Source organism: Crocodylus siamensis, chromosome 14 (assembly GCF_052110815.1).
Source record: "Crocodylus siamensis isolate JL-2025a chromosome 14, ASM5211081v1, whole genome shotgun sequence".
NCBI lineage: Eukaryota > Metazoa > Chordata > Crocodylia > Crocodylidae > Crocodylus > Crocodylus siamensis.
This window is the reverse complement of record NC_143408.1, coordinates 4,883,245-5,137,850: the sequence shown is the minus strand read 5'-3', so window position 1 is coordinate 5,137,850 and position 254,606 is coordinate 4,883,245. Positions and strand designations below refer to the sequence as shown.

The window sequence follows — 254,606 nt, the reverse complement described above, 5'->3', positions numbered from 1 at the left end:
TGGGCAGAGAAGGGACAGGGTCTCTCTGGGACCTGACAGCTGGAGAGTCTGGCAGAGGGGAGGGGGGCACATAATTAAAAGGGCCACAATGCCTGGCAGCTGCACAAAGGTTGCTGGGCAGCCCTGGGGGGGAGAGGGCAGTAAATTATCTCCAAGGAGGGGTGGAGACAACAGGCTGCAGCTGCTGGGCACTACAAGGTGGGAGTGGGAGCAGCTGAGCCCCAACAGACCGGTCCTTTACCCCCACCCAGCTCCAAGCCTCTGCAGCCATCCCCAGCCCACCAGTGGGCACCTCTATATATGCACCTGGTGGGGCCAGGCCTAAGAGTCCCCCACCAGCCCCGTGACAGAGGCTTTCAAGCTAGGGTATGGGGCAGGTTTCAGGCTGGGCACGGGGGTGGGGGCTGCTGGGGCAAAAGGCAGGAGTCCCACGGTGCCTCTTGGTACTAGCTGGGGGCAGGCTCTGAGTGCCCTCTAGCCTGGCACTGCAGATTCAGGCATTACCCAGCTCCTTTCCCCTGGGAGCAGAGCCAGCCTGAGCTACCCCAGCCCGGAGCCCAGAGCCAAGGCCCATCAACCCCTCCCAGCAGATGCAAGGATCCCCTGAAGCAATCACCGCTCCTGGGCAACCAGTTCTGCCCAAACCCAGCCAGCATCAGCCCCAAGTGCCAGGGGCTGCAGCAGCATGGGGCACTTACCGGGGAGGAGAGCCAGGAGGAGGAGGATGCCCCCCATCCTTGTGGGAAGCACTGCACCTCGAGCTGTACCCATCTCTAGCATCACTCACTCCACTTGCTCCTGACCTTTCTTCCGGAGCTGCAGCAAGCACACCCCCCCGGCCACCTCTGCAAAGAGCTCAAGCTTCCTGCCACAGGACCCACGTCAGCCCGGCGCTGTCTGGTTTGTGGGGGTGCAGTCCCTGGTTCCTCTGGACTGTTCCCAAAAGAAGCAACAGCTTGGCCCAGAGCAGTGTGCTCTAAAACTCCCACGGTGGGTTAAGCGCACGGTGCAGAGACGGGGAAACCAGGGCACAGAGAAGCAACTGAGCACCAACAAGCAGGTGCTAGGAGTCCTGGGTCCCAGGTCAGTGCTTGGGCCGCCCTTCTTCCCCAGCTGGCACAGACACCCAGCACTTGGCTACCAGCCCACTGCCCGAGCCCCGTGGCTTTTCTCCTCTTCCCCGGGAAGCTCCAGCTCACCCCTGCTCCCACCAGTACCCCTTGCTGGAGATGACTGGGACTGGGCGAGCCGTGCCCCCCCCACAAGCCAATGGGGCCCTTCTAGCAGCTCCCAGTACAGCTGCCCCATCCCAGCCAGCCCTCACTGGGAGACAGTGGGATCCACAAGAGCTCCCCAAGTCACCCCTTTCAGCCCCAAGTGCCAGAGGCTGCAGCAGCCAACACATCTTTGCTGATCTTCAAGGTCTCTGCAAGTCCGCAGGCTAGTGTGGGTGGCTGCACAACCTCAGGGCTCAACGTGAGACAGGAGGTGTTAACCAGAACAAGATGGTTGAAGAAAAGGATGCTCGAGTGACAGGAGTTTCCTTTCCTCCAGTGTAGGCGCATTCAGCAGACACTGCACTCTTCTGCATTTAAATATGCACTAGTTCCCTTGCACGCGACTCCTGCTCCCCATCTGGGCTAGTCCAGTCGTTCAACAGTCCTTTAGCCCAGTGGTTCACAGCCTTTTTTGTACCAGGACCCATTTGTATACGTGGATGGCCAGTTCTGACCCAGTAAATACTTTAAGTAGAAAACAGCCCCCTGGCCCTGCTCGTGCCCCTCACTCCTGACCTGCTGCCTCCTGTCCCCGGGCCCTAGCCCCCAGTGTGTGAGGCGGGGATGTGTGTGGCATAGGGGGTCACATGCCCCCCAGATTTGGTAGAGCTGTGGCCTGGCACGTGAACAGCAGGCAGCAGGAGGAGGCGAGGGCAGCGAGACTCCCCCCTGCCTGTTACTCCTTGTGCTGCCAGCGGTATGGCTGGCATGGGGGTCCCGCCTCACCACCCCGCTCTGCCCTCCCGTTCCGGGTCCTGCCCATGCTGGAGCTCTGTCAGCCTGCAAGGGAAAACCTGCAGTTTCCCATGTGTTTCTCCTTTAAAGGAAAATCCATTTTTTAAGTTTGTTCATGACCCTTTCATATACTCCTGTGACCCAGTTTTGGGTCACAACCCATGGGTTGAGAAACGCTGCATTAGCCCTTTTAGTTCCACCTCCCCTTGGCCCCAAGCTGTTTCTGCTTCATGGGAGCAGACCCTGGCACTTTAGGGTTACAGACGGAGATATCGTGGGAGGGATTGAGGCGCCCAAAATCACCACAAGCCCCGGTGCCTGTTCCTGGCAGCCGTGTGTGCTCACCACAGCTCCATGCTGGGCTGGCACCAATGCAAAGCTGGGGCACCAGGGAGAAGTGGAAACCACAGCTGCATTGTGCCCAGTCGAGGCCCCATGGGGCACAGTCAGTACCACTGAGAGGTGGCACCTTGCCCACGGCCTGCCCAGGTGGAGGGGATGTGCCAGGGCATAGAGATGCTGCCCTGTGCCCCGATCCGCAGTTCCCTGCACCAGGGCAGCCATAAACCCCAGCCCCTTCCCATGCCATCAGCTTTGCCCACTGTGCTGGGCTGTCCAGGGTGGGAGTGGGAGGGAAGGGACCTCTCCCAGCCTCATAATAATCCTTAGGGATTATTAAAACGGGAATTGGAAACAAAATGGAAAGTATCGTCACAGCCCTTTATAAATCCATGGTGTGTCTGCACCTGAAATCCTTGCCCTGTCCTGGTCCTCGCCCCTCAGACAGGAGGCAGAAGAACTAGAGGACGAACACAAGGCAGCTCTTTGTCACCCAGTGTGTCATCGAAGGGTGGGACTTGTGGCCGCCGGATGCAGTGGGCGCTGACGTTTCAGCCAGATTCACAAAAGGGTGAGACATGTTCTTGGAGGAAAAGGGCTTCAGATGCAACTGAGTGGGGGAGTGAGGGGCACGGCCTGTGAATGAGGACTTCCTAGACCTTAAATGCTGAAGGCTGGGAGGGGGAGAGGAACAGGTTAGACTCACCCTCCCTTGCAGCCGCCACCCTCTGCCACCATGTGACACAGGCCTGTGTGGATGCGTAGGGTTACTGTGGGCTTGACACCCATGGAACCGCGAACAGTCGCCTGTTGTTGGGGCAGGGCTATTAGGTACACATCTGTCGATTTGTGGGGACAACTGGAGAGATGACAGGCATGGGAGTGAGGTCGTAGGTTTAAAACCAGCGCACGGAGGAGAGCCCGCTGGGCAGTGCCCCGTCGTCCTCAAATGGAGCCAAGGAAGCAGTGGGTGTTGCTCGGTGAAACTGCCCAGAGACATGACCCAAGCAGGGGCAGGAGAACGGCTCTGCAGTGCCCCGGGGTCCCGCAGCCCCTCCTCCTGCTCAGGTCGGGGGGCAGCTTGGCCAGGGCCAGGAGGCTGACCAGGAGGTCCTGGGCCGTGGTGGGGGCATGGACAGGCGGCGTCTCACGAAAGAGCTGAGGGGCACATTGCAGCCAGGCCCTCAGCCGCAGCCGGGCGCGCGCCAGGGTCTCCCTCTGCCCGCAAACGGGGGCAGGTGTCGGGGGGCCAGATACGCACGCCCGTGGGGGCAGCTTTGTGGAAGTGGCGCCAGGGCACGTCGCCGGGGGCTGGCGGGACCAGTGTGTACGGGGCCCGGGCGAGGTGGACCTAGGGCCGACCCAGCGCATGCCTGGGCCCAGAGAAACCTCACGGGGTTCAATAAAGACAAGTGCAAAGCCCTGCCCGTAGGGCCGGGGCGGGCTGGGGGGCAGCGGGCCGTGAGCCCACAGCGCGCCCTCCTTGCCACGTAGGCTGGTGGCATCCTGGGCGGCATCGCCGTCTGCAGCCCGCGGCCCGAGCAAAGCCGCCTCGGGGCCGGGAGAGGCCGGGACGCCGGCCGCGGGCAGACAAAGCCGCGCCGCGCCCCGCAGCCTGCCCCGGCGCCTGCGCAGTGCCGGGGCCGCAGTCCCGCCGCGCCGCACCGCGCATGCGGGCCGGGCCGCGCCGGGCCGGGCCGGGCGGGCGGGCCGCCGCGCTGCAGCGGCCCAGCATGGGGGACCAGCAGGTGAGGCCGGGCCGCGGCTGCCGGGGCGCCGCAGCCTCCCGCCGGCGGCAGGGGGGCGGCGCGGGCCGGGCCGCGCCCCGTGGCAGGAGCAGCCCTGCGGGAGGGCACACCTCCAGGGTTTGGCAGCAGGTTTCTCGCGCGGGGGGCGAGGAGGTGGCTCTGCTGCGCCTGAGCACCGGGCTGCGTCTCGGCCCCCCCGAGCATTAACGGGACCCCCGATGCGGCGGCGCCGGGCTGCGCGCACCCGGCCGCCGCGAGTCGCAGGTGGCCGGCTTGCTGGTAGGTCACCAGACGAGGGCCCCGGAGGCCCCGGTGACCCTACGGCGTCAGCGCTGCCGGTGGGCTCGGAGCGTCTCGCGGCGCCGGCGCTCGCTCCCTGGTTTGCCGGGGCCCTGGAGGCGGGTGGATGGGTTTGGGGCAGGGAGCAAGGATCTAGGGGCAGGAGCCTTGTGCCCCGGGTGGCGGGGCTGCCGCGTGCCTCAGGTTCCCGGTCCGCGCGCCCGCCCGCGTCGGCGGGGAGTGACTCAGCGCGGCAGCGCCGGGGGTTCGGGCGCTGCTCTTCATCAGTGAGCTCCGTGTGGCCTCAGCCTGGCTGGAGCTGCTCTCTGCGTTTGCGCGGCGGTAACGTAAAGGCCAGGCAGCTCGGGGTCGGGCGTGCCAGGGACCGAGAGGCTAGCTGGACACGGCTGGCAAAATGGGGAAACCGAGGCAGAGGGGCGGGAAAGAGACTGATCCGCATCTGCCCCGCAGGGCCAGTGCGGGGCGAGAACGCCTCCTGGGTCTCCAGGGCTAAAGGTGGCGGTAGGCCCGAGTGTCAGCCAGTGCCTGGTGCCCGTTAGCTCCCCTGCCTGTGACCTGGGCAGACGGACACGTTTGCCAGGCTGCAGGACAACACTAAGGCTTGGTGTTTATGCAGCAGCTTCCACCTCTGGGGCTGTCAGCATTGGCTCACGGGACTTGTCACCCCCTTCCCACCCAGCAAGGCCAGGCCCATGACAAGGGCATGGGGCTCAGGGCAGAGGGAAGGAGCAGCATGGGGAGCAGGGACGAGGGAGTGACGTGGGGCATCTTAAGGCCTAAGGAGGGAGGGCGAGGAGTCGGGGCTCCTGCTCCGACTCGCTTTGTGACCTTGGGTGAATCCCTTTGCCCCTCTATGCCTCGGCCTGCCTAGGAAACTGGGACAGGCTGGGGTGGGGGGCTGGGCAGAGGCACCGAGGGAGCACATAGGTGCCTGGCAAGTGGGGCATTCGAGGCAGTCTGTGGCGGTCTCGGGGTTGGGCTGGGCCTGGCAGGGCTGGGCAGGCACTGACGGCACGGGTGCTTGGGGCAGGAGGCGCTGAGGAAGATCATCACCACGCTGGCCGTGAAGAACGAGGAGATCCAAAACTTCATCTATGCCCTCAAGCAGATGCTGCAGAACGTGGAGGTAGCGTGGCGCTGCGGCCCTGGCGTCCCCCGGCCCTGGCCTGGGGCATGGGCCTGATGGCTCTACTTGCCCCATGGTACTGGCACATTGCCTCCCCTTGCGGGACGGTGCTGCCCACCCCCAGCACTGTGGCCAGTCCGGCCCCACAGTGCGGCCACCTGCCTTGCTCCGCGCTCCACTGCAGTGTTGGCATGAGGGCAAGCTCGGCCCTGACCCCCCCCCACAGGTTGATTTCCCTCGGGGGTGGGGTTCCCCGCCAGCAGGGCCCCAGTCGCGCCCTCACGACTGCCCTCGTCTACCTCGGCCAGGCCAACTCCATCAAGGTGCAGGAGGACCTGGAGGGTGAGTTCCAGACTCTGTACTCCCTGCTGGATGAGCTCAAGGAGAACATGCTCATGAAGATCAAGCAGGACCGGGCCAGCCGCACCTATGAGCTGCAGGTGAGACCCCTGCCCCAGCCCCGGCCCCCCAGGCCCCGTCGCCCGGGCTCCTCACTATCTCTGTCCCCCAGAACCAGCTGGCCGCCTGCACCAAGGCGCTGGAGAGCTCCGAGGAGCTGCTGGAGACGGCCAACCAGACGCTGCAAGGCGCCGAGAACCACGACTTCCATCAGGTGTGCCTGCCCTGCTGCGGGTGGGAGGAGATGGGGGGAGCTGTGCTGCTGGGAGGGGGCACAGGACGAGACGTGGCCCCTTCCTGACGTTGGGTGAGGGAGCTGGAGAGGGCAGCCCCTGCCCACGTCTCCTATCCCATCTTTGGGGGCTCTGCACAGCATTCGAGCCTCCATTCCCCAGCCGCAAGCCAATGCCTTTGGGCTGCGGGTCTAGACGGGGACAGCTTCCACCTCCGGGGGCTCATTAGTGGACCCCCAGCATGTGCGTACCAGCGTGGCACTGCTGTGGACAGAGCTAAGATTTCAAAAAAGGGGTGCAGATGGTGTGAAGAAATGCTCCGTATAACGGCGCACGTTTTTCGCCAGGTAAAAAAGAAAGGAGAAGCTTTACTAATGTGCTGGGTCCTAGGGCTCTATTATTCCATTTAAAATCAAAGCAAAAATGAATATGACCTCATTGGGATGGCTGCTCCTTTGCTAGATGATGTGTTGAGTTTCCCGCTGTTGCAGGCTGCCATGCGGGTAACCTGGGTTCGATTCTGGGATGCAGATGTAACTACAGCCATCGAGGCCCCGAGCATCCGAACTCTGTCTGGCCTTTGGTCTAAGGGGGGATGGAAGGTGCGGGCAGCCTCCACTCCTCCATTCTCCTGCCCACGCATATGCATTGAAGGTCTGGGTGGCCGCTCACACACGTACCATGGTCCACAAGGGCTGATGGTTACCTACTGCTACACTAAGTTTTAAAATAACAACAAAGCAGTGAAAGATCCTGGGGGTTTTTTTGGTTTTTTGGTTTTTTTAGCCCTATGCTCTTTAGACTTCACTGCACATTTCTCATTCAGATCTGGGAAATAGTCTTGACAGTGCACCCATCGCTGTCCTGGCAGCCAGCTCCATGCTTGAGCTAGTGTTCACCTGAGCACAGGTTACCACTCCTGAGTTAAGCTTGAGCTAGAACTAAAAGCAGCCTTTAGGGCTGTGAAGCAGGAGAAAGACGTTACTGGGAATGGCTAACAAGACAAGGACCCTGCAAAAGCAAGGATAGTTGATGAATCAGGATTGTTAAAAGGAGAGAGGGTCATATTAGCAGGAATCATGTCTCTTATAGTGAGACAGGAGGTCAATGGACTTCATCCGGACGGCCTGAAGAGAAATGCTGCTGCCCTGCCAGGCAGTTGGTTTTAAAGCTTAGGTGGAGCAGAAATGGAGGGGGTGGCACTGCATCCCCCTGGATCCACCCCTGGATGTGGCTCCGTAGGGTGCACAAGGTTTGTGCCCTCCAAGGTGGCACTGAGGGCAGCTGTGCTGCAGGCTTCTCCTCCTTGCCTCCAGGGATGCCTGCCAGACTGCTCAGCTCCTCGCTTACAGCGTCCCCCACCCCTCCCCAGCTCCAGCCTCCCACAGCGGGTGCTGTGGATGGAGACTGACACTTTACCTTCCCTGCCTTAGCACATGCCAGGGAGCAGGTTCCTCCCGGCTGCCCTGGAGCATGGTGGTGGCTCAGCCTTGTTTCTGTGGAGGCTGCACTTTCCTGGGGACACCTCACTTGGCTCTTACTAAGCCGCTTGCCGCTTGCCTCTGTGCTGTCCGGTGCCAGGGAGTCCTGCAGGTCGACACCACCTGGGTTCTCTTCCTGCCTCTGCTGCTGACACAGGGATTGCGCTTCACCCCTCTGTGCCTTAGTTTCCCCACGGGGGCCTTGCCTACCCTACAGGGGGGTCTGGGGTTGTGCGGCTGAGCAGGTTCACCTGTGATGGGGCTCGCTAGCAGCACAGGCTGCGGCAGTGTGCAGGCACACCCAGCTCAGCCAGCCCCATCTGACCCTCTCCTCTCTGTCTTTTTGTCCTCCTTTCTCTCTCCTCTGCTTCGAAGGCTGCCAAGCAGATCAAGGATAGGTACGATCCTGCCTTCGCTGCCGGGCGCTGCGCTGCACTGCTTACTAACCCAGCGTGGGCGGGTGTGTCTGTCCCCACCGCCCCGGCCCCTGGCTGGGGGAGCCTGGAGGGGAGGGAAGGCGTCTAGCTGTTGGGGGCTGATGCCAAACCCTGTGTGTCCTGTGAGGGGGGCAGCCCCTGAATGCCCTGGTGGGGGGAAGCTCTTAGTTGGGGATCACATGTGAGAGAGGGGCCCTTCTGACCCGTGTCCCTGCCCCATCCCCAGTGTGACGATGGCCCCTGCCTTCCGGCTCTCGCTCAAGGCCAAGGTGAGCGACAACATGAGCCACCTTATGGTTGACTTCGCCCAGGAGCGTCGGATGCTGCAGGCCCTCAAATTCCTCCCGGGTAGGTGGGCATCCCTCTGGAGCTGGCTGGAAGGGGTACCTGATAGCCAGGGCAGAGTTGGGAAGGACATGGGCCATGGCTGGGGGTAGAAGCGGGGGGCACAGGGCACAGGGCCATGACTTCATCCCCTCGCTTTCACACCCACAGTCCCCGGCGCCCCCGAGATCGACATGGCCGAGTCACTGGTGGCTGACAACTGTGTGACACTGGTGTGGAAGATGCCGGACGAGGACAGCAAGATCGACCACTACGTGTTGGAGTATCGCAAGACCAACTTTGAGGGCCCCCCCCGCGTCAAGGAGGACCAGCCCTGGATGGTCATTGAGGGCATCAAGCAGACTGAGTACACCCTCTCCGGTGAGGGGCCAGAGGTGCCCAGAGGGGTGCTGTGCGGCGTGGGGCAGGGATGTTCCCAGGTCCTGCAGCCGGAGGCGCTGTGGGCTGGGTACTGTCTGCAGGGGCTGACGAGGGGCGACCAGGGGGCTCCCAGCCGCCCCCGTGACTCTGGGTGCCTCTGCAGGGCTGAAGTTTGACATGAAGTACATGAATTTCCGTGTGAAGGCCTGTAACAAGGCCGTGGCAGGCGAGTTCTCCGAGCCAGTCACTTTAGAAACTAGAGGTAGGTCCTGGCAGGGATGCGGGGGGGATGCTGAGGGGCTCTGGGCATGGGGTCCTGCTCTCGTGGCAGCATAGAGGGATCCTCAGAGGTGAAGGGTAGGAGAGGCTGCAGGGCTGGTTTGGGGCTCAGGAGGCTGGGAGACGACCCCTCCCTGGGCTGGGGATGAGCTGGGACGGGAGCAGTTAAGGGGGCATCCACATGGTTGGAGGTGCTGGGACAGAGGGGTGCAGTGGGATGAGGGGAGCTGGGAGCTGAGGTCTTCCCAGGATGGGGACGCAGGGGAGCCACCTGCGTCTGACTGCTGCTCCGTCCCCAGCCTTCATGTTCCGCCTGGACGCCGGCACCTGCCACCAGAACCTGCGGGTGGAGGAGCTCAGCGTGGAGTGGGATGCCATGGGCGGAAAGGTGCAGGACATCAAGGCACGCGAGAAGGACAGCAAGGGCCGCACCGCATCGCCCGTCAACTCCCCCGCCAGGTAGCGCCCGGGCCTCTCACTGCACAGGGGCTCCGACCTGGGGAGCAGGCCTTCCTCAGGGCAGCTGGGAGCTCCCGTGATGTTTGCCCCCCTCTTCGGGGCCTTGGGGTCTGGGCCTGATCCTTGAGGGGACCCAAGGGTCCTGGCCAACCGTTAGCGGGGAGCTGAGCAAGGCAGCAAGGAAGCTCAGCTGTTTTTTTGTCCATCCACAGGTGCGTGCAGTCTCCAAAAAGGATGCCCTCAGCACGTGGCGGCAGGGACCGTTTCACCGCTGAGTCCTACACCGTGCTGGGTAGGAGCCCATCTGGGGTGGGGAGGTGTCTGTGGTGGGATGTGGGGCCGGTGGCACCTTCATGGAGCAGGTGGCTATGGGGTCATCTGTTCTGGGGGTGAGGGGCCCTTGCTGGCCCCGGCTGAGAACACCCTGCTTGCTCCACCTGCGGCCCCATAGGTGACACACTCATTGATGGGGCCGACCACTACTGGGAGGTGAAGTACGACCGGGACAGCAAGGCCTTTGGCGTGGGGGTGGCCTACCGCAGCCTGGGCAAGTTCGACCAGCTGGGCAAGACCTCTGCCTCCTGGTGCCTCCACCTCAACAACTGGCTGCAGGTCAGCTTCACCGCCAAGCACAACAACAAGGCCAAGGTGTTGGATGTGCCTGTGCCCGACTGCATCGGCGTCTACTGCAACTTCCACGAAGGTGCCAGGGTGGGAGGGGAGGGGGTGTCCCAGCTGAGAGGGATGTGTCCTGTTGTGCATGTGGGGGAAGGCAACAAGCCCTGCTGTGTGTGTGCACATGTGTGGGTGTGTGCATGTTCACATGCATGTTCATGCTTTCCTCTCGCTGCGTGGAGTGCACCTTGCTCTGTGTGTGCGTGTGCCTGCCTGTGGACACTTACTGAAGGGGGCTGTGTCTTACTCTTAGTGTGCGGTGAAGGGAACAAGCCCTGCTCTATCTGTGTGCATGTGTGGGTGTGCACATGTTTGTGTGCATGCATGTGTCTGGAAGGAATCCACCCTTCTGTGTGTGTGCGCGCGTGTGTTCCTGCTTCCCCCTTGCTGGATGGAGTGCACTTTGCCGTGTGTGTTTTTATATGCATGCATGTGCACAAGTGCCTATGCTCTGTGTGTGTGCGCTGCATCCTGTGCTGCTTGCACATACACGTAACAGTGGCTTTTATGTGACAGGCCCCTTCTCCAGTGGGGCTGGGACAGACTCCTCCCTTTCCTCCCCGTATAGGGGTCCCCCTCATGGGTCAAGGGCACCTCAGTCTCCATGGCCGGTGCTGCGTGGGTTGCCTTTCTGGCAGCTGCAGCAGGGCACCTTTGGCCTGGGAGGGAGCTAGTGCTGACTGGGGGCTCAGCTACACCCACAGTGTACAGAGTAGTGCAGAAGGCAGCTTGCACAAGTGCTCCTGGTGCAGGGATCACTCATGAGGGCTTTGCATGGACACATGCAGCTGCGGCAGCACGAGCCCCCATGGCACACGGACAGCCCGGGCGGGTAATGCTGCCCAGCCAGCCCCTGTGTTCCTGCCCACCTGACTCAGCCTCAAACTGGGCTGCAGCAGTGGCCTTGGCAGATCCCCCTCTGCACTGTGCAGCTCTGAGGTGGCAGAGAGTGAGTGACATGCCACCCTCACAGTGTCCCTCTCTTCCCCTTTCTGCCTGCAGGCTTCCTGTCTTTCTACAATGCAAAAACCAAGCAGCTGCTCCATACATTCAAGGCCAAATTTACCCAGCCCGTGCTTCCTGCTTTCATGGTAAGGCATTACTCACCGGATGGGGAGGTGGGGGAGGAACGGCTGTGGTTTCAGATGCTGGGGGGGGTGCCTACTGCTGCCCCCCACAGCAGCAAAGCTGGTAGGATCAAGCAGTTGCAAGGTTTGTGCTTGCTCAGTAGCCCTTCCAGCAGGTGAGCGGTTAATCCAGCATCTCTCCTTGCTGGTGTGAGGTGCAGGGTGGGGGTCTGTCACCACCCCCTTCTCCTGTGCTGATTTAGTTGGCTGCAGTGGGGAGCTGAGCCCAAGGCAGCCCTGCAGCTCTCTAGGGTGCATCTAGCTGGCTGGCAGGGGTTGTCAGGGCACTGCTGTGGGGGAAGGTCACAGCACCGGGGGTCCACCTGTGTTGGAGCAGGCACAGCTCGCATGACAGTCTGGTAGTTTGGTGCTCAGCTCATTGTGGTACACAGGACAAGGGCAAGCGGCAGGGAAGGGACCTGGGATACTGGATACCTGGGTTCAGACCCTACCTTTGCTCCTTCCTGCCATAGCCTGGCTCTGTGCCTCAGTTTCCCTCTCCCTCCAGGACATGAGGAGCATGTAACATGGTTGAATGGCAGCAAGACCCTTGCCTGTGTAGGGACGAGGGCAGGCTGCCCAAACCTCCCAGCTGCAGCCCAGTCCCGCCCTAAGTCTGGTGGGGCATGTACTGGGGGCCCTGCCGTCACCATCCCCGCGCTCTCCCCGCAGGTCTGGTGCGGCAGCTTCCACGTGTACTCGGGGCTGCAGGTGCCCAGCTCTGTCAAAAGCCTCCAGAAGCGGAACAGCACCACCAGCAGCTCCAACGCCAGCCTGACCTAGACACCGCGGGACTGGGACCAGCGTCACGGTGGGACTGGGGCATTGCCTGGGCTCTCCCACTGCCCCCCAGAACCAGCCTCTGGTGGGAAGGACACTCCATGACTTCTCCTCTCCCTGTCCCGGGAAGGGGCTGGAGCTGAGGGGGCAACGCCCCAGTGCCGGGGCAGGAGAGGGCCGCAGCACCTATAGCTCTCTGAATGTATCCAGACTGACCCACCAGAGCCTGCCACCCCCACCTCTGCCACACTTGCCTTTAAGAGCAGGGGACCACATGAGCTAGCCTTGTGCCAAAGCGGGCCGTCGACCAACCGCCTTGCCGTGACCCGGGAGCGGGAGCCTGGGCCGCTGGATGCAATGGGCAGGGCAGTGTTTTTCTGGCAGTCATACGACCCGACTCTTAAAGGCGACCCCCTGGCACGCGGCTGCTCTTAGACCCCTTAGCCTCTCTCGTGACACGATGCTTTGGCCTTAACGATCGCCGTAGGTGTAGACGTCCCTGTTCCCCTGGCACGGGCTAGGGGAGGGAATGGTGTCCGTGTGTCGTGCTGCTCCTGGCTGGAAGTGACATTAAAGTATCTTCCTCCTCGCTGCCCAGGGCTGGGGCTGCCTCTTCTCTGGTCTTTGCTTGGGGTCTGCTTATGCCCAGTGATGGGTTGGGGAGCCCTACCTCTGGCTGCTGGACATCTAACCTCTCCCGTAACCCAGCAGGAAGCTGTTGAAGAGATCCAAGCTCTCTACTGCCCATCAGCAACATGCCGTGGTGCAGTTGCTTCCCACAAGGGGCTAAGCCACTAGTGTGCCACAACTCAGTGCACCACAGGGTCCATTAAGCAACAATTGGCTCCTATGAATTAACAGCTGCACAGTCCTTGGAGGGCAAAGGTCTGGCTGGACCATCTCTGAGCCAGGCTTGTGGAGAGGTGTGTGGCTGAGCGAGGGGGTCTAGGCTGCCTCAGCCCCTTGCTGCTGTGAGACCCTCGGGGATGAGTCTGCACCCAGTAAAGCGGAGACCTCATCCCTGTGGAGCTGGTTGAAGCTGGGGTTGAGTCTGGTGCTGCTGGGAGGTGACCCCGCTGAAGCGGTCCAGCCCCAGAGCAGCAGGGGCGTGCAGCAGTGCAGTGTGGCCTAGCGCTGGGGGGACTGCCAGAGCTGGGACCGGTGCTGGAAGGTGCCCTGCCACAAGGCTGAGACAAGCCCTTTGTTAGCACTGGGGGTACCTGCTGCCTTGGCAATAAATATCCTGATGTTTCTGAGGCAGTGAGAGCAGCTGGATCCTGCCAGGCCTGTCCTTGGTGCTGCTTAGAAACAACCCCCCACCCCACCCCCTCCCCTGCGCAGGGCATGGCTGCCAGGCAGTAGTTTCCATAGCTGGCACCGTGGAGGGCAGGTGGGCGCTGCCAGTTCCCTCTGGACAACACAAGCTTGTGGCAGTCTCTCTGGTTGGGGTCTGGGACTTGGGGGCCTGCACATCAGACCCCAAGTGCATCTTCTCAGCCAGTGGAGAATAAAGTGGGGTACAACTCCCCCCACACAGGTGGCCTCTGTCTGCACCGAGCTCATTGCCCCAGCCACCTCGTGGCAAGATGTAGTAATAGGCGCCATCAGCTGCTCCTGCTTTTCATTAGTTTACACCGGTGTATAACACCTGTGTGTCCTCCTGTTCTCCCTCCAGATGGGTGCAAGGACCCCCGCAAGTCCAGAGGGGAGGGGAGGGGGAACAGGCCAGCCCCACACCCTCAAGCACCTCCGTGGAGCACGAAGGGCCCGATGTGCATTGTCCTGCTGGGACACGCGGCTGTTGTCAACCCCTGCCAAAAATCAATCAATCAGCTCCTTACCCCCCGCAGTACATTCCTCTGAGCCCTCACATCCCAAACTCTTCTAAGAGGCGAGACCTGGGTACCCAGTCCCTGGCCCAGCCGTGAGCGGTCAGGGCTGGCAGTGATTCCAGGCAGAGAGGCCAAACGGTGCATTTATTAGCAATGCATGCGAAGGGGCTGGTCTCAGTGAGCCTCAGCCCCAGGGTAGGTGCCCAGCTGGCCCTGGGCGTCATGGGCCTGACCCTCAGCTGGCATCACTCACTGCTTTCCTTGCTCGGGCAGCAGCTGGGCCCATCGAAGGCAATATAGGGACCAGGCAGGAGGCTGGGGTCTAGCTGCAGCATCCCTGCTCCTCCCTGAGTGCTCAAAACCCAGGCAGCCAAATCCTGGCTGGCAGGAGCCTGTGGTCCCTTTGCTCCTGGTGTGCAGCCCCAGTCCTGGGCTCCCCCAACCCTCCTGGGGTCTCACACCATCTAAAGACTTTCTGCTCCCAGGGTCGGGGTTCCCCCTCCTCCCCATCCATCTGCTGCCCCAGCCCCATGCCCCTCCTGCACTCACACAACAGTGCTGCCCTTGTTCTTCGACATTATGCAAAACAGGGCAGGGACAGCTCTGCAATGGGCTGAAACTCAACATGCAAAGACCTGGGCCCAGGCAAATGATCCCCAGCCCAGTCTCTGCCCTGCCTCCACCCCTGCCCTGGCTGCTGAAAAAGGGAATGGGGGTAACCCCAGTGAGGGACACCCACACCCAGGGCTGGGGCTAGTCAGAGCCCACCAAGGATAGGTTGGCAGGGGGAGGGGGAATGCAGCATTTGCCCTCTCCCTGGCACCTGCTAGCCCTGACAGGCCCAGGGCACGTACACACACACTGAGTTCAAGGGAGGGGTGCCAGCTGCCAGACCCCACATACAGCATGCCAGGCTTAAGTCTCAACTGTGATGCATGAAGCAGCAGATGGGGCGGCTTTGCCCTCGAAGCATCCCAATGAGGGGCAGGGGCAGCCGGGGAGAAGGGCTGAGGGGCCTGGGGACTGTGGGGGGGTTGGGCTGGCAGCAGAAGTCGCCATAGCGTCTCAGTCTTGGAGGGTGGCAAGTCGCTTCTGCAGCTTCAGCCTCAGCTCCTCCGACATGTCTGCAAGAGAGGAGGTGCTGCAGGACGGGGTGTCTGTGCCCTTCCCTGGGTACCAGCCTCAGCTCCCCGCCCCACGTCCTGGCTCCTAGCCCCCCGCCCCCCCCCCAGAGAAGAGATGAGAACCCAGGTGCCCTGGCCCCCAGGCTGCAAGCCCTAGGACAGCTGCTGGCCCCAGATGGGTCCCCCTCAGCCCAGAGGCTCTCACCTATGGAGGGGCCAATGGGCACTGCACCCGGGTGGGGGAAGCTGCTGCTGTCCTTCCACGGTTTGGGAGCGACGCTGGGCTTGCTGGGAATTGGTGCCCAGGACCTTCTGCCATCTGGGAAGGGAGAGGGCAGGGGTCAGAGGGGCACACCCACCTGCCGCAAGAGCCACTGCCCTGCTCCGTGCCTCCGTTTCGCCTAGTCTCACGGGGGTCTGGGATGCCGGGGTCCTCACCACAGGGGTCCAGCATGGCTCCCCCTTGTCCTCAGCTCCTGCCCATCCCTCCCAGCTGCTCCCAGTGTGCTGTTCCCCCACCTGCCCCCTCAGCTGGCCTGGTCCTGGGTCTGGAGGGGGCAGAGGAAGGAGGCTGTGGGGCAGGAGAGGGGCCCCAGGCTGGAGCTGGGGTGGGTGAAGGGGTGGGAGAGCCTGGGGAGGGAGTGAGGCAGGTCCAACTCACTGAGGGAGAGCTGTACCTGGCCTGGGGGGGGCTGCTGGCCTGGGCAGGGGGGTCTTTGTCCGAGCTGCCCCCTTCCCAGATCTCCCTTATGGCGCCTGCCTGCCTGTGTGTCCAATGTGCAGGAACAAAAGGGGGGAGACTGGCTGCAGCAGCACTGCCCAGTGCCCCCCACTGCTACCCCCAGCGCTTGGGGCAGAGGGGCCAAGCACAACCTGGGGCCAACCACCCCGGGGTCAGACTCAGTGGCCTGGAGGAGTCGGGGGGCACCAAGCCCCCTGTGGTCTCCCCTCCCCGTGTCTGGCAGCCCCCGTGATCCCTCTGTAGGGGGATGCTCCTCTCCTCTCTCATCAGCAGCCCCCTGCCCCAAGGCATGACCAGGGGGCTTCCCTCCTCCCACCCTGAGCTCTGCCCGGCTGGGGGCAGCTCCTAGAGGACACTTGCATAGGCCCAGGTGCCTTCTCCAGCCCCCATGCAGCGGCTGCAGTGCTGGGCTCCACCTTCACCGAAAGGGTGCTTGGGTGCACCCTTGCCTCTGAAGCCAGAGCCAAGGGCAGCCTTGGGCCTGTGGCAGGCTGACCCCTGGGCTGGGGGTGTGATGTGGCAGTGGGTTAGGCACAGCTGTGAGCATGTCCACGTGGGTGGCACCCCCTCCCCGCCACGCAGTCAGGCAGGGTGCCTGGCTCACTCACCCCTTGATGCCTTCATCTGTTTGATCTCGGCCACTTCTGGAGAAGACAATAGTCTGAACTGGGTGGGGGGTGAACAGAACCGACACTAGCCCCAACCTCCTCCCCGTACCCCACACGCTGGTACGTGGCCCCATCCAGGAACAAAAATCACTTGCCCTGGTAGCTCACGGGGGTTGAGAGAGGCACCACCAGCCCAGGCCCAAGACACCCCCAGGACAGCACCTCACCACGCCGAGGGCTGAGATCCCGTCTAACCTTTGTCATTTACGTAGGTCTCGTCTTCGTCTTCGTCTTCATCTTCGTACACCGAGTCTGGGGCTGGGACAGGAGGCAGAGGCTTTGCCACAGGGTTCTTGAACTGGGGGGGCATCACTGTGCCTCCTTTCACACCTGCTGGGGGAGCAGGGAGGGCACAAAGTTAGCACCATTTAGGGGAATACAATGTGTAATAGGGAGGGGGACCTGCTGCGTGGCTGGCGGGAGGGATCGGGCTCAGCCCAGTGCACAGGTGTTTGGAGAGTGCAAGTGGCGTGCAGGAAGCATATGTGCAGAGGTGAGCTAGACCCAGCACAGCTCATGCCAGGTCTGACAAAGTGTGCGACAGGCAGAGAGGACACAAATGCACCCGCCAATAGTGCCGACAGCCAGTGGGGCACTGCTGCAGAGAAGCTCGCAGCACTGGCTTCCCAGCTGGCAGCAGCAGCCAGGCCAATGTAGGAGGGAAGAGAGCCAAGCGGCCTGCGCGGCTCCACGCCCAGGGGGCACCGAGGCCCTGAGCTGCACGAGTGCTGGTGTTGTGGTCACCTCTGCGAGCTGGGGCATGGGCGCCACGCGGGATGGGGGGCCGAGGCGCTGTCCAGACACTCTCCCCATTCTCCTTGTCGGTGTCCACGAACTCTGCAGAGCAGACAAGAGACAGGAGGGCCGAGATGAGGGCATCGTGCCAGACAGCAGGACAAGCATCTGGACCAGCCCCTGCCCCCACCGCGCAGCGTAGCCAGGCCTCTCCCTCGAGATCTGGGCTGATTTCCAAACTGAGGAAAGGAGCTGAACCTTCACTGGTTTCCCAGGGAGGATCAGGCGGTTTCACCCCAAATCACAGAGAGCCTGGTCCCAAAGCGGCAGGGTTTTGCCCTGTTCTAGGTCTGAGAGCAGGGGGAGAGGGCCTGCCCTTGAGCCACACGACACGTGGGCAGGGCCGAGGGGGCACACACATGTGCAAACCCACCTAACTCCTTGGAGTAATCCTGGTCCAGGCACAGGGGCACCAGCGTGTTCTTGGTGTTGGAGACAAAGTAATTCACCACGTCGGTCAGCGAGGAGCAGTGGTACTGGCGGGGTGGGCAAGAGGAGAGAGCCCGTCACCAGAATGCGCAGAAGGGATTCTCCTGCAACCCGGATGCTTGGGGCCTGGGTCTCAGGGGTAAAAGGAGCCAGGTCCTACCCCACAAAGTGGGTCGGGGGCCCTGCTCCCCAGCTCTGTGCATTGGAAGAGGTTGGTTTGCCAAGGCTGGCACCCTGCCCCTATCCCGCACAAGGCAGGGAAACAGCCCCCTTCACCCTGTTGTTCCCCGTGCCACACTCACCGGCTGCTCCACGTCGAGGATGTAGTCTTGGTCCAGGCAGTTCACTCTGTAGTGCTTGATGAGCGGCGTGCTAGAGACAGTGCACAGGTGAGCAGGCTCCACAACTCAGTGTCACTGCCCCAGGGTCACCAGCATCCTGCCCCAGCCCCCAACATGCTCAGGCCCAGTCACCCTGGGAGGAGGGAATCTCAGCCCCACGCTCCCCACCCAGGGCAGTCCCCCTCCCCTGCATGAGGCCCACACCCTCACCCGTTCAGTATCTGACGTGTGGTCACCGAGATGCTTTTCCCGTCGCCCCCCGGGCGCAGCAGCAGGTTGCCGCAGTCCTGGTTCTTCTCCAGCAGGACCTGGGCCTCCGTCCGGGACACCTTGAAAAAGCACCTGGCAAATGTGGGGCAAAGGAGACAACCCATTAAGTGCCTGGGGGGCACACGGGGCACAACGGGAGCTGGTGGCTTCAGGGATGTGGGTTCGAGCCCTGCTCTGGACTTGTGCTGAATTCCAGCTCCAGTTTGGCTGCAGAGACTGGGCATCTGGGTGTCGGGGCTAGACACAGTAGTGGTCACACGTGGGACCAGGCATGTCACAGCCTGGTGCACAGCTGGCCACAGGAACCAGCCCTGGAGGGCTGGCACAGACCCCTGCTAGCCCAGGGCTCCCAGCCTGGTGCTGGTTCTCTACCGCAGCCCTGCCATGAGGTGTCGGGGATCTGCAGGCTACAGCCCCCACGGCCCCCCACGTCAGCAAGAGACGATGGCTTCTGTGGTGCTGGCCTACATGGGCCGTGGCACTGGCAGGGCTCTCCATCCCTCATATGGGCAATGCAGGGCCTGCACGGCCACAGATGCAGACCCCCCAGCCCACAGCAACCCCCACCGCAGCACACTTACTCCGGCATCTCCTGCTCCATGGGACCCAGGCTGCACAGGGTGGTGCTCTCATAATGGCTAAGCTGAGCCTGTCGCTCCTGCTCCTTGGCAAGGGCTTCAGACATCATGTATAGGTGCCCAGGCAGCAAGGTCAGGTTAGAGGGCACCTTCATCTGCAGGGCAGAGACAACATGCTCCAAGTCCCTCCCAATGCAGCCAAAGCCCCTGATGGCCCCATGCTTGACACCCACTCTCTCTGCCACCCCTGGATCAGTCTCAGGAGGTGCCCAGGGCTGCCATATCCTGTTCCTGCTCAGCCAGCCAGGAGGGCAGGGCTCTAGGTGCCAGGGGGCAGCTGCCTCCCAGGGGTCAAGCTCTCTGCAAAGAGCAGGTTTCATGGGGCTCAGAGGCATCCAGGGTGGAGAGAGGCCAAGCTGGATAACACGCATGTTGGCTGGGCATGTGGGCACGTGTGCATGGAGTGTGTGGCTGCAGAGGGGGTGAAGGGAGGGGCATGCAGCAGGTGTGCAAAGAGCATGCATGCATGCATAGAGGGGCTGTGCAAAGGGCATGGGCTCTGCCAGCAGAAGGGCACATGAGGCTGGATCCGGCACGACCATGGGGCCGCCACACCTGGCAGGGGGTGCCTGGGGCCCTACCTCCATGATGGTAAGGATGAATCCTTTCCACATCTCCCGGGACTCCAGGTTCTCAGCCTGAAAAACAACCACATCTCTGAGGACAGAGCCAGCAAGCACCAGCCACATACCTCGGGTCTGGCCTTGCCCAGCCAGGACAGGGCAGCTGTGGGGGCTGCACAGGGCAGCGGCAGGAGGAGACGCACCTTCAGCTTCACCTCCTGGCCCAGCAGCTTCAGGCTGAGCCCCAGGCTCTCCTCACCACCCCAGGAGCTGCTCTGGGCACCAGCATCTGTCAGGGACATGAAGCCATCCAGGTCTATCTTCTCCACGGGCTGCAAAGGAAGCATGGCTCCAGTGAGGCCCAGGCACCAGCCCTGGAGGAGCTGCCTGCCTGGTGCCCCTAGGACAGGGTGGGAGCGATGCCCCCACCTTGGTGCTGGATTCCCATCCAGCCCAGGACAGGGCTGACAAGTGTGTGGGGTCTCAGGCCAATGCCACACCCCTGCCACCGGCACGGAGCAGTCCCCTTGCTGTCTTCCCAGCCACGAGGCTGAGGGGTCAACGGGCCTCTTGTCCATGGAGGGAGCAACCCCCAACTCCAGCCTATGGACTGGGACTATTTTTGAGACCGAAGGGGTGCACATCCTCCAAGACTCAGCTGCTTTCCATGGGCAAACCCTAGCCCCCGTGTGAGGGACCCTCCCAGGACTGGGCTGGAGACACCAGAGGAACATGGAGCCAATCCAGAGAGGTGCTGAGAGCCCTCAGCTCTGTGTCCCCAGCAGAACCGGTCCCTTCCGCTTGTTCCCCATCAGCGGCTTCCCCAGCTTGGGCGCGGGGGCCGTTGTTGGGGGTGCCCGGCTCCCACTTACCTGTGCATCCCGAGCATTGTGGTAGAAGTGCAGCGTGCGCCCCCGTAGCCCGGTCCAGTACCGCTTGTAGACCTGACGGCAAAGCACAGGGGTGTGAGAGCCTGGTACCGAGCCCCCCGGCAGTCACCCAGCCCACCGGCATGGAAAATGGCTCCTTAGATGTGCTCCTGGCCCATGGGCTCTTGCTCAGGGTTGGCCCGCAGCCCCGGGTCTCCAGGGCATCTGCGGAAGAGAGGTGTCGTCCTCCACCTCCTGCCCCTGGCCCAGCCCTGCTTTCTGCTACCCCCACTCCTGCCTGGGGGCACCTGGGTCTCTCTGGGGGCTACTGTGCTGGCACCATCTCCAGGTGGGAGCTCAGGGGCAGGAGCAGTGGGATGAGGCCTGCTGTGCCCCCTGGGACTGAGACACCGGGAGGGGCTGGTTCCCTGGCTCCATGCAGCAGCTCCCAGACGGAGGCAGCTCTGAGCCCCACGGGGAGGTGGGGCAGCTATCATAGCCCAGCCACGGGCACGTGCGGGGAGGGGATGGGGGGGAGGAATGAAGGGTTTAATTGTTCTTGGCCTGCTGGCAACAGCTGAATGTTGTGACCCAAAATACAGGCCCTGCCGCACTGCCCCTTGCACCGCTGGGCACCCAGCTCCCTCACGCCAGGAGCATGTAGACTTGGGCTCTAAGATGGCATGACCATGCCATGACAGCTGCCCCCTGCCTGGCTGCATGCATACGAACACCATGCTTGTTCTGGGGCTGAATCCTCCAGGAGCCGGTCACATGCCCTGGGGCATCGCACGTACCAACACACCCAAGCGGATGCTGCGCTTCTCCAGTGTCCTGGACACGCACGAGTCTGACACCCTGGTCTGACTATCTGGAGGGCGGGGGGAGAGGGAAACGCGAGGTCTCAGCTAGATGCTGCCACTGGTTTGATGTGTGCCCTGGGCAAGTCACTACCTGCCTTGGGCCTGAGTTTTCCCATCTGCAAGATGGAGCTAAAGCTGCCTCACCCCTCTGCCAGCCCCTGGGAGATGCAAGGGGGCAGGAGGGGGATGCTGTGTATAAGCTCTGCATAATTAGCATGCAATTAACAGGGGCCCTGGGCAGGAGCTGCCCACCCCAGCCCTCCGGGGACACACAGACACCTCCCTTTTGCTCCCATCTCCCCCAGGCACAGCCATGGCCCCTGCCTGGCAGGGCTCACGCCTAGGGGTGAAGGCAAACAGAAACCTCATTTTTATTCAAGCCCCAGCCTGCTTCCCCCAGACACCTGCAGGGGAATCTCGGACCCCCAGCCAGGCACAGAGCACCACCCCCACCCCACCAGCCAGCCAGAGCAGGGTTAGGGACACCGCCTAGCCCGGGCCAACACACAGGTGCCTTTATGGGCACCGCGTTCCCCTGTTTACCCAGAGCATTTCCATCTCCAGGGCTGTCAGACCAGGGCCCAACTGCATCAAGCCCCGACCCGGGGATCTCGGAGCGCATCGGGGAGACCCCAAGAGAGCGGGGAGTCGGGCAAAGCAGGGCATTGAGGGCACCAGGGACGTTGGCCTTCGAGGTACATGGGGAAGGGACCCCAGGCCCCCGCCGGGGCAGCACAGCCCACAGGGATCTCTCCGGTCGAACATGGGCTGAAGGAGCGTGAAGACCTGGGCAACGTGCAGCGGTCTCACTGTGGATTTAACCTGACCCAGATAAAGGGACAGGGGTGGGCAGATGCTTTCATACCCAGCTGAACAGACCAGGGGCAGCAGACTGGGGACAAGCACAAGCTGGGTCCGGTCAGTGCCCGCCCAGCCCCACGAGCCCTTTGCAAGCCGAGCCCGAGCAACTTCCTCTAAACAAACCTGGGAAGCAAGATCGAGCTGCGAGGACAGGGAGGCCCCAGCAAGCCATCCCAACCAGGGGGGCACCGAGTCCCGGGCAGGGGCTGTGTGTGCCTCACAGCAAGCACCTCCAGGGGTGGATTCGTGCCCCGTGGAGAGGCAAATTCAGCCCTGGGTAGGTCTGGCCCAATACGCTGCAGGCTCGGGGCCAGCGCCCGGGAGGAGGGGGGGGCCTGGGCTCTGGCTGCTCCCAGCCCTGGCACGCGCTTCGGGGGTCTCGCCATGCAAGCAGAGGGCATGACATGGGGGTGCTCAGGGAGACACCAGGTCTACAGCCAAAGCATTGCCAGCCCCGGCAGGGACAGCCCTACCTTGTCGCGGGGTCCCTTCTTCTCCAGGAAGCTCTCGTAGTAGTGCGGGGGCAAGCTCTGCTTGGGCTTTAAGGTCCGTGGCACCCGCAGCGGCTGGGCCATGGTGCCCAGTGTGTAAACAGGGCACAGGGCAGATCCACAGAGCCCAGGACCAGGAAGCGACGCATAAATGCACCAGGCCCTCCCATCGCTCACCTGATTGGGCCCAGGTGAGGGCCAGGGAGCACAAACAACTCCCTGCCTCCACCCTCCACCCCGGGGCAGGCGGGTGTCGCCTCCCCCAGCGCTGGGGTGCTCCCCCTCCTACCCCCTGGGCCCCCTTCCTCCGGGGAGGGCCAAGGTCTCCCCATGCTCAATTTACTGAGCACGGCCCCCGCTGCGTTCAGTTTTGGCCGGGACAGGAGCCAGGCCCGCCTCTGAGGGCCGCAGGGCAGGGGCCGTCTGTCCTGCAGTGCCCTGGCAGCTGCATCCGTGCCAGCCCCGGTGCCAGCGGTTCCTTCCAGCTGGGGGGTTCGCCACAGCCCCCAGGGCACCCGCAGGGCTAGCACCAACTGCTCCTGCGGCGCCCGGGCCAGTGTCGCTGCTCCCGGGCAGTGCACGGTGCTGTACGCTCTCAAGACAGGCCGCGGGAGCTGGCAGGGAAAGCGGGGCGCACGGGGGAGCAAAGGAGCCAGGGCGGCCTGGCCCCGGCTTCACCACAAGGCAGCCGCGCCGGCCCGGAAGAGCAGGCGGTCCCCGGCCAGCGCAAGACCCAGGGCCAGCTGGTCCCAGAGGCTGCAGGACCCCTGCCCCGGCCGGCGGGGGCTGGCATTTGGGGACGCTCCCTGGCTCCAGCTCCGCCGGGCCAGCTGCCTTGCACTTTACTCCCTGACCCCTCCGCCCGCTGAACGCCACGCGCGTGCGGCCGGGGCCGGTGGCGGGGGCACCCCGCACGGGGCGGCTCCCGCCAGGAACGAGGAACTCGGCGGGGCCGCGAGCCGGAGCCGCGCCAAGGCCAGGGCGCGGGCCGCGCCTCGCCTCCTGGCACCCGGCCCCGCCGCCAGCCGCCTGCCGCCGGCGGGAGGCCTCGAGGGCCGGGCCCGGCGCGCTCTGCCCCGTGGGTGCAGCCAGCAGGGCGGCCCCCCGCTGCTCCGGGACAAGAGCGGGCCCGATCCTGCCCGCAGGGCACGGGGGTGCCGGGGTGGCGCTCCCCGTCAGCGCGCCCGCGGCGTGGGGAAACTGAGGCACGGCGCGGTGGAACACGGGCGGGGCGGGGCGGGGCCAAGGCGGCCGCCCCGTCACGTGCCGGCCGGGGGAGGAGCGAGGGGCCGGCGCGGCCATGGCAGGTACCGGGCCGGGCTCGAACCCGCGGCGGCCCGGGCGGGGTGGGGGCAGCGGCGGCGGGCAGCCGCCAGGGGGCGCCGGGCGGCGGGAGGGGCGCGGCGGGCGCTGAGGCGTGTCGCGCCCCCGGGCAGGCCTGGACACGGCGTCGCCCGGCGGGGACGAGTGCCTGGAGGAGGACGAGGAGGAGCTGGAGGCCGGGCTGGACGACGCGGAGCCGGAGCCGGGACCGGGGCCGGGGCCGGGGCCGGACGGGGCGGGCAAGGCGGCGGGCGGCGGGCGCGGGTGCCTCCTGACGCGCCGCGGCATCACCCTGCGCGTGCTGCTCAAGGACGGCCTCATCGAGCCCGGCGCGGCGCTGCTGTCCATCTACTACCTGGTGAGGGCGCCCCGCCGCGGGCGGCACCCCACGGGCCGCGGGGGGGCGGGTCCCCGCCCCGCCCCGCCCCGCCCTGCCACGGAGCCGCTTCCCTCCCCGCCGCCAGGGGAAGAAGTTCCTGGGGGACCTGCTGCCCGACGGGAAGATCACGTGGCAGGAGACGGGGCAGGTGTTCAACTCGCCCAGCGCCTGGGCCACCTACTGCAAGAAGCTGGTGAACCCGGCCAAGAAGTCGGGCTGCGGCTGGGCCTCCGTCAAGTACAAGGGGCAGAAGCTGGACCAGTACAAGGCCGCCTGGCTCAGGAAGCACCAGCCCAACGCACCTGCGGCCGAGGAGGTGAGCGGGGCAGGCCGCGGCCGGTGCTGCAAGCCGCATGGGGCTTGTGCCCGTTGGCCTGGCTCCCTGGAGCGGTGACCACCAGGACCTGCAGCGCGGCAGGGCTCCCACTTGGATCTCTGGGCTCTGCCCTGCTCGGAGCCCTGCGCCGCCCATCGAGAGAGACGCCGTCCCTTGCCCGCGGCCCCCAGGCAGCAGGGGCTCGGCCACCCCCAGAGCTGGAGCCTGGACTCCTCTTGCCGGCAGCTTCAGGCCGGGGGCTCCCTTGCCGGCTGGCCCTGGTCTGTCCCCAGCAACACTTTGGCAGGTGCCTGGTTCTTGAGAGGCCAGCCCTGTACTCACAAATGTGATTCAGTTTCCCCGCATGGCCCTGAGATCCAGCTCCTGGCACAGGGTTTCACCTGTGCCATGCCGTGACCTGGTCTGCAGAGGGTGCTGGTGGGTTGGTGCCCCTGCGCCCCCCAGGCAGAGGCCTGGCATCAGGCCGGTCCCTGCTTCTCTTTCCCTCCCTGCCCTGCAGAGCCTGGTGAGCGAAGGGGAGGAGGAGGAGCTGGCCGAGGAGGAGGAGGAGGACACCAGGGAAGGGAAGGCCCCCCTGGCAGAGCCAGCGCTGGGCAAGAGGCTGGAGGAGAAGAGCAAGAAGCAGCCGAGCAAGGGCCTGGTGGAGCAGCAGAGCGTGGGCAGCGTGGGGTTAAGTCCCCGCAGCGCCCTGCTGCCCGGTATGTGGAGCTAGTGGAGGGGGCCTGCAGGGTTGGAGCAGATACTGGTGCCCTGGCGCAGAGGCCGACGTCCCCCCTCCTGGCCCAGCGGTGGGGACCCTGGCACTGCAGGGAGTAGGCACCAACCTCTTTGTCCTTCCAGAGAACGGGCCGCAGGGGAAGAGGCTGGAGGCCAAGACCCGCACCCCCGTCCGCTACTGTACACTGGGCACCCGGGACTCGGCTAGGTACAGCCCCCTGCCCCTGGGAGCAGAGCAGAGCTGTCCCCACACCCTCCTGGCTGAGTCCTGCCTCTGCCTCCCTGCTCCAGCGCCCCTGGCACAGGAGGTGCTGCCCACCACGCCTGTGCTGGCGCCCCTGGAGCTTGAGCCCCGGGATGGGGGTGATGTTTTGGGGCAGCGGCCAACGGGTCTGCGCTGCGTTCCAGGAACCCCCACACGCTGGTGGAGGTGACGTCCTTCACGGCCATCAACAAGTTCCAGCCATTCAACGTGGCCATCTCCAGCAACGTGCTGCTGCTGCTGGTACGTGCCAGGGACTGTGCCCAGGCCCAGCTGTCTTGGGGAGACATGTCAGATGGGGGTAGCTCCGCTGGGGGGGCAGGGTCAGCCTGGTTTGGATGGGAGGAGGAGAGGGGCTGCCTTGGTTTGATGCTGTCCTGCTTCTGTCCTAGGACTTCCACAGCCACCTGACACGGAGCGAGGTGGTCGGCTACCTGGGTGGCCGGTGGGACACCAATACCCAGCGTAGGTACCGGCTGGGCTAGGGGCACCTCATGGGCAATTAGCGGCTCCAGCCCTGTGGTGGCTGGGGGCTGCTACCCCCTGGCTCTGCCCTGGAAGCCTAGCGGAGCTGAGCCGCTGTGTCTCCTTGCAGTGCTAACAGTGTTGCGCGCCTTCCCATGCCGGACGCGCCTCGGGGACACTGACTCGGCAGCAGCCGTGGAGGAGGAGGTAACCACGGGATGTGGGGGCTGCCTTGCCCTGTGCCCTCTGCAGCCTGGGGACGCAGGAGCCCTGGGTCTGGATTGCAACCCTAGTACTGTGCCACATTGACCACGGTGCTGCCAGCAGCTCCAGCGCAGCTGAGATGTTAGGCTGGGACTCCACAGCTGTCCCCAGGCTGGTTGGAGGCAGGGGTGGAGGGTGTGCCCTGTGGTAGCAGTGTCATTCCTGAGCCTGGGCTCAGCGGGAGCAGCTTGGTGCTGCTGGCAGAGGCCGTGGCCGTCTCATAAGCCCAGCACTGCCAGTGCTGTGGGGTCGGCGCCGCCCAGCCAGGTCCTGGTCCTGAGCAGCTGAGCCGAGAGGACCTGGGGCCCCTGTAATGGCCTCTCCCTCTTCTCGGTGCCTGCCCTCAGATCTGCCAGAACCTCTTCCTGCGCGGGCTTTCGCTGGTGGGCTGGTACCACAGCCACCCCTTCAGCCACGCCCTGCCCTCGCTGCAGGACATCGATGCCCAGATGGACTACCAACTCAAGCTGCAGGGCAGCAACAACAGCTTCCAGCCCTGCCTGGCACTTATCTGTGGTAAGGGCTGGGCACAGATACGGCTGGGGCTCAGAGACCCGCTGGGGCAGGGCATGAACCCTTCACCCCTGGAAACCAGCCTGTGGGCCAGGGCCCCTGGCTGCAGGGAAAGCAAGTGGAGCCTGCTTGCTGCAGTTAGAAGCACCTCCCTGAGCAGGGAGCTGGAGTTCATGCCCCAAACGCCAGGCTGGTTAGACCCTTCCCCTCCACATCCTTCTGCTCTCCCTGCAGGCCCATACTATCATAGCAACCCAGGTGCGGAGTCTAAGATCTCACCTTTCTGGGTTATGCCACCTCCTGAGGTAAGTGCCCAGAGACCATGGCCATGAAGGCTGAACTGGCCCTGGGGTCCTCCTGTTGGCTCTAGGCCCCTCCCTGGGGGACCCACCATAGCCCGGGCTGGTGCCCTTGGAGGAGTCAGGGCAGCCTCCTCCAGCTCCAAGGGCCAAGGCATTGCCATGAACTGGCTCCCACGGAGTAGAGCACAGGTGGAGGCTGTGGTGGGGCTGGCAGACCCTGTGCTGGGGGGAGCTGTCTGTTCCCTCCTCACCCTGGGATGAGCCCAGCAGGGACACAGCCACACAAAAGCTTTTTGCTGATGCTTGGATGCAAGTGACCCAGGGAAGCCCCGCAGGTTCCCCAGTGCGATTGCCCCGCGGTGCCCTTCACTCTTAGCCATGGTGTCACACTGAAACCAGAGAGCCCAGCTCCCAGCTTCACACTGACACCCCAGATGGGAACGGCTCACTTCCTCCTCTCTCCCGTCATTTAGCAACGGCCCAATGACTACGGCATCCCCATGGAGGTGGAGGTCACCTATGTGCAGGATGGGTTCCTGACCAATGACGTCCTACAGGAGATGGTGAGTCCCATGCTACCGGGGGAGGGACAGGTTGGTGAAGGAACAGCTTCTGTGCCCCCAGCAAAGGGACCAGCAAGGTTGGGGAGTCCTGAGGCTGACTTGGGATTAAGACAGTGCCTCTGCCCCACCCTCCCAGTTCCTCTGGCCTATGCCTCCCCATACTCCAGCAACTGGGGTGTAGGGGTTTCGGGCTTGGGCTTGGTGGGAGAAAGATGGCTCAAGGACAAGCATCCCCCCTTGGCTGCTGCAGATGCTGCTGGTGGAGTTCTACAAAGGGGCCCCCGACCTGGTGAAGTTCCAGGACCTGTGGAGCCAGGACCAGACCTATCTGGACAAACTAAAGGTAAGAGTGTGGGCTGCTGCACAGGGGCTGCAGCCTGCCAGGGACGAGGCTCAGATGAGTCTCTTCCACCTGGTTTCGTAGACCTGCTGCAAGATAGGATAGCTGCGGCCATGGTAAAGCATCAGCATCTCTTAGGCTAGCAGGACCTGGGTTTCTTTAACACAGCCAGGCTCTCTGCATGGTCTGAAGTAGCCCATGCAACTTGTAGGTAGCACATGGGAAAGTTGGACTGGAAGGGACCTCAGGAGGTCACATCTAGTCCTACCCCCTGCTCAAGGTATGATCATCCCTGAGCAAACCGTGGAGGCCATTGGTTTATGCTGGGCCCTAGGTATAGACCTTCCTCCAGTCCACACCCATACATCCCTGAAGGTTAGCACCTGAGGACTGATAGCAAGGTGGAAATCTGGTGCCTGCAGTTCTACTTTTATTGCTGCCAGCCCTGGATAAAACCCCCCAGGGCTGGGGCTGGGAGCTCAGCAAAGGCGTGTTTCTGCCACAGGGCTCCCTCGCCTCCCGGACCCCCAAGGACCAGGGCTTTGCCCATGTCCTGGAGCAGATCTACAGCCTCCTCCAGCACAGCGGCTGAGCCAGGCAGGAGCTGATGGCAGACTGGTGCCTTCACTTATGTGGAACCTGGCCTGATGCCCTGAGCAAGCAGTACAGCAGCCCCTGCATGGGGGATGTAGCTCATCAGAGCCTGAGTGACTCATTAGGAAGCTTGTTAGTGGAAAGCCCAGGTCCAGGCCCTGCTGGTGACTGAGGGCATGGAGGGGAGAGACCCTCACTAAAGCCCTGGCTGCTTTTCCCAAAGGGGCCGGTGCCTGCCCAGCACGCAGCCCAGTGCCAGGGTGCATGTGGACAGCTGCTCTGGTGCCTTGGCAGTGCTGGTAGTGTAGCAGGGCGGGTTGCGGAGGAGCCTCTCTCTGGCTGTAAGTTATTGTGGACGTGGTAGTTGATTAAAGAGAAGCAATCTAGTGCCCTGGTGTGACGGCTGTTCTGTGGGCAGGGCCAAAGGGCACGTGGCTGGGGCCAGTCCCTACTCCATCTGCAGCCACAGCACATGGCCTCTCAGCCAAGCAAACAAATTGCTCCATCTCTGCCCATGTCCCAGGAGTGGAGCCTCCCTGCAGGCACTTTCTTGGTGCTGGTGTCTGCAGCCTCCGTCACCCAAGGATGCATCTGCTGGAAGGTGACACCATCAGTGCCAAGGGTGCTTGCCCACCTTCCCTGTCCTCAATTGCAGGGTCTGCCTTGCTCCCCTAAGCCTCAGCTCCTGCCAACTGCTACAGCTGAGTGACGAGGAGGCAGGAGGCACCCCTGCACACTCCCCACTGCCCTCCCTGCTAAGCAGGTGACTGCCCCCTCCCCATGCCCTGGCTGCAAGGCCCCTCCCCGCTGCTCAAGAAGAGGGCAAATGCTTTAGAAAGAAGAAAACCCCATTTAATACTTTTATTGAGCGATTACAAGTCCAGAGTTGTGACCTTTCCCCTTAAAACAAGGAAATGCCATTACAAAAAGAGACCTAATAAATTGTCCTGACTAAACACAGACTCACTCAACCCAAGTGAGCCTACGCCAGAGCTCAGAGATGCACCGGGGCCAGGCCACTGGGTTGGGAGAGGGAGGAGTCCTGACCTCCGCATCAGTGTCAGTGTGTGCGACAGCTCTGCTGCGAGGAACAGGCAGGACAGAGTTCCCTCCCTCCAACCATCTAGAGGGGGCTGGGTCCTGTCCCCACTGCCTCCCTGAGAGCAGGATCAGGCCCCAGGGGCACGAAGGGCTGTAGGGGCAGGGAGCCTGTGACTGGAAGCATGAGCCTGCTCTGGCCCCAGCCCCAGCTGTGAGTCATGGCGGTGACAGCGATCGATGGGAAGAATAAACATACACATGCACGGTTAAAAGTGTTAAAAAGGTTCTTGGTGTATACGTAACAAGAGACTGAGCAGATAGGGGCAGGAAGCACCCAGGCACGAGCCACGTGCGCAAATACAGGCTGGTGCCTCGGCCTGGCAGGGAGGACTGCCACGAAAATAAATACACAGGTGCTGAAGCAAGGCCCGGGTGGTGGTGAGCTGGAGCAGCTGCTGGGACAGCCCAGGTGGTGCCGATCCTGTGCTAGGCACAGTAGACAGGAGGGGAAGCCCAGGCTGGGCACAGCATGGCTTTCAAGGTCACTGCACCACCCCGGCTGCGTCAGCAGCAGGGAGAGCCACCTTGCTTTGGCTCCCTCACAGCAAATGGGCTCAAGGAAAGGAAGGGCTGTGTTCTGCAGGATGGGATTTAGGACTCAGCTCTACCCACGCAGGCAAGTCCAGTCCCTCCCTGCAAGGGGGGGTGGAAAAAGAGTGCAGTCAATGCCAGAGCAGCTGAACTTCCACCTCTGCTGGTGAGATAGGATCCCCTGTCCAGAGCCTCTCCTGGCTTCCAGGCACTTTGGAGAAGCAGGTCAGCTATAGGAGCTATGGATGACCCTCAGGGGTTGAATTTATCCTATTGCCAGCAACAGGATGGGTGCCCAGAGAGGAGCACCTTAGATAGGGAAGGGCAGGAGGCTGCTCCCAGCTCCAGACCCTGGTGGAACCACCTCATTCTGTACGTGGTCAGTTCTTGGGGCCAGGAGCACTGGCTTCTGCCACCATGACCCGGCTCTCTCCGCATTGGACTAGAGCTGGTGGCACCAGGCAGGGAAGCAAAAGGGAAAAGGACCACTACTAAACACGTGACACAAGAGGAGAGAGGTCCTTGTCCCACGCAACCTTCACACACAAGAAACGAAGAAACAGGACCAGTTTAGAGGCCTATGAACCTAGCAAGTAGGCGGCTTCTTGCATTGCACCTAGGGGCTCTCTGAAGGACAAGGAGTTCCTGATGCTCAAAAGAGCTGGGAAAGGCACATAAGGATTAGACTGGAGACCGCCAAACAGCTCCAGAGGAGCCCAGGGTGAGCTCTGGCTGGGCTGCATGGAGATTTCCAGAGCTTCATAAGTGGGCAAGGAGAACGTCTGAATGTGAAGTGACACAGGGAGGGAGACGAGGGCATCCTGGACAGGTCAGTGGTGCACGGTCTAAACAGCTACTTCAGCGCAACCCGCTCGTCGGATGGCGCCTTAGCTATGGTTGGCCTCAGCTACATGGGGATGATCCCATGCCAAAGACAGTGCCAGATCCGGTGGTAGAGACCTTCCCAGAGGAACCAATTCAACTCTACCCACCTGAAAGAGCCACAGAGTTTCAGGGCATGAGCATAAAGCAGCTCAGGAAGAGATTATGGTCAGATGCTGGCCACAGAGGAGGAGGGCATGGAGAGGGGCACAGAGGCCTGGCACAAACGTGAAGGGGAAGTAACCTCGGAGCGGCTTAGTGTTTTCATGCTGCTTCATAGCGTCTCTCTGATCCCTCCTTCCGTGGGGCTCTTTCCTTGTCCAGGAAGGGGGCAGCAGAAGATGGAAGGAAGCCATTCCCCTGCCCAGCAGCATGAAGGAAGTGTGTCCCACAGTGCTGGAACAGACATGAACCTTGGGCACATAAACAGTGCCTGACCTCTGCCCCCTCCCCAGGAACTCGTTTGCTGGTAGTGTTCAACAGGAGCCTGCTCGACCCAAGCTGCAGCTGGTACTGCAAGTCCTTGCTACTTTGCCAGCCTCCTTCACAGTGCGGGGCTGGTGGCCAAACCCTCTCCCATGGCAGACCGGAGGTGCCAACACCCTGCTGGTCCCCCGCCCTGCGCCAACACAGTCTACCCCCTCCCACGTTCATCTGTGGGCAGAGTGCAGGCCCCTCTCTCCCCTGCAGACAGGAGTGACAAGGACAAACCTGGCAGGGCTTAAAGTACTGAGCTGAAGCACCAGAAGAGCAGTTCAGAGGGGGCCACCCAGCCCTTGTGGCTTGTTCCCTGCTCATCACCTGACACCAAGTTGGCTCTACCGTGCTCTCATGCCCCCGCCCCGGAAGAGGACTAGTGTCGAGATGCGGATGGAGCCCGGTGCCCCTCTCCCTGGCGGTGCATGACATGGGGGGGCGGGAGGGAAAGGGGGGAGGCAGTTTCACTGAGGTAGCGGAACCAGCACTTCCACATAGTTGAGCGGGAAGAACCCGGATTGACCGTTGATCATGCCCTCGTACCAGTTTTCATCGATCTGGTTGGTCAGCGTGATGATGTCGCCCTCCTTGAAGCCTAGCTCGCCGTCGTTTTCGGGTTCAAAGTCATAGAGTGCCTTGCAGCAGGGCTGGTCCAGGTGAGCTGGGGGGAGACAGGGCAGAATGAGGCTGGCACCTGGATCATGGCAGCTCATGTGGACCCAGACACTTCAAACAGCCTTTCCCAGGGCCCCCTGGTCACCACCGCTCTCCTTGCAATCCTCCTCTACTGGGCAGAGGGTGGGAGCTCTGACTGGTGGTCCATGGCAGAGGCGAGATCCCAGGGCAATGCCAGCCCAGCAGGTCCATTTCCTGCCAGGCAGAATAGTCTCTTCCTGTACAGCTCTGGTTTTAAGAGCCTGGCCGAGTGCACTGCCCCAGGTTTGCCTTTTCAGTCTATTACAACAACTCCCTGATGAGTGTTCAAGCCACTCTACAGCCTACGGACCGTCCCCACCAGCTTGCTGGCTTCTCTGCCCTCCTGCTCCAGGCATCTGTTTTATGGCTTTCCTCAAAACTCAGCCCCCACCACACCCCCCTAATCCAGCCCTGCTGGTTGCTCTCTCAACTCCATCCAGTTAATAAAAAAAGGTAGCTAGACTCCAGCCAAGTGAAAGTTAGCTGCAGGCAGAAAAATGCAATAAAAACAAGGCTGTTTCCCTTAAATCAGAAAGGAAAGAAAGTTTTTCACTCTTGCTCAGAGGGGAAAAAATGTAAGTTTTCTAGTAGGGAGGTGCAACCTTCTACCAAACGGCCAGGGAGGATGTCTGGAGCACGTGGGCAGAAGCCAGAGGAGTGCCAGTTACCTCCTTGAACACCAGCCCAGGGTAGCAGGGGAAGGGGCAGCCTCTTAACCTGGCCTGAGGGCTGTGCAATGCTGCAGCAGCTCCTAGAGGACTTCAGACCATTTTTAGAGTCATCAGCAGAAGGAGCCTTGGCAATGAGCCAGATCAGTAATAGATGGGGACATTAAGGCACAAGGTCACGAAGCTTCCTCTGGTAAAAGGAAACCCAGGGCACCTGGGGCATTTCACAGTGGGTTTAAGTCAGTGTGTTGGCCACAGGCTGGGATCCAGGTCTTCAAAGCACTTGCCTCTTTACCTGCACCCTGGCCTTTTACTCCAGATGCTTTTCAGGACTGGCCTGGATGTAACCTTAAGTGACTATTCAGGGATCTGCCTGCAAGGTCCATTAACTGTCCAGGGCTGCCTGTTGCATGAGCCTAAGCAACCCAGCCTGTGGAATTGGAGGGGAACAACTGCAGCCCTAGGCAGGTTTCCAGGCTCTGTGGCTGCGGCTCCACCCAGCATTGCTCTGGAGCTGGTCAGGCTGATGGAGGCATGAGATGCTTTTCTAAAGGGCTGGGGACAGAGTTTCTGATGAAGCTTCCAGAGGAAAGGAGTAACCCAAGGCTGGAGAAGGATGTGGGAAATCTTACAAGCAGCAGCATCAGGAGGTCCACCTTTCACAAGACTTCCCAAATGAACCCTGCCGCTTCCCAGCTCCAAAGATTCCCCACCACCAAGTGAGCTGCTGGCCTGAGGAACCAGCATCCAAGCCAAGCCCAACACCTGAGAACACGCAGCAGGAAGCACGGCACAACCCCGTGCCAAGTCTCCCTGACCTGGGCTCTGCAATGACATTCCTCCCACAAACTTACTCTCTGGAGCTCTATTTTGACATAACCTAGCCCACAACTCCCAAAACCGAATGCAGTCCAACCCCATCTCCCGCCTGCTCAATCCATGCACCCATGTTCAAGAACCACTCCGGCATTTCCAAGCAGACCCCTCTCCTGCCCGAACCAAGCATAAGAACCTGCTCTCTTTCCTCCCTGGAACAGATCCACTGATCTGCAGTGTCCTACCCCAAACTCACCACAGCTCCTCAAGAGGGAACCACTCCAGTTCTCCACTGCTCTCTTCTGTTCAGAGATTAGGCTACAAACCCTGCACAGTATGTCCAAGCATTATTGGCTCTGTCACCAGCTCTGGGCTGCGCTGCTGTGACTACAAAAGCCCAGAGGTGCAAAAGGAAAAGAAGGGGTGGAAGCTGGATGTGCCATTTGTAACAGTAACAGGTTGTCACCAAAGGAGCTTCTCATTTCCTTTGTGGTCAGAGACTTGCATGGGCAAGGCAGAATATCCATGTGTATAGGTTACATCATCCAAATGCCTTCACCACATGTATCTGGTGCAGGAAACTCTCAGTATTTAGCCTATAAATCGAATCACACATGGGTCCAAACCTTCTCTACAGCTACAGCCAAGCCGTCCATGTCAGGTGCTAGAGGGGCAAGAATCAGCTCAGATTTTTATTGCTGAACAAAGCACAGCAAACTTTGGCTGACAAAGTGTTAGTGACTCCAAACGGCAGCTAGCGTGTGGAAGGAGAGAGCAGAGTGAGAGCCACGTAGCATGCGGTGGGGGGGAACTCACAAATATTCCTGCTTGGGATCCGGGATGGCTTGTCAGATCGGAAAGAGGAGGAAGCTGCTTCCAAATAAAAAGAAAGAGACATGCTTAAAAACAACATTGCAAGGAAATCCCTTGGTCACCCCCAGAGGAGAGAGCAGTTAGAAGTGTGGGGTGGGAGAGGGAGGGGATCCTACACGCTGGGTTTGGCAGAGGGGCTGGAATGCAACATGCAGGGGATGGAGGGAGGGAAAAAGCGCCCCCCCATTCCTATCTGCCACTCTGAAACAACTACCAGCCTGCCACAGGGCACTGCCCGAGCCTGGGCACTGCCTGCTGGACCCAAGGGCTGTGATGGCAGAAGGCCCCAGCTTCAAAGCATCTCTGCTACCTTTGGGCTGTCTGAGGCACATGCAGCAGAGGAACCCTTTCATCTGCCAGGTACAGCAAATCCCCTCCATCCCTTTGAGGGCTGCTGCTTGCCAGACCAGTGACCACAAGGGCAGCACACACCGGACCTCATTACCTGAAACTTTGGGGGCAGGATTGCAAGCGAAGCCCCCGTTGGACTGGTCGGTCTCTCCAAAGTCATACGTCTCTCTGGGCTTAGGTTTATACTCCCGCTTGGGGCGTGATGAGGCCTCTCTCATTCTGGAGAAGCAACAGAAACGTTAAGTCATGCAGTGTCTGTGCACGATCCACAACGCCAGGAGGAACAGCAGATCACCTGCACCCCCCGCCCCAGAATCAGTGGGAGCCTTTTCATTGGCCAGCGGGAAGCAAATTCAACCTGCGTGGCAGTAAGGGGCCTGGATCTTGGCTCTGACTTGGAAGGAACCTGTTCGAACCCATTTGTAATGTAGGTCATTGGGAAGTGGGACCTCACCAGCTGACTACGGCCAAGGCTATGGTGGAAGCCACCTCTCCCTCGCATCATGTGTCACTCCCGCGATTTTAGCTGAAAGAACCAAAATATCCTCTATGGCAGACTCAATGCAGAGCTAAGTCTCCACCATTCTCACTTCAGATACAGACGTCTCTGTCCTGTGTTGATCCCACACGGTTAGACACCATGGCTTATACCCCCTGCATCTCCCTCCTCCTGCGGCTGCATCAGGCTGTGCTGCCAACAGGTCAAAGGACATGAGAAAGACAATTGGAAATGGAGAAGCAAGTGCACAGGGAGGCACCTTGATTTGGACACAGCCAGACCCCAAGCACCTGGCTGTTCTCTCCAGCCAACTCAGCACTTCCTTTGGGACCCGTTTTAGACAGAGGACAAAATCACAGCCGTTTTGCAGTGGGGAGGAGAGCCAGGATGGCCAAAAGGCTGTACCTTACCCATCTCTGGGGCTGACCCACATGTCCTGGACATGCCATGTGAGAAAATACAGTCCCGTCCCATAGATGGAGTTACAGAGCTCCCTATCCACATCGGAGCAAGTACCCAGAGGGTCCACAAGAGGCTGGGTTGGACACACACGTTACTACTAGTTGTGAATCCATTTGACAAGGCTTTTGCCTACTGTCAAAGGGGTGCAACTTGAACAGCTGGGCTCATGGTCCCACAGCAGTTTACACAGCTCTCCCCATCTGCCCTGCTTCTACATCTGTCTCGATAGGCAGGCCAGTCTGGCAGGAGCTTTGGTTGCATGGCCCAGGTGAAATCAGATATGGGCACCCTGGATCTATTTTCATCACCTTCCCCCCCAAGCAGAGGTCTGCTTCTGCCTCACAGAAGCCCTCCTAGGTCCGCACGGACAGCGAGCCTGTGTGCCCCACACTCGTGCTCTCTGCAGTCCCCGACTCTCTGGCCGGCAGGGGCCGCTGCTGCAGCAGCCTGTGTTCTCCAGTTTCTACAATCCTTCCAACTCTGGCCCAGGTTTAATTTAAACCAGAGCCTGTGTTTGCTTGTCGATTCCCATCCATGACAGAGGAACGAGCACAGAGCAGTGTTAGCAAGCCACCCAGAGAACAGGAAACTGCTCTATTGACACCAGGAACACATATGCTGAAAAGAGGACAGGGCCAGGCATAACCTGAAGGCCCCCATCTCCCCATGATGGAGCTTGGAGGAGGTGGCAGAGCAGCAGGAAGAGGGAAAAAGTCAGTCATGGACATTACATGAGCCTGTCCTCCAGCAATTTTAACAGCAGTTCAACGGGGCTGGGCATCTTGGCATCAACCTTGGCCTGCTCAGACATCCCCCAGAGGGTGAATGGTGAAGGGGGCCCAGCAGGCAGCTCAGCAAGGCTCTAGGGTTTTAGCTCCTATGCACGGCACAGGAAATACTAGGCCACCTCAAAGCACTGCCTTATTTTAACACATGGGGAAACTGAGGCGTGTACTGGGATACAAATTGTCCAGCATCACCCTGAAGGCCAGTGGCAGTAACAGCCTCACACCCAAGTCCCAGTCTGCCCAGTGAGCAACAGGTAATCCAGCTATCAGTCATAACACAAGAGAATTGTTAAGCTGCATCCAGGGTCTCTCCCCACGGCAGGACAGGGCAGTTCTTTGCAGCACAGGACCTGGGCCCAGTCTAAGCAATGTGAGAACTGGGACTTCCCTTAACTCACCTGAGAGCCTCCCACAGCTCAGCACCCCATACCACCAGTGAGCCATTTCCCCTTCCCATAGACTTGAGCCTGGGTTTAACTCCATCCCATTTCCTTTGGAGCAGCTCTGATCCCTCTCCCCTTGGCGTTTGCCTGCTTTCTCAAACTGGGGACAGCCCTGGCCCTGGTAAGTGCTGACCAGAGCGGTAGTGATCTAGCCCTTTCATTTGCTTTGTGAGTCAGTCTCTCCAGTGGAGGAACAGCCCAGTCAGCGTTCCCAAAACAGCTAGAAGTAGCTGAAGTATAAAAGGACAAAACTTAGCGCCACGTTTCAAAGGGCAGCAAGGATTTGGTTGGAGCACAAGGAAAATTACATGCTGCGTGGAGGGGGTGGAGGCAAACTTAGCAGGGGGTTATTAAGTTGGTTGCTGTCTGCAGAACTGCACGCCCAGTACTGATCCCAAGTAACACAGGCTCTCACTGCTAAACACACAAGGGTAGTCCTCAGCCCCAGCCAAGATTTCTTCCTGCCCAAGAACACAGTCCCTCGGACAAGGCTTGTCTTCTGCTCCTCCGAGCCAGGCGCTGATCTGTGTTCCATTTGTGGGAGCGAGCAATGCGTTTCATTTTTAACACTGCAAGGGACTTGTGGGAGTCATGTTTGCAGCCGTTTGCTAGGATACCCAAATGTAAACAGAGCAGGAGTTAGCATCTGCAGGAGTGTGCAGATGCAGCAGAAAAATCAGCTGCATCTGCTCCACTGTGCCCTGAGAGTGCGCTTTATCCCAACACAATGTTTTCAGACTATTAAATATTACCTCCCTATACCCTCCACATTTCTTCTTCTGTCTCTTCCACTTGCTTGCCCCATCCTTAAATACATAACTCTGCAGGCACCTTTCCAGCTTGCCTGTTTGACCAGCAAGCAGCATAAAGGATTCCTGCTTGGTGCTTTTGGGTGCTCCTGTAATAAATGGATCTAGGTATTCATGGATCAATCAGGATGCCAGGCAACCGAGTCAAAAGGTGCTAGGATGGTGCTAGGATGATGCTGTGTGACCCTTTTGATACCGGAGGAAGCAGAACTTGAGACAGGATCAACTCAGAAGTGGTAACAACTTTATGGATGCACCTTCCACCTCCAACTGACCTACAGGGATGCAGTCGCTGATGATGATAAAGCTACCTGAAAAGGGGCTTGTCCTAGGGAGTAATTTCCCAGGAGCCAGGCACATACTGGCACAAGGCTTCCCAGCAGGTCAGTACCGGGGCCTGTAACTACTCCAGGAGGCCTCACCTGCGCTTAAGTTTGTCCGTGAGCTCGTCCAGGATCTGCACTGCCTGCCTGTGGTAGTCCAGCTGGGCTTCCACCAGGGCTGAGAGCTGGCTCACTTGCTCAATCTGCAAGAATTGCAATGTGCAGTGAGCAAGTAGGGCAGGACAAGCCTTCCACAGCACAAGGGTTTGGGCGCCAGGAAGCCCTGCGGAAAGCACTTGGCATTTATATTTGGGTCAGGCGCAAGAGGCCAGTCTTTGCCAAGGCATGGAGCACAGTGTCTGCAACTTGCCACCTCTGGGGAGACAGATTCATGTCTTTCTGAATGCCTGTGATTCATGTCACCCACATCCTGGCCGTTCAGAGACTCTGAGCAGCTTCAGGCCAGTGAAATAATTGGTCTCTCCTCAGAGCCAAGGGTTGGGTTGGTAGGGATGGGCTGCAGGACATTTCCAAAGCTGCCTGGTAAAGGCCCAGCACTGGAATAACAGGAAGTGCTGCACGATAATTATAGGGATAGATGGGCAGGATCAGGTCTACTGAGTGCTAGAACAGCAGCCAGCCCTACCCCAGAAGGGAAACCCCCCCCAGCCCCCCTCCAAATGCTGCATTCCCTGTGGAAGTCGAAGCTCCTTTGCCCCAGGGCACACTCACGTCAGTCTCTAGGAGGTTGTGCATACTTGTCTCGGCTACTTCCTTCGACTCCTCAAATTTCTCCATGGCCTGTCGCAGTTCCTCATCCGGGATCTTTCCCTGACGTTTTTTCTTATAGTCAAAGTCCAGACGCCTGCCCTCCAGCTTCTTCAGGTGGTGCTGAGGAAAGACCGGCAGTGATAGGTAAAAAAAACAAAAAACCCCAAGACCCACAAGCCAGAGGTGCCCAAACATCTCCCAAACAGAAGGCCACCATGGCAACAGTCCAAAAGCACAAAGAGAGTGGGTCAGGACCGAGGTTCAATGGCAGGGTTGAGTGGACAGTGGAGATCCAGTTCAGCAGAGGACGAGTCCTAGGATTCTGGAGTCAGCTTTACTACTTCAAAACAGCTATAAAGCAGTTGGCAAGAGGATATATTTTTCTCCACGTTCTGGTCACAAACTGGAGGGGAACCAAACTGCTGCATGTAGCACAGGGCTGGTTTCCATAAATCAATCTGAGAAGAATGTGCGGCTGGCCCCCTGCCTTCAGCTGGGCTGTCAGGGGCCTTTGAGAGAGAACCATTTGGGTGCAAGCCCTTGGCTTGGTGCAACTATTAAAACTGCAACCTTCTCAGGACACAGATTGATCTGTAGGGGATTTACACCATCTGAAGGTGCTCAGGGAATATACACTATAGCTAGCTTGGGAGCTGCATCTCTTCAGCAAAGAGGGCTGCTCTGACAGGAGACCCATGTGGGAAGGAGGAAGCTGCTGGGGTTTTCCAGAGGATACAGATGTGAGCAAGAGAGAAACTGGCACACCCTGCATCCCAAACCCATGAATCTCAGATGTTGGGACAATGGAGCAGGGACTGTTGATATCTGCATAAGGCAGTCCAATGCTCTGACATCCCAGGGACCTCCAGTGCAGAGCTCCAAGTACCATCAGCTCTGGGTCACAGGAAGCCAAAAAGACCATGCGGAAGGTAGCAAGGAATGCAAGTGAACCTTGAAACACTTCCAAGAAAATTCCTGCCTTGTGCCCTGGTTAAGCAGCAGCAGCAGCAACAGTAGCAGCGGCTGAACAGACTGGGACAATATGCTAGTGGCTGAGAGGACAAGTTGAGAAAGCAGGTACAACACAGCGTAACAACAGGTACTGTGCAAGTCCACCGGGACTCCCACAAAGACACTGGACAGGAGCACCTTCTCTAAAGAGCTCAGAGAGAGCATGCAAGTGCATCTTGGTGGTTACCTGGATCTCTTTGAGGTCTTTGTCACACAGGTTCTGGAGGGGGTCAACAAAGTTTTGCTTGACTTCAATATCTAGCGAGTCCTTCACCTCAGCCAACCGCTTCATAGATTCACCAGCATCAAGAAGTGCATCGCCTTCAAGAGAGAGAAGGAAGGGGAGGAAGAGGGTGACAGAAGAACAAGGCAGTTAAAACAACGCTGGAGTCCGTGGCAGGTGCATGCAGGGCCATTCTGCCGAGACACTCAGCGTGCGCCGGCCCCACGTTATGGATCAGAACAACTGCACCGTCCTGATAGGAGCAGCCGGAGGAGCATGGTGGAGAGGGGCTTAGCAGGGTTGGCGGGGCTGAGATTTGGTGGTCTGCACTTCTATTCTGTAACAGGCCGCGGACTTGGGCCTAATCCCTTGGTGCTTCAGTTTATACATCTGAAAAATACGGATAATCACTACTGAGTTCAGAGGAAGAAAGGCATCAGGAAACAGTGCCTATATGAAATGGCTGAGTTCTCCGATGGAAGGCATTACAGAAATGAGAATGCAAATCTCCAGACAGTCTTAGTATTAGGCTCGCAGCATTTTGGAGACTTACTTTAAAAGTCATTCTCCAGATGCTGGCAGCAACCCAGGCGATTTTATTTGTTTGTGTTTAGCCTGTTAAGTAGACTTTATTACCCCCTCAGACTAAAGGTCTTATAAAAGTTGTAGTCTTTAACACTACAATGCCCCATCGTTTCAGTTCTCTCTCCAGCTCTCACCGCAACTGCACTGAAGCCAGACAGGCTAGTAGTGGAAGCATTCTTATTCATAAATAAGCCTTTTTTAAATTCCAAGTGGAAGCTTTATGAATTAATACACTATTCCTACGCCCCGTTTGCATTCTGCTGGGGAATATAAAAGTGGAATGGACCATAAAGTGAAATTACAAAGCTAAGTTTGTTAACTCAGAAAGAAAAAAAACCCACGAGTCAAAAGTAAGTTTTTAAGAAGTTCTTTTCATGTTAATAACCCCAGAGATATTGCACCAACAGGAAAATACGGTATTAAAAAGGCACCATTATAAACCTAGCAGTGTTCCTTTAAGGAGAGAACCATGTCCAGTGTGGTCCTCAGAAGAAGTCTCCTCCTGCTTACTCTTTTACAGGCTGAACTGAACCACAGCAATGGTTCCTCCAGCCTACGAGAGATCCAGGGCTCCAAATCGGCCAGAGGAATCCCATGAGACAGCTCCTGCTCTCGCAAGTATCTATAGCCCTTTTAGCTTTCCAGGGCAAGAAAGGCTGTGCTCCATGCTATAAAGCGATCAACCAGCTGCAACAGTATTGAACCCAGTCACATGGGGAAGCTGCAGTGTTTGGGTGGATTAATATTTCTGTCATCAAATGCTTTTCCCCCCTCCCTCCACTACTCCACAAGTCACACATGGTTTGTTTCATGGTAATGAGGCATTACCACACGGAAAGATTTCTTGGCTGTGGCCTCTTTGCTTTCCTCTTGCCGAAAACTGCACAGCAGGACTTCCTCATCTCTCCCCCCCACAGCCCAGTTTCCATGACAAATCTGCTCAATTTGAGTTAAAAGGTACTTTCTAGACCTACATTCCTACCAAGGTCCAATTAAAGAAAAAGATGATCTATGAAGCAATGCACTGGGCAGGACCTCAGGAGAGCTGCACTCTGCTCCCCGCTCTGCCATATGCTTGGGGTGACTGTGGGCATCACTCTCTGCCCCTCAGTGCCCTACTGGAAAAATGGAGATAGCACCTTGCCCCAGAGGCATGCTGCGAGCATATGTTAACTGTCAAATGCAAGGCATCTAGATCAAGCAGTGGTGGGGGCCACAATGAGTTGCATCAGCTCTAGCAAGGATGCTGCACTCCTTCCAATCATTTGAGACAGCCTCTCCCATCCCATCCACAAGCAACACACCTGCAAACATGGCCTAACCCTACCTGGTGCCAAGAGCTTCCTGCTTTGGGAGCACAGGCACTTACACCACACAAGTTCAGGCCCTGAACTAGAACTTGGGCAGATATGCATCTGATCTGAATGACAGAATTTCATTTTCCCAGGACTGCAACAAGTCTCTATCTCAAGAGCTTGTTTGGCACAAGAGATGGAGCTGATCTGATTTAGAAAACATAGTTAAACCAGGTCAGAGTAGGAGAAGAACAGCCAGAGCCAGTTTAAGAGACTAGTTAATGTAACACGAACTCCAACTGACTGCAGTGCCTTTAAAGCATTTCCACCGTCTCCCTACTCCTAGTCAAACTGTAGTTTCCACACTTGCAGAACAACAGGTCAGCTTTGTTCTTTCCCGTATCTGACCCTCTGCTCTGTCAGAGGTTGGCAAGGAGGTTTAAAGGGAACTCTACAAAGGGAGTGGAGTCCTTAGCAACTCCTGCCCGTGCCAACCAGCCACACAGATCAGCTCAGAGACACTCACCAAAGTTGGAGTCGTCGCCCAGCTCTTTGCCATATCGGATCATGCACTCCCCCAGAAGCCCCTCTGACTGCGGGTAACCGGGGTTCTTCACCTGCCCACGGATCTTCGACACGGTGTTGAGCATCGTGAGCTTGGCTCTGGAAGCTGGCGTGAAGAAACAGCCACATCTGTGTTTGCAATTAGCTTGGCCTCACCAGCACACACAGACCACTGCCAACTATTCCCCTGCACCCCCCTTAAAATTACTCCAGTAGCCAAGAAAACCTATTGTCTCAATCTTCCAGAAATAATCGCTCGCTATAAAAGATTCCTTCTAAAATAGCAGGCAGAAAATAGCTCAGCTGAGCTTGCCAGCCAAGTCCAAGAGGAGCTCCCCAGCCCTCCTGCAATCCCAGGAGTGTGTTGTTAAACAAGCTGCCTGGAAGTATGCAGGAAGGCCAGCAGGCTCCAGAAGAAGTGACAACTGCAGGGTCCCCTCCCTCATCCCAGGAGACAGCTTTCCATTTCTAGGCATCCCTATCTCAGGAGGCCTCATTCAGGGAATCTCTAATCTGAGGAAATGGGGAATATTTGATAGCTGAGTAGATTTCCTGGACTTGTAGAAAGTGCCACAGGGCTCAGGCTGCCTTTGAAAAAGTATAACAGAGGGGGATGGGGAGAAGTGATGGCCACGGTCACAACTTCAAGATGCTTGCATCAGCTACTGGGTACACGTGGCACCAGTGGACACTCCACCTGCTCAACCAGTCGAGAACAGGCTAAGCCAGCGTGTCACCAGACAGCATCAATGCACACAAACCAAAGTCCGCACCCTGCTCCTATGTGACAAAGCTAGCAGGACAGAGCTGACCGCAGGGGCTTACCTGGGTTGGGCTGCAGGTATTCGATAGTTCTGGCCAGCACTTCTGTGACCGCCTTGCTGGTAAGGTCCACTTTCTGCAGGAGAAAGACAACCCAAAGCAGTGAAATTCAGTCAGGACACAGGCTGTATACATGAAAGGGGCCCAGGGAACCAGGCTGTTCCCATCTCACCTTTTCCATTTCTTTGAAGTCATCGTCAAGCTTGGTCCCTTCAGCTCCTCCAACCTTCTCGCTGACCAGCTGCAGAGACAGCACGCAATGGAGAAAGGGTCAGTCTCGCCAGGGGCTTTTCCATGAGGACTCGGATCAGGCTTTTCTTCCCCCAAAGGCAGCCCCAGGTATGCCTAACATGGCTTAGACTTAGGGTGTTGCAACGCTGCTCAGCACCTGCTCCCCTTATGGGACTCAGCGATCGAAAGCTCTGTTTCACTCCACAGACAAAACCATGCCATGCAACTGGACAAGTGGCCTTGCAAGCTGGGCAGAGCTCTAGATGCACCACACCTGGCAGGCATAGCTGCATGGTGCCACGCCAGGGGAAATCCACTGTATGCAAGTGGGACTCCTGACAGCTGAGCGCCTGGGGATTGCTCCCAGTAGTGTTGCCCACTGGAACGTCTGAATGTATTTTCTGATACGAAGCCCTGCGAGCTGGACTAGTCGCATGGTGCCGCTCTGTTTGTGGGATGGAGAGGAGGCTTTGCAAAGCTGCATCCCTGAATTCCAGCGCTTCAGGAAATGTCCCCATCATCAATGGCCAAAACTGGTAGGCATTTTTTGGCCAGGGGAGGGAAGAACTGGAAAAGTGAAATTGGTAGAGACTTTGCAAATCACAGTTTCAAGCAGCTCTACCATTCTCCAGAGCTCAAAAGCTGGCTGATGGCATCCACTCCAAAGACCCCTACCTCTGCCCATTCTCTCATCACACCCTGGATAAATTATTTCCCAGACAATGGGAAGGAACTGCTGGGGGAAAAGTGGCACAAAAAACCCCAGCAGGGAGAAATGGGGCAAGATGGTGAACTGCTGATAGGAGGAAGACAGCTTCAACAAATCCCAATTCAACAGAATACTCCAAAATCCCCAATCCCATCTCACTGACAGACACTCAGGCACCCAGGAGAAGCACTTTACCCAAAGCCTCTCAGCAAATTAGCAGAATTGGCTGTAGAAGAAAATAAGACCTCCTGGAGTGGCAGATAACAAGTCCCTGCAACTGTGACTGGGAGAGTCACTAGCCCTGTTGCTATAGGAGTTTGAGCCAAGTGTTTCGTCCATGACATACATCCTCCTGCTTTTTCAAGAGAAGACAGAAGTCTGCACAAACTTTAGCCAACCCTGCAAGACTATTTATCCAAAAGCCTGTGGCGTCTGCTCCAAGGTGAAGGCTTGGATGAGGCACTAGACGCAGAGCTCCCTTTGATTGTCCAGACAGAAAGGCATCTTTTACAGAATTAAATCCATCTAAAACAGTCTCCTTCCCTGCAGTCCAGACTCAAAACAGGAATGGTTTTGAGCTGCCAGGCATAGAGACCCCAGGGGAAGCAGCACGCAGAGCTCAAGTGACAAAGGGAACACAAGCCTGCTCTCTCTGCACCACCCTCTACCCCCATGCCATGTCAAGCATGGTCACTACAGAGGATTTAGCGACACTGTCCTGCACAGTGAGTTCTGCCTTAGAGGATTCAGCTCCTCTTGGGAAGACAAATGATCGGAGCTGAGGATCCCCATTTCTACCCTCCCACCCCAAAAGTAGCAGAGAATCCCCATTCCCACACTCCAAAGACGCAGGGAAGAGAAGCCAGATAATGCCCCTCTTCAAAGGTTACCAGTACCAGCCTGCAAGGGTATGTTCAGATACAGAGGTGCTAAACATTGGCAAATCAGAGCACACTCAGGACTAGCAGAAAAGTATGGAAGGAGGAGCTGTATATCTTTTCCTCCCTACAGCAGTTATCCTTTTGGAACGGTTTTCAAACCCTCAGCTGCAGAGACAGCACAGGGCTCCATGACGTGCAGGGGGGCTGGACCCAATGATCTGTAAGGTCCCTTCAAGCCCCTAACAACTATGAAACAGATAATAGTTCAATAAAACAGAAATAAGGAAAGAGCATTTACAGGCCTAACTGCAGGAATGGGAAGTGAACTGCTTTGAGGGTGTACAGAAGGGGCTGCGGCAGACAGAGGTTGCTGTATTTATTCACAGACGTTACAGACTGCATGTGGGGGACCGAGGCTTTTGCTGCTCATCCAACAGGACTCTCAGACCCAGGCTATACTTGCCGCGGGGGAGCCCGGGGCACCCGTGGAACATGGTGGTCCTGATCATGCAGGAACATCTGGCTGTTCGGCCTCACAAAGCTGCAACTGCTCACCTCAAGTCAGAAGTCTCCTTCCGCAGAGAGAAGAGCAAAGGAGTAGTAAGCGAATCTTTAATCCCTGCTCCTGGGAAACGGAGAACCAAGGAAAGCACAAGCCTAGAAAGCTGCTGCTAGTTGAATTAGGCTGGGGCACGATGGGCGAGTGTAGTTATTTCTTTAAAAGCATTCTGCTGATCAGCTCTACCATGCCACACAGGGCGTTTGCATGGAGATAACCATCCCTATCTGCTGGCAAGCAGTAGGCAACAAGAGCCTGACCTTTTACTTTTTCTAGGAGACTGGTTTGTTGCTCAGTACCCCCAGCACACACTTTGCCAGCCCAACTCCTGAACTGGGAACAAAAGGGGAAAAAAAAATATTTTTTCACTAAAGAAGCTACAAAGGTTTTTCTCCAGGGTGACAGGGAGGGAAGAGAAGAGGGGAAAGACTACCAGTCTCTGGCTTTTTCCTTTCCTTACACTGATGGGCAAAGGGGAGCAGACACAGGTCATTCTCAATTGCAAGGTGACCCTTCCTGCAGCCCGCACCCAGCAGCGTGAGCCGACCAGACAACTGCGCTGCCATCCTCGGAGCTGACCAGGGGCTAGTCACGTGCGCTAGCAGCGCAGAGACCCTGGGCACCAAGTGCTGATGGAGACGAACACCGCCTCTATTATGCAATGCGTTTGGAAAGGTGGGTCTAGCCCTGTGCAGTCCGAAACTGGAGTTTTTCCCACTCAGCCACCCACTGACTTTCTGCCTAGGAGACTGTGCAGAGCCAGAACGAGCTTCAAATGCAAGCTGGACCCCTGCGGCAAAGCGCTGTTACATAGCACAGCCAGCTGGAGGAATTTAAACCTCCCCAAGAAATGAGGGGGAGGAAATTCACTCAGAGACTAGTTTAATCCTCCTTCTGATAGTAAAAAAAAAAATTTCTCCAGGTGCCCCTGCTGGGTGTGAAGAATGAGGCTATGGCTGGCACCCTACAGGCTTTAATTAAATCAGGAGGTGGCTTCCTTTGGAGAGGAACAAAGAGGGCTGATGGAGCTACCCATCCCCACCGGGCAATGATGCCACAATGCCAACCCCCAGCCTCGATGCCAACCCCCAGCCTGGCTGCTGTACACTCACGCTGAGAGGAAGGGTGCTTCGGATTTCTTCCCAGTTACAGGCGAGCGCTGAGTCTGAGCAAAGCTCTAGGAGATGCAAGTTTAGCCCAAATCTGAGTGGGGATAAACACCATACTGTACTACCTGGAAGGACCCTGCAAAGCCTGGTAAAGAGAAGGCTCCCTCCCATGAGGGATGAGGGGGAAAAAAGCATGGGAGCACTAACCTGGCTTCTTTCCTCTGCCTCCCACACATCCAAATGTGTTGCCTTTAGCCTCCAGCACCCACCTCCAAGCTGTCTGATTCAGCACAGACCATTGGGAAGGGGAAAATGGAAGAGAAGACCCCCAGGATGACTGTCCAGAGTCTGACACAACTAATGTAAGCATGAATGGATGCAGGCTCTTGCCTCTCCTCCATACTGGCAGGGGGGCAGGCCACCCCTGCTCTGACCAGGGCGCTCCCAAGGGATCTGGCAAGGGCTGCTGAACAAAAGCCCTGCAACGTGTCTTCCTCCTGGCCCTTCCCATGCTCTTCCTGCTATTTTGAAACCGAACCACTGCAGCAAAGCAGAGGTCATGGGCTGCGATTCTGAGCACCAGAGAGGTCCAAAGGTCCCAAAATTACCCAGCCTCTATTCGCTGCTGGAACTTGACAAACAACACCAGGAGGTGGGTGAACCAGTCGGTCCAGAGGGCTGATGAGCCAAGAGCAGAAGCATGAATAAGTCGTGCCTTGTTTGCACGAGTCAGCTGACTGGAGAGACGCGACGGGCAGGCCAACTCATACTCCAATTCCTGACTTTTCCATCCCTGCCAAGATAGGGCAGACATGCCAGAACATCCACCTCCGCCTCCCAGGTGCCTGCAGTGTTTCAGGCAAGAAGCAAGATTTATTTAGCAAGTCTCCTGAACTGAACCACGCAAAGTAAAATGGTCCTTAAATAAAAGGAGGAAGAGGGCAATAAACCTGCGGAGCAAAGAGAAGCCATCAGAAGCACATACAGCTCAAACAAAGAGCAGCTGAAATGAGGAAAAATTAATTCTGTAAAAGAATAAGACCATTCAAAAAGGATGAGGGTCATTACCATACTGCCCAGGGAATACTGGGAGGTTGGCAGTGAGCAGACGAACTGTAATAAGCCCAAAACGTCCGTGTTAAAACATGGTTTTTAGTGTCCAGTAAAGTTGCGATGAATGTTCTGCCTGGCAGCTTGTCTAACACCTCTCCCCATGATATAGGCAGGCTAATAAAAGCTACTGCCAAACGCATCTTGCTTCCTGCATGATCTCTGGACCACCACAGACAAGGCAGAAATACCAAGCCAAGTCCCTCACCTGCTACTTCATAGCAGAGGTGGACTGTTTCCTAGAGCTAATATTTACAAAGCGACAGAGCTGTGTGCTGTGAAATGGCAAGGTATTTTCTGCCCCGAACAGAAAGTGATCTGCCTTGGAGACTGTAAAACCAAGACAATCAAATGAAAGGGCAGGAGAAGACACACAGGGCCATGCTCAAAAGGAAAGGTTGGGAATAACTTTTACACATACCAGACACGTAGATAAATATTTAACTATTCAAATACACCCTAGATAGCTATGAGCTGAGATTAGAAAAGAACAGATAGGCACAAGTTACCACCACCCTGTTAACTGTTGCCGTGCTTTCATTATCAATGTGGTGGCTCCTGACTTCCAGAGAGGACAATAAAGAGCACTATTAGAAACCCGTTTTCACCACTGGAGAATCAAAGCCCCACAGAAACTGCAGATGGGAGAGATCCTGGTGGTCCTATCTACTCCCTCCCGTGGCACCAAGGAGCTGTTCCCTGCAGTACATTTCCAGCTGCTTTGTCCAGCTTTATTTTAAGTGCATCAAGTCATGGAGGCTTCCACCAGTTTCCTTCAGCAAAGGTGTGGGAACCAGAACAGGCAACATTTCCCTCTGTTATTTAAAAGAAAAAGGTGGGCTTGGTGGAAGGACCTATTGTTTAAGGCTGCTATTGCAATAGGATCGCAGAGCTGGAGAGGTAGGAGCAGCATGTCTGTGCGGGGAAAAGGGAGGCAACATTACTCACATGTGTGCGCACATGCATGCAACAGGGTGGAACAAATCCCCCCCCACAACTAACCCCCTCCACATCCAGCCTACGCAACTACTTTCCAGGAAAATGCACAGGAGAAACACTTGGTCGCTAATGATACAGCCAATAATTACAGACCAGGAAGCTGGAGGAAGCTGGTGAAGCAGATGACTACTAGATGACAGTGCCACGCACTTTGTCACCGAAACCTATAAGCAAAACCAGTTTAGAAATACCCAGCCCAACTCCAAGGCTCCTATTTATTGAGTCTCTTTGCCACGCTATCATTATTGTCCATTAATGTTCCCGTGGTTACAAAGCAACACTAGGACAGAGGCAGCATGCTCTGCAGCACAGCAGGTGTGTTCAACCAGGATGTGCTCAAATACAATTGCAGCAGTAAAGAACAGCAGGCCCTGTGGACCTGCCAGATCTTGAGACCACTCCCCAGGAAGAAAGGGAAACAAAGAGTACTCGCAGAACAGGGTTTGCCATCCTGGTTAGGTCATTAGTAAAAAGTATCAGTGTACTGGCTGCTTCCAGAGACCTACCAATACAATATTAAAAAGAAAAGAAAAGAAGAGCTCAGTATCCAGTGCTGAAAACCTGCACGACTTCAAAGACAGGACTGTGATTTGGGGTGCCTGCATTTTTGGTTTGGAGACTAAAACAATTGAGAGAGGAGAAATCCAGAGCACTGTGCTCCCATGCCCACATCCTTGGAAAGCTTTTCCTGTTGCGTGGCAAGGGGATCTGGGAAACTGAAGCCAGCGTCTTTCTGCCCCAATCTTCCTGCCTACTGCAACTCCTCCATGTTGTTTAATCTACTGGATTCCTCTGATGTTCTGCTCTGTTTATGGGCTTTTAAATGACAATGAGTTAATAAATGCATAATACCGTGGGCCACAACCCTCCTTCCTCTCCCCCTCCCCGAACACCTCCCAGGACCCTTGCATTCTTTTGCCATGACAAACAATGAGCCCTATTTATAATCTATCAATAATATACTCCCACTGCATGCAAAACAATTCCCCACTACAGAACGGAAACGTTATGCTTCCGAATGCTGGCATATCAAAGCCTTCCTGGTCCCTACAGCAGCCCGATGAATGCCAATTCCCAACATGAAAGTTGAGGGAGAGGCCCGTGCAACTCCACCTTGCCACAGCCAATACAGAGCAAACAAGTCCTGGAGAAACCAGCCTTCAAAAGGATTTTGAAGGTCCTCCCATGTTTGGAGTCCAAAATCAGTATGCTCAGAACAACAGGGAAGTCCAGCAGACACACAAACACTCGCAGCAAGAGGTTAAGAAACTTCCTGTTCATGGAAGCTTAGATGCCTGGAAGTGCCAAGACACTGTTACACACATACAACGGCACGTTTCTGCAGGTTGTTCACATGAAAGCTAAATAAGCCATCTTCTCCAGCCTAGCTCAGCAAGGGTAAGCTCTTCAGAATTGAATGTCGGTCATCTTTGCTGGAAGATGCTTGGTCATCTTCACTGGAAACCTCCTCACCACCGAGGCATCAGGGGTAGATACGGACGCTACGAATTCACCTGATCAATTCACACTGCTGCTACTGGCAGATCGTAGCTCTAAAATAGCTGTGCAGTCGTGGGCGCTATCACTTGGCCACACAGCCCGAGCACACCCTCTTGTTGCAGCATGCGACAGCTGCAGAGCTGGGATCAGCAGAGAGCAACCCACCTGCTCTCACAGGGTGAGAGATGTCTACAGCTTGCTCTGAATAAGGCTTACATGGTCTGGCAGGAAACAATGCCATAGCAGCACCATTTTTTAACAACTCTGACCTGCGTGTTCCCACGCTTTTGCCAAGTTTCTACCTCTGGCAGGGTAGCTGTGGATTGCAAGGCTCATGGTAAAAATAGTTTGGGTGTCTTATATATGCAGGAACATCTCCACAGAAAAGGTCTGAAACTGCCTATGCCAAGAAGGACCAAGGAATTTTAGCCTCTGTACCCGATGTGGACTCTGGGACCAAAAGCAAGAATAAGAAGCCATTTGTCTAGGTCAGTGCTTCTCAACCTTTTAAGCAGCAAGTACCTCTTAACTTCTGAAAATTTAAATAAGTACCCCAAAACTCAATTTTTCAGGGGATTTTATATTTACAGAATAATGTGTGCAATATGTTGGAAGAAGGGTTGTATATATAAGGCCACGATATGACAGATGTCTGATTTGGAGTGGGTAGGGTTGCCACCTTTTACACCAGAGGTGCACAACGCAAGTACAAAGCTGGGCTAGGAGGTGATGCTGGCCAAAGCTAGAAGGGCTAAACCCAGTGCCATGCAAAGCGCGGCACACCAAATTATTACTGGGGAATTTAATTTTTTTTAATTGCACCAATTTTTTTTGCCATAGTTTTGAGAGGAGGAAGGGGCAAGAGAAAGGAAAAAAGGGAAAGAGAGAGAGTGTTGGGGTACCTGTGTACCCCAGGGGTATACATACCACAGGTTGAGAAACTATGGTTTTAGTTGATCTAAACTCACTGTGCATGCTGGATGGTATCCACAGCTTAAAGACAGAAAAAAAATGCAAGCCCCTTGAGTATAAGGCTGTCCATGCAATTTTTCATAAAGGACTTCCAGTGTTTTGCAGTCTTTTTATGCTTAAAGACATCCATGGCAAATTATTTAACACTTTTCAAATGGATGACAGATTGAAGGAAGCCCTTTGGTAGCAGTGGGCAAACCTGGGTGATGACAGATCAGCTTTACAACGCAGTGAAGTTTGTATCAGAGTGTTTCCCAACCGAGTCCAAAACAGAAGAGCGAAAATTACAACATTTGGTGCTTATCTCATCAATCATGCACAATTAGTGCCGACCCTACTATGAGGAAGTGGAGGACAGGGGAAAAAAAGAGAAACATGAATTGTATTCAGGAATGGTCCATCCCTGGGGTCCCCTGTCTTTGGGGGCTTTGCACAGCTATAGCCGTCTGTAATTCAAAGATGCGGGGGGGGAGGGAAAAGAGTTATTAGCACGATAGCAGTTACTTACATACCCTCACCAGATCTGGCCCTAAAAAGCCTGTGATCTGAACAGACAAGATAGACTAATGTTATCAGGAAAAATAAAAAGGTGCAGGGTGGGGGGAAGCAATTTGCCTAAGGTCAATGGCAAAGCTAAAAACAGAACCGCCACCTGACTTGATTTAAGCACTAGAACATTGCATCTCAGCTCTCACTTCTTCAGAGGGAGGGAGGGTGGGAGGACAGAAAAGCAATGAAAGAAAAAAAAAGAATCGAGAAGGCTCCATTTTCCAGTCTTACCACCTTGCAGTGCTAGACAGCAGCAGGACCACTATAACACGTAAGCATCCCTAACCCGCTGGAGCATCCGTGGCGCCTTCAGAGTTTCATAGTTTCTAGGGTCGGAAGGGACCTGAGCAGATCATGTAGTCCGACCCCCTGCCATGGCAGGAAAGAGTACTGGGGTCAAACGACCCCAGCAAGGTGTTCATCCAGCCTCCTCTTAAAGACCCCCAGGGCAGGAGCCAGCACCACTTCTCTTGGAAGTTGGTCCCAGATCCTAGCCGCCCTGACCGTGAAGTCGTGCCTCCTGATATCTAACCTAAACCTGCCCTCTGCCAGCTTGTGACCGTTATTCCTGGTCACTCCTGGCAGTGCTCGGGGAACAGGGACTTCCCCAGTGCCTGCTGGTCCCCCCTGACTAGTTTGTAACAGGCCACGAGATCCCCCTCAGCCTTCTCCTGTGGAGGCTGAACAGGTTCAGGTCCCGTCACCTCTCCTCACAGGGCCTGCCCTGCTGCCCCCTGACCATGCAAGTGGGCTCCTCTGGACCCTCTCAATGCCGTCGACATCCCTCCTGAAGTGCGGCGCCCAGAACTGGACGCAGGACTCCAGCTGCGGCCTGACCAGTGCCGCATAGAGGGGGAGGATCACCTCCCTGGACCTGCTCGAGATGCATCTGTGGATGCAGGACAAGGTGTGGTCGGCCTTCCTGACCGCGTCCCCACGCTGCTGGCCCATGTTCATCTTGGAGTCAATGATGACCCCAAGATCCTTTTCCACCTCTGTGCTGACAAGAGGGGAGTTCCCCACCGTGTAGGTGTGGTGCTGGTTGTTCCTCCCCAGGTGCATCACCTTGCACTTGTCTGTGTTGAATCCCATCCTATTCTCATCCGCCCAGCCTTGTAACCTGTCCAGGTCTGATTGTAGCCTGTTGCTTCCTTCTAGTGTGCCCACATCCCCCCACATCCTAGTGTCATCAGCAAATTTGAACAAGGTGCTCTTTACCCCCTCGTCCAAATCACTGATGAAGATCACCAGTGATCACCTCTCTCTGCAGTAGGAATAAATAAGCTACGCATATGAGGAACTTCACACTATTATCTAACCTTAAAACCTTTTCTTTCCTTAACTTCAGGGCTTCAGTTTTTTGGCCTACCTCTGAGAAAAGGAGCAATTCCCTTTATCTGTCCATATGATCACTCTGTATACTCGCATGGAGATGGCTATTGCCATCTTAGGAAGAAGACAAGGATCCCTCTATATAATTAAAAAAAAAAATGCAGCCACTTCAGTCTCCGAGTACCAGCTGCATGCTTAAAGAGAATGGGAGGACAGAGTTTGTGTAAACTGCAACCAGGCCACCGCTGAAGTTTTCCCATTGTGACCCACGATTAATTATTTACTGTTTTTAGTTTGGAGACAGCGTTGCAATCCCTTGTAGTATTCTCTCCCTCTCCGCAATGCTGCCGGGAGATAATCCCCAAAAGTCTTGCTTGTACAGAAAAGGTGGCATTCAGCAAACTTGCTCTGAACTAATTATTTCTGTTATAAATGTCACATCCACAAACAGCCACTCGCTTATGAAATCCATATGCACTGAACAACCCAGGACACGTCCCCGCCTCCTCCAACACACAAAATCCTTTCCCTGTTCACTGGCGGCCATTATAGGTACAAAGAGTCTTTCCAAGAACGTTTTATGCTTGTCAGCATCTCAATGTTTTCCAAGCTGCTCTTTCAGAGAGAGAAAAAATGGTGCCTCTTTCTCTTTCCTGAAAAGAACCTGAGAACTGGGCTTTGTCTTGGCTGAAGTTTAGCTGGGATCAGTCTACTGTGATCCGCTAAGGGAGAAGGGGTAATGGCGCTTTAAAGGATGGAGAAAAGGAACTTCAAACTCCATCTCAATTTCAAGTGTTTGCCCCTCAATTTTCTTGCTGTGTTGCACTGCACGTCTCAATAATGAGAAGCAACTTGTATTAATAAAGGTCTTTTTTTTTTTTTTTAACTTGTTGAGACAGCTCTTAACCCAAATTTCATTTATTATTAGCAAAAACCATAGCGAAGCAAAGACATGTGAGAAAGGAAAGGAGCACGAAGTCTCCTCTGCTTCCCCACCAAACCCTAGAACTAGTCCCAGTGCTTGAATTAGCCCGGGATATAAACGGATTTCATGCCACCCAAGTCCACTGTGAATCACCTGCTCCTGCTTGTGAACCTGGCACAAGATACCGGTGGCCTTTTTTTTGCATTTCATATATTAAAAAAGGTAAGAGGCTATGGGGGGCAAGTGTGACCACTTCATTTCTGCAGGGTGAGAAAACTAGACGCGAGGCCAAACTTCAGCATCATAAAGGAGATATTTATACGGACAGCAAGTACACCTCCAGCTGTCAAAGGACAAGTTAATGAAGGGGTGATACCCCTTCTGCTTACAGACCAAAGCTGAGCGCTAACTCACCGGAGCTTGGAAGGAAAAGCTTACCCTATGATCACTGTCCCAACTACAGAGACTGCCACTTTTCTTGGAAGTATTTGTTCTGGCTGGTGTCACGAGGATAACAGATTAGATGTCCTGGGTTAAATCGCTAGCCCAACCGCTATGTTTCTACGCAAGAGACGCAACAATTTGACCACAATTTTCTCTAGCCAACAAAAGAGGCATGTTTTAAACAGCCTGTTAAAAGAGGAAAAGAGAAATGCCAGCCTTACATGACTCCCCACGTATCAGCAGAACCCGGCCCTGGCCCTTCATACAAAGCAGTAATTCTCAAACGAGGCAAAAAAATTCCTATTCACCTGAGCTCAAAGGTAAGACTCTGTGCCTCCTTACCAAGCTGATTTGAGGCTGTCAGCCACAGCCTGATTTTCCAAAGATGCTGAGTGTAAACGATAGCCAGATTTTTGCAAAAAAATAATAATAATAAAATTTTTAAAAAATAATCTTTAATTAGCTTGCAATTAAAGAAATTTTTTTTGCAAAAAATACAGTTGGCCTAATAAAAGACATCACCTCTACCACAAGTCTTGACTGCTTTTCCATCTAGAGCAGTATGGCTATGGATACCTGGCAAGCCAGCCAGCAATTCTGATAGCATGTGGGAGTGCTCACATCTCTAGGAGAAAAAAAAATAAAATAAAAGCTTGACACTAAATACAGCACTTTGTACTTCTATGGTGCATACAACTGAGATATTCATTAGATAAATTCAGTTACTGAAGTCCAAGTTGCATACTAATTATAATCACTCTCTCACCTGCCTCCGTGCCAGATACTAGTAAATTTTTAATGATGGACGATGTAAAACAGCGATTTCCAGAGGTATGCTCACTTGTGCAACAGCTGGAATGCCTTAGTTATTATACGGTATAAGAAGTAATTGCTGGACAAGCGAAATACCGAACTGCTGCTCATACTTAGCTAAAACGGAAGAAACAAATACTTCCGTTGCAACTTCCCACCTCCCCTTCCCAGAACTGGCAATATCAGCCAATGTAAGAAACCTGAGTAGCAGCAATTCCAAGAAAGACTAATCAGACTTGTTAAGTGGCTGGTGACACAAATGTGAATTTGCAACAAATGACTGAGTTTTGTGATGGATGTCATAGAAGTAACAGACCCCCATTACACAGCTGCAAGGCAATATTTCATTGTGGTTGGTGTTGAACAACATGCGCAATTGCAGACTGCTCAGTGAAGAGGAAATATGCAGACTGGCTTATGAGAAAAAAGATTAAGAGCCAGGAGAAGAGATTTTCAAGAGTGCCCAGGGCCAGCTGACGGCTGCTCTACCTAGAATCCAAGATCAGACTCTTACGGCTTTCAACATCTGGACAGTTTAACCAAGTGACAGCAGGGACATCTCAACCTTTAGCACATGAACATCAAGGGGAATTATTTAGAGAATTATGACAGAAACAGATGAAGGTAAAGGACAATTCAGACTGAATATTTGGAAAAGTTTTCGAGTACAAAACAGCGGCACAGTATCTTGGGGAATGGAGAAACTAAGGTTCGTCTACTCATGTAAGCAATCAGCAGGGAGTGATGTGACACTTCTTTTTAACAGATTCATATGGCCAACAAGGCATCCTCCTCCTCCAGCTGCTAGTCTTCCAGGACTTCTGCAGCACATCACAGAGAGCCATCTGGCTATCGTGTCACACCTTCAGCCTTCGTGCTCATAGACTCATCCCAACGTTGCTTTGCTTTGCGTGTATAACGTTCCTCTGTCCTAACATCCAGAAAGCTCTGCTGGCCCCATTTTTGCATAGATTTAAATGCTGACAGATGCTCTGGAGACACAGTCCCTAATGAATAAAGAGCATCAAGATTTTACTGTAGCCATGGAGAGTTTTAGTGCTTCAGAGATCGGCACATGTGAAATGCTGAGTCTGGAGATAATATCTGAATGTCATAACATCTTGCAGGCACCAAGCTGTGGACTCCCTTGGCTTTTTGCATTCCACTGATAGAATTAAAAAGTGCCTTATTATAAGTGCGAATAGTTGCAACATCTGGTGCTCCAGTTTCTGCCAAGCTAACATCCCTTAAGTCCACCAAAAATCCTGCGCACAGATGTGGAGCACAGACAAACAAGATACGATTTGAAAATGCTTCTTCACTTCCCTGGTACAATGTGGGCAAGAGCAGGAACACATCTGTATGACAAACAGCACCTCCTTATTCAAGAAATCTTGGCTTCTCTATGTTCAGTCATCCGCGTGCATTAGGAATGAAAATCTACCATCGTTTTTTTCATTCAAAGACAACACGACTTTGGGAGAGGAAAATGGTCTCTATTCTGACTTCAGCCATAAAACAGTTATTACAGTTTCTTACCCACATGAAGTGGAAAAGGACTCAGCTCGACTTTCAGACTCCAAGGTGAAAGGTTGCCACAGTCAGAAAAGGCACCATTAGAAGCTTTTTAATTAAGCAAATCTGATCCTCTGAGGTACTGCGAAAAAACAGCATTGTAGGGGAAGGTTCATGTGCAAATCATTGTTTTTAGAGCACAGTATCCCACTAATTAATGCCAGTATTGGGAGTTTTTGCTAATTTTCCATTAATGTGCAGCTATTGGGAATTTCAGATCCCTCCTACTGCACAGGAGAACAAGGTCTATTATAACAGGTACCAGGGGCCAAGTTAATTAGACAGACCGCATATTAAGAGGCCCTCTGGAAGAACAGTAGCAGACCTCAACAGCTGCCTTGCCTGCTACTGTGATGCTACACGACATGCGTTGGAGGGAGCTCCAGTAACCCAAGGACCTCAGGGCAGACAAAGTCAGCATGGGCCTCGCTCTGGCTGCTCAATCCCGCTCTTATAACAAGATCTCAAATGTGCCTTTGTTTGTCTGCTCCCTCCGGCAGGTCGAGGACCATCTCTGCACCATTAGACACCACAATCAGTAAACACCGAACTGCCACTGAAGCCAGGCCGCTCCTGGAAAGGATCCAGGGAACAACTTGTTTCTCCTCTTCTCCTCTGCCTCCAAGTCAGGGACCGACTCCGTCCCTGCCTGCTGGACACATCCACTTCCTGTCAACAGGAATCGGCTCCCAAAAAGTGATGGGGTTGCAGTTTAACAGGATGGAAGGAGGAAACCAGATGAAAAGGAAGAGGAGGGTCTTGTATCTAGAGGGAGAAGCCCCGAGGCAGGCTGAGATCTGGAGGACAGTCAAGTCACTCCACAGGGCACCTCTGCAGCTTCCCAAGAGCCTGGCTCCTTCTCGCACAGCACCGCACCGCACCGCGGACTTACTCCTGCCAAACAGCAGGAGCCAGGCTCAGAGCTCAAGTCTCAGTGCTACATATGCAGTAAGCAATGCCATTTTGCAAGGACCAGCCACGGGGAGAACACAGGAAAAGTTACCACATTCACGAATAAAGGTGGCGCAACCCATCCCATGCCAAGATATGCGTCCAGTGATTTTACAGCCCCATATTAAGGATTCACAGCTAACAGCTGGATGGAAGGTGTAAGAAATACCGCATGGCCCATTGGTGCAAGGAAGGAGTATGAAATAACACTGCAGAGGTGCAGCTCCCCTGAGCTCCTGCAGGAACAAACCTTTGCTCATTATGCCAGCCCTGGGGCTTCGGAGCTGGGATCCCATTTGAGACAGGTACCAACAGAAGTGTCTGGAAAGGGCACGTATGCACGCTCTCTGCAACGCAGGTTCATACCGGATGAGCCTCACCATTCCTTTCCCAAAGGAATTTCCAAAATACCTCCCACACCCCCGCATGCACACACCTCCCACAGAAAACACCTGTATTGTATGACTAAGCTCAAACCCAGAAGCAAAAGCCCAGCCTGTTTTCTCTACACAAACTGCAAGATTACTAGGGAACCCTAAGCTTGGGGCACTTCCCCTGGAAGAGGCCGCAGCACTCCCTCAAAGGGGAATCAAGCAGCGGCTTCTTGGCAAAGTCACTGAACGGGCCACAAGTGGCTCAGCCGCTGCTTGGAGGCTAGCAAGAGAGACAGATCTTCTGCAAAGGAGGATGGCTGCCTGGGTGAGGGGGAAGCACGGCAAGGCATGAGCATGTGCAGGATGAGCAAGAGAAATACAGCTGAGCTACAAAAAACAACCCAACCCTAGTCTGTCTGAGCTCATCCTTATTTTGCTCCTTCCATGGAGGAAAGCGTTGGCAGACAGAGATGGGAGGAAGGATTTCCTTTCACTGCAGGCAGGAACCAGCTCCCAGCCAGCCCTTCCTGTTTCTGACACTTTCAGTAGTTCACCTGTACTCGCCCATGACCTTTTCATAAAAGGGCAGTTCTCAGCTCCTGCTAGAGCAGCTTTAGCTTGGAGGATTAGCATGGAGAATGGGAACGGGATTAGGAAACGGGACTCCCATGTACTCCCACTGCAGCCCCGTGTGGCTCAAAGGCCCTCCCTGGGTGTTCTGGAGTCCCCCACCACCCAGGGAGCCGCAATGGAAAAGCAGTGCATAACAAGCCACTATTTTTTGCTTGGGGCTGCTGTCTTTGTTCTGAAAAACTTCAGCTTTTGTTATAGGAAAGCCTAATTGCACCCTTATGACTGTGTTAAAAACATGAAGGAAAAGTAGCTGATACAGAGAAAGGGAGCAGTCATCCCCCCAGTCTCCAGCCAGGCTGGAATGGATGCTCCAAGAGCTCCAGTCATTTCCAAGGGCTACTCACATTGAACTATGGTAATTATTAACAAAAGAAACCAATGTTGCCTTGTTGACTACTTCACTGCCAATGAAGCAGCAAGGAGGAGATGCTAAGCCAGTATCAAGAATGTAGAGCAGGCGGGTCCCATGTTGGCTCATGCACTGGAGAATTATAGGCGATTCTCATGCACGACTGCAGGTGAAGTCTAGACCTGAGACTAAATAAGGGTTTTAGAGCTGAACACTACTGTCCTCCCCAGCTTTTGACCTCCACGCGCAGATCCGCAGGCACATGAATCATTTAAGAACCAAGCTCGGCGACAGCAGAAAGCTCCGTGCCTCTCGTGTCGGCTGAAGGATGACGGACGAAAGTACAATGGAGGCTGCTGTGCTGAATAGCAGTATCCTCCTGCCATGCTGGGCAGTACATGACGGTCGTGCTGTACGCTGGATGCCATGCTGTGCTTACATAAATATGGTTTTCTCCAGGGTCTGCCCCATGTTGTTGAAAGCCAGACTTGGGCAAGTGCAGGGAGACTCCTGCCTGGGTCAATACATCAGTTAACGCCAGTCGGGTCATTGCGATGAAGCATCAAGCTCTCCTCTTCTGTGGAGGAGCCTTTGGACCCGATGCTGGTTGACACACTGCAGCTTCAATAGAAGTTTCATGCTCAGCACCGTCACAGGACTGGGTCCTCATTCTGCTTTCAGCTTCGAACAGAAAATATAAACTCACATGGCTCTTTACTGATGCCAGATCTGGTCCTGAGCTGCCTGGAGGCAACTTGTCCCAGCCCATAGATACAATTTGGCAGCAAACCTAAAAGTATTTCATCTGCTAGTTTCAAAATTAGGAATGAACATAACAGAAGTGGAAAAGGAGCCAGGTCACAAATGGGTTACAAGGATAAAGAGCTCAGAACTGAAATCAGCCATTTATTTAAAAAAAAAAAAAAAAGTTTTTTTAAATTGCATCTGCTGTGATGATTAAACAGGAGCCCGCTCTCACCTAGGGCTGGACAGAACAAGATATAAGGAATAAATACATGGGAAAGAGGTGAGGTTACTTCTACCGGCTGTCTAACATTGCCACTTGTGGTGTGTTCTTCTTCCTTTTGCTCACAGGGTCCATTCTGAATTGCAAAAGGATTTTCTTGATGTCATCTTGGACCATATCTGGCATTTTTACTCAAACCTATCTTCCCTGGAATGAATCAAGGCCCGAAAATGCAACAGTTTGAGAGTACCTGCTGAATCTCGCTCCAAGTGAATCCCTTACTACATTGTGTTCTTACCACTCTACCTCCTGCTCCCAGGCTTGTCTCACAAGTGGCTACTTCTTGCCAAAATAAAGACGTCTCTTTTTGTGCTTTGGATAGGGAGAAAAGGGCATTGCTGCTTTGCTAGGTTCTGTTTGCAACTTTTTTTTTTGAAGTTTCCTGGCACTTCTCCTCTCCTCGTGCTTCCAGCCTTGAAGACACTCTCATAATCACAGGCTTTCATTTAACGACCCCACTCCTGAAAGCGTCTTACGGGCCTGGAGACGCTTGGGAATTCATGTAGTGCAGATATGCCTACGTAACCGCGACCGACAGCTTCCCACTAAACAATCAGCGATTTCCTGCTCCAGACTCCACGCATTGTCACCTTGTATGCACAGAGAGGGGATTTTCAAAATGAAAACCCCAAATGTTTAAATTACTGTAATTTAGTGGTTTCCAGTCTCAGTGGAGAGCAGAGATCTAGGCAGAAACACCAGCGTTATTGTTTCCATTTAGTTATGCAATGCTAAAAAAGGTTTTGCAGGTCTGGGAAGTTCAGACCCTTTAATGGAACAATCTTAAAGAGGGGATTAATGGCAAACTGGTGCTGCTGCTGAGCAAATGTGATTAGCCTCACCGTGGCACTCAGGAGGGGGGCCCAGCAGAAAGTGGACCACAGACCAAATTTTCTCTTTGCTCCCTAAAGCCCGTCTCTGGAGAACACGGCTGTGTATACTGCTGTGATCATTTCCCCTATTCTGGAAAAATTTCCAGGCAAGATCAAGTACATCAAAACATCCAGGGAAAAAAGTTCTGCAAAATGCAATAAACCTGTTTGACCTCAACGGGTCTGATGACTCTCAAGTACTTGGTTCTTGCATCTGGTGACTTTAAGCCACGTGTGCGCTCACTGAGCAAAGTCCTTAAGTCAGCAAGAGCTTTCGTATTAATTTTGGTGGGGCTGTGACTTCCTTCCATCTTCCGTGACCTGCCTGGACTCAACTGAAGAATTAAGCAGCCTAGAGACTGCGATAACACACACTGGCTTTTCATAGCTCCCCAGGTCTCCAGAAAGCAAAGTAGGTATAAAGCAGTGCATTTCAGCCGTGAGTCTTATACTGGGAGATTCAGGCAGGGTTGGTGCAGAGACCTCATGCCATAAGCCGAGCAGATGTCTCACAGTACCATTTCCCTCCACTCAAATGCCTCCATGTACTGCCAGAACAACACCAAGGTGGTCTGGGATAACTGAAACCCAAGCCTTAAGGAGGATTATTTTTGGCATTGTTTTTGATTTAATGTTTATCCTTCTCGTTACACAGCAATTGCCTGCTTCCCTTATCTGATAAGGGTCCAGACTGTGCAGTTAGGCCTGAAGTTACGGAAAACACTCATTTCAGAGGAACCCACCCCCTGGCCTCCAGGTGCACAGTGAAAAAAGTGAGCAGAAAGTAGTGTTATGTCACCCAAAGCTCTGAAGAACACTGTGAGAAGGACACAATGAGGAACCGACTCAAGGCAGCTCTGCTGATGTTATTTAAATGCATGAAAAAAAACCAGACAGGCAGAAGCTTCACAGTCTTGTAAAGCTTCACCCAGAAGAAAAGTGCAGAAAACTGTTACATCACGTCTCAAGTTGAGATCACGGACATCTCAGTCTGGCATGGGTGGGAGCACTCCAGAAACAGATGAAGAGGGGGAGAAACTCTACCCACCTCCTGTCAGCTGCATTCTCTCCCCTTCCCACAGACCCATCTTTGTGCTGCCTGCCGAGGGCCAGGATTCATCTGTCCCAGGCATCTGAACACACGCCACACGCTGCAGAGCCGGGGTTGCCAAGTGGAGTGGGAAGGAAGTCCTTGGGACTCGATAACAGCTGGCTGGCAAGCGTACACCCGCGAGAGCCGATCTGGAGGCCTCTTCACTGCAGTCACTATCGTCAGGCTGTGGAGCAGGATGCTGGGGCTCAGACTGCCCCGAAAGAAAAATCTCTTGCTGTCAATGCCTTGAGTCTCTTCAGAGATCAGACAGCAAACATCAGGAGTAAAAGCCTGCATGTCAAGTGCTCCCCACTCCTTCCTTTGGGGAACATGTACAGGAGAAGGTTGCTGAGCTTCTCACGCCCTTTCAGTGAAGGAGCAGCCCTATAAGCCACCCCACTTCCAAGCCCTGGAGGGGGACAAGAGTTAGTTTATCTTGTACCTCATACTTGTGCCTTCTTACACCATGTTTCTGCTTTTGAAACTGCTTGCAGGTGCCAAAGATGTTCTTTGCTGTGTCTGGAGGTCACAGGCATCTCAAGGAGGAAGGGGCTAGATGGGGGAAAGCAAGGTCTCCCTCCTGCACCATAGAAACCAGCCATTCTTTGCAGAACTGGTGAGCCAGTTTTTAAGGACAGACGAGTTTGGCGAGGCTTATGGCTCTCTGCCCTAACCCCACAGCCTGCCAAACCTGTTCTCGAAGTCTTTTGAGACTGGAGCTAGCTGCCAGCCTCATTCAGAGAAAAGCAATGTCTTCTGCCCAAGCAAAGGGTGGTCAGCCCTACTGAGGCTGGATCAGGAATCAAGGAGGGATCCAGCAGTGCACCTTCGGGCACCGACAGGCCCCCACGAGGGGTCTAGTGCAGGGAGCTTTTCGAGGGGAATAGGGAATCAGGGACAAGCTGTGGAAGGGATAGGAAGTCTCATGCTTCTCTGGTCTCTCCAATGCTGTGGAAACTGGCTCAGGGGGCCTGGAAATCCCACAGCAGCCACTGCAGGGGTCTTATACTTTCCTCCAAATCATGCAGTGCTGGCCACATCAAGGCTAGATTCTGGCTCGGGTCTGATCCAGTCCATCCACCGATGGTGTCACTTTCTGCTGTGGGAGTGCTCAGCACCTGCCCCCGCTATGGAAAGCGTGGACCCACAGGTATCGAACCGAAGGCAGCAGAGCAGGGATCGATACCCCCAACCCTCCCCCCCGTCACGCCCCATGGCACCACCCCGCTCTGTTAGACTCCCGGGGACAACAATCTGGCAGCCTGTCCTGCAGAAAGGAGGTGGGAATCCCATGCCCATGCACACAGTTCAGGGGGTTGAGAAGGGAAGAGAGATAGGTACATTCCTTCGCAGGCCTGGATTCTTTATACATTTTGCCCCGGTTAACAACAGAATTGGAACGGAATATGACACTTCAGGAAAGCTGCTGCCAAACCCACAAATGGGAAAGGCCCAAGTCCTCCAAGGGAGCCAAAAAGTCATTCTAATCAGCCTGTGGAGCCTCCTTCTCTGGGGAGTACAGGAGGACTGGGTGGGGTTTGTGCATGGAAGGGGAGAAGGAGGCAGCACAACAGAAACTGGACGCATTTGGCTCAAATCCTAAAGGAGCCTCTAAGCGACTCAGTGGCTCTAGCACTTGAGAGATTACCAGGGCCTATCCTCAGAAAGAGCTAAGCAGGATACAGACTCCCTCAGCCTCACGAAGTGCGCAACTTGCTTCTGCAATCCTACCACGAATGCTGGCAGGAAGCCTCAAGCTAAACGAAGTTTCTCCAGAGCACATCATTTCCAAATCCTCACGCAGCCAGATCCCAGAAAGGCCTCTCGACCCAGGCAGATGCAGTCCTTATCTTCTGGTTTTCTACTGCCCTTGGACACAGTCAAGATATTACAAAAAAGCAACGACAACAAAAAAGGAATTGACTCCTCCCAAGATGGGCCGAAGTTTTTGCTTTCTGGCTATTGTTTGCTGCCTACATGAATGCTTAAAAACCTCGACCAGTACTTCTACAAACCTTGTATGCATAAACACACACCAGTCCAAGACAGAGATGCAAATTTAATTCAGTTCAGGTGACTTCACTTAATGAAGTCTCCCCGATGATCCAGACTGATGGAGTTAGCCTTTCCAAACATGTTGCTTTTGACTCAGAAGCGAACTTTCACCTCCGGTTGCCCTGCTAACACATCACAGAGGATTTGCAACAGTAAAATACTCCAACAAGAAATTCCCAGTGAGGCCTTTCCCCTTAGACTTTTTTTTTTTTTTTTAAACAATAAAGTCCATGATCAAGAGGCTGGTTTTCCTGGAGCATGGAGGGGGGTGAGGATTGCAGGAATCCGGCCCTTTGTTTTGCCATATAAGCAAAATGCCTTTTCATAACCGTAGCCAAGAAAGGAGGGAATGCCACTTAGCAAGCAGACTTGGATTCATCTGCACTTCACTGAAGTGCTCCAGCCTTTCTGCCTGGAAAACACACGCGCACTCTGGACAGAGCAACACAATGTTCAACTCGTTTAAATTTAAAATGGGGCGTGTATGCTGCACAGGGAGAGCCAGAGGGGTGTTCCTCCCCACCAAGTTTCACTGTTCCTTAATGCATTCCTGAGATAATTACAAATTAATAAGCCACAGGGATAATGCCTCTCTGGCAGGGAAGGTCAGCAGCAGCCAAGAGAATGGGGAAGAGGGATTCACAAACCCAATCTCCCTTTTATTAGGCTGTTGTGAGCATCACTGAACTGTGCATCACCGCATCAGTGGGAAGGGATCCCTCATGCAAGGCCCAGCTGCAAATTTAAGCTCAAGGCCCACTGCTCCTACCTGCCTCAGGAAGGGAGATTTCCAGTAGTTCTGTTTTGCTAATAAACCACTAAAAATGTGCCTATCTGACAGTTTTCCACAGGATCTTAAGGCTGCCATTTCCTGTCTCACGCATGCACACAAAACCACAGGGGCCGAAAGCTTGGATTGTGTCACTTGTGCGCACCACAAAATCCTTTCCAGTTCCTGATGCCAGCTACTAAGCAAGGAAGGGAGAATTTCCTGGGGTTATGCTGCAGTTTGCTGCTGTGCTTTCCTGGACCCCAAGCATAACAAGAAACTATAACTATATATAACTAACTAACTGTAACCCCATCTTTCATCCTGAATTTCATTCCATTTGGATCCTTCATAGCCCTTCCCCTCCAACTCCCTGTTTTTAAAATTAAGACTTGTTTATAACTCAGTGGTCAAGGAAAAAAAAAAGAGTCACTGACCACCTCATTTGGTTAGATCATTTGGAGTTTTCTTGTCCATTATTCTTAAGTTGTACTTCTTGCTCAGAAAACTACTCCTTCACAAAGTGGCCATTACAAAAACAGTTCCTATACTGTATGCAAGATCTCTCTGGAGGAAGACAGGTATTTAAGACAGAAGTAAATTTTCATTCGATACTTGCAACTCTGAAAAGTAGCTTTTAGCAATGCAACTTACAGGGCAGAACTAGCAGAGAGCCACTCTAATACGCATCTCAGCACTTACAGGTCCAATGGAAATGTGGCTAGTGTGACCACAAAGCAACACAGCATAAGTCTGAAAAACACATTAGACGTGGGAAGAACCATAGGGAAACTTCACATGACGGGAAGTACTTTCCTGGTCATCTTCCAGAGTTAAGAATTAACGAGAAGGCACGGTAATGACACAAAACCACAGGAAAAATGAATAGTTTAAAAACAGGTAACTGACATCTTAATGCTTCCTTTGTGGATATGATCAGTAATTTGAAGTGACATATGCCACATCTCATCCTTGACTGACAAGGAATTACACACATTTAGGAAGACCAAAGTATTTTTAATTTCTGTCTTGGCTGGGAAAACCAAAAACATTGCTACTGAATGTGGTTGTGGACAACTTCTCTCCGCTATGCCTTCTCATGCAAAATAAGGGAACATGCCATTATTTCAGCCATGACCACGTAACAAATGCTGTGACTGTCTCAGTTGTGCACACAAGTCTCTGCTACAGTCTTGCAACGTGATTAATCTCATTTTAGAAGAAAACACAATACGCACTGAACCCCTGAACTGGAAATTCACATCCCCTGGTCATTTATTCCACCCCCTCCCTTCACTTCTTGAACAAGCGAGTGCCCAGTGAAAAGAGACCGGACAGATGGGAAGGGAAGCAACAAGCAAGGGTGGCTAGAAAGCATTTAGGAATGAAGGGAAAGAAAGAAGACGTGGCTGTACGGCCAAGAAGCAGCCATCTGTTTCAGCCGCTGCCTCCTTGGAGAGGAAGTCTATAGCCAAGCACATCATTTTCCCCAGAAAGCCAGGGTGGTCCTGTGCACGGAGGGGCTGCAAGAGCAGGTTAGGAGAGCGGGGGTGACCCCTGGGCCAGGAAGGCACCTTGCACCCCCCCCACCGCTTCTGCGGAGGACCGTCCCTGCCCTGCCAGGAGGCTGCGACACAAGGCAAACATAGCTCGCTGCAAAGACCTCAGCATCACAGCTCCACACACATGCAGACACACACCCAGCACCTCCGGATCTTGCACACGCAAATGCATGCAACCACCCTGCGCTTCTGCATCACACACGCATGCAGCCATGGCACTTCTGCATCACGCACACATACACACGCACGCTACACTACTGGATCACATACAGCACACATGTACACCCGAACCCCCCCAGGCACGTGTGGATCACACACCTGGCATTTCTGGATCACACACAGGCACCCACACGTACCCACACAGGTGCGTACACGAACACACACACTGGCACATCTGGACTGCACACGCACACTCGCACCCCCTCGGCTCTCCGCAGCCCCGGGTCCCCGCACGGCTGCAGCCAAGGAGCCCGAGCCCGGGGGCGCTGACCTGGCTCGCCTTGTAGAACTGCTTCTTCAGCCCGGCCACCGACATGCTGCCCCGGGCGGGCGCGGACACGCACCGGCGAACACGCGCACCAACACGCCGCACGGCGGACGCTTCGGCTCGCGCCGCTTCCGCCCCCGCGCAGCCGGAAGCGGGCCGGCCGCGGAGGGATCCTGCCCCGCCCCGCCCCTGCCGACAGAGGGAGCGAGGTCCGGCCGCCACTACAGAGACGTAAGGGAGAGCGCCGCTCTTTCGGTGGTACCACAGAGCGGCGCGCGGCGGCTAGAGAGGAGCCAGGCAGAACACTGACCCCCTGCGGAAGCGCCCGGAAATGCAGTGGGGAGTGGGGCTGGCACGTGGGTCCAGTCCCGGGTGTCGCCGCCTTCGGGCTCTTGGTCCTGGGAATAGCTTCACCTCCATCGCTTATGGATGAGGTCCCACTCCTAGGCCCAGCAGGCAGCCTCTGTTGGCACCAGGCCCCCGGGAGCCTTGGGCCTTCTCTGTCATCACTATTGCTGCTGGTGCTCCTACTTCCATCAAGGCTTAATTTGATCCTCACCGTGCTTAGCATCACTTCCCGTGAGCTAGCAACGCATGTGGGACTTGCTAGCGTGCGTCGTGTCATTCATGATTCCTCTAAGCGTACATCAAGTGTCATTCATGATTTCTCTTAAGGGATAAAAGCTGTGTAGGGACAGAGGGGTATAGGCTGTAGCCATGTGGGGGTATGGACATAGGCAGACAGGGTTCTTTGGGTAAATCTGATATTTTTTATTATATGGATAAAAGCTTTATAGGGGGGTAAAAAGCCATGCAGAGATCACTTTGCAATCCCCACAGGTATAGATGCAGGTGTTAAGAGACTTCTCAGCTCCCAGGACTGGAAACAGAGATCAGCATTTCTCAACCCACAACCCAAATTGGGTTGCAAGAATATATGAAAGGGTCGGAAACAAACTTTAAAAATGTATTCTTTAAAGGGGAAAAACGTGGGGAACTGCGGCTTTTCACTTGCAGGCTGGTAGAGCTCCAGCTTTCAAGGGGCTGCTTGGGGCTTCCCCATTCCTCACATGGTAGGGTGGGGTAGCAAGTGAGGAGTAAGGGGCACCAGCAGGGCCCGGGGGCTGTTTTCTACTTAAACTATTTACTGGGTCAGGACTGGCCACTGATGTTTACAAAGGGGTCCTAATACAACAAAGGTTTACCACTGATAGACACCACTCCTCACTCATCTGCAAAGACTCTTACCCTTATGCACTGTCAGAAGTCATTTTTATTATCTCCATAGCCCTCACCTTACAAACATTTATGTGTGTGCTTAATTCTATTGCTAAGAATAACCCACCGATGGTTTGACAATAGTGAAGCTAAGCACGTGGGAATACTGACATGCATCGAACATGCACATAAGTGCTTACAAGATTGAGAAATTATGACTTTAAAATGATCTGTTCTAGCTTGTCCAACACAATATAAACTTTTCCTGGGAGGTTTTTGTTTTTTTTCCATGTGCTATCCCAGGGAGGGAGGACATCCAATATGTTCCAGGTTTTAATTTCATAAACCAAAATGTTTTGTTTGTGGAAGGCTTTTTGTAATACCAAATAGAGTAAGTTCTTAATTCTAACAACAGAACTAGACCAAAATCAGGAACAAAGAGGCCAGTGGAGTGCACAGCCTGCAGTGTTTGGACTGAAAAGTCTGTTTAGTGCTGGCACTCTCAGAGCTATTATTTTGATTGCAATAAAGACTGGTTATATGCGTCTCATGTTTCACAATACATTCTTTCTAAGTTACTGGAAGAAAAAAGTTCTCTGCTCCCAGAAATATGCCTGAATTACAGCTGAGTAAGAAGCTAGTGATAACTGACAACAACATTTTGTATATAGTTTTATCTCTGGTGTGAATATTTTGCAACCTTGAAAAAAAATAGAATCACAGAACTGACAAGGACCTCAAAGCTCATCTAAGTCCAACCCTGCATAGAAACACTGCCACAAAACTATCTTTTACAGACACAAGTACTCCTTCACCCCAAATTTTAACTCCTTTCCCCCCTGGCAATATGCCCTTGTGACAAATCCTGGAAGAAGTTTTACAATCCCTTTTTGTGTGTTTGGAGGTTGCTTTTTCCATGCATTTCTGTTATTACAATGATGTAAATTCAAGGAATTGAGGACTCAGTGAATTATCATCTTACACTAACCCTGACCACTGAGACACTGACCTCAAAAAGGCCTCTTCCTGTTTGTGCTCACTCATTTTCCTTAGCTTTCTGATATTCCCTGCCAGATAAAGAGAGAATGGCAGAAACTCAAATTCTGAGACAAGATAAAATGAAAAAAGTTCCTCAAGACTTTTGCTAAGGCTGTTTTACAGCACATGAGAACTTTCCTATCAGCCTCCATCACAGCTGCCAGATTCTATTGCAAGAAAGCAAGCTAGGGGGTGAACTATTTAATCTATCCTGACTGTTTGCAACCTGATTCAGAACTAAGCACCATGTGCTGAAAAGGCTTATGGTTCTACTTCACTGAAAAGATCATACACTTTTAAGAAGCAAAACAGCATGGCTCTGTATCTCTATCACTAGCTCAGAGTCCAGTTGCACTCCTGGAGTTCAGTACATTCACTCATCAAAAAGTTCTGGACACCCTTAAAGGAGTTGGGCCCAGACTTGTGAATCTGACCCCTGCCCATTCTGCCCTGTGAAAGAATCAGGGACAGTGGGTGCCCCATACAGCCAACACACCATTCAGAGATTCCTGTTTCATGCACCCACAGTCCAACTGACATTGGAAGAGCCTCCTTCCTCCTCCCCACAGCTAGACACATTCAATGTTGCACCTCCCATTCCTAAATTGTAGAGACAAAGGCTCCCTGCAAGCTCATCTAAATGAAACCACTATCCAGACTCAGGCTAGGACACAACGGACTCAGGCTAGGACACAATGGAATATTAGAACTGCCAGCCAGGATGAGACCCAACTAGCTCAGTGCTCTGTCTCCAACAGTGGCAAGGAACGGATGCTTCAGAGGGAGAGTATAAGAAATGGGTTGTGTGGAAAATCATACTCTCCCAGATACTCAAAGTCATACATCCTAAGCCTGAGTTCACACCCCTGGTTGTTGTATTTAATAGCCCCATGGACGGACGTATCCTCCATAAAAAACTGACCCTGATTATACTATTAGTCTTCACAAGGTCCTGTGGCAATGAGTTCCACAAGTTATTCATGTGCTGGTAAATCAGTATTCCCTTTTGTTTGTTGTTAACCTGACATTGATCATTTTAAACTGAAAATAGTTTGGTGGCAGTGATGGATGCTCCTCTCCCATTAATGGACAGAGGGCAGACATCCATTTTCATCTTTCTCATCCCCTCTGTGCCATTTGGAAGGGCACACTAAATGAGCAGTGACAGGAAATGGTACCTTACTTTGGAGTCGTAAAAGATTCCATTCTCACTCTGGTCCTTTTCAACAGCCACGTGCAGCAATGAGGTGAACCAGTCTGACCATATGGGCTCATCTTCCAGCAATATGCAGGTGACACAGCTCTCCCTGTCCTTCATCACATATGACCACATCACTGCCACCATAGCCAAATGCCAAGAGCTTGACTGAAATCAGATCATGAATAAAGAGCAGTATGCCACTGAATCCAGGTCCCACAGGTAACACTGCTGGGCAGATGAAAGCAAGTTGAAGCAGTAATGGTTGTGGTGTAGTCTCATTCAGTTGAAGACACACACGCAAATTCAAGCAACTGAATATTACTATGCTCTCCAAAACCTCTGTGAATAATGTTTCTGGACAGCTCCATCCCATCCTGGCAGATTATGAGCTGGCCTCGGTTTTACCAGATGTCAGCACCCCTCCAATGGACCACAGTGATGCAATATACCTGGGCATAAAGACTTCAGCGGCTAGGAATCTCCAATGAACAGAAAATTCTGCAACACACTTCTGCAGCACCACAGGCCACTATGAGTACATCCAGGGTATTCTCTGTTCTGCGCAGTCGATCCCTTCAGAATTTTGAATCAAGTTCAAGGCTTCGGTCCTTATCTTCAAAGCACCCTGTGGTCTGGCCTCAGGATGTTTAAAAGACCACACAGTACTCTGGGAGGGAAAAAAACAACACAGCTGAGAGCTATATTTCTCTGGCAAAGGAGACCTCTTTGCAAGAAAGATAAGAGCTCATTTGTGTGGATCACTGAACCTATTTTGAGACTGTGGAATGAAGAGTCCCAAAAAAAAGACCTGTACTTCCTTCTTCTCAAAATGCAAGGCACATCTTTTGACCTCAACTTCTCTGATATCAACACAGAGCAGCAATGTTGATTTATTTATTTTTTAAGAAGGTAGAAAAAGACCCCCAAAAACCAAACCAGAGTTCTTAAGAGTCAGCCAAAATAAGATGCACCAGTGCACATACTTCTTCTGTGGGGGGGGGAAGTGAGAGAACACGTAGCGCATGAGAGACGTCAGAGGCGTTATTCAATGTATTGCCGAGGGCACTCAGATGTGACAGTGATGAGCACAACAGAAGAACCAGCACTGGCTCCTGGAATAGCCTTGCAACTGAAGCCACGCGACAAGCACCTGCACCCTCAGCCCACACCAGCATTGTGTACATCAGCTGTGAAGCATAAGGCAGCATGTCTGAGAGTCCATGAGGGGGAGAGCAGAGACCCCACCTCCGGTAGGATAATCACGTGTGGCACCTGCTACAGCAGTGGTTCTATCTTTAGACCCAAGGCACTCTTCCTTAGACTCAAATACCCACTTAGACACCCTCGTTAGACTCAAGTCACCGCTTCTTTGACTCAAACGCCTTCCTTCTTAGACTCGAGGCATCCCTCAGACTTGAAGGCCGCCTCTTCAGACTCAAGGAACCCCTCCTTAGATTCAAAGGCTGCCTCTTTCAAGTCAAGGCACCCCTCATTAGACCCAAAGGCCCCTTGTTAGATTCAAGGCATCCTTGTTCATCTCAACGGTCTCCCCATTAGACTCAAGTCACCCCCCCTTAGACTCAACTCCCCGCTTCTTAGACTTGAGGCATCCCTCAGACTCCAAGGCCACCTCTTTAGACTCAAGGCCCCCTTCATTGGACTCAAAGGCTCCTTCATTAGATCCAAAGCCTCTCTCATTAGTTTCAAGACACCCCTCGTTAGACTAAAATACCCCCTCGTTAGACTCAAGGCACCCTTGTTAGACTCAAGGCACTCATTAGACACAAATGCACCCTTGTTAGACTCAACCCCCAGTTAGACTCAAGGTACCCTTGTTAGACTCAAAGGCTGCCTCTTTGGACTCAAGACACCCATCATTAGACCAAAGGCTACTCATTAGACTGAAGGCCCCCTCTTTAGACTCAAATCACCCTTGTTAGACACAAGGCACCCCTCGTTATATTGGAAGTCCCCTTGCTGGACTCAACGCCCCCCTTTCTGACTGTGGGCAAACAACACAGCAGTTTTCCCGTTGGAAAGCACTGCGCTCCCGCGTGACCACACTCTGCTCAGGCCGGGGCCACCCAGGGACTACACCTCCCAGAAGCCCCTGCGGCCGCGCCGCTCCTTCCCCCTCCCGTCGGGGCCGGGTGACGTGATCGAGGGGCCGGGAGTCGCGCGCCGCTCCTGCATTGGCCGCCATTTCGCGGCGCCGACGCGCGCTGCCGGCTCTATGAGCGGGAGCCGGTGAGGGGGTTGGACTTCCGGGGTTGGCCCCGCCCCTTCCACCCGGCGTCCCCCCCACCCCCCGGGGGGATGCAGGCGCGTGCAGCGGCCCCGTGGGCGGAGAAGCCTGGGCGTCTACCCCCGTGCAGCGAGGATTTGGAACTGATGTGGCTAATTTGACCTGGAATATGAAAAAAATTACAAAAAATGATTGGAAAAATGCCAGTTGCAAGCAGTGGGGCGCAAACCCCCTCCCTCGAGCAGGGGAGACTGTTATCCCAGGGCGCCTGCGCGCACTGTTATTGCACAAGCGAGAAGAGCCCCGAGCCCACCTCCTGCACTCCCCAGTCAATCACAGCGGCCGCGAGTCCTTGTGGCAGCCCCTTGCACCAGTAGGAAGCAGCCTTCGCCTCCAGCCAATAGGAGCTTTGGGGGAGCTGGGTGGGGGCGAGAAGCTGTGCTGAAAGGAGCGGGTGGGGTTTGTTTTCCTCTCGCGAGGCTTCGCGGGATCCCGGGTCACGTGGGGGCTCCGGGCCAATCGGCGGCGCGGAGTGTGGTGCCGCTGAGGCTCCCGCCAAATACGAGCGGGAGAGGCGGGCGCGCCCCGGTCACTGCGGCCGCGGGGGGGTCGGGCCTGAGGGAGCGGGGCCGCTCCGCCGCATGGCAGGTACGGCCCGGGGCGCTGCGCCGGGACAGGGCCTCCGCGCTCGGCGTGTAAAGGAACCGGTGGGGAGGGGGGATGGAGCCTCCTCAGAGCCCGATTTGCCGCTCCGCTGCCTCCCTGCTCCTGCTCCCTGGCTCGGACCTCATCTCCCGCTCTGCTTTCTGCTCCCTGCCCCGTGCTCCCCTGCCTGATCTTCTGCGCTGCTGCCTGCTCCTCGTCCCTCCCTTCCCTGTCTGATCTGTTGCTCTGCTTTCTGCTCCTTTGCGTGCTCTGCCCCCTGTCCTGTGCTCCCCTGCCTGATTTGCTGCTCTGCTTTCTGCTCCGTGCCCCATGATCCCATCTGCTCTGTACCCCCCTGCTTCCCTGCCTGATCTGCTGCTCTGGTTTTTGCTCCCCTGCCGTGCTGCTGCCTGTTCCGTGTTCCTTACTTCCTTACCTTATCTGCTCTGCGTGCTGCTCCCTCGCCTGATCTGCTCTGTGCTGCGCCCCGTGCTCCTCTTCTTGATCTGCTGCTCAACTTTCTGCTCCCAGCCCCATTTTTCCCCTGCCCCATCTGGGGCTCCTCTTTCTTCTCCTGGGCTGCCTGTCGCCTCCCTGGTCTGGGGCACTTGTGACACGTGTGCTGCTGGTCAATTAACGAGAGCAGCGAAGACTGGCACCGTATCGACTCACCGGAGCGGATGGATGGATGGGTCTAGCACAAGATTTCGTTTGCTGAAGCTTGCTTCATCGGATGCTTTAGCCCAGGAAAGTGTGTGCTGTATGCATCTCTGTCCTGGTTAGCGTAAAAGGTGCAGTTCTTCCCTGCCGTCTACTTGATTACAGATCGACGCGGCTAACTGTGTCTATACATTAATAGAAGTGCGATCAGGCTAAGGAAATCCTTTTTTTGTTTTTGTTTCTCTGTTTAGTAGGAAATGCTCATTTTGCATAATGTATCTAGTGATGACAGCACGAAGTATCAGTTTGTTAATATGTCTTAAGTGCCTGTTGAAAACAGAGTTAAATGTAACTGGGCAGCTGTTTATATCTGCTCTTTTGTCTTGCAGCTATGGAATGCAGAGACAAGCCAGTTGTTCCTACAAGAAAATTAGTGCAAGGTACGCTTATGCAAGAGGGGTGATTTTTTTTTATTTCCTCCCCCGTCCCCCCCCCCCCCGGTCCCCCAACAACTTGCTTTTTTTAATGTCTCAGACTCAGACCTGGCAAGGTTCGCTAAACGTATCATGCTTGAGTGCGTAACATATTCTTTGCTAGTCTGCACTAGGTTTTCTTGCTTTTTGAAGAACTCATTAAGTAACTTAATGGCTAATTTCCCTCTGCTGATTTTGTACAGCTTTACTTAAATAGTGAAATCTTACTGTTTCAGCTCGGTTGCCTTTCAAGCGTTTGAATCCAGTACCAAAGGAGAACTATGATGCAGACGTGGAAGTCAAGAAAACTAAAAGCTCACAAAATGTCTTTGGACAAAATAACGACTCTTCTCTGGATACGTCCCACGCTTCCATGGACAATGTGGAGAATGACTGCCAGTTGGATCCAGAAATGCATTTTGCTCCAGAACTGGTTAATGGAAAGGGTCCATTAGATGACTTTATACAGAAAAGCACGAAGAGTAACACAAGTGAAACTGTACTTGTAATTGACTTGACAGAGGACACTGACCACAGACTAAGTGATGAAATTGACCATGGTAAATTAAATTTAGAAGCATCTTCATCTATAGAAACAGCTAATGGAATCTTAGAAGAAGATGCAGACCAGTTAAGTCCATTAAAACCCCTTCAGAATACCCGAGTGGATGCTTCAATGGATACCAGCTCGCCATGTGAAGCTACAGCAAATAAGGATGAAGACTTGACAGATGCAACCAAATCTTGTTCTGAATTATCAAATACACCATGTAATGATTTAGAAAATAAGAGAGCCAATGAGAGTGAACTCAAGGGGATCATACTGGGGAGAAAGATGCCTGTTGTAGTCCTAGAGGATATCATGACTGCAAGGTCACCCAAAGTTGCATCTCTAGAAGGAAGTATGATATCAGAAAGTGAAACAATGGGATCTTCTTCTCCTGAAAGAGACTCTGTAATTACCTTTTCCTCATTAAGCTCCCCCTCTTCTATCAGCTCACCTGAGGTGCATCCTGCCCTAGAGAACAAGAGCAATACTAGTCCCTTAGCTTCAACGCCTGTTCGGAAGGTTGGTCTCTTTGTTTTATTTGCGTGTAGCCAGCAAGATTTCTCATCTGCAACTAAAACTAAAAGTTTTTTCAATACCTTTGTTTCTAAAAAATATTGGCAAATGATATAATATAAAACTGATTAATCTCTTTGCGGGTGAAATTTGCAGCCAAGAGATGATTGGCTCCTTGACCTTTTTTTTAAGTTACATTTTGAGCTGAAGTGTTGGCCTTTCTTTTTTTTTTTGGTTCTAAAAGTACTCATTAATATGCATAATGTAAATATATTTCAAGCAGTACATCCTGTTGTCATAGATTAGCTCTGTCATAAGATACCTGCCTTATGACTTACTATGTTAGGACAGAGTGTGGGAGAACAGTGTGGTAAGGTGTTATGTGATACTGTAGTCTCTCATGTTCCTTTATGGGGATTGTGAGTAAACTTGGAAATAATTCATACAACAGTAAGACTTTCAGCTTAACAATGGGAATTCATTGGATGTTATCACCTACAAGTACATACAAATATGTTCAAAAGTAATTTCTATATGGAAACTGCTGGAGCCTCAGAGAATCTGATGAAGTGAGCTCAGGCTCACAGAAACTTGTGTATCTCTGATTTATGGTAGTGTTATAAGGCGCATCTTTCCATTGTGTTCTGTCTGAGGGATAGACAACCACACACAAATTGTAAGTGTTATTTTGATATATGACCAAGGTAGCTGTAAAATCCCTTATGCTGTAGGTGGCAGTGAGAGAGACGGGGTAGGTGAAAACCTTTACATAAGCCTCTTAAAATTGGTGTGCAAATCTGTCCTGCTGTCAGCCATCTTGTTAAAGTATACACCATCTGAACACGGCCAATAGTTATCCCTCGCCTGACTCTTTTCCTAAAGCAGCAATACAAAGCTACTTGGGTCATGTGATGCACTTGGCCATTTAGTACCATAAGTAGAATAAAATGGTAAATATACACCTAAGCTAATTCTAAACTTCTACTACAAGGTTTGTATAGATTTAATTTTAAGAACTCATTCATTTATTTTTTTAGCTTATGACTTCTGTTCTAGTGCTAGATCCCTTGAAGCATCATGCATTCTGGTGCTGCATTGAAAGGGAAGCTTTGGGTTTTTTGAGACTGCCATCTGTGCTTGTAAAACTGAAACAATTAATCAAATGGCTTGAACAGAATTCAGATGTGAATAGGCTTTTCTGGAACCTACCAACCGAGATGTAAAGTGGGAGTTTCTCCTGCATGAAGCACAAAGGCCTGATGCTTAAGACTCTGTTAAACTAGAACAGGCCTTGTAACTATGCTTTGGATCCTGCAACTCTTAGCACAAAAGCAGGACAAGCTGTCTGGTGTGCATAGTCGCTCAGCTTTTACTGTCAGATTTCTTACAGAGGAAGAGTTTAGGGAATTCAGGGTTGAAGGAAACTTCCCTAGGAAGAAAGATTATGTAAGGAAGGGGCAGCCTAGTATAAATGGAGTCTACTTTCTGAATGGGAATGAAATTGTGGAGGGCAGTACGAAGGGGGATAAGAAAATTGGATGGAATTGAAAAACTCCATCATGTAGTATCGGCAGAAAATCCTATTGGGCTGTGAAATAATTGCCCAAGGCACATCACAGAAATTCCATTGCTTAATCATCTATGGGTTAGAGAAAGAACTCAGGTGTATTGAGAAAGCTATTCTGCGTTGGTGGAGGTTTGCACTGTGTGACACAGTGGATCTCTTCCTTCTGTTAAATGGATGATTTGTGCCATTGGTGAAGAAAGAAGAATTAATGGGTACAGTTCATAGTTTCAATCCTTGAATTGACAGCATGCTGCTCTCCAGTACTGAAACATGTCTGTTACACTTCAGATATGAAAGATGTAGTTCCACGTTTTCAAAGCAAGGTGGAATGTTGTATCATTGGTGTGTGAATTGAATGGCACTTCTTCAAGAGGGGAAAATGCAGCAAGTGTGTCACTTTTGCCCTGGTTCCTTTAACAAAGTTTGACATATAAAATGCTGTTTGTAGAACTTACCCTCCTTGTGGCAAGACCTGCATCTTTTGTACATCAAACAGAGTGTGTGTTAATGCTTGCTTGTACTGATCGAACATATGTCTTGGAGCAGGCATCTGGAGTTCAATGAACTCTTCAAATGAGTAAAACTTACTTTGTACTACTTGATCCATATTGAAACAGATCAACTGAGAAAATAGATTTGCCAAAGCTGATGATAATGCATAAAAACACTACAAGCAAGCTAATAGTACCTTCAGTAAGATGAATTCCAGTCTTTGGTACTGTATTCCACATGTTGTATGTAGACTGGGTTTTTTGGGCAGACGAGATGTCTTTTATCAGACCAACTAAACAGTTGGAAAAAGTGTTCTTTGCAAGCTTTCAGGCATAAACCCCTTTACCCTTCTTCAGGCATAGGAAAAGTCAGGCATAGGGGGACACTTTTTTTTCCTATGCCTGAAGAAGAGCGCTTGTGCCTGAAAGCTTGCAAAGAACAGTTTTTCCAGCTATTTAGTTGGTCTGATAAAAGATCACATGTACCCATAGAACCTTGTCTGCTTATGTCCTTAGAGCAACACAGCTACAGCCAACAACCTAAAACATGTATGTGATTTTTTTTCTACGTAGTCTGAAGAAGCCTATTTTGCAGGCTTCAGCCAGTAGCTGTTACAGGAACAAGAAAAAGGTCTGTATAAAAAAAACTTGTGATGTACTGCTGTTGATGGAAGGAGACAAGCAAGAGGAACTGTCCTTCAGTTCTCAGACTCGTTCATGACATTCCTTTTATTTGGGTACTGAAGCTTCAACATCACAGTAAAAATCATGGTATGCTGCATCAAAACACTTGCAGTCTGTAGGAAGTGTTTTTGCTATGACTAGAATTCCCTTTGTTATGTATATGATCTGTAGTGGCTTTGACTTGTGCTTGCAAGTGCACACATGTAAATACAAGCCTATCTTGTATTGCTAAATATACTATGGGGCAGAGTACTTTGCGGGAGTGTGTTCAAGTTAAAAGCCAGAGCTTAGTAATACATAATAAGAATTTTATAGCAAATTGAAGAAAAATAATGGACAGTCTGCTCTGCTGGTTTAAGAACAGAGTTGGAACATGACCCTGAATTGTAGGAATACTCGTGCCATCCACTTGCTGACACAAGCAAACTCTTCCATAAGCAAACTTTCATGGAATAACTGCTAATAATTTGGGTACAAATAATGATATATATATATATTAAAAGATCATCTGTGCCTTCTTATTTCAGGTCTCTCAGAAATGTCACAGAAGTTCTGCGGAGAAGGAGAGGCTGAGATTGCAAAGAGTAAGGCATTTTCACTGACATAGAAAGTTTACCTGCTGTGCTTTTGCCTTCAATAGTAAGCAAAGCCCTTTGCATTTCCTTTTGGTCCACTTCTTAACATTTCTCTTCCTGGTTCTTTTTACCAATGAGAATTGGAAGAATTATGAAATAGTTAGAGGTTGCGTATTGACAGCAGGGGGCATTTGTATGTCTGAGCACAAGTTTCATTGGATTCCAGGTGTAGCAACTTATGTGTTCAAAGCAGAGGAGTTATTTTTGGGGGGGCTCTTTCATTCTGCTAAGCACACCAAGTTCTTGAAGATATTGCATAGGCCCTGCAGTTAAGAAAATAGCTCAAGTCTTGGGATATTATTGGTGTTGTAACATTGCCTTAGGGGCATGGCAACCTATACTGTCAAATTACTTGACATGAACTAACACAAGTGCCTACGTTGGTTAGGCATCTGGATGAGGTCATCTGACCCCAGCACACTTTCCTGCGTAGGCAGGGGGTCGAACTCTGATCTGTTGAGGTTCGTTCCGACCCTAGCATCTATGAATCTATGATATGTCATAGATAGCAATACTTCAGATTGCATAAGAAATAAACCAGTTGCATAATGCAAATGGTATGGTGGGTGTTATGTTCTTAAGTAAAAGGCTGTCCTTCAAACTGCTATTTAGATATCTAAGTGAGAGAGAGAATTTGTATACATGAAGTGGATTTTCTTATTGGGAATGGCTTTAAGAATAGTCAAGGCCCTTTTATGGACTGCATTCCAGGCTATTTCCCAGGAAATATTTTGAAACCTAACCTAATCCAACTCAGAAGACAGTTTTTCTCCTGGCTATTTTTCCACACTTGAATGTTTATCAGCAAATGTAATGACTGAAACATTCAACAAAATAAAACACAAACATCCCTCTCAGTATCCTGAAAAGAATCAGAGCTTGGTCAACAAATGACTTCCCATAATGGGGACTGGGGGAAACAGCCAGGAGAGAAGTTGTGCCTCATTACAGGGGCTGGTGATCCCTTGAGAACCAGAATCAACGAATATTTGGGTTGGCCAGAGCCACCATTAACCAGAGTGAAAGGTCCTCTGATGATGTCTTTGTGCTCTGAAATAACATGAGATGACACCATCGCGATATGCCAGCCACTCAATGCCAGACCCAGCGCTATGGTCTATTTGCATAAATTTGTGCACCTCTCTAACTGATGATGCATAATATCAGTTAAAACAACGCTTACTGAATTGTGTTTGGTAACTAGGATCAAGAACGTGCAGACAAACTGCAAAAGTTGCAAGCAGAAAGGGAGGAAAAAGGGAGGCTGAAAGAAGAGGCAAAAGCTGCAAAAGAACGGGCCAAAGAGGAGGCAAAGAAAAAGAAGGAGGAAGAGAAAGAGCTGAAAGAGAAAGAAAGGCGAGAGAAGAAGGAAAAAGAAGAGAAGGAAAAAGCTGAGAAGTTAAGAGTGAAAGAAGAAAAACGCAAGGAGAGGCAGGAAGCTTTAGAGTACGTGGCTTTGCTTTTATAAATGATGGAATTGAGCTACACACACACGCATGCACACGTGTTTGGAGTGGTTTGAAAAGGTGAACACTTCAGTACAAATATAGCAAAACCACATCAACTGGATTAAACAAATTATGCGTGTGTCCATGCCCTGTGTCTGTGCTAGGGAGTTACCCATATTGGTTTCTAGATCAGTACAGTGAAAAACAGTTAAACTGTGTACCATTCTCTAGTCCTGAGAGCTTTTTCTTTTCAAAAATGGGCTATAAAGTGATATCTTGGTTTGAAATAACATGAAACTTCTTTTTACCATCCATGAGTTTTCTTTTCATGGCAAGGCTGTAGGCATTTTAATTTGGTTGTGAATTTCTCTGGATGTTGGCCCTCTAGCTCCTTAAACGGTTTGTTCCAGTCAAAAATGCTTCTTCCTTATGGTAGAGACAGTTGAAAACTGTCTTGCTAGTAGCATAGACATGGCTCAGCAAATAAATATCCACTGTAGAAGGCATGATGCACCTTTTTATTGCATAAATTAATTAGTCTTGGTTTAAATGAATGGGTTGTCTTTGTTTTGTTCATACAGTACCTACAATAGTGCATGACTTCGGCTCATTAACTCTACTAAAGTATTGATAATTAATTTTGCTTTGTTGATTTTTGTGGCAATTCCTGAAAATGAACCTTTATCTTAAAGGGCAAAACTTGAAGAGAAAAGGAAGAAAGAAGAGGAGAAACGGTTAAAAGAGGAAGAAAAGGTAAACTTCTCTAGCTTTATTTTGGAGTCTTGCTCTTCCTTCCTAAGCTGTGCTACAGCAGTCAGCTAGTGTTCTTCATTACTCTGCCCACATAATGCCCTTTCTAAGCCTGTTATCCTCAGTCATCCATGAATGTCACAGGAGATGTGATTCCAGCACAAGGCAAGGTTAATAGTAGTAACCTCACTGGTTTTGCTAATTGTTATGTTGGTGTCCTCATTCATGCTACATTCTTCATAGAAATAAATGACATTTTGTAGAAATAAATGACATTTTGATTATGTTCTCACTGCACTGCAGGGACTGGGTAAATGACCGGACCTTCATACCTTACTTTATTTTGGATATTAAGATGGGTTTCACTTTAGCTCAGTGAAATAAGACTGGATCCTAGGACTTTATATTCATTACTTTATATTTTAACTCTAATTCCAGCGCATTAATGCACAGAAAGCAGAAATTACCAGATTCTTTCAGAAACCAAAGACGCCACAAGCTCCTAAGGTGAGAGATACTGCTAGATATGTGCTATGTTTCTCTATTTCATGGGTAATCTTCTAAACCAAAATGTAGGAGGAACAGAATTGGCATCTATTTATAGTGGTGACTGCATAGGCTCATTATGTTTGAAATCCAGTTCTCTCAACTACTAGCCACTTACAGAGTGATTACAAGACTTGAATTCTCTTGAAAACATCTGTTGTATTTCCTGTTTGTGAATTCATATTTCAGGCATCTAGTGAAATGATTGCATATTAGATTTAGCATTTGCTCTGTATCCTGAATAGGGTGGGTTTGTGGCTTGTTAGGCATTTCATATATTCACATTTGAATGTTCCTGAACTCGCTTTCATTTCAGACCCTTGCTGGCTCCTGTGGGAAATTTGCTCCCTTTGAAATTAAGGAGAACATGGCTCTTGCCCCCCTCAGTCGTGTTATCCTTGAGCAAGAGGTTTTAGATCAATTGGATCAGCTCCTGAAAACACCGAATAGCGATGTCTGTTTCTTCAAAGAACTGAAGTGTCGCAAGCCACTTAAAAGTAACCCTACCTTTATCAATAACAGCAGTGCTGACACATTTAACAGGTTAGTCTGTGTTTCATAGTCGTATCGGCTCTGAAACCAGTGTTGGAGAATGGTTTGTAACACTATTGTGGATTACAGAAAAGTGCAGATTTCTTTTAATGTTAGTCAGCTTTGTGTGAGAATTAATCACCCCAGGAAGCAGTATATTGTCATCTAAATTTCCTTGATTCCACAAGGAATCCTCCCAAATCCTTCTCTGCAGGAACTCTCACACTTCAATAGTGTCCAGTGTAGGAAGACAGCTTGTCTGGAGTATGGCCCATATAAACAATGTGGATTGGAAAAAAAAATTGCTGTTAGTTTATCCTTTGTTTTTAATGATCTCACCCAGACTGGGCCATCCTTTTTACTGAATAACTCCACTAGACAGCTTTGTCCTTGTAAGCAGCTGGTGTTGACCAATTAATCCAGACTTCTTAGAATGGTTTAAAATTGCTGAGTTAAAGGTCTTATGCTTCTCTGAGCTGTTGTGGATTATGATATGACCACTGAAGGCAGTATTTATTTCTACAGTGATGTGGTGGTGGTAGAGAGCTGCCAAATGGACACTGTTCCTGAAAGGAAGAAATTTGGCAGGATGAAACTACTACAGTTCTGTGAGAATCACCGACCTGCATACTGGGGCACATGGAACAAGAAGACCACTGTTATCCATCCTAGGAACCCCTGGTCAAAGGACACTGTAAGCATTCACAAGCAGTATGGCATAGAGTCCCTTTTCAGTTCTCAAGGTAGACTCTGTTCAAGTATCTGTACCTTCTTGTGCATTTTAGATAAGTCATCTTTTGCTACTCATGTTTTCAAAAATACTTCATGAACATTTGCCTTTCTCCCTGACTATTGAGGGGTGACATGGGCATTTCTCGTTACAGAAACTACTGGATTATGAGGTAGATAGTGATGAAGAATGGGAAGAGGAGGAACCAGGAGAATCTCTCTCACACAGTGAAGAAGTAAGAATTCCCATGCTAGCCAGTCTTCTTTGGGGGTTTTTGTTTGGTTGGTTTTGTTTTGTTTTGTTCGGTTTTTTGTGTTTGTTTTTTTTTTTTTAAATCTCCATAACTGCAGAGCCTGAGGCTTTGGTAGTCTCGGATCAAGCAAATGATACTGCTTTTGATTTAATTTGGGTTGGGGTTTTTGTTGCTCTTAAAGGTTTCTTTGATCCTGTTATGTGCAACTTCTAATAAAGTCAATTTCTTCTCCAGGATGATGAGGAAGAGGGAGAAGATGAAGATGATGATGATGGTTTTTTTGTACCCCATGGGTACTTATCTGAGGATGAAGGAGTGACAGAAGTAAGTGATTCCCAAAGACGTTTAATCCAACTTTCTTGACTATACTATGTTGTATCTCTCCTTACAGAAAACTGTGCAGTTGTAGCCATGCCACCTCTAGAGTTCTGACTGGTGGGGTGAATTTCATGCTTTGTTACTTGAAGAAAATACAGTGTGCTCTGTATGGGATACTTCTGCTTACCAAGTCAAAAAATAGCAGAAATGAAATATGTAGTTTGAGTATGCTAGTAAGACCATCAGTTAGCATAGTAGTTTTGCTGTATTACCAAATAAGTACATAATGCAGCATTTTTTTGTTCAGGTCAGAAAAAATCCAGCATATGACAGGTGTAATGTAGAGTCTCTTTTCCACGCATCACACTGTATAGGAACAAGTTGATCAGACTTCAGTGTGTATTGCCTATATTAAAATTGAAGAAATGTCTTGCTTAGTGGTGAATGGTGCAGATGAGGGTTAAATGGGGAAGGGGGTTAGCTACAAGAAATGTAAGGGTTTTTTTATTTCTTTTGCTTCCAATAAAAATTTGCACAGAATAGTAAATAGTGGAGTGGTTTGAAATGCATCTGAATACAGTAGTGAAATGTAGTGGTGCTATTTTAACTGCATGCCCAGGAAACTTTTGGGACATGTTAGAAACAACCAGATGTGGAAAGGTGAGCTTGTATGGGTAGTTCTTTTCAGATAAAATGTGCTATCCCCTTGGTGTGAAAACCCTAATCTGACTTTTCTAACTGGGAGGGGAAGGCTGAGACAGGCAGCTGATAAATAACCATTTAAATGCTGTAGTTGTAGGGTTTTAGGAGGGTTGGGGTGGAACATACTGGGAAATGGTCTACAATGAGGTATCTTGGGAACACTGTGACCTTCTTTGTTCTAGTCCTGTGATTATTTAAAGATCTCTTGGAGATAGATATTTAGTGCATTGTTGTCCATTTATCACACAGAGTAGTAACGAAGTTTTTTATAGAGAATGGTATAAAGCAGTGGCACCCAGCCTTATGGCTACACAGGTCAGATGAGCGGTGTGGTGTTAGTCTGCTGGCCCAATCCCATGTGCAGGGCCACATTATCTGGTCTGCAGGGCTCTGCACATTGCTGGAAATTTGGCAGCGGGAAAGTGGCATCTAATGCTGCTACTGCTTTCCAGCCATTAAATTTTTGGACGCACAGGGAGCAACATGGGCTGAATAATACAGCGATGTAGGCCAGGGTTGTAGTACCTCTAGTACAGAATTAAAGCTTATTCAGTTCTCCTAGAATTAGTGTATCAGCGTGTACGTGGTTTAACTTGACTTTCAGGAGTGTGATCCAGAGAATCAGAAGGTCCGTCAAAAGCTGAAAGCGAAGGAGTGGGATGAATTGCTGGCCAAGGGGAAGAGGCTCCGGGTCCTTCAGCCTGTGAAGATTGGTTGCATCTGGGAAAATGAACAGAATGGCTGCAGTACAAATGCAGACCTAAAGGTGCTTCAGCAGTTCACAACTTGCATCCTGGAACTACCTGTTGCAGACGAAGATCTGCAGACACAGAAAACTAGCAAAAAAAGGACGAAAGACCAGCAAAGTAAGACTGGGAAGAGCTGTGTTCTCCACTTCAGCAGTGGACTTATAGGCCTTCTCTGAGAGAGTGCCTCACCTACAGGTCCTAAATTGTTGTTTTAAACTTAGGATGAGTAGTTACGATAGGTCTCAAATCACAAGTGTTTTCAGGATTACATTGTAGAATATGAAAGCAGTCATTCTCCCCCCCTTGCCTGCCCCCCTATATAGACATAGACGCTTGTGCACATGGTCAACAGACAATTCTAGCTACATGGTATGGAAATCTATGACTTTCTTTGTGGCAAAAAGGACTTTATTTAAATAAAAGTTTAGGAAATCAGAGGAATGGATGGAGGAAGCAACCTGGGACTTGATGTTTTTTGGCTTTCTAACTCTTACATTCTTAATCGCAATATGCTGCTCAGTGGAGTGGGGATGAAGTTTGACTGTAGATCTCTTAATGCTGACTAGCAGAACTTGTTAGTCACAAAAGGATGGGGAGGAGCTTGTGAAAACAGGGGGAAGGCTTAAGAGTAGGAGATGAATTTGAACTCCTAGGTTCTCTTCCCAAATGGCCTCTGTGTTAAAGACCACTTAGTTTGACACTTTCTGATGCACCTTGTTTACTCTGAGCTTTGGCCCACAGGCAGTAACATGCTTGCAATTTATCTCTTGTCTGTAGTTCTGAGACAGCTGCTTCCACTGCTCCATGGAAATGTAAATGGGAGTAAAGTGATCATCCAGGAATTCCAGGAATGCTGTCGCCAAGGTCTGTTCAATGAAGCAACCACAGATGGCAGTGACACTACTCCTGCCAGCCCTAACAGCTCTCGCCCACAAACTCCTGTCAATGAGGACAGTGCCATCCCTTCCAAAGCCAGGCTAAAACGAATTATTTCCGAGAACTCTGTGTATGAGAAGAGACCTGAGTACAGGATGTGTTGGTATGTCTACTCAGAAGTGCTGAAGAGCTTTGATCAGGAACATCTCCCTGTCCCTTGTCGGTGGAACTACACCACACAAGTCCCATCTGCAGCCAAGGAGGATGGTTCCAGCACGCAAGGAATGGCAGTGATGCAAACCACCCCCGTTTCAACAAAGAGGAAGTCCACAGGAAGCATGTCCATCACCAAGTTTATGAAAAGACCTAGGGATGCAGAACAGGTAAGTCTGTACAGGTACCTTTTATGTATCAAGAAGGGAAAGAGAACAAACCACAAGTTTAAAATACTGATCTTGACTCGTGATAGGCTTCAGTGTGTCAGATTTGCATAAAGGAATGCTGGCATGAATGAACTAGCACTTGTACAACAGCTTAATACAATATGTAATAATAATATAAAAAGATTGGTTGGGGGGAGGTAATGCATCCAAAGAGGTGGACTGCTTCTCCAAAGTGTTTTTGCATTTGTATAGACGGTCTGAAAATGTCAATGACTTTCTCTTTCTCTTGGATGTGGAGCATAAGAGCAACTTACTGGAGGAGTAAAAGTGGGCAGGGCTTTATCCTACATCAGCTGCCCTTTGATAGCTGCATCTCTGCACAGTCTTAGCCCCCATGTACAGTGGGGTAGGCTGCTGAATGTGGGAGAGTGCATGCAGGCAGTTACTGTGGAGCAGCTGATGCATGAAAAAGCTCCACCCTCCTATGAGTTGCTTGGCCTGTCCATTTTAAGTTATGATCATATCTAATCCAGGAGCATTTCTTGACCTGCCCTTGCCATGCTGCAGCATTCATTCTGTATGTTGTTTTGCATGCACGTGTTGCTTCTAAATATGTGTCCTTGACTCTGACTTGACTCCAAGGTTTTGAGCTTGTGTCTATTGCAGCATGCATGATGCACATTCCTAGCTTTTTTTTTATAAACTGCATAATAAAACAAACAACGGGGTAGCTGTCCTAGTAAGAGTTACAGGCTTCAAATGCATAATGAAACAAGAGACTGAACAGCATTAGACTACTTGGGTTTCCTTGTGTTGCTCTCTCCCTGCTTCTCAGTGTTAATTGCAAGTTCTAATAAGAATTTTGGTCGGTGTGTTGTTCTTAGTGTCAGTGAAAAGTTAAATCCATTTCAGGTGCTGTCTGTTCATAAGCTGGAAGCAATCAAGTATTTGTGAAGGCTACAACAGGGGCTTTTAACTGCATTGTACTTTCAGGATGTTCTCACCTGCCAAAATGTGAATTTGGGATGGTGAAGAGAATACCAGTGTCTTTGTGCTCAGTTTTGAGTTACTTGCCTTAACGTGGACACTGGAACTGGGTGTGAATTGAAAACCCTTAATCAGCAGACTGCATACCTTACTTGCATCTCTGCTGCCAGTCTCAGAAGCGGTGACAGTCGCCTTACCTGCCTGCTTCTTTCCACCTTCCTTTTGGCTTTTCCTTTTCTCCATTTGAAGTTGTTTTGAGCAACAGCTGCTGGGCATGGCAGCTTGCTCTGAAGCTCTTCCTCCCCATAGAGTTCTGCCTGGCAGTTTTATTGGTCTGTATGCTGTGTAGGGGCAGGGCCTAAACATTTTGCTTTGCTTTTGCTCAGGGAGTCAATTATAATATGCAACTCTTCTGCATGAGGAATGCTGAAACCAGGGGCCTGGTAATCCCAGTGTCATTAGTACACAGCCACTTGGAAGCCCTGGGGGCTTTGAAGGGCAACTGCTTGAAGTCAGACTTCACCATGGAGGTGCAGTGCAGTTGAGAACAAGGTGCTGAAAGCTTTCGGAAAGACATCTTTAACCCTATGGCGCTCAATGTTCTGGCCCCATGGGCTGGATGAGTGGTGTGGAGCTGGACCAGAGAGGCTGGATCCTATGCATGGGGTCAGATTGTGCACACCAGCTCAGCCACCAGATTTCCAGACCTCTGGGGATCCCTGCAGGCTCAAGATCGAGCACTGCTGCTTTAAAGCATTTGTGCAAGCAAACTTGTTCCCTTTTGCTACTAGCCTCTCACTGTTCCTCCCCTCCACAGACCTGGTGCTTGTGGAAGGATCAAAAATAGCTTGTTGGGTGAAAGCAGCCAGGCCTGCTCTTTAATGATGGGTCTGACAGCATAGCATCTGGCATTCTCTTCCAGCTGCTGTTGCTCCTCCTGAAAGCAGTGGGCAGCTCTTGCTCAGCCTGAAGACCAAATCATACTGTTTGTTTGTTTCCATAAGCATTGATTCACGGATTGGAGAGGAATGCATGTAAATTTTAATGAAGGACAGTAGAATTTAAAACAAACTGAACCCTATCCTAACCAGATATTGCTAATCTGATTGTGGGAAGAGCCTACCCAAGAATCTACATTAATTTTTTTTTTCTGATGACCTTCTAACAGAAGTCATTTACTGTGGGTAGGTGTGACAGCCCTCACTTCCTTTAATACCTTTCTTATGCTCTCCTTAGATGAAAGCAGCAGTCAGCACTGAGCTCATCACTGTTCTTCAATCCAAGGAAAATCATTTAGACCTAAATTATTTTTTTAAAAATATTCCATATATTGCCTCTGAAAGGGAGAAACTAGCAGGAAAATAGTGACTTTCAAAGTGACAGTCCCTCTTGGTATAAAAAGATGTAATAATTGCATCAGTAGCAAAAAACGGGGAAATAAGCTGTTACAATGTGACAGTTAACATCCTATGCTTTTGTGGCATAAGTTACAGCAAACCCCTCTTTCCTTCTTCACTATTTAAAGTTTTTCAGCAATTTAGCTCCTCTGTATTGCTACAGGAGCAGATGAATGTAACCGTTGCAACACCTGTAGTGCTCCTGAGTGGTCCCTCCCCTTTTTAAAGCTGGGCACTATCTATGCTTGTTCAAAACCTTAATAGCAAAAAAACCCCTATTGAAATAAAAACAAAAATCTCTTTCAGGCAAAGCTTGGGCTCGGATCTCAGCCAAGAGAGAACATTCCATTTCTCCCTTGCACAAAGTCAGTAATGTAGCCCACACTTCGTTTCATGAACGGTCTTTAGGAACAATAACTTGGCAGGTTTTCTGCTGCACATTCCTTTATAGACATTGACTTTTGTCAAAGGGCCCGGTCTTTGTCTGAAGCAAAATTCCACCTCCCCTCGGTGGAAACACCCCTGCCTTTTTTGCCCCTGTGGGATAGCCTGAACATTGTATAAGAAATGCTTTGCACGGATAGGCTGTAACTGCTCTCTGTGCTGTTATTCCACTGAAGAGTTCATTCAGTCATTTGCTTGTTAAAGTCACTGGCCACTTGGTTGGTACTGCCTCTGATGGAGCTGCTTGACTTGTTTAAAGGCTGAAGTTGTGGAAATGGATGGATTCCAGGCAGACACCGAGGAAGAGGAGGAAGATGATGACTGCATGATTGTGGACATCCAGCCCAACAAAGGTGAGAATTGGGACTTCTGCCAACTTCAGAACTCTGCTTACAGGGGAGGGAGCAAAAAAGAATGGGAACAGGATGTTTAACTGCCCACCCTGCTCCCCACGCCTCCTATCTAATTTTTTCATGCCTGCTGTTGTGGTGCAGAACAATCCTTCATCTCTGCACATTGCTGTTGCCTTCCCTAATCTATTTCTACTCTTTTGTCCCAGATTCAGGAGTCCCCTTAGCAGCACCAACTCTGTGCCTTGTTCTTCTGCCCTTAGGCTCAGCACTGCTGCCTGCACTCCTGTAACTTCATAAATCAGCACACCCACTTTCCCCTGTCTTGTGGGTACAAAGATGGCCCTCTTTACTACTGCTCTGCTCAATGCCTTGCCTAGTTATAAGGATTATAGTTGGACTCTGATGCCTAGACGAAGAGATGATCCTGATTCTCCAGTAAAAGTTCAGGACTAAGTGAGGCTGTGGTTGTGTATAAGCTCACTCTGCACTTAAGTGAATTGCTTTTGGCTGCTTGGTTAGCTCTCAGTCACTTTTATTGGCAGTTAAAACACACTTCTTCTAAACATTTCTGTGAAGATATGTGAAAAAATTTTAAAAGACCAAATTAATCTAAAGCCTGAATGTTGGCCATATCAATAAATTTCAGTTGCTGTAGCAGTGATGCTTGCTGAGAGATGCCTGAAGCCTGTGACTTCAGAATATCTTGTAATGGTTGTAAGCTCCTCAAGCAGGAGCCTTACCTAACTGGCTTTGTAAAGTGCTGTGCACACACCGTGTGAGTTTTAAAACTCCTCCACGTGAAAAGTAGACCCTGGTTATTACCTGGTCCCATGTATTGGCTGTTGATAAACCAAACCACCCCTTATCAGCTGGAACAGTAGGGATGGAAAGTGTAACTGCTCCCTTCATCTCATGGGCTTTAAATATTGTTATCTTCATAGAATGTTTCGCCAATCGTTTTGGCACAAACAGCTTGAAATGCCACTCCATCTCACCTGTAGCGCTCAAAGTTCAAGTTCCCCTGTGATAGCTTCAGCAATAGAGATGTTTTTTGTGACACTGTCTCTATAGAGCCTCATTGTACAGTGCCAGACAGAGAGCTTTTCTTTAGCTAACTGGTGCCCAGTCTTTTTGCCCCATGGGCCAGATAGCTGGTGCCAAGTCTTGTGCACTGGATCCAGACATGCAAGTTGTGGTGACTTGGCAGTGGGGAGGGAGAACGGTATTAATCACCACTGCTCCCCTGCCACCAAATTTTGCTGACCTGTGGGGAGCCCCACGGGCCAGATGCTGTAGGTATGTGGGCTGGATTTGGTTTGTGGGCTGGGGGGGGGGGTTGAGCACCCCTGCTTCAGATGGTAGGCAAGGGGTACATGCATGTTCCTTGAGTTCCATAGGCAGCATAAGCATCCTACTCCAAGATGACTCCTGTCAGCTGGCTGGGGTGGGTCTCTCCTCTTCTGCTGCTTAATTGACAACATTATGTAAACATTTTCTTCCAAGTTAAAACAAAATTGGCTTTTAATTTTCAGATGCACTCAGTGAGCCTTTGCAATAACTTGAAAGCAGAGCACCTTCTGGGCTGGAACCTCCTCTGCTCGAAATTTTGGCCTTCCTGTTCAGAAGGTTTATTTATTTTCCTCAACACAGCTGAACTGGCTTAACATGGGATTTCCTTTAAATCCATGTGATTTAAAGCAGTGAAAAGAGCTTTGTGGGCCGTCATTTTTAGGCTTAAACCATGCATAGTTTGGTTGAGCTGGAGTTGGATGGAAGCAGGCTTAGAGTGATCAACTTTCTGAACAAGTGCCAATGCAGGGGGAGGTATCTAACTAGTGCAAACTCTGCAGAGAGCAAGCCTGTGCCCTAACATGAGAACATGTATTGTAGCAGCAGCAGGAAAATTGCACTGTTTCCATGAAAGCACAAAACCTATTTTTTGTACTTCACAGATTCTAAGTCCACAGTTACTGAAACGGCTTTGGAATTGGATGGTGCAATTGGCCCCATGCAGGAGGATGCTGCAGTCAGCCCACCCAGCGCAGTTTGAGACGTAATACTTACTAACCCCCCTGTATGTATGTAGAAATCTTTAGGAAACTTTTTAAACTTTGTGTATCTTTAATACAAGATACTTGTTTAATATTTCTTGTAAAGAGAAGACAGCACTTTGTTCTGCTTCAGACCAGATGGAAGCTTGAAATTTTTCTAGTTCTAGTTTCTTAGCTAAAAAATATTGCATATTAATCTGTCTTTAATAAAGCATTATGAAATTGTGATACTTTTTGTATGGAAGGTATCTAACTCATGCTCTAAAGTTAGCGTGAGATCTTAAAATATGTAAGCTTACTGCAATGCCAATGGTAAGTCTTCTGTTCATAATTCTGTATAGCCTGGCCTTTGGGGCATAAATGATGACATGTACAATTATATTTGAATTTTTGCTACCCACGTTATCTGGCTTTTCTGGTTTTCCTTCCTATAGGGACAATAGCAGGGGCTGATGTTTGGGGGCAGGAAGAGAATGTATATGAGATGGCACCCATGTGCCTTTCTGAAAAGGCCAATACCAATTACAAAACTGGCCAACAATTCAATTCAGAACTGTGTGAAGTGTGCTTGCCTACAAATGTCTCATTTTAAAACCTTGCTTACTGTACTATGTGCATAGTGATTAGTAGCTGTATCCTAAGATGTACCTTTTAAGTGTACCTTTTGGCATATGCCAAGGGAAGTTGTCTACATGTTTGGCTGGTCCTTGTCATTCAGAGAAAAACTTGAGAAGTTGCAGCACATACTGAATTTAATGTGAAGTCCACACCTCAAAGAAAGGCTATGATCATACTCTAATCGGGTGGTGAACATCACTCTTCACTTCCAGAGTACGGGGCTTGTTTCTGGTCCCATAAGCAACTTTTTGCTTGATGTGTCAGATATCATTTGTATTTAATCTTCTTGTTCCTACTCAACTAGATGAATTTCATAAACTAAGACTTGAAGGGACTGTTGGGATAATCTTGTCTGATTTAATGCAAAGAGGGTTGACTGTTCTGTATCATGTCTCCGTATAGCTGGACCACAGCATGTTGTCAGAAACAAGCTATAGTAGGACTTGGTAATGGGGAACATTAGGCATACCTTAGTTCCAGTTTGTACTCTTCTGCTTTTAACATCCAGTCCTTAAATCCCATTTTGTGTGGCTTTCTGCTAGAGTGCAGCCCTCCTAGTACTTGACTGTCTGCAAAGGTACTTTTGGAGAAGTAGGCAATTTGTGTAGTTTCCTCAACTTTACTAAAATGCTTGGCTTCAAGTATTTTGTCTCTGGCCTTCATCCCTTGATGGGATCTTCAGCTACTGTGTGTGTGTGCATGCGCGCGCGCGTGCTGCTTGCTCTACTGCATGATGGCTTGTTACACTAGAAGTATTTGGTTTTCTGGAGGTGGATCTGGTTGACTTTTCTGCTGGCAGGTTTATATCTTGCCTTCTTATCATGCTGACTTGGGTCAGGCAGGAAGCATGGGGAGCCTTTGCTACCTTCCATATTGCCTGTACAACACTCTTTGTTCAGGATTGTCAAAAATGTGGCCTGCTGTGTTAGTCACTGGAAGTTTAGGGGTGCAGCTGCTCTCCAAACCCTCAGCTTGATCCAGCCTGTGGTCCATAGTGTATTCGACATCCCTGGTTTAAGTTGTGTACCAAACATTATCTTATGTAGCAAAGGTCTCTCACAAGTAAGGCTTTAACCTCAGGACCTCTTTCATAACGCATGTAACATTTTACTGTGGTGATCAAACATGATGCAGTCACTGACATGTTTAAATCTCATGCATAATTCCCCTTTCTAATTATGGAGACAATAGGACAATAAGAATTTTTTTTAAATACATAAGGTGTAAAAAGAAGGTTCTGGGTAACGTAGGGCCTCTACAGGACACAGCTAACTTATTTAACAACTTCTTTGCCTCCGTTTTTCTGAGCAGGGACCAGGTCATCACCCCCATCATGATCCCTGATGGTCTCAGGGGAGGCACAGCCAGGCCCAGGGTCCGAGTGGACCTAATCAGGGACTTCCTGGTGGGTCTGGACATGTCCAAATCAGCAGGTCCTGACGATCTCCACCCCAGTGCTGAGAGAATTAGCAGAGGTTATTACGGGTCCCCTGGCACAGCTTTACGAGCATGCGTGGTGCTCTGGTGAGGTGCCAGACTGGAAGAGGGCCAGTGTGGTCCCCACTTTCAAAAAAGGGAGGAGGGAGGATCCAGGAAACTATAGGCCAGTTGGTCATACCTCAGTCCTGGGGAACCTCTTTGAGAAAATTATCCAGGACCACATCTGTGAGGGACCAGCAGGGGAGTATATGCTTAGGGGCCTTCTATGATCAGGTCACTAAATCCTTGGGCACAGTCTTTCTGGACTTTAGAAAAGCTTTTGACACTGTCTCTCACCCTATTCTCATTAAAAAATTAGGCAACTGTGGTGTCGATCCCTACCCAATCAGGTGGGTCACTAGTTGGCTGGAGGGCTGTACCCATTTTCAGCCTGGAGGGATGGGGGCAGTGGGATCCCCCAGGGCTCGGTCCTTGGGCCCACACTGTTCAACATCTTTATCAGCAACTTGGACAAGAGGGTGAAAAGCACCTTGTTCAAATCTGTGGATGATACTAAGATGTGGGGGGAGGTAGGCATGCTAGAGAGGAGGGATGAGCTGCAATTGAATCTGGACAGGTTACAGAGGTGGGCAGATGAGAATAGGATGGGTATCAACATGGACAAGTGCAAGGTACTTCACCTGGGAAGGAAGAACCAGCAGCACCTACAGGCTGGGGAACTCCCCTCTTGCCAGCACAGAGGCAGAAAAGGATCTTTGAGTCATTATTGACTCAAAGATGAACATAGGCTGCCAATGTGGGGATGCACCTTGTCACGATGCATCATGAGCAGGTCCAAGGAGGTGATCCTCCCCCTCTATGCGACATTGGTCAGGCCCCAGCTGGAGTACTGCATCCAGTTCTGGGCACTGCACTTCAGGAGAGTTGTGGACAACATGGAGAGGTCCAGAGGATCAGGTCAGCAGGGTAGGTCTTACAAGGCTGAGAGGGGATCTGGTGGCAGTCTATAAACTGGCCATGGGAGACCAGCAGGCAAGGGGAGAGTCCCTGTTCCCCCAAGCACTACAAGGAACAACAGTCACAAGCTGACAGACAGCAGATTCAGGAGGCACTACTTCACAGTCAGGGCAGCTAGGATCTAGAACCAACTTCCAAGGGAAGTAGTCCTTGCTCCTACCCTGGTTGTCTGACCCCAGCATTCTTTCCTGCCATGGCAGGGGGTCAGACTTGATGATCTGCTCAGGTCCCTTCCAACAATGAAATCATACCAGACTACTTCACACAAACACTTCTGTCACTGGGGAGGGTGACAGTTAAGGGATGTACTTTTGCATTGTGGCAACTTATGAAATAAAAGATTATTAGATTTACCCAGAGAACCTTGTCTGCCTAGGGAAGTTCATCTAGCCTATTTTTATTAGACCAACCCAAATTTGAGTTGGTCTAATTAAAGATATTGGATTTACCCAGAGAACTTTGTCTGAGGTATGTCCTTAGACCAACACTGCTACAAACTGCACTGTAAAATTGAGTGCTGAGGAAGATTTCACCTTTTACAAAGAGATACAGTAGTGCAAGGAGTATGAGGGAGTGCTCCTTTCAGGTAAGTGTAGTTTGATAGCTCAGTTTGAATCAAGGCTGCATTTCTAAAGACTTCCTTTAATCAGAATAACAACAGCTGATCTTGTTACAAGTGACATAAGTATTTTACACAAAAATCTTTCCCCTACGAGGGATTTAATTTATACAGTAGGAGCATAACAGAGAGCTGAACACTAGTCCTGCCCCCTGTTGTGTAGTATACTAGTCTTAGTAATCTCTGACCTACTAGACTTTAACAGGGTAGATTTTTTTTTCTGTTGCTGTAAAGAACAGAGAGGTACTTTTTGTTCACAATGGACAGAAAACCACAGAGTAACTGCAAAAAAAAAAATAAAATAAAATAGTACAGGTGCAACCGAACAAATCTCCAGGGCAGGACTGTCTTCTGTAGTAAGTCTTCTTAAAGTGGGTCAAGTTCTTGTGTATTCCATAGCTGCTCTTAATGTGGACAGAAGCTGACAAGTGCAGTGGCAGACTGATGCCCTAGACCTCAGCTAGAAAGTTTGTGGCAGGAACAGGAGTTGAAGCAGCTTCTGTTCTGATGTCTGAGGAATGCAGGGAAGGAGGGAACAGCACGAACAGACCCAACAGCACTGAATCTGCTCCCATTTATTTCATGACAGTGTTTGGACAGCAGAAAGGAGTTCTGGCTTCAAGGGGCTTTTTGCTTCCTCTTCTTTCTCTGCAGCTTTTATGTCTGCCATGACAGCTGCATCCCATGAGAGTGTCAGGAGGGCAGAGGGAACCTAAAAGAAGAACAAATGGAGTGCTTATTAATATCCTGTGTAAGCTGGTTACCAAAGGCTTCCATACTCTTTAGAAGACCGTCAGTGGCTAAGAAGAAGGGATGTGTCTGTATAAGAATGCTAAGTGAGCAGCACTGTCAGGTTTCCCTAACACCCCCACCCCTGCCCTAGGCATGGGACAGTAAAGATACAGCTTGGCTGTTTGCCTACTGTTTTTGCTGTAATAGTTCTCCTTGTTACATGTATGAACAAAATTGTTACAGAGCCTCAATGGAACTGACCTGGCTGGAGCCATGATCAGATAACACTGTACTCACCAGCCCGCACTCATTGAAAGCCATGTTTTCATCAGTCAGTTTGAGACCTCCAGGAGCAAGCAGCTCAAAAGGCAGCCAGTCATCCTGCAGGGCCTCTCTCACAAACTTGTAGAGGGTAGAGACCTGCTCCCGGGCATAGAATGTCCCTGCCAACAGAAACAACGTGGGGCATTAGAAAAAAGACTCTCCCCACTGGGCAGGAAAAGAATCTGCCTAGAAAAGGGGCCCCTTTCCCTTGGTTGAACAAGACCTTCAGTGAGCTGTCTGATTTCTACTTCACCAGGGAAGAATTCAGATACAGCATGATTTCTGTAATGCTTATATTTCAAGCAGTGAACAAAGGCACAGCATTGTTCCCTTCAATTTTTTTTTTTTTTAAATGAGCTTGCTACAAGGTTAGTTGCAGCAAACAGCTCTGCCAGGTTGCAACGTAGAAATAGTCTGTGGAAGCCTGAGCTTCAATCCAGTATCTTCATTATAAGAAGTGCAGTATCTCCTTATTTTCTAATGCAATTTTGTCATCTAATGCCACTTTTCAGCCTGTTACTCAACCATCGAAACATCTCACTTGTTTTGAGCCAACAAACTGTTTCATTTATTACCCGAGGTTTAGAAAGTCTTTAGCAGTTTACCCGTGACTAACAGCACTGCACCCATCTGCAATTATAGCTCCCTTTAATCATCACTAGTTCACATTCCCACTGCATTGGCAAAAAGCAAGGGCTGCCTTAGACAAGAGTTTCTGTAAAGGCTGTGAAATCAATACCCCCTTGTTTCAATTTCATGCACTGACAGAATCCTGCTAAGTTTGTTGCTTAGTCCAATGGTATTTTGCCCAGCTTCTCAATGTGCTCTTCAAGCTTACAGTTTAGCTCTCATATCAGACCAAGCTTCCAGCTGCTCTCTGGGCTGGGTGAGATGGAGTGATGATCACATTTTACCTTGTAGAATGTATCCATCAGGGAACCGGACTCGCAGCAAGGTGTAATTGTATTTCCGCATTTCCCTTTGCTCTTCTTTCTCCCGCATAGCCTTTGTCCTCAGCATAGAGGCCTTCTCCACTGCTTCCGTCCTTTAGAGAGAAGACAATTTCAACATATCATGGAACAAGAGGGGAAAAAGGAGCATGAGCTTTCTCAACCACAACACTACACATGTGACCAGAAGCCTCCTCTCCCTTCTTAGATAGGATGCCCCTTTACATGGAGTGCTTAGGCCTGTAGGCCACTCACCGGAGCCTCTGCTCCCGTTTTAGCTCCTCTGCGGTGAGGTTGTAGAAGTCATTTGGCAGTTCAAACTGGGCAGCTTGAGGGGAAGGCTTGAATATACAGAACTGGCGATCCAGCTGGACCCTCACTGGCTCTGAGTTCAGAAGCTGGTCCTTGTAGTCCTTGAGGTTCTCCAACTTAGTCAAAGCTTCCTCCTTTAACACATAGTATTCTTCTGTGGTCTCTACAAATGTATGAAACAACCCACTGTGACATAATGGCTGAAGATCCCCAGGACAGACCACCCTCAGAAGCAGGTAAGCTGTAGGCTTGGGGAGTGTAGTTACAGGGACAGTTTTACAAAGTTTGCTGCCATGTTCATCTCCCCAAGAAAGTCCTGCCATTACTCAGCAGAAGCTGACCCCAACCTCAAATGGAATACACTTGGGTTTCTTGCCTTGTCCTGGAACAGGTAGGGCTTTCTTCTTAAACCCAATGGCCTGGAAAAAGTTGTGCACGCCTTCCAGATGATTTATCCTTTCCTAAAAGAAAAAGGGAGAGTCAGATTCAGTTTGCTCCAGAGTAGGAATTTCCCAGTGCTGCAGAAGAAGGTGTCTTAATCTCACCTGAAACACTTTGTTCTGCAGCTTGATTTTTTGGTACTTCACTTCCTCTGGATGGAGGTGGATGTTATCTAGGTATCTGTAGAAGACACAACCAACACACTTCACTCAATACAGTGGGTCTGGCCTCATGCAATCACGGTCGACTCCTGGGTGCTGTCTGGTGCCATGATCAAGGTTTGAAGTATATTATTTTCTCTGCTAAAACACAGAGGAGAAGGGGAAGCTTGCACTACCCAGGTTGCTAAATCCCAAGACAAAAGTTGTTTCTTAACATGTAAAAGATACCCCTTACTCTACAAATTGGTCACTAATTCCCTCTACCACCTTCCACAAGACAAATTTTTGGACCTTCCCCACTGGAGAGGCACTTAAATACACAGGGCATAAGTATGAAACATAAGCCCCTTGTGAATGGGGAATATCTGCTACCTACTGGGCTTGCTTGCAGGCCCACAGCACTCTACACACAGCTGTGCCACTGCCAGTTAAAGCCATGCTGCGTCTGTGTGCATTTACAGGCATCTAAATGTTTTCCCTCCCCCTGCTAACTTGGCACCTAGTTTGGAAGTGAAGCCTTGCTCTTCACAAATTAATCTGGCAGAGGGTTCATTTTTCACTCAGACAGACATTCCACCTTGGGGGACAGCTGAATGAATGAGACAACACCTCCAGGACCTGGACAGTCTTCCACCCTCATACAAGTTTGGTTTCTCTTGGCTACACTGAATTCCTGTACTCTGGAAAATCTACTGCTATTCAGTGGAAGAGACCTTGCTGTTGAGAGACATTTTCAAGTTTTTGGCTTTGCTTTTCCTTTGGGCATTACCTAGAACACCCATCTCCCCAATAATCTTGCAGAGGTTTCATCCAAGTCCTCTTATCTAGTGACACAACAGATTTAAGGCAGGGGACTGGTGTGTTCAGCACTGCACAGTGCACTCGTGCCACTTACTTTGCGATGGTCTCAACACCAAGCTTCACTTTCTCTCGGTCTCTGTTGAAGGTGTGAATCTCCATGATCGAGGCAGCCACTGGGTCTTTAGAGGAATGCTAGAGGAGGAGGAGGAGGACATAACTTAGTTGCATAAGAGACACTGGATGCCACATGGATCTGTATAACCAAAAAGTCAGACTGACCAGTGTTCTGGAGACTTATAGTGAAAGGAGTTGGGGTAGGTGCTTGTTAACTGTGTTAGTTTACAGTCCTTTAAGACAATACAGTACTGGGGGAGAAAGCAGAGACAAAGGAGGCCTGTAATACCACAAGACCATAGTGGAGAAGCAGATATGCTCTACACAACACCTTTAGCCCAGTCATGCCTATGGATCCAGCTGAAAACAGCCTCCCAGGGCGCATTTCTAATGGGTTAAGCTACCTCTGGGTATCCAGAGCAGAGAGCAACTTAAGTGGCAGGGCAGGAGGTTGAAGGAAGCCTGTGCTTAGCCGAGGACCCACTTACTGAAAGGATAGCCTCTCTGATGTGTGCTTCCCGCTTGTCTTTCTTTACAGTGGCCCCAGTTAGAGGGCAAATGAAATAGACCCCAGACACCGAGAGTCCAGCACATTCTTCCTCTTCTGCAGCCTCAGGGTCCTGAGTAAGAGCAGAAATCAGATGTTGGCTCAAAGGAAGAAAACATTTATAATCCTCTCCCTGGCACATGGCTCCCCGGTGAATTTAGCTCAGGAAACGTTTGCAGAGGCAGAACCACAGACTGTCTGAGGTGTTCAGTGCAACACAGCTGGCTAATAGAGTCAGCACAGAGATTACCCCTGTTAACAGGACAGAAGGAAGGTTTCAAGGGACAGCGCAACAATCTGAAGAGATAATGAGCCACTATCACTCCCCATAAAAACAGGGAATGGAACATTAACAGTCATCTTAGGTTTGCAGAGCATTCATAACTGAAAGGCTAAATGCCAACAGGCCGTTGGTCAGTCGGAGGAGCAGCTCCCAGCAGCAGAGATCAGAAGCAGTCAGCATTTCTGGCAAGCCCCTCTGCTTCAGAGTTATTAAAGGGAATTCAGGTTTTATGGATGAGTTTGCAAGACTGAACTACAGGAAGAGTTGCTGCTTTGACTTTAATCATGTGCCTCTGAGAGTACTTCCAATTGCTGAGGCAGAGGGCCACATTCTGACACACTTACCCAAGCCAAGCAACACTGCACTCCCTTACTAGTCCTGCCGACTTCAACAAGCTATTTTTGGTGTAAAGCAATCTTATTATGGGTGTGTAAATCCTGCCCAAAGCCAATCAACACATAATGACAAGAGCACACAACTCCTCCATGCACCTGCAAAACACTATGGTGTCTCACCAAGGAGTTCTAAAAAATTAGGAAGGGGAAAAAAAAAACTATAACAGTCTCCTTGTCCAGGTGGGTGAGATCTCAGAAGAGACATTAAGGTATGCATGGAGGGGGGTTTCCACCTCTGACAACTAGTTTCTCTAGAGTTCCAAAGCAGACTCAAATAGATAAGCCGACGGGCTGGCATTCATTTCCCAAGAAGAGACTCAGGCTTGGAGGATTCTGGCGTACCCCAGATAGCAAATACCTGAATGACCTGAAAAGCAGCATCTCCTCCTACCGTATGATCTGGGGAGGGTCCTCTCTCACATGCAGCAGCTTCAGCCATTAGCTCCTTCCTCACTGGAAAGAGAGGAATCCAAGTTACAACAGCAGGTGCAGCAAAATGATGTTAACTGGATAGGACTGGGGGAGGGAAGCAGCATCTCCTCTGGTATCTCGCTGCTGGCAGCAGTCAGCAGCTGATGTTGTATGTGAATGTGAACCCTCCCACACCCAAACTGTGCACTTCAATTGTGCCAAGCTGTCATTGAGGTGCAAGCTCCAGGAATGTCCCCAGAACTGAGGGCTGTGCTCTCTGTGCAAGCTGAGCTAGATATACAACCAGGCCTCTTCCACATCCCACTCAGACAAGCCAAGTGTAGGGCCAGCGCACCAGTGAACATGCCTCCTGCAAATGGGCACTTATCTCACACTTCTCTCACAAGCCTGCCGGCCCTACACCCAGAAGAGAGGGGCATCTGCTGCTAAACCATTCTCACCCTGACTCTTAATGACATCTTGGGATGAAGAGAGCCGAGGCTTGGGCTTCTGCTCCAGCCTGGCCACAGCGGCAGCAGCTGCCATCTGAGCTTCACTGGTAGGCCCATGGCGAGGTTTGGTCTCAACTTTTGACTTTTCTTGGTGGACCCTTTCCCTGAGGGATAACAGAAAGGCACAATTAAATGAACAGCTGTCAGCAAGGCAGTGTCCTCAATGAGGTCAGCTGAAAGCAGATAAACCAGTGATTAGAGCAGGATTATGATCATCTTCATTTCACTTAAAAGGCACAGATTAGACTTTACTTCTTTCCCCCTTGCCCATCACCGAGACCATAAACTACTAAAAACTGTTTAAAGCAAAACTGGATTTTTCCACCATCTGATATTTTTATTTTGTGGTCAAAAGAGGAAGACCAGAGAGCTAGCTGTTTTCTGAATGTCCCACTGCAGCACTGAGTTGTTGCGTGGGGAGTTCAAGCAGGAGGCAGTTTGCTTCCAAGTGACCTCACCCTGCAACTGAGAAGTTGCAATTAAGATCACTGAAATCAGATCCCTGGTTTTTGTGATGAGCACCTGCAATTTCAACTGACTCTAAAGGGAGCTATGGGCTCCTAGGTGGACAATCTACATGAATTATGCTAAACCAGGAGATAAAGGTAAACTACAGATTGGGGGGGGAAATATGATACCTTTTTTCTTCCATATAAAGTCCTTAAAGGCAACAGCACATGAATTTCTAATAGTGTTACTTGTTAAATCTTTTTGATTCATCTCATATATTCCGCAAGATGCTATGAAAAACAAAACCAATGTCAAGGAAGTCTCCAAACTCAGTCCATTTAATTCAAACATCCTGGAAAAAGGTTTTTTGTCATGCAGTTGACTCCAGCGCCTTTCATGCTGTTCTTAACCAATACAAAGTCATCCAAGACATTGTCAGCAAACCAAAGACAATAGTTAGGAAAGAGTTTCTTATTTATACAGATAAGAAAGAGCAGACCCATTTCTCTTAAGGATATTCTCTCCTAACTTCCACAGATACAGAAAGAGAATGGTGGTTCTCCCAACTCTTAACCCACAAAGGGAAGCCTTGATCACTGTCCTACCAACAACAAACGGAGAATATTGATAGGAAGAAAGTGATAGATGCTGCTAGTGCTCTGCAGGACAACACGCATGTAGCTGTAACATCCCTCCCCACCCCTGCAGGACAACAAGCAATGTGCCACACAAGACAGCTGCAGAACAGGTTTGGACTGGGGTCAGCTGCACCCACCCAACAACGATACAACAACTTTGGAAAGGTCACAGAGAAACCAGGCAGCCCGGCCAGGCAGCACAGCCTTTCGGCAGCTTGGGAGGAGCCTGGTTTGTTTGGCAATACATGTTACTGGATCAAACAGACCTGGGAGGGACTGGCGTGTTTTCCAGCATGAGGGGGCAGTGAAAGGGATGACCAAGCACACCTTGCTTCTCGCCTATTCCCTGGAGCCTCAGAGCTACGCTCCTCCGATCCTTCATTCACAGCAGTCGCTCCAGCGAACGCGTCCTGCCTAAAACTCACGATTCTTCCCCGTGTCTTGACTTCACACAATTTGGCCCACGTCACCTGCCTGCCACCTTCTGCTGCTAGATAAAACCTTGAACCTTAACGCAGCTCCTTCACCCACGCCCCTCCTGCCTGATTCAGGCTGGCGCGGGGGACCCGGTGCCTCCTGAGGTCACACTCCGGCAGGTGGAAACCGACCGGAGACGGCACAAGCGGCACGGGACAGCGAGTGCCGCCGCGCCACCCTGACAAGGGCAACGCGGTGATGAACTCCAGCCCTTGCAGCTTCACACTGGGCCGCTGCCAGAAGCGGCACCAGCCTGGGGCGCTGCGACCTGCTGGGAAGCCTCTATGGGCTCTTTGCTAGGCCCACTGGGACTAACCAGACCCAGTAGCTCCCTCACTAGATCCGCTGGGGCCAACCAAATTCACCAGATCCTTCCCTAGACCCACCGGGACTGCTGCCCGCCCGCCCGGCCCCAGGACCCCGCCCCGGCCCCGCACCTGGGCGGCTCCGCCAGCTTCTGCCCGGGCCCCGCCGACTTGAACTTAAGGTCCGCCTTGATCTCCTGGAAAAACTTCCGCATGGCGCCGCCGTAGTCCGCGCCCCGGAGCCCCGCCCCCAGCCGGAAGTGGCCGCGCTCGCGCCGGGCACGTGACTCCGCGGCTGCTGCGTGGGTGGTGGGGTAGGAAAGGAAGGGGCGTGGCCTGGCGCCTCTGCGTCACGCCGCTAGTGTGACGGGCCGCCGGCTGGGGCGCTCTAGGCCGCTAGGTCCTCCGCGGAAGGTTGCTTGTGTCCTGTGGCACGTGGGGCTCGCCGCCGCCTGGAGATGGTGCCCTGCACCCATCCGCTCCGCCCGGGTGCTCCTGTCCAGGCACCCAGGTGACGGGGGCGCGTGGGGGGACCCTCGCGCGTGGAGGACACCACAGCCTGCCCGCTGCCCCCTCCAGGCTCCTCATTAGGCGTCTGAGAACAAGACGTCTTGGCCCAGCAGCGGGCCCAGTTCCCTCGCTGCCCAGTTTGGGCAGGAGCGGGAATTCAGGCACGGCCCTGGTTGCCGCCCCCTCTCCCTCAAGGGGCCGAGCTAAAACTGCCGGAAGTCTTAAGCCCTTCCAAAGCAAAGCAGCTGTGCGGTCTGTGTGCAGCGCGCCAGAGCACCCGGGATCTCTCATGGAGGCCGCTGCCTGGTGCCGGCCCAGTTCAGCACTTGATCTGAAGACACCGGCAGCCCTGGGGTCATTGCAACCGGCAGGGCCCGGGGGGGCAACAGACAGGAAAGAACAGGGCTGTCCTCAGACCAGAGGCCTCAAAAAGCTCGGGACCTCCCAGAACGGCAGTCCCTCGGGCAAACTGTCAAGTGATTTCCTCAGGAAAAAAAAAAAAAAAAAAATCACACGGAAGCAAGCTTCAACTGCTGAACAGATGCATCCTTGTTCTTAAGATGTAGCAGGGGGTGGGCAGGTATTTCGCTAAAACTTAGCCAGCATTGACAGAGAAAGAAATACACCCTCCGCGTTAGCAGAACATGGAGGGACGCAGGTCTGGGACTGAGCAGCAGGTCCCACAACTGACTCAAAAATACAAAAACACGCCAGCAGTTTCCTGTTGTCACAAGAAAAACTTGCACTCACTCCCACATCAAGCTGCCTGCCAGGTATATACAAAACTGTGGTGTGAAAGAATAACCCTCCCAAACCCAGAGACAAATTGCCAAGGAAGCTAAGAGGTGGTTAATTAAATAAAAGGAACTGATGGAGGTTTCTATACCTATGTATAGAAAGAGTGACAGAGACACAATACACACCTTAAATGTGTAATCAGGTTAGTCCTTAATTTAGATGCCTCACATAATCATGACAAAAGGGACATAATGACAGAGAGCTTCCCACTAGGGGGCAATACAGAATGGCAGCAGGAGTATGTGTGAGATAAGGTCTAAGAACTAAGATGACTTTGCTTTCAGGAAGGCTTGAAGAGTGAAGACAACACAGGTGGAGGAAGGAATGCAGCCGGCAAGTCACCTTGCCTTGGTTGCCTCCTTCTGCATGAACACTGAGCAGCACTGCTTGTCAGACAGAGGTTTCCTGAGTTCCCTCCAGCTGGGAGATGAGCAAAACAAGCTCAGAACAGAAGCACCCAAATTTGCACAGACCAAGGCTGAGTAACTCTTGTGACCACAAGCAGTCCCATTAGAATGGATGTTGCTCACGTTTATGCATAATGGCAGACACCTGTTAACACCTCGGGGACCACACTAGGGCTTTCCACAGCCAAAAATACGTGAGCTGCTACAGTTAGAACCGAAGAGCCAAGACCGTGTCCCCAGGGCTGTTTCTGACTCGGATCCTCTGCAGAACTGACCCACGCATACCAGAGGCTTATGTACCTTTGCAGGATTGCCCTTTAGGTAGTACAGCAATGTCTGTGTAGGTCACTTGCTCTGCAAAGCATCCAGCTTGCTTCTGGAGTCTACTCCATAATGCTGTGAATAATTTACCCTCCCCACCATTCATCTGAATGCTTTCCAGTCATGCATTAAGTGACATGATTAATTCTGTCCCACGTGGTTCATTCTTTCATTCACCGTCTCCCCAGAGGCAAAACTGCTATGCAAATAATTAATATATAATAGAAGCATGTGCTTTTTTATACTTATTTGATAAATCCCAATGCTCCACTGGCACGATCGGCCAGTTTAGATAAATTGCTACAGAAGCACATGTGCACTTGCTTTTTTCTGTTTCTACCCATCATAACTTTGCTACAGTGTTCATGTCACTGCTGAATTTGCCTTGCTGCTTTTAATGGCTTCCCATAAAAATGCCACTGGCTTAGCTCAAATCTCTTTTAAAATCAATTTAGTTGAATGGGTGCAAGGTCCTATGTGGGCCATCTGAAAACGATTTAACTCCAGCTCATATCGATTCAGTCTAAGCCAGCTAGAAATCAATTTGAGCTGAATCAAAATAAGCCAGACTTAGATCATGTTAGGAATGGACAGAGCTGTTTTGCAACGGTTTAAATAAATAGCTTTAGAATCATACTTTAAAAAAACCCCAAAAAACAGTACAAATCTGGCTGTAGAACAGGTCTAATGGGTTTCAATGCTTCCTACTCTTCTGGCATAACATCATCAAAGACCCTTTTATAAGGTAAATGTAATTGTATTCTGCTATGTGGTTAAAGAGACACCATCAAAATAAAAACACACAAGACTAAAGCCTACTCTTGATTACATCAGTATAAACTCCATTATCTTTGTAAGATTTACTCTGAATTTAACCTGAATTTTCATTGTATACAGTATCTAGTCCCCTGGTTTTTTTTTTAAAGAAGCAAATCCCCCCACCTTTGTGATTAATGACGTGATTATTAAAAGGCAAAAGGTAAAACTCGCCCTTGGTACAATTCCAATTGCCTTTTGAAATCAGTGGTGTAACTTGAAGCCAGAAATGGGTCCAATCAGTACAGAAACGTTAGGTCCCAAATGCCTTTTCCATTCCTGTGGCTGAGCTGAGGGAATACTGTAAACTAAGAAGCCAACCTGAGTAGTGTATTAGCCAAATAGCACTGAGTTTTGATTGTTAACCTCAGAGAACATTTAAATCCGAGTCCTAAACTGGTTTCAATTGAAGCTTTAAAAAAAATAGTAATGCTATTTCTAGATTGTGCATCTGTTTATTTATAGTGCTTGTGATGCTGGTACATCGTCAGCTCTGTGCCTTTGCTATCTGTTGGCATCTCTTTAATTGTTAACAATTGTTATGCCACCGTGTTTACTGAGCAGTGGCCGTGGGATGAAATGTGAACCACTCAACAACTTGCATGAGTGACCACTTTAGTCTTTTCATCATCCAGGTCCTGATTAAGAAGAGCATTTAAGCATATGTTTAAATCTCTCAGCATATGCTCCAATGCTGTCCCGAGTCCAGGCCTATGGGGTTAATTGTTCACATATCAAAGATAACAGAGCATCTCCATTGTAGGATTGGGGCCTAAATGCACAAGCTGCTGCCATCGCTGTTCCCAGTGCCCGCCGTGCAGAAGTTAATTCAGAGATCTGGTTTGAAGGGTCCTGGGCCAGTCTGAATGCCTGCAGGCCTGAGTCCCTCGCAAAGGGATTTGGCGCAGACCAGGAGGCCCAGGGAAAGCAGTGTCCAGTAGGGCCCTAGATGAAAAGCCACAACTGGAGAGTAGAGGGTGGGCAAAGGAGCGGCAGCAAGGACAGGCAACTACATACCACCTCCCGTTCCCTTGGGCAGCTTTTCCCCAGGCTGTCACACCCTCCTCTTCTATACCCCCAACTGTTGGCCCTCGATACCCTTCTACACCATGCCCCTTACTTCCCCCCTCTGCACCCTACGCCGCTCCTTACCCCATTGCACCCCTCCCTCCAGATCCCCAGTACACCCCTCTCCCTCCCTATATCCACCATTCAATACATGACCCTTCCTCCATCCCAAATTCCCCCCCTCCAGACCCCAGTGCCCTTTACAGCCCCATTGGTCCACGACCTTCTGGGTCTGCTGCAGGCATCTACCTACCTCGTACACTGCAGACCTCTCACTTCCCATGCGGATGCTCTCACCCAGTGCCTCCATGCTTCTCCCACTGCTCCCATGGCTCGTACCCATTGCTGCATGCCCTGGTGTTCCCACCAGCAATAACTTCTACCCGCTCCTCTCCATGGTCCTGTGCCCTTCTCTGCAGCTCCTAATGAGGATCCTTATATCCCCAATACTTCTTCCAGGGCCCTTTGCAGCCATGCCTCCCACCCCCCGTACCCTCTATACCCTGCATTCCCTACCCCCTCTATACCCTATACATTCTATGCCATCTATGCTGTATGTTATACCCTCTGTATGCTATATCCCCCATACCCTGTATTTCCTATGCTCTGTATCCAGACCCTTTATACGTTGCATCCCCTATGCACTATACTCTCTGTGCCCCTTACCCTGTATTCTCCATACCCTACATCCCCTCTATGCCCTGTATGCTCTTCACCCTGCACCCTATAGCCTCCGTACCCCATATGATTAGTTTGATATAATAATTATTACAATCTATAATGAGGATCTATAATAAAATGCCAATTATCGTGATACTTGAACATTCACTCTACCCTTACACGCTGTCTCCCACTGCCCAGAGGTGTCCTGTGCCCCACAAAGAAGCCCCTGCCCTGCATTTCCGATGTCCCGCACCTATATCCTCCCCCCCCGCCCCCACGTGCGCGCCCCCTTTGCCCGGGATTCCCGGCCCCGCCCACACGCTGGTCCCGCCCCTCCCGGCGCCACACCCCCCGCCCCTCCCCTCCCCCTCCCGCGCCCTCCGCCGCCCAATCGCTTTCCTCCCCCTCCCCTCCCTAAGCGGCCATTGGCGGGCGCAGCGAAGCGGCGCGCGCGGCTGCCAGTGGCGGCCGGCGCTTGCGGGCCGCGGGGGCGGGACATCCGGCGGGCCGAGGGCCAGTCTGCTGCCGCCCCCCCACCCCCCCCGGCTCCCGGTGCTGCCTGGGCCTGGGCCTGGGCCTCGCCCGCCCCAGCATGCCGCACAGCTTCAAGCCCGGGGACCTGGTCTTCGCCAAGATGAAGGGCTACCCGCACTGGCCCGCCCGGGTGAGCGCCCCGGGGCCGCGGCGGGGGCGCCAGGGCGGGGCGCGGGGACGTCCCCGATGCGGCTGGCGGGGCGCAGGGGACGGGGGTGGGGGATGCTGGGGATGTTGTGGGGTGCAGAGGGGCACCGGGTGCAAGGGGGTGCTGGGTGAGTTTGGGGTGCAGAGGGGTCCAGGGAGGTGGGGGGTGCAGAGGGGCGCTGGATGGTGCTGGGTGCATGGGGGGTGCTGAATGGGTTTGGAGTGCAGAGGTGTCCAGGGGGTGGGGGGTGCTGGTTGGGTTTGGGGTGCAGAGGGGCACGGGGGTGGGGGGTGCACAGAGGCGCAGGGCCGTGCTGGGTGGGTCATGGAGCGCGGAGGGGCGTGGGCTACAGGTGGATCCTGGGGTGCAGAGGGCTGTGGGGGTGCAGCGCAGCCATGGGTCAGTGGATGGGGGTGCAGGGTGCGGTGGGGGCGCAGGTTGTGCCGTGGGGAGCTGGGCTGTGCGTGCAAGGGAAGACAGGCGCAGGTGACAAGGCACTGGGTCATGGGCAAGCGGGACTTGGAAGGGACTCGGTGTGGGGGCAGTGGGTGTGGAGCAGGGGGCAGGGATGGCCGCCCACTGCAGGTGTGGGTTGCCCAGGGTGCTGGTCCCAGTGGGATGCTGGATGCCTGGGTGTGCAGCTGCCATGGGGCAGGGAGGTCTTGGGCTGTGCTGCGGTGCCAGGAGATGGCATTTGGGGTGGGAAAACTGGGCGATGGTGCCACATGGCTGCAGAGCCTGGAAGGGGCCTGGATGGCCCCAGGGGTGAGAGGGCGCAGGCGGAGACGGGACCGTATTTGGTTCTGGTGACCAAGAGCTGTGCTCGTGCCCAAGGACTCCGTGCGGATGGAGCTATATTGAAGGCAGAAGTTTTGACCAGTTCAGGTGCCAGACTGGTGCCCTCTTGGCAGCTCGGCTGTCGCTATAGGAGGTGTCTACCAGCAACAGAGACAGGCTGAGAGTTTCTGGGATTGGGGCAGCAGTGATGGTGGAGGGTGTCAGAGGCAGGGAGACCACAGCTGGCATGCAGAGTATCTCAGGACCTCCTTCCTTCCACCTTCCTTTGGCTTTGCTGGATGTGGGGCTAGGGGAGAGCTCCTTTCTTCTCAGGATCCTGGGCTGGCTGAGCTCCTTTGCACTGCTGGAAGGGCTGCGCTTTGCAGGCTCCCCGGCGTGCGGGCGACACCCACGTGCCTGTGCGTTGCTGCCTCTTTGCCGTGGCAGCTCCCACACCCGCTCCCTGGCTCCTGCCTCGGAGCTGCGTCCCCTGGCTGCATCACGTGGAAGTGGCTGACGGGCCCTGGAGCCAACGCAGCGTGTGGGAAGAAGGCTGAGATTCCTGTGTGTGAAAAGTCGTGCCTGCCGGCAGCCTGGGCTTTCCTGTGGCCTGCTTCCAGCCAGGAGAGCCCCTTCTGACCACCTGTTGGAGCAATCGTCTCTGCCCTCAGTGGGGCCGGACAGGATTCCCCGGGGGGGGGTCCAGCAGCACTGCTCTAAGTCCAGGCATATGGATCTCTACAGAGGAATGCAATGGGCTGGTTTCCCCACGGGTGTTAAGCCCATAACCCATGAGGCATTCCCAGCCATAGGAAGACTGAAGTCAAGTTCCCACGCAGAGCCCAAGCGGCTGGGCCGGATTCTTTGTCACCCGTCTCAAGATCCTGCATTAGGAGCTGGTGTGCTGCTGGCAGTTTGCTCCACAAGCTTCTGGGGGGGTTTGAAACAGTCACGCCAGTATGATGCTGCTTTGCTGCCGACCTGTGGTAACGTGCTCCCAGCTGCCATCCCTGACCGTGTCCTGCTCTGTCCCCCTTCCAGATCGATGACATCGCAGACGGTGCTGTGAAACCCCCACCGAACAAGTACCCCATCTTCTTCTTCGGCACTCACGAGACGTAAGCTGCACCCCCACCTGCGCTTCCTTTGCTCTTGCCTGCTTCCCCTGGGCTGGGGCCTCACCTCTGCTTTGTTTCCCCAGAGCCTTCTTGGGCCCTAAGGACCTGTTCCTATACGAGAAGTACAAGGACAAATACGGGAAGCCGAACAAGCGGAAAGGCTTCAATGAAGGCCTGTGGGAAATCCAGAACAACCCTCATGCCAGCTACAGCGCCCCTCCGGTGAGTGCTCCCGGGGTCGCCCTGAGCACGGGTGTCCTGCCTGTCTCCCACATCGCCTTGCCGCCTCCTGCTCCTGGCCGGAGTTTCTAGGGGTTGCCAGGTCAAAGTCTCCCTTTTCAGGAACTGCATAACTTGTCTTTATCAAATCTCTGACTTTCTTCCTCACTGGGGTCCCAGGGAAGCAGGCATCGTTCTCCCTGGTTTACAGATGGGATCCACAGAGTAAGTGACTCATCCAAAGCTGCAGAGAACACGTTTGTCAGAGCAAGCATCAGAACTAGTGCTTCTGGCTCCCCTCCCTGTGCCGAGACTGCTCACTGGTCCCACTGGTTCCCTCAGCAGAGGGGCCCTGACCCGATGGCCAGGACCAACGTTGCCAGTCTGGTTTCCCATTGATTTCCGTGGGCTTTGGGTCAAACCAAGAGGTGGCCCTTTGTGGTTGAGGTCGGAGTGCCTGAGGGATGCTTTGTAACAAAAGTTATGTGATGCAGTTTAGATCGTGGGGTCTTCAAGGAAGGCTTCCACAGCAGCTTTGCAGTTTGTGGCACTGGAGAGAGGCAGAAAGGGTTTCAAGGTGAGCCGCGAAGGGCAGATGGCAGGTATGTAGGGAAGGGCAGGTGAATGAGCGTGATGCAGCACAAGGTGGTGACTTGAATGAAAGAGGACTCTACTGGGAGCTGTCTTTGGTCCTAGATGGGTCCCTTAATGCTGTGCATGTGGGGAAAGGCTGCAGAGGGGGTTTTGGGGGACATGAACATTGGCTGAAGGGACAGAGAAGCTCCCTTTATGAGGTCTGCGTGATGTTATTGCACTTGAGGATTCTAGCGCTCTGTGAGGAGGGGAGCATTACCCTAGCCTTCCAGTGGGAGCTGTTTCAGGGGTCCTCTTTCTGATATCCCTGTCTGGGGATGTCCTGCTCTCTGTCTTCTCTATGCTTATCCCCTGCTCTCTTTGCCCTGGTGGGTGTTACTACATGTTGAGCAGTAACCTCCAACCACCCATCTCTCTGCCTCTGCAGCCGGCAAGCTCCTCAGACAGCGAGGTTGGCGACATCGACCCGGTAGCAGGCAGTGATGCAGGAGAGGATGAAGAGTCTGCGGTCGCTGCCATCCCCACAGCAGCCACTGAGAAGATGGAAAGCGACGAGGAGTCTGACAAGGGGAGTGATCACAGCGGGCTGAAGCGGAAGTCACTGGCTATGAAGGTACGCAGGCACTGGCTAGGCGAGACCAGGAAGATTGTTGTAATTTGTGCATGATGTATTGTAGCTGCAACATAAGACAGTTACTTTACTTGCTACTTAACTTCAGCTGCTTCTGGGCTGGAGTTTAGCTGCTGTCCTGTGCCAGCCACACTGTGCAGCAGAGGGATTTTTAGGTGGGGGTGTGAGAGCAAGCTTCCTCCTTCACAGGAGATGAGGTTGGGAGAACGGAACCATCCCAGTGCAGAACCTCATTCTTAACCCATTGGTTCTTGTAGTTGTCGCTGCCTACACACATGTACCAGGGTAGATCGAGATCTCTTGTCATGGTGTGTAGGCTGACCATGGGCTCGGGCTGGAGCTGTGAGTTTCTGACTAACCCTTGGCTGCTGCTCCAAGTTTAACAGAAAATAGTAAGAAACAAGGAAGGCTTGGCTGCTTCCCTGTGGGTTGTTTCACCATGTGCAGAGAGAATGGATGAGAGGAGCAGGCGAGCTTGCAGCTGCCCTCACAGTGATGTCTGACTTTAGGTGCCGGTGGCTAAACGACCCCGGAAATCCTCCAGTGACCTCGACCAGGGCAGCATGTCGCCGTCAGAAGAAGAGAACTCAGAAAGCTCTTCAGAGTCGGAGAAAAACAGCGACCAGGTGAGCGTGATTCCCCCCCACACACCACAGTATAGGGATGGGGCAGGCAGGCTCTGCTGGACTCACCAGAGACTGGGAGAAGGCAGTAAGGGAACAAGGTGGCTAAGCCCTCTCCCTGCTAGCAGCAGTAGCACTTAAATTCTTCCTAGGCCTCCCGTTGCTAAAGGGAAATGCTCGCAGAGGCATGAGCAGGCCTAGTCCTATAGCTCAGCCCCACTTGGTCCTATCCTTCCCAGGGAACTGGAGACAAGACACTGCCATCTCCTCTGAGAAACACTTGATGTTGGCGGCTCCCCTGTGCCTTGTTGATCTGTTCCGAGGCCTGGGTACTGGCCACAGTGTGGCTAGTGGTCCTGTGGCAGGTGTTTTGTGGGTGCAGCGGGCAGTATAGTCCAAGATGCTAAAATCCCAGGGATGCTTATGCCTTGGGCAGTGGCCAAGACATGGAGCCTAGATCCAAGGGTTATCAGAGGAAAAGTTCTCTCTGTTAGAACTGGGGCTGCTCCTCGCTCGCCTGGTGCCAGTTACTGTGTCTTTTGGGTTTCTTTCCCTCTCTGCATCGGGTCTGGGCCTGGGGATTGCTGCCAAGAGTTGGGGGGCAAGGAGAGATGCCTGGCTCTGAAACCAAAGTGGATGTTTCCCCATCTCAGATGTGCGTATGTCCCTTCCCAGGACTTCACTCCCGAGAAGAAGCCAGTAGCCAGGGCTCCCAGGAGGATGCCTGCAGGCGGGAGAAAGAGAAAGGTAAGAGCGGCCGGTCCTGTCCTGTTTCTGTTCCCTTCTCTCCAACCTGCTGCAGGACAGTAGGGTAGCTGGGGGCAGCACTTGATGTGGCCTGTGGTGAGTGCAGGGGGAGGCTGTAGACAGTCACCAGGCCCATTCTGGCTGGATGTTGGTGAGGAAAAACTGAGGTACTGAGCGTCTGGTTCTGTGTTGCTGGCCGTGTGGGACATGAGCATTGCGTGACTGGGGAGTGACCGGCTCCCAGCATGTAGCCCCAGGTTGAGGGGAGCACAAGAAGACTTGTCTTGGGCTTTGAAGGCCAGTGGGATTCCCTGGGTGCAGCTAGTCTGACCTCCCACACTTCAGGGGCCTGGGTAATCATGAGCCTCTGGACTGCTGCCTGCCTTCCTGGTGACACCAGCTCACTCTGGACACCACCCCCATCCATAGCGCCTGGAGATTGCTTCCTCTGTGTCCCACCTGGGATGGGAACTCTGTGATGTGGTGTCTGCGATGCAGGGGCTGGACCTGAGGCCTCTGCTGGTCCCTGCTCCCCTCCCCCTTCAGCACTCCATTTTCTTCCCTACTCACAGAAGGTGGATTCGGGCTCTGACTCTGACTCCAAAGCGGACTCGGAGGAGGAGGTGGAGAATGCCGCAGTGGATGTGGCCAAGTCAGACTCAGACTCAGACTCAGACTCGGACATGTCTGTGAAGAAGGCTCCTCGGGGCCGGAAGCCAGGTAGGGTCTGAGGGGTGCTATGTCCTATTGTCAGATTGCAGACATCCCGCAGGCTTTCCCAGGAAGCTGTGCTGGAGGGGAGCTCTCTGCTAAGCTCCTGAATGTGTTTGTGGGGGCCTTGATTGGCCCATACCTGAGTCTGTGGACTGAAGTCCGGGCCTTGGACTGGGTGACTCTCCCTTGAAGAACCCCTGGCCAGCCGCCTGTTGAAGGGGTGGGTCTTCTGCTTTGCTGAGCCCCTGACTGCTTGTGTCTTGCAGCCGAGAAGCCACCCCCAAAGCCCCGGGGCAGAAAACCAAAGCCTGAGAGAGTGCCCACCAGCTCCAGCAGTGACAGGTGAGGGCGAGTCCCGGGGAGGCTGGGCTGCCACAGGCTCAAATCCCTCACCCAGGCTTTGCATCCCCCCCCTGGCAGGAGCTAGCCCCACCCTGCCATCAGCACCTGCTGGGCTTTCCAGGTGACTGGATGGGGGTGGGTGGGAAGCTTTCTGCAAGGGCCACGGGTCCTGACCAGAGGAGCAGCACGTGGCAGAGGCTCGGCTCAGCATCTGGGTAGCAGTGTACCTGTGAGTCTAATCCCTGGCTCTGTCCACACTCGGTGAGCCAAGTTGCCTTGTCTGCCCTCCTGCGAAGACAGGCCTGGCCCTTGTGGTGTAATGAGTTCATTAACGCCCTAGAGGCACTTTCGACTTTCAAGACAGTGGCTCTTTGGGGCAGAGGCTGTGCTGAACTACATGTTTATACAGTGCCAAGCCTGACCTGACTGAGGCCTCTAGTGCTGCCCCAACATAAACGTTAAACAGTGGAGCCATGTGCATCCCCCTGCAGCTGGCGTGGAAGGGTGCTGCCCTCTGCTCCCCAGAGCAGGAACCTTGTGCATGGAGCCCTCCTGGCTGTGGCCTTGCCTCTGCCCTTGAAAATGGTGTCCAAATTGCTCTGTTGGCAGAGCTGTGCTGGCCAACCCTCCAGGGGATTGTAGCCCCTGCCCCTTCCCCAGGTGCAATGATCTCTGCTACCAGTGCTCAAACCAGTACCTTTGGGGCTGCACCTCAGCAGCTCCTGCTATGGGACCACCTCTCCATTTGCACTGCAGTAGTGCTGGTGACTCCTAGCAGTGCCGTGGCTGATGGTAAGGGACTTTGCATAAGGTGGGGTTCAGGCAGCCCTGGGGAGCAGAATGGCAAGGAGTACAGCTGGGTGACTGGACACCTGCTCCATTGGGAGTTGAGCCCAGGGATCCCTGCAGACCCAGCCTGAACAGGACATGTGGATGTTTGCTGACTCCCAAGCAGGTGGGGCTGGGGCTTCTTCACAGGGCTGGGGACTTCCTCCCAGTCATGTTAGCACCTAGACAGGGGAACAGGGGACTCTTGGCCATGCAGATTGGATGCCTACGACAGTGGTTCCTCTGGCAAGTGGTGAGAGGTGCCGACTGGGGGCTGTGTTCTTGTGGGTAACCAGAGGCCTTGGGTCTCTGGGGATATCAGTCCAGAGTCTCCTCTTGCTTTGATTCCCTCCAAAAAGGGAAATGCCCAGCAAGGGAGCAGGGAGGGCAGCCAACCTGAGCCACTTGGCATCCTCAGGGCTGTTCAGGGCCTGTCCGCTGCCCAGTTCAAGCATCAGCCTGATCCCCAGCCAGTGGGAGGGATGGCATGAGGCTCTGGAGAAGCAAGGCTGCAAGTGGGAGCGGAGCAGGGCTGTCGGCAGGGCCCACGCTGCCCTGACCTGCCTGGCTGTGCCCCCAGTGACAGCGACAGTGATGTGGACCGCATCAGCGAGTGGAAGCGGCGGGACGAGGAGCGCCGGCGGGAACTGGAGGAGAAGAGGAAGAGGGAGCAGGAAGAGGAGCTGCGCCGGCTGCGCGAGCAAGAGAAGGAGGAGAAGGAAAAGCGGAAGGAGAAAGCGGAGAAGGCGGACGAGGCACGCTCAGACAGCGACAGCAACCTCGACGGCGATGTGGCCAAAAGGGGCCGCAAGGGCCGAGCCAAAGCCCCGTCATCCTCTGACTCGGATGCTGAGCTGGAGAAGGAGGTGAGTGTGTGGGCACCTCGGGGAGCTCATATGGGTGCGGCCTCTGCATGCTGTTCCCAGCCAGAGGGGGCATCAGGGTGGGGTGGGACGTGTCTCTCGCAGACCCTCTCCCTGCCCGGCACTCTGGTGGGACCGTTCCCCATGCCCCAGGTGCAGCTCTTCTTGCTCAGGACTGGAGCAGCTGGGTGTCAAGGAAGCTTCCCTTGCCATGGGCTGTGTGAACCCTGGCCCTGCTCTCCAGCACTAGCAGGGGTGTTTCTGCCACCTGTAGCCCCCTGGAGTTGCACTGTGCTCACGGCAAGGGCCTCATGTTGGCTGTGTGCTCTGGTCTGCCTGGCACACTTTCCCCCAGGGGCTCAGCCCTGGCACAGCTGTCAGCACAGCGACACCTGGGCAGAACGACGCCATCTGGCCATGGCTTTGGTGACCTGCTCAGTCACAGCAGGCAACACACTGAACTTAGGCATTGGCTCCTCCTGTCTGGGTGTCCCTTGGGGTTGTTCTGTGAGCTGTTCAGCCAGCCCCAAATCCTGACCCAGTTCCAGCTTGGGCACTAAAGCAGCCCTGCAGCACCTCCCTGCCAGCTTCAACTGGGGTTTGGATTCAGGTTTCCTTAACTAGCATGGCTGTGAACCGATAGCCAACCCCTCCCTGGTGCCCTCCGCCCTGCCTATATCAGGAATGCAGGGCTTGACCAGCTGTGGAGAGTGTGGAGCTTTCATCCAGCAAGTGCCAGGCACTGCAGTAAAACCATCTCTGTCCTCCATGCTGCTCCGTCCAGTGCCAGAGAAGCCAAAAGAGCAGTGCTGTCCAGTGATTCCATTCCTGGCTTTGCCACTGGTGCTGCCTGAGCTTGGGAGTTGCAGCACTGCCCTGTACCTCGGTTTCCCCATCCATACACAGTCACTGTGGGGTTCAGTGTGAGGGAGGAGTCTGCTTGGGGCAGGAAAGTGGAGTGGTGCCAGGAGGCACAGAGGTGACAGCAGAGGCTGCGTGGGAGCCCCATACCTGGAGGCACATCTCCAGTGCCGCACGTGGGTGTGGGGGGAGGGAGCGCGAGCCACATCGCAGAAGGCTACGTATCCCGTTGGTGGCTCGGGGCCGGGGCTGTCCCAGGTGCATGTACAGTGCCAGGTGCTGCCCTCATCCCCTCTCCACAAGGTGCTGGAGCAGCCCCCTCCCCCTGCAGGGGTGTGGGGGAGATCACGGCTTGCTCATCCTCTGCATTGTTCTCTCCTCCAAGGTAAAGAAGCCTGGGAAGAAGCTGCAGCCCTCTGAGTTGTCAAGGAAACCGAATCAAAAGGAGAAGAGGGGCCGGGAGGAGAAGCCTCGCAACAAGTCAGCCTCCGCCTTCCCCCTCCCCTCTCCCCTTGGTCCCTCCCCTAGGGGCTGGTGGGGAGGGGTGGGGTCTCTTCTAGGGGTGGTGGGTGGAAGTTTCCCTTCAAGGGAGCTCCCTGCAGAGCTGCCCTGTGTCTGTGATGGGGTGGAAGCAGCCTCAGAGGAGGGGGCACATGGAGATGCCGGGGTTGGGAGTGGGAGGAGGTCTCTAAAGCCACTTGACTGTGGAGCCCTCTCGCCTGGGGGTCTGAGCAGCCTCAGGCCTGCTGTCATTGCAGGGCTGCTCCTCTGAGAGGGGGGAGCCTCTAGTCGGGCCCTAGAGAATCACTTCGTACTGGGGGGGGTGTTGAAAGCCCTGGGTCTGAGGTGATTGTGGCCTGGGGCTGGAAGTCGGGACTCCCGGGTTCCTTTGTCTCTGCTGGGGGTCTTCGTGCCAGCCCCGCAGACCGGTACTCGGCACCCACCTGGCGTTGTGCATTCGCTGTGGAGCCCGATTCCTCATCGGCTCTGAGCAGCCCCTGGCTTCGGCAGGAGCAAAGGGCTCGAGGCCTCTGCAGATGTGCTGGGCTGTCCTCTGTCCACATCAAGTCGTGGGCCGGAGCTCTGGGGTCCTGCCTGTGCGGTGCCCCGAGTTCCACGCCCCTGCCCTTGAGTGTGATGGGGGCCGGGGTGGGGGCAGTGCCCAAGCACTGAGCGGCGGCCTGGTTTCGTGCTCGCGTTTCCCTTATAGCCCACACCCCCGTCACCCTGCCCTGCAGGCCAGGCTACCCCTGGACAAGCTATGTGGGTAGAGCTGGCTGGGGGGAGGATTGTGAGGGTCTTGTCATCTTGCCCTGTCAGGTGAGGCATGGGAGGGTGGGGGGTTTCCAGGATTCAGACAGTCCAATATACAGCCTTGTCCTCTGGTTTCCTTTTCCTACTACAGACCCTTGAAAGTGGAACGAGGCCGGAAAAAGTCTGACACAATCCACGAGAGAAGGATGGAGAAGAAAAAGGGTGAGAGCGGTGCTCTGCCGGTCTGGGTGGGAGAGGGCAGGGGGGATGCTTTTCTGGGCAGGGCAGGTTGCCACAACATGGGGGTTTAGGGGCATCGTTCTGAAAGCATCTGGTGCGGTGCCCTGACTGGAACCTGTGGGATGTTGCTGATGGGCTGCCAGGGCAGGGGGCTGCTTTGAGGTGTAACGGAGCGAGGGGTCCTCTGCTCTGAGTGCATTCCCATAGCAGGCTCCAGGGAAGGGGAGGGGAGGGGGTCCTCTGCTGCGAGCCCAGCCCGGTCACAGGCCCAAGACCCAGAACATCCAGGGTGGGGCTGAGCGATGCCACGTGCTGTCCTGCTGGAGGCATACACCTCACGCTAGCAAGCAGGGTCAGTCTGTAGGAGGCTGATCTCTGCTGCCTCTGTCTCAGAGCCCACAATCGAAGAGAAACTCCAGAAGCTTCACAGCGAGATCAAGTTTGCCCTGAAAGTTGATAACCCGGTGAGTACTGGCACGGTGGGGGGTGGAATCCAGGGAGCCTTGGGGTCTGGCTCTCCTGCCCCATGCAGGCATCCCAAACTAGCCTGTGCGCACGTGTGCAATGCTCCCTGCCCCCACACTTGCTCGCGATGCTGGTAGCACTTTGTCCTCACCATGCACAACCCTGCAGGGCTGTGCAAGGCAGCATGAGCACCCCCTCTTGCTGTCACCAGTCATCTGCCCTCTTTCCCTGCCTGCTCGATTGTGTATAGCAGCCCCCTTGGCTGAAGCCTTGCAAGCACATGCCCGGGCTCGCAGCTCTGGCATGCTTGCTGAAGGCTGGCCCAAGTGGAGCACTCCCTGCTCTTCCCCTGTCCACGCAGACACCCTCCGAGCTGGTGCCAGGGCCTGCCAGTTGTTTCAAAATCTGTGTTGTGCTAGAGTTCGGCATCGTGTCCTGTTCTTGTGGGCTGCCCAGCAACGGATTGATGCCTCTGGAGGAGCAGTGCTCAGCTTGGCCCCTAGATGGTGCCACCATTTCTCCTTGAGCTTCCCCAAGATGTGCCACCAGTCTCGGCTCCTGGCCTGACTGGGTGCTCACCAGATGTGGGTGAACCTGGCACCCTCAAGGGGAGGCCCAGGAGAAGGCCAGAGCCAGTCCCAGCTGCTTGCAATCTTGGCTGCTGCAGGCTTTGCCTGTGTCTGCTCCTCAGCTGTACCCCGGGGATGAAGAGCGTTACCTTTATAGGAGCAGAGAAATGTGAAGCTGGAAGGGACCTTGAGACCACCTGGTGCAGGCCTCAGAGCTGAGGCAGGATCTAGTGGCAGGTGCTCCCTAACAACATAGGGCAGCAAGGGACCTCAGAGGACCAGTTAGCCCACCGCTGCTCCAGCCAAGGTCCCCCCCTGTCTCTACTTGCAGGTTGCCCAAGCACCCGATGACAGGGATTCCCCTGCCCCCATTGGGAAGCTGATCTGATGCTGAGTCACCCTCCTGGTTAGAAAGTCCTTCCTGCCACCTAACCAGCATCTCCCTTGTTGCAGTCTCAGCTCACTCCTGCTTGTCCTGGCCTGCGTGGGCACAGGGAACGGTTGCTCACTGTGTGTAATTGAAGTGTGGAACTCATTGCCACCCGGTGTAGTAGAAGCTGACAATTTAGCCAGTTTCACAGAGGGTGGAGGACATACTTGGAGGAAAGGGGCCTCAGGAGCTATTGAGCACAGGAGTGAGGGGCACGGCTTCTGAATCAGAACTTCCTAGACCTTAAATGCTGGAGGCTGCAAGTGAGAGAGGAGCAGGGGAAAACCCCTGGTCAGACCCAGTTCACTCCCTTTCAGCATCCGCTGTCTGCCACTGTGCGACACAGGAGACAACTAGAGGGACCCAGGGTCTGACCCAGTAAATGTCAGTTCTTATTTTCTCTCTGTACCAGTGCTTTCTGTCCTGGATGGGCAGTACCAAATCCCTCTCTGTATCAAATCTCGACCATATAACCCATTCTTCCCCATTTAGCCTGACTTTTTGCAAACCTCCAGCCAGGCAGCCACAGCTGGGTCCTGTGTCCTAGTGCTTCTCCTACCTTTTAGTGAGCAGGCTTTGCCATGCTGCATAGTGAGTCCAGAGAGGGATGAAGCAAACCTCTCTAGCTTCCTGAGCTCTCTGACCTCACTTCTTTGCCTACAGGACATCAAGAGATGCCTGAGTGCACTGGAAGAGCTGGGAACACTGCAGGTCACCTCTCAGATCCTCCAGAAACACACTGATGTGGTGGCTACGTTGAAAAAGGTGCCATGGAGAGGGGACGTGGGTGAGAGGGGAGGGGTGTGTACATGCATCTCACTCTTGGGCAAGGGCCACCTTGTTCCCAAGCTGCTGTCTGACGCTCCCTGTGCCTGTGGCAGATCCGCCGCTACAAGGCGAACAAGGATGTAATGGAGAAGGCCGCCGAGGTTTACACCCGCTTGAAGTCACGTGTCCTGGGACCAAAGCTGGAGGCCATCCAGAAAGCCAACAAAGCTGGGTCAGAGAAGGACAAGGGGGATGCAGAGAAGGACCAGGAGAAGCTGGCAGGAGGCGAGACACGGAATGAGAAAGGAGAGGAGGAGACGAATGCTGGTAACGTGGGTGCAGGCTCTTAGGAGGGGCCTGTTGCTTTCCTGGTGCCTTTCACAGGGCTGATTCTCGCTCCCTGTGGCAGCCCTTGTGGAGGGCCTGTCTGGTGGCTTCTGGAGGCAGGAGGAGGGGGTCCCAGCATGGGGAGCTAGAGGAGCTGCCTCTGGAGGTGCAAGTCTGCAATGGTGGCAGGTGTGCAGGCCCCCAACTTCCTGGGAGATCCTTGAACTCCATCTCCCATGCAGGGCAGGTGCCAGGCAGCCTTGGAGCACCATTTTGCTCAGGTTTTAATACCATAGGGTCGTGATGGATTAGAGCTAGCCCCTATGTGAGAAGTTTGGGGGAGCTTAGGGGCTCCAAGCCCTGTGCTTGGGGTAGGATGGTGTTTCCCTGCCCCAGTGAGGGGGTTGGCCTGACCCTGGTCCTTCCTGTATGCGTGGTGTGTTAGTACCTAGCTAATGCAGCCCTAATGTGTTGGGCCCTGCAGTGCATATCTCCCCCTCTGCCCCATCAGCTGATGGCTTTGCCCTCCTTGCAGCATCAGGGTTCACAACCCAGGATCCTACCCCCACCCCTACCCCTGCCAGCCAGCTCTGCGGGCATGGAGTGATGGTTGGGGCGTGTGCCCTTCTCCTGAGTGAGGAATGCTGATGGGGTGGCCTCAGAGTGAGGGGGCAGTCGAGCTGCCCTCGGGGCCTAGCAGCCAGGCCCTCAAGCACCCATCTGTCTTCTCCCTCCCAGACCTGCCAGGCCCTGTGAACGGCGAATCCATGTCCCAGAAAGGGGAGAACGCTGAGGAGAAGGAGCGGGACAAAGCGGCAGGAGCAGGCGACAGTCAGTGCGAGGCCCCCACCGAGGACACGCCCAACGAGTGAGCAGCAAGCACTGGGAGGGCAGGGCCTGCCGGGGGAGCTCTGAGCACTGGCCTCACTGGGCAGGGTGGCCGTGTGCTGCTGTCTGGGGCCACGGTGCCTCTCCAGGGCACGTGCCCATTCACAACAGCACTGAGGCCGGACCTGCTCTGGGGACAGGGGTCCTGCTAGCCCAGCCTCTCTGGCCTGTGCCATTTCCCCCCCCCCCCCAAACTCCCACCATGTGGCAGTGGTGTCTGTCATGATCATTACGAGCTGGGGAGGCAGTGATAAGCACATTCCTGTCCTCATGCTTGTCCATCACAGCAGGGTTGGGGCAGGCACTTGGGTGGCCTGCGGTGCATGGAGGGAGGTGCGGCAACCGCAGCCTCCAGCCCCACCCCCACGGGAAGTGTGACAAGTCTCTTGTGTTTTTCCTGCCAGCGCGCCAGACTATCCCGAGACTGACAGGCCTGGCCCAGACAGGGAGAGGGTCCGTGCTGCATCAGAGTCCGTGGATGACAATGAGGAGAGCTGAGACCATGGCTGGCGTGGAGAACGCCGCAGCGTTGCCCCGCCGCCACGGAGACCGGCCTCTGCCTTGCCCCGTGTTTCAGAGTCACTTCACTAAGCCACACAGTAGATGATGTCTAGGTCTTGTCCCTGCCCCTGCTCCTGGGACCGCCGAGAACTCTGGGGAGAGCCGCGTGTCGTTTGTACTTGTCCCTCTGTTTGGTTCTGGTTTTTGTTGGTTTTTTTCCCCCCTCGTCCCCCCACCCCGTCCCCACCCGATTCCTTGTGATTGCAGCCGACATGAAATGACTATAAAGGGTTTTTTAATGAACGCTCTCCCTCAGCCGTCTGTTTGTCTCGCTCTGCTGCCGGCTGCAGCTCACAGGGATGGGCAGGAAGCAGGGGCCAATGGTTTCTGCCCAAGTGGCCACACTTGGGGATGGGCACTGGAGAATCACACCAAGCTAATTCCTGCCCAGCACCGGAGTCTGTGCCCCTCTCTGCCAGCCAGGGACCCCAGGGTGGCTACCCGTTCCCAGCTGGCTTTGGACAGTTGCATCCTGGACCCCTGCCTTTTCCAGCAGGAGTGTGTGGCCCAGAGCAGACCTTGACACCAGGCTGGCTCTCTAGGGCTAAAACTTCCAGCTGGCAGGGACCAGAAGGCACCAGCCTGGTGTGAACATCCTTTTCATTGTGGGTTCTCGTGACCGCCCTTTGTGTGGCCATGCTGTGCAGCTCAGGCTCCCCCAACCTTGTAAGCAGAAACCATCCCAGCAGCCAGCACCCTGTGCTCCCCCAATCTGAAGCCCTCGGCCCTATCCTGTGGCGTCTGTGGGCTGCCGGAGACGCCCAGTTTGGCTCTCAGCGTCTCATTCCTCCAGCAGGAGGACGGAGCGTTCTCTGGGGCTACTCCGCTGGCTGCAGAGGGGGCTGGAGGTGAGGGATAGCTGCTACTCGGTACCTGTTGCTCGGGGGAGCAGGGGCAGCCGGCAGGGTTGGATCTGTTTGTCTCTGTCTGCCTGTCTTTTTTTTTTTTTTTTTGCAAGGATCTGAAGCTTTTGTACCTGTACAATAAAGACTTGCCCAGCTGACAAGGAGGCCATGTGTCAGCCTGTTGTTTGCCCTGCAGTCCAAGCACAGCATTGTGGGGCCTTGTCCCGGTGCCAGCTGGGGGAACCCAGCTGTGCTCAGCACCCTGCCAGTTTGTGGCAGCCTAGGGGCTTGGGCCTCTTGCTGCCGCCTCATGCCTTGTGTTTCTATGCACAAAACCCAAATAAAAGCCCAGGGCCTTTGACCCGGTGAACACCAGCCCAGCTGCAGCCAGCACGGGGCAGGCTCTGTGGAGGTTACTTGAGTTCTCTACTCCTGCGTGGGGTGAGGGGGAGAGCCGTGATTCCTAAGCGGGGCTCTGTGCAATCCTTTCCTATGAGCCCTGCAGGGTGCAAGCACCTACACATGGCTTCCAAGATGCACCTGATGAGTCCCAAGGGGAACGAGCTGTGGAAACCGCTCTGCCTGGCGCTGTCTTTTGAGCTCTGCCACAGATGAGGGGCTCTGGTATTTTTCCATTGTTGAGAAATGAGTGAGAGCAAAGAGCGGGCATGTTCTGGGCTGGGGGGCTGGAGTCCAACCGGGCCAAGAACCACTGGGGTAGGGGTCCTGCCAGCTGGGTGCTGGGGATGGGTCTGCACAGCACACCCCTTGCTGGAGAAGCAGCGCATGCTGCCCTGAAACGATGCCCTCTCCCCTGACTTGCCCCCGTCAGTGGGCAGAGCTGTTGTCTGAGCAGGAGGGGCAAGGCTGTGTTGGGTACTGCCTTTTGCTCCAGCTGGTATTGAGACAGGAGAAGCTTTTAAGTCCAGGCTGAGCCTTCCCAGAGGGGCTTGTAGGTTATAAACGGACCAAGCAAGCAGTGCTTTTTCCGCTCTTCACCCTTTCTCTTCATTTCACAAGACAAGGGACATGGCCAAGGGCACAGGGCGCCAGTGGAAAAGCCAAGAATTCATCCCTTGCCTCCCAAGGTTGAGCTGACAGCCCATCAAGTCAACCTTCGATGGCCATTAAGATGGGTCCATCTCCCCTTGCTGAGACCCTGCCCCTGTCTGCACTAAGCAACAGCTCATGGCATCTAAAGGGGTTGCATGGCAGAAAACCCGGGAGCTGCAGTCTCCTGGGTTTGGGCCAAATCCCTGGTGATAGAAACAGGGTGAGACACACCTTCCCCTGCCCTCTGCACTTGTGGCCCTGCTAGCCAGTGGCTTTGTTGCAGTGCTCGGGGCAGGGTGAGGAGAGGGGACCTCAAGCTGAGTTGGGCTGCAGCCAAAATGGACGTGGCAGGAGCCTCAGGGCTGCACTCACTTTTGTAGTTGTTTTTCTTTCTGGGAACCTGTAGTCCAGTGAGCTCCAGGCTCTCTTGTACATGCATGTGCGCACGCGTGCACACACGTACGTGCACCTACATGCATTGGGCTGGCTGAAGGGCCAGGGCAGAGAGGCACTGAGTTGAAGCCCGGGGGCGGGGGGGGCGAGTTAGATCATGGGCCCTAACGCATCTCACGGTCGCACACACTCACCCCTGCACTGCGCCGGGACCGGGACCGGGACCGGGACGTGCCCTCTGGACTTGGCCTTGATGAGGCTGAGCCTGGTGTTTGTCCTTTCCTGTCTGACGCTCTTGCCGGGGACAGTTCAGCGGTGGCTGCACCATGTCGACCAGCTCGTGGCCACGGGGCACCAGTCACTCAGCTCCTCCCTGCAGGCAAGACCCACTCCCACCCCCACTCTTCTCCAAGGACAAGGCCAGCAGGATCCTGCAGCAGTGGCTTATTAATGAGGGACCAGGCCAGTGCTGAGGACAAGCCCCAGAGGTGAGTGTGGCCCCAGGGAATGCGGGGCACCGGCCATCACAAGTCACCAGCACAGGCCTCAGGGCTGGGGCCAGCTGGAGCAGGGGGCATTGCCCCTCGTCTCAGTCCCCGCAGTCCTGAGGCTCATAGTCCTTGAGCACACGGAGGATGTCCCGCCGTTCCCCCTCGTCCTGCCCGGGCTGCCCGTCCTGAGCCAGCGACTCCATCAGCCATGTCACCGGCGGGTTCTGCACCAGGAACTCCACCAGCTCATCCATGGCTTCCCAGGCCCTGGCCACGCGCTCGCGGCTCTGGGCCAGCACGGCGCTGGACAGGTCCTGGAAGGAGGTGGCAGAGGAGAAGAAGGCATGCAGCTCCGCCATGCTCTGGTGCACCTGCTGCATCTTCTCCTGCAGGCTGGCAGGCAGCCCCTGGGCACCAGCCATCAGGTTCAGGTAGGTGCTCTGCAGCTCCTGGGTCAGGTTGCGGGATATGGCCAGGGCCTGGGTCTCCACCTGCGAGGGACAGGGCAGAGCTGAGTGCTGCTGCAGCTGGCCAGAGCGGGAGCGGGGGTAGTGATCCAGCCCAGCTGCCTGGCCCAGTACCTCCAGTGCAGGGGTGCCACCCGCCACGGCCTCCTGGCTGCCCCCTGGCCCGCTCTCATCGCCCGGCTCCTGCCTGCGGTGCACCCACATAGCCTGCAGCTTGTCCTGGCTGCTCTGCACCTGCTTCTCCGTGCCCTGCTGGATGGTCTCGATCTGCAGCAGAGAGGGGAGGGCAGCACTGTGCCAGGGGTGTGGGGGCCCACAGCCCAGCCCCGGCAGAGTACAGGGTTGGGACGGGGCATGGGTGGGTCTGGAGGGGGGAGCAGGGTGCAGAGACGGAGGGGAGTGGAAGGGGACTAGGTGCAGAGATGGGGCGGGAGGGTCTGTCCTGTGGACACAGCGGGTGGGATGGGAAAGCAGGACCAGGATGCTTGCCAGGACTATGGCAATGGCCTGTCCTTGTCCAGCCCATTGTGGGATCGGGGGGAGTTGGTCCTCACCAGGTCGACTGTCTGGTGCAGCTGAGAGAGGCTCTGGCGGACGTTGCGCCGGGTGCGCTGCAGCTTGCTCAGGGCCAGGGCCAGGGCACGGTTGCGCAGGCTGCTGGACAGGGCGCTGAGCCGCAGCAGGCAGCCCGGCTTGCTGCGCGGCGGCGGGGGCAGAGCCGGCAGCCCCTCGGTGCCCAGCACCCGGTCTGGCAGGGGCAGGCAGTGGTCCAGCCACTCCTCAGAGGTGTCCAGCGCCCGGTTCATGCTGCGCAGCACGAGCTGCCCCACCTTGCAGCCCAGCAGGGCCCGGATGCCTTTGGCTGCAGTCGTGGCGGGGTTCGGGGCGGCCGTGAGCGTGGGGCCAGGGATCACAGCCTGTGTTGTGCTGGGGCCCGCAGGCATAGCCTAGAGACAGGAGTCAGAGTCGGGGGGAGGAGGGGTCAGAGGGTGCAGTGCCCTTTGCATGCTCATGCCAAGATGCCAGCTGCCCGCCAGCCTAGGGCACTGCTCTTCCCCCTAGCAGGTGAGGGAGTCTGGTCCAACCCCTCTCTGGAGCTCCAGGCACCCTGCTCTGCTCTGCCACCGCCTCTCTCAGTGACCCCAGGCAAATCCCTTTGCCCCTGTGCCCAAAGGGGACTGTGCAGCCAGGCAATGCCTCTGCCAGTGCTGGGATGACAGCATCGCTGTGCCCCCACCTCGAGTTACAGCCCTGGCGAGGGGCTGAGCTGGGGCTACCTGCTCCATCAGGACGGGCAGCTCCTCCCCTGGCTCTCTTGGGCCCTCGCTTTTGTTCTCCTGTGTCGTTCCAGCTGTAGGACACACGGACGGACGGACGGATGCATGGATGGCCGGCCGGCCGCTGGGTTACTGAACAGGGGGGAGCTCCCTGCACAGAGCAGCGCGGCGGGAGGCACCTGGCTGTGTTCAGCGGTGACCCCGGGCTGCTCAATGCTGTGGGGCACCTGGGAGCCCTGGCGCCACCCTGCAGCCACATGGACCTGGGGTAGGGATCAGAGCCAGAGCACACCCCCTCCCCGCCCCCCGCAGCCTCACCCCGAGCCCCCCACCCCCTGCTCCAGCCTCTCCCCACCACTCACCAACCAACTCCTGCTCCGGCTTCAGCTCCACCGCTGGTGCCAGCTTTGACTCCGGCTCCAGCTCTGGTTTCAGCTCCGGTTTTGGCTCCTGCTCCTGGTCTGGCTCTGGTTTCGGCTCCGGCTCCGGCTCCGGTTTCAGCTCCAGCTTCACCTCCAGCTCTGGCTCCGGCTCCGAGGCGGTGGGCTGGGCATGGCCGGTGTCCCCCTGGGTGCTGGGCTCAGGGCTCTCGGCTGCCAGCTCGTACTCAGACTTGGCGCTGAAGGCGCTGTCCCAGGCAGGCGGAGCAGCGTCCTGGTTGTAGGGGGCAGCGACCCTGCCACGGCTGAACACCCTGTTCACTGCAAACTGAGCGAGGGAGTCAGCCGGGGGGGGGAAGGGGCTCGGGGGGTCATGGGGCAGGTAGCAGGTGTCCCTCTGTGCCCTGTGGGCAGGCCTCCAAGCAGCTGGGGGCCCCCGGGCATGTCTCCCACCCAAGCCAGGCAGCAGGGAGCAGCCCCGAAGCCAAGCCCTGGAGCAGTGGGGCCCAGGGCACCCCCAGCCCCAGCCCCAGCCCCATGCCAGGGCGGCACTGCCCCACCTGCTCCTCCTGGTCGAACACGAGTGTCGGGTCCATGTCGGTGGCATCTGCCATCAGGCTGTCGTCGCTGGGCAGCAGGGGGGCATCGAGGGCTGCTGGGGGGACAGGGCAGGAAGAGCTGGCGACCTGGCTAGGTGAGAAGGCCTACATACATGGAGAGAGCCAGGCCTGGCGGTGGGGGAGGCACAGATGCATGAAACATTTACCCCAGTGCACCAAGGGGAGCGGACAGATGCCCTGAGCCAGGATCGCAGCCGCCCAGGTGAGGACGCAATGGTGGCGCAGGGGCCGTGACTCCCAGACACCCGCACTGGCCTCGCGCTGCTGGGACACGGCCCCAGCACTGGCACCAGGAGGCAGGTGGGGCACAGGGGAGGCAGCACAAAGCCCCTGGCCGGCCCCATCACGCTCGCACTGCCCGTTCGTCCCCGCACCACTCAGACCCCCGCCGAGCCGGGGAGGAGGCTGCGCTCCCCTGCCCAGGGCTGACAGGCCACGCCAGCCCCCCACGGGGCATCCTCCCAGCACGTCTTGGGGCCACGCCACCCACCTGCCAAGCAGCCTGGGGCTCAGCCGGGAATCAAGCAGCCCCTGAGCGCCGCCATCCCCAGCCTCGTCGCACCAGCTCAAGGACGCTGGTGCCTGGCCAGTGCCCTCCGCTCCACAGAGCATGGGGCTGGGGGCCGGCGGGGTGGTCCCGGAGGGCAGGCTGCTGCAGAGGGGACAGGACTACTCACGCTCTGCCATGGTCTCTGTGCACGGGGCGGGCGGTGGCAGTGCCCGCGGAGGAGGCGGTGTCCCCGGCGGGGCTGGCGGCGTCTCCAGCCCTCCCCAGGCTGCGCCCAGCCCGCGGGCAGATGCTGGCACTATTCTGTGACGCCTTTGTGACCTCAGCGCTGTGACCTCGCCCCGGCTGGGGCAGCGCCACCTGCACCCCGGGCCTGGACAGCACCCGAGCTGCCCCTTCCCGAAGGGACCGGCCACAGCCCTGCAGGGCAGAGCCCCGTCCTGCCCCTGCTCTGCTGGGCACGTCCATCATCTGGTGCTAGCTGCACCATGGAGGGCACTGCGCGTCCTCCTCCAGCTCAGGGGTGCCCCAAGCACGTGGGCTGCAGGCACCCGGGGGGGCTTTGGAAGTTGCCCTCTGGGCACGCTGGATTAGGGCAGCGCAGCCAGCCCGGGAGGGTGATACAGTGGGGAGGGGCATCGATGGAGCCGTGGTGGATGAGGAAGGGAGACCCGGCTTGGGCCGTGCCTCCCCAGGGGCCAGGCTGTGGGGGGCATCACGGGCTCGGTTCTACAGCAAGGAGCTGGAGGGGCAGGAGCGCACAGCACTGCCAGCCTGGGAAGGGCTTGCCTTGACACCAGCAAGGGGTGCTCCAGCCCCTGGTCTCCTCGGGGACCAGCGCTAGAGCCAAGGAGACCTCAGCCCTGCCGGAGCCGCAGGAGAAGGGCTGGGTGCTGGAGGGAAACCCACCCCCGTAAGCCTCGGCTTGCAGACCAAGGGCCTCTGAGCAATGGGGTGACCAGGCAGGTCTGCCCCAGGAGAGGGGAAGCCGTTACCGGAGCCCGACACACCACACCAGAGGCTGCAGCTCCAATGCAAACCAAGGCTTTATTTGGAGAGGTTAAATGCTGCAGCGTGCAAGGTAGAGCTGTGGCGCGTGGGATCACACCGGCTGCCTGCCCCCTGGCTTCCTTCAGCCCCACTGCCCCGAGCCCGCTCTGCGGGATGTGCTCGTCCCCAGGCACGGGGCACAGGTCTGGCAGGCGAGTGCTGGGGGCGCTCAGGGCATTGCAGAGCGTTGGAGCCCAACATCAGTTTCAGGAGCATCTTTGTGGCCTAAGGGCACCGCTGCAGGGCCGTGGCTGGGAAAGCTTCCCGTGAAACACCCCCTTGGGTCAAACATCCCTTGGCCAGGGCCCTGCTGTCCTACCTCACCCTACAGAGCCCCGGTGCTTATCTGATGGGCCTAGCCCCCCCAGGCTCAAATGCTCGAGCCTGGAGCCCGGCAGTAGCTCGAGGGAGCCCAGGCCTGTTCAGACATCGCTGGTGGGAAGAGGGTCGCAGGTGCTCAGAGCCTCAGAAGAGCCTGGCTGTCCCACCCCCAACCTGCACCTCGGGGACGTAGGCAGTGGGGGGACAAGCTGGTCTGGTGCCGGGTCTGAGCAGGCTATAGAAGAGCAGGCTGAATTTGGGCTGCAAGCAGTGATATGCCCCCCCCATACAAAGACCCCCATGAGCAAGGCAAGAAATGCCAGGAATGCAGAGCTAGGGACGCAGAGCCGGGTGAGAGACAGGGGCCTGGCACTTGGGGCAAGTGGCCTGGGGGCTGGCGGGACGCTACTCCGTTTCCATGTCCTCTGGCTGTCTGCCGCCCGGGGCGAAGGGACCCACGAGCCAGGAGAGCGGCATGCTCTGCCCCACGTGCTCCACCAGCTCGTCCAGCAGCTCGCGGGCTCGGGCCACGCGCTCCCGGCTCCGGCTCAGGACGCTGCCCGGCAGGTCCTGGAAGGAGCCGGCGGCCGAGAAGGCCGCGCGGAGCTCCTCGGCCTGCTGCCGCACCTGCACCACCTTGTCCTGGATGCTGGCGGGGAGGCCTTGGAGGCTGGATGCCAGCGTCTGGCTGGCGGCTTGGAGCTGCTGGGTGAGGCCGCGGGACATGGCCAGGGCCAGAGACTCCACCTGCTAGGAGGAGACAGGGCCGGGTCAGGCGGCCGGCTCCCCCAGGCCAAGGGCCAGGCTGGTAGAGCAGAGCCCATGTCACCACCTACCTCCAGCTGCTCAGGCATCACGCCCTTGCTGTCGGCCTCCCTGCCCTGGCCCGCACCGGACTGCGTCTGCCTCCACTCCAGCCACATCTGCTGCAGCTTCTCCCGTCCGCCCTGGACCTTCTGATCGACCCCCTGCTTGACGTGCTCCATCTGGAAGGGGAAGGGACCGGCTGGGTCAGACGCCTGGGCGGGGGCCGGCAGGATTGCTTCCCGGTGCCCGGCATGCCCAGGCAGCATGGCATCCCTACCAGCTCGATGGCGTGGTGGAGCTGGGCCAGCCCCTCCTGGGTGCTCTGCCGGACGCGCCGCAGCTTGCTCAGGGAGTGCTGGTAGGCCCGGTGCCGCAGCTTGCTGGACAGGGAGCCCAGGCGCACGAAGTAGCTCTGCTGCTGCTTCTGCTGCTCCACTGAGGCCACGTCAAAGCCCTCCACTGCTGTGGCCAGCTTGGCTGGAAGCAAAGAGCAGAAGGCGCAAATAGGGGGAGGTTTGTGGTGGCAGCGGTGACAGTGTCCCCCTCCCTGGAGCACAGCGCTACGGGCAGAAAAGCTGGTCCCCAGATCATGATGCCTCTGTCTGTGTCCTCCTCCTCCTCCCGCTGCACCCCATGGTCAGGGCATGGGCTGCTCGAGCCCCCAACTACCACATGGGGAGGGTGGGCTGCACCTCCGGGCATCAGGAGCATCTCAGCTTGCAGACTGCACCCCCCACCATGTCCAGGAAACAGAGCCCCCCCACCGCTGCTCACCCAGCTCCTCGTTGGTCATGGGCAGGTAGTGATCCACCAGCTCCTCCGACTTGCCCAGCACAGCGCCCACGCCACTTGCCACCATCTGCCCCATGGCCGAGCCCATGACTGTGCTCACGCCGCTGGCCACAGCCGCCCGGGTCAGCTCCACCCCGCCCTGCACGGCACCCTTGCTGAAGTCCACCGCGCCGGTCACGCGGCTGCTCACGGCGCTGACGCTGCTGGAGAGGGCATCCTTGGCGCCCGTCACCGTGGATGTCACCAGGTCCTTGGTGTCGGAGAGGATCTAGAGGGGTAGAGGCAGGCATGAGGGGCGAGATGGAGGGTGGAGACAGGCATCACGGGAGAGGGAAGGGGCACTGCAGAGCCCCGTCTCAAGGGCAGGGAGGGCGCAGGGCCGGGTGCTCAGCAGTGCAGCCCTGCCCTGGGTCCCGCTCACGCCTTACCTCGTAGGCACAAACCAGGGCATCTTCTCCTGCCCTGTGGTCCCAGGCTGCCCATGCCCCCACAGCCAGATGCTGGGCACTGGAGCACCTATAACCCTTCTCCGGTCACCCAGCCCTACGGGCATCCCACCCACCTCCCGTGTGGCAGGAGCAGGGACATCACCTTGTCTGTGGGCTGCTGGAGGATGGGCAGTGTCTCCTCCAGCTTGTCCAGCCCCTTGCAGGCATAGTCATTTGCCGTCGAGACTGCAGGAGGGAGAGAAGGGGTTTAGCTGCCCCAAGGAGCTGAGAGGAGCCCCAGCCCTGCTGCCCCGGCACCCGGGACCCCAGGAGCCTCCAAGCAGGGCTCGAGGGCAAGAGAAGCCGAAGCTGGAAAGGGAATGGGGAGCAGGGCTGGAAGGCGGCAGAGAGCAGGGGATGCTCATGCCTAGCGCTGAGCACAGAGGAGCCATCGCAGGCCGCCCCAGAGCTTAAGCCACCGGTGGACGCAGCCGCCTGGGCAGACGCATCGAGGAGCCTGCAGCCGGCTGCAGCAGCAGGGAGCTCAGCCCCCGGCAAGCTGCACAAGCGCAGCCGCCAGGACGCCCCGCCTGCCCCCCCACAACTCACTCTGTGGCTCCAGCTTGGCAAGGAGGGGCTGGGCCCCACTGGCGGCCACGGCGCCAAGGGTCTTCACGCCCTTCTCGGCCACGTCGCACACGGACCGCACGTAGGGGTGGGTGTCCTTGGTGGAGGCGTAGGCTGCCGAGACCATGTCGTAGGCCGAGCTCACCAGGGGCAGGCTGGCCACGCGACTGGCCAGGTTCTGCTGGGGAGAAGCCAGGGGTCAGCGGGGCCCTGCACGGGCCATGAGCCGCCACGCCTGGACCCGACGCCTGGTGGGCAGGGGATGCCCCGCCAGTCTAATCAGCTCCCGGGGAGCACGGACTCCCTGCCCCAGCATGGGGTGCAGGTAAATCGGGGGCCTGTAAGTCTGGGCATGTAGCAGAGCACCTTACTAGCCATGGGAGGCTTTGCTCGAGGTGTAGGGGGTGCGGGCTGCCCCGATGCCCCTTAGTGGCGAGATACTATAATAGTTGCCCCCCCATGTGCAACTGCTTCTGCATAAGGGCCCGTCCGTCTGCTCCTAAACTGGGGGGAAGGTACACCAATGTACAGCATCACCCGGGGCAAGCTGGTCAAACCAATGCTTCTGTGCCGGGTCTGCCGACCAGGAGGACTCATGCCAGTCCAGCTCCAGCTTGCACCGACAAGTGCCCTCCCACGGGCATCAGCGCAGCTGCGGCCAGGTTGGCTACGAGCGGACGTCTCGGGTCACCGCACCGTTTCTCCCAGCTTGGGCTGCTGGGGTATTCAGGTGAAGGGTTGAGACCCCGGAGCTCCCTAGTCGAGAAGGGAGAGCGCGCGGGGGTGCAGGGAGGGGCAGAGGCTGCCCAAGGGTCTGGCCTGTACCCACCTGCTGCTCCAGCTCCAGCTCCACGCCCGGCTCCTTCGGGGAAGCCTTGCTGGGCTCGGGAGACGTCATGGTGGAATCTGGGGCTACGGCAAGGAGAAGATTAGCTGGTGCAGGCGGGCGCCTGCCTCCCCAGATAAGCCCAGAGTAAACTCCAGGGCTATAAAGCCTGGGCAGAGGTCAGAGCAGTGTGGAAACAGCAGCCTCCGAGGGCTGGGTGCAAGGAAAGAGGTTGAGTAACACCCCTGCCGGTCCCGAGGGACAGGGGCCACCCAGCGCTGACGACACCCCGTGGCAGATACGCTCTCCAGTCCAGGGTGCAGCAGGCGTGCGGCTACAGCCCCAGCGGTTGTGCAACAGCGGGAGTGAGGCCTTCCTCCGCAGCCTTTGCAACACCCCCCCGCCACTCGCTGCCTTTGGGCTGCGGCCGAGGCTGCCTCCTGCCGTTGGCTGGCGCGGGGGGGCCATCCCATACCGAGCTCGGGCAGGGGAAGCTGGGGGGCGAATGCAAAGCACGGGCACTGTTTTGCGCAAGCTGCCTGTGTGGGCTATTGTGCACTGCACTGAGGGCCTTTGTGGGGCTGGGCCGGCTCCAGCGTCGGGCAGGACGGAGCGCAGCACGCGGCCCCGAGAGGGGCCTGCGGCACCGCAGGAAGCCACAGCTGAGCACACTGGGGTCCGGTCCCCGGGGTGGAGCAGGCACGCTCAGCCCCAGAGCCCGGGGCCGCGGGAGCGAGAACCTGGTTGCAAGGACTAGATGCCTTCTTGGCTCCTGGCTCTGCCACCATGAAGCCGGCTAGGGCAGAGCTGGCAGCCTTTCGGGCTGGGAGAGCGCGGAGGGAAGGGCCCCGCGTTCGCTTGGCTGGGAGCGGCTCGGTGAGCACAAGGCAGGAGTGGGTGCTGGTTTAGAAAGAGCGGCACGGCCCGGCTCGGTGCTCCCCCACCCCAGCCTAGAGCACAGACACATCTTGTTTCACCCCGGGTGCAACGGGGGGCTGCAAACTGAGAAGCTGCCGGATGCCCAGGAGGGACCAGCACGTCCTCGCCATGCTGGAGCAACAGCTCCAGCTCTGGAGGTGGCATCGCTTGGAGCCTGCAGCCCGGGGTACCGGAGCTCCCCAGCCTGCCAGGGGTGCGTCTACACACACGATGGAGGCCGGCTACCATCTCCCAGACAAGCCGAGCTACTGCAGGTTTGCTTCCCCAAGCCTGGCTTGATGGGGGCAGTAGGCTGGCCTGCTGCTGCCGGCGAAGGGGAGCACTGAAGCCCTCCAGTGCTGGTTTGCAAAGCCCTGCTGAGGCACAGGCAAACTTGGCTACACCCAGAAACCCCCCCACAAAAAATGCACACACACATGCACACCCACTGCCAGTGAAGTAACCAACGCAGCCGAAAATCTCTCACCTCCCTTCCCTAGGACTGCCCGCTGCTCCAGCCGCTCCAGCAGCCGAGCTGCCCCCTGCTCAGCCTTTATAGGCCAGTGGGGAGCCCTCCCCTGGCAGGACTGCTCCAGGAGGCAGGGGAAAGGGGTCTGGCTAGTCACACGCGACTCCTTTCACCCCCTGGGCTGGAGTCCTGGGTCCCGCCCTGGTGAGCCGTCATTGTCTGGGAGCTCAGGCCTCGGGCTGCGATGTGGAGGGCAGGGCGGGCTGGGGGTAATTCCTATCTGGGTTTCATGCTGGCTGCGCTGGGGTGGAGGGTGCCCAGCCACACCAGGGCCTACATCCCGCTTCCAGGGAGCTGCTTAGCACAGCCCAGGGGCTGGGTCAGGCTGTGAGGAGGCATCTCTTGCTGGGGGCTGGTGGAGGTTAGAGGTCCATCTCCTGCATCAGGAAGCAAACTGATCCCACCTACTGCCCTGAGCTCTGTGCCAGGGGCACCGGACCCCCCCGGCTGCTGCTGGGGCGGGAGGTACCAGACTTGGGCACCGAAGGGCAGACCCCAGCCAAAGCCACTCTCCCCCCTCCCTGCCTCCCCTGCATTTACCTGCTGCTCTTGGGGACAGCACGGAGACCCTGGGCTCCCACCCGTGGTACAAGCTGTCACGAACCAGAGCGTTAAATGAGATGACCTGTGATACCGTGCCAGCCCGAGGGTGCAGACACGGTGCTGGGTAAAGTCCAGCACCATGCAGATTGGGCACAGTGCAGCCAGGTCCACTCCCCGCCCCCTACATCCACTGGGAAAGCAAAAGTAAAGTTGGCGTCACTGCCACACCGGCCACCCCAAGGCCACGGGGGATTCCTGCAATGCAGCCACCTCCAAGGAGGAGCACCGCTGCCGCCCGACAGCAGAGCCAAGCGGCATCCAGGGCAGCAGCCAGCCCCTGCTGTGGAAAGGGGAGATGTGGGATCTGTCTTGGGGGCCCACTGCAGGCCACTCCCCCAGCCTGGTGGCAGCAGCATGTCCAGGGCTGCATCTCAGTGGGGCTGGAGATAGCAGGATGCCTTGGGTGAAGGGTCACACAGTGGCTGTTGCAGCCTGGCAGGTGCTTGAAGCAGGGAGTGTGGGGCAAGCTAAGCAACAGAGCCCACGTGAAGCAGGAGGAGGATGCAGGACCTCGCCCTGTACACTGAGGTGGCTGCATACCGAGCCCCTGCCCAGCTGTGCCTTTGCAGGCCAACAAGACGAAGCCCCTTGCTGTCAAACCTGGCTCCAAAGAGAGCTCATTGCTCCTGGAGCCATCCCCCAGCTTCCACTGCTCGCAGCCCCGTTTCAAGGGCAAGGCCCTGGCAGCCAGAATGGGAGAGAAAGGGTAAGGCTGTTTCCTGGGAGGGAAGTCTCCCATGAACGGAGGCCAGGGCCAGTTGCAGGCCCCACAGTTTCAGACAGGGGCAAAGCAGGGAAGAGATGGAGCATCCAGTGCTGAGGAGCAGGCAGGGGGGGAGGGGGAGGAGGAGGGCTACCAGTCAGGCATGGAATTGCCCTGGGGGAGCTTGGATGGTGCTGATCATGCCAGTGACTCTATACTGTGCGGGGTGGGGGGGGCTTGTGTCCCACAGACTCATGGAGGCTGAGCCCCATTCCCAGGTCTCCAGGGCAGCAGGCTAGTGCCAGGCTGTGCCCAGGTCTGAGGCTGGGAGCCCAGGGGATAGCTTGAGGAAGGAGATGGAGCATCTTGGTGCACCCAGCCCCTCTGTATGGTTTCCCCTTCCCCTGTTGCTAGAAGGGGCTGTGCCCCCACCAGTACAAAGGTGACAAATCTGAAAGGATCCCACCCTTCTGAGCACCTTGCACAGGAGCTGGGAGAAGCCACCTGCCTTTGAAGTGCCAGCAGGAGACAAGGGGCCAAGGATCAGAGCCCAAGGTCACATTCACACCGTGAGCAGGAACAGGGCTGGGACTCAGACCCCCACCAGGTAGGGTCCTGCTCCTGGGAGGGATAGAGCCAGGATGCAAGGAGCTGCAGGGCTGAGCTGAGCAGTGCAGGGAGGATGGCACCAGGCACTCCCAGTTTCGTGGCAATCAGTACCCAACTGAGCAAGGGCCAAGCCTGTGCAGCACTGCCCAGCGGTCTGAGGATTGCACCTTCCCCTTGCTGGGGCCACAAGAGCAGCACCCCAAAGATGGCACAAAGAGGCTTAGTGATTTCCTTCCTTCCAAGCCCCCTCTGGGCTTTCCTCCAGGTCCCGGGGTGGGGGGGCGGCAATGCCCAAGTGCCTAAGAGAGACCTTCAGAGCCTGCACGGCTCAGCCCCAGCTCTGGCAGCTGTAGATGGGAGGAGGGCAGGATCCCTCTACTGATTTCCTACCTGGAGAAATTAAAGGCACAGTAAAAAGAGGATGCAGCCAGGTGCTCTCAGCAGGTCCCTAGAGCCTTGGCTCAGTCCAGCACCCATATATTGCACGCCGAGCAGACTGGGATCCACAGCCAAGGACCTCCTATGGCCCAGGTGGGTTGGTTTTACCAGCAGCCAGCCCTGGAGCACAGGTCAAGCAGCACAGAGAGGGGACAGCATGTCAGAGGGACTAGTGCCTCCTGCTCAACTGCCTCATTTTCTTGTACTCAACTGGGGAGAAGCCTTGGCACCTTGCTGGCCCCAGCTTCCCCGCACCCTGCCCCACCCGAGCAGCCTGGGGCACCACGCCGCTCAGGCTGCAGGTGATGGTTGCACTGGGGGTGGCTAGGGTACAGCTTCCCTGCTACAGGCTCTGAGGAAGACATTGGGCTTGGAGGAAAAGGAGTGCAGCCCCGTGATCAGCGAGGAAGGCTGCAAGCAAAGGGAGAGCAGCTGAACACATCTCCCTTGCATGTTAGCAGAGGTGCGAGCAAGGCCTCTGCCAGCCCTGATTCTGGGTCTCTAGACCTAACCCTGGCTTGGGAGAGAGCAGTATGGGAAGGCTTGCTTGCAGCCGCTGGCTCGGTGCCCTGGGCTCAGCCAGGAAGAGCTCCCAGGGCTCTGCACCACCGGTGCTCTTGGGCTGACCAGCCAAGTGCCATCAAGTACATTGTGCCCCGAGCACCGCTCTGTAGCAGGACCTTGGTGCTGTGAAAGCTGAGGCACTTACCAGGCTCCTGAAACATGCAGCAGGCAGATTCAACTATGGCCCAGGTCCAAGGAGCCAGCACTGGAGTGCGATGGAGACAGGGACTGGTCCTGCTGCTTGACAGAGAAAGCCCCAAGGCAGGTTATGGGCCAGGGGCAGGAGACCAGGCTTGTTTTCAGGGGAGAAGGAGCTGCTGCTTCTTTCACAAACACACAGAACAGAAACACCTTCTTTCTTCCCATCTGCCCCAGTAAGAGAAGAAGGGCAGGTTTGGCACCAGCAAGCAGCTGCTCGTCTGGACAGGGAGGCCAAGGAGGACACCTGCAATGGGAGCATGGAGCAGGGTCTCAGAGGCACAAACCTTTTCACCTGCAGTCCCTCCAGGGCAGGGGGGTGGATGCTTTGTGCTTCATCCCACACCGAGTCAGGTCCCAGACCCTGCACTGACAGGTGCCATTTCCCCAGGGAGCTCCCCAAACCATCATCCACTTCAAGGACAAGGTACCACAGGGCTGGAGCACCATTACACTTTGCTGGAGCTGGCTCTGCTGTAACTAGAGCTGGGGACTCCACTGCAGGAGCCAACAGCTTTAAACATCCACCTGCCAGTGCTCCCAAATCCCCTGCTCTTTGCAGGGTGAGTGCATTGCAAAAATCCAGTAGTTCACCTCTCCCATGAAGAGCATGATAAACCCTGGCCTAGCCACCTGGAGAATTCCAGGGTGGTATCAAATAGGGACTGTAGGACAACTCAGAATATCCCAGGTGAGACACTGGCACCTCCTGTGAATGCAAAGAGATTTTATTCTGGAAGAGAAAGTCATGGTTCTACAAAAAAGGTAGAAAGTGTTAATGGCACTTAGAGGAAGATCAGTTCAGAGGACTGCTCACTGCCCAAAAATCAAGCCCTTTGGGAAAGGAGAACTGGGCACCAGCTGTGCCCCTTTGGCAGCACTTGGAGTCATCACCGCCGTGTTGGAGACAGGCTGGTTTCACAGGCAGTTGGCTTTAATGGCTTCAAGATGGATCAGAGGAGCAGAAGGCTTCAGCAGCCACCTGAGGAGCTCATGGACTAGCTCAGTGGCCCTGAAGATGTTGAGGGGGGCAGGGAGATGATGTCCATCCTAGGGCAAGCTTTGCAGAGAGCAGGAGCAGCAGTGTGGATGAGACACCAGATGACTGAAGGCTCAGCCCTCCAGAAAGGCAAAGGCTGCCAGAGCTCACTGTAAATATGCCCGTTTCCTGGACCTCCCACCCCAACATGCCCTAGGCCCCGGCTAAGAGCAGGTCAGAGCCGCACCCCCAGTCCAGACACTGTGGTGCTGCACTGGGGCTCAGGCCCCCAGAGCTCAGACAAGATTGAGGCAGCAGCATCTGTGCCAAGCTGTTTGGTTGGAGCATCTCAGTGAGGCTACTCCAGCCACACGCAGCTCTGATGCACCAGTCCTGGCTAGTTTTGCTACTCAACTGAGGGACTATCAGGTTCCCTATTGTTCCTACCCACCTTTCCCAGCCAGTAAGAAGAAAAGAAAAAAAAAAAAAAAAAAAAAAAAAAAAGAGACGACAAACCCCCTCCCCCAGACATGAGGTTAGACACATGAATGCCACACAGAAGCTCTGTCCTTTGCAAGAAGCCAACTCCGTCACTTCAAGGAGCCTGCTGGGCCTCAGAGGCTGGCTGGGATGGCTTCTCTTCCCCACTCTGGGCTGGGCCAGTAGCTTGCTCTTCCTTCTTCTCCATCTCAGTGGCCAGATTTTCTGGGTGCTCCACCAGCACAGGTGCAAAGGGTCCCACAAGCCACGGCAGGGGGGCATTCTGCGCCACGTAGTCCAGCAGCTCATCAAGGGACGCGCGGGCTTTGGCCACCCTCTCCCGGCTCTGGGTCAGGACGGTGCTGGACAGGTCTTGGAAGGAGCGGGCAGCTGAAAAAGACGTGTGGAGCTCTTCCATGTGGTGGCGCATCTGCCGCACCTTGTCCTGGATGCTCACAGGGAGGCCCTGGACATTGGCCATGAGGCCCAGACAGGAGGCCTGCAGCTGCTGGGTGATGCCACGGAACATGACCAGGGTGCGGGACTCCACCTGCGGAGGGACCGGGCGCCAGGTGAGGAGGGGCCACGTGCCAGGGAGGGGCGAGCAGGGGCCAGGATGGGAAGGGAGTGGATACCTCAGGGTGGGCAGCGTCGTATTGCTCACTCCCACCCGGCTGCCTCCTACTCCACTCCAGCCACATCTGGTGCAGCTTCTCCTGGCCGTTGTGGAGCTTCTGGTCTACCCCTTGCTTGACGTGCTCGATCTGGCAAGGACAGAACACCTGCAATCAAACCACAGCAGGGGACAAGGCTCTAGTAGCCCCCTGTGCACAAGCTGTGGGACAAGCCAGGACAACAGAGCAGAGAAGGCACAGCCCCAGCCTGAGCAAGGACAAGTGAAAGACATCCCTTACCAGCTCGATGGTGTGGTGGAGCTGGGCCAGCCCCTCCTGGGTGCTCTGCCGGGCACAGCGCAGCTTGCCCAGGGAGTGCTGGTAGGCCCGGTGCCGCAGCTTGCTGGACAGGGAGCCCAGGCGCACAAAGTAGCTCTGCTGCCGCTTTTGCTGCTCCACTGAGGCCATTTCAAAGCCTTCCACTGATGTAGCTAGCTTAGCTAGGGGAAGAGCGCACGTTCGGGGGGACAACCAAAACAAAACAACAACACAACCAAAAATCAGCCAGGCTGGGCAAGCTTTCAGCAGCAGCAACAGGGAATGTGGGATGAGAGCTTGGGCAGCTGGAGCTCACACCCAAGGGCAGTCCCTCCACATGTCCTATGCTGCTGCCCAGGCCGGAGCCAAGCCCACGGCACAAACACTAAAAATACGCCTCCGAGCAGACTACTGCAGGTGCATCAGCAGGGCTGGGTTTGCTTTCCACCCCACAGTCTCATCCTCACTCATGCATCAGTGCTGCTGTGTGCTAGGCACAGAGCCAGTGCTGCCAGGCACGAACCAGGTGACCCTGGGCAGTAAAGGGGCAAGAGTGTTTCCCTCATGAGCAATGAGCTCCGATCTGAGGTCAGAGCTGCAGCCACTTCTCAAGCCAAACCCATGAGTCCAGGCAAGGTATGAGCAACTCTAGACCCAGCACCTTGACTCTGACCCTCCCATGCACCCCCCTTGGTGGGTTACCTGCTCTCCTGCACCTACAGCCCTCACCACTACTTAGGAGAGGACAGGGCCACGGGTGCTCAGCACCTCTGGAAGAGCCTAGGGGATCCAGGCTTCCCAAGCCTGGGAACAACTGCACCCCAGGGAACACAGCACTGGGCATCCCATCGTATCTGCAGGTCAAGGCTGCTCCTGCCCCAAGGAAGATGCCAAGCTGCTGGGTGTTGGCTGAGGTTGGCCACCAGCCCCGATATGCTGAGCCGTGGCACATACTGACCCAGCTCCTGGTCTGTCATGGGCAGGTAGTGATCGACCAGCTCCTCTGACTTCCCCAGCACAGCACCCACGCCTGTGACCACCATCTGGGCCACTCGGGACCCCAGGACTGTGTTCACACTGCTGTTCACCACCGACTTGGTCATCTCCACACTGCCCTGCACAGCGCCCTTGGCCAGGTCCACCACGCCAGTCACACGGCTGCTCACCGCATCCTTAGCCCCATTGACGGTGCTGGAGACAGTGTCTCTGGCCCCCGTGACTGTGGAGGACACCAGCTCCCTGGTGTCTGCCACTACCTGGGATTCAGGGAGCAGGGGAAGAGGTTAGTTTTAAGCGACCCAGGATGGTACCGACTGGTCCCACCAGCTGTATGCAAGGAGAGATGGGTTCCTAGCCTGCAGTCTCCACTTCATTCGTTCAGGGAGGAGTCTGCTTCCTGCCCTCCCAGGACAGTCCTACGCCCAAAAGCAGAGCTACTGCCCTGCCACAGCCCCATCAAGAGTTACCCCCACCACACCATCCCTTGGGGGCCCCAGAGCTCCCATTCCACTCCCTGCTCCCCAGAGATCCTTGCCTTTTCCGTGGGCTGCTGCAGAATTGGCAGTTTTTCCTCCAGCTTATCCAGCCCCTTGCAGGCATACTGGTTCGCTGTTGCAACTACACAGGAGGGGGAGAAATTAGCCAGCAAGCTCCAGCAGGCAGGGAGCAGGTCAGATGCCAGAGCTGGCCTCTTTCACAGGCACCTGCCAGCAAGCGGCAGGGGCCAAGGGACAAGCTGGAAGACACTGCATATCCAGGGAAGCCAGGAACAGACCCCAGGGCCCGTCCACACTTGGGCACCCTCCCACTGGGAAAGCAGAGACCCATTCTCCCCCCCACCCCCAGAGGGACTCCCATCAGGAAGACTCAATGCAAGACCTCTCTACAGATCTGGGCTGAAGGTCACTTGGGCAGGTGCTGGGTGCCTGCCAGGCTCCTCAAGGGAATGCAGCTAGTTCCCAGCCCTGCTCCCAGCGTGGGGCAAGTAGGGCCCCATGCCCCAACTCCTAAGCTTTTGCAACTCTAGCTGGTGGCTCTGCACTGCCCGTTGCAGCTCATGACACCAGCAGGCTGGTTCTAGGTCACTTCCACCTTGCATCTCCAGAATTAGCAACAGGGGATAAAAACAGCCTTGCTCCATGCCCAGGGCTGCTGCCGAATCAGATATCCTGGCATCCACCATGTGCCCTTTGTCAAGGGTAATCTGAGCCTGGCAGGCCACTCCAGTTGGCGATGGCTAGTGAGGCTGCGCTACAGTCAAGGCAGCGTGTGACACTGCTGCGAGATGGGCCTACTGGGGAAAGGGGCCCTTTGCTGTGGAGATCGAGGTCTGGGCTAGCTCCTGGCACCTGCCTCATGCCTGCTCCAAGAGTGCAAATATCACTGCCAGGGTGATCCCCAACATCCCTTCCTCAGCCCCCTAGCCCCCCAGAACTTAGCCAGCCTAAGTCTGCCCCTTGAGCACAAGCCACCAACCATGACCCCTGCCTGGGATGCTCACAGCCCAACTCCCCCGCCCGCACTACTCACTCTGGGGCTCCAGCTTGGTGAGGAGGGGCTGGGCCCCACTGACAGCCACAGAGGTGAGGGTCTTCACACCCCTCTCGGCCACGTCGCACACCGACTTGATGTAGGGGTGACTGTCCTTGGTGGAGGTGTAGGCAGTGGAGACCATGTCATAGGTGGAGCTGACCAGGGGCAGGCTGGCCACCCTGCTCACCACGTTCTAGGAGACACAAGAGCGACTACGAGATGCCCCCGGTGCCGCATCCGTGCGTCCATGCTGCGGTTGGGCACACCCTGCCACCCCCTCCCACTCACAGGGGCTGCTCCAGGGGCTTTCCTGTGCAGTTGCTCCCGCCAGCTGGAGGCAGAAGTCTCCGCAATGCCACAGGGTGGGACATCTCTAGAGCAGCTTCACAGCCATGTATCTGGGCCTGGAGCACGTATGCAGCAACAGGCAAGAGTGCCACAGATGGGGCCCAAACACCTCAAGGCTTGTGTACACATAGCCCTAGCAGCTAGAGCTTCCCTGTGTGTACATCTATGCCAGGCCTGCATAGATGCCAAGAGCAGAGCTCTTGTATAAGGGCCTGGTGCACAGCAGTCACCAGCCAGCTTTGCCGGACACCAACAATAAGAGCTGGAGAGAGCCACATGGTCGGCTGATGAGATGAGCCAATTCACACACCACCCCAGCAAGCCTCACTCTGCGCGTTCGGGCTCTCTGCCCACTCATGGGCACAGGCAAAGCGGCCTCGCACCACCTCTGGACTCGGTGCCTCTGGGATGAGCGTGGTCAGCCTAACGTCCTGGCCCGCAGAGCAAGACACTGCTGTGGGCAGGCTATTGCTGGCCAGAGTCGCGCTGGCGCGGCAGTCCCCTCCATCGCCCCTACCTGCGGGTGCTCCAGCTCCTCGCTCTGCGCGGGTACAAGGTCTGCAGTGCTCTCATCAGACATGGTGACACTGGAGTGGGGGACCTGGAAGAGCAAGCATCAGTGGCATTTCCAGACCCGAGAAGCACCCTCTGCTTCCCGCCGCACTGATCACAGGCCCAGCTGTATAAGAGGCCTGTGGCCCCCACGGTCACAACGTCCACCGCAGCTTTCCCCGACCAGCTGGTTCAGGCCCACCCATCCTGACCGGCTGCACAGCTCAGAGCGCTTCTGCTCCCCAAGAACACCCTGCCCCACGGTACCGCTGCTCCCCCAGCTTGCCCCAGGACTACCGAGGCCTCATCCAGCTGCAGGCAGACCACTGCGGTCTGGTTTTCACCGCCCCCTTGCCCCATGCTCTTGGCATCAAGTCAGCCATGTGCGCAGGCAGGGCAGCGAGTGACCCCTGCTGCGAGCCTGGGAGGAACAAGGCAGGACCGGCCACTAGCACAGGAGCAAGCCGCAGACACTCTGCTCGCGAGGCAGACGTCAGCAGGGTCCCGAGCCCCCAGCCTCATCCCTAGGGCTCTGGAGGGGCCACCACTGCCTGGGAGGGGATTTTGCTTTGGACATGAAGAGGCTCCATCTAGCGCAGCTTCTCGGAGCCCCCACGGACGTCCGTCAGACGCGTGCCCACGCAGGTGCCAGGGGGATGGCAGCCGCGCAAGCCCAGCTCTGCACCCATTCGCAGCAGAGCCCAGCCCAGCTCCGGCCACCGGCTCCGGCTGAAGAGCGGTCTCTCCCGGGCTGGCCCCAGACCTCACCCCCACGCCAAGCAAACCCCTTAGCCGGCCCAACACGCGTGGCAGCGCCCGAGCCTCTCTGGCTACGCGGCTCAGCTCTCCAGACACCGGGATCCACGTCCCGAAACTGCAAGCTCCGCGCCCATTTGCGGAACTGCCTTCCTGCCCCTTCCAAGCGCTTCCGACCCCCCTCGCCCGCCCCGGGGGGGAAGGTCACGGCTCGCTCAGGCCTGCGCCGCCGAGAGCGGGGCTGGGTGCCAGCTCCAGCCCACGGGGCACGGTGCCCTCCGCACCCCCGCTGCCCAGCTGCGCGTGCACGGCTCCCCCCCGGGCACGGGGGGGCGCTGCCAGGCCGGGCCGGGCATGCAAGGGGCAGGGGGCACGCTGGGCTCTGCAACTCGGGTGCTCCCCGGGACACCGCCGGGGGTCCCCATCCCCCCACCGCGCGGGGTCGGCTCTTCCGCGGCCCGCGGGCGAACCCCGGAGCGGAGCCCGCCGGGGGGGGAGGGGGGGCGCTCCCACGTAGTTGGGAAGCGGCTCCGGGCGGGGCGGGCTCTAGAAAATGGCTGAGCCGGAGCCTCGGCGGGCCCTCCCCCGCCCCGAGCAAACTTCCCAGCAAGTCCCCGAGCTCTCCGTGCCCGCCCCCCGGAGCGACTTCGCCACCGCACGCGGCGCCCGCCCCGGGGCACGTTACTCACTCGAGGAGAAAACCGAAAAATCTCCAACTCGCCTCAGCCACCGCCCCGCCGCTCAGCGGATATAGGCGCCGGGGGCGGGCAGGCAAGCAGCGGCAGCCAATCAGGAGCGACGGAACGCGGAGGGGCGGGCGGAAGCGGGGGGGGAGGTGCGCACGTGTGTAAGGGCACGGCCGGGCCGGGCCGGGCCGGGGCGCCGCGCAGCCCCGCGGGGGTGGGGGAGCGCTTCCCGCCCTGCCCGCGGGCGCCAGGGGCTCTGCCCTGCTCCTGGCCCGTGGAGAGGCGGCGGAGGGCAGCCCTGAGCGCTGGGGCGTGAAGGATGAGCTGCCCCGTGCTGGGGTCCCGGCCCCACCGAGCCCCGCGACTAAGGAGCCGAGTGTCGGGCTGGGCGGCGACGCGGTGCGAGCCGCGCCCAGCACGTGGAGGATCCTGCCCCCGCAGGAAGCCGAGGCCGGGCCCGTGGCCCCAGTGCGAGCCTGGGCAGGGCAATGGATCCTGCCCCCTCTGCTCCCAGGCCGGCCCTGCGGGCTCTGCAGGCGTCCCTCCGCCACGCTGGCCCCGGGCCGCCCGGGGCACTTCAGGGCCGCGTGACTCAGTCCCCAGCCGGCCCAGCCCCTTCTCCAGAAACCGCAGGCTGTGGGGAAAGCCCCCTCGTAGCTGAGGACGGTGACGTCATGGCCCGGCACCCCGTGACTGTCCGGATGTTCCTCTGTTAGTCAGGGCGAAGTTGCCATGGCAACTCCCTGCGCCTGTTGCATTCCAGCCGCTGCCTGTAGACCCCCAGCGTCTCCTGGAAGGAGACTGAGCAGGGGCTGAGTCCCCTTCGCTCCTGGCGGGATCGGTGCAGTATCTGCCCCGCCGCCTGGATCAGGCTGACCTGATGAGCCAAGCGCAGCCTTGGTGTAAAGCAGGCACAAGTGCACGGGCTGCGGGGCTGAGGCCTCTGCTTCCACCACAGTGGGGCAGGGGCATAAATTGCCCCCTGTGCCGGGTACAACAGCCGCCTCCCCTCTGGGAGCCCAGCATGCCAGGGCATGGAGTGCAGCCCTGAGCTCCTTGAGGGAGGTTTGGATGCCATGGGGAGATGGGGGGATGCAAATGGGCACAGGGCCAACGTGACCTGCAAGCTAGCCACATGCCACCCGGTAGCTCCAGGCCACACGGGGCTTCCTGCTCCGGCCCAGCAAGGAACATGGGGCCACAGCCCCCTCCCAGGCATTTCTGGCTGAGATGGGTGGGCTCTGTCTGCAGGGAGGAGCCCCGAGCAGCCAGCGCCCCACAGGGCAGGAACAGCAGGGAACCAGTGTGCCACTGGGCAGAGACCTCTTCACCTGGGAGGTCCCATGGGCGAGGACGGGCTGTTTCTAGCAGCTGGGACTGCACCCGGTGCAATAGGGCTCGAGCGCGCAGAAATTCAAATGCACTGGGTGCTTCTCGGCACAGCTGGACGTCCCCTCTGTGAGGTGGCCTCAGCCTGGAGCCCTGTGGCGGGTCCCGGCTGGACAGCCGTGCCCAGGACATCTGGCCAGGGAAGGACGGCACTGTCTGCAGCGTGGCGCAGTCCTGGAGGCTGCAGTGCCCATACCATGGGGCCTGTGGAGCGTGCAAACCCTGTGCCCGTGATCCCATGACTGACTCAGCCAAGCAGCTCGGTGGGGGCAGGGTGGAGCACAGGGGTGCCCCAAGGGGAGGCGCACGACATCACTGAGTCACCACGGATGGCACCTGTCACCTGTGTGCCCCTTTCTCCTGCCCTCCTCTTCCTGGTGTCCTGCCTTGAAACCACGGCATGTTTCCCCCGTTGCCAGGGCTCTATTGTGACATCAGGGCCCCTCGGGTATGTCCCAGCCTGGCCAGTTGGCCCATTGCGCCAGACGGCTTGGTCAGGCTAAGACCGTGAGCTGGGGTGTTTCTTGTGCTGCATCTTGCCCACAGGGCGCGATGGCAGCCCCCACCAAAAACCTCATGCCAGCCCCCACCATCATGGGGGCTGACTTCCAAAAGGCTTCCCATTTTAGGACATCCTTTGACCGCTGGCCACCGGGACGGGTGGATCAGTCTGTGTACAAGGTTGATTACCCCCCGTACTGGGGGAATTTCCAGCGAGAGTCTATTCCGCTCCCCCCCTCCAAAGGGGTTATACACAAGGACTTCTTCACACCGAAGGAAACGGGGACGGAGACGCAGGTGGCTTTCTCCGAGAGACCCCACCAGCCCAAGATCAAAATGATCCGGCCACAGATGCACGCGCTCATGCACACCGACCCCAGGATCAGCGTCGTCACCCCCACGACCCGGGATAGCTATCCCGGGCTGGAGGCAGCGGGGCCGAGGCCGCTCACCCACAAACCGCAGAATGAGAAGTGGAACCGCAACCTGTTCTGCGAGAATGAGAGACAATTCCCTCAGCAGCCTTCGCTGTCCTGCTCCTCCTATGTAGACCATGGGATGCAGCCAGTTGCAAGAGCCCCATGCATGCACCTGGGTGAGTTGTCTGCCAGGCTGCAAGCTCAGGGTTTGGGAGGCACTTGGGGGTCCTGCGTGGTTTCTTTGCCTAGGCCAAGGGGATGCTGCTGTGATAGTTCAGGCTGGGGTTTGCTGCAACAACTAGTGCCATGTTATCAGAGACACGGCGTTCAGGACCTAGAGATACTTGGCTATCGGCAGGCCTCCGGTTGCTCCGTTCCAGCGGGTCTGCAGGATGTGGACCCAGGCCATCCACAGCTGGCCCCCAGCCTACAGCACTGCTGCTGCCCCGCGCTCAGCCTTGCTGCGTCTGCTGCTTGCCTTATTCTGGGTCTTCCCTGCTGCTGGGTGTGGTGGTGGTTGGTGTCATGGACGCCCAGGCCCAGGGGGCATGTGTGCACTCGTGTCACCAGTCACCTGGGGCACAACGTGGCCCCTGATCTCCAGAGCTTTAAGGCCAGGGAGGGCGCTCGTTGCCACGTCCAGAAGAGCTGTTAGAGCCGTATGTCCCCTTGCTCCCAAAGCACAAGCTGGGCTGCTTGGCTGGACTTGGACCTCTGCTGCATGCCCACGCCCAGAGTCTCTCTCAGGGCAGCCTGCTCTGGAGGACGTCCTCCGTTGTTTGGAGCTTTTGACCTTTTCCCACCAGCCACCCGGCAGGAGAGCAATGAGCTGGCAAAGGAGGCGCACGGGTGTCCGAAGCACCTCCCTTTGGGGCGCAGGGGCCTCACAGCTGAAGGGGACAAGTCTGAGAAGGTCCTGGCCTGACCCCCGGCTCCTTCCCCTACAGGAGGACCTTCCCCGTTCACAGGGGACGGGCGCTCCCACTACCAAACCACACACCATGCAGACTTCCAGGGGGAATGGGCCCCCCCTGCGCAGCCCTGCGAGAAGGTAACGGTACAATTCGGCGAGCTCAGCCCCATGGGACCTCACGTACACTCTGCTGGGAACCGAGGCAGCTCCTAGGCTGAGGCCTGATCCGGTCACCATAGGGAGTGAGTCTCCAGATTCACTCGGGAGTTGGCCCATCTGTGGGTGCAGAGATCCATGCCCACACCTCCGGGGACACAGCTCTGTCTGTGCCCTGGCCTAGCCTGCAGCAGCATCTGCTTTCTAGGGAGAGGGAATAATGTGTGGAACTGGGGCCCTGGGAGCAGAGCTGGGGGCAATGGGAGCTTGGCTGTAACGGGGGCAAGGCCTGGCCCGCACCAGCCAGCATCAGACTGCATTGGGTTCCCTCCAGATGAAATCAGCCGTCGTGCTTGGCAGCCCCAGGGTCACTGGGAATAACACGGAGCAGCACGACGCCTACACCCCCCCAGCCGCAGGGAGCTACAGGTACCCCGTGCACTTTCCTACCATGGGGCACGATCTTCCCAGCCAGCTGCCATCTCTCAGGCACCACATTTTTGTCTTGCAGCATCTATGACAAGGACCGGGCAGCAGAAACGCTCCACAAGACCACCATGCGGGCAGGGGATGACCGCAGACGATTTGTGACCACCACCGCTGCGTCGTTCCCCCTGCGAGAGCTAGGTACCGACCCGCCCTGCTCCCTGCCCCGGCCTGGCAGAACTAGGAGGGCTTTGGCAAAGCCCAGACCCATTCAGCTCTGGCCGTCCTGGGCCCCGTTCTCCCCAGACCCCCCAGTGCTCTGTGATTAAATGGTGGGGACTGTGCTGGGTCGGACCCAGGCCTGGGGCTCTCAGCTGGTCTTGCACAGGGCAAGGAAGGGCTCAGCTCGCAAAGGGGCCAAGCCTTTGGCCAGGGGGCTGCATGCCAGCCTGGCAGTAGCATTGGCTCAGGTGGCACAGGGACCCCAGTGACTGCAGCTGTGTGCTAGGGGCTGTACACACAGCAAGAGCCCTGAGGAGCTCCCAGTCCAAGCAGAGAAGCAGAGACAGGGCGGGAGAAAGGTGGGATTGTTTTATACCCCGCCAGCCCAGGTTCATGGTGGATCTGCCACGCACAGAGGCCTTCTAATGACCAGGACTGGGCGGCCCAGGTGGGAGCGTGTGGCCAAGCGGGGCCCGCCACAGCCCCAGAGAACAAGGGGCCCCTGACGGGACTCACTTCTCACCTTGCCAGTGCCCATATCCCGGGAGTACGAAAGCCAGCTGGTGTCGTCATTCCCCAGCGGTGACCGGGACCCCGAGAGGAGCCAGGAGCGGGCCAGCACCACCACGTACCGGACCTGCTACACAGAGGTCTGCTCTCTGCCTTGTGGCTGCAAGGGGCCTTGCCACTGAGGGCCAGGGGGCAGGGGCAGAGCTGCGGGGGGGGCACGGCCCACTATCCATCTGGGCTGCAGCCCCCCAGGGCGTCCCAGCACTGCTCTGCCTGCCCTGGGACCTGGGCTGCTTCGCTGGGGCCAGTGCAAAGGCACAGGGAGCCAGGGAGGTGCAGCTCACCCCGCCTGGATGGGATGCGGGGGCAGACAGACCTGCCCCTGCATGAGCTGCTGCTCTCCTCCGCTCCAGTTTGACCAGGACAAGCGTCCCCCACGCCCCGCTCCGCCCCAGTGGAGAGGCTGGAGCTTTGTGCCCTTTGGGGATGACAAGCTGAGCTCGGCGTTTTACAGCACCTTGCACCAGGAGGAGTTTCCTCCACGGCCGCCTGCCCGGACGGTGCCATGCAACAGCAAGGACCAGTTGAAGAGCCACCTGCCATTGAACCAACCTGGTAGGTCGCGGCAGCCCCCTATCCCTCGCCTCCGCTGCTCGCTGGGTTTCCTCTTGCTCTGCAGGAGCCAAGCTCCCTCCCCCGGGACGGGCTGGGCATTGCGCTGCCCCCAGGGCCAACTCCGGGGAGCAGTCGGGTGGTGCGAGCGCAGCACGGTGCCCAGATGCCCAGCTGCACTGCTACACTCCTCTGGGCACTAGTAGCTCTCGCTGCTCTTGCCCTGTGCCCCTTTGGGAGGCAGCGCAGCCCTGCCGGGAGCTGCAGGAGCCCACATCCCCACCTTGCAGCCCCTCCAGGGCTGAGACCCACTGCCCCCGCGGCCCATCCACATTGCTGCCCTGCCATGCATGGTCCCCATGCACAGGGGCTGCGTTGGGCAGGGGTCACAGCCCGTTGCCCGTGTCTCTGCTCCAGCTGCAAAGTGGCCCAAGGGTTCGTGGCTCTAACGTGCTCTTCTCTCCCCTTCCCCATGCGTCTACGAGCAGGAAACCTTCCCATCTCCAGTACCCAGGCCGCCTTTGTCCCCCACAGCCAACCGACGGTGCGGCCCACAGAGGAGTCGCTGCAGCGGGTACGGTGGAGCGGGGCTGCGGGCAGCAAGAGCCACACTGTATGAGCTCTCCTGCCCCTGTGCTGGGGCAGGAAGGGGGCTTGTGGGTCCCAACCCAGCCCTTGATGGGGGAGGGGAGATGTGTGCTCTACCCGCTTGTCTCCAGCGAGCAGCTTGGTGCCGCAGGGGTCTGGAGGGTGTGGGGTCCCCAAGCAGGGTCAGGGCCCTCACCCTGTCCTTCCCACCGTGGGGATTCAGCCCCAAGGAGCTGAGGGTGGTGTGGGCTGGGCTGGGTAGAGGCAGGGGAAGGCGCTGGCTCCCGGGGGCTGTCCTCTGCAAGCCAGTGCTCCTCCTGAGAGGAGCCGAGCGATAGGAAAGGTCCCCTTGCCTGCCCCTGCCATCCTCCTGCCCTGCGCCTGGCTCTGAAGGCCGTCTTCCCCCCGCCAGGTGAGAGACTCCCACCTGGTCCCGCCGTTGGGGGCGCAGCAGCAGTTCCAGCCCGAGCAGCCGGAGCAATACTACAACAAATACAGCGGCCCCGCCGTCCTCTACGGGCGCGACTGGCTGGTCAGCAGCGTCCCGCTGGGCACCATACCAAGGTACAGCCCATGGGCAGAGCCGGGGGACAGCCCAACTCTCCCTGCCCCCCTGCTGGGGAGCGCCCCCGGGCTCTGCCCTTGCTTGAGGTCCAGGATCCTATGGCCAAAGCCAACCTTGGCCTTGCAGGGCCACATAGCAGGGATGCCCACAGCCATCTGCAGGAGATACCCGGGGCACCTGGAGGCAGGCGGGCAGCAGTACCCCCCTCCTCTGCAGCCATCGGGTAGGAGGTGGCCTGGGCAGGGAGGGAGGGAAGGGGGGCAGCACCATCAGGGCTGCCCCCGAGCTCCCCTCCAGGCAGCACAGGCCAATGCCGGCTGGGCAGAGGGAAAGAGGCTGTGTGCCCGGGCGGTTCGTCCCACCAGGGCTGTACCCCGCCAGCTGCAGGGCGGGGCATGGAGTGCAGCAGGGGCTCCCAAAAGGGTGCAGCGCCAGCCCGGGCTCCCCCAGGTCCTGGGCAGGCGAGCTGCGTGCACCCGTGCCCACTCCCTGGGCGCCCTCGGGCCCCGGCATTGCCCCCAGAAGGACAGGCTGCCGCAGGGCTGCGCAGAGCGATGCGTCTGCAGTGGGGCCAGGCCCTCCCATTCTCCATCCCATGCAGGACCCGGACCAGCGACTGGGGGCCCAAGAAACAACAGCGCAGGAGCTGCTGACCTGAGGATCTCTGGGTTGGGGGCAGCCTCCCCCGTCTCCACTATCCTGTAAATAGACCGTGTGTTGCTGACGTGCTGCCTGTGAGCTGTGCCTCTGGCCCAGGGCACCGGGCTGGACCCAGGGGAGCACCTGGCTCCTACCCCAGCTTTGCCACTGGCTCCTCAGTGACCTGTCCTCCCCCATGCCTCAGTTTCCCCGTCAGGGAAGGGAGCAATGGCTCTTGCCTCGCATGCAGTGCCCGGAGCCCCGCGGAGGTGAAGTGCCAGGTAGGAGCAGAGTCCACGCTCCTGCTCATGGGTCTGCCCGGGAGCTCAGATCCAGGGGAACCGACGGCGGGCAGGATCATCCATGACTAAACGTCCCCAACCACAGGTCTGTTCGTCCTGCTCCTCAAAAATGTCCCGGTGCGGAGATACCACAGCCCCCCTGGGCGGCCTGTCCCGATGCTGAACCACCCCCAGAGATTTCCCCCTCCTCTCGAACCTCCTTTCCCTGCTGCGGCCTGGGGCGGTGCACCTTGTCCTGTCCCCTGCAGCCACGGAGAAAAAGCCCATCTCCGTCCTCTGTCGTCACCTGGCAGGGAAGCGAAGACCTGTCGAAGCCCCCTCAGTCTTCTCATCTCCAGACTAAGTCACCCTAGCTCTGTCAGCCTTTCCTCTCCAGCCGTGCTCCCCAGGCCTCTCCTTTTCACTGCCCTCCAGCGGACTTTTTCCGGCCTGTCCCCATCCTTTGTGAAGCGTGGGGCCCAAAACTGGACGCACGACTGGAGGCGAGGCCTCACCAGCAGCGACAGAGCAGAAGAATCACGTCCCTTGATTTGCAGGAGACGGCCCGGTTAGCGCAGCCCAAATGCGACTGGCCTCTTTTGCAGCACGAGTGCACTGTTGGCTCACGTTCAGTCCGCGGTAACCCGCAACTGCTTTGCAGCACTGGAGCCCGGCCAGTCACTCCCCAGGCGGCGTCCTGACCCCTAACCCCTCTGTCCCAAGTGCAGGGCGCCGGACGTGTCCCTACTGAATTTCAACTGCCTGATTTCAGACCGTTTCTCCGGTGTATCCGGGTCACTTGATACCTCCTTCCAGCTAGACAGGGAGGGCTACAGATGGGAAAACTGAGGCACAGCGAGGGGAAGTGACTTGCCCAGGTCACCCGGCAGAGGCCAGACCAGAACCCCTGCTAGGAGGCCGTGCTGTGTCCATGGGGAAGGCTGGCTTCATATGGGCAGGCACTGGATTCTCCATCTGTGACTCCCCTGTCAAGATGCATCCCTTCAGGCTCCATCTTGGACTATCCAGGGGCTTGCTATAAGTCCAGAGGGTTTCCATGGGCATTTGTGGGACTTCTCCAGCCCCAGCTCCCGCCCCTGCCCCCACACACTCCCCAGTTTCCTATTAAAGCAGCCGCCCCATCGCTAACATCGCACAGCCTGTAGCCTCCATCCTCTCTGGGTCCAGAGCAGCATTTGCTGCCGGGCTTTATGGGTGCGATAACTCAGGATAAATTGGGCCGCGGCTTTAAGCAATTCCATTTAATTGAAGCCTTCCTGGGGACCTGGTTCTACTATAAATTTACAGGTACGGCATTAAGTGAAATGCTCTGGGTTTCTGTTGCAATTAAAGACAAAGGAAGCCACGGGTGGGGCTACAGTGGCCGACGTGCTCAGCTTTCATTGCTCCATGCAAAACCCTGCTAGCAGGGACTTCCCCCTCCTAGCACAGACTTCCCCTGACACTGGGGCCAAGGTGGGGCCCTAGGGGAAACTATAGGCCCGGGACGGGGCCTCCACACTCTTAGCCCCAGTATGAGAAACATCAGAAACGCTGCAAACCCTTGTCCTTGTGTCTACCAGGCAAAACTCTGCGGTTAACAGACTAGCAGATGAAACACGTAACGCTTACCCCGGTTTAAACCAGGGGCAGACAGACATACGAGCCCCTCGCACTGACTTCAAGCTGCCTGGAACGGGACAAAAGCATCCCTGGAAAAGTCAAGTACGCTTCTGAGCCAGTTCAGTGTCATGTGTGGACACACGTGTTGTGCCACACGCCTGGTTGGTGCTCCAGGCATCCCACACTGCACCACGCCCTGCGCCACCCTCCCCGCCCAGGCATCGCCCCCCAGGGTCAAGCACACTGCAGACTTCAGTCAGGTGTGTGCACTGAGGTTTACTGAGCTCACGTTTCGGAGAGAAGGGAAAGCAGAGCAGTGGAAATGCCCCCCGTCACTGGGCACCCACCCCCCAGGACTCCCAAAGCAGGTGAAAGTGCTTGCCCACTATAAGGCTGGCTGGGCCAGGCACTCACTCCCACCCCTCCAGGGTCAGAAAGGCAGCTCTTCGCCATCTATTAGGTGCCCATCCATCCTGGTGCGCCAGGCGCTGTACATGCCAATGCTTCCAATCCTGGACAAGTGGGAACTTGCTCGACCAGTGCCAGCTCGATGGTACGTCTGCATTATGCATACACCCCAGGCCACCCAGTCCCTTCAGCCCCCACTCCTCGGAGGCTGTTTTGGAAGAGGAAAGCTGGGGGGAGGGCAGGCATGCTTGCAACAGGCTGGGAGGAAGCCACACTTGTGTTGCAATGTTTGCACGCAGCCTTTTGGGAGGCCTGGCTCAAGGACGGGCCCTGGACCCAGCCAGCCGCTGGCAGGGCGCGATTCCCACCAGTGCAAACTGAGCTAAAGTGGCTTCTCAGACCCAAAGAGCAGCCCCTCGGTGCCACCAATGGAGGCTGGTCCGAGGGGCTGGGGGTGCGATGCAGGCGGGCTCGGAGGTGGGGGGCCGAGGTCTGCTGGGAGGCTGGGGGCAAGCATGGTGGGGTTTTGGCTGAGGCCTGGGCACCTGGGGCATCAGGGCAAGGACCCATCACCCTTTCAGAGGGGGGGAAACAGCCCGAGACAGACCCAGAGTCGCTCAGGTGGGCTCTTGCCCAGACGCCAGCGCGGGGAGGAGGAGGAGGAAGGAGACAAGGAAGGCTGCCGTGGGGATGCCAGGGTGGGGGTGGAAGCTGGCTCAGCCCATAGCTAGGCCTTGCCCACTTGGCTTGGGGGCAGCTCCTGGCTCTCCAGTTTCCCAGGCCCAGGGGCCAGCGGGCAGGAGACCCCGAGCTCGCTCTCAGCCAGCGTGGCCAGGCTCTGGTTGCGGTGCTCCGGAGGGGCCTGGCAGAGGGTCTGGTTGCGGGCGTAGAGGTGCACGGGCCGGCTCCGCAGCCAGCGCAGGAAGCGGGCCGCGTGGCAGTCGCACACCCAGGGGTTCCCGGAGAGGTCCAGGCCGAGGGGGTTGGCCGAGTTGGGGGGCTCGGGCAGGCGGAAGTCCAGGGCGTGCAGGGCGTTGTGGGACAGGTCCAGCGTGTCCAGCTGATCCAGCGGGACCAGGGCGGCATGCGGCAGCGCGCTCAGGCTGTTGTTCTGCAGGAAGAGGTAGCGGAGGCCGCGGGTGGGCTGGAACGTCTCCTCGGCCAGGACCTGCAGCCCGTTGCCCTCCAGGTTCAGCCGCTCCAGCTGGGCCAGGTCTTGCAGCGCCGTGGGGGGCAGGCTGCTCAGGAAGTTGTGGGACAGGTCCAGACTCTGCAGGGCACGCAGCGGGAGGAAGCAATGCGAGGGCAGGTTTCGGAGTTGGTTGCCAGACACGTCCAGCCACTGCAGTGCCCCCAGGGACTGGAACCAGGAGGGCTGCAGTCTCCCCAGCCGGTTCCCCCCCAGCACCAGGTGCCGCAGGAGCCTGCTGGCACAGAAGGTCTCGGGGGGCAGGTCCTCCAGCAGGTTGCCAGTGAGGTCCAGGACGCGGAGCTCGGGCACGGGCCAGAGGAGGCCTGCAGGGAGGCACTGGAGCCGGTTGCTGGACAGATGGAGCTCCTGGAGCAGGGGCAGCCCCTGCAGCGCATGCTTGCCCATGGTGCTGAGGTTGGTGAACTCCACCGAGATGCTTAGGATGCCACCGGGGAGGCCGGAAGGGAAGACGTAGAGGTCCGGCGCGGTGCACACGAACACTGTGGCATTTCTGGGCACAGGCGGGCACGGCTTCCCCCAGCTGCGGGGCAGGGGCAGGGCCAGGAGGAGCGGGGCCAGCAGGGCGAGGCGCAGGCAAGTCATCCTGCAGCGTGGTGGGGAACGGAGGCTGCAGGGAGGAAGAGACGGGGCTACTTTGGGACAGGCTGGGCTCCGCGCAGCTCTGCTGATGCCCCCACCCATCGCTCCCTGCCAGCCCTACCCCGGGCAGAGACCGCCCCCCCCAGCTGGCCCCATAGCACAGCTCTGGCATGCAGCCGGCGGCACGTCTCCCCCACGAGCCGTCCCCGAGCTGGGCTCCCAGCACCCTTGCAGGCTGGTGCCCAGGGCTGCCCCGCTGCCCGCACCCCCTCACCCTGCAAACAGTGCCAGTGGCGTGGCTGGTCGTGACCTGTCCTGTCCCGCCGCTCCTGCTCAGTGCCCCGGGCAGGGGGTGCGGGTGCGCCGCGGGGCTGGGCGGGGGCTGGCAGCTTCCTGGTTCTTTTGTGACCGACCAGCCAGGTTGGGAAATTGCAGCAGGGAGGAGGGGGGGGCTGTGCTCGCTGCTTCTCTGCCAGCTGCCCGATCAGCTAGGAAATCAGGCCTGAGGGCACCCCTGCTGACCTGTGGGCACCTGCACCCGGGCACACTTCAGGGTGCCCGTCATCCCTGCACTGGCACCTTCCTGCCTGGCTCTGAACAGCACGCAGGGCCCGTGTCACGAGGGGCTCTTCACCCCACGGTCCCCCCAGCACCAGGGGCTTCAGTCTGGCCCTGATGGGATTAAAAGGCACCTTGCCTGCACAGCCCCCGCACCTGGACCTGTGCCATGGCTGGGACCAGGACAGCACTACAGAGCCTGCCCCATGTCACAAGCCCTGGGCACAGACTGGGCTGATGAGCCCCCTGCCTCGCCAGGCGGAGCTGGTCGGGGCTCTCCGGCCCACCCGAGCGGGGAACGCGAGCTGGGTCGGGGCCGGGGATGCCAGAGGGGAGCATGGGTGGGAGGCTGTGCGGGGCAGCAGGCTCGAGGGTGGAAGTGGCAGGGCTCAAGCCACGTTGGGACCGAGGCCAGCCCTAGCCCCAGTGGCACTGACCCAGGAGAGCTTCAGCCCCCTCCCCATTTGCCTCCCAGACCCCCCAGCGGGTGGCTCTGCCCATGTGGCTCCTCCAACAGCAGCTCCTGAACTCAGGACCCAGACTAATGGGCGGCACTCGGCCAAGCCAGGACCAGTTAGGCAGCCCCGTGCGACGTCCACACCCAATCACACGCACCCCTGGAGTCGAATTCAAGTCGGGGGCTCCAAGCGCTTGGTGCCCAGCGCACCCCCCCCCGGCCTCTCGGTCGGCGGGTCCCGCTCCCCCCCACACCTCGCAGAGCCGGTCCCTCTCGCCAACAGGGCTGCGTTCCCAGTCCCGTGCCCCAAACTGGGCCAGGTCACCACCCCTGGCAGAGGCTGGCACCCGTCCTACCAGCTGGGACCGGCAGATGGCAGCCGTGCCCTCTGATCCAGCCCGCTCTCTCCTGGCACGACCCAGGCGTCCTGCTGGAGGCATTGCTCCTGATCCCCTTGGCCCCACCTGCCTCTTGGCCCCTAGCAGGAGGATGGCAGGAGCCCAGCTAGTGCCAAATAGAAGGAGATTTGGCCATCTGCGGGGGTGCTCAGCTGAGACCCGCCACACTCGTGTCAGTCACGGCACTGGCCAGAGTCCCCAGGTCACTGCTGATCTCCCTGGGCTGGGGCCGGCAGCGGCCGAGCTGCAGGAGGGGGGCAAAGAGCCCTTCCCCGCACTGGCCTGGTTGCGGCTGCAAAGCCCCCGCTGCGGGTCTTGCTTTCATTCTGCTACCTTGCTGCGGGCAGGAGCCGGGGTTTCCCTCTGCAGCGCTCAGCCAGGGAGATGCAGGGCAGCTGCTAGCACTGGTTGCCCCCAGCTCCCATGGCTGCAGCCTGCGTGGGCCCCTGCAAGCCAGACCTGCCCTGCCCCTGCAGCACGCCTGCCGGCCCGCGGCCCTGGGAGCAGAGCCCAGGTCCCCACTGCCAGGCACCTCCAAACCCGGCCCTGCTGCCCCCCATCTGCCATGGCACCGTGCCCTTGGCTGGCCGGCGCTCCACAGTGCCAGGGGGACTGGGCAGGTCCCTGTCCTGTTCAGCAGTGCCCGGCAGCATGTGGGCTGGCAGCCCACCCTGTCCCCCCAACCACATACCCCTGCCCTCCCCACTGGGCAGCTCCAAGGCTGGCGATACGAAGCAGGTGGGGCTCTCCCGGGCTTCTTCTCTTCTTCCATCCCAGCCCTGCTTCCAGCCAGCCCCCCGCACCAACATGACAGCAAATGCTGCTGGGCTTCTGCACACACTAGTGAAGCCACAGGATCGTGCACACCTGCACTTGCACAGCTGGATCTGCAAGCACGGCTCCCCTTCCACCCTGTGCGGGGTGGGAGAGGGTGGCTGGGCAGTGCAGGGGTTCAATAGGCAGCTCTTGGCTCAGGTGCTCCTGTGTCCTGGGGCTGATACCAGCCACAGCTCGTGCCCAGGGTTAACTGGGAATCCCAGGGCCAGCAGCTGCATCTGGGAAGGGGTCAGGGGCTGTGGGATGGACTGGGGGGAACCTTACCTGCCATGGCCGTACTGCTACATCAGCCCACCAGAGCCAGGCCCACCCTGCGGTGCTTTGAGAAGCCAGACGGAGGATGAGGGGGATCCCAGGCCTGTGGCGCCAGGTGCTATAAATGCCTCCAAGGCGAGGCAGCATGGCTGGAACGAGATCACGGACACCTGCGAGTTGGGGGAAGGAAGGGAAGGAAGCATGATTTCCTGGGGAGGGGCTGGAGAGGCCCCCAGGGACCCAGGGGCTTGCCCAGGGGAAGGCAGAGCAGAGGAAGCTGGCTGGCCTGCCACATCCCCCGACCCCCCTCCAGCTCCATCAGGGCCCCAGGCAATGCTGGGGAGTGGGGACCACCTTGCTGCCATATATGCACCCCGAAGGCCATGCCCTTCTTCCCCCTGCCAGCTCCCAGTGACGTGGGGCGATGCCAGGTCAGCTCTGGACCCAGGCAGCAGCTGTGCTCTCCGGCGTGCGGTGGCAGCCACGGCTGCACATTGGCCACCGAAGGCATCCACGCCGCATACATTAACTGACATTATCCCTCACCATCTGCTAGCGCCGGCTCCCAGATGCCCTGCTGGGTCGTTTATGGCCTTGTTCCTCCCCCCAACAGCCCTGAGAGCGGGGTGGGGGGGGCACGTGCCGGCAAGGGGGGGTGGCTGGATCTGGATGCCGCAGCCTGGCTCATGGGCCAGGACTGAAGGGGCGGGGGTGGCTCAGACAGGGGGTGTGAAGGCAGGAGGATGCCCCCACGTGCCCCTCTGCTTGCTGGGGTGGTGCTGCATTGTCAGGCAGGCCCCCCACATCCAGCCATCTATCCGTCTCTCTTTCTGATGCATCCGTTCGCACACCCATGTATCTACCTGGGTATCCACACCCTGGCACACCTGCCTGCCCGGGTCTGTCTGTCTGTCCCTGCCCTGGCATTAGTCTGTCTGCAGTGCTCAGAGCCTGTCACATGCTGGCTGCCTGCAGGACCTGTCTTTGCCCCCCCAGCGTGGCAGCATCCCCTAGCAGCCAGGCCTCGCTGGTCGGGTGGGGGGCTGTGGTGACCCCAGCTCCCCTCGCTCGCCTTGCTCCCCCACGCTGTTTGCCCGCTGCTAGGATGTGGTGACACCCCCCAACCTCTTCCCCGCAACACAGGACACGTTGCTGGTGTGGCTGAGCCCCAGCCCCAGCACCGTGAAGGCAGCTGCTCCGGGCAGGCAAATCACTTCCCCTGGGCCCTCTCTCTTGCATGCCTGTGCGGAGGCCGGTGCGGTGGGTTGCGGGGATGTGGCCGGAGGCAGCTTCCAGGGCAGGAATCTCATTTGTTTGTGGGCTCTGCCAGGTGCAGGCTTATCTGGATGGACAGGTGAACATGGAGAGCCCCGCGATGCACTGAGCGGTTGTGGAGGGTGGTGGAGGGAGTCCAGGGGGGTGGGGGGCATGCTGTTACATCCAGAGGCTGCAGAGCCATTTGCTGCTGCCGGCTGCAGACACTGCCTGGGTTGCAGGGGGGCGGGGAAGCATCTGAGACAAGGTCACGCACACACACGTGAACACATGCACGTGTGCACCCCGAAACATGCCTGCACATATCACGGCAGAGGCATATGTGCACTAATCCTCCAGCACACACTTCCACACACCTCCTTGCAGACAGCTACATGCACACATACAAAGGCATAAACACAGAAACACTTGTGCACACATCTCAGCAGAGGTGTACATACATTCACCCCCCAGCACATAGACCTTCTTGCTGATAGGTATACACATACACCCCCTCCAGCATGTGACCACATGCATGTACATACACAGAAACACGTGCACTTACCAGGGCAGAAACATGCACTCATCCACCCCCATACATATGTACACATGCCTCCTTGCAGACAGGTACACACATATGCACATGCAAACATGTCAACACAGAAATACCTATGCATACATCTCAGCAGAGGCATACATGCACTCACTCCCCCCCAGCACATATAGGCATGTGCACATGCCTCTTAGCACACAGGTACCTACACGCAGACACACACACACTCTGCTTAGCTTTCTTCCAGATACATGTATACATGCAGACAACATATGCACACAGACACATATTGCTTAACTTCCTTACACACACACACACACACACACACACACACACACACACACACACACACACACACACACACACACACACTCTGCTTAGCTTTATTCCAGATGCCTGGGTGCATGCATACAACATGTGCACACACACAAGCTGCTTAACTTCCTTCCAGACACATACATACACACACACACTCTAGATTTCTTCCAGATACACATGTACATATGCACGACACGCAGGCACACACACATGCACACATCGCTCAGCTTTCTTTTGGGCTTTCTGGCATTTTGGTACCAGATTCACGAGCCCTCAAGCTCTGCTCTCAGCTCTCCCACACATAGTAAGCAAGGTCAACATGTGCACGGGAGCCCTGCGAGCAGGCTGCGGGCAGGAGAGCTAGCGAGCATCGGTGATGCTCTCCCCTTGGAGGGGTGTTGATGGCCAGTGCCGCAAGGCCCATTAGCTTGTGTCCGAGCCATTACCCCAAGGCCCTGAGCACATGGGGGCATTACTGGGCGCCGCCTGACATCCCCGCTGTGTGCCAGTGCGGACGAGTCCATCCTGCCAGCGTCCCATCAGCTCGCCCCCCCCGGTGCCTTCCTGCCCCACTGCAGAGGGGACTGCAATGCGGGCAGGCACTGTCAGCACAGCAGTGATGGATGTGAACATGGTGTCATGGCAAGAGCCAGCAACATTAGGCTTGGGCACTGTCTCCCCCGCTGGGCCACATACCACCATGCTCCTCCCAGCCCCCTATTATAACAGCGTCCAGTGCTGCCATCCTCCGTGGAGATACCTGGGCACTGAACACATGCACCTCGTGCTCTGCTCGCCTCACGTGAAACTACGCTTGGGCAGGGAGTATGTGCATGTGTCCACATCTCTGGGTAAGCACGCACCTCAGCACAGGCATACTTGTGTGTGCACCTTTGTGTGTGTAGGCACTGGCCTGCAGGGCTGTGTGCATGCATAGGCATGTGTGGACACCTCTGTGTATACATGGACGCATGTAGGTGTGTGCATGTGTGCGCGTGCCCATGCGCACCTCTTTGGGTATACGTGCATGCATGCAGGTGTGTGCATATGTGCATGCATGTGCATGTGTGCGCACGCGCCTCTTTGGGTATACATGTATGCATCCAGGTGTGTGTGCATGCGTGCTCATCTTTGCATATACCGGCACACATGCAGGGATATGCATAGGCACACAGGGGTGTGTGCACACATCTTTGCGCGTACATGTATTCAAGTATACACGTGTGGCTATGGGTTGCCACACTAACCAAGACAGAGGGCGATGTGCAGGCTGGAGTGGCAAAGTGACCCCTGCCTCAGCCCTGGAGACCCCCCGCCATCCTCCCAGGCAGAGCGAGGGGCACCCTCCCACCCGCAGGGCAGAGCAGGGCTGGTTGATCCGCTCAGCACTGCTCCATCCACAGAGGACACGCTCGTGGGCGCTCGGAGCACCCAGCTCCTCCCTCAGCTCAGCGCCGCGTCCCCAGGGCAGCACGTACCCAGCCCCACTCACCATGGGGGGACACAACAGCACGGCACCGTGGGGGTAGGGACACGGCAGCAGCACTCAGGGCCAGGACCAGCACCTCCCACCCGACTGCCCCCTGCACTGCCCAGCGCCGCTCTGCAGGCACGTGGGGGTGGGACTGGCATGTGCTGAGCTCACCCCGCCTCAGGGTCACTGGGCAGCGGTCTCCGGCCCCCACGGACATTGCACTGCTGCTCCCAGATCCTTTTCCCACAGCCGGATTTGGCCCTGCTGGCTGTAGCCAGGCAAAGCCACGGTCCTGCCCGCCGAGGACTGGCTCCGTGGCCCAGGAACCCCTACACGGGGCACAGATCAGCCCTGCCCCAGCGGGGCGGTGGGGGGGGACGGACCCAGTCTTGTAAACAGAACTTTATTGGCAGGGGAAGTCCAGAGTGATACAGAGAAGAGGTTACCACTGTAGCATGCACAGCCTGCACAGGTCAAAGGGGAAAGGTCACGGGGGCACAGGTCACATCGGATTGGACCGCTTGCTCGGTAATGCTCAGCTTCCCGGAGGGCTGCATGCCTGCGACCGTATTTACAGAGGGGCAGCGGAGGCCTCAGCCTGCCCCCGGCTCCCGCCCCCCCCCCCGCCAGGCCTGGCGCCCCCGCCCCCTCCAGCTGGCAGCCCGTGGGGCCAGCGGGCATTGGGGGCGCTTTGGCCGGCATGGCTGCCATCTCTACAGGGCCGAGCCAGGCCACGGTCCCTTTCTACAGATTGTCACAAGAGCTCCACTCTGCTCCAAGGAGCCCCACACGCCCCCCACCCCCGGGACCCCAGCCCCAGTAGGGGCCCCTCAGCAGCTGCGGGGGGAGCAGGTTGGGGTCACCCTGCAGAGGGTCCTGAGGGATGTGCTCTGGGGACAGCCCTGCAGCAGTGAGAGGGTTAAGTCCCTCTAATCCCTCCTCTCCTCTCTGCCCCAGACTCAGTGCCTGCACCCCAGCCTAGGTACCCCCTGCCCCCAGGGAACAGCCCCAGAGCTGAACAGAGCCCAAGGGCTGGGACAGGGACACGGTCCCCAGCCTCGCTCCCGCGGCACCCGTCCCCAGGTGATGTGGCTCGTGGCTGGGCCCCTGCCAGGACATGCAGGCAGCTGGCTTTGACCTTGCTCATGCCCCAGCAGGGCGTCCAGGGCATCCCCGAGCTGTGCGGGATGCAGCCGCCGCAGGAGCGGGCAGAGGAGCAGAGCCTGGAGCAGGCTAGGGGGGCATCCAGCGGGGGGCAGAGCTGAGTAGTGTGCGTGCACCTGCCCCCTGCCCCGCCAGCCAGAGGGGGTGGCCCGGCGTGGGGTCTGACCCCACAGAAAGGATTGTGCTTCCCAGTGTTACAGTAATAGAAATGTCCCCACCCCAACCCACGGCCCCCGTAGAGCCGAGGACTCCTGCTCAGATCAGACCAGCATGGGGGAGCTGGGCACAAGGGACCGGGGCCCCTGGGACTTTGTGCCACAGCCTGATGGCTGGGGCCCCTGCAATCCAGCCTCACCAGCAGCCCCCAGCGGGGAAGGGGATGCGCCAGAGGAGCAGGGCCAGGCATGGCAGGCAACGGGCCCCAGCATGGTGGGGAGGGGGAGGGGCAGTGCCCTCTGCTGTGCCAGGGGAGGGTGGGGAGAATGCAGACCCCATGTGGGGCGGGGGGGATGGTGGGGGAGGGGGCAGCGGTCTGGGCCCATGGTGGGGTGTGGGGGAGGAGCTGGGCGGGGACCTGAGAGGTGCAGCAGGGAACGGGGAAGGGGCTGGGACTGGCAGGGTCAGGTGGGAGCAGGGGTGGGGGCTGCCAGGGTCATGGGGGGACACACTGCAGAGAACTGTGGCATCGAGCCCTCCCGAAGGAGGCAGCCCCGGGGTCTGCCCCGGGGGGGGCCAACGGGGCAAGGGACCCGTCACCCATCACTAGCAAACCTTCCAGGTGCCAGCCCGGCCCCCCACATCCAGTACAAAAAGGAGGAGCAGGCGAGTGGGGGGGTGCCCAGGCCCCCCAGCCGGGTCCCAGCCCCCGGCGCCTTGCGCTGGGTAGGAAATCCTCACCCCGGGCCTGCCACTGTCAGGCCCCACGGGGGAGAGTGGGGGCACCCGGGGTGGGCAGAGGGCACAGTCCGAGACCCACGTCGCCCACCGTCCCCGGCCCCACTCCTCTCCAGTGCCCCCTACAGTCCCTCCTGGAGACACGCTGGTCTTGGGGGGAGGAGCCTCCCTGGGTCACGCCCCTCTCTGGAGCCCCGCCCCCTGAGAGGCAGGCACCAAACCAAGCCACACCCCCTGGGCAGCCGGCTCCTATTTAACGGAGGGAGTCCGCTCGATGCCGTACTTGAGGAGGTGGCTGAGGTCCGTGAGGGCGTGCGGGTGCGCCCGCGGGGCCCCGCCGGGCCGGCCGTAGCCCCCCTGTGCCTCGCCGCTGTTGAACGTGTGGTTCCTCTTGAGGTGGGCAGCCGCCTTGCTGGCTGCGTTGTTGCTGTTGAAGTTCAGCTTGTCGGGGTTCCAGGGGCTGCCCTCGCAGAAGTCCCCGGCCTCCCCGCCGGGCGCCGACACCACCCGGCGCCGGTCCGGGCTGGCATGCGGCGTGATGGGGAACTCGCCGTAGGAGCCCCTGCCCACGCCGGGCCGGTGGGAGGCGGGGGGCTGCGCCGGCTGGGGCCGGGGCCCCTCGCCATGCTCGAGGCCCCCACTCACCGGCAGGTAGTGCATGTCCATGGAGGAGTCGCTCCCCTCGTCCTCCAGCTCCTGGTCCATGAGCACAGCGCGGCAGGCCACGGGCATGCCATGCCCAGCCCGGATGTGGGGGGGCCCCTGGGGGTGGCCGGCGTGAAGCAGGATGACGGAGGAGCCGGGGCAGCCGGGGTCCCGCAGGGAGGCGTTGATGAGGTTGTGGCTCTGCTCCCACTTGCAGTTCTTGAGGCTGCCAGGGCAGCGCTTCTGCTGCAGCGGAGTCTGCTCGGGCGTGGGCAGCACCCCCGAGTCCAGGTCGGGCTGCCCCACCTTGAGCAGCCCCTTGGGCCAGCCGTTCTGCATCAGCGGTGCCAGCAGGTTCTCGGGGGGGCCGGGCCGGGGCCGCCGCTCGCCCAGACGGCTGACGCTCACCACCGACTCGCTGTGCGCCAGGATGTTCTCCTTGTCGCGGCGCCGCGCCAGCTCCTTGCGGTCCCGGTGCCCGATGAACCAGCACACGCTGAAGCCCGAGATCACCGCGCCGATGACGAAGGCAGCCACCGAGGAGATCACCAGCAGGTTCACCGAGACCAGCCCGTCCGGCTCATCCATGAAGCTCTCGGTCACCAGCCCTGGCGGGATGGAAGAGAGGGGCATGAGTCGAGAGGGGCACGAGGAGAGGAGGGCACCGTGAGGATGGGCGTAGGGTTGCCTGCTCAGAGAGGACAGCTGGGTCATGCCACCGCTGGGCGTCCCCATACAGCTGGATGCGCACCAATGGCTTGAAGTTACAGCACAGGAGATTTAGGCTGGATATTGGGAAACTGTTAGGACAGGGAGGCAGCGAGAGATGCCAGGGAAGGGGGCGACCCCCTATCGCTGGGGAGGTCAGGACAGCCACCGGCTGGGGGTGATCTAGGCGCCGCGATGCCTGTGTTCGGCTATAGGGGTTTCCAAGGCTTCAGGGTTTGCTTTCTGCTCCATGTGTCGGGGGGGGGCTTAAGCCCTCCTTCAGCTGCATCAGGTGTTGGCTGCAGCCGAGGCTGGGGGGGGGACTGGGCTGTGCCAATGCTCCTGCTGGGACCAAAGCCGGAGGGTCCCAGCTAGAGGGTCTCGTCCCACTGCTCAGGGTCAGGGCGATGCCATGGGTTGGTCAGGAAGGAATTTTACCCCCTGGCACTGGGGGGTGCCTTCCTCTGTAGTGGGGGGGATCTCTTGAGCGTCTATGGACAACGTGTCATAGAAGCAGGCCGCTAGCTGGCACGGCGCCCCCGGGCAGCGAGGTCTTGTGCTGAGGCAGGGCTGACGGTTTGCTTTGCGAAGGGTTTAGATGATGGTTGTTTGGACAGGGCTGGTCCTGCCTTCGGCGGGGGTTGCTCTAGCTGTGACCTCTGGAGCTCTCCTTCAGCCCCACATCTCTATGATTTCCATGCCCACCAGGACCTGGCAGCGGGAGCTTCCCCCCAGCCATGCCCTGGCCATGCCAACCAGCCCCACGTGCCCCCTCCCAGCCTTGTTGGCTGGATTGTGCTTACCCTCGCAGTCCCCGAGGTGGGAGGTGCTGCCGCCTGTGATGTCCTGCTCAAATGCGGCTCTGTGGGAGGGAACGGGTCTTGTTATGGGGCAGAGACTGAGCTGGGGGCAAAGGCTCTTTTGGGGGGGGGGGGGCGTGTGACAGCCGACCCCGGTCTGGCCCCTGCTGGCAGTTACAGACCCCAAGCACGGGAGGTTGATGGGCAGGGTGACCCCTGCTAGGAGATATGGGAGCAAAGGGCTCAACATAGGACCCCAGAGAGATGCTCAAAGTGGGGTCCCCCCGTCCACATCCCCCACCCCTGGGGCACCCCCACTGGCTCAGTGTGGGGCTAAGGGGGGGCAGGGGCACCCCCTCAGCAGCCCCAACTGCTCTGCAGGTCAGCACTGGCCACCGGGCCCCTTAACCCCTGTGCAGCCAGATCCCACGTGCTCAGCTCCCGGCCCCCAGCCTGGCGGCATCGCCCGGCTCGGTCTCACCTGGTGTTGGCTTCCAGGAAGAGGCAGGAGCCCTCGGGGGTCCAGCCACAGTAGGGGTCCCGGCTCCCAAGGCAGTTCCTGAAACCCAGCAGGGAGGGTGTTAGACAGGCCCGCAGGGCAGCATGGGGATGCCAGGCACCCTATCCCCCCGGGGGTGCTCCTGAGGTGCCGTGGCCTGCAGGAGCAGCCCCCAGCACCCAGGGGCTCGGCTAGGGCAGGAGCAGAGGTGGCAGGGGGCTCTGGGGTAGGGAGGGCGTGCCAGGCGCTTCCTGGGCCATCCAGCTGGGTCCCTGTGCTACAGAGGATGCAACGCCCTTGGTCTGAGCCCCTCCTGCCCCGGGAGGTCCGTATGCTGGGCAGGGTACTTTATTCAGACCATGCCCCCCACACAAGGCCCTGCCCACCCCACCAGCCGCACCCCCACAACCCAAGCCATGCCCACGCCCCCAGCAGGCAGTGACCAGTGCCCACGAGGACATCCTTGCAGGGGGGAAGCCACGGCTGTGCACTCACTTCATGCAGCCAGCATGCTGCTGGCAGCGGGCAACGGGTGCCCGCACCACGCAGGGCGGGAAGGCCAGCAGCAGGGACCCCGTGGCTTTGTCCAGCTCCATGCCCAGCAGCCGCCTCTCGTCTGCATTGTCTCTGCCGCACCTGTGGGCACACCCAAGCCAAGCCTCAGTCTAGCCCGTGTCCTCGGGGATGGCCGGGCCTGGGGTGGAGAGGGCAGTGTGTCGGCTCCACGTGGGCATGGGCAGCAGGGGGGCACCCGGCATCTGCCTTAGCAAAGAAGAGGCTTGAAGCTCTACGTGGCTCCCTCAGCAAGGTGCCAGGGCTGCCTGCTAGTGAAGTGACTCCCCCTAGGGCCAAGGCAGACTGGGCCCCTGTTTGCGGGGGGGTGGGGGCTGCTGGGTCCCGGGGGAAGGGGGTCAGGGGATGGGCTCACCGTGTGCTGCAGAGGGGCAGGCCTGTGGGCATGCAAGGTGGGGGCTGAAGTCAGAGTGTGCTGAGGCTGAGGGGGTTGGGGAGGTGTGTTTGTGGGGGCAGTGGCACCAAGCAGGCCTGGGCACGTGGCTCACGGGGGTGCGGAGGGGCAGGGCTGGGACCATCGAGGCTCCTGGGTACTAATGAAGTCCAGTTTCTACGCCCTGTCCATGCACGCATGCATCCCTCCCTCCCAGCCCATCGCTGTGACGTCCCCCACTCTCAGCCTGGCATCCACGTGTCTCTGTGTTTTCACCCCCCACATGTCCCCTAGCCCCTTCCAAGGAGATGTGGCCCCGTCAGGCTCTGGCCGGGGAGGCTGCTCAGTGCTGGCCCTACCTCCCGGGGGAGTAGGTCTCAAACTCTTCCAGCAGCAGGCTCTGGCTCCCGATGCCGGCGGCCGAGGGGCTGGCGCTGATGTTGGGCTTGATCAGGAACTTGAGGACGGTGCCAGTGTTGGAGCCCAGGAAGACCACGGTGTGATTGCCCCATGGCCCTGCCGTGCTGTCCACCACGATCCTGCGCAACTGGGACCTGCCACAGGGGAGATGGGGTGGGAGTGAGGGCTGAGCGCCACAGACCCCAGTCCAGCCTGCCTCCCAAACCGCCTGGCCCAGACGACCCCCCAAAGGGGTGCATGGTTTCAGGAATGCTTGGGGGGTCCCAGGGGGGGCAGGCTGGGGGCTCTGGGAGGGGCCGGGGGCTGTTAACGCACAAAGCCCTATGCAAGGGAGTAGCCCCAGATAGCATAGTCCCCCAGTGCCACTCATCCTGAGGCTCTTGGCCCCACGTCAGCTATAGAGACTGGACACATACGTGTGCGCATGGACAGCCACACACATGCACATACACACACATGCAGGCCCACTGTGCCACAAGCATCTGCGAGTCGTATAATCAGCATGAACGCGCCCCCTGCACGCAGAGTGCAAATATGCCTCCAATGTGCCTCCCGATGCAGGCCCCAGCAGGCGTGTACCCTGCTGTACCCCCACCCTGGGGCGCCCGGGCACCCTGTGTGGGCGCACACACGCAACCAGATCCCTGGCTCTGCAGTCCACACGCTGACATGCAGCCAGGCAGCCCCAGCCCGCAGGTGGGGGCTTCTGGACATCTCCTCTGTGAAGCCAGGTAGGGTCCCTAGATCTCTGAGCCCAGGCTCCATGTCCCTGCCCTCCTGGAAGGGTCAATTAGAGGAAAAGTTTTCTGCTGCCTGGTTGTGGCTGCAATTATCTGCACCAATTAACTCCAGCTGTTTTGCATATTAGTAGAGCTGGTGCCACCAGGCAAGGATTTGGCAATGCAGGGGCTAAACAGCAGTGCCTGAATGCCCTCCTCCACCCACTGGCTGTCACTGGGGTAGCACTGGTGCTCTTCTGCCCTGGGGGCCCCCACACATGCCCACCCCGGCTGGGTGCCACTGCTGGGTTCCCCCTAGCTCTCTGCCCCACGTTGAAAGCATCTCGAATCCTGGGGAGTGACACATCTGCCCTGGCCGTGCCGGCCCCCAGAGCCTCCCGGCAGGAGCTCCTGGCCTGAGAGCGAGTGAGCAATGCTTGATTAATTCCACATAAAACAGCAATTAAGGCAGATTTAATTAGGAGGAGACAATCTCGGCTGCAGAGTTTATGAGATTTATCAGCCTTCTCGGTGTCCTCACGCCTTGAGCAGGAGCATGTGTGCGCCCACACATGCACTAACAAGTGTACACATACACGTATACATCATACACGCACATATATTACATGCACATATATACACACGCACACACATGCTCACAAGTGCACACCTATCTGTGCTCATACCCATGTGAGCACACACAAGTACACAGCACACATGTACACTTGTACTCATGTGAGCACGAACAAGTACATAGTACACACAGTCGCAGGCACACGTTTCTACACTCCTACACATGCCAGGGTACATGCACATACATGCACATGTGCACTCCAACTCTGTGCACAAGCACCCATCCTTGTACATATGTGAACATGCCTATGTGTGTCAAAATCTGTGTCCACACAAATGCACATTTGCCTCCACTCCACACTGCTCAGGCAGGAAGCAAGGGGGAGCCGGCTCTTCCTAGTCACAGTTTTCCTGCCCCAGCCTGAAGCACCACTACCCAAGGGGTGCCTGGCATCGGGCAGGATCAGGTCCTCTGGCTGGGTGCTGCCTTGGGGAGGTCCGCAGTCCAGAGCATGCTCCGTTCCTGCCTTCTGCCTGTGACCCCAACCCCACCACCCCTGGCCCCAATGTGGACACAGCCCTGTCCTGGGACTGGCTGGGCCTGAGCCCTACAGGGTACGGGGAGGGGCAGGTGGGGACTCTCACCGCGTCATGGTGCGGATGATCCAGGGGACGTTGCCGAGCGCCGGCACCGACTCATCCATCAGCGGATGCGTCTTCATGAAGTTGAGGATCTCGTCGGGGAAGGCGCTGGAGGAGTTGTAGCGCATGCCAGGGGCGGCACAGCACCCGGGCCTGGCAGGGGTAGGACAGGAGGGGGCCAGACTGAGCCGCATGCACCTGGAGCCCCCCAGCCCTCGCCACCCTGCCCCAGGCACAACCACGAGCCAAGTCACGGGGGCCTGGAAATACCGGCGCCCACGTCCCATGAGCTCTCCCTATAAGGACCCCCCTTCCCAACCCCCGTCCAAGGCGGGGGTCCCACTGCTTCGGGCCTGGTTGCATCAGACCTAATGGGAGCCCAGCTGTGGGCCGGAGCCCAGGACACCAAGGACACAGGTGGGTGGGAGATGGGGACTGCTCCCTCCCCAATAATTCCTGCTGTCTCCTGCTACCCTGATCCTAGCTCCCCACCTGCCCTCAGGGCTGCCCAGGGGATCCCAGCTCACTCACCGCGGCTTTGGCACCAGCTCCTCAGGCACCGGTGTCCAGATGGACTCAGGGGACTTCTGCTCCCGGAAGCGCCCCTCGAAGACAGCCGCCACCTGGGCCATGTCGAAGGCGCAGACGGCCGAGCCAGGGATGCTGGGGATGCAGACGGGGGTGTCAGGACCATGGCACCCAGCTGGGCTCAGCCACCTGCAGCCTCTGCCTCTGCAGACCCCCCTGCCCAGGGCCCTGCTGCAAGTGCCCCCGCCACAGGCAAAGGTCCCCGAGCAAGAGATGGCTCCTCCAAGCAGCCACCCCAAGCTGGTGAATGGCCACGATGGGCCCTGGCTGAGCACTGCTGGTGCTGGGCTCTGTCTGCAGGCCTCCCAGCCCACCCTGCAGCACGGTCACAGCAAGGGGCACCCGTGGCCTTTCCCCGGGGCGGCTGGCAGGGCCGGCTGGGACTACGGGCTGATGAAGCCAGTGCAGACGGCTGCACTGCTGGAGCCAAACTGGGTCTGGCAGGCGGAGCTTCATCCAGGCACTCGGCTGGGTCAGCGGTGGGTGCTGAGACCTAGGAGGGGAGGGGGTGACCAGGCCCTCCAAGGAGCCCAAGGCTATTCAGAAAAGCCCATTCAGAGCCACACACCCATGGCAGATCAGTCACAGAGCCACTTCCAGCTCCAGAGCGCTGGGCCAACAATGCGGCCAGCCGTGCCCAGCCTGGAGAGGTACCACATACCCGTGGCCCTGGCAGCCAGGGACCAAGACAAGCTGGGAGGGAAGGGGCTCAGTGCCCCAGCAAGATCGGGGTAGCTGGGGGGTACATAGGTATTCTCCTCCCCCTTTCAGATGCACTGGGAAGGTCCTGGGACCCTTGTTCAGGGCAGCCACTGATCCAGCTGATGCCCTGCGAGACATCCCCGGCTGAGGATAATGAATGACGCCCCTCTTGGCACAGGCAGTGAAAGGGTCCCTAGGGGTCTTTGGCCATGCCGAAGCTGGCACGGGTCCCCACATGCACGCTGGGACTGGTGTATGCCCTGGCTCCCACACCTGTTGGCAGGTGTGGAGAAGACGGCCAGCACCACGGGCCGCCCATCCAGCTCCAGGATGTCGGTGACGGCCTGGATGACGTTGAAGTAGAAGTGCGAGTCGCCTGGCACAGAGCAGTTGAGCCGGGCCTTAAGGAAGGATGTCCACTGCTTCTCCAGCACGCGCTGCGAGCCGCCCATGTCGTTCTTGCACACCCGCGCCACCCGTGACACCACCACCTGCAGTGGGATGGGATAGGATGGGCAGGCACGGGGACAGGGCACAGCTGAGGCTGCCCTGCCAGCCCAGCCCAGGCCCCAACAGCCAGCCTGACCCTCCTCCAAGCTGCAGGACCCACCTGGCCGCTGTGGGGGTCAGCGGTGGTGGGATGGGGGTCCGGGGGCTGAATCCAGCCATCTCTTCCCCCACTCTGGGGTCCTGCACAGGGTGGTCACCCCTCTCCCCAACCATGTGCTGCTGCCCCTACGCCCAGCTCCCCAAGCCCCACCCTGTGGCCCCCCAAAGGCAGCCTAATGGGAGTTACTGCTCCCTCCCATACATGGGCCAGGCATCTTTCTGTGCCCTCCAGCCTCTGCCCTGCTGTCCCCAGGCTGGGGTGCAGCCACGAGGCTCACCTTCTCCAGGTAGTTGAACTCCATGGCGATCTCCCTGAAGAAGAAGTAGACGTGGCTCTTCCACTCCACAGCATGGACGAAGTAGGGCTCTGAGCGGGGAGAGCGGAGATGATGGAGTCAGGGACTGGCCGCAGGGGCAGAGGGCAGGGGCAGGTGGGCAGTTCACAAGTGCCCTCACCTAAGGCTGCTGCTGGGGGTTTGGCGTGAGCTGCCCCAGCAACACCCCTGTCCACAGGCCCACCACCAGCCTCCAAGGGGGCAGGGACATCCGTCACACCCCACCCCACCCCAGTATCCAGCTCACTGCCCGGCAGGGAACCTTGTCCTCCCCCCGCCATCCCCTTGGGGAACCAGGAGCCACCTTTGAACCACTTGGAGTCATGCTTGACAGTGCGCAGGGTGGGACTGTCCCCCAGGCTCCGGTAGATCACGGCGTCGATGGCCAGGAAATCCGTCACCGTGGCTGTGAACAGCATCCCGCCTGGGGACAAGAGAGAAAGGGGGATGTGTGAGGCAGAGGGAAAGATGGAAGGAGAGATGGAGACGTGGGTGGATGGATGGTGGTTTATAGGGACAGGTAGACAGACAGGTAGGCAGGCAGATTGGACTCAGGAAGGGGATCTATATGGAGGGAGCGAATGGTAGTATATGGGGACAGACAGATAGAGATAGAGAGATAGATAGATAGATAAAGACAGGCAGGTGGATAGACAGACGGACGGGCAGGTAGGGTGCCTGGGAGAGGGGCAGGAAGAACAAGGGAGCGGAAGGCAGGGGAGGAGGGCAGTGCCTGCAGGCCGGGCAGCACTGACCTGTGAAGAGGGCGACATTGGCGTGCTTGGGGTCGTAGGGGCACCGGGCCATGCCGCTGACATTGTCTCCAATGGGCTCCAGCGTGTCCATCTGCAGCAGGCAAGAGCATGGGGTCAGAGGCTCCGGCCCAGCCCGTCCCTGCTTGCAGCACCAAGCCCTAACCAACGGGCCGGGCTGCCTTGGCACCCTGGGCCCCCAGCCCCCTCCCTGTGCTCCTACACGTCCCCCGCGTCCCATGATCCCCCCACCTCGCTGTGGTCTTGTACTGCCCCCCCGCGCCCGTTCCAGGGAGTCAGAGCAAAGCAATCTGTTCCCGTGAATATTTCATGCGCTCCAGCTCTTCCTTGCTCCCTTGGCTCTTTGTAGTCTGCCCTTGCTTTCTCCCTGCTGAGTCCTCCGCAGACACGGCTGTGATCAGCCCATGCCCCGGGCGCCCGCGGGGACCTGTGCGGCAGCGGGTGCCTTTCATCCCCCACAGCTGACATGCACACAGGCCCAGCCCAGCCAGGGGACTCTGCCATCACCCCGGGCCCCTCGCTGCCTTGCTGCCCTGTCCAGCCCCATCACAGACAGCATGGAAAAACACACGCATGCTGCATCCTGGGGCAAGTGCTACATGCATGTGGCACATGTGTACACACCTTGTATAGGCTGTACACATGACATACTGCTGAGGCGTGTGCACTACAGACATGATGCACACTACATGTGAATGCCAGCATCACGTACATGTGTATGCTGGACCAGCAGGCCACACGCTAAGGACCTGGGAAACGCCTGCCACAGGAACCTGCCACAGGCGTGTTGTATGTGCATGCACACAGGCAGGCAATACAGACAGGGCATCCATGTTCTCCAGTGGGTCACACCACACGTAAACACAAGTTCCCCCTAGGGGCACGTGCCATGTAGAAGCACATGCTGCACACATCAGATACGGTGCCAGTACATGCATCCGCGGGTGCAGCCCCCCCGTGCCGGGTGACTCACGCTGTAGTTGGCGCAGACGGGGTTGAAGGCGTTGGTGCCGCACACGAAGAGGGTGCCCGGGTCCTGCACCAGCAGCACCTTGAGGAAGTTCCGGCACTCTGCCTGGGGGAGAGGCAGGGGTTATGCCCAGCCCCGCCAGGCCCAGTGCCCACCCCGCATGGCCACCGCAGACTGGCCTAGGGGCAGGTAGGGGGGGCAGATTTGCATCCCGGGGGTGGTACCTGGGCAGCAGGAGGCAGAACTGAGCTCATGGCAACCTCTGGGGCCCTGGCGTGGCAGGAAGCCAGAGGCCTCTCCTCCAGGGGACAGCACCCCGCAGCCCACAGGGGACAGGAGCAGTCTTAAGGGCTGTGGCCAGGCAGCTGGACCCGGCTCTGAGCCCATTCATCCAGTGTAGGCTCCCTTCTCCATCTGCCCATCCATTCATCAGCCAGCCCATACATCTCTGCATATGCCTGCCTCTCTTCCTTGCTCCATACACAGCCGTCCACATATATCCCCAGACAAACCCACATGCCACCTCCCCATCCACCTAGATGCCTCCAGCCACCCCCCGCCACCCCCTGGTCTACCAACGTAGCTATCTCCCTCTCTTCCCCTTTTGTGGGGAGGGCAGAGGGGTTTCAATCTCTGGCTACAACAGGAGGTTTGTGCTCTCATGCCCAGCTCCTGGGCGAGCTCTGTCTGCGCTGCTGCACTTTCACCCCTTAACATTTCCATCTGGAAGGTGTAACAAGTCTGTCTGCCAGTCCACCCCTCGCTCCCACCCAAGAGAGCCACGCATCTATCCCGGGCACACTCATCCATCTCACCCCCACGTCCATCCACCCATCCCCACTGCCGGCCCTTCTACTCCTCCCTGCTGTGGTCTGAAATCTAGATGCTCCACCCTGCAGCCACCTCTTTCCCTGTTTCCAGGGCCCCTTGCGGGTCTGCCATGGGAATGCAGGTACAGCAGGGCAAGGGCACAGACCCCCACGCTCAGCCTTGCTGGGGGCGCACTGGGGCTCGTGGGCCGGCTACAGGGAGATGCCAACCAGAGGATGGATCTGCCAGGGCGGGCAAGGCTGGGAAGGGGCTGAGACGATGCTGCTGGTGCTAGCAGCCCAGGGAAGGGGAGACCTATGTCTCCACTGGCCCCTGGCCAGGCTGCTCTAGGTAGTGGCATGAGGCAGGCACTGCTGCCAGCTTGGGGGTGTTTTTGTTGCCTGCCTGTGGTCTGGGCAGAGCAGAGCCCAACCTGCCTCCCAAACCCCGCAGCCGCCGCAGCACAGAGAACATCCAGCCAAGCACCTTCAGCTCAGTCCTTCCAAGCCCACTCGGAAACCATGGAAACAAACATTAAGGTGCTTTGATTGGGAAACAAAGGGAGGGTGAAAAGCTAGGAAGCTGCCTGAAAGGCCTGGGCAGAGATGAAGGGAGGCCAGGGAGGCTGGGAGCAGCTGCAAACGCTTCTGGAGAGCCCTGAGCTGGGGAGGCGGTGGAGGGGTTTGTGTGTGGATACAGGCGTGTAGATGAATGTGTGCACACACATATATGCGTGCATGCAGGTGAATGTATGTGCACACATGTATGCATGCATGTAGATGAGTGTGTGTGCATGTGGGCATGCATGCGGGCGAAAGTGTGTGTGTGCATGCAGATGAGCATGTGTGCACACATTCATGTAGTTGAGTGCTGCGTGTGCACATGCGTGTGATGCTCACGGCCCCACGGCACTCACAAGGGTTCCCACCTCTTCACGTAACACAAACCCAGGCCAGGCTTCAGGCTGGTGAGGAGAGGGGGAGCACAAGCATCCCGGGCTTTCGGGAAATCAGGCCTTTTAGGAGGCCCAGGAGCTTCTGGCCGTGCTGGTCTGAAGTTGCTTTCATGCGCGTGCTCCCTCCTGCCCCCTGTCCCTGCGGGCACCACTGATCAGTGCCACTGCCCTCCCAGGGAGAACCCCTCACCCCTGCCCCAATGAAGCAAACAGAGAGACCCCCTATGAGATATGAAAGGCAACAAGATTCAGGCCTCTTGGGGTCTGTGATCCCAGGGGAGGTTCACATAAGTGAGACCCTGATGGGGATGATCAGGGATGGTGGAGTGAGGGCCTTCCCTGCTGGGAGACAAGGGGAGTTGGGTGCATCTCTCTCACAGCCAAAGAAGCCAGATGCAGGGTTTTCAAATGGGCTGAGGGGGTTGGGGCACCCCAACCCCTACAAATCCCAATGGAAACCACAGGGAAAATCCCAGCCCCAAGTTCTCTCAGCACAGGGAGCCTATGTCCATATGGCAGCACTGGCTGGAGGGGCTGGGCTGGCATCTCAGAGTCGCACACCTGTCCCCAGAGCCCTCGGGTGGGCAGGTCAATAAAGGCACCTCGTTCCACAGGTGGCCTGACATTCAGCTGGGGAGGGGGCAGGAAGGATGGGGGCTGATGGGGAAGGGACCTGGCACGCTCACTTGCAGGCGCCTCCATGTAGAGAGAGGCTGATGCTCCCACAGGAGAAAGTCACGGGCTGCCCGGACACCCCCAGCCCGCAGTTCCCTACGTGAAAATCATCAGCCTTTGAACTTTTTAAGCCTCTCCAGGTCCCACCTCACAGGCCCGTCCTGATGCCGGCCCGACGAACTCGCGTGTGAACAGGCCTGCTCCCAACCGAGCAAGCGAGCTCAGTGCCCAGCCCCAGGCCTTGTCGCACAGTGCCGCTCCCTGCCCCTGCCCGCGATGGGCCAGGGCCCGTGTCCGGGGCTGTGATCCGGCAGGGCACCGGGGGGGAGCCTGGCGCGCAGCCAGCCCCAGCCCGGAGTGGCAGTAATAGAATGGGGAAATTGGATTTCTCGCCAATGATGAGATGTGTCTGTTCTGATCAACAGACCAGAAATAATTAATTACAAAACCAATTATGCCAGCGTCTAATAAATCACATTTGACACAAATGTTTGCAGGGAGCTCAAAGGCGGCGAGGGGGAAGCGTGTGGCTCCGGAGACCGGCCCCCCCAGGTGGCAAGCGGGGCTGCTCGGGGGGGGGCAGAGGTGCCAGCGGGCTGAGCGGGACCGCCTGCACCCCTGCCACTCGCAGGCGAGAGAGAAGTGGGTGGGGAGTGGGGGGTAGGGCCCACCCTTACCTCGTGCTTCCCCTTCATGCGGCAGATGTTGATGTCATGTTGGTTCGACTTCCACGTCAGCTTCTGGGAGGGAAGCAAGCGGCAGCGGTGAGTCAGATGCACGGCAGAGACGGCCGCGCTGCCCAGAGCCGTCGTGAGATGGCCCAGTCTCAGCTCTCTGATCACGGAGCAGCCCTGGGAGCCGCCCGAGAGCCGCGCAGCACAGCGGGGCTGGGGCCAGCTCGGTCCTTCCATCAGCCCCCGCCCAGAGCTGGAGATAGGACGCTGGGGCACACAGCCTCCTCGGAGACCTGCTCTGCCCACAAATAAGGGGTGCTCCTTCCTGGCTGATGGAAGTCGGTAGCTGGAAGAGCCCCACCGCACCCCCACCTACCTGCTGGTAGCGCATCTCGCTGGCGGTGGCAGGCTCCAGGCTCACACGGTACAAGTTGTCCCTGGGGGGAGACGGACAGAGTCGGAAACAGGCAGGAGCACGGGAATGCCCCAGTGCCACTCCAGTCCGATACCGGACCCCACCCAATCCTTCCTAGTGTACACACGCATGTGCAGACACTCACACACGTGTCTGATGTACCCCCAGCAACCAACCCTGCTCTGCCCTGCCTTGCCCTGCCCAGAGCGGGCACAGGTCCTCTGATCGGGAGAGGGTTGCCAGCCACATGCCCACCCGGGGCAGAACCTGGGTGACCACAGCAGGGCAGTGCAGAGCAACTGCAGCAAGGAGCTGGGTGCAGAGCTCGACCCATGCTGGGCACCCCGTCCAGCTCTGCCCTGGCTGCCGGGTGTGGAGGGGAGCAGGGGCTAGGCATGTGTGACCCTGGGGCAGAGGGTGGGGTGGGGGGTACTAGCGCAGACTTGGGGGCAGGATCCTTTCTGGGGGGAGGGGTTCCTCTTCCCTCGAGTCCCATGGGCTGCACCCCAAGAGGGGAGCAGGGAAAACTCCTCAGCTGCCCTCACCCTTCCATGCAATCTGGCTCCTGCCACCTGGTCTCTGTCAGCCGGATGCTACCCATGTCCCAGGCCCTAATACCAACGCTGATCCTTGCCCCCACCCCACGCAGCCCCCGTGCTCTCCCCAGACCCCAGCTCGGCCCTACATGTCTTTCACTCCTCCCCTTCCTCCCACTCGGTCGTTCCCTCCGCCCCACGCGTGGCTGCTGCCTCACTCCAAGTGCCAGAGCATTAATGAACCGCAGGGAGAGTTCACTCTAATTGCTGCCTCGTGGGGCTCCTACAGCTGAGCGGAGTCGAATCCTCATTAGAGCAGAGGCTTGCGAGATGCCGGCCCAGCAGAGCTCCCCGCCGTGCATCCTCTGCTGGTGCTGAGTCCCCCACTGCCCTTGCCCCCAAAGTCAGCCCAGGGCACACCCCAGAGGGGACAGATCGGGGCACAGGCTGCAGGTGGGGTCTGGGGGGCTGGTGAGGGGGGCCAGGGGACATGCTAAAGCCACAACAGCAGCTTGTGCTGGTGGGAGCACACGTGCCCTTCCCTGGCTACCGGCTCTGGCCTGCCTGCCATCTCTGCCCACTGGGCCCACACTCCCCCTGCCCCAGCACCTTCCCTCCTCTGCCCTGAGCTTCCCGCTCACAGCGCAGAGCAGACACAGGGCAGTGCCCAGACACGGGGGACTCTGGGTCCCGGCTACCTCTTCTATTAGCCAGAGGCAGACACACAGGCAGAAGTGCGTGTACAGGGGTGGGACACAAGCAGGTAGGCATGTACGGGGCTGGCGAGAGAGAAAGATATGCAGCTAGATGGGCATGTATGGGAGTGCACAGTTGAACAGATGGATGGACAGACAAATTGACAGATAGATGGATAGACAGATGGGGATGTATGGAAGTGGACAGATGTATAGATAGTTGGATGGATAGATAGGTGGGTGTGGATGGGAAGGAAGGATTCATTCTGGACCTTTTGCCCACGGTGCCCCAAGCCAATGACCTCCCTCGGCTCCTACCCTATGAGATCTGGCCCTGGGGGTGGGCACAGGCACACTGCTTTCTCCCTGGTATTTTGTTTCTCAATCGGCTTCTCAGACTAATTTACAGGCCAGCTTCCACCCTGATCGATGCACTTAGAGGCAGCCTCAGCTGTTTAAAGCCCCTTTCTGGAGTGCTGCCACTGCCGGCGAACGCAAGGCTGGGACCAAGCACTAACTCACGCCTGCAGGGACCGGGTGATTTATGCCCTAGGTTGTCGCTCCAGAGCTGTATTCTTTGCTATTAAACGAAGGGCTAACGAAGGAACGCGGGACACAGGAGGCAGGTGCAAGGTTTCTAGCCGCCGGGTGTGGCTGGACCAGCCTGACTCGCCTCAAGCCCCACAGAGAGGAGTGTCAGGGGTGTATTTTTCCCCAGCCAGCAGGGGGTGCTCACGCTCTGTCCAACCCAATCCAGCACTCAGCCTATGTGGGCCGGGGGCTGCCTCAGCCATGGCACAGGGTGCACCACCCCTGCCCCTAACAGAGGGGCAGCCTGCAGACACTACCACTCCCAGCATGCAGTGCTAATGGGCAAGGAAGTCACCCTGGGCTGGGAGCAGTGCATGCTGGGATAGGGAGTGTCTGCAGCCCATACCTCCGGGTCAGGCCTGGGCTGAGAACTGCATGCTGGGACAGGGATATGCAACCCCTACCACCTGCCCAAAGCCATAGAGTGCATTGCATGCTGGGATAGGGAGTGTCTCCAGCCCACCCACTGCCCAAAGCCGGGCAGTGCATTGCATGCTGGGATAGGGTGTGTGTCCAGCACATACCACCTGCCCAAAGCCGGGCAGTGCATTGCATGCTGGGATAGGGCGTGTGTCCAGCACATACCACCTGCCCAAAGCCATAGAGTGCATTGCATGCTGGGATAGGGAGTATCTCCAGCCCACCCACTGCCCAAAGCCGGGCAGTGCATTGCATGCTGGGACTTGTAGGGTGCAGGGGCCCCTTTCTCTAGCTCCAGGCTGTACTGGCTGCGGCAAGGGAAGAGCTCCCAGCTCCCACCTCGTTCGGGCTACCCCCCAGCCAGGCAGCCTGCAGTGATGGCAGGGGTGGGAAGCCATCCTCCCCCAGGGCCTTGGCCCCTTGCTAGGGGGCTGCTGAGCAAAGGTCTATAGGTCCCTGCAGGGATGGGCATCCCTCCTCCTCCCTGCAGGGATGCAGCCCTCCCTCCTCTCCCTCACCACACATCACCCTCCCTTCCCCGCCCCAGTCTACTGCAGCTGCTTCACGACCCTGCATCCCCCCCGGCCCCAACCTCTCCGTGCCCCCACCCCTTGGCTTTGCCTGGACCCGCCGGACCTGCTCCCCAGGGGCTGGCCTAGCGGCTGCGAGTGGCACATACCTGTCTCCGATGTACAGCGTCTGGTTGACCTTCAGCATACGCTGGATGTTGAGGCGCTCGGCCCCGGCGCCATCCGCGCCTGAGAAGCGGCTCAAGCCGTGGCCCACGAACACCGAGTACTGCTTCACATCTGGGGGGCAGAGACACAGGGTAGCCACGGGCACCTTCGCTGGTGGGGCACACACGTCCCCTTGCCCTCTGGGACCCCTGCTCCAGGGCTGCCTCCGTTACAAGTGAGCTCAGCACCCCCATCCGCACCCCCTCAGCTCTGCCTGGATGGCCCCTATTGCCCCCCACCCGGCTTTGTTAATCCAGCTACCCCACTGCGCGCCTGATGACCCCTCACCCATGGGCGAGGAGTGCCCTGTGGGACCCAGGCCCTGCCCTGGCAGTGTCCACATCGCAGCTTCGCTGGCATGAACCCTCCCCACCCCCAAACCCAGGGAGTTTCCCAGCGCTGGCTCTGAGCCCACCGTGCCAGCTGGGTACAGCCTCCCCTTCCCCCAGGTCCCCTTTCACTTACAGTCCTCGGGGGCCACGCTCAGGGGCCCGGGCTCTTCGGGGAAGGCAGCGTTGGCCGCCCCCGCCAGCAGCGTGGCCAGCAGCAGGGGCAGCGCGCGGGGCAGGGTCATGGTCTCCGGGGTGCACGGGTGCCCGTCTCACCTGCAAGCAGAGCGGGGTGAATGCCGCGGGCGTGGTGGCAGGGGCCGGCCGGCAGGGGGCAGGCAGGGACCCCCGAAAGCAGGCGCAGGAGGCGCTGGACAGTTCCAGGGTCCCAGGAGCCGATGGAGGCCCCGGGGCCAGGGTCGGGGTCGGGGTCGGGGGGGACTGGCGGGGATCCCTGCTCCCAGGGAGCAGGTGAGGAAGGGGCAGAGGGACCAGGGACATCCCTTGCACCCGGGCTCCTGCCTGTGCTGGCAGAGTGGGAGCGGGCAGGGAGCCGGCACTCCTGGGTCCTCGCCTGCCGCTCTGCCCTGGCGCGTAGCGCGGCCCCAGGCACGTCACCCTGGGAGCCGTGCAGCTGAGAGAGGGGAGCCCCCACCTCCAGAGATCTGCCCCCGCCACCGCCCAAGCCACTCGAGACCCCCTCTGAGCCACCCACGGCCTGCGATGCAGCTGTGGGCTTGCTGCCAACCCAGGTCAGGGAGGGAGGGACTGGTGTGGCCCGTCCAGGGACCCAGCACTTTCCCCACGGGCCCCTCGCCCCTGGCCACTCAAGGCCCAGCTCACACGGGAGAGGGGGCAGGCTCCGCGGGGCTGTGGGGGGGGGCGGCAGGGCCAGGCCCCTCTCCGTGGGGCTGGCTGGGTGAGGGGCTTCATGTTGAGGCCGCTGGGCTCAGGCCAGGAGCGGCTTGACTGGAGCAGGGGCCGCTGGAGGGGTGTTGTTTTATGGGGAAGGGTGAAGCCGAGTGAGTCATTCCCAGGCGAAGGAATTCCAAATATGCTGGGAACCGGCTCCCTCTGCCCCGGCCTCCCCTTCCCCCCATCCCTGAGGCTCCTGACCGGCCTTCAGAGCCTCTCAGGGCTGAACCAGGGGCTGGGCCTGGCTCCTCGGTGCCTGGTCCGGAGCGTGCTGGACCGCAACAGCACCCTGGGACTCAGCCCTACGTCTCGCTGGCGCCTGCTCTCCGTCTCAGCATCACGTTCGTGGCACCCAGAGCCACTGGCTCTAGCCCGGTCAGGCTGCTCCAGGGCAGCCCGGCTCGTGGGGGACAGCCATTGCACGGATCCAGCCCAGTCCCCAGAACAACCCGCAGACGCAGACGCAGCCCCCGAGGGATGCAGGTAGGTGCTAGCTGCTGGAGAGATGACCTGGGCCCTCCTCCCATGAGGTGAGGACATGACACTGAACCGAAAGGCGAACGTGCCCATCAGCCTGGCATCTGGCCTGCAGAACAGGCTGGGCCTGGCATGGAGGCGGGCAAGGTGACGGGGGAGTCAGACACCCCCCCAGCAACTACCACGTGGGCACCAGGGTGTGCACTGTTCGCTCCCCAATGCACACGCAGACTGCGCTTGCTGTGCCCAAGGACACGGCGCTCCACGTGGGCACGCACACGCCAGCACCACTGGCTGGGGCTGCTCCCGCACACAGGCCCACCGTGGGCTGCACGCACGTGCATGTGCATCTCGTACACACACCGCTCCTCCACCCTGCACTGCCTCTGACGTACACCACTCGCTGACCACGCACAGGCACGTGCTGGGAACACGCTTGCCCTGCGGGATGCTCCCATCCCAGCTCTCCCCACCACCTCCCGCTGGAAAAGCACCTGTCTCTGCAGCAGTCCCTGTGCTGTGAGCTTGAGGGACCCGTGCAAAACTCTCCAAGCCCTCCTCTGCCCATAGCAGATGCTACCCTGCCCCCTGATGATGGATGGCACTGCCTTCATCTCCCCCCCAGCACCCCACCCCACTGCTTGGGACAGCATCACGGGTTGTGGAGACCGCTCGGGTCTCAGCGCTGCCCCTAGACAGCTACTAATCCCGTGGATATGGCAAGAGGCCCGTCTCCCGTGTCCCCAGGCCGGCAGGCACCTCGAGGAAGAGCCGGCCTGTGGCTCTTCAGATGGGTAGGAGGAAGCAAGCTGCCAAGCGAGATGTTCTCATCATCAGCCCGACAGAGCTCGGCACGGGGCAGCTCGGCACTTGTCTCTGGTCCAAAATGCAGCCAGACCGAGCTGTTCGGAGGCCCAGAAAAATCAATCAGAACATATCCGAGCCTGAAACAAACGGCTGGCAACACAGCCCTGCCCAGCCCCTGCACTCCCTGCTGTGGCAGCCCAGCCTCTGGGGCGGAAATCGCCCTTGTCCCCGCCGCGGGGGCTCAGCAGAGCCGGCTGCAGCTCCCAGCTGGTTTGCCAGGCAGATCTGGGGCGTCCAGCGCTCGGGGCCTGGGCGGGAAGGAGAAGAAATGGAAACCGGGGCCCTTGGCGGCTGTCCAGCGGCAGTAATTAACAAGCAAGCAACATTTTAATTGATCAGTCGAATTCATGCAACCAGTGAGCTGGGACTGGGGTTAAATCAAACCGCCTTCTCCCCTGGCGCCCCAGGCGGACGCCGTCAAGGGTGAAATTACAGCGGGGCACTTGGCACGCGGCGCCGGGGCCCCACACTGCCGGCGTGACACAGCCGAGGGGGGATCCTTCGAGCTTAGACTACCATGCAGAGGGGGTCCTGGGGCTGCCTGAGGCTCTGGGGTCTTCCACCGAAGCAGCGGGCTGTTGCTAGGTGGGTGGAGGCGAGACAGCCCCAAGAGCTGGGACTGACCAGGGAGCCGGCACAGGAGCAGCCGGTCCCAGCAGAGCCGAGCTCTCCAGTCCAGGGAGGAGACCGGGCCCGGCTCGCTTACAGGCACAGCGGGGTTATTTCCTAGCCGTGGATTTGCACCGACAGCTGCAGAGCCGGCGCGAGCACAGCCGCCAGCTCCCGGAGCCAACAGCACATCCCAGCCCCCGGGACACGGGCACTGACACGCGGCCCCTCTGCTTCACCCTGCCCGAGAGTCCCCGGCTCCAGGACGTGACAGCATCCCCTCTGCTCCCTGCCAGTCCCCAGCCGCGGGGCACAGCCCATCCCCTGGGCCCTCATTGCTGACCCCTGGTGCCCTCCGTGCCACCGCAGCCTCCCTCGCTGCCAGCCCTGCTCTGCCCCTCCTCACCCTTGTGGCAGCCGCTGCCTCCGCCTTCACCTTCGATTCGGTCCCCGATTCCCAGCCGCCTTCGTGGAGGCCTCCCCTGCCCCCGCCACGAGGGGACATGAATAATATATGTGCCTCCGACAGGCACCGGGAAGGCACGGTCGTAATTAGAAATTAAAAGCTGCCTCTTTACACAAAGGGGGCTCTAATTCAGGGCTCCGGGCAGGCAGCCGCCAAGCGCAGCCTCAATATTTCATCCCCGTCGTGAGACGGATTCAGAAGCGCCAACGCCAAGCCGGCCCTAGCCGCACGGATGCGGTGAGAGGGGCTGCCCGGCCCAGCGCTGCCTCAGGCCGCCCAGGACCCAGCCACGGCTTGGGGGAGGACAGGGCTGGAGGGGCCAATGGTCATTCATTGTAAGCATCGGCAAAGCCCGGGAATTAATCATGCAATTACGTCTCCTGACAAGCTGCCTATCTATTAGCACTGATTTCAGCCTGGGACAGCACCCATCCAAACAGTATCACGGGGTTATCACTTCTTACATGCACGCATAGATGTGTGCACACACACAAATAAAGTCGGAACACACAAAAGTTGTGCACACACCCACCCAGAGATAAATAAATGCACATAAAAGCTGCACACGCACAGACGCATGAATGCACATAAAGACTGCATGCACACAGATGCACGAAGGCACAAAAAATTTGCACGTGTATGTGCACATACCCACAGAAGCATGTGTGCACAACCATGGGCACAGACATGCGTGTGCCTAAATACACCTGCATGTGTGCCCAGACATGCACGCGCACATAGATGCATGTGTGCACCAGCACAGGCACACAAACGTGCACGCACGTGCATACAGGGGGAAGCACCGCAGCTGTTTTTAACACTGCCTGCTGCTCCATTCAGACGTCGTGAAGGGGCCTCACGTCCAGCGAGGGGGTGGCTTGAACCCAAAACGATTGAGAACCACTGGTCTAACTCCAGCCCAACTGCACAATTGGTCCAATAAAAGACCCCATCCTAAGTCCTCACCTCTTGCATAATTTCTGGACCGTCACGGCTCTATCCCATCCGTCAGCCTCTATCCCAACCACACAATGGGTCCAATGAAAGCTACTGCCCTAAGAAATCCTCACCTCTTGTGCACCCGAAGAAGCGGACGTGACCCGGCGGGGCTGCCTGCTAGAGGGAATGGAAAGGAAGGGCAGCGCATTGTAGGCTGCCATTTACAAAGGGTTAATTGAATTTTAGGTTAACAAAGGGGAAACGAGGGGCTCTATTTTCCTCTCCATGACAAGCGATGGCATCTGGACGAACACAAAAGCTGCCCCTACCCAGAAATAGCTCCTCGCCAGGCAGCTCCAGCCGGCAACTGCTTCCGCGTGACGCTGGAACGGCAAACATCTGGCTTTGGGAATACCCCCGCCTTTCCCGGGGGGCAGCGCAGGGGCTGGGCCCTCGAGGCTTCGCTCGGCGGGTACCGATGGGAGCCCAGCGCGGGACCAGGGATGCGGAGGAACGGAGCTGGTATCCTCCGGTTACCTGGCAACCAGCATCCTCTCTTCTGTGGCTGGACGGGCCCCAGCAGGCGCTGCCATCGGGAGGCCTGCCTGGGGCGGACTGCGCAGCCAGAGGAGCGGCCCCAGGCTTCCCAGCCCGGGCCTGTCCGTCTGCCCCGCACCGGGGGAGCACAGCGCCGCCCAGAGCGGGGAAGGGGGCTGAACACAGCACCAGCCGATGCACCAGCAGCTCCGGGCCCTGCAGCCTGGGGATGGAGCCAGCTGCACCTGCAGCACAGGCCTCCGTGGCGGTGAATCAGGAACTCAGCTATTTAGGGCACCGGCTGGCAACTGCCCCGAGGGAGAGGAGTTGCAGGTATACACGTATGTACACACCTCTCCCTGCACATGCAGCACACGCATGCCCCTCACAGAGGGGGGTGCTCTTGCCAGCGCAGGCATGCGCCAGAGCGCACGTACACGCGTGCACATGGTCCTCTCCATGCAGCCACATGGGAAATCCCATCTATACAGTAAAGCCCAGGTCCTTTGGGCAGATGCACAACTCCCAGCCCCAAGCCCGACATGCACGATGCTCCACGAGTCCAAGACACAACCCCTGCCCTGTGCCTGGTGCACACAATACCCGCAGCTCCTGCCCCAGTGCAATGTGCACAAGACCCCCAACACACAACTGCCTTGGGCTGCCATATCCACCTCCAGTCAACCCACATACACTCCCCCTGCCTATCTCCACACCCCCTTTGCCACCTGCAGTGTGACAACAGCTCTGCCTAGTCCAACATGGGCAGCAACAACATCCATGACCAAACGGGCCAATGCACACAGTGCCACCACCACACAACCCCTGGCTGACATGCAGGCATCACGTATACACTGCTCTCCCTGGTCCCAGCCCGGTGCCTCTTGCTTGTCCCTGGTGAGGGCTGGTAGTATGCAGGAAGAGGGTCCCAACAGAGGGTCTGTGCATGCTGCAATACCCAGCCGCAGGTGGGGGGAATCAAGGCCCCTGCACAGTCTCTGGGAGCACAGAGCCAGGGCAGGTGCATTCCAGGGCAGCTATGAACAAACAGGACCAGGGGGGCCAGGGCAGGCAGGCAAGGAGGAATATCAAGCGACTGCCGCTGGGACAGGCCGCTGGGAGTGCCCTGCTCAGCTGCCTTTGAAGTGGGGCTCAGCAGACTGGCTCTGCACTGCAGTGGAGGCCATGAGATCCCAGAGGCAGGTGCGGGGGCACGTCTGCGCGCATGCATGTGCATGATTGGGGTGGGGGGGCCTGCTGATGGCAAATCAGACTGGGATTAACAAACTGGTTGGAAGGACCCAGGCTGGGATCCTTGATCTGCTGGGGAGCCCCTCACTAGCCAGGCAGCCAACCCCTCCCGCAGCTGATCGGGTCGCCTGCGGGTGGGAAGGACTCTCTAAACCAAGGCTGGTGCAGATCCAGAGGGCTCCAGCAGCCCTCAGTTGATGGCTCTGGATTTACACCCCTAGCCCCAAGCTCCACGTGGCCCGACACCTCTGTAGTGTCCGTGTGCCTGCACTTGGGAGCATTCCCATGCACGCGGCTGCCCTTGGGGCAGGTGCTCCGCAGGGCTGCTAGCTCCTGCAGGCTCTCCCATGTGCAAGCTCTCATGTGCTGCAGCTATGCTGTGTGCATGTCCTCTGGTGCATGCGCATGCATCATGTAGAGCGGGCTGCAAAAGCATCACATACACACAGCGTGTACCCAGGAGCTCTGTCGCGGTGGGTGGTGGGCGTGGTGCACACTCACAATCCAACAAACATGCTGTTCCCAGACATGTTTTGCACAGGCCATGACAACTGGTGAGCGTAGGCTCTGTTGGGGTGTGTATATTTTGCACACTGTTTTTGGCTGTGCTGCGGGAGTTGCCCTCCAAACATGTGCATTTGGTGGGGGGGGGGGGGATAAGGGGAGTGGAGTGCAAGTCCTGCACTTCACATAAGCATTCTGTGCACACACGTGTTCCTGGGTGCTGTACAGCACGTGTGCATTTTGGGAGGATGTGACAAGCACCCAGAGCACAGACATGATTTTCAATGGGATACAGCGACCATTCCACATGCGTATTTTGGGAGAAGGGGATGTACACATGAGAGGGTGCATGTGTGTGGTGGGGGGGGTGAGTACGCTGCATGCATGTGTGAATACATGTGCTGAGGCACACCTGGGACACTGCGCACCTGGGCTTGTATGACCATGGTGTGGGCTGGGAGCACCACATGCTCACCTGCACTAGGGTAGGGATGGTGGGTGTGCTCCATGCACACATGTGTATCTTTGGGGGTATCAGGCACATGCTGGCCTGTCCCTGGGTAGACTGCGTGTGTCCCCTGCCATCTCCAAGGGCGCTGGATTCCCTGTTGTCAGCACTGTACTGGGCGAGGACACGTCAAAGACAGATGGAGGGCACAGGGAGCCTGCTGGGAGACCATCGGGTGGGGACGAGAGCAGGACAGAAATGCCCCCCAACCTCCCCCCAGCCAGACCAGGGGGAAGGTCGGGTTGTCTGGCACATGGGTGACAGGAACTAGAGCGGCACGTGCCTCTTTGGGGGGCAGGGGGACGCAGGGAGCAGACATGCCAAGGGGTGCCGGGACCCCAAGAGACTAGATACTACACAGCAGCACAGTGAGCGACAGAGCCTCCACAGCTCTCGCACACCAGGGCCCTTACACACAGGCACACACCGATGCAGCAAACACATGTGCATGTTCATCTCACACACGTGTGCTCAGAACAGTCCTCGCTCCACCCAAGCCCTGGACACGCTCATGTTTCTGTTCACACATGCAACACCTCCCCCCTGCCCGACATCACGCAGATACTCTCCTACATGCACACGCATGGCAAACGCACGTGTGCACTCCCTGCAGGCCACAGATGTGCACATGCACGTGCTTCCATATCCATGTGCATTCACATATTCAATGCAGCTACACACCATGCACACTTGCGCTCTCCTTTTCTCATGCACGCGTGCACATGCACACACACTCACTGCCCGTCCTGCAATCCCCAAGTGCCTGGGATATGCAGCTCTTTCCATCCACCCAGCTCCCACCCTTGCTGGGGGCACAGGCCGTGTCCCAGGCAGCTCAGCCCCCTTCCATGCAAGCCAGGGCCAGCTCCTGGCTCAGAAGTCAGCTGCTGCTCAGAGAGCCCCGCTGGGCCTCGACCTCGAGGAGAGCAGAGGGATGCCCTGTCCAACCGGGCCCAGCACCCTTACCGTATCCCTCGAGGCTGCCCCAGAGCATGGAGCCGGGAGGAAAGCAGGGCCATGGCCCCACAGTGGCCAAGTGCCTCCCACTTGCACCAGGGCTATGTCCCCAAGTCCCAAACCCACCAGCGGCTCCACCGCTCCCCGGGCAGCAGTACTGGTTCCCCCTGGCCTGGGAAGGAGCCATTTTGCCTGGGTTCTTTTATAAGAAACCATTAACAATTTAACTGCGCTAATGAAAGTCCCGCTGTCTGGTCCCGCCGTGGCCTTTCCCGGCTTTTAGCACCTGTGCTGGATGACGGCCTCCTTCCTACAGCCCCCCCAGGAGAGGTTGCTGCAGCCTTTCAATTTACCTGCACGATGTTGGCAAAAGGCAGAACGTGCCCCAGGCATGCACGGCAAATGTTCCCTGTGCACACGTGCCCTGGAGGCTGGCGGGGAAGGCGTGGGCACCGAACGCAGCCTCTGCATGCTAGCAAAATGTATGAGAGAGATGTGGGGGTGCATGGTAGAGCCCCAGTGCCCAGCCAAGCCCACGGGGAGGGGGGCACAGGGAGAGGAACAGCACGTGGGTCTGCACCGGAGCACGCCTGCTAACGGAGGCATGTGTGCTGCACGCGCTGTCCAAGCAAGGCCGATTAGGCAGCGTGGGGGAAACGCTGCAGCCCTGGGGCTGTTGGGATACACGGAGGCTGCAAGACATGCAAGGGGGGGAGGCCACAGCTGAGAACCAGCACCCCTTCCATCCCGACCTGGCCCCTGCTGCACACTGCCACACTTTTGGGGCTCCAGGGGAGGACTGGGGGGGGGGTCCAACCCCTCCCCATCGCTGATGGGGGTCGTGGGCCCTTTTCCCCGGCTCTGTTCCTCTCCACTTCCACTACAGTCTTTGCCGTGACAGCCACGTCCCCACTCCTCACACCTGGCTTGCTCCTCTCCCCGCCGGCCTCGCGCTGCTCCAGCTCCAGCTCCAGGCCAGTCATATCCTTTATCTAACAAGGCAACCGTTGTGCACCCCATACACTGAGCACGGGCCCTGCCAGCAGGCTGCAGTCCTCTCCCCTGACTTAAACTTCCTCCAGCTCTCTGGCGCGGCCAGAGCAGATCAGTCGCAGCTCCCTCTCCAGCTCCGTGCCCCCAGCATTGCCACCCGCCATAGGCAACTGCAGCCCGCTGGCCCCAGGCCTGCACAGGGCTTGGTGCCCGGGGGAGGAGGGGGGCATGTGGGGCTCCAAGCTGGTGAGGGCACCAGGCCTGGATTCAGGGGCCAGGAGGGGGCTTTTAAAGCCCAGGCGTCGCGTTCCCCCTCTGCCACCCGTCTGCATCTTAAGCCGCCTCTGCGCTGCTCCCCAACAGCCATGACCTTGCACGTGCAACCGCGGGCAGGCATCCTCCTGGGCGGTTAGTCAAGCCCCCCTCCAGTGACGCGGTTCTCGTGCAGCCCCCACCGGCCCCGGCACGTCAGACTGGGTCACTCCCCGCAGAGCCGCCCCGAGCAAGACTCAAGCCCCCGGCCCAGCGTCACTCACGGCTCTGGGCCGCAGGGAGGCCCTCCCATGACACACGGGGATGAGGCCAGGGCTGAGGGGAGACCCTACAACAACACATGCCGGGGGGCTCTGCCGTGCTAAGCAGCCCTCCGTGCTGCTGGATGGGCTCGGTGTCCGAGGGCTCCTTGCAGGTGCCCAGACCCAGCGCCTGCAGCTGAGAGGGGAGCTGGGCTGGGGCTGCTGCGGCTGTGGGGCCACCTGCCCCGGTCTGAGCTGCAGAGACGCACGGCACCCTCCATGCACGGCTGCCCCCACCCGCCCTGGCCTGGCAGGGCGCCCACGCATGCAGGGGCAGCCTGAGCCCTGCTGCCCGCCCCAGGGCACCGTGCAGCCCAGTGCCCCCTCACAGTGCTGCGTGGGGGGGACAGGGGAAGGGTAAAAGCAGTGGCCTCATTTGTGCCCCTGGGAGCGATGGCAGATTCAAATCGGACCCGCACGGGGAGGGGGAGGCTGTAACTCCATCTAGTGCTAGGAGAGCCCCCGCGGTCCCCAGGGGGGTGTTGTGTGAAGCCCGTGGAGCGGCGGGGATGGAATAAGGGCCCCCACTTGGGCAGGGGAGAATGGGACGGCTGGGTAATGCGAGAGCCTGGGGCGGCCTTAATGCCTCTGATTGTCTGGGCAAAGAAAGGAGAGAGGATTCAAAGGGGCCCGGAGATGGCTGGGGTGGGGGAGAGGGGAGAGAAAGAAAGAGGAGGAGAAAAGCAGAGCGCTGGGAAAAGCCAGCCGGTGGGGCAGCGCGGCCGCCTCGATTGCTTGTGTTCATGCCAACTGGGGCAGATGGGCCCTGGGGGTTAGCGGTGGGGGCTGCTCGGGCAGACACAAGGGCGAGAGAGCAGTTCTGGGGCATGGGAAGCCATGGGAGTGCCCGCGCGCCCAGGAACCCCAAGGTGCTGCCCACGTGGAGAGTGCTGGGGCGAGGGACACCCAGCACCCACCAGGATCAGCCCAGAAAGGTCATGGACCCCCCAAGCAAGGGGCCCTAGTGCACTGGGGAGGTAAACTGAGGCACAGACAGGGAGCACGAGTGGCAGCAGACACGGGGAGCAGACCCCAGCAGCCTGGGTGTGCTCTGTCCACTGCACCCGCCTCTCATCCACAGCTTTACCCAGGGTGGCACCCTCGGGAGCCACCGCACGGGTGGAGGGGAGCTCTGCCTTGCACAGAGCAGCGGGGCAAAATTCAGCCCTGGGTGGGGAAGGAGCCAGCCCTGCTGCAGCGTACGTGCCCAGGCTCTCACAGCACCTGGCCCTTGCCACTGGGGGACAGCTCCAAGGCTGCTGCAGGGCAGTGCCCTCTGGCAGGAGACCCAGGTTCCACAACCCCCCTGCCACCGACCTGAACATGGCCTTGGTCACGTCACTTCACCTCCTGCGCAGCACCCTATCTCAGCCACCCCCCACGGGTGCACCGGGACCCAGAACAGCGACTCTGGCGAGCAGGCCTGGACCCCCGGCAAACTCTGGACACTGCCTGACTGCAGAAGGGAGACACGGAGGGTCGCACGTGAGGGGGATTCTCAGCCCTGCCCCGGCTGCCCCGCGGGAGCAGGCCTCCACGGGCTGGGCGCCATGCGCTAAGACGGGGCGGTGTCGCTTTACAGACCTCTTGCCAGCCTCACCCCGCCTGGTTTCCCCATTAAAGCATGGAAACCTGAGAGCCGGCCGCCGCTTCTAATTCCAGCTACCCAGAGCCCCAGCGCCAGCCCGCGAGCTCCTGCCGGCTCAGGGTCACGCCAGAACGGAGCGCCTGTGACCGGCAGAGCCGGCTGGAGGCAGTGCCAGGGAGAAGGGCTGCTAGAGATCCCAGGGCCTGGGGCTACCCGCTCTGGGAAACCACCCAGCTGGCCGAACCCCTCTGCAAGATCCCCCCCGGGCAGAGAAGCAACCCCCTCCGCTCCACCCTGGGCACCCCAGCATGGCAGCACCCGCGCAGGGCACTGGAAATGGGGAGAGGCGGAGAGTCCAGCGTCCTTCCTCTCAGCACCAAGGGCACCGTGACCCCTGCGCCGCAAGCCGGAGGGAGCGCCAGACGTGCGAGGGGCCGCGAGAGGCAGGGCCGGCTCTGCTGAGGCGAGCTCTGCCGGAGCCAAGTATCAATTATCTGACAGGGTGTTTACCAGTGACACTAATTAACTGCCGGGTGTTTAACGGGGCCGCTTGGCCCATGCACGCTGTATCGAGTGCTCATTGGATTCCCATTGGGACCTGCCCCTCTCCTCTCCGTGAGAGCTCGCCGCCTCGCCAGGCCGGCCGCTCTGCCCCCGGCGCGTGCCCGGCTCCCCAGGGCTTGGCAGGGAGATGCGGGGCCTGCTCCACACAACCGGACTGGGGGGCACAGAGATGGGGTGGGGGAGCCTTGAGCAGGAGCCGGGCCAGGGGTGCGTCTGAGCGCAGGAGGAAGGAAGGGAGAAATGGAGGCATCAGAGAGCTCAAGCAGGAGAAGCTCGCGGCCAGCTTCTCATGGTCAGTGCACGCAGGATTGGGACCAGCGGAGGATGATGAGGGAAGAAGCAGGGAGGAATAGGGGCAGGCAAAACAGGGGTGACTGGGGGAGTGCCAGAGCGCCGGGAGAGGAGCCGCCCCATGGCAGAGGTGGGTGCTGCCAGGGGCTGACGGGAGCTGAGCTGCCACGACCCACATCGGCCTCCTGGCACGCACGAGCTACCTGAGCCCATCGGGGGGGGTCTGACCCCAGAGAGACAGCCCGGTTCAAACCAAGGTGCCACTGGCCCTGGAGTTACTTCTGTGGCAAAGCCCCCAGGTCCTTCCCCTTCACCCACGGGGAAATGGGCTCATCATTGTTTCCTTCTCAAAAGCACCTTTCACGCAAGTGGGCTACGAAACATCTCTCCCACAAGCCACGCCAAGGGAACGCTTCAGAGCCACCAGCAAAATGCAGCCAGCTCTGGGGCAGAGCCCTGCACCGCAAGGGTGGGGTGGAACAAGTCCCCCCTTTACCCACGTGGAAAGGCAGCCACCTCTGGGGTGGGGCACTGCAGCGGGTTCACTGCTCGCAGCCTGCCGGTGGAGAACAGGAAGGGGAAACCACATCTTTTTAATAGTGATTCTTGCTGAAAGCGCCCTCCTGCAACGCCGCGAGTTTACAGACAGACAACACGGCTCTGTCTCTGCCCTGCCGAGATTTCAGTCTCTCTGAAGCGGTAGGGAGCGGGGATTTGTAACTCAGCAGCGCGCCGTGATTCAAGCAAGCGTTCAGCCTGGACACCGGAGCGCACGGCCCGGCTCCGGCTCCGGCTCCGGCTCCGGCTGACAACGCCGAGGGTCCGTGAAGCCTGCGCGTGCTCCGAGCCTCAAATGGAGGTCGTGCCCGCTACCCCAGCCGTGCTCTGTGCACCACGAGGGTCTCGCCGCCGAAGTCCCCCATCACCCCCCGCTTAGCGTGTGAAACCCACACCCAGATGCTGACTCGCGAGGCAACTTCTCTGCTCCCTGCCTCAGTTTCCCCATCTAACCTCTTTCCTCACTGCAAACACCCTGTGCTGCTCCCAGAGAAGCTGCTACCGAAGGGGAAAACCCAAGCATGAAACCGCGACAGATGATGGGAGCTTTCTGGGCCAGACCAGCGTAACGCGGTGGAGCACCCGCATGTCTGTCTGCACCAGCTGGCACGGCTGGAAAAAATGGGCAAGGGAGGGGGAAACACGCTCCGAGCAGGGCTGTCCTTACACACCCAAGGTCCAATTCCCCTTCCCCTGAGCACGGGCATCTGTCTCTGTCCCCCCCTCGGCCCTGAACCCGCCAGCGGATGCGGCACATACTTCAGCCTCTATCGGTGCCTCTCCATCTTGGTCAGAGGGTATTGAAAATCGATAGGTAAGAAATGGCCTCCTTCCCGCTCAGCGCTGTTGGCTGGCACATGTGTCAGGGGGAGCTGGCCCCAGCCAGGGGCTCCAGACACTGTGTGGGATGCTTCTGGCTCTGACACTGCCCCACACAGTGTCCTTGGTCACATCATTTTGTTCCCTCGCCATCCCCGTGTCACGCTGCAATGCTGAACACTGGAGATGTCCAGGTGATGGGAGCTGGTTAGGACTGATGGGGGGACTGAGCCCAGGAGGTTTCCTGGGAGACTGGGCCCCGGGGGGCTTTGAGGCCCAGCCTAGGCCCTGCGATTCCAGGCCCTGCACATGCCCCAGCCCTGCGTGCCCAGGTCTCACAGCACCTGGCCCCTACCATGGGGGACAGCTCCAAGGCCGCTGCAGAGCAGTGGCCTCTAGCAGGAGCCCTGGGTTCCACACCCCCTCTGCCACCGACCTGCAGCATGGCCTTGGTCATGCCCAGCCAAACCCTGGGGGCAGCAGGGCCCTCCAGACTGCTCTGGCTCTCATCTAGATTGCTGCGAGCGTTCAGATTTAATAGCACGGCAAAGCTGGCTCCAGCCGGGGGATTTGATTCACGACCCCCTAAATCACGAGGCCGCCTCGTGCTCCTCCCTGCGTTCGTCGGCGGGGCCTCTGCCAAGCCTCCAGGCAGATTGCATTGACAAGGCAATCACTCTTCCCCACTGTGCCAGGATGACGGTGGGGCAAGGCTGTGAGTGGGGCGGGTGGGGAGAAGGGGGCAGAACCCCGGGGGGTCTCTGCCCTGGGTGGGAGGGAGGTGACCTCAGTGGGGAAGGGCGAAAGACAGCTCGGGAAGGTGGCACGGTGCAACCTCTCCCCGGAGGAAGGCCAAGCATTACGACAGGTCCAGAAGCAGGCGCGTGGGGCTCAGCTCCCCCCCACCCCTCCCGCCCCTGGCCCTGGGGGGGCCCAGCTGTCACTCTGGAACAGGAGCCGGGGAGATGCGCCCGGGCCCCTCGCGGCCTCACACCACGGCAGGTGGCAAGGTAGAGCTGATGTCACCGCAACCGGAGCCGGCTCCCGCGGCAGCTGTCGGCATTGCACAGACGCGGCTCTGATTCTTATTCCTGCCGCACAGGGGTGACGTCAGAGGAATTCGCCTGCCATTGAGGAGTAAGGTTACTAGAGAGGACCCCGGCCCGGGGGGCCCTGGCTTCCCAACAGCGGGGGGTTGAGAGTGCTGCCCCGTTTGGAAGGGACCCGCCAGCCACTTCAGTCCCCGGCACTGGGCAACGGGCAGAAAGGCTACAGCCCCATCCCCACGCACCTAGAGGCTAATGTCCTTATTAATCTATCCACCATCCAAGCAACCCGAGACGCTGGGACCAGCTACCAGGACGCCCGGGTTCAATTCCCCACTCTGGCTGCAGAGCGGGGCGTAGCGGTGAAACCCTGGGCTCCTGGGTTCCCTTCTGAGCATCAAGTGCTCCCACGCCTCAGTGGGTTTCTTAACACCCAAGTAGCAGTTTCATCCCCCTTCCACAGCAGCCCCAGGCAGGAGCACGCGTGCATGCCAGGCAGGGAGCAGAGGGTGCCCTGTGACATTATTAAAACCGCCACAAACCCCGCAGTGCTCACATCATCCAGCCACAATCGCCCATTTCAAAGTGGAAGCCACGGGGAAATGCCAGGCGCAAGGGACCAGCAGCGAGGCAGTCTAGCTAGGATCACGGCCTCGGCGCTGCTAACCCCTCCTTTTCAAAGCTAAAATGCCTCCAGAGGCAGGGACTAGGCTAACAAGAAACTGGATCGCAGCCCTGGAGGGCAAAAGATCCACATGGAGCTAGGCACCCCTCCATTTCAGATCTCAAGATTTAGCTCGTGAGATGACCCGCACACCAATTTCCAGCGGAGAATGGATTTTAAAAGCCAGGCTCTGCCTATAAATGGCGCATCACCCATAACCTTTCTAGCCATAGGCTCACTGCAAACAGCAATAACTTATAGCTGCTCTTTGGAGGCGAACCAGCCGACGTATTTATCTTCCTCTTGATCTACAGCTGCGATTGGAGGCTGTGCATGAAGTTTATTAAGCACCGGCTAATTTTCTATCAGTTCTAGAGAGCGGAGATTTTTATCCGCGCCTGGGCTCGGCCTCAAAGATATAAACCAACATTAAAGCAGGGGGGAGGGGGGGCGGGCTGAAAAATCCCGCCCAGCTCCGAAACAACATTTTATTCCTTGCAGTGCAACTTGCCTTGTCGGAATAGGAAATGTCATCCTCTGGCTGCCCCACTGGCAGGCCTCAAATCAATCAGGCAGAGAGAAACGGGTTCGTTAGGTGCCGTTTGACGGAGGCACATTATTCCACAACGTATACAGAGGCGCGGAGGTGTTATCTCAGTATCTAAATGGCTTCCCTTTTAATACGGATAATGCTGGATTTTATTTGATGTTTAGGCTAATTTCCTTTACAAAGTAACTAACGCCAATAAGCAATCAGCACAAATCACTATAGAGAGGCGGCAATTATATATGTTAATGAGTCCCTTATAAGTACCATAAGAAAACGCTGACAAAATGAAAAGCTGGAAGCGGGCGCTTAACATTACAACTGTGAAATGGATATAGGACAGGGGGGAAAAGAAGGGGGAGGCAGGGAAGGTATGGAGCAGATTAGAGAGATGGACAGAGACTGATGATGAAGTCACTTCTGCAGTGTTGCTGGGCTCTGTACAAGCAGCAGCTGCGTTGCACCCCAGAGGTGGCTGCATCTGATGGCGGCAAAGCTGGCAGCTTACAAACCACTCTGGGCTCTTCCCCAAGGAGAGCCACCAGACAGCGCAAGCACTAAGCATTATTTATCTTGGGAGCATGACTCCGCATGGGCTGGGCAAAGCCGAGCGAGCTTTGTCAGCTGGCTAAGTCACTTCTCAGCCTGTGCAGACTGGCTGCAGCGAGCCCTGGTCCCCTCTGTGTCACCTCAGCACCCCAGGGTCCCAGGGGGAGGCTTAGGCAGGAAAGGCAGTGCTCGGAGAGCCTTGGTGGGCGCAGGGGTCCTGCATTATCCTAACGCCCCTCACTAGAGCAGGGCGTGGGAACCGAGAACGGGGCCACGAGCAGCCTGACTGGGAGCCCCTGCACGGGCCTGAGGCCTGGCTTGGGGGAGGCGACAGCAGCCCCCAACCCTGGGCAGTACCCTCAGGTGGAGGCTGGACAGAGGCCCTTCTGCAGAGGCAGGGCTCTGCTGGCTGGCTGGAGCCCGCTGGCAGAGATGATTGGCAAACGGATGGACTCTGCCCACATCCAAGTCCTGTACCAGACTCCCTGCCCATGTTGGGAGGTCCTGGCCAGGAGGCAGGGCAGGGTGACAGCAGGGAAGGCAGTGACCCCAAGATCTAGGTAGGCTGGGGTGGGGAAATGGGAGCCAGGGCCCCCTAGAAGCCACCATGCCCCCCCACTTCCCACTCCTGATCCTCTGCCAGCAGCACCGGAGGTGCTGGAAACCAAGCCAACCTGAGCACCTGCTCCCTGCGCCGCCTGCGGCGGGGAGCCCCTGCCCAGCTGCCACTGTCACACACCGGATGCGCCGGCCCCGGCTGCCCAGTTCAAGGCTCTGGGGGGGGGCCAGGGCTTCATGCAGGGCCAGGATGCAGCTGCTTCCAGGCAGTCGGGGGGTGACGGTGGGAATGTCACCGCAACCAGGCTGAGAGCCAGGAACCCCAAGGGGACAGGCGGGTGGATGGCAAGGGTCCCCCCCAGAGGGAGGCTGAAATATGTACACCCCAGCTCTGCCTCTGAGCTGCCGCAGGGATCAGGCTGGGGCAGCTCCGAGCTGTACTGCCCGCATCTCCGAAAGAAGCATCCCCCAAAGCAAGGGGTTGGGGGTGCCTTAGTGTAGACAGTGCTCCAGGACTCTGAGGGCCACCCCGCTGCCTCCCGAGCCGAGCAGGCTGGGAAGCCGGGTTCCTGGGAGCCCTCTCCTCCTCCCCGGGGGGCCAGGGAGGAGGCTGACTTTGCACCAGCCAGGCAGCTCATTAACACCAGGGCTGTGTACATACAGGAGCCGACTGGCCATGGGCAGCATGTGAAGCATGGGAGGGGGTGCCTGCAAATGCCAGGCACTCGCATTTACCTTGGAGCCAGCGCTGCCCCGCCAGATCAAATGACCCCGCTCCCAGCCCAGAGCCAGGCACCGCCAGGAGCCAGGGCCCCGCGCGTCCGATTACAGGATCCCCTTACCGCTGCCGTTTATAGGCCTGCACTTGGCCAGGCGGGTATAAAACATTAATCACCTCCCACCAGGCTGGGATGCGGGAGACGGAAGGAGAGGGAGCCCAGGTGTCCCACTCGGCTCAGGCGATTCCCCTCCACTGCTGGGCCAGCAGTGCTGGCATGTGCTATGCCAACAGCAGCCAGGTGCCACCCCAGAGGTGGCTGCATCTCTGTGGCAGGTGGATGGAGCGTGCCCACAGGGGTCTGTGCCAGGCTGCCAGGGATCTCCAGCCTCATCGCTCTGATCCCCGGCTCAGCCTCTCAGAGCCAGGACGCGGCCAAGGAGGGGGCTGGGCCCTGCGATTCCTAACGAGGAAGCTGCTGACGGCCTCGTCTCTCTCCCGCGCCAGGGCCTGCCCGATTCTCACGACACTGAGGGAGGCATTGGCGGCCTGCCAGATCCGCATGTTAATTTGCATATTAAATACACATCAATCTGCATATTAAGGAATAATTTGCATAAAGGAAGCATCTTGATTTGCACCAAAAATAAACACAAAGCGGCCATAAAAGCGGCTATTCCCGGCTGGACCCGCGCTGACCTGCTACGGGGCGGGGGGGGGGGAGCACACTGCAGCTCGTGGCATCGCCATGGTAACTGCCTAAACCTTGCTGCCAGGAGCTGGGCCCATGGTGGGTCCAGAGGATGGGGGGACTGGATGGCGGGGGGTCTCAGAGCCTCTCAGCCCCCGCCAGCCCAGCACCCTGGAAGGGTGCCCATCCCTGGGGCACTCCAGCTGGGAGGGGGTGTCACACCAGCCCCCATGCTGCCCGACCGCACCCTCCTACCCCCAACACAGACCATGCCCCATGGTCCCTCTATGGGGCCTGCCACGGACAGGAGGAGGCCACGGGGTGCAGCCTCCGCCCCCAGGACTGCCGCCCTCTTGCCCCCTCCCCATGGGCATGCTGTGCCCCCCCAGCCCCGACAACACATGGCTCCCCTCCCACCCCCGCCACGTCCACGCCCCCCGTGCCCAGTGGGCACTGCCTAGCCCCACTCAGGGGCATGCTTTCCCCGTCACCCCCAGGCCCACCCTCCTTTCACAACACAGCTCCCCGCGCCCAGCCCCAATGCCCCGTGGCTGCCCCCGGGCCTGTCCGGCAGGCTCCCAGGTCCACGTGGCATGGCCGTGACTAACCCCTGGGCCGAGGCTGCGGCTCTGGCCTGGGTAGGGGCAGGTCCTCCACTGAGCCCGTGAATAATTCAGGAGGCAGCTCGCTCCTACCCCTGCCGCGACTTGCTGGATGCAGCCAGCTCCATGGCTAATTAATTTTAATTACTGTCTTTCACTGTTTGGAAATTGGGCACGTTCCGGGGGGGGGGGGGGGGGGAAATCCAAGCACGGCGAATTGCAATTAGGGGGAAGAGGAGAGAAGGAGAGGGGGGGAAAAGCCCCTCCTTGCAGTGCTCGGCGAATCATTTAAAGGAAATTAAAGTGTCATTTAAACTGAGTGGGTAATTAAGAGGGCTGAGCAGGGGAGGGGCCGGGCGGCTGGCCCGCACGGGCAAGGGGCCTGCAGTGGAGCCCAGGGTCACAGGACATGGGGGGGTCGGTGCCCCAGCCCTGCCCCAGCCCTGCTCCCACTGGGCACGGGGACAAGCAGGACTGGTGGGCAACAGGACAAGCCAAGGGAGCCAGGACTCCTGGGTTCGATTCCCAGCTCTGTCACCTTGAAAGCTAAAGCAAGTGGCTTTCCCCCTCTCTCTCTGCCTCAGTTTCCCCTTCTTTGGTAATGCCAGGCCTGACCCGTGCCCACCCTGCCCCTCTGGGTGAGCTCAGGGCATGCTGGAAGGGAGGCAGCACCTCTGGGTGTTGCTCTGGGCTTGGCAACCAATTCCTGGCCTGAGTCACCTCCTCCCTCTGGTCTCAGTTTCCTCCTTGCTGCCTTGGGGTGACTCACCCCCAGGGCACCCAGCCGGATGCAGGAGCAGGCTGGCTTATCACCTTGCCCTTCCGCTCCCCATCCCGCCCCGATACCTGCCTGGCTCCTGACCTAGATGGCGAGCTCCTGAGGCCAGGGAGCGCCTCGGTGGGTTTGTGCAGCCCCGGGCAGAGGCGATAGGAGGCACCAGCCCTGGGCCCAGGGTTGGGAGCCAGCCGCAGCCTCTCCACTGGAGCCTGCCCTTGCCCTGGGACCTGCTCCTGGGGTCTCAGCTGGGACTTGCCCTGCGGTGCTGCCGCTTCCCCCGAACCCTCCCTGCCCCTTGCCCTCATGCCAAATGCTGCCACCTCTCTCTCTCTCCACACGCCAGGACACCCCTTCACTTTACCCAAGGGCTCTGTCAAATCCTCTTTATCCAAGCCATGCATGATCAGGCCTGTAACTCCCACACTGGTCCATACAGGGCATGCCCTTGCCCCCACCACCCAGTCCATATCCAACACACTCATCCCCCATCCATACAGCCACTGACCCCCTCCTCCATCCACATCAAATGCAGCAGAGCCCCCATGTCCATAAATAACATCCTCTCGCTGCCTCCTGGTCCATACAGCACACGGCCACCTTGTCTTGTCCGTGGTCCCCTCCACCCATAGGCAAGCCCCCCGCCCCCCGCTCTGCTGGTCTCAGGACCTTGTCCATCTGCCCGGCACATCCCCGGGGAGGCAATGAGGCATGACGGGCTCGCCGGGCTCCCACAGCAGCCCCCAGGACTGTCTGCTGGAGTCTCCCTCGAGCGTCAGACCGGCATGCGAGACCCGTGGCACGGGGAGCACGTCGTCCTGCACCACACGGGCGCTGAACCCCCGCCCCGTGCTCTGCCCCCCGGACCACGCTCTCGCACAAGGGCTGGGAACCGAACCCAGGCATCCCAATTCCAAGTTCAAGCCACTAGGATGAGCGCTTCTGCGCCGGCTGGGAAGAGCCGGGAACGGCGCGGAGATGTCTCGCTCCTCGGCCTTCCCCGGCTCTTCCCAGAGCCCGGCCAAGTCACGCCGCCTCGCACGGAAAGGAATTCCAGCCCAAATTCCTGCAGTTCCTGCCTGCCTTTGTTCCCCCACCGGCTTCCTCCCGGCACATCCCGTGGGGGGATGCTCCCGGCCAAAACACCTCCCTGCACCTCTCCTGGCACCAGGCCCAGTCCCCTCCAGCCACAGGCCCCGCAGCACTCAGCCCTTTAGGGGCCCCCCCCACCCCCAGCCCCAGCAGGTACAGGGACCCCTTTGGGGCAGGCGGCACCAGGAGATCAGGGCTGTGGGAAGCGGAGCTGCCCCATAAACAGGATGCATCCAGGAAAACAAGGCTCTTCCCCAAGTGACTCATGCCTGAAGCCCGTAGGGTGCCTTCACGGCCCGGTCCCCCCGCCTCCACTCCTCCACAGCCCTCCCAAGGCTAGGCTGGATCGGGACCAGCGTGCAAGGAGCCAAGGCCGGGGGTGGGGGAAGGGTGGGGCAGTTTGAAAACTCCCTTCCCATTTATTTGCCTGTCATCACGTGGCAGAGCAGGCTCCAAGAGCAGGCGTCTGCACAGCCAGGCTGCTGCCGGACGGCCGATAACCCCGCAGCGAACACAGCCCCAGCGCCAGGGCAGCCCTGCAGCGCTTGCTTGTGCATGATGCCACGCTAACGGGCAGCATGACCCAATGCCCCTACAGGATAAGCACGACAATAACATGCTAGCAGGTGCGGGGCAAGGCTAACAGGGCTGGGCTGCGGGTACCACGTCCAGCTGCCTTTAGACCCCGTCCCCAGGGGGACTCACAACTGGGCTATGCTGGGGCAAAGCCTGAACTCCTCTGCACCCATATCCAGAGATTTTCAGTGCGACAACCTCCTGGCAGACACCGCCCCTGTGCTCACAGAAGACCCTACAATAACATGCCAGCATATGTAGCCAACAGCCCACATCAACCACAGGAAATCAGGGAGCGGTTGGGAGGGCAGCCAGGGGGAGGAACATGTTTCTCGTTGGTTTGATTAGGTCCTACTCAAACACATTTGTTGTTTTTATTTCCCCTTTTCCGCCCTCACCCCTCCCCAGCTCCTGTACAGCCACGCTCAGCTGTCTCGGTCCGTTCAGGAGAACGCTCCCTTTACCTGTTCCCAGACCAGGCACCGGGGCCTTGATTTGAAACATCTATGCTTCAAAACATTTTGCAATTAAATCCAATCCAAACTGCACCTGGCTCCCACAACATGGCATGTCGGCCGGGGCTGGGACCCCAGCGCAGCCAGCAAAAGAGCCCCAGAGAGCTCTCAGTCCCCCGTGCCAGGCCCAAGCCAAATGAACCCTCCCCAGCCCAGCAAGGAGGCAGCCATAGGGAGGGCGAAGTAGCCCCTGAGCTTGCCAGGGGGAAGGAGACCGACAAGGAGCCAGCCGGGCAGGGCCAGCCCCCCAGCCCATCCCCAGGCATCTGGAAATTGGATCTGCTCCGTGCCCCCCACATACACCTGGGCAGCAAGGCAGCGCAGGGGCCCTGTGGCATACAGAGGCTAAGGGACTTGCCCAAGGTCCCACAGGAAAACAGTGGCAGAACCTGCATTTCTAAGTGCTGTGTGCTAGTGCCCCACGGCCGCCCTTCCTCTCCACTGCTGCTCTCACCTGGAGGGTGCCTGGGGGCCTCCATGCTACATGGGCCTTCACAGCAGAGAGACCGCTTCGATTCCTTGCCCCAAGCCCCATCCATCCCCCACACCCTGCCAGGGACACACCAGCAGTACAGGGGTCAGGACACACTGCAGAGCCAGTCTGGTCCCCTCCAGGAGGAGGCAGCGACGCTCACACCCTTTTACCTGGTCCCTTGCACTCTGAGGAGCTGAGGTGGGAAAGGACACAGGCTGCCCGAGGACCAGCTGCTTTGCAAGACCGGGTACAGCTGAAACGCACCCTGCTGTCCTGCCCGAGCCCCCCCGCCAGCACTCCTCCGCTGAACACGCTAACCGGGCGGGGGGGGGGGGGGGCTGCTGCCAGGCAGACGTTGCCACGCGGTCCCCAGCCGGGCGGTAGGGTGGGGTGCTCGTGGCAAGCCCCACCTGATAGCACGTGCCCCGCAGCGCCGAACCCCTGGATCAGCAGCCAGCCACGCACACTGAGAAGGAGGCTGCTGAGCAAGTGAAGGGAACAAAGGACATCGCCCCTGACGCACACACTAGCGCACACCCCCACCTCCCACCCCAGCTCCCTCCAGCACGGCAAGGTGGGATACCTGGGGGGTCACCGGAGGCAGCACCTGGCCGGGTGGCTACGGGGGCTGGAGGGGGGCACCGGACCCCGAGTGCCAGCTCCCAGTGTCTCTGGCGGTCAGATCTTGGTGCAAATCCTCGAGGCTCAGCTCTTCTCTTAGCAGGAAACAGGGCCAGCCTAGCGCTGCCGACTGCCTGGGTAAAGCAGGTCCCAATTCCCCTGGGGCTGACGCCGAGGCCTCCAGAACCCAGCTCCTCTCCGCGCTGCAGGATAAGGATGATCCCGTGGCGGCTCCTCCAGCTGCAGCCCACACCTCCAATGCGCCGGCCCTGCCCTGCTGCCAGCCTGTTTCCTCCTCCCCAGAAGTGGCTGCATGTCTCCTGCTGACCTCTAAGGTGGCCTGTGCTGCTCTCCAAGGGAAGGTGCTATGCAGATGAGAACCAGGGTCATTCACCAGGGCAGGGCATTGTCCGTGTCTACGAGTGTGTTATTAAGGACCCCAGCCCCTCCCCGTGCTGCGCAGACACCGGGCCCAGCCGGCCTCCCCCGCCCGCCAGCGCTCCGGAAGGGGGTGGCACGACACAGAGAGATGCTGATCTATATTTTGCAGCCGCAACTTCAAAGGCGTCGAACTTGGCACCTGCCCCGCGAGCTGTCAGATCCCGTTCCCTTAATGGCCGGGGCTGCTCGGGGCAGGGGCTGCAGGGAAACCAAAGCCCCAGCTGGGGCCGGGGGCCAGGCGGGCGGGCGGCCCTGCAATAACTGTGAGCCACCGTGAGCCGCGGAATCCCGGCCGCGCGGGCGGGAGCTGGGAGCGCCACGCCGAGCCCGCGGCGGGGAGGGGACGGACCCCGCGTGCCGCCCAGGGCCGGCCCGATGCCATGGCTGCTACACCGGCTGGCAGCTGGGGGTGCTAACGGGCTCCTGAAGCGCAGCCAGAATCCCATCTGTGGGGCTGTCGCCAGGCGGCGAACGCGGCACGCTGCTGCGAGAACCGGGTGTCATGCACCTTCTGCGGCGGACAACTGATGGAGAGTCCCCGTGAATTCCTGTGACGGGGCCTGTGCTACTCTGGCTGGAAGACATGGGTTTCATCCCGCTGTGAGACATGGGGGTAGCCACGGATATGGTAGCAAAGGGGCAAGACCTCGCTGTCTCCTGCTGTAATGCAGCCACCTCTGGGGTGGAGCACAGCATGTTAGAGGGAGCACAAGGGACATGCTGGCCAAGAGCACTGGGAAACCCTTGAGGGCCAGGAAACTGGGAATGATAATGTGGGGCAAAAGCTAAAAGGTGGGGGCTCCCAAGGGCCACTGGAGTCTCACCCAAGAAACAGCCAGGCAGTGACCTGCCCCGGAGTCAGCCTCCTGCCCCAGGGAAGCATCTGCCTTGCAAGGACTCGAACCTGTGGCCCCAGGTAGCTACACCCCAGGCGCCAGGCGTGCAAATGCCAGCAGGCTCAGAGGCCACAGAGAGCGCCGTGGCAGGCCTAGGGGGCCGGATGCCAGCACAGCGCAGTAACAAAGAGGCATTGTGTCGGCGCTCGATGGCCTCCCGCCCACACGCCTGCTTTCGTCCTGCTAGGTCAGGTGTTCCCTCGCTGGCCGAGAAACGCGGCATTGTCCTGCCCGGGGCCGCAGAGCCAGATTGAAATGAGCGCCACGACGCGGCCCAGCATGGCCATGTCCTGCCACAAGCACACTGCAGCCACTGACCTGCAATGTGTGGGGTCCTCCCCCCAGCCACTGACTGCAGCTGCTGGAGACAGAGGAGCCACAGGCACCCATGGGAGGCCGGAGGAGCTGCCTGTAGAGGGAGATGCGGTCCCAGGCACAGAGCCAACTCAGAGCCTTTGCCTCCAGGACCTCTCGGGATTTGGCCAGATTGGAAGCAGGCAGGTGTCACACTACGTGATGAGCTCCCCTGTGTGTCATGGCCATGCCCAGCTTGGCACAAACCTTCACACGCTGGGTCCCTGGTGCAGAGACCATGGGGAAACAGAAACAACTGCATGGGCCTCGTGACAGCCCCCCAGGCCTCACCCAGTGCCCGGGGGGAATTGGGGGCACAGAGCCCCTGTGCAAAAGGGGGACCTTCCAGTGCCTTCGGCCAAGGATGCAAGCTGCAGGGCTGAGCCCTCCTCTCCCCCACTGCAAACCGTGGGCTCGGCTCTGGGAAGCATTAGTCAGGCTGCATCTGTAGAGCATCCCAAGCATGCTGGAGCCGGGGCCAGGCATTGTCATCTGCTCCAAGCTCGGCGGGGGAAGTGGAGGCACTCGTCAGGGAAGTGACTTGGCCTGTGATTCACTGGTAGAGCAAGAAGCGTGGGACCCAGGAGTACTGGCCTCCGCCCTCCCATCCTGGCCACCTCCGGCTGCCCCCTCCACATGGATTTTGCAATTCCTGCTGCAACCAGCCCTTTGATCTCTCTTGCAATCGCCCTCACTGCTGGCTCCAAACCAGTGGCAGGTCCTGGCTGGGACTTCACCCACCCAGATCCAGCTGGAAAGGGCCGACGCACCACGGTTTGGGACCGGGGGATACAGGGGGAGGGAGAGGGGACTATTAACCCTTTGATGCAGGGGGAAGCCAGGTGTATCCCGGGAGCGCTCGCTGCCAGGGAGTTCTCCCCACGTCCCAGTGGCCTTTAATATCCTTGTCTGCTTCTAACCCAGAGGCCTGTAGGGTGGGGAGGAATCTGGAGCTCTCCAGCCTTTCCCAGCCCCCTGGTGTGTCTCAGGCTGAGGACAAGTAGTGCTGGCAGGGCCCGATGGAAACGCAGCTGGGTGGGGAGAGGGTAACGTCCAAACAGCTTCCCCCAAGCAGGCAGGCATGGAGCCATCCTCGGTGTGCACACACGCACACACACGTGTGCACACACACACACACAGAACCCATCCTACACATGCAACCCCCTTCCCCAATCGTGCGCACACACCCCTTATCCCACAGCCCCCATCCTCCAACACACTTAGACCAACACACAGTTCATTCTGCTACTACACACATGCACGGCTCATACACACACTGCCTGTACTCCGTGCCCCACACACATGCTCCATCGTACACACACTGCCACTTCTCTTTATCCCGCATGCAGTCTATCCTACTACACACATGCCATCGTACACACTGCCTCTTCTGCTCACCTCACACATGCGGTCCATCCTACTACACATGCACATGCACACCACCATACACACTGCCTTTTCTTCTTACCCCACACATGCAGTCCATCGTGCTACACACACACACACTCACCACGCAGACCATCTGAGTACATCATTGTACACTGCCTATTCTCCTCACCCCCAGTGAGGTCCATCCTACTAGACACACACAGAGCCAGTCCTCCCCTGGCCGGTTGGAAGAACAACCTATGCCCACTCTCCGGCCGCAGCCCCCAGCGCGCTCCAGAAGCCGGCAGGGCTCCAGGACGCTGGCCCTCTCCCCTTCCCCAGCGAGCCCCGGCCCGTGTACTTCAGTGGCTTCCCCCAACCCCAGCCCAGCCCTGCTCTGCAGAGGGAGAGGTGCGGAGCAGATGTGCCTCGCTGGCATCCTGGGATGGACACCAAAAATGCTACTGATAGATGCTTCCGGGGAAGGAATCTCTGCAGGCCTGGGAGCCTTTGAGGGGGATTTCAAAGGGAGCAGCCGGACCACAGTGCAGAGCCGCATGTGTACACAGGCATGCACACGCGTGTGTGCAGCACGTGTCTGTTCCGTGACCTGTACTTACCCCCTGGGCCTCTACAGGCCAGTAAGGGGGAAGGGGGCGACCTCCAGGGTTGTGCACATGGATTCGTGACATGTCTACCTATGCCTTGTGTGTGGGTGCTGTGCATCAGTGGGGTTTTCACACGGGCGACATGGATGTTTGGTGTTTGTCCGTGTTGGAGGACCTGTGGGGTGAGAAATATAACGAGCTCTTGAGTTGTGCAGGGCGCGCGCGTGTGTACACTTGGGTGCTGTGCAAACGGCTGCACAGGGCGAAAGGCAGTAACGCGTAGCCAGGCAATGAGCTGCTTCTGCCGGCAGGCAGGTCCCCTCATCTCCACACTGATTCCTGCTCCTGAAGGCATCGCGGACTGGCTCACACCAAGCAGCCAACTTCCCCACGCTGGTGCGCCCGCCTGCCCCGCAGCCATAGCCCTGTCCCACTGCCCTGCTTGCCCGGCACTCGGAGCTCGCCAGGACGGGGGGAGCACTTGTGACTTGGCTTCCTCTGCGCGCTCCGGCCATTGAAAGGCACTTGCTCCAAAAAAGCTCCTGCCAGTTGCTTAGAAAGCAAAATGGAGGGGGGTGAGCAGAGGCCAGGGGCGCATTCAAAGCAGAGGGGAAGACTCAAGGACAATTGCAGCTGTGTTTGCCCGGCTGGCGTGTGTGTGTGTGCCTGCGCGTGTGTGCGCGCATGTGAGAGAGACAGGAAGGCTCGGGGGGGCGGGGTATGTATGTGACTGTGGCTCTGGGGTACACATATGTACACGTGCCTCAGGCTACCCATGTGTTACGGGGGGGGTGTGAGTGCATGCCTGCACGTGTAAGCACATGTACGTGTGTGTTATAGAGGAGGTAGACGGGTGCATTGAGAAGCTGCGCCCCCCCAGCATTGCTGGGGTCTAGCAGAGGCGTGCGGGGAGCGGGGCATTGCGGGAGGCCTCCTGATCTCGATGCGCGGGGCATAGCCTGCCGCGTGCCTCGCATGCCGGATGAGCCGGCGCCCCCGGGTCAGGCAGGGCACTGAGGTTTCTCGCACGGATGCAGCCGGGCAGGGGACGTGCTCTGGAACGAGAATCGGCTCTCCTTGGGCCGTGGCGGGGGCAGGCTGGGGCTGGATGGCTGTGATGGGGCTGTGAGATTGGCGGCGGGGCCATGAAGCAGAGAGGGCTGCCGGCTTTGCCAGGCGCAGTCCTCCCAGCCCGACGAGAGCTCTCCGGGCTCAGTTGTGGAGGGCGACGCTCTGGGGCTGGGGGGCTCTCAGCACTGTCCGAGACCCCAGGCCACAGCCCAGCCCCTCACCCCCTGGGCATCAAACAGGGCTGCAGCGGCCTGCCGTCCACCCCCAGCTTGGGTCCTGGCTGGACTGCACAGGGGCAAGGGCAAAGCTGCAAGTCTCCCCTCCCTTGCACAGCCACGACGGGATCACTGGGATCCAGCCTGGCAGCAAGGTAGCCCCTGGGTACCACGGGGGGGTCAGTCTCCCCACATGTGCCATAGGATCATCCACCTTATGCACAGGCACCCTGGCAAGAACCGTGCTCCCAGCTACGGTCACTTCAAGCCCGTGAGAGAAGAGATACCCCCGGCCAGCAACCTGGGGCATAACAGCCCCACAGTGGTGACCTGCCACCTTCCCTGCCAGCGCGGGGGCCCACTGGCCACCCCCAGGGTGGGAGCGCTTTGGTGGCCCAGTGGCTACAGCTGGCAGCCACAAGCCGGCTCCCCGGCACACGCTGCCAGACGAAGGATTTGTAATAACCCCAGGCTCCCAGCCTCCCAAATCGCCTTCTTAACACTTCCTAATTTACTGGCACTTTATCTCGACATCCCTGGCGGAGAAATGATGAATGGGGCTGATAATAAAAGAGACTTATGTTCCCACCGCTGGAAACCTGAGCGTGCTGGCCACCTCCCCTCTCGCCCAGGGCTGGGGCAATGGGTGCCAGAGCCTCAGCCTCCCCCAGCGCATGTGTCCTGCCGCTCTGGCTGCCCACAGCCTTGGTCCCATCCCAGCACTGGCCTGGCTGACCCCCAGGCAATGCCCGGGCCTTGCAGGGTCATGGCCAGGAGGAGGTGCTGGTGAGCACAGGGTGCTCTCCATCACCCGCTGGGCTAAGAGCACAGGCTTCCCTTGCCCAAGCCCAGAAGCTTTGCTTGGGACCGTGGCTCCAGCCCGGGCTGGGCTATTTGCCACCAGCCAAGGATGTGCCTGGCTCTCCTCCTAGAGGGAACTGAAAACAGTTCCCTCTAGGAACTGAAAACAGTGAAGGAGGCCCGAGGCGAGGATCCACAACTCAGTATAAGCCCCATTACCTTTCCACATGTCCCCTGTCCCATCCCTGGCTCCAGCATGGCCCCGGGGCACAGAAGGGAAGTGGGGAGTGGGACACCTGGGCTCTCCCCTTGCCAGCTCTGCTCCCGGGCATCCACAAGTTGGGGGCCCAGTCAGTGATGGGGCGAGCGAGACCTGCCAGCCTACAGTAGTGTTGGGGACGCACTGGGGTCTGCCCATCCCTCCGCCTGGCCCCGAGAGGATGGGCCGGGTCCAACACGGGAACCTGGGGCACTTCAGGCACCCAACTGCTTTCGCAGGCTGTGTGGAAGCCTGCCTCTTCACGGCAGTCATGTTGGGCTCTGGGGAAAGGGAGAGCGAAAGGTAGGAGATGCTTGGGCTGCGAGGTCTCCCCAAGGCAGGAGCCTGCCTTTTTGGCTAAGCTGACGAAGCAGCAGGCTCGCCCCCCACTCACGGGGCTGAGAGAGCAGGTATAAACACCCACCAGGCCCGAGCACCCGGGTGCCCAGCAGTGAGCAGCATGGCCTGAACAGGTGCCAAGGGCTCCAGCCCTGCTGATCTTCTGGGGAGACCAATGCCCACCCCACCCCGAGCACAGACCACTGCTCGGTGCTACACTCAGCCCAGGGAGATGCCCGCACGGGGCCCGGCTGGCACTGCCCGCCCGCTGAGACAACTCAGGTCAGTGGATTTCATATGCAGGTGCCCAGGATGAGCCACGGTGCACCCGATGCCCATGCCTCCAGGCTGCGGCGCCAGCTGAAAGATGCCAGCACTGGGGCGACAATCCCTTTTGACCCAGGCACTGCCCCCGAGTCCCCACGGAGTCGTGCCCCCTCTCACATCACAGACGCAGCATCACCCTCCAGACCCAGCTCCTCTGCATTTAATTCCAGGTGCCCCTCGCCCCCGAGCCGAGGGACGTCCCCTCCTGAGGCCCAGGCCTGAGCGACCTGGGGCTTGAGGAGGCTTCAGGCTCCGCTGCACGGAGAAGGGGGATGCCAGGGTCCCCCGGAGGAAGGCAGTGAGGAAGCTGTGGGGTCAGCGCTGAGACCGAGCAGCAGCTGAACGGGTCGGGGGCCGTCAATGCCCGAGGCACCGCACAGTCACAGCAGGGGTTCCTAGCATGGGGGTCTTCTGCCCCTGCTCTCCCCGCTGCCCCAGCCTTCAAGGAAGCCAGGAGTCTAGGCAGCTCCCGCCTCCGGGTGCTGACGGAGCTGCCACGGCCCCAGAGACAGGAGGGAGTGGGTTTTATTTTTGAATGTTACCAAATTGTAATTAAACGGGGAGTGAAATCCTGTCAATGCGATGCGGCCCCGGGGGAGCCCCCCTCCCACCGCCAGCAGCGCGCACTCCCGCGCTCTCCATCCCCTTTGCTCACAGACGCACAATCGCATTAGCAGCTTCCTCCGAGGCTGACACCAGCAGCGATGCGCTCAAAACGTGCCAGGCTGAAGCCAGAGCCTCAGATCAAGGGGCCCGGAGCGGACTCGTGGGGTCCGTTACCATCTCCGCTACAGCTGCTTGGGAAAGTTGCTTCCCGTCGCCCTGTTTCCCTGCCTGCCCGGTCTGGTGCCGGGAGGTCGTGCGACAGACTCCCCTGGGGTGTGAGTGGGGCCAGGGCCTGGCATGGCGCGGCTCTGCTCTGAGCATCTCCGTACCCGCGGCAGGGAAGACTCCTGCCAGGATGAGAGCAGACCTCGGGCTGCCCCGGCGGCTGGCGCTCGCAGGGCTGGGCAGCAGGAAGGATGCCCAGCAGGCGTCAGGTGAGCTGGCTGCTCTCCAGACCATGCCGCTGACTCACTGCTGCCTGGCCCAGCCGGTGCGGCCACCCGCGGCTCCTTGCTCGTGGGAGGGGTGGGGGGGTGACATGCCAAGAGCTCTGGGTCATGCCCTATTAGCATCAATGATGCTGGCAAATAAACTGGAAGGGATCTGGCACCTGCTGCCCCAGGGCTGCACCTGGCCCTGAAATCTGGGGTTAGGACTCATTAGGGGGTGGGGCAGGAAAAGCTCATCCTCACCTGTAGCTAAGGACCAGCCCTAGTCAAGAAGGCTGGAGGAAATCTTCCCTAAACCCCGTGACCGGCCCCTGTCATGGGAGCATCTCACGCCACAAATCCAAAGCAGCGAAGCAGAGCCGGGGTGAACCTTGCGGGGAGCTGCCGGACCTGGGGAGGAGGTGCCCAGGGCCCCGGCTCCTCGCCGGGACGGGGGGCTTGCTGTCTGCCATGGGCTAGGAACGGCACACCCATGTCTGCACAGGGCCTGGACCAGCCGACCCCCGAGGTCCCTTCCAGTCCTAGTTCTCTCTGCCAGAGCCCCCGATTTCACCCCCCCGCTTCTGGGGTCAGGCAGTCTGGCAGAGGAAAGAGCCTTGCAGCCCAAGGCCTGTGGACTCTGCTCACATCCATCTCCTCTCACCCGTGCCTTTCTCTGTGCTTTTAGGGGAGGGGGAAAGAAAATAACCAAAGAAATTAATGTCCACAAACCCCGTGATGAACTCTCCAGCCGAGCCCTGAACTAGTTAAATGTCTCCTGGCACGCAGCGCTCCCCGAACCAGGCCACATATGCACTGCCTTGCTGGTTCCCGTTCTTCTTTCCTGCTGTTTATGCTGGTAACAGCACGCCGTATGCCACAGTATAGATGGGGAGAAGCAGCTTGGCCGAGCGAACGTGCCTGCCACGTTTCCTGACTTAGGGGCAGCAACGGGTTGTAGTGAAGTGGCGGGTACGGGCCTCAGCCAAGGTCTGAGCCTCGGTGTCGGGCGCTGCACATAGCAAGAGACCAACCCTACCCCAAGCAGCTGGCAGGGAAGGAAGGAGGAGTAACATTTCCACATCAGAGATGGGACCTGAGGCACACAGAGACGGGGGTGACATCTGGGCTCCAGCGAGGTCCAAGACAACGCAGTCGCCGACCATCCTATGGACTCGCTCAGATCAGTGGGGGCCCACAACCCACTCCAGGTGCCCTGACCCCCGGCTAGCGTCTCAGCCACAGATCATCCCTCACTGCTTATAGCAGACGCCTCCTCACCAAAGGAAAGGGACCTTCCAGCCACGCTGGTGCCTGGCCCAGCTCCTCCCGGACAGCGCGAGACATGTTTGGCCTCTATTTGCAGAAGACATGTGTGGGGCTGCACGACCTGCCTGGCAATGCACAGGGGGGTTCCCGCTCGGCAGATCTCTCTCGGCATCAGGCTCACATGCAAACATTGCTGCCTGGCTGCCAAACCTGCCTTTCCAAGCAGACCAGGAACAAGGAATCCCGGAAGATCCGGGGCAAAAGAAAAACCTGCTCAGCCCAGGAAAACACACCGTCTGACCTTCTTCTGCCCCCTCTCCCATGGCAAGAATCAGGTGGTTGGAAAAGCACGTCTTACAGGACTTGAATTAACACCACCCCCCCCACAACCAAGCAGCATCCGTGCACTCAGACAGGAGTCTTCATCCATGCTCGCCCCCCGCAAGAGCCCTGGCCGGTGGGTCTGATCCTCCACTGCCATCCATGCAGGAAGCTCTATGGATTTCAATGCTCCCCCACCATTTACACCGGGTGGGATCAGGCCCCAGGTGCCGGTTCAGGATGGCGCTTGCCCATGGGCATGACTTTAAGGGAGTGAAGGACTCGACAGCACCTGGTGGGTTTCAATCAGGGCTGGCCAGAAGGCGGGGGGGGCACAATGCCTCAGTGATGGGCAGTGCCTGTGCGGAGGGACAGACTCTCCCTTGATCTAACACTGCGATGCCCCGCTGGGACTGACGCCCAGAGAACAGACGGCTGCCTGACCGGGGGGGCTTCAGCCCCTTCAACCATCTATGCCTCTTCCCCACCTGTCCAGGAGGCAGGTCATTACGCTCATCTAAGTATTTATGGCTTCCGATAGATTGCCCTGCCGCCAAAAACGGATCGCGGGGAGCAACGGGGCGCTCCCCTCGCTCTCACCCCAAGAAGGAGTAGCAGACCACCACGGAGCCTGCCCCGGAGGGGACGAATGACACCGACACGCGTGAACACGCGCGGCCCTTCCCTGTACAGCCGCGCCAGCGGCCGGGCGAGCTCTGCCTGGCGGCTCAGCTGAGCTCCTCAATTCCCCGCTTGCGGGAGGTTTGAAACTCCGAGCCGAGCTGGTGGTTTATTTGCTCAGGGTTTTAATTTGTTAATTTTCTTTTGTTTATCCAAGCGGCAGCGCAGAAGGAAAACAGATTTACCAGCAGCTCCTGCCTGGTGTGGGCTCCGGGTGCCGCGAGGAGCCAGCGGGGAGGCGGGGGCCGCGCAAGGGAAGGGTGAAGAAGCTCCCAAGGAACGGGCACCCGCAGCAGCAGGGCCTGCTCTCGAGGCCGCCGGGGAAGGCGAGCGAGACTACGGCAGCCCTGGGCTCAGACTGCAAGACCCGCCAGCCGTGGAGCCCCCGCCGGGGGGTTATAAAGCGCCTCTAGGAGTTTAACAGCCAGGCCTTGAAAATACATGGAGCACATTACAGCCCTGACTCACGCAACCCAGCCTGTCTCACCCGGTGGGAGACAGTCACATCAGCGAGGCTGGGATGCAGCAACGACAGCTACACGCGATGCCTGCCCGGGCGCTCAGGATCGGAGATGACCAGTGGCAGGAGCTGCACCGATTAAGCACCGGGTCCCTGGGCTTTCCACCCTTACCCCCCAGGCCCTCTCCAGGCCAGCATGTGCCAAGCTCAGCCAGGCCCCCGACTGCCAGCGGACAGCCACTGCCTGGGCAGTGCCCGCGGGGAAAGGGGCTTTGGGCAGGCTGTGGGGCCGCTGGCTCAGGCGTGCAAGGCCAGCCAGGAGAGGATCAATAGATAGAGGAGGCAGAGATGCATGCAGACAGATGGACGGATGGATAGACAGGCAGGTTTGAATGTTAGAGAACTAGCTAGGGAGATGCTGGACAGAGAGAGGGGGGCGTGAGGGGATGTGGGGAGCACAGATGGGGCAGATGGACAGACCGGCAGAGCCCAAATCCAGAAGCCTCAGAGCAGGAATCCTGAGGAGTCCCTGGGGCTTCTCTGACCCACTGGCCTGGCGCTGGTGGAAACCCAGGCTGCTGCACCTGCCGACCGCGGGACGTGGCAAGCTGGACAGCCACAGGGCGCACACACCCGTGCACATGCCGAAACAGCCACACGGTGCATAGGACATGCACACACACACGCCAAAACAGCCACATGGTGCACGACACACACCAAACATCTGGCATGACACACAAGACACACGCACACATGCCTCCCCCCCAGCAACTAAAATTAGGCAACAATTTGGAACTACAAGACAAGCAAAATGGCCAAATAGTGTTGGGGGAGGGGAGGCGGGGGCAGGGGGTTCTTCAGCATTTGCTTCACTAAACACTAAGCAGCCTCCTAAATGCAAGACAAACCCATTGCAGACCCCAGCTCTAGAGGCTTGTGCATCTCCAGTGACCACTCGCTGCCCCCCCAGCATCCCCGTGCTGCACTGTGAGCCGCCTCTAGGAGGCAACAGACCCATATCGGGGGGCTTGCCAGAGCTCACCACACTGGACCCTGCGCTGCCCAGCCCCAGCCCCCATGCCCCCAGGGGCTGAGAGAGGGAAGGAGGCTCCTAGAGCCCTCAAGCCTTCCTGCCCAGCAGGAGGGAACCAAGTTCAAGGTTAACCCAGGGCCAGGGCAGTGCAGGTGGGGCCTGGCTCAGGCGGGGAGGGGGAGATGGCAGCCCCTTGCTCCACCAGGGTGGCCCGTAAGCAGCCTAGGGAAGCCAGGCGGGTCGAGCCGGCCAGGGCCAAGGCAAGCACTGTTGCACACGCCGCTGGGTGCAGTCTCTGGAGCCGTGCTCAGGTCTGGCTTCCCGCAAGCGAGCAGCTTTCCTACAGCCGGAGGAGGCGAGGGAACATCTGAGCACTGGCAAAACCATCCCATGGGCCCCGTCTAGAGCCGCCGAGAGGGGGAGAGCCAGCACGGGCAGCCGGCCCCCTGAGGACAGGGCCACCGCCCTGCACTGCGCCTGACCCCAGGCAGGGGGTGAAGCTGGGCAATGCCAGACTGGTCTATCCGTCAGTCTGGGGGCATCGGCGAGCCGCAGCCCTGAGCGCACGGCAGACTACCAGGGGTGGGAAGGGGACGCTGTGCCCCCAGACCCTCTGCAGAAGACCGCAGGCGCGCCCCCATGCAGCACCCTAGGAAACCCCGCAAAATGACCCCCTCCTTCCCTCCTCCACCGTGCCCCCCCAACAATGCTGCCCTGCCTCTCTACAGACAAGTGCTTCAGCACAGCCCCCCGCCGCATGCTGCAAAGGAAACCAGATCAGTGGGTGAAGTGGCTCAAAGCCCCCGGCGCTGACCCCTTGATCCGCCAGGCGCTGACAGATGGTGACAAAGGAGACCCGGGTTCAAGTTGCAAAGCCCCGACAACCGCAGAGGGGCAGCCGCCTGTGCTGGGGGGGGAGAACAGGAGACCGTGGGGGGGGAGGGGACTGTCCCCCGCATCAAGGGGAACAATTCCCTGGATCCGATCGCACCCGCGTCAGCGCCATTGTTACCGCCACGCGGCCCTGAAACATTCCCCCCCCCCCCCGAGCCCCAAACCCACCGGCAGCTCAGCTCCCTCCTTGCTGGCAGCATTGGGCCCCTAATTACCTGCACAAGCCTGGGCCCCATGACAGCGATTGGGGAAAAAACACAAGAAGGAGGTGTCCCCCAAGCTCTCCCCTGCCCTCTCCAAGTGCTGCGGGGAAGGGGAAGGGCCTGATCCTGCCTCATTTTTTTTTAGCATTTAATGGGCCGGTGCAGAGCAGCACGAAGCCCCTCACAAACCTGCCCTCTAGCGTCATGCCATCCAGGCCCTAAATTTAGGCTGAAATGGAAGAAGGAGGGCAGCGGGCTTGGGGGGGGGCTCACTTTGCATGGATTTTATGACTGCTGGAAGTGCCGATTCCCAGAAGCAATGCAGAGCTGGGGCGGGGGGGCTTGGACCCGGCTCCCCCCTGGGGTGGGGGGTTGCTGAGCTGGGGAATGGGCTCTGGTTACGATGAGCCATTCTGCCCCATGGAAGAGGCAACTGGGCGATTGCCCCACGCCCGGCGGGGCCACCAGCAGAGCTCCTGCCCAGGCCAGGCGCCCAGGGCAGGGGGACGCAGGGAAGGGCCTCTGGGAGCAAGGGAGGGAAAGTCTGGCTCGAGGGCCTCGACCCTGGCCCCCGTCTTCCCCCAGGGCTGGGAAAGGCTCCCGCCACCTACCTGTGCTCGGGGCTTGGGGCGCCGCGTGACCCTGGCCTGGCTCCCTGCCTGCCCAGCCCCGGCCCCCCCCGGCCGCAGGGCTCCAGCGCGGGGCTGCACCAAGGGCGGGGGGCGGCTCTGGGGCGCCGCAGCAGGGCCAGCCCTGCGCAGTCGGGGAAACTGAGGCAGAGCACGGGCGGCAGCCGGCCAAGGTCACGCAGGGAGCCTGGGGGGCCGGGGCGCCAAGCCCAGGCGCCCCGCTTCCCCGGGGGCGCGCTGGGGGGGCCCCGCCCAAGCGGGCTGCCGGGGCCGGGGCCGGGGCCGGGCCCCCCACTCACCCACCCACCCCCCCCCCCCGCCGGGCCCGGCGCCGTGCTCACCTCTGCCGGCAGTGCCGCGCCGCGCTGTGCCGCCCGCGGCTCCGGGCTGCGCGCTTTAAGGGGCGGCGCCGGCGCTGCCCGCGCACCTGTCCCTGCCGCGCAGCGCTCGGCCCCGCACGGCCGCGCGGCCGGGCCCCCCCGGCGGCTGCGGGCCCCGCGCCCGGGCCGGGCCGGGGGGAGCCGGGGCTAGCGCCGGGCTCGGGCTCGGGCTCGGGCTCGGGCTGCCGCGGTACCGGAGCGCGCGCCCCGCACTGCCCGCATCGCCTCGCCTCGCCTCGCCTCGCATCGCTCCCGAGCCGCGGCTCCCGGGCAAACCCGGCCTGGAGTCCGGGAGCGGAGCCGCGCCCGCCCGGCCTCAGCCCCCCGGGCCCCGCAGCCTGCGGCTGCACAGTGCTGGGCTCGTGGCGGGGGTACTGGCCCCCCCAGAGGAGCCACCCGTGTTGGGAGCCGGGCCCCGCTGCCCTGCGCACGGCACTGTACAAACCCTGGCGCGGGATGCCAGGCGCCCCAAGACAGGCGGGTTCCCGAGCGCGCTCTGCACACCGAGGGGCTGGCTGGGGGCTGCCCGTGCCACCTGCAGCTGTGCCCGCCGCCCTGGCAGCCACGGGTGCCCGTTCCCCGGTCCGTTCGCCCGCTCGATGCCCCGTTCTGGCCCTGTGCCACAGGCTCACCGGCCTCTTGCACCCGCCCTGCCACCGCCACCACGGCACATGGCACGCGCGGGTGGTCAAGGCAGCAGCCGAAACCCTCAGGCAGTTGGGGCGCTCCGAGAGGGCAGCGCTCAGCAGGTTTGAGCTCTGCCCCGAGGTGCGGCTGATGCTGGGGGGCAGCCGTCAGCCCCTCTCTGAAGCAGACCCCAGGGCCTTCAAGATGCAGAAGCCAGCCTGCCCATCCCTGCCTCCTCTCCTACCCTCCTTCCAGCCCCTGCCATGGAGGAGGCAGAGGCAGCACCCGCCTGGCTGGGGCAGAGCCAGCACATTGCCAGGGGCAGGGGCCTGCGGGAAAAACACTGCCACGGGGCCCTGCGACCGAGGGCATGTGTGCAGGGGGCCACATTCAGTCTGCAGAGGCCTCCAGGTTGGCATATCCCAGCTCGCCAGCCCTAGGCTTTGCCCCTGCCCAGCTCCTTGCTGCAGCTTCATGCAAGTCATTTCCTTTGAAACTGAAAAAGGAATCGCAAAGCCTCAAGCTACATCCTGTGCGAGGCCCCCACCACCCTGCATGGCTGGGCCATGGTGCCTCGAGCACCCGGTAGCTGTAGGAGGCTGTTATCTTCTCCCTGGGCCTGACGCTAGGCGGTGTGGAGGCCGAGGGTTTCATGGCTGGGCGTGCCAAGGCTTGGGCATCCCGGCTTCCACGTCGTGTCCATGCTTCCCTGACAGCTCTGCTACCCCAGCTCTTCCCCTCTTCTCCTGCTATTACCCCTAGCTCCTGCCTTTCCCTCCACCCTAGTTCAGCTGCTCTCCCCCAGCATCTCTCCTTCCCCTGCTCCAACACCCCTTCCTACCCCTCCCCTCCTATTTCTACCCTCTCTCCCTCCAGGGCTCCCGCCCTTCCTCACCCCTGCTCTCGTCCTTCTCCCACCTCTACTCTGTCCCCGTCCCTGCACCGCTCCCCTGCTATTCTACACCCTTCTCCATTCCAGCCAGGCAACTTCCAACTCCTTTAAGCTACTGGGTACAGTCGTGGGGGAGTACTGGGAGCAGTGCTGGCTATGGTTGGGAGGGAGTACTGGGAGAAACAATGCCCAAGCCTGGCATGAAAACAGCCTTCAGCACAGGTTGGAGCATGACCAGTCACTCAAGGTGGACACTACAGCACTAGTCAGAGCTGGGAGGTACTGGGCATGCTCACTGCAGATGGACTGTTCCCAGAATTTCAATGCCAAAGTGTTCTGCTCAAGCTAAGATTTTTTGCCAGCCTTATAATTTGGCCAAATTGGGGTGGATTTTCATGGAGACAGCAGAAGACATTTCCATGATACAACCATGACCCCTCCAGCCAGACTCTAAGCCACTCTTCCAAAAGAGGAGACATGCTACAGGTCCTTGGCGAAACAGTCAGAGGAGGGTTGTTCTTTTTTTTTTCTTTATAAAACATAAGCAAAACAACATATTTTCCCTCAACCTGGTTTGCAAAACTGGCTGAACAGTTTTAGCAGAAACTTTCCAAAAAATTAAAAAAGAAGAAGAAGAAAATATCAGCCTCAGGCAGGCTGTTGGCATGGAAAAAACTCAGCCTGAATGGTCCAAGTCTGGCAAAATAATAAGGCACTGAAAACAGGGTCTTGTAATGGAAAGTGATGGGCAAGCTTAACGACAGGTGTTCCTGGCTGCGCTGCCTATAACAGTAGATATTTGGCCTGTCTTCTGCATACATTTATTAGATTGTATGTTCCTGCGTTCAGACGTGGTGCGGGACTCACGCAGTGGAAAACAAATCACCCAATGCAAAATACCGTTGTTGCTCCGAGACGCCGGACAAGCTCTTACACCCTGCCAGGGGAATGCAAGTCCACCCCAGTCGGTCCCAGTCCAAAGCTTCCCTCCCAGTCCACCGGAGCAGCCCGGAGTGAGCCAGCAGCACCATGAACTGTCTGCTCCCTGGGCCCAGAGGGAATTGACCCCCGTCTCTGAGGACACCTCCTTCCTGGGACATCTCATTCAACAGCCCATCAGATACTTGATGGCAATCTCTGCCCATGGCCCCCGGGGGGGCTGTTTGATTAATTAGCTAAATGTCTGTGCAGTGCAGAGCTTTGTGCATACACACACGGTGCCGGGGCTGTCAGGTCTGAGCTATCCTCGGTTCCCACCTGAGCAGAAGATATGGGGGTGGGGCTGATTCCCTGAGGCTACATGGGCTGGGGTGTGGGACTCCACCCAAGCATTCCCGGCCAGGCGCCCCAAGCCTGGGGGGCACTTGACCCCACCACCCTCTTTCCTGCACATCCTGTGACGGCTGGGGCAGGGCAGGGGGCACCCTCCAGGGGGGCAGCACAGGGTCTCATGGCACTGCTAGGGGAGCCATCCCCAAGGGACTAGAAGCAGGGCAGTCATGGTAGCTTAACACCCATCCCTTGGGGTCCCACAGCCTGCACTGAGCCGGGCCAGCAGCACTACCCAAGCCCACTGAGACCTGCACTGAGAGAGGGGAGTGAGAAGGGGGTACTGACACCCAGCTCAGCCCCCAAGGCCACCAGGTGACTCTTCAGAGCAGCACGGAGCACCTGGGAGCTGACACACCTGCCTTGCAAAAATGCCTCTCCGGCCACGTGGTCCCTGGCCCTGCCTGGGTGAAGCCACGGTGAAGCCCAGAGATGAGCAAGGGGATGAGGCACAAAGCCAGGTCCAGAGGAAGGGGCCACAGGCAATGAGTGTCACTCCTGGTGCAGTCTGTGTGAGCTGTGCAGTGCAGTCACAAGGCACGAAGTACTTACAGGGTTTGCCGTAAGGGCCCTCCCCTGTGGGCACCATTTCACCAGAACCTTTCCAGAGACCCCGGGGTGGGCAGAGTGCTCCCTGCTTACACTGCTTGCTCACCCGCCTCCAGGGATGACGCTGTCCCAGTCCTGCCTGGGCCTCTTGTCAGCAGAGGCTGCCATCCAGGTGCCCCCATGGCCTCCACGCCGTGGTCTCGCTCTGCCCCTTCCCTGCTCCAGCTCGCCATTTGCAGATGAAAACCCTGATGTCTTGGTGCAATGGAGCTGATTCCCTCTGTCCTGGGACCCCATTTGGGCACTTCTAGCTGTGGAGGCAGCTGTCTCCCCAGGAGAGGGAGGGGTCCAAGGGCAACCCCTGCTGAGGAGGGGAGCAGCCGGTGCACTCTTCTCCCCCAGCTGTACTGCATGGCACCAGGGGGCAATGCTGAGCTCACACCACTTTCTGCGGGTATAAATCACAGGCTCCTGATCCACTCCCACCAAGCTAACTGCCTCCCACCGCCCCTCATTCACCCCAGTTATTTCCAGTGGATGAACTATTTTTTGCTCCCTGCCCTAAAACAGCAGCACAAGCAGCGGTGCTGTTGGGCTCTTACACTGTGCTGCACCCCTGAAGTGGCTGCACTTCACTCCTGAACCTGGCTGCTGCGTACCTGTTAAAACAGTAGCTACGTTCCACCCCAGAGGTGGCTGCATTTCTATCCCAAGTGAGCAACCTTGTCCTATAAAGAGCAGAAACTGCCCTCCCCAGACCCAGCTGCATTTCTTTGCTGGAAAAGGGACTCTGTGCAAGGTTGCTGTGTGGCTTTGAAACGGCTGCCACGTTTTGCCCCAGAGGTAGCCACATTCTCCAGTGCTGAGGGCAGCATGGGTTATTTGACAGCCTGCAAAATGCTCAGGGATCCTTGCAAGAAGGGCGTTATATAAATGCAAAGTGTAATTGTGATTGTTATATAAATCCCTCGACGCCTGAATTTGGCTGGCAGTCTGGAAAATAGCAGCATCGGGAGGGCTATTATTGTACACAGCCTGGACGCAGAGATTTATCCGCAGGCTGTGGTTTTTATTTGACCTTTTGGAAATATATATAGTTGGAGAGGAGCTAATTGGCTCGCTCTAAATTCTCCCCTGGTGGCATGGGAAGAGGGCTTGAACTCCCAGGCAGGCCTGACTCCTCTCCTCCCTTGGACACCTCCACCCTCAAGGTGCGAAAGCTGCAGGCCGGGGGCTGGGCACATCCTGGCTTGGTCCCTACAGCACTCAGGTTTCCAGAACCACGCCAACACGCACAGGAGTGGAGCTGCCTGGATCCCATCGCTAGGATCTTGCATCCCCCCCACACCTTACCAACAGGAGCTTTTCCAGCACAGACACATTCTTCAGACTGGCCTGGATTTGAGAAGGGCAAGAATGCTTAGCAGAAGGGTAGCAAGGGAAGCTTGGCTGCCCAGGGCACAGCGGGAGGTCAGGGCACTTGTGTACGGGCACAGCAAGGGGACCGAGGGCCAGGAGTGCGGGGCATCTGGGACTGGATGTAGCTGGGCCAGGGGGCCAGCAATGCACCAGCCCTCTGGACTGGGGGGGAATCAGGCTCCAACAAGAGCTCCTCTGCCAGACCGAAGAAGGACACTGGCTGGCGGCCCCGGTGCAAAAGCAAAGGGCTTTGCCCAGGCAGGGACTCGCTTGTCAGTGCTGCCCCGCGAATTGATCGTCCTGTTTACAATTAAGGCCGGATGGGAGGGAGCCAGCTCCTCGCAGCCTTTATGAGTCGGTCGTTATTTATGGGGAAAACACAAACAGAGGCGTAAATGGGGATGATATTTCAATGCCGTAATAAGCCGCATCCATCAGGCATCGCGCAAGGCGCCGCGGCCCCACCCCCTCCCCGCCTGCTCTTTCAGCTGCTCGGCTTAAGATGCCTTCGCCTGGGCCGCAAGTTGATGGAGACGATGTGAAAAGGGAAGCGCGGAGCAGCGGCAGGGCTGGCCTGGGGCTGCCGAGGCGGTGGGGGGGCAACTCCCAGTGTGGGGGTGCCAGATCCTTCCTGCGTAGCCAGGGCCACGGATGACTCGGGCCAGCTGGAGGTCACTATCCAGCTTCAGCTGCAGGCTTGAGGGGCATCCCTGGGTGCCCAGAGCAAGGCAGAGCTGAGCCTGGAGGCTGTCAGCGGCAGATGGGGGAGCCCGAATGCAGCTGGGGCCTGTCCCTGCTCCAGAGCTGCGGACCATAGTGTGCAGATCAGCCAGTGAAACCTGGGTCCCTTTCTCCACGTCAAAGCTGGGGGGGCTGGGCTGGGACCCCTGGAGAGGTTGGGGCAGAATAGGGGACTGTCTCCCGACAGCTGGAGCCTGACACCTCGACCTCAGCATGTGCGTGGGCCAGTCCCATTCGCAGGGCTTGTCACCATTATGGCTCAAAGGGGCAGCCTGAGATGACATTTTCTGGGGCCAGTGACACCAGCGTCACCAAGCAAAGACCCCAGCCTACCCCAGGCAGCATTGCCCAATGGCTAGAGTATCCCTGCTGAGACCTATTTCTTCCACAGTCCTTCTGGGTGCCCCTGGTCCTGTCCCTTTCTCACATTCATGCCCTCCATCTATGGCGAGGCCACACTGTCTCCCCTGGCTGGATCTGTCCCTGCCTGGGCCAGGCCCGATATACCGTGCGGTCCCTTTTTTTTGCTCGCCTCTGAGAAGATGAGCTGCAGGCAATTGCCGGAGAGGACTGGAGACAGGCAAAGATCCCACTGCCTCATAAATTACCTTGGAAATGACCTCATCTCTGTGCTTTCCCACTGCACCCAGACGGTGACAGAGCAGGAGTGACCAGCTCCGGGACCATGCAGACCGATCCAGCCACTGCTGATAGGAGGGCATAGGGGGGATTAGGGGCTTATAGGGTGGCTAACGCCTCATTGCTGGTAGTTTATGGCAGCCTTGAGGTCTTGGGGGGGGGCTGCAGAGCAGGGACGGCAGATCACAGGAGCAAAAGGGATGGATGGATTAGAGCAAGGCAGCAGCAGGGGTGAGGGGTGGCAGGGGTTGTGGGGAGATGCAGCTCTGCTCGTCTCCAAACCCCAGTAGGGTGAGGGCAGGAGGAAAGGGCTCGTGTGCCCTGGGATTTAAAGGTCAGCCCTTCCCAGCCTGGATACGTGTGTCCAGTACAGGGGGTTCAGGACTCAGCACTGTGGTGCAAAGGGAAGGGGGGATCCCTCTCTGTCACCCCTTCCTGGCTTCTCCGGGCAGATGGAGAGGGGTATCTCCCCCGCACTGCTCCCCCACTGCCTGTGGGTGCCTGGGGCCAGTTCCCTGTCATTGCAGGCACGGTCAGGGTAGGCAAGGGCCCCCTCAGACACCTCACCCAGGGATCCCCTGGCCCTGCAGAGCTGGGCGTGGGGGCAATGAGCTCAGATCAGCCATACCCAGCTGGACTGCAGTCCTCCCCAAGGCGTCCGACTGGCACCTCCTGGCTGGTTTAGAGTAGGCGGGAGGGGGGGAAGGCAGGCAGGCAGCCAGCCCCACGTGGCTGCTGTGGCCCACCCTGGGAGACGAGGCCTCAGGGAGACCCATTTTTTTGGAAGGGAATCAATAGCATTGATTGATCATCTGCTCACAGTAACTGGTGAGGACAGAGCCGGGGGGGGGACACCAACTTCAGAGTCACACGCGCAAACCGACCTGCCCTGCTCGGCACACGCACAGCTGGCTCTGCACACGTGGTTGCCCACACGTGTCATGTGCAGCAAGTAGTACACCCCCATATGTGTGTATTCACACACGCGCACATATTCACACTACACCCTTCCCTTGCATGTTCACCTACATGCTACATGCACGTATGCCAAGTTACATGCAGATTTGCCTTTGTCAGGGTAGTCGCACACACACATGCGTTGGCACGTTGAATGCTCCACATACGTCAGCACACATTGCTTGTGTAGTCACGACAGTTGTGCACCTGTGTACATCCTCTATACATGCTACATGCACAGACACACACACCATAAGAACACACCGTTCCAATCACACAACGGAGGCACCAGCATATGTTCAACCTCCCTGCACAGCTACGCACCACCCCCGTGCACCACATGGATGCAGAAGCATGTACAAACTGTGTTGTTTCGCATGCTTGCCCCATGCCCCGGGAACACTCCCGCACTCCTCTGCTCTCCCCCCCGGGGCTCTGCTACACCCGCAGGCCCCTGTCCCTCTCCTGGAGCAGCATCCCGTCCAGAGCGGGGAATCCAGGCTGGGTTTTCCAGGCAACCCAGCTGCTACAGATCCTTTCCCAGCTCTCAGAGGGGATCAGGACCCTGCTTGGATTTCACCCCATCTCCTCTCCCCAGCCAGGGGACCCGGAGCGATGCAGGCAGGGCTGCTCACACCCCTTTGCCTCCCCACTCCTGAGGGTCCCTGACCCTCTCTTCCAACTCCCTGGTGAGGGGGAAGTAGGTCCGGGAGCCCAGGCACCCCCTTGCTGACCAAGGCAGGAGGACGAGGGAGAGGCGCACGAGGGTCCTCGCACGATGGGCTGGCACCTTTCACACCGAGCATGTGCCAAGGCCCCGCTCAGGCCCAGCTGGCGCCAGGTCTGTTCTGGGGGGGCCGGTGAAGAAGCAGAGCAAGGGCAGGGGGCAGAGACAGCCAGTCTCTGCTGCCCGTGTGGTACCCACTGGGCAAAGCTAGGAGGCAGCAAGATCCAGGCTGGAAGGTGCGAGGACACCTGGGCTCTTGCCCCAGGGACCGTGACGGGTATTGTGCCAATGGCTTCAGTGAGGCTGGACCACCCCCGGATGCTGGGCAAATCCCTCCCCTGCTCCCTGCCTCAGTTTCCCCACCACCCTTGGCCTGGCTTACCCAGCCGCAGCAGCACTCAGAGGGTGGGTGGCCAGGGTCCGAGCTGCTGGACAACTGGAACGGTCCTGCCATGGGGTGCGCGTGCCATTACAGCCCTCCCTGTCACCTTGGATACAGGGCTATTGCTCCCCGCAGCTGCCCCCCAACACTACCCCATTCCAATGCTGCTGGGGGCCGTGGGGGTCCCTCAGCTGGCCTGGGGCTGCCAAGGGTTTGCCTTCCCCAGGGGTGACACAACCTCCGGGAAATGGAGTAGTCAATGACGGGGAGTCCTGGGCACCCCCCACAGCTCTCTCTGCCGGTGCCCCTCAGCCCTGCCCTGCCCCCCTGCATCCTGGGCTCCCCGTGCAGCTCCAGTGATGCCCCCTCAGCCCTGCCCTCAGGCACCCCACTGCCGAACACACCCCAGGCCTGGTGGCATCCCTAGCCCCCCTCAAGCCGCCCCCTCCACCAACGCACGGGTCCCAAAGGCCAAATTATCATTTTAATTAAAGCCAGAGCTGCCTGGCAAAGCAGTCCCTGCACCATGAGGTGACACCTCCCAGACCCCCGAGCAGAGAGGGGAGGCCCAGCCGGACCCCCAGAGCCCCAAGTCCCAGCGCCAAGGGCAGCCACAGCTGGGCCCAGCACCCCCGGGACCGGCAGGAGCACAGCTCTGGTTGCCCTTGTCACTCAAAGCAGCTCAGCAAAGCCCGGGGTCAAGTGGCTGCTTGCGGGTCTCCTGGGAGGGACCTGCAAGCAGCTTCCTCAGCAGCGCAAGGCCTGGGCACCCGAGGGGACGGTGCTCCCTGGCACAGGAGGTCCGACCACCCGAGGGGCTGGGGGGCGCAGCCGGGCGGTGCTGGGCCACGTGGGGCAGCAGGGCCAGATCCGAAGGGCTGAGATGGGGTCAGGCCCAGACCCCACAGAGGAGTCAGCTGCGGCCCAGGGTTACAGCTGCTGGACCCGGGCCCTCCGGGCACCGTGCTGCCCGATGCCCAAGGTCTAGCAGCCTCCCACTCGCAACCCCCCCATATCAGGCATCAGCTGGGGAGAGATCCCCCAGCTGCTCGCTACCTACTCAGAGCCCAGTGCTTAACCCCACTCTGCTAATTACTTCCCTCCTAATTAGCTGCTGAAGTTCCCTGCCCACACAGGCTGCCTGCCCCTACACCCAGCACACCCAGTTAACCCCCACCTAGCCAGGGCCGAGCTGTCCCACGGGTCCCCCGGCAACACCTCCCCAGCGTCGCTCGTCCCCTGCCAGGAATGGAGCAACCAGGAGCTCCCCCACAACCAGTGCTTCTGCCCTGCTCCCGAACTGGGGTGAACTGGGAGCTCTGCCCCTGCCCTGACCCCAGCTCAGCAGCACCCCCTGCTGGCACGGCCTGGATCTCCTCCCCGCCAGGGTAGGACCCGGAGCACCCCACTGCCCGCCTGGTGAGTGGCAGGGCGTGCCAGGCCCCGGGCCCGAGGATGTCCTGCCACGGGCTCTGACAGGCTCCGGGGACTGGTGGGAAAAGGGAAATACAAATAAGGGGCTGAGTGCCACTAGGACAGAAAGAGATAGAAACTCAAGATCATTTCAAACAAGTTGTTCCATTATCTGGCTGCATCCCGCGGGAGCTGGGAGGCAGCGGCTGCAGCTAATTACGATCTTATCCTGGCCAGGATCTCCTCCAATGGTTGCTGTCACTCCCAGCGCATTTGTAACTCAGAGCAGCATCTGGACAGCGAGATAGGGAGTGGGGGGGGGGGGGCAGCGAGGAGGCAGAGGCTGGGATTTGCCCAGCGTCGGCACTGCTATTGCTCAGCCTGTGAACGGCTCTGCTTTTATCAGCCCCCTGCATCTCCTGGCCCAGCCTGAGGGTGAACAGAGCCAGCTGGAGGCAGGGAGCGACTGGGGGGCTTCAGGGGGGCAGGCAAGGCTGCCTCCACCGCAGCGATCGTGTGGATCACAGCGGTGTCCGAGTGCCCGCGTGTCAGGCGCGTGGTCGCACACCCACGTAGCGAGACTATCCCCGCCTTTTTGGAGCCACACAGCCAAGACGTCTAAGCGTGGGGAAAGGAGGGAGCAGGAAGCCCCGCCGTGGCGGGGAGGTACGTCTGTCCACACGCTGTGTCACAGCCTGACCGCTGACTGCGTAGCCCTGCACCCGGCAGGCGCTGCCTCACAGCAGGGCCTCCCCCTCTGAGAGCGCCACGTCACAACTCAACACCCTCCCATCACGACGTGGCATCTCCGGGTCCCACGGCCACGTCCCCACAACCCCGTGCCCCGGCCCAGCGGAGATGCCTGCGGCTGCAATTTTGCCCTGGCTGCCCTGGCATGACACGGCCATGCCACGATATGACCCGACCTCACGACCGACATGCCACATCACTCGGCAGTGGGACGTGTGGATGCCTGACAGCCCTCGCAGGGGGCCTCTGACCTTGCAGTTCAGCCCGGGCCCTGGCCTGTAGTGCAGACACGGATTGGAAACTCTGAGACGGAAAGGGTCCTCTTGCTCAGCATCCATACAGCTCCGGGCACAGCAGGGTCCCAGGCACAGCAGCCGCTTGAACCATGATCCATTTGCTTTTGGCCGGCGAGTCAGCCGCTAGGCAGCTTCTCCCGCTGCATGCTCCATTTAGAGATGCTCTGATGAAGCCACCGGCCTCCGGCCAAGTGCTGACCGCGGCTCTGAGGACCACCTCGCTAATTGGCCTTGGATTTCATCTTCCCGGGCTCCCCTGCTTGCAGGGCGACTGGCAGGGGCCAGAAGCAGCAGGGCTGGGGTGGATGCGAACTCCGGAGCCGCAGCCAAGCCACCATCTGAAGTTCTCCCCTGGTTAATGACATCCCCTCACCCACCAGGCTCATGGCCTGATCAAAGGTGCTAACAAACTGCCTGGCACACGCCGCCTGCATGTTGGCTGCTTGTCTGGCCCTGCATGGGTCTTATTCTGCAGGTCAGAGCTCCCTCAGCCAGGCGCGGACTAGCCAGGGCCGCACAGGAGAGCGCTGCAACAGCCCCATCTCTCAAGGAGACTTGCTGCCCTGGTCTCTCCTGGATCCTGTCTACGGTGCAGGGGACCCCAGCTGGGGTGGCAGACATGCCATGGGCACCCTGCCCTGGGCAAACCGGCAGGTGGGAGCTCACCCACATGGCAGGCTGGTTCTGGACCCCAGGGCACGGGGCTGGGCCAGGCTGTCCCATCAACCCTGCTGCTCTGACCTGGCCTGCCCTGGTACGAGCTACCTCACACCCTTGGCTGCGGACCCCAAGATGCCTTGACCCTGCCCACCGGGCTGGGCAGCGAGGGGAACTGTTCTCTGGGGTGGATTGCTCCACTGCTGTCTCGGCCGGCTTGTTGCCCCAGACGGGGCTCCTAGGGGCACGTCTGCCCCAAAGAGCTTCCACTCGACACAGCAAACAGGGCTGCAGAGATGGGAAGGGGGCTGTCTAGCACACGGCTTCTCAACCTTTTTTTGTACCAGGACCCATTCGTAAACATTGACGGCCGGTCCTGACCCAGAGCCTCTCACTCCCGACCCACTGCCCCCACCCCAGGGCCCCAACCCCCGCAGTGTGTCGGGTGGGGGGGTTGTGTGGGGCATGGGGGGCCCCAAGCAGCCCCTTGCAGGCTGGAGCTCTGCCAGCCTGCAAGGGAAACGCCACAGTTTTCCATGCTTTTCTCCTTTAAAAGAAAATCTGTTTTTAAAGTTTGTTCGTGACCCTTTCATATATTCCTGCGACCCACTTCTGGGTCGCAACCCATGGGTCGAGACACACTGCTCTGGCACACTGGGGAGAGGCTGGGCTGCTCTCATGGACTGCAACCCATACGGGCTGCTACGATGGGGACACCCCCTATGAGAGCCTGGCCCAACACGGCCCTAACTGGGCTGAAGCCTCTGGCACCACACCAGGAGCAACGGGGCTAATACGGGGAACATCTCCAGCCCCGCAGACCCTGCCCCAGCCTGAGACCCTGCAGAAGGAGCCCCCTTGTTACTGGGCTTTGAAGTCAGCTTAGAGGATCCCAAGGCAGAGAGATAAAGCGCCTGGAGCCGTCAGCGCTCCAAATACCCGCGGGAGGCAGCTGCTCTGTTCTTCCCGGGGCTGTAGGATGGGGGGGGGGGGGGTGTGCCTTCATTGTCTCTCCTCTGCGTTGCAGGTCTCCATGCGTAGGTGGGGTTTTGTGCTCGGCTCCGAGCACGCGCGCGTGTGTCTGTGCATCCCTTTGTTGCGTGCGCGCGTCTTGGCCTGTCTCTGTGCCCCGTTTCTTTGTGCATCCCTCTCACCAAACATCGGTGTCGGTGCGTCTGGGCCTGCGCACGTCTCAGCCTCTGCTTCTCTCGCCACCTCTGCTCCGGGGAGAGCGCGTGTGTGCGTGTTTGCACCTTCTCTCTCGCGGCGTGGGTGCCTCTCCCTCAGAGTACGCGGCTCTGTATTTGTGTGCGAGTGCGTGTGTTTGTGCACACGTATATGCTTGTTGGTCTTTTGTTTTGCTGTGCATTTTCTCCAGCGGGCTTGCATTTTCCTCTGCGGGCCCGTCTTGTTTTCCCTGAATTTGTCTTTGTTTCTTTTCTGCGCGAGTTTGTGTCTATCTCGCCGAGTGCCTGCGTGTGCGAGACCAGCTGACTGTACCGGTATGCACATGCTTGTGTCATCATTTCTCTGTGCCACCACCGTCTCTCTGAGGGTGTCTGCATGCAGGGGGGTGTCGCTGCTGCTGAGCGTGGCTTTGTGGCTCCGTGCCTCCTTCCCCAAGTCTTGGCCGTGGCTCTTGTACCCCCTCCCCAGCCCTGCAGGGAGAAGGCCCTGCCTGGCACCTGCCCTGCTCCTTCGCACAGGAAGCTTGACAGCACTGCAGCTCCCGCAGAACACACTAAATCGATCCTTTCGCCCTCATTTCCCCAGGTCTGGACCTGCTGGGGCTACCAGGACACATCGCGGGAGAGCGGGAGGAATCGAGGCACCGGGCCGGCGAGAGAGCCAGGGAGGGCACAGGAGGGGTGGCAGCGTGGAGCCCCAGCGTGCTCTGAGCTCCGTGCAAGCGCTCGCGGCCTGATCCACCCACTGGACTTGGGATAAGTCCAAAGCGACAGAGCCTTGCACCGTTACTGTTGCCAGAAGGGGAAACTGAGGCACACAGAGGGTATGAAAGGGCCAACGAGTTGCATGGAAGAGGTGCTGAGGATGAGGTGTTGGGGTGGGGATTGTGCCCAGCCTGGTCGCCAGCCTCACCCTCACACGGGCAGGGGGCAGTACCTGGAGCTCCTCTATCATGATGTCAGTGATGGGTGAGCAGCGTCAGAGTCAGAGCAAGGTGCAAGGCAAACCACCCCTGGCCCAGCTGCAGCCGAGTCCCCGCTGCCAACCTGAGCCAGCCCAGGCCTCATCCAGTCAGCCGGACAGACCCTCCCTACCCACCGCCCGGCAGCCTCTGCACCCCCTCCTCCAGCCCAGCAGAGACTGGGGCAGCGGCCGCGCTCTGGGGAACAAGGTGGGTGGTAGCCTGTGGGTTGAAAGGAGGTGCCAGCTCCAGGCACCCTGTGAATTTGGGCTGCCAGGTCTTGAGCTAGTCTGGGGGTGGGTAGATGGAGGTTTTGGTAGCCCCTGAACCTCCAGCCCAAACATCCCCACCCCCATCCTACCAGCCTATGGGGCCCACATCTGCCTCTCCCGGGGTCCCTGGGCAGGTGTTACCGCAGGAGCAAGGCATCCATCTGGGACCAGGGCAGAGCCAAACCGGGCCAAGAAGCACTGTTTTGATCCATCCTTGCACCACACCTGGCACACAGGGCCCGAGCCAGGGCTCAGTGCCAACACACTACAAGCCATAACACCCGTATGAGGGACCCGGGGGCCGGGAACAAGGGCACCAGCACGGCCAGGCGGGTACCAGGACGCTGGCACAGGGGCCCTGTGCCGCTCTGCGCGAGTCCCCTGCCGTGCCCATGCCTCAGTTTCCCCTGCGTCCCTCCCTGGTGCTTGGGGACGCGCAGCTGCCAGGAGGGGAAGGAGGGTGCCACGCGCTATCGCTGGCCGCGGCTGCAGCGCCAGGCGGGGGGCTGGGATCGCAGCCCATTAGCTGGGATTTCTCGCGGCTCATCCCGGCTCTGCTCGCGCGCTGATTAATTTCCATGCTGCGTGTTCCGCACCTCCCCAGAGGCCGCCCGCGCCGCTCGCCTTTCTAGTCCCCGGCTCCAAAGCCCGGCTGTCAGGGAAGCCTCCTTAATGAAACGCCAGAGCCAGGCGCGGCGCAGGAGAGAAGCGGCTGGCTTTAATCTCCATGGAGAAACTCAGCGGGGCGACGGGGGTGTGAGGGCGGAGGGGGAGCGGAGCTGCCAATGTCAGCGCTGCCTGCCGCAGCTGGGCCTGGAGAGAGCCACAGGCCCTGGCACTGGCGTGGGAAAGGCAGCCTGCGCCTGGCATGCGGCCCCGCTGCCCATGGCTGGTGGCGCGGCGCTGCCAGAGGGGGCCAGGCTGGCAGCTCCGAGCGCGGGCTCTGGGCACGAGACAGGCCTGCCTTTCAGCTCAGCCTCCCGAGGCTCCGGCCTTTCATGTGCGGCCGTGCCAGCGCCGTCCACCTGGGGCTCGGGACTGGGCAAGGACCCAGCCTGCACACTGCCAGCTCCCAGGCAGGTTGGGCACCACAAAGCAGGTCTTTGTGCAGCGCAGGCCGGCTGGAACACACGGCCCCTGGTTCTGCACTGAGACCGGGAGGGGGAAGGAGGGCTGCAAGGTGTGCATGTGCGTGTGCATGTGCGCACACATGCATATCTGCATGCACATGAAGTTGGAAGCATGTACACACATGCTTGGGAGTTCATGTGTACTTATATACACACACAGTCCACATGGCTTTGCACACATACACATGCTGAGTGCATGTACTTGCACTTGGGAATAGGGATGTGTGTGTGTGTTATGTACATGTGCGCACATTATGCATGTGATTGGGAGTGCATGTGTGGGAATGCCCAAGTTTGGGAATGCATTAGAGCGTGTTAGGGGCTGCATGTTCCCACACACACATGTTCAAGGGCACACATGGGGGCACGTGAGTAGCTGAAGGGGGGGATGTTTCAGAGGAAGCTGAGCTCGTGTGTGGGTATGTGTGTGGGTGTGCGTGTGTGGTGCTATAGGGCCAGGTTCTCCATGTGCTGACCAGTGTCAGTGCATGCGTGTGCACACTCACATGCGTTTCCACAGCCATTGGGGCGGGCAGCTCTGCAGCCTGACCTGCTTCCCAATGCAGGGCCATGTGTGCCTGGAAGTGTGTGGGTGTGCGCGAGTGCGTGTGGGCGGGACAGGCGCAGCCAAGCAGGAAGGTGTCACTGCAGCACACGTCAGCTCGGACCCCCGAGAAAGGAGCTGAGCCCAGGCGGGCAGGTGGGAGGGGAGGTGGGGGGGAGCAGGGCTTAGGCCACCCCACAGGCCTGTCTGCACAGCTCATGCCTCACTGCCATTCCCTTGCGGCACACGCAGGCACACACCAACATGCAGCACACACTCGCCCTCTGCTCCCATCCTACTAGTCCGCCCCATGGCAGCTGAAGGACATGGGAAGAGGCAGCCAGGGGGTAGGGGAGACCTGCTCTGAGATCATAGACTGAGGCATGGCACAGGAGTGCAGGCATCCAGCCGTGCTGGTGACCCACTGCTTCCAGCCCACCAGCGGCACAGGGGGTGACAGGGGGCTCAGATCCACCCAAGGACCAGAGCAGGGCTTGGGCTCCCCCCATAGCCCCAGCTGGATGCCTCGGCTCTGAGCCCCTCACTGCCTGTCTGCTCTTCCCCGCTTCCTCTGCCACAACCCGAGCATCCACCTGGCGCAGTCAGGAGCGAAGCTCATCTCTCCAGACAGGCTGGCAAGACCACACCAGCCCCCGCAGCCATCCTCTGCCACACAGTGAGCAACACTAACGAGCACGCACGCACAAATGTGCGCACACACAGTATCCTGAGGCTGCGCTCCATCACACAGAGGGCTGTCTCTGCCAACAACCCAGACAATACTAAAGCAGTTCAAAGTCACTTCCCCCTTCCACCCCCACAGCTATGGCACAGGCTGCTCCCCAGCAGACACACAGCGTGGCCTCCTCTTCTCCAGAAGCAAATGTGCAAGCCCTCGACAGAGAATCGCCTCCCGGGTGAGCATCGCGGGGGCTATGATGCATGGTTGCACAGTCCCCACTCCTGCCAGCAGAGGGCAAACTAGCTGCTTGCTGCAAGCCTTAACCCCAGGCAAGCTGACACCTGGCAGCCAGAGATGCCTCGGCTACTCCCTTCCATAGGAGCGCCATGGCGTTGTAGGAGGCATGGTGGTAATTAAGCTAATTTGCACATGCAAATCAGCCTTAGTTTGAATCTGTTAATTTTATAATTTGCTGTTTAATGTACATATCTGCTGTGTTTCCTAGACACAAGTCCTACATTTCCTGGGCGATAATGAATGGGAAAGGCACTCACGGGCATATGCAAAGGACCCCACATTTGCATAGACACACTCATTTCATGTTGCACAAAAGATTAACAGATTAATTGGCTGTTAATAAACGGTGCGGTTCCCCTCCAGCTGTGGCCAGCGTTGCTGTGGCAGGACCAGGGGGCAAAGCGACGAGGAATCACAGCCCCAGAAGTCCCATTCCCCACAAGTCTGGGTCTGGGGTCTGCTCTCCCAATCTGCGCAGAATAAGGAGATCAGGAGTAGATGAGGGGCAACGGAGGGTTGTCTGAGAGACACAACCCCGAGGTGTGTGGCAGCCGACAGACAGACAGACCCTTTGTACAGCAATGACTAGCTTGTGCCCGGTTGTGTGCAGAGATGGGCATCTGTCTCCAGCAGGCTCCCCCCACAGTTAGTCCAACCCCCACCTGCAGCAGGATCAGTCCTCTCCAAACCACCCCAGACACATCCAGCATCTAACCTCATTGTAAACTGACCATCAACCCTGACACAACACCAGGCATCACACCTGAACCGTCATCACACAGGTGAAGCAGGCGGGCTGTGGCAGCCAACCTGCTTCTACAACAGGTTAATATACACACAAGAGACACCAGGTAGAGGCTGTGCTCCTGCTCCAGAGGAAGCCAAACCTGTACCCCTCCATCCACACCCACATGACCATGGGGTAAAATTTCTTCCTGACCCCTCTGGTGATGAGTCTGACCCTGAGCAGACAGGCAAGACCCTCTAGCCAGGAAGCTCTAGCTATGGTCCCAGCAGGAGCATTGGCATGGCCCAGGCGTCATCCCAATGCCTCTTAGGGAAGCTTAAAATCCCCCTGACATGTAGCAGAAAGGTGGGGGTACAACCCAAGCCTGTGTCCCTTGTCAAAACAGTGGCTCTCATGTTTTCCTGGCCCCAGATCTGACCCAAAAAGCTCCTCATTTGTAGTGCGGCTGCTCCCCTAGCACAGGAGCTGCAGCAGCCTCCGAACCCTTTGCTGCCAGCAGGTAGGAGCCTTCAGCCTGGCCCCATCCTGTTCCCCTGGGAGACTTGCCCATCCTGTGGCATGGGGAGATGTGTCCATCCTTGTGGCATCAGATCCAAACCAGGCCCCAGGCCTGGCAGGCTTGGGGGTCTAGCAGGAGCGGGCCAGGCCTGTTTGTAGCGCAGAAGGGCACCGAGCAGTGTAGCAGCCAGTTTTGACTATGCAAATAAGCCTCATTTGCAAAAGTAGATGTAAGGCGAGAGATGGAGGAATGCTCAAGGTGGAGGGCGGCGCTGGCTTTGATGTGCCGGAGCCGAGAACATTTCCCCGCCAGCAGGCTAAGCTGAGACTTTCAGTGTTCCCAGACACCCAGGGTGCCATGTCCCCTGCTAATTACCCTCTTCATTAGGCCTCAGTAAATATTGAAAATAGGCCCCCAGGCAATTGGGTTTGAGGCTCCCTGAGGCAGAAATGATGCTGGGGCAGGGGATCAAAGCCCAGGGCTCCCCCAACCCTGCGGGGAGGGAGGACAGCATCTGCACAATGCACGACTCACTGGCTCCGGCACCTCTGAGGTCTCTTTCCCTGGTGCAGGTCCCGGTGCTGGGAGCAGGGAATATGTCCCAGCCTCTGGGAGCTGTCTAGCTCAAGCCCTGGCCAGAGGCAGTGCCTACAGGCATCCATGAGAGAGCTAAGTCCAAGGCCTGCCCAGTGGCTGGTTGGTCTGGCTCCAGCAAACAAGGAGATTACGTGGCCCTTTCTCGCTCTGCAGCCCCCAATGACCAGGGTCCCCATTTGCATCTGGGGACAGCTGTTGGCACACACCCCAAGCAGGGCTTGAAATCACACCCCTGGACCCAACAGCAGGATATCTGAGCTTCATCCCTGCACCCCACTCCGCTCCCAGGCCCAGAAGGGGCGAGTTGGCATCTACATCCAACAGCTGGCACCCACCAGGGCTGGAGGCCGCATGCCAGTGAAAGGGTGCCTGGGCCCAACCCGCAGTCGTCTTGGCCGTGTGTTCATTCTGCTCGGCGCTGGAGACGCCCGGCAGGGAGGACACCTGGGTTCTCGCCCCAGCTCCGACACTAGCTTTCAGCACAAAGCAAGAGTCACTTCGCCTCTCAGTTCCCTGCTGTGTGATATCTGGAGAGTTAGCACTCGCTGCCTCGTGGGAAGGCCCAGCTAATCGGTGTGCAAAGTGCTCAGGGATCCTTTGAAGGCAGGCACCTGGGAAGAGCAATTATCATTGCAGCGACGGGCTGGGAGGGAGCTGCAGTGGGAGGGGAGGCCTAGGCAGGTGGCTTCTCACTTGCCAAGGGCTCAAGCACGTGGCCTTGGCTTTGGATCGTCAGGGCAGCGTGTGCGTGTGCATGCATGGCAGAGGGCACCAGTTCTGGAGACAAGATTTGCATTGGTCCTTTGTGGTGGGGCCTGTGCTTCCAGGCTGGCTGGCAGCAGGGAAAAAGCATCCAGAGCTCAAGGACCACGACAAGCCTGGGAAAAACCTTCCCCCCGGCTCAGCACAGACCCAGCAGCACAACCCATAGCTCCAGCCAACAACCGCATCCCAGCAAAAACCCTGGGCAGCAGCAGAAAGCACAAGGGGCCCTGGCAGGGCCAGGCGCAGCAAGGTGGACAGGGCTGAGACCACGGGCTTAACAACTCCAGGCCAGCACCGCTGCAACCAAGGAGAGGAGCCAGATCCACCCGGGTCCTTGCTTCAGACTCCTCGCAGGGGATGTACTCACCCTCAAAGTAACACCTCAAACCACAGCCAAGACTGGAGCCCACTGTGCTACACACCCAGCCCTGGGTGCTTGCCTGGACAGACCGATGCCAGGGAGGAAGGAGGCTGGGGAGTCTTTTTGTCTTGATCAGCTGAGACCCAGAGAGACACCGGCCTGTGATTTGAGGTCTTCTGCATGCCAGCCACCACGCTGCTTCGGAGGCAGGAGAAAGTGGGTGGACAAAGAAGAGACGTGGGATAGATGGAGAGGATCCTAGAGGGACCCACATTGCTGAGAAGGAGTCGCGCAGGGAATGTGCAACACTTGGCACCAGTGCCAGGAACCAGCTTCGACCCACACCCAAGGACCAGGTAAGTGCCCAGATGCTGGCAGCTGGTGGACTCAGCTCTTAAATAGCAAGTGGGGGACCGCCTCCAGTGTTGCAGTGGCCAATCATGGAGGAGGGGTGGAGCCAGCGTGCACAATCCCCTTGCAGACCAGCTGCCCCAGCTGGGGTGTTTGCAGCTGGCAGCTATGCCTTGGCTCTCCCCCACCGAGTGTGGCCAACAACCCAATGCAGCTGGCAGCCAGGCAGGGCTCGGGCCCTGGGGGGCTGGCAGGTACCTGCTCTCTCAAGCAGCAGACAGCAGCCCCCGTTCCCTTCCTCCTGGCGCCCGCAGTGCATTAAGGCAGTGCGGCAAACCTGCAATTTTGGTGTTCTTTAATATTTACAAATCACTACCTGCCTGTAAGCTGATTCCCACGAGAGGAGAGGGGAAGGAAGCATGCGGCCGCCACAGGGACAGCTGCTTCTGGCCGTGCTCTGCGGAGGGATGGAAAGGCAGCTCGCCGGGCCTCCGGGCCACTCTCCCCCGGCCCGGCCCGGCCCAGCCCTGCCACGCGCTGCGGTGCGTTTTGTGACACAGGCCCCTGTCCTGTAGGAACCGAGCTGAGACCTGGCCCATCTCCTGCAAGCCCCCCCCAGCAGCATTCGGAGAGGACGGGCTCTGGTCCTTACCAGGCTGGACCCAGGGACTCCTGCAGCCCGAACCCAGCCCACCTGCTGTGTCTGGATGCCCTCGGGCATGGGTTCTGCCCAGCCCCCCACACGGGCACCAAGCTGGGCCATAAAGCACTGCAGCGTCACGGTGCCCCTTGTGCGCTGGTGCAGAGGGACCCAGTTGTGGCTAGCAGGTGACTTGGTGGCGATGTGGTGCTGTAAATCTCTGCCAGGTTCCTAGTGACACCCTAGCAGGCCTCACAGCCTTGGTGGTGCCCACAGCCCCCATTGTTATGCCCACAGGGTTTAAGGAACTTGACAAAGGTCACCCAGCAGCTCAGTGGCAGAGGCAGGCCTTGACCATCCACCTCCCTGCCCACATCTCCTTGAAACCCAAGCAAGTCCTTCAGGCACGGGCCACACTGCTGCTACGTTCAGCTCGCCTCATCCCGTCACAGCCACGGGTCTTGCCGTTCATACCCCATCTCCCCCGCTCTTCCCAAGATACCACAGCTCTCCCCGTAGCCCACCACCCTTCCCCCCACGAATAGGCAGCATGAGGCAGAGAGAGGTTTCATTGGGGGCAATTAGGATAATCCGGTGCTTCCCGGTTGCAGGCTGCTTTGAACACCCAGAGCACAGATCCTGCATGTGTCAATACAGATCTATAGGCTGGGAAGGGGGGAAGCACTTGCGGAGAGAAAAGCAGCCCCGGCCTCCCTGTTCCTCGCTCAGCTTAGACAGAGGCGGTATTTATAGATTCCCTTTGAAGCTCCCAGCGCTGCCGGCCGCTCGGCTCTGGCTCGGCAGAGATAAGTCGTTTCTCTGCAGCTGTTTCCCGCGGAAGGGCGAGATGGAGGTTGTCTCCCTGTCCGGAGCGCTGAAGCCGCCCCTCCAAGCCAGGCGGGAGGCACCGATGAAGGCAGCACCCTTCGAGTGGGTTTGCAGAGCCCAGCCCCGTTGGACCCCAAGGCCTGTGGCTCCATGGGAAGAGACGGGGGTCCCAGGCTCTGCAGGAGTAAATCGCATGCTGCACCTGCCCCTGGGAGATGGGCTGAGAGGAGGAAGTTGCCACCAACTAAGCCGGGGTCTGTAAAGGGGAAGCAGAGTGACCCCGTCCCAGCCTGGGCGGTGGAGCAAGCAGGGATGGCTCAGGCCCCTTTCTGTCCTCCTGGTGGCAGGAGATAAGGGGCCGTGACACAGCTCTGGGGTGGGGGGAGAAGTGTGAGCCTGCCAGCCAGAGCCTGGAGCACAGCGCAGGGAGGGAAGGAGGGATGGACAGATGGACGGGCCAGCAGACAGCCCTCCTGGCCTCCGGCCCAAGCTACTGCGGAGGCCGTGCCTCTGCGGCCTCATCCTGGCCTCACCTGTCTCCCAGGCTCCTGGAGGGCTCTGCCCTCAGCAGGCTACACAGTGACACCCATCACGTCACCAAAGACACCAAGTACTTTGAAGAGGGGTTTTTCCCCCCAGGAGCCCAACCCAGCTCCCTAGGGGCATCTTTCAAATCCCCCCTGACATCTCCTGGCAAGTCAAGAGGGACTTTGGCTCCTAAATCCCTTAGGCATTTTGATGCTGTGACCCTCTCTGCCTCTGACAGCCTGGCCGCTGGTGCCAGATCCTCCCCTGGGACCAGGCCCTGGCTCTACCAGTTCATCAGCTGCTGAAACAGGTCCCTGCGCTCACAAAGACCATGCCTGGCCCCTGCCTGGCTCCCTCCCCTCTCCCTGCCCTGACTGCAGAGCAACCCACCTTTACCTGCCTCTCCCGGCCCCACCTGCCCCGACCAGGAGAAGGAGGTGGCGGGAAGTGGTGGGGAAAGGTGATGCTGCCTTTCTAATGAAAACTAATTGCAAATAATTCCGGCTCATTGTTTACCCAGCGATGATTTAAGCCCATTTCAGGCTAGACTGAGCAGTTGAACATTTCTAATGTATTTTTCTTTCTGCTTTAATGATCTTGTTCCCGTCACCCAGGCACTGGCTCCCAGCTCGCATGGGCGCAGGGGAGAGGGATGTTAACTTAATCGAGTTCATCCATAAAGACGAAAATCTATGCGATTGCTTGGGAGATTAGAGGGGAGGAAATGAGCCCTTTAAAAACAACTGTAGCTCTTGCTTCATAATCCTTCAAGGAGGCCTCACCGGAGCCAGCTGGTTCCACCCAGGGCAGAGAACGGGGCTTTCCTGTGGGACGGATGATGGACAGCCGGGAAGGCGACCCTCCGTGAAGCTTTGCTGTCAGCACCACTCAGAGGGAGGTAACGGCATCTGCTGGGACGACAGGTGTTTCTGTGGCTGGTCGGGAGCCAGGTGGATGAGGAGGCCCGGCCCGAAGTCACACTTCTGCCGGGGGAAGCCGGGCAGGACTTCTTGACAGGCGAAGAAACAGCTGCAGCACAGACGAGATGGGTTGACAAGGGCCCTGACAGCAGTGGCTGTACGTGGAAGCGGTCGTGGGATCGGCTCCGTGGAGGCGACAGCGCCGGCGCCCGAGGGGTGATGTTGCATCACACGTGCGGCCCGGAATGATGTCATGCGGTAGGTCCGGCAGGGTCGGCTCCAGGGAAGGTGGAATGACGGTCGGATTCGTAGCACGGCGCTGTCGCCCCAGGACCCTGCCGCGGCCCTGGCCCTTGGACGCTTTCGCTAGGTGAAAGGGTCACCTCTGGGGGTGGTGCAGGCTGGAGAGGCTCCGGTGATGAGATGCAGAGTGCAGGACAGGTTTGGGCAGGGGAGTCACAGGGCTTTGAGCTCAGCCCCTGCCACTCTGGCGTGGGGGAGCGACCGTAGCAGGAGCCTTAGCTGGAGGGGGCTCCGCGGGGCCTGTGCAGGAGGGGCTGGCTGCAAGTTGCCACCGGCTGATCTGGCATGCGCCAGCCTCCACGTCTGGCTCGGGAGCCAGCACACTGCCCACGTGCCAGCCCCAGCCGGCCATGCTGCACGGAGCCTCCATGCCCTTGGGCCACAGGGCTCAGAGTCGCAACAGGGACCATATTTGATAGCACCTGCGTTGCCCCTGGATGTGTGTGGCAGGGGTGTGATACCCAGATGTGTTACACCTGGCCACCAGTACAGCCAAGGCCTGTCACCTGGAAGTGTTACAGCTGCTCTGGATGCTGGTACAGCTGGGGCCTGACATCTGGAGATGTTGCAGCTGCTCTGGACACCAGTACATCCAAGGCCTGTCACCTGGAGGCGTTACACCTGCCCTGGATGCCGGTGGAGCAGGTACCAAACCCCCGCTTCTGACGGCACAACAGCCGGAGGGACGGTCAGGTGTATCATCCACAGGGTGTTTGGCTGTACGACTGTGTGCGCTGCTTGGGAGGGCTCGTGCCCCTGGGAGGCACCTGGCATCCACGCAGCTCGGCGGATGCATCTCACCCAGATGTCCGAGACCATTCAGAGTGGGGCTGTGGTGCAGGCCCAGCCCTCAGGACTCCCGGACCTTCGGGGCATGAGCTCCAGTTAACAGCTGGCCCCACAAGTTGGGCTGCCCCCCTGGGACATCGGGAAACGGCTGCTCTCAGCTCATGCCCCTGCCCGCCCCAGCTGGTGGAGGGGGAGTGAAATGAGAGTGGAGGGGCCCCCAGGTTGCTGCTAGCCGTCCTAGCTCTGCCCACCGGGTGCTGGGTGGCCGGGCTAGGCTACAGGAGGGAGGCTTGTGGGTGCATTCACCCACAACAGGTAGAGGGGAGAGCTACAGGGAAGGACCTCCAGGGAACAATGGCACGTGCCTGGAGTCACAGTCATTAAGTGGTAACAAGCTACTAATTACCCGCAATTTGACCCATGGGTGTCCACAGGGATCTCAGTCCAGCTGTTGCCATCCCCTCCCAGGGCAATCCAAATCCAGCTGTTGTCACCCTGTCCCTGGAGGACCCCAGTCCAGCTGTTGCTACCCCATCCCAAGTTCATTCCAGTCCAGCTGTTGTCACCCCGTGGGGGATCCCAGTCCAGCTGATGTCACCCTGTCCCAAGGAGATCCCATTCCAGCTGTTGCTACCCCCTCTGTGGGGGCTCCCAATCCAGCCGTGAAGAAGGGGGGGCACGTTGGTGAGCCCCCACTGCCACGGTTTCCTGCAGTTACCTTCCCTTGCATCTTTCCATCACTCCCCTCCTGCCTTTCTGAGGACATGTTTCTAGTGCCTGGGGTCACGGCGCGCCAGCCAGGGGCCTTCCCTGCCTGTTTCCTGTGTGTCAGGGATGCGCACCACAGCCCCGGGGCACCTGTTTGGTTGTGCATGGTTAAAGGCAGCGCAGGGGCCCCCCACCCTGGCACTCCCAGTTTACTGCTCTGGAGCAACGCTGATAGATCACATCAGACCGAGCTGCCCTGCAATGGAAACTGGAGCTCGAATCACAGCCGTGGGCACTGAGACATTCCCCTCTGGGGGGCCGCAGGATCTTAAAGCCAGAGGCTGCACGGGTGGGGGAGGCTAGGGCTTGGGCATCAGGGCCAGGGAAGGGCAGGGCACCAACGTCACTGGGTACCTCTGGGTGGAGCTGCCCATGCTAGACCCCTTCAACTCAGCACGCTAAAGCCCCTGGGGCAGAAAGAGATGCCACATGTAGAGCAGAGGGAGCCGTGCTGCAGGCCCTAGTAGTAGGTCAGTTATCCTGCTGCTGAGCTGCTGCCAGTAGGAGGCAGCGGGGTTTCGCCCATGTGCATGCACCTGGGCTCTCACACACCCCTCTGTGTGCACACATGCATGCACACCCCCTGCTCAGAGCCACACAGGATTATATCCCTTGGCACTGTCTGCACTTCCTCACTGCCGAGTGCTACCCACCAGCTCTCTGCCAGCCTCACAGCTACAGGAAGTGCGGAGATGCAAAGGCAGTGCCAGGTGGGCTCGGCTCCATCCCTGCCCCTGCCTCACTGGGGGAAGCCACATCTCCGGTTCCAAGCCTCGGTTTCCCCATGGGAATAATATGCAAGGGGCTCTGAGACCTGCCTGCTCCCGCGCTAACCGGGTGCAGCACCTGGCTTTGAGCCAGCGAGCAGCACAAATACAAGTAAGAGGAACCCTGGGTGCCAGCTCACAGCCCGGCAGAGGCCTTGGCTTCACAGTGGCTCGGTGGCTGTCACCACATGCAGTCACGGAGCAGCCTCCCTGCCTAGAGCTGCTGCGCAGAGCAGGTTCCCAGGCTCAGAGCGGCATGGGCTACACGGTGCTGGCCAGGGCGCTGGGGCTTGTGAGCCTGCCCGGGAAGGGAACGTCCATTGTGGTTTGCTCATCAAGCGTGGCTAACGCCAGGCTTGCTGGAACGGCGAAGGGAGTGCAGCGCGCTTCTTCCCCCCCGGGTATCTCAGGCAACATTGGCCAGAGGGAAAAGACTTTGCAGCGCCGAGGCGGCACAGAGCACCACTGTTCTCAGCCTGTGGAGAGGCGCCCACCACAATGGCGCCCGGTCTATACTGATGGATGGGGCGGTGGGCACTGGGGCTTGGCCAATGGCAAGGGGAAGAGCCTCAAGTCTCACAGCGATGGGGGGCAAGGGACGTGGTGGGTCAGGTAGGTGGAGGGGAAGATGCTGGTGGGGGGCTGAGGATCTGTGTCCATAAGGACCGAGGAGCGTGACAGCTAAGCTCCCGGGTGCTGTAAGGAAAGGACCTGCCGTGCCAGGACAGGGTGGAGCCCTGAGGACCAGCCCCAAACAGGGCCCTCACAGTCAAGCAGAGATCTGGGAGGACTGTGCAGTAACTCAACCTTGCCCCGTGCACCAGCATGAACCTGTCCATGAGTGCAGGGAAGAGAGAGGTGGATGGAGGAGGGAGACAACTAATGCAAGAGGAGAAGACATGGGACCCAGAGAGCAAGGGGTCCTGAGGGAAGGTCAGGACTTGACCCTAAAGAGTCTCACCCAGTGGATCAGACAGACAAGGGCAAGCTAGAGGCAGAGGAGCAGGAGCAAGCAGGTCAGGAGGCTGAGGGCTGCAAGGCACCAGGATGTAGGCGGTCACTCCCATGAGCCAGGGAAGGCAGGAACAGGAGGCAGGGATTAAGCCTGGAGTCACTAGGAGCAGACAGCTGTAGCTGTACGGGATCAGGACACAGGCGATCACCGAGCTAAGCCAGCACCCAGCTGTCAGAGGACAGGGGTCTGGAGTGAGCGGGAGCACAGGGGTCCAGGCATCTGGGACAGGCAGGACCAGGAGACAAAGAGCAAGGCAGCAGGGGCCCAGGGCTAGGCAGAGGCCTCCGTCCCAGTTGGAAACCCCGGGCACTGCAAGAGCTGTCAGTAGATGCGTCCTGCAGCAGCTGGGGGTAGTTAGGCCACTAGCAGCCGGGCCCACTCAGTAGCCAGGGCCAGCTGTGGGCAGCTGAGCCAGCCTGCTGCCCTGGCTCCTGCAGGGAGGGAGAGAGAAAGTGGGAGGAGGGGGTTTGGGCAGGCTGCACGTGTGCATGTGAATGCACTCAGAGCCACGTGCACCTGTGTGCAGAGTGCATGTGTGCAACTGCTGGCGTGTGCATGGGTGGGACTGCCATGGATGTGCGTGCTGTGCTGGTGTGTGCACATCTGAGTGGTGCCCAGGGCTGGCTCCTCCCGTGGCAGCCGGCCCTTCTCTTCCAAGCCCTCCAAAGACCAAGCACAACTCCCGCTCTGCCCAGCATCCAAATCAGTCCAGACCTTGGCTGAGCTCCCCCTTCCCTCGTCACCCCCCAGCCCCGTCAGGCGCCAGCTCAGGCTGCTGCTATCGAGGCTCGGAGCGAGCAGGTTGGCTTCCACTTGATCCCTGCTTCCCACAGCACCCCCAGCCCTTGGTCTGCTGGGAGAAGAGACAGAGGCTGCGGATGCAGGGACCAGGGACAAAAGCCCTTTCTCCCCGCAGGGAAAACAGCCAAGACCTGTCACTCTTCGGCCTCCCCTGGCATGTGGTGGGATCTGCATGCCAGCCCCCAGCTCGCTGGCAAATGCACCTTGCATCCCAGAGCCAGCCGGGCAGCTCCCATATCAGGAGCTGGGGGGAGAGAAATTCTCTCCATGCAGACCAGGAAGGCAGGAGGCATGTGAATACCCCCTTCACCCTAAGCACTAAATACTGCAGCCTGAGAGGTCTGTTGGTGCCTCCAATATAATCCTCTTGTTTGTGGGGCTATTGCCTGAAAACAGAGCCATGTCCAATTGCTGGAGAAGTCCATTGTTGCAAAGGTCATCCCAGGATCGTGGCTCCCTATGGCTTCATCCCCAAATCGTGGCTCCCTGCGGCTTCATCGCCCTGCTCTTGGCTAACCTGGCATCCACGTGTTCTCTTCCTCCATCCCAGCTGCAATGCTAGCCAGGCCCATTGCATTCCCCTGCAGTTTGGGGCAGGGGGGAGAGTCTGGTGGCTTTGCAGCTGCAGGATGGACCCAGGGGCCTCTGCGGAGGTGGGGATGGGAGAGCACAGCAGGGTCGCTACTGGGACCTGGGATGTGTTGGCCAAGCCAGGGTGGGTAGCCAGCATTGGGAGAGGCTGTGGGGAAAGCAGTCAACACTGTGCCAGGCATCCTAGTGGGCTGCCGGCCCTAGCAAGGCTGAGCTATGGGACTGGCACTAAGGACTCCACTCCTTACTTTGCACGGATCCTACTCCAGCCCCATCTTGGTCCCTGCTTTGAATTCATAGGAAATCAGAAATCACAGCAAAGTGGGGCTGGCAGGGCCCTCAGCAAGTCATGTAGTCCAACCCCTGGCTGAGTCAGGATCGGCCCCCTCCAAACCTCCCATACGAGTCCACATGTAGTCTAATCCTAAAACTACATAATCGCCCCTGCGCTACAGGGCACATTCACAGAATCATATAGAAAATGAGGGTTGGAAGAGACCTCAGGAGGACCTCCCAGGCCCTGAACCATTTTCATTGCCCTCCACTGGACTCTGTCTAATTTGTCCACGTCCCTTCTGCAGTGGGGGCCCCAAACTGCCCAATAAAGTGCACCACTGCCCAATAAAGGGGAATAATCACTTCCCTGGACCTACTGGCAACACTCCTACCAATGCAGCCCAGGATGCCATTAGCCTTCTTGGCAGCAAGGGCATACTGCCGCCTCATGTCCATCTTATTGTCCACTGTCACCCCCAGGTCCTTGTCTGTAGAGCTGCTGCCCAGCCAGTCCCAGTGCATGGGACTGCTCTGTCCTGAGTGCAGGACTTTGCATTTGTCCCTGTGAGATTTGTCAACATTAAGACAAATCTCAATTTGTCTGAATCCTAGGCCTGCCCTCCAGAGTATCTACTGCTCCCCGCAGCTTGGTGTCATCTGCAGAGTTGCTGAGGGTGCATCCATCCCATCTTCCAGGTTGCTGATGAAGCCATTGAACAAAACCGGCCCCAGGACTGACCCCTGGGGCACTCCACTTGATACCAACTGCCAACTAGACATCGAGCCATTGATTACTACTCTCTGAGCCCAATGCTCCAGCCAGCTTGCTATGCACCTTACATTGCCCCAGACTCCGCCATACCTGCCACAGATAAAGCAGGGAACAAGGGCTGTCTGTATCCTGCTGCTGCCAGGGCTGTTAACATCCAAGGAAGAGGGTCATGTCCCCCGCTAAGGAGGAAAGCAGAAAGTCTCCACAGTCCCTGCCATTCTTACCATGGGGTAAAATCCCTTCCTGACCCTAAATGTGGAGTCTGGCCTGACCCTGAGCAGAAGAGCAAGACCCTCTACTAGGAGCATCTGGGTCTGAGTCCCAGCAGCAGCTTCGGCACAGTCACCGTCCCCAGCCAATACCCTCTATTTCTGGGGAAGGCCAAAAAAAATCCCTGACGACAGGTGGGAGGAAATAGTCCTTCCTGGCTCCCTGTGGCAACCAGCAATGCCCAAAGCATGGGGGTTAAATAAATACCCACAGCAGTAATCCCAGGGCTGCGGGAGCCTCTCCCAGATCACAAGGCAGAGCTACCTGTCACCTCCGCCCGACGGATCTGATCTGGCATCTGTCCATCCAGAAGCGTCTCTCTGAATGGACACTGGACGCTCAAGGACAAAGTCAACAGACTACCATGGTATTTCAATCAAAATCAGAGTCAGTCCACACCCCCGACAAGGCCGAGGGAGCTGCACAAAGCAAACCGACAGCACAAAGGGTTAAGAAGCAAACTCAGTTCAACAATCCCAGCCTCTTTAATGGCCAGAAGTATTGGAGTGAGGCCCTGCTCTTCTCCCCTCCTTTTAATATACCACACGCTCTGGCTTGGGTGCAGACGGCCGGGCTGGCTTTAAACGGCGTGTTTTATCTCTAACCCTCCTCCATGTTGGTCCTTTCAGGCAAACGCAGTCCCCTCGATTGGCTCGTTATTTATAATGAACGCCGGGCGAGGCGCGGCTGCGCCACGGAGGGGGAGCTCGCTGGGCGCGCGGCGGTGGCTACAATACATAAGGCGCGTTTTATCTCTGGCAATAAAGCAGGGAACTGGTTATGAAACCTGGAGCCGTCAATCATGGGTCGAACATGTCATCAACCTCGCAGGGCACAGCGGGAGGAGCGCAGACGGCACTGATCCTGCAGAGCTGGGGTCCCCCACCCTGCTGCGGCCTCGGCCCCTGGCCTTGCAGCCTCCTGGAAACTGAGAGGCAAGAGCACAGGCTAACTGCCTGCCTCCAGGATTGGGGCTCTTGGCTGGGCTCCCCTAAGGGACTTAGGCACCCAGAACCCAACCCCCCTCAGCCTGCCTAGCATTGGGTGCTTGTTCTTCCACCTTGCTGCTAGGAGCCAGCAAGGTGCTGGCAGGGTTTTTTGCAGGCCCTTGCGATCCAGATTCCCTCTCTGCTGAGCTCCTGCCTTCCAGCGTGGGGAGCCCCTGGGTTAGAGGCAGGCGGTGGCACTGACCGTGTCCGCTCCAGGCCGTAGCTCCCCGCAAAGCAGGTGGCAGAGTCGATCCCCGCAGAGATGCTTTAAATGCACTCTGTTATGCCAGATGCTCAGCTGGCTGCTCCTGTGGACGCAGCAGCCACGAATGGAGAGACTTGCCCAGCTCTGCTCCTAACAGGGCCCAGCAAGGCATGCCGGCTCCAGCATGACTACCCAGCCAGACTCAGCGCCTCACTGGTATCATGGGGGGAAAGGGGTGCGGGGCGGTCCCACCCGGCCCTACTTGTGAGTCCTAGGATTATCTCAGCAGCCCTGAGCTGCCCCAGTGGCGAGCGAGGTGGGGCCACCTGCCGAGAGTCTCGCAGCCCAGGGAAGTGCGAGAGGCAGAGGACGTCAGCAGAGCCAGGAGCAAACACCATGTCTCCCGAGTCCCAGCCCGGTGCACCGTCGGCTGAATGGTGTTGAAAGGCCGTGTGGATCTGACCTCTTCTGCAGGGACCCTGAGGGGCTGCAGGGCACAAGATCCCCTTCCTTCCACAGCCAGGTCCCGTTTTGCTGATGAAGCTTTGCTCTGCTGTCGGCGGGGGAATCGCGGCCTCGGAGAACACCCCTGCGGATCCGTGCAGAGCCCCGCTTGTCTCACCCATCGGCCTCCCGCACATCGGCTTATTTATGCAGCCCCAACACCCTCTTGGATGTCTCTGTGCTGCACAGACAGCCGCGTGGCCGCCAGAGGCACCGGCATGCTCTACAACCGCCGCCGTGGCCCCCTCTCTCCTGAGCTCCCGGCTCCGCTGCTCAGTCTCCAAGCACACGCGGGAGGGAGAGGACACTTCCCCTGTCCCTCAAAGGCTGTCCTCATCCGCAAGTCGCCCTGACCCATACTTGATGATACCCTGGGATTTTGAAGGGGGTCGGGCTGTGGGTTTCCCCTGCTTGCCTGTTGTATTAGACACCCCAGCCTTGTCCACCCAGGACCGCGCAGGAGCTGATGGGTGAAGGGAGGGGGTTTGGGGCCAAGGGCACTGGGCTGGGCTGGTCCCATCTCTGCAAAGAGCAGTTCTCCCTGCCTTGCTGCCCTTCCACGGCAGAGCCTGCCCCTTCCCGTGGGTGCGCAGTGCCCCGTGCGCTGGTGACTCGCTGTGGGCTGGGGATGTCAGGGTGTCAGTAATAATAGGAGGAGGTGCTAATGCTCCTGCTGGGACCCGGGTCCCACAGGGTCCTGGCAAGAGGGCCTGGTTCAGGGTCACGCTGGTTTGCCACATCTGGGCAAGGAAGCATTTCTTCCCTAAGTCACCTTGGCACCGCCTGGGGAGGGAGCGGGAGGTTACCTTCCTCTGCAGGGAGATCTTCTGAGTGTGCACTAACCCTCTGCTCCCACGGCGGTGGAGGGCATTGGCAGTGCCCTTGTCCCCTGCAGGGTGTGGTGCCCAGCTGTCATGTGGCAATGTGGGGGCAGTTCATGGGGTAACCACTTGCCTGCGAGCCCAGGGGACAGCATGTGAGGCCCCATCCAGCGGTCCTGTCTTGGGCCTGAGATCTTGGAATAAACATGGCCCAGGCCTCCTGGGCCCTCTCCAGCAGCGACAGAGTGCAGGTTTCTGAAGTAAAGAATAAGAAGAGAAAAATCTCGTTAGAAGACAAGGAGCTGGGGCCGGGGGGGAGGGAGCCGGGACCCCTACTGTAAGCCATAAGGGGTGGGGGGCACAGGGTCCAGCACTGAGGCACCAGCTCAGGATGACAGTGCAACGGGGCTCTGCAACTCTGGGGGTCCTTGCTTGGCTAGACTGGGGATGGCGGGGAGCAGGGAGCTCATCAAGCCGAGGGGCTGGGGTGCTGGAGAAGCCCCAGGGAACAGCTGGGTGGAGGAAGCCTCGAGCCCCATGCCCTGGTCTACCCAGGGGGACCTCAGTCCCGTCCCCCCGCATGGTCTCGGGGTCCGGCAGGAGAGCATGGACGGCGGGTTGGGACAGGGGCAGCAGGTTGCAGCACCTGGTGACCCCAGCGGGCACGGCAGCCCTCTGACCTCCATCCCTTGAGACACAGATGGGGAAGCCAGGGGTGGGGGGAGGCTGGGAAGGCACCCTCACCCCCCTCCATGCTTGGGAGCAGGGACATGCAGGGGCCCGCTCCTGCCCTGCACATGGAGCTGGGTGCCTGTCACTCCTGGTCTTGGCATCAGCAAGGAGGGGGGAGCCTGGAGTGACAGGTGCCTCCTCCTCCCGCGGCTGCAGCAGGGAGCCGTGCTAACAAGGTCGGACAGGGCAAGGCTTGGCACTGGGACCAGTGAGCCAAGGAGCAGGCAAGGAGGGCAGCAGCCTTTGCTAACAGGTGCTGGCTACCGGGTCCCCCGAGAAGAGAGAACTAGGGCAGGGCGAGCTCAAGGAGGCCGGCTCCTGTCTTGACCTAGTTCTGGAGCTGCAGGAGATGGCCTGCGCTTGGCAAGGGCAGAGAGCATCCAAAGGGGTTTCAGGGAGGAGGGGCAGGTAGAAACATCCCCTGGGGAGGGGCAGGATGTGCCCTTGGCCTCCTGGCAGCTCCGGGCTGGTCTGGCCATCCCAGTGCCTCTCTGCTCCCGGAGGTAGGAAGATGGGGGAGCCCATGGGACCTGGAGGAAGGGACCCAGCAGAAAGGCACCATCCACACCAGCAAGGGGCACAGGGCGAGGTTATTGCCCCCACTCTCAACGGGTGGAAGCCCAGCCTGGGCCTCAGTTTCCCCACCTGAAGGAGGCTCACTACTGCCCTATGGAATGGGCCCACGCTACCTTTATTCCTCGCACATGGCCCCTTCCCTGCCACGGCGCTCGTTTGTCTCCATGCCTGTCTTGCTTAGGAGTGACGGCTGCCCACCGCCAGACAGCACGTGTCCCCGCCGGCCCTCCCTCCCGCCGCCAGCCGTGGATGGCAGCACTGGCTGGGCGGGGGCTCCTGGAAAGGCCGCATGGGCAGGAACAGGAGCTGTCAGTTCGTTCCTGAAGACCCTGAGTGTGTCACACAGTCGTGAGCTGACAGCTGAGTGCATCAGCTCTGCAGCAGCCCGCATGTTGTGCGTGTGCGTGACCAAGCTTTGCAAGCCTGCAGCTACTGGGAATCCCCTCACCCCGGGGTCAGGCCTGCTCTGTCCCGTCCAGGCCCATGCCCATGCCCTGTCTCCACATCCCCACCTGGGAGGAGGTAAAATCTCATAACGGAGACGACAGCCCCTCAGACAGCCAGCCTGAAACCGGAGGCTCAAGGGCTTGGTGGCTAAAATCCTTCCCTGACTGGTCTCAGAGCCCACAGAAGTGGCCTTCCCATGGCCATGAGTCCCACAGGTCAGCGTGGCACCAGGGTCTTGTTCCCAGTTCTGCTGGGCCTGTAATCAGGGGGCCATTGCCTGAGTGTGAGAAGGCCCCGGGGGCCTGTGTGGAGATGGCAGAGAGGGCAGCAGAGGCAGATGGCTCTGCTGGGGGCAGCAGGCAGTCTTGCCCCATCCAGTCACCCTGGTGCCCCTGGTCCAAGCTGGACACCCAGAGCCACCAGCCAGATGCTTGGCCACGAGGGTGGTCCAGCAATGCCATGGTGGAGCCAGTGCCACGGCCCGGGCTGGATGCCACTCTCTGTTGCCCTTGGGTGGGGGGACAGGGAAAGCGGCATTGAGAATGCCAGGCAGCTTCACGCCAGAAAGTGCTGACTTGGCAAAGCTGGAGCATCGCATGGGAGACCATTGATCTGAGCTGCCCTTTCCGCAGGAGCCGGTCGAATGGTTCTGCTTGTGCGCTGTCCGAGCCGGCGCCTGGTCAGGGCAGAGCAGAGCAGGGTCCGTCTGACACCACTGCAAACAGAGGGGCTGCGAGATTTCATTTAAAAAAGTTTCCCAGGTTCCACCTTCTTTACCCCCTCGATCAGGACAAGGCTCAGTTTCAAGATGCTGGATTTCCTGCAGGACACTTTGCCCAGCACGGCATGGGAGTTCACAGATCTTCAAGCTAGAAGAGCCGGAGGCCTGAGGATCAGCTGCCGGCCCCTCCACGCCATAGGTCCTTGCCTCCTTGTAGCTAAGATGTATAATCCACCAGCACGGCCGATGCCGGGCCAAGCCCTGCTGGTCCAGGACAGCCTCTGTTACCTCTCCCTGCACCAGAAGTTCAAGGGTGCCACTGAGTGGCAAGCTGCGGTCCAGCCCAAGTGGCGCTTGTGAATCTGGGAGCCCAGGGGTGCTGGTGACAGTCAACTGCTGCTCAGTCCAAAGAAACTCCAATGAGTCCCGGCTGGTGACCGGATGTTGGAGCAGAGGAACAGGCCAGCAGGTTTCCAAGGGGCATGGTCCCCTCACTGCTGCTAGGAGCCCAAGGAGACCAGAGGATCAGCTCTGGGGAGCAGAGGCAAGAAGCTTCACAAACAGAGCTCATCTCCTAAGCTAGGATTGCCGTTGGGCCCAAGGGAGTTAGGTGCCTGGCTCCCCCAGGCTCCTTTGTGAAACCCAGCAGGATAGCCCTGGTGTAGACGGGGCTCTTGGGTGTAGGGCAAGGTGGGAGGACACAGACCGTGCAGGACACTCCCCCAGCAGGTTTCCCCTCCCCGCTGACGCAGGAAATCACCACGCTACAAGGAAGCAAAGGATGGCCCTTGGCCTTCGGACAGTGTGATGGCAAATACCCTGCCCTAGGTAACTATGGGCCCAACCCCAGCCCCGGCTGAGCACCCTTGCTCCCCAGTGCCTTGCAGCTGCGTGACAAGGTTGGGCTCACTCTCAGGACCCAGGCACCTGGGAGCTGAATCAATATTTACCAGCTCTGAATATACACATCAAAACACCTGTCACCTCCGCGTCGGGATGCAACAAGGGGGGCACGTCTCTGCCGCCTGCTCTCTCCACGGGGGGCTGCCGCTTTACTGGCATGGCAACGCACATCCCACTGGGAAGCCCCTGGGCTCCTGAGGCAGCCGCCAGCAGCTCCCGGGGCATCTCCTCTCCCTGATCTTAACCCCCCGGCACCCATCGGGGCGGCAGCTTCCTGAACGCTTGTTAATTAGGCGTTTGGCAAAATAAATGACAAGGCCCCCCAGCACTTTGCTGGGGGATGGAGGGAGCGGGATGAGAAGGCGCCAGCAGGGACCTGGACGGGAAGGGAAGAGGCAGGACTCCGGCGCTTCCGGGGCCGTGGAGCAGCTCGCCAAGTGTCCCGGTGGACCAAGGGGTCCAGGGGCACGGGCTTGGCGCTCCAGATGTCTCTGCTTCTCCCCAAAGGGCTGAGAGACGCTGAGTCAGACCCAAAGTCCGTGGGAGGCTGGGGAGCCCTCACACCGAGCTCAGGATCAGACCTGCAGGGTGACGCCAGGAGCACCAGACTGCCTGGGCCTTGCAAAGATGGGTGGTGATGGCAGCATCCCTTGGGGAACTTTGCTCCAGGGGCCAAAGAAGGGTCTTGGAGCCCTTAGGGGCTGAGGGTGGAGCGAGTTTACCCTGGCAGGTGCAGTCACAGAGAGCCTCCAGTGCCCTCCAGAGCACATAAGTTCCTGCTAGCTTCAGGCATACAGCAGCCCCCTGAGCTCCTCAAACACTTGCTTAGTTTGCTGGCTCAGGCCCTTGCTGCTAAGCTCAGGGAGATGGCTGGGCAGAGCAGACCCCTGTGCCTTGGCCTGGTCTCCTGATTTCAGTTCCCCAGCCTGGGAGCCCCTCCATCTCCTGCCCCCACCCCAGCAAACCTCAGTGTCCCCCTACCACCTCTTCCCCCACTTTCCTCTCTGCCACATTCCCCCTCTCCCACCCTCATTCTTCCCCTCCTTTCTCCTCCTCCCCTTACACCATCCCTTGCCAGCCAGCAGGTCCGACAACTTTGCCCCCTTCCTCCCCTTTCCTTTACCCAATTTTAGCTGTTTGGATACCCACAAAGCGGCCAGGGTGCCAGAAGCCACTCATGAAGCAGCCGTGTGGATACACCAAACCACCTGCAAAGAGAATCAACCAAAACCCACCACCCGGCTGCTGCGCCAGCCACCCATTTGGCTACTGCCAAGCTCAGGTCCCGCCGGTCGGCCAGGCAGGGTCAGTGCCAGGTACAAGTGTGAATGAAGCCGAGCGCAGACTTTCTATTTCCACTCCAAAGCCCAGAGCAGCAAAGGGAGCAGCTTCAGAAAGGCTGCACCGCTGCAGCCCCGCTCTTCACACACACTTGTTCTGCACACGCCATGTCCAGAGAGGGTGATGGCAGTGGCATCACTGGATCTAACCTCGAGCTGTTGGTGACTTATACTATAAGGACCTATAGTGACTATGGTGGCCTGGAGCTACAGCTGGCCCCACTGTGCTAGGGGCTGTACATACAGCCTCAGGACATGAAGAGACAAGAAGGAGACAGACAGAAGTGTCTTCCAAGAGAGGAGAGCAAGCGATTTCCCAAAGGGCACCTTTCCCTTTGCAGCAGGAAGCCCACTGAAGTCAGCGGAGAGGCTCCCGCGGGGTTTTGGATCACACCATCCAGCTTTTGCCTGGAATTGCAGAGGCGGCTGCCTTTCAGGAGCAGGCAGAGACGGGACGGATCAGAGGGCTTTTGTAAAACGCTTGAGATCACCCTGGCCGAGGGGCATCAGTTATAACCATCGTAAACACTCATCCGGCTTGATGCAGCCCCTTGGAAAACCAGCTGCTCTTGAGAGGGAGAGAAAAATTACCAGCCGAGCCCCCCGTGTCCCAAGTCGTGGGCTCCCAT

At 57.9% G+C, this 254,606-nt stretch overlaps 13 protein-coding genes across 35 annotated transcripts; 5 read left to right on the top strand and 8 right to left on the bottom strand.

Moving 5' to 3' along the window:
* The first annotated feature begins 3,987 nt into the window (after positions 1–3,987).
* FSD1 (fibronectin type III and SPRY domain containing 1) lies at positions 3,988–12,693 on the top strand. The gene is made up of 13 exons (XM_090027539.1): positions 3,988–4,099; positions 5,430–5,525; positions 5,834–5,965; positions 6,037–6,138; positions 8,014–8,036; positions 8,302–8,423; positions 8,571–8,780; positions 8,944–9,042; positions 9,359–9,518; positions 9,731–9,810; positions 9,970–10,221; positions 11,196–11,284; positions 11,993–12,693. The coding sequence occupies exons 1-13, from the start codon at positions 4,022–4,024 to the stop codon at positions 12,101–12,103; spliced, it is 1,554 nt and encodes a 517-aa protein (XP_089883665.1). The 5' UTR covers positions 3,988–4,021; the 3' UTR covers positions 12,104–12,693.
* A 1,364-nt stretch (positions 12,694–14,057) lies between these two features.
* STAP2 (signal transducing adaptor family member 2) lies at positions 14,058–23,124 on the bottom strand. Of its 3 annotated transcripts, none has more exons than XM_090028036.1 (13): positions 21,169–23,124; positions 20,375–20,446; positions 19,706–19,834; positions 19,521–19,577; positions 18,883–19,034; positions 18,242–18,373; positions 17,993–18,062; positions 17,635–17,737; positions 17,211–17,303; positions 16,662–16,799; positions 16,407–16,442; positions 15,262–15,375; positions 14,058–15,056 (listed from the first exon to the last, which is right to left on the bottom strand). In XM_090028036.1, the coding sequence occupies exons 3-13, from the start codon at positions 19,802–19,804 to the stop codon at positions 14,998–15,000; spliced, it is 1,053 nt and encodes a 350-aa protein (XP_089884162.1). In that variant the 5' UTR covers positions 19,805–19,834; positions 20,375–20,446; positions 21,169–23,124; the 3' UTR covers positions 14,058–14,997. The 3 variants fall into 3 exon arrangements, with proteins under 3 accessions (XP_089884162.1, XP_089884160.1, XP_089884161.1); XM_090028034.1 differs by having other exon boundaries at positions 22,569–23,124; XM_090028035.1 differs by having other exon boundaries at positions 16,662–16,796; positions 22,569–23,124.
* Positions 23,125–23,769: 645 nt separating this feature from the next.
* On the top strand, positions 23,770–29,033 carry MPND (MPN domain containing). Its single transcript, XM_090028033.1, has 13 exons — positions 23,770–23,893; positions 24,023–24,267; positions 24,374–24,604; positions 25,125–25,323; positions 25,466–25,550; positions 25,751–25,847; positions 25,997–26,069; positions 26,200–26,276; positions 26,681–26,849; positions 27,081–27,151; positions 27,622–27,711; positions 27,962–28,054; positions 28,557–29,033. The coding sequence occupies exons 1-13, from the start codon at positions 23,887–23,889 to the stop codon at positions 28,641–28,643; spliced, it is 1,524 nt and encodes a 507-aa protein (XP_089884159.1). The 5' UTR covers positions 23,770–23,886; the 3' UTR covers positions 28,644–29,033.
* Positions 29,034–29,475: 442 nt separating this feature from the next.
* On the bottom strand, positions 29,476–67,741 carry SH3GL1 (SH3 domain containing GRB2 like 1, endophilin A2). 2 transcript variants are annotated; one of them, XM_090028037.1, is made up of 10 exons: positions 67,519–67,741; positions 43,808–43,876; positions 43,639–43,711; positions 42,776–42,919; positions 40,334–40,467; positions 39,097–39,255; positions 38,464–38,567; positions 35,135–35,259; positions 34,633–34,686; positions 29,476–32,297 (listed from the first exon to the last, which is right to left on the bottom strand). In XM_090028037.1, exons 1-10 carry the CDS (start codon positions 67,561–67,563, stop codon positions 32,101–32,103), a joined length of 1,104 nt encoding a protein of 367 aa, XP_089884163.1. In that variant the 5' UTR covers positions 67,564–67,741; the 3' UTR covers positions 29,476–32,100. The 2 variants fall into 2 exon arrangements, with proteins under 2 accessions (XP_089884163.1, XP_089884164.1); XM_090028038.1 differs by lacking the exon at positions 34,633–34,686 and having other exon boundaries at positions 67,519–67,737.
* Positions 67,742–73,718: 5,977 nt separating this feature from the next.
* CHAF1A (chromatin assembly factor 1 subunit A) lies at positions 73,719–92,893 on the top strand. Of its 3 annotated transcripts, none has more exons than XM_090027585.1 (15): positions 73,719–73,865; positions 74,912–74,962; positions 75,232–76,064; positions 79,328–79,384; positions 80,640–80,881; positions 81,576–81,636; positions 82,072–82,140; positions 82,496–82,722; positions 83,236–83,404; positions 83,595–83,675; positions 83,928–84,017; positions 85,318–85,579; positions 86,240–86,721; positions 89,809–89,902; positions 91,855–92,892. In XM_090027585.1, the coding sequence occupies exons 1-15, from the start codon at positions 73,859–73,861 to the stop codon at positions 91,950–91,952; spliced, it is 2,823 nt and encodes a 940-aa protein (XP_089883711.1). In that variant the 5' UTR covers positions 73,719–73,858; the 3' UTR covers positions 91,953–92,892. The 3 variants fall into 3 exon arrangements, with proteins under 3 accessions (XP_089883711.1, XP_089883713.1, XP_089883712.1); XM_090027587.1 differs by lacking the exon at positions 73,719–73,865 and adding an exon at positions 73,888–74,609 and having other exon boundaries at positions 91,855–92,893; XM_090027586.1 differs by lacking the exon at positions 73,719–73,865 and adding an exon at positions 73,888–74,653 and having other exon boundaries at positions 91,855–92,893.
* A 2,761-nt stretch (positions 92,894–95,654) lies between these two features.
* Positions 95,655–107,891, bottom strand: UBXN6 (UBX domain protein 6). Of its 3 annotated transcripts, none has more exons than XM_090027663.1 (11): positions 107,674–107,891; positions 101,580–101,734; positions 101,099–101,160; positions 99,971–100,102; positions 99,463–99,560; positions 98,511–98,586; positions 98,342–98,426; positions 97,909–98,128; positions 97,618–97,748; positions 96,677–96,822; positions 95,655–96,359 (listed from the first exon to the last, which is right to left on the bottom strand). In XM_090027663.1, exons 1-11 carry the CDS (start codon positions 107,769–107,771, stop codon positions 96,228–96,230), a joined length of 1,335 nt encoding a protein of 444 aa, XP_089883789.1. In that variant the 5' UTR covers positions 107,772–107,891; the 3' UTR covers positions 95,655–96,227. The 3 variants fall into 3 exon arrangements, with proteins under 3 accessions (XP_089883789.1, XP_089883791.1, XP_089883790.1); XM_090027665.1 differs by lacking the exon at positions 107,674–107,891 and adding an exon at positions 103,672–104,145; XM_090027664.1 differs by lacking the exon at positions 107,674–107,891 and adding an exon at positions 103,633–104,143.
* Positions 107,892–108,606: 715 nt separating this feature from the next.
* HDGFL2 (HDGF like 2) lies at positions 108,607–123,594 on the top strand. 2 transcript variants are annotated; one of them, XM_090027487.1, is made up of 16 exons: positions 108,607–108,747; positions 110,584–110,660; positions 110,744–110,882; positions 111,901–112,086; positions 112,614–112,730; positions 113,403–113,474; positions 114,047–114,194; positions 114,455–114,530; positions 115,939–116,224; positions 117,468–117,562; positions 118,488–118,558; positions 118,970–119,040; positions 120,704–120,805; positions 120,922–121,135; positions 121,874–122,003; positions 122,428–123,594. In XM_090027487.1, the coding sequence occupies exons 1-16, from the start codon at positions 108,676–108,678 to the stop codon at positions 122,519–122,521; spliced, it is 1,950 nt and encodes a 649-aa protein (XP_089883613.1). In that variant the 5' UTR covers positions 108,607–108,675; the 3' UTR covers positions 122,522–123,594. The 2 variants fall into 2 exon arrangements, with proteins under 2 accessions (XP_089883613.1, XP_089883614.1); XM_090027488.1 differs by lacking the exons at positions 110,584–110,660; positions 110,744–110,882.
* Positions 123,595–125,464: 1,870 nt separating this feature from the next.
* LOC149853233 (perilipin-3-like) lies at positions 125,465–128,104 on the bottom strand. The gene is made up of 6 exons (XM_090026712.1): positions 128,051–128,104; positions 127,473–127,818; positions 127,111–127,184; positions 126,388–126,780; positions 125,948–126,100; positions 125,465–125,857 (listed from the first exon to the last, which is right to left on the bottom strand). Exons 1-6 carry the CDS (start codon positions 128,102–128,104, stop codon positions 125,465–125,467), a joined length of 1,413 nt encoding a protein of 470 aa, XP_089882838.1.
* Positions 128,105–129,646: 1,542 nt separating this feature from the next.
* LOC149853232 (perilipin-3-like) lies at positions 129,647–136,342 on the bottom strand. 6 transcript variants are annotated; one of them, XM_090026896.1, is made up of 8 exons: positions 135,457–136,342; positions 133,473–133,555; positions 132,626–132,824; positions 132,180–132,262; positions 131,571–131,856; positions 131,074–131,273; positions 130,826–130,975; positions 129,647–130,739 (listed from the first exon to the last, which is right to left on the bottom strand). In XM_090026896.1, the coding sequence occupies exons 2-8, from the start codon at positions 133,539–133,541 to the stop codon at positions 130,395–130,397; spliced, it is 1,332 nt and encodes a 443-aa protein (XP_089883022.1). In that variant the 5' UTR covers positions 133,542–133,555; positions 135,457–136,342; the 3' UTR covers positions 129,647–130,394. The 6 variants fall into 6 exon arrangements, with proteins under 6 accessions (XP_089883022.1, XP_089883025.1, XP_089883023.1 ...); XM_090026899.1 differs by having other exon boundaries at positions 132,626–132,821; positions 135,457–136,339; XM_090026897.1 differs by lacking the exon at positions 135,457–136,342 and adding an exon at positions 134,875–135,402.
* Positions 136,343–138,741: 2,399 nt separating this feature from the next.
* On the bottom strand, positions 138,742–145,408 carry LOC149853231 (perilipin-3-like). 2 transcript variants are annotated; one of them, XM_090026892.1, is made up of 8 exons: positions 145,300–145,408; positions 143,820–143,903; positions 142,952–143,147; positions 141,957–142,039; positions 141,381–141,678; positions 140,405–140,604; positions 140,126–140,272; positions 138,742–140,040 (listed from the first exon to the last, which is right to left on the bottom strand). In XM_090026892.1, exons 2-8 carry the CDS (start codon positions 143,880–143,882, stop codon positions 139,606–139,608), a joined length of 1,422 nt encoding a protein of 473 aa, XP_089883018.1. In that variant the 5' UTR covers positions 143,883–143,903; positions 145,300–145,408; the 3' UTR covers positions 138,742–139,605. The 2 variants fall into 2 exon arrangements, with proteins under 2 accessions (XP_089883018.1, XP_089883019.1); XM_090026893.1 differs by having other exon boundaries at positions 140,126–140,254.
* A 159-nt stretch (positions 145,409–145,567) lies between these two features.
* On the top strand, positions 145,568–154,270 carry SAXO5 (stabilizer of axonemal microtubules 5). The gene is made up of 9 exons (XM_090026891.1): positions 145,568–147,781; positions 148,553–148,656; positions 149,009–149,103; positions 149,186–149,301; positions 149,854–149,972; positions 150,246–150,447; positions 150,933–151,018; positions 151,445–151,596; positions 152,199–154,270. The coding sequence occupies exons 1-9, from the start codon at positions 147,136–147,138 to the stop codon at positions 152,248–152,250; spliced, it is 1,572 nt and encodes a 523-aa protein (XP_089883017.1). The 5' UTR covers positions 145,568–147,135; the 3' UTR covers positions 152,251–154,270.
* A 131-nt stretch (positions 154,271–154,401) lies between these two features.
* LRG1 (leucine rich alpha-2-glycoprotein 1) lies at positions 154,402–156,744 on the bottom strand. The gene is made up of 2 exons (XM_090026901.1): positions 156,615–156,744; positions 154,402–156,368 (listed from the first exon to the last, which is right to left on the bottom strand). The coding sequence occupies exon 2, from the start codon at positions 156,341–156,343 to the stop codon at positions 155,276–155,278; it is 1,068 nt and encodes a 355-aa protein (XP_089883027.1). The 5' UTR covers positions 156,344–156,368; positions 156,615–156,744; the 3' UTR covers positions 154,402–155,275.
* A 6,087-nt stretch (positions 156,745–162,831) lies between these two features.
* SEMA6B (semaphorin 6B) lies at positions 162,832–249,277 on the bottom strand. Of its 9 annotated transcripts, none has more exons than XM_090027326.1 (17): positions 249,244–249,277; positions 181,405–181,544; positions 180,882–181,011; positions 177,922–177,982; positions 177,549–177,611; positions 174,435–174,536; positions 173,444–173,534; positions 172,993–173,112; positions 172,632–172,720; positions 172,018–172,235; positions 170,986–171,117; positions 170,458–170,607; positions 168,460–168,654; positions 167,650–167,790; positions 167,137–167,214; positions 166,659–166,717; positions 162,832–165,755 (listed from the first exon to the last, which is right to left on the bottom strand). In XM_090027326.1, exons 2-17 carry the CDS (start codon positions 181,511–181,513, stop codon positions 164,752–164,754), a joined length of 2,742 nt encoding a protein of 913 aa, XP_089883452.1. In that variant the 5' UTR covers positions 181,514–181,544; positions 249,244–249,277; the 3' UTR covers positions 162,832–164,751. The 9 variants fall into 9 exon arrangements, with proteins under 9 accessions (XP_089883452.1, XP_089883459.1, XP_089883450.1 ...); XM_090027333.1 differs by lacking the exon at positions 249,244–249,277 and adding an exon at positions 237,127–237,145; XM_090027324.1 differs by lacking the exon at positions 249,244–249,277 and adding an exon at positions 217,660–217,946.
* Positions 249,278–254,606: the final 5,329 nt, after the last annotated feature.

What these genes read in the sequence shown, in the direction of transcription:
- LRG1 (XM_090026901.1), bottom strand. Translation starts at nt 156,343, where the DNA reads ATGACTTGCCTGCGCCTCGCCCTGCTGGCCCCGCTCCTCCTGGCCCTG.
- SH3GL1 (XM_090028037.1), bottom strand. Translation starts at nt 67,563, where the DNA reads ATGTCGGTGGCCGGGCTGAAGAAGCAGTTCTACAAGGCGAGCCAG. An exon ending in ATACCTGCAGCCCAACCCAG is followed by an intron (nt 42,920 to 43,638) that starts GTAAGCCCCTGC and finishes TCTTCACGCCAG; the next exon opens with CTTCCAGAGCCAAGCTCACG. An exon ending in GATCCCAAGCAGGAATATTT is followed by an intron (nt 32,298 to 34,632) that starts GTGAGTTCCCCC and finishes GTCTCCCCCCAG; the next exon opens with CTCACCTGGACCAGCCCTGC.
- HDGFL2 (XM_090027487.1), top strand. Translation starts at nt 108,676, where the DNA reads ATGCCGCACAGCTTCAAGCCCGGGGACCTGGTCTTCGCCAAGATGAAG. An exon ending in CAGGCGGGAGAAAGAGAAAG is followed by an intron (nt 113,475 to 114,046) that starts GTAAGAGCGGCC and finishes CCCTACTCACAG; the next exon opens with AAGGTGGATTCGGGCTCTGA. An exon ending in ACCAGCTCCAGCAGTGACAG is followed by an intron (nt 114,531 to 115,938) that starts GTGAGGGCGAGT and finishes CTGTGCCCCCAG; the next exon opens with TGACAGCGACAGTGATGTGG.
- UBXN6 (XM_090027663.1), bottom strand. Translation starts at nt 107,771, where the DNA reads ATGCAGCAATGGGTACGAGCCATGGGAGCAGTGGGAGAAGCATGGAGG. An exon ending in TCAGAGAGGCTATCCTTTCA is followed by an intron (nt 99,561 to 99,970) that starts GTAAGTGGGTCC and finishes CTCCTCCTCTAG; the next exon opens with CATTCCTCTAAAGACCCAGT. An exon ending in CCTACCTGTTCCAGGACAAG is followed by an intron (nt 98,129 to 98,341) that starts GCAAGAAACCCA and finishes ATACATTTGTAG; the next exon opens with AGACCACAGAAGAATACTAT.
- FSD1 (XM_090027539.1), top strand. Translation starts at nt 4,022, where the DNA reads ATGCGGGCCGGGCCGCGCCGGGCCGGGCCGGGCGGGCGGGCCGCCGCG. An exon ending in AGATGCTGCAGAACGTGGAG is followed by an intron (nt 5,526 to 5,833) that starts GTAGCGTGGCGC and finishes TACCTCGGCCAG; the next exon opens with GCCAACTCCATCAAGGTGCA. An exon ending in CTACTGCAACTTCCACGAAG is followed by an intron (nt 10,222 to 11,195) that starts GTGCCAGGGTGG and finishes TTCTGCCTGCAG; the next exon opens with GCTTCCTGTCTTTCTACAAT.
- LOC149853233 (XM_090026712.1), bottom strand. Translation starts at nt 128,104, where the DNA reads ATGGCAGATGCCACCGACATGGACCCGACACTCGTGTTCGACCAGGAG. An exon ending in TGTTCGACCAGGAGGAGCAG is followed by an intron (nt 127,819 to 128,050) that starts GTGGGGCAGTGC and finishes TCCCTCGCTCAG; the next exon opens with TTTGCAGTGAACAGGGTGTT. An exon ending in GTGGCACCCCTGCACTGGAG is followed by an intron (nt 125,858 to 125,947) that starts GTACTGGGCCAG and finishes TGTCCCTCGCAG; the next exon opens with GTGGAGACCCAGGCCCTGGC.
- MPND (XM_090028033.1), top strand. An exon ending in ACGCACCTGCGGCCGAGGAG is followed by an intron (nt 24,605 to 25,124) that starts GTGAGCGGGGCA and finishes CCTGCCCTGCAG; the next exon opens with AGCCTGGTGAGCGAAGGGGA. An exon ending in CTGCCTGGCACTTATCTGTG is followed by an intron (nt 26,850 to 27,080) that starts GTAAGGGCTGGG and finishes CTCTCCCTGCAG; the next exon opens with GCCCATACTATCATAGCAAC.
- STAP2 (XM_090028034.1), bottom strand. Translation starts at nt 22,670, where the DNA reads ATGGCCCAGCCGCTGCGGGTGCCACGGACCTTAAAGCCCAAGCAGAGC. An exon ending in AGAAGGGACCCCGCGACAAG is followed by an intron (nt 20,447 to 22,568) that starts GTAGGGCTGTCC and finishes CTTTGCCGTCAG; the next exon opens with GTCTACAAGCGGTACTGGAC. An exon ending in ACAGATGAAGGCATCAAGGG is followed by an intron (nt 15,376 to 16,406) that starts GTGAGTGAGCCA and finishes CTCCCTTCCCAG; the next exon opens with ATGGCAGAAGGTCCTGGGCA.
- LOC149853232 (XM_090026896.1), bottom strand. Translation starts at nt 133,541, where the DNA reads ATGACGTCTCCCGAGCCCAGCAAGGCTTCCCCGAAGGAGCCGGGCGTG. An exon ending in AGCTGGAGCTGGAGCAGCAG is followed by an intron (nt 132,825 to 133,472) that starts GTGGGTACAGGC and finishes GCTTCTCCCCAG; the next exon opens with CAGAACCTGGCCAGTCGCGT. An exon ending in TGATGCCTGAGCAGCTGGAG is followed by an intron (nt 130,740 to 130,825) that starts GTAGGTGGTGAC and finishes GTCTCCTCCTAG; the next exon opens with CAGGTGGAGTCTCTGGCCCT.
- LOC149853231 (XM_090026892.1), bottom strand. Translation starts at nt 143,882, where the DNA reads ATGTCTGATGAGAGCACTGCAGACCTTGTACCCGCGCAGAGCGAGGAG. An exon ending in AGGAGCTGGAGCACCCGCAG is followed by an intron (nt 143,148 to 143,819) that starts GTAGGGGCGATG and finishes TGTGTCTCCTAG; the next exon opens with AACGTGGTGAGCAGGGTGGC. An exon ending in CATGACAGACCAGGAGCTGG is followed by an intron (nt 140,605 to 141,380) that starts GTCAGTATGTGC and finishes CTCTTCCCCTAG; the next exon opens with CTAAGCTAGCTACATCAGTG.
- SEMA6B (XM_090027326.1), bottom strand. Translation starts at nt 181,513, where the DNA reads ATGACCCTGCCCCGCGCGCTGCCCCTGCTGCTGGCCACGCTGCTGGCG. An exon ending in GCGAGATGCGCTACCAGCAG is followed by an intron (nt 177,612 to 177,921) that starts GTAGGTGGGGGT and finishes CTTCCCTCCCAG; the next exon opens with AAGCTGACGTGGAAGTCGAA. An exon ending in GAGCTGGTGCCAAAGCCGCG is followed by an intron (nt 170,608 to 170,985) that starts GTGAGTGAGCTG and finishes TACCCCTGCCAG; the next exon opens with GCCCGGGTGCTGTGCCGCCC.
- CHAF1A (XM_090027585.1), top strand. An exon ending in AGAGGCTGAGATTGCAAAGA is followed by an intron (nt 79,385 to 80,639) that starts GTAAGGCATTTT and finishes TTTGGTAACTAG; the next exon opens with GATCAAGAACGTGCAGACAA. An exon ending in ACCCCTGGTCAAAGGACACT is followed by an intron (nt 83,405 to 83,594) that starts GTAAGCATTCAC and finishes TTCTCGTTACAG; the next exon opens with AAACTACTGGATTATGAGGT.
- SAXO5 (XM_090026891.1), top strand. Translation starts at nt 147,136, where the DNA reads ATGTCCCAGCCTGGCCAGTTGGCCCATTGCGCCAGACGGCTTGGTCAG. An exon ending in AGCCCCATGCATGCACCTGG is followed by an intron (nt 147,782 to 148,552) that starts GTGAGTTGTCTG and finishes CTTCCCCTACAG; the next exon opens with GAGGACCTTCCCCGTTCACA. An exon ending in GTTCCCCCTGCGAGAGCTAG is followed by an intron (nt 149,302 to 149,853) that starts GTACCGACCCGC and finishes TCACCTTGCCAG; the next exon opens with TGCCCATATCCCGGGAGTAC.